The sequence below is a fragment of the Megalops cyprinoides genome, chromosome 2 (assembly GCF_013368585.1).
Source record: "Megalops cyprinoides isolate fMegCyp1 chromosome 2, fMegCyp1.pri, whole genome shotgun sequence".
In the NCBI taxonomy this organism is placed as follows: domain Eukaryota; kingdom Metazoa; phylum Chordata; class Actinopteri; order Elopiformes; family Megalopidae; genus Megalops; species Megalops cyprinoides.
In genome coordinates, this window is record NC_050584.1 from 50336989 (window position 1) to 50625346 (window position 288358).

Sequence of the window (288358 nt, forward strand, 5' to 3'; positions counted from 1 at the left end):
AGATTTCTGAAACAGGTATACTATTTCCTGAATTATGTAATTGCCATTTCATTTAGCATTCATTTTGATTAAATATTCAAAACACAGGTGAAATCCTTGCCTATCCCACGTCTAAAATAAGGCCTTTGCTTCTGGGAACACTTCTAAATTTAATATTCCACTGAGAATAAAAGTGACTTTGTGATCTATTAATCCCACATCAAATGATCAACATCTGGTATGTTTCACCCCCTTCTGCTGCTCTCTCACTGTCAAAAGGCTATTAATAACAATGATATGTCCTCAACCAAGCTTTGAGAGAACACTTAACCCCCAGAACTTCAAAGAGACAGGGGACCCAGACTGAGGTCAGCACGCCTTTAATGTGAAGGAACTCTTGCCCCTGGCTCTCGCCTTAAATAAATGATTTGGCATATACCAATCCATCATTTTCGAATGTGTTACAAGGCCAGCCACTCCCAACCCTTCACACATCTAAAATCTATGACGTTCTAGGTGACTTGTAATTATCTTTTATTTTTTAGATGTGCCGCTCAGTCTATCAATAGGAATTTAGCTTTCTCTCTTGCCCTGTAAGCAACGCAGGAGATGTTCCACTCCATATATTTGAGGTGTATCCCCTGTGCACAACATTCTGTCTGAAACACAGAATAAGATATACCAGTGGACTTACGTACTGGCTGTCATTGAGTAATGGCGAATTGGCGAGGCACAAAAGTTCAGCATGATTATTTCATGCTTGTTTCTAAAAGTGCGCAATCAATGTTCTTATCGGCTGGACTTTCACTTTACGCAATGACGCTTTGATGAGTCCGAATGACCCCGAGGTTAGTAAGATTAGTGTCCTCAGAGGGATAAGATAATGTTCCAGAGAGCCTCTTACTTCACTTGAGGGGTACATTAACTCAGATGCCCCCGAAGGGACAAAATGGAGATGTCCAGCTATCGTAAAATATTCCTCCTTTCCCTTCTGCTCTCACTGTGGTCATTTAGTAAGTGCACCACTGACGGATCCTGCCAAGGAAAATACATACATACAAGAAACTTTAACAGCCTTTGGACAGGATGCAATTCCCTATGTCCAAAGCTCACAGAGCAAAACACCTATTTTTCAAACATCAAAAGATGAATGAGGCTCCATATCCTCAATCAGAATCCAATGAGGACCATCACTGAGCAGGATCTTGCTCTGTATGGAATGTAGGGGCTGTGGAGACTGTACTGTAGGAGGCTCATGCCAGCCAGCCTGGTGTTCATTCCACTGCTGATCACTGCCCAACGAGATCAGGTTTCCCTCTTCCAGGTTGCTATCTTACATTAGGAGGCCTCCCATAGGAATGTGTGAAATGTGGATTAGCAGACTGTCTGAAATGTGCCTGCTGAGCTCAAAAGAAATAAGCCAGATGCAAAAAGAAAGTAAAAAAAAAACTTCCAATTTTCAGGTCATTTCATCTCACCTTTAACCCCAACCCCCACACCAACCCCTCCACATCACCATTTCTGAATTAAATATTTCAAAGAAGGACGATTAATGGCTGGGCTATGGGGCTATGGAATATCAGAATAAGAGCTGCTGATCAAGGGAACCTAATCTGGGGGTGCTGGGCTGTTTCAGGGGCACAGTCAGATGTGGGCTGTCCCTCGTTCTGGCACGGTTACCAGCCCACAGCTGTTTCCAACATTACTCCTGAATTATTGTGCAGAAAGTTAATATCCCTTGGAAGTAAAGTGGTATAGACATTTGTAGCACATGTATGTGGACCTATATCTGGGCAGCTCAGGGAGAGAGCTACAATGTGATAAATATCTCCATTGCTATGATGTGAAAAATATCTTCTTTAACACTACTAAAGTGCAAAATGTTCCATTTTTGGATTTAGGGTTGAAAATGACATACAGAGATGCAATAAGAATCTGGAATGTCATGAAATTGCGTGGTGTGATTGTGTGGTGATAAAACCGAGATGCCAGGACGTATACAATTTACTTGAGGTCAAAATAATTTTCACACCACTATGCCTTGTATCTAAAACCACAGTGAGTTGTGCCAAATAGTCATAATATACTACACCACCTTGTTCTTTCTTTCTTCATTACAGTGTATTGCTTCACTGTTTCTTGCATCATTATACTGGTATGTTTACTGTTCAACAAGTCAGTTCATCATCCCAAAAATCACAGTACTTTTGTTCTGCTGAAGAGGTAGTAATTAATGCCAAATGAATAAATAATAATATTGGTAGAACGTAGTGTCTACCATAGCAGAAAACAAATCAGTGCTCAACAGATGAATGTGTATATCATTGCAAGGATAAACAAATCACTGTAATGAAAGATGCATACAGGACCATTTAACCTCATTATGAACACTAAAAGCTCCACAATGTCCCAGCAGTATCTGACCCTGGAGTAACCACACAGAGCAGCTCAGGATTCTTAAATGGGCCATCTGTTTCTGATTGAAAAATATCTTGTCTTTCGATTCATTTTTTTGGCCATTTGCGCAGCCCAGGCAGAGGGGAGAATTCTGGGGGTTGCATAACGACTTGGCAGAATATGAAGACATTTTTCCTCACTCAACAGAACCGAGCTTTGTTCTCAGTGTTCTAACAAAAACAACAGCACGGGGGTACTGCACGAAAGAAAAAAGGGACACCACTGGAGATCAGGCTCAAACCGTCAGGAGTTCACCATGCAGGCCCTGCTGTCCAGACCCTACTAAACGCAAAGAGGGAAATGGGATAAACTGCCATTTTATGAACACTTCTCAGCAAATGACTGAAGAGGACAACTGGTTCTGGACAACAGACGGCAGCTCCTGAAACAGGTGGGGCTTGAAATTCTCTGACAGCTTGATGGTCCCAGTGAGGTCACATTTCGTCTTTGGCCTGAGAGGGAATTGTGTTTGCTTAGCCACAAAAACTCCCACTCGTCTCCCTTTCACTCTGTGGAACACCAGCTGCACTGGCTCAGTCTAGAGATTGCCACGGCCAGCATGTGTCTCTGCCTCTATCCAGCTATCCTTATATTCATCTGCTATTGCTAGGCTGTTGTGAGACAGGAGGGGAATTAAAGTCTATGTGTGAACAATGTTTAGAGTGCACTTAGGGCCCTTCTCTATAAATGCTTGATTGTTTTCCTTAAAACTATTCAATATTTTGGATCTCATTGGAACTTGAAATGAGTTTCAAATTTTCTAAAATAAATCTGTAAGCATTTGAAGCTCAGGGAAAGACCTTAGTTGGATAAGCCAAATACATACCAGGTCAATGGCCAAAGGGTAGATTTATAAGTGTTTGGTACTGTACAACCAACAAAACATTAACTTTATTGTCCCATAGATCCACCACTGGTAACTTTTAAAACCTCATGAATGGAGCACAGTGTAAAGGAGAACTTAAATTTTAGCAGTAATGACGGATGAGAGGTATGTGGGTTCACACGATAGAATTTAATGTGATGTTCATCTTTTTATTGTAAGCGAGCTGGAGAGATGTTTACCTGAATACGTGACTATGGGGATCATACTCACCCTTCCTTCTCCACAGGTGGAGTGTGCTGGTATCAATCATCATTCCCTGAAGTGTTGCTGTGCAGCTAGCATAATAAAAATTGAACAGTGCATAAGGTGTTGGTTAGCCGGGTTTTACTTGCAGTAACTCATCTCCAGCCTCCTAAACCGCACCTCACACATACTTTACCCTTAAATGGAAGAATACAAGGGCAAACCATCCTTGTTTTGTTTTATACATGTTCTTTCTCTTTTCTGTGTTGTTGTTAAGAAAGGTCAGATGGTCTGACAATTCTCTGGCAATGAAGAGCAGAGCCAATCTGATGGGGTCATGCCCTGACAAGCCAGTTTTTAGCACTTAGTTCTCTGTTTTAGGCCATCTTTGCCTATGGGGAGGTGTCCTGTTGGACCTCTGGCCAAAATCTTAGCAGGGGGTTTATGGTCAGTCTGCAGGAAAAATTACCACTGCAGCTAATGTCCTGAGCCACTAGTGTCCAGATGACTGTCTGGTCAAAACTAGTCGACCTCCTGTCGGGTCACATTGTGTTTGCATTCCTCCGATCCCCCTAATAAAAGCTCCAAGTTGTAAGAGCGCACTTTGGGTCAGGGGCTGGAAATGGCCTCACCACAACCTGAACACAGAATCGAAATGATTTATTATTGTTGTGGTATGAAATGGCCGACATTCATTTTGTTTTATTGACCTTTGAATTCCTCCAAAATACCATGAGGCATTCAAGATATGATGTAAGTTGATATTTGTTAGCTGTCTCCGAGTTGTAACATCGGAAACGTTCGGACTGACATATTGCGAAATTAGTTTAAAAAGGTGAAAGACCACCATGTGTTTGTACAGCCTGATTACAAGCCAAGTGGAGGCAAGGAAAAATGATAACATTTTAAATTTATGAGCAGCGGACAAAAGTTAAGCTAAAAACCAACTGGGATGTCAGCCAGCGTGTTTGCTTCCCCTGTAGACCCCCCCCCCCCCCTCCCCATTTGGCATTGAGAGGGCACAACAGATTAAATAGCCTCAGCGATTCATCAGTGCGTGTCAGAGGATTCACTATTGGTTAACAAGATCAAAAATGACAACCAGGACCCTTCCCACATAGGATTTAAGAGGCATTTTTATTTGCTAAGCGAAAAGGGTAGGTCATCAAAGTATCTGGAGCGGTAGCGGAGACGTTCAAGCTGGAGGACCTTTTGACTGGACAAACAGCCCATGCAGATTTAGTTTACAGGGGAAACAGCACAGTCAGAAGCCATTTTATACAATTCAAGCTGTCACCTACACTTGTCATGAATGCTATGCATAATGTATGTGATGTCCTAGTACTGTTATTTATTAACATTCAGTGCACCCTCAGAAGCACAGAACTACATATTAATAACAAGTTATTATGTACTGAGACAGCTGTGTGTTATTAATATTTGCAATATGAATTATTTTAGGACACACTTGAGAATATAGTGTTTCTTGAAGCTACTTGGACAGGTGCCATGTCTCTTTTTCAAGGCCCTATAGCTGAGGTCTCTGTATCAACATATTGATGGGAATGCCTGACATTTGCAAAGCAAAGAAAGGGGGACTAGAAAAGAAGTATTAAAACCATCTGCCAAATGCCTTTTTATGACATTGGCAGTGTTATGTTGTTGAACACACTCACACATTCAACTGTGTTTGGAGGTAATATCTCAGAGAGTGTTTTACAAGTGGCCTCAAGCAAGGAAGACGTGATTCTGTGACTCTGCCATTACCTTAAGCGCTGTCACTTGTTTTGATCATCTCAGTAGAGAAAATCTATGATGAACAAATTGGTTATGGTTTGCACTGAGAAAGAACACAGAACATAAAATGTATGTGGGGGAAATTTAAAATAAATACATGAATGTGAAACAGTTAGGGGCATTGCCTCTGACCTTACATAATTCTTAAATGTCTCATATGATTTGCTTCCCTCAGTGTGCAGATTAGGGTCTTTGTCTGTGAAAACAAAGAGTTTTGTCTTGCTTCTCCTCTGCCTCCATAAGGTCACTGGATGAATGTGACATCACTTTCAGAACTTTATCGCTGATGTTTTTGAATGTACCTATCCTATTCTCAACATATATGACAAGTACAATTTATTTTCAAATATGTTGCATATGTACTTTGCACCAGATACCACACACTAAGATCCCTAGAGAGAAGTTGTTTATAGTGAATTAATTTGAATGTACTTGATCTGAATCATGTTTCAGTATGTTAGCTTGTGTAGCAGGATGGATGTGTTGTATTCCTGTTCGGTCTATTTAGGTGCACTGCTCTGCTTTCTTAACCACTCCGCAATTACCAGCCAATCATTATACGTGGGTACTCTATATAAGGAAAGGTAACTTGTCTAAGTTCACGTTTGACGTCAAGTGCACGCCCCGTTTCCTGTTTACCTGATTTCCGCCTTGGTCGCAGGTATTGGAGTTTTATCCGCGTTTCTCTGCTTCCTTTGTTTATCCTTTACACGGGTTAGTGCCCTACAATACAACCACTTGCCACACTTGTTTATAGTGAATTAATTTGAATGTACTTGATATGAATCATGTTTCCGTGTGTTAGCTTCAGTCTAGTGAGAACTGACAGTGAGCCCAAGCTCCAGCTCCAGCTCTCATATCAATCATGCTGCTGTGTTCCGGAGCATTTCTCCATGGGAACATGTGACGTGACTCTATCAGCTTTCTCACTCCCCCCTTACAATGAGAAAACCAAATGCAGCCAAAAGAGTCTCTCACTTTTATACATGTGTACATATAAATGAGTTCATTGTTATAAAGCACCTTTTCAGATGTAATCATGGCTGAATTACCCCCGTACTGATGGTACTATGATATGATGATTCTGACTTCCGATACGTCTTTGTTTTGTTATATTTCTCCTTCTCTCAAAGGCATCTAATCACAGCTGCTACATACACAGAATAAAGTAAATGGAGCGGACATGAAAATCTCAGCTTATCTAGCAGCAGAAAGAACAAATGTGATTGAGGAGTGTGACTGTGAGAGAGCTGTCCTTGAAGTGACAGCCTCCCTCACTCACTCAGTCACCTGGCTGAGTGAGTGCCTCCCCAAATGTAATAGCAATACTTTGTTTTACCACTGAGGGCTAAAAGTACTCTTAAGCCCCTGAACAATGCCTGTTTTTGCTTTTTTGAAAAGACAGAATCTGTAAATGCAGCAGAAAAAACAAAGTGGTGTAATCATTTCAAGATGGTCTTATAAACTGTTTTCCTCTCTGTCGGTCTGATACTTACTCAGTATGAATGCTGAAAGACCCTCTCATTGTCTGGGGGAGGACAGCGATGGGCCTGCAACACTAAGGTAACCACGCGAGGCTGCGGCACAGAGCCGCTTGGCGCTGGCACAGTGCAGTCCTCAGTCGGAAAAGCCATGAGCTGACACAACATGCGAGCCAGCAGGATTGTGGGGTTGGAGTTCATGAACTTCCAAGTGGTTTGCTTGTTGGAGTAATGATAGGGTGCGCTAGTGTGAACAAATACTGTAAAATACCAAAAGAGAAATATACATCACCATGCACTTACGATGCATTAAATCCTAAACAGCTTTTAAGTTACTTAAAATGTTTTTGAGTAACTTAAAAGATACTTAATTTTCTCTCTTCCTCTCTCTCTCGCTCTCTCTCTCTCTCTCTCTCACTCCTTCACTCTCAGGCTTTTTTACTGGGGTTTGAGAATGTTGCCATTAAAACAAGTTCTGCCCACGAGAGGCAGTTGTGACCTCAAATGAAAGCCAGCATTCTCTCTTCTGTGGAGAATAACACGCCATCGTAGACATGACTGCTTGTCACTATGGACCAGTATGAGGAAGGAGCGGGCAAAAACTTCCCACAACCTCCTTATATATCATGTATGACCCCCAGGCTATTACTCCTGAGGTCACATTTTCAAATAACTGAGCCATGCTTTTCCTGCAAGCGCTGTATGAAATAATAATTCACTGCTAGGAGATCTGCATTCACTCACTTTCAAGCTGGGAAATGTATGAATGTATATTTTCAAACGTATTATGTAATATTCTATTCAGTGTTTTTTCTTTCAGCGTTTGTGAAATTATCAGGCAATTGAAAATTTTAACAAAAAGTATTTAGGACTCAGTTAAATTTAGTGATGTAAATAGGTAAACATAATTGATCATTAAGCTAAAGGGAACATAAACCCTGCTGTTAATCCCAGGCCCTGAGTGTCTCCCAGGTCTTTTTGCCCACTCAGTGTGATGAGATATGAATTATATCTCCTGTCCCCCTGAGTCATCTGGGGCTGCTGCACCCACACCATGTTTTACTGCGTGATTACTGGCTATTAATGAGTGTGGGCAGGGTCAAGAGCACCATAAGATGGAAAGAATGACCTGGAGTGAGGGAGTCTCAATAGAACACACTGCACAAGCTGCAATGAAATTATTCCAGACTCTGACTGTGGGGCCTGTTGCTGAATTGCCTTTAGCAGTAAATATTTGGTCTGTTTGTTTTAATGGCACTGCACCCAGGCTCCCCGAGGTCTTCCCAAACTCATACGTCACACTGACGGGCTGCAAGGGAAGAGAGTATCCCAAAAAGGCACATTCTCCTTTTTTACAGCAAAACTCACCAATCTTGGCTGTACTTTCTCTTTGTCTCACTCTCTCACTCACTCACTCACTCACACAGACACACACACACATACACACACACACACACACACACACACACACACACACACACACACACACACACACACACACGCAGAAAATATGAAAACTACAGGTGATTAGGGTTTGGGGAGTCGTGGAATTTACTGTGCAATTAGCACACCTGCTCCTTTCAAATGACCTTGGACCCAAATGGGAAATTCTCAGACATGACCCAAACTACAAAGCTTAGACTGCTGGCTAATGTGTCAAATCAGTGTTTCCCGCCATCTGGAAAACTCAAGGCATATAAGTCTCCAGCTCTTCTAGATCTGACATGAACTGTGTGTGAGCATGTGTGAGTGTGTGTGTTTTTACATGGGAATTCCTTGGTTAAAGTGTGTGGTTTTCAGGCCTTTCAAGACTTCAGCATGTAATTCCAGCGTGTTTTCTATTCATATTACCTTGATACATGGGACATTGAATGGACTGGACTAGTATGATCACATTCCCCAAGATGAACTCCAATAGTAAGACGTTTTTTTATCAAAATGAATAACATAATTCAACTCAAACCAATTGTAAGAGCCAAATCCTGTTGTGTTAAACCATTGAATTACATTTTTTAATAGTTTAATAGGAAACAGTGTTAAGACATGAGAAATTCTTTCAGGTGGTAGTGTTTCAGGTGCTCAGGTGAGAGCAGAAGAGCTGTCTTCAGATTTTTCTTGAAGAGGGAGACTTAGCAGAACGGAAGAAGTGTGGAAGTTCATTTCACCATCGGGGGACAACGGCCAACATCATCTTTTTGCTGTTGGTTCCACAAACTGTGTTGTTAAATGCTAATGGTGAGGTGTTATTGGAGTATTTTATTTTGGCTGAAGCTACTGCCCATGTGTACTGTCATTTTGGTGACTATTCATATTTTCATTTGCCAAGATGCAGTTTAGGTTTGTGGAAGTCTAGGAAAGGGCTTGTATATTTTGTAATGAATTACATTGACACATTTTAAATTTTCTTATATTTTACCTCACTAATGTTTATAGTTGGGGATTTACATGGAATTTACAGGGGATTTACAGGTTCACTCTCATTTTTCCCTTAATATATTGCAAGGTCAAACCCAAAAACATCACTGTGTCAATAAACAGTACCCCAAAATAAATAAATAAAAAGCAGGTCTTATGAATGTTCTGACCATACAACAGACTTAAGGTCTCTTTTCACTTTTGACTGTCACTGATATACATCTGAACAGCAACAAGAAGTCTGTCCCAATGTAATTTTGCACCCAAGTTTTTATGGCACATTAAATAGGTCCTGTACTTTCAGTGCTAACAGAGACTGCTTCAAAGACATAACCACAGAGCATTTTAGTCCAATCTTTCTTCTCTTTTTTTTTTTTTTTTTTTTACAGGGCAGGTCACATACGGAATCCAAACCACAGTCTAATCAGCACTGGTCCTTATTATGACAGCCAGAGGAGAAACAATTCAACTTAACATTCTGGTAATGGGTGAAAAAAGGCTATTTTTAAACTAATATTTACACAACGCTTCCTCATCAATATTGAAGTCAGCAAAACATCTTCAAAGCAGCACATCATAGCAACCGCATTGGTGTCCTTGTCAAAATTCTATTTTATCTATACACTTTCATCAGAGCTCAGCAACAGAGTGGTAGAGACGGGCTGGTTTTTGGGGTAAATATTTGGTCAATCCCTTTTGACAAGTAATGTTCAAGCAAAAGGAATAAGAAATAACAAATTCAAGATTTGTTTGTTAACCTTGAAAGGGAAAGGACTGCATGAATTGAGTTCCAGCACCAACAGTATGTGAAGGCATGTTCATGTCAACTTTAATCTCCTGATGAGAAAACAGATCTACCCCCACCCTCCTCCCTGACCCAACCCCCACCCTTCACCCCCCATGAGAGAGAGCTGAAAAAGAAATCGAGTGAAAACAGGCCAGTGAATGGGGCCGGAGCTGGAGGAATGTGAACAACAGAATAAAGCCTCTCGTGGTTTTCTCATGCTCTAAGTCTCAGTTGGCCGAGCGCTGAAGCAAATTAAAGTAGTCAAGAGCATGGGCCCACAACAGAATCCCACTCGGTGAAAAACTCCTGTGGAACTGTGGTTTCCATCTTAATTGCTTCTAACTTTGATTAATTTCCCTTGACCATGGCAGAGATGTTACAATTATATACTAGAGCATTCGTCTTTCGGTTTATTGGCAATGTCTGTTCTGGGACATGCTAGTGAAAGCAAAGGAGGGGGAAGGAAAGTGTGTAATGAAATGTGGCTGAAGGAAAAGCTAGGTCTTTCCAGAATTCACACACCGCTGAAAACGTGTTCAGTGAACCAAATGTTAATCTAAAATAAGTCATTTTGTCCAAAATAGGTTTTTATCTACAGTTAAATTTTCACCAATTTTTGCATTGTTTCATATTATTGGCATTGGTGCAGGCTGGCATAATGATGTGTAAACTCTCACTGATGAGAGGGTTGCATCTTATTAAGTGATGAGTTACTTACTGAGAAACTGCCTAATGTTCTCATTAGAGGGAACAAAAAACAAAGCCACTTAACTCCCAGACTGTAACACCACACAAGCTAGAGGAATGCTGCGCTCCTGACAGCTGTTCCCCCAAATTGCCCATAAATGACAGAATGACTCCAGTCAATTAAGCTGGAACTCCAGACCCAAAACATGGCCAAGCAATGTTTTTCTCCTGTATTCCCCAATCTCCATTCACCATATATATATATAGGTATACAGACTCCCTGGGTGCCTTCAGGAGAAAGCTGAAAACTCATCTCCTCAAGCTTTGTCTCTGTTCTAAAACACTCTACACTAGTTTAGCACTTAACTCAGTATTTTACTGACCTCTTGTAGTACCTTTTGAGAACTACTCTTAGCATTGTGATGCACTTTTTTGGAAATCACTCTGGGTAAGAGTGTCTGTTAAATGACGTAATGTAATGCAATGTAATATATATGTGTGTGTGCGTGTGCGTGTGCGTGTGCGTGTGCGTGTGCGTGTGCGTGTGCGTGTGCATGTGCGTGTGCATGTGTATCCAGCTCTTTTCAGAGGACAAGAAACATAATAAACATCTGGCCTTAAGAATCCCGTAGAGTTTATCTGTGACTAAAGCAGAGGCACTCTGAAGAAAGGGGGCAAGCCTAAACTTTCACAATGAGACCTTTTCTGATGCTGTATATACATATGAATGACCACCTACTCTGTCTGTTCGGGTCTATTGAGGCTCTTTGTGTTGATCTGGAGGCTGTGCGGAGGAGAGAGACTGGATCTGTGCTTGTAATGCAGAAAACAATTTTAATCTGCTATTTAACGTAGGAAGTGTACGGCATTCACAATGTAGGTCATTCAATTAATTTACACCAAGAAGGAAAATTGGAAAATTCCAGAAGGCTGCGTGTCTGGCCACTCAGCACATTCCTGGACTGTGGAAGACGGGCTTTCCTCCCTGTAGGGCCCTCCATATTGACACAAATAGAGCGGAGCCTGACCCAGAGTGGCCCATTCCCTTCCTGAGCAACCTATCCACTAGCAGAAACAGAACACTCAACTTTTTTTTCACTTTTAGATGACTCAGAGATGACCGATTGACTCGTATTACAGCCAGATACAGTGAATATTTACCCCATCTTTGGCAGAGTGTGATATTCACTCATCAGTGTGCAATGCCAAAGTAATATACAATGGAATGTTCAGATATCAGAGAAAGGAATGTGAACCTTATTAAAAATGTAATATATGTTTTTAATTAAAATATATTTTTTATAATTTTTTAGTACAATTGTCAAAAATGTCACCAATGTATTGTTGCAACATATTCCCCTACACTCTTTCCACTACAAAAGTTAAAAACATAATAATAGACAGACTATACCTTCTGGCAATTTACAATATTATATGTTAAATATAACTTTTCATTGACTTAAATACATAAAAACAAATGACTGCAGAGTTCTCTCTGCAGTGAATTAAACTCATGATTTGTCTCCAGGTCACCAGGCACAAATGGTGCTTTTGTGATTGCAAAAGGCTGAAAGTGAAGGCTGAAACACATATGCCACAGTTAAAAAACACACCACGCTGGTCTTCTCGTTCTCGTTCCACCTGAGCTCCTCACTGCCCAGTTCAAATGACCAGTGCAGTAAATGATCCCTTTCCTCGTTCAGAGGGTTGTTTGAGAAACAGAAAGAGACTGAGAAAAAATGCTGGATCTGGACTGGGCGTTGGAAGGAAGAAACGTTCTGTGAGGCACCGTGGGCCCAGCTGCAGTGTTTGGAAGCAGAGCTGAAACAAGACATCCCCTACCTACTGAGCTCAGGCCTGGAACAAGCAGTACCTGCCCCCTCCCCCTGTCTCCACTTTAAATCAAGCAGGCCCCGACAGACGACAGGATGTAGTGTGGACCATTGGTTCTCACTGGAGGAGCACAGCAAGGTTGAATGAGTCCCAGGGCCAACAGAGAGAAGCAGAGAGGGGGCGGATGGAGGCTGGCCCTATGGCTGCCTGAGGCTTCGCTCTATGTAAAAAGACAAGCGTGTCGAACACTGCTCCAAATGCCAGGCCATGTATTTACAGTAGCAACAGTATAAGGAACCTCATGCCAAGCCCAGAAAAACCTTTATCTGTTCAGCCCAGATACACTGGGCTTATTTATCTGGCGCTGAGAGCCCAACCAAGGCCCGTCAAAAAAAAGAAGACTAAAATAATATACACGTCCAGCCCCTGTTTATTGTTCACAGCCAGTAGAGCGGGGCTTCATGTCCACTGGAAACCTGTTTCAAAAACACAGGGGACCGTGGACAGTTTTTGAACACAAGCCATAGTTGGGTTTGTGGAAGAATCACAATCTCCATTCATATTTATACTATAGCCGACTATAGCCGAAATTCTCACAGTTTCAGTACTTGATGACCAAACTGAAATGTGCAAACTGTTTCCTTTTGGCATGGATTAGGTGATGCAGAAACCCTGCTCTGTTGTTTTAAGGCATGGCTGTCCTTTCAAATCTTTATTTTCATTTTTAAGCTGTTCTTTAAAAGTACTGTACATTAAATATCACAGTAGTGATTTTCAGCACTCTATAAACCATGAAATAATGCATAAAAATCAAAAGGAATATACAGTATATATCAAATGGCTCAGAATGGTTGCCATTTGTGATAGTAATGTCATAAAAAGGTTCAGATATTCTAACACAGCAGAGGCAAAGTTATTAGTACCTGAAGTGATTCATCCTGCAAACCACAACTGTATCAGTACTTGTTTGACGGCCTTCCTTGCTTTACCACAGATCTCGACACATGTGTTGAACACTTGTGTCTGTACAAAGCCACATGGCAGAAAGGGGTGGGGGAAATCTCTGAAGACAAACTGCTCTCTGTTCCCTGGGATGACAACAGTAAAGTCTCATCTGCCTTTCATCTCCATCTGCTACCTGCTGACCCCTGACCTCTGGAGGTCATGTACTCTGCAATCTACCGATGCAACGAAGGCACGAAAAGCCTCGTTTTACTCCTTCCCATATCAGTCTTTGATCCACAGAGGGTTGCACAACATGTTGCATTGAGAACTGCCTGATGCTGTTTCATATGCTAAACCAAACATCGCACAAGCATTTCTCGTATTACAGTCACAACACAGGCTTGCTTTTCTGGAAATGAGCATTTCAGTCGTCAGAAGGAAGCTGGACATCACGGATGAGTCTTGGTTTTGTAATCCCACAGCGGATTAAAAACATATGGTCCTGATACAGGATATGACGTTGTTGTATGGTTCCTCAGCTACACATCAGACCCAAGCACTGCTGAAGGTCCAAAGCACCTTTAAAATTAAGTTCAGTTTGCTCTGTCACATTCCAAGAGCGCGTGCCTACAAGGGCGGAGATGAAAGGGCTGTACAGAGTGACACCTTATAAATTTCCACCTTTGCCCTTTTTCACACCCAGAGAGTAGACCTGTTCCTCTTTGAAGCCATGCAACACTTCCCTGTCCCACAGCCCAGCACGCTCAACGTTGTCTACATTGCAGGTGAAGTCGACCTCACTGCAGCCACCCTTGCAAAGCACCGCCTCACCTTGGCTCAGCACACACCTTTCTCTCTTCGAGAACTGAATTCCATTTTCATTCTCCTTCCAGAGGCACTTCAAAACATCAACTTTGTCTTGCGTGCTTCAAGTGCATAATCAGAAAGCACGCAGCACAATATTAGGGCAATATTGTCTTGGGGAAAATGAAAGTGTTCTGCATCCCTCAAGGTGAATGCACTGTGCTTTACTAGAAAGATACAGGAATGAAGTATTCCTGGGTAGCATCATTAGGATTCTGCAGGCAGGGTCTTGCTCTTTTTGTGCAGAGGATGAGTTTCTGAGTGGCCGATACTGGATACAAAATGTTCCTATAATTAGGGGTGAGTGAGACAGCATTTCATGTTTTGTCCAGCCCAGAAACACAACCTAATAACACACCGAAAAATTGAATTTGGGACATTCCCACAGTCCCACTGTTCCCTGGAAACAACCCTGCAGACAACTGGTTAAATGAAGCGTTGATTCCTAATTCAAACTGCAGTGGAAACTAATGTAGCAATTTCACACATCTCATCCCCGTCAGAGCTTTCACAGCACAGAGAAAAGGCAGCCCAATGGACAGCGGTGACCATCTGGATTTCACGAGTTTACAACCATATCTATCCGAACCATTGTCTGGTGGGGATTGTGAAAAGACAACAAAAGGCGCGGCTGATTTGTTTTTTATTATGATTATTTGTGTGAAAGGAGCAGCACTTTGGTCAGTGGGCCATTGCAAGTGACTTCCTGCCCTCCCTCCGCTGCTGCTGGGAACGGCAGTCCCATTCTGGGAAAATCCACCAGCAGAAAATGTGTTTTGTTCTGGGTCTGAGCTGCACTGCAACAGGCGTGAAATTTGCTGTGAAGAGCCGGCTCTCCCCCCAGTAGCCTACAGCATACAGCAGTGCACGGGGCACTGGTGCACCAAAGGGGACTCTGTGTCCAAGAATACACACCACACAGATCTGGCCCATCGGTGGGCAAAGGAGGAGATCTGATTCCCTCTGTCTCACCATCTAATGATCCCCCTGTCTAATTACATTCTGGCTTCTTCACTGCAGCTGAGCATTCTGGTGCAAAATGGCAATCATACATCACCCAGGTGGGTGCCACACATTAGTGGTTGTTGAAGTGAATTACACCCTCCTTGTAAGGCAGTTTGAGATCCTTGGGCAAAAGTCAAAACATAAATGTGAATGATTATTTTATCTGATTTCACCAATTCAGGGCTGAAAATACATACTGTATACATATACATATATTTTTAAGGAAAAACAATTATATATACAAAAGTAATAATAACACAGATAGATTTCGTTGACTGGGTCCTTTCTCTGGCTTTTTAAATAAATTGGGGTCAGCACTTGACAATTAGAAAAGGAAAAAGGGACTACAAAGGACTTACCGTGTTTTATGCAGGATTTACCTGCAACAACAGCATCTTTTGACAGGTAAGATTCAAGCCACTGGACACACACAATATGGCCTTCACATGATCACATAGTAACAGGCCAGCCAATGGGGACACTGACCAATTCAGAATTAAACAAAAGTGGGGAATGCGGGGCCTAATGAGGTAATTACAGAGTGAGATGGCTGACACACACACACACACAGTCCCTCTCTCTATTTCTTTCTTTCTCTCTCCGTCAAGGGTCCTCTGTGTCAGCGCATGCTTGCATTCATTCAGTCCATGAGGAGTGTAAGGGCACGTCTACACAGAAACAATGCACTGTGGACTCCTGCAGGGCCCGGGGGCCTGACTGGGGTCTCAAGTGTACAATTCAATCGAGAGAGGGGCACAAATGAGGGAGCAGGAAGCAGGAGAAATGTGGATTATATACTTCCTACACAAAGATAAGAGCCCCACACATACAGCACATATTATTGTGGTCTACATTATTACTGGCATCTCACATAAATCTGTAGCGAAACAGATCATGAATAACTTCACATTTTTTATGGAGATTTATGACCAACTTTGGCATGCTGTGAAATTTGGCTTAGGCACAGAGCGCTCAGCAGTGCAAAAATATTGATAGCATGGGTCTACAGTCCACAGTGATGATGGAAAGCCATTAGAGATTTGCAAAGTGATAAATCAGATTTCACAAGTTGCATCTATAGCTTTACTTTCTCCCTTGCCCCTTGCCTTTGTAGGAGGAGAAAGAGAAGTGGTATTTTTCTTTGCATTTCAGAGGTCTCCCTGTCTCACATATGTGATGACTGATTTTACTTTGTGGTAAATGTTACTTAACTTGCAACTGAACTTCATATTCAGTATACATATTCATATTCACATCTTCTATGTGTAAAGTGTTCTTCACATTTTCAAAAAAATTAATTTGAATCTACTAGATGTATTACATAGTCAAAATTGTATTATTCAGGGAATTGCCATAAACGTGAATGTTACAGTGATTAAATATGATTGAACTGAAAGAAGCAGCTTGCATCATAAATAACTATAAGCAGTAACCATCCAGATTAATGAATTCAAATATGTACCCAATTCAAATAGATGTCATATTTCAAAAATCTTGGACTTATTGCTCAGCCATGCAAACCTTTGTTTGAACTTTATGATGCTGTTATGATACAGGTTAAGTATAAGTTAGCATTACACTGGCAAAACTGACTACTGCTTCACTGCTTCTTAAACAATCCCGCTGCCACACCCTTCAAGTACATTAAATATCGATGAAATAAATTTTTCATTTCAGTTGAAAACATGTGGAGAGTCATGTTGGAGGAAGACCTGGCCATCTCATGGTCAGCTAGATGTGATAGGTGTTTCATTGCTGTCTGGGACATGGTAGGCCCAGACAGAGAGGCACAAAATAGTACAGAGTATAAATTTATCTAAATTAACAACTGTTGGAAGCAATGAAATGGTACACATGTCTGTGATATCCCTGAAATTCCACCAGCATATCCACACACAGCATACCATCCATCTCAAATCCAAACACACAGTGCTCATGACACATGCAGAATGAATTAGATGCGTATAATGCCTCATATTGAAAACTTGCACATGACTATAGATCGCATAACTCTGTGGCACACGATTTACGGTCATACCGTGCACTGAATGGAATCTCATCAATGTGTTGACACGGACATGTTCCAGACTATTTTTTTAAACGTAATTCCAACTAAATTAAAATACATGGCGTAACACAGCCACGTTTTCCTCCTACACCGTAATGGCATGCATCATTTCTCACTGTGTCCAAACAGATTCGTCATCAGTGGCCTGTTTTGATGTTTCAGAAAAATCCCTTCTGTTGAGTTTGGCCTGACGGAGTCCAAGTGGATGCGTAGCACTGTGTGGAATGTTACCCTCCACCCCTCTCAAGGCAGCAGAGTGAAAGCTTGTGCTACAGCCTGATGCGGCAGCTTCGCGTGAGCTGGCCAAACCCAGGAGAGCTGGACTGCAGCTGGCAGGGGTCCAGAGTTTCGTTAACCCCCATCGTAAACCTGGAGATCTCTCCAGTGAGCCCACATCTGGAGAGAGAGAGTGTACTGGGGAGCGGGAGAGGGCAAAGGGGGCGTTGTCCATCTGCAACTTCTGCCACTTTTCATCCAACAGAACAACAAAAACAGTGAAAAATGGTCTCTTTGGTGTGACCCGTTAATGTAACATTTTTAAAGGGCTTCTGCAGGTCTCCAGACCATGACATAATCCCTGATACAAATGAGAGCACATGTACAAACTTTCCCTCCTCCCGGCTTCAGCGCCAGGTCTGTCACCAAAGTGCATTGCAAAACGGAAGTGGTATGTGCACTGTTTTCTTTGAAATATACAGACATATGGAAAGTAACACTTTATTTAGTAGGAAAGCATTTGTTGCCTTTTCACTTGCACTCTTTCTCTCCTCAGAGCATCAGTACTTTGTCTCCGCTCAATAAAGCATGGCTGACAGAGACATAAGACTGACAGTCCCTATTAAGGTCTCACATTCTGATGTATGTACACATGTTGTTTGGAAATGAAAATCAATGCATTAAAGAACATATCACATTTCTTGGTTTACATTCACTAAAATATGCAAACAAGTCTACAAGGGGCAAAATCAGCCATCGACAGCTGGTCAACCACCATCTTAAACAAGTGAGTGAGGAGCCATGGAAATGCACAGTGATACAGCTGCAACTAAAATCACCATTAGGAGCATGACAAGAATGCTTACTGCACAAAAAAAATCCCATAAACTTTCAAATGTTCTGGATCGAATTACTGAAGGAAAATGACCGTGCTTTGAAATTAAATCTGCAGTTCACTGAATACTTGAGGCTCAAACTGTACACCAAAGAACATGATACAAAATGTGCAGGCTGACTGATCCAAGCAGGTTACAAAGTCTGCTGCACAGAAATGCCAAAAACATATCCACAAATCCACTCTTAAGCCTATTTGCTGCACACTCCCTTTGCTTTATGCTTTGTTTTGTACAACAACAGCTCTACCATAAAATCATCGCTTTACCATATAAGCACAATGTTATAGTGTATGGGGACGGGGTAATGAAATGATGTTGAAGGGGTTTGAGACCAAGCCAAGGAGTAAACCAGCTAACATTCTTGTTTATCTCACATACACATTTCAAAGGGGAAAATATGTAATAATTCAACGAAGAACAAATTCAACCTTATTTCAAGGACAGTTCTCTGAAATTCGTTGTTTGCATACAGCAATTGGAGCAAGCTGGCATCTGAATCTCCAAGGCATGATCAGAAAAGCTGTGGTTGTCACAGATTTGGATCAAGTCTCAGGGGTCTACCCAAAGGAAAGAGAACACAGAACAGTATACCATGCTGTTCCATTGCCAGATAGCACTGATGAGCTGACTGTCACAGTCACCACACTCCCTCTTCAGCATGGGCAACTGCAAAGGGTCTGCTGAGGCATAGCTCTGTGGTTAAACCCTCAGAGATGGTCCTTGTGGTCTCATTGGAGGGTCAAAGTTCATAAAGGCCACCTGCAGACAAATGATATCTGGTTCAGTTTGGTTTCCTTTTCCCATATGAAGCCACTGGGGCAGGAATGAACACAAATATTTGTGTTTGAGTCGCCACGAAAAAGACAATAAAACAGATTTCCGTGACTCACATGTCAACTCTTGGCATTTACTGTATCTCTCAACTGCATACGATACTGTCTTGTGCTTTAACCCCGTACTCAAAGGGGTTAAAGACATGACTGGCATAATGTTACTCCTGAAATAAGGCTTTCTTCACAACTCAGCAAAACAGCTATATCACTTAACTGAATGTTAGCTCAGATGTTAAACATGGCTGAATGTGGTACGTGCTTGGTCTGAAACCTCTAAGGAAAAACAGGCTGCTGTTGGAATTGGTATTGGCTTGCATGTACTGCAGGAGACACATTCTTTAATGTGAAATGTAGGATCATTGAAGATCCCCTGAAGGGGTTAAATAATTTAGGTTCTTTCAGTGATTGGGCTTTTGTTGTCTGACACAATAGAAGGCCCACAATACCATCTTCATAATATCCAATCTAAGATAGAACTCTAACATCCATTTACTTTCAGATGGCCTTCAGAGCACATCTCCTCATACAACTCCTTATAATGTTTTCACCACTAAATATAAAACATGGTGAAAACACAGCTTTCTACCGAGAGGCTTTTTCCCAAAACATGTATGGTCTGGCCATTCAGACCTATCCCTGACTTTAAGACACAACAAACCCTTTTCAGCTTTATCTAGCACAAACTCTACAATGAGCCAGTTTGCCTTTCGGTTTATCTGTGTGAAGATGTCTGTTTTTGGCAGCTGAGGTAATGCAGATAGATGCATTGTCTCTTCTACAGCTGGAGATGTTCAGTAGTTAACTGGGAACAGACACAGACATGAAATACATTAATTGGCACTGGCAACACCTTGTGCCAAGTTGGTATCTCTCTGTCTTCAAATCCAGATGTATCTTCGTAATATCTTTAATACTAAGTAATGTAGATGATCCATCTTTAATTATTTTATCATGCAGTTGTTGTTAAACTGAGCGGTTTAAAGAGTGTGTGCCTTTAGGAGATTAAGAGAAACAGGCTGAGCCATTCCAAATGGAAGAACAAATCAATGCAGGAGATGGTCTTCTGCTTGTGAAATGGAAGATGATCTCAGCAGATGAAAGTGGGTGCAGAATGAACACTGAAGATTTTAAGAGTGGGCAAACTTGGTGATAGCTGTTCAATTTTATAGCAGAGGAGGCATATTAGGGTATGCTGCATGCCTGCTGCATTCTGGCATAATGACTTCTTATTTACATGCTTCATGCAACAGACATTCAGGCTTTTAGACTGGCATTTTCCAAAACGACCATTAAACCAAACAATAAACTCACAAGACAATCAACATAAAACTGATCAAATATATGACCATTCATTGCCGTAATAGACTCATTTGACAACTATTAACTGAAATGAATATTTGCATACATGCAATCATCCCAGGTCTTAAACAAAATGTGGCCGTCTCTTTTCCATCCTTCATTTTGTATACGATTTTGTGTTTTCAGCCAGCTAGGTTAGTGTTGATGAAGACAACTGTTATATGACTCCCTACATCAATTGCATATACACAGTAACCACAAGTAGGCTTGCAAGCCAAATTTATTTGTTTTTAAATTAGTATTTTTTTATTAAATGATGTTTTCCCAGGTCGGCACTGAAGATATTGAATGCTTTTATAGCAAGGTAGCATCTGTATCAAGCCAGCTACTTATGAAAAAGAGAAATAACAACTAATATGGATAAAACAGCACAATTTTCCCATGTAAATTTGCAAAGGGCAAATTGTTGCAAAGAACGGCAATTGTTTACAGCATAATTGCTGTAAATAATAATAATAATAATAATTTGCAACAGTAACTTCAATTCAAGCTGTAGATTTAACCAATAAACAAGTCAGCTTTGTATGAGGTGGCCAAGGTGTACTTTAAAAATGTGGAATGTAAAAAATTACTCCAACTATGATTATATGTGAAACCTTTGAAGCACAAGTATGAAAACAACATAATTTACAAAACAGACCATTTTACTATACAGAAATTGCCAAGTATTTCAACATTTGAGTGTGATACCGCTCCTTCAAAGAGAGGAAATTGCACATTTTTGTAAATTTCCTGAAAAGAGGTTTATCGAAGGCGGATGCTTCCAAATAGGCTAAAGAGTTGTGAACCATTGATGTTTGAGAACTTGGCACAACTAATGAAAACAAGACAACGTTTTTTTCTATTGAAGCAGGATGTTTTATAGATTAATGTTCCATAGAGCACAGCACACTGTTGATGGGACAGGGTTTTGCATGCAATGTAGCTCTTATAGGGTCCAAAGAGAAGAAAAATAAAGTCCTTCCCAGTCAGGGTGAATATTTCACTGCTGACATCCCTATGACAAACCCAGCCTTTCCCAGAACCGTTTTCCGGGCCTTGATCAGCACACGCTGTATAAACGTGCCTCGGTGCTTCAATGTGAATAACAACCACAAGCTGAGCCTTGGCAAATGCAGTCCTCTGCTGACAGTCACCCAAGCTTCTCCTCTAATGCAAAAACAAGGAGCTCTGTCTCTGGCTCTGGTTCCTACTGCCCCATCCAACTGTCTGGTGTCTGCATGTAAACACAGCAATGACCCACTAAAATACGTGGCATCACAGAAGGGAGGCCAAACCTTAATAAACGTGCAGGGTAAATGCATTAGTGAGGCAGCTGGGGCCTGGTTAGCCAGCTACAAGTATCAGTGTTTCCAGCTAACACAAAAAAATCCTAAAGCCCCCAGCATCTTCTACACTGTGACTGGGCTGTCTGGGCAGCACATGTTGTGGAGTGTTCTCTCACCCTGAAACAACATGAACACACTTTGACCAAAATGCCAAAGATAGGCACAATGGAAGAATGGGCTGGGTAATGTTTTCTGTATGGAATACATATACACAATAAGAGTCTCAACAACCACAATCGGGCTCTCCAGGTTGGCCACACTGTTGAATGAATACATTTCACAAGGCAATGACAAGGGATTTAAACTGTGCTGACTGTCAGAAATTGACCACACTCTACCTCAGAGAACAGCTGCAAGCACACTTAACACAATGTCTGCCAGCTGTCATTTCTTCAGTGCTCTATATCTCAACCCCAAATAAGCATGATTCAATGTCCACAAAAAAAGGAAAAAAGAATCAGAATAAACGTTTAATGTTTGTCCATTTTCCCACTCCAAGGTCCCAACATAAAGTTAGCGGTGCTGAAAGTTTAAAGGAAAAACAACAAAAAAAAAATCCCATTATAGCCAAATGGACCTCGTAGAGTTATGCAAGAAGGGAGGCCTCCCTCCTTTCATATCAGTGACCCACTGAAAAGAGCTCAAATGCCTCTGTGTCTGCAAGGGCCATCATCGCACACTCTGGACAGGAGAGCTCATGTTTCACAGAACGGGGGCCTTTCTTCCCCCTACCCTGACAGCAGTGGGATCTCACTCAGGCAGGTGGTGCAGATGTCAGGAGGATATTCCCTCCATTTCTATTCATCAGAGGGAAAAATAAGAAATATAGTGGGATTCTGTTTCTGTAAGGAGGTGCAAGCCTAAGATTTACATTACTAAATAAAAAAAAGCCAGGACTAATTCCAGTAGCTTGGGAGGTAAATATGACCCTGGGAGAATGCTGGCAAGCTGGACACAGAGCAGCTATTTAGATGTAGATGACATAATCACCTGTGCTCCTGCTACAGTGCCAACATCTGCAGAGTTTATTAAAAGCCCCCGTACCACCACCTACCCCCCACCCGCCTACCCTCCTTAATACTAATGCAGCTCCCCTAGCCCTTGCAAACACTGCTTTTCACTTACTGATGCTGGAAACTGCCTGAAACTTTCCAAAGACAATTCCACTCCTGAGCAAACCCCTTCCAAGACACAAATAACACCATGAATATGAGTACGATGTACAAAGCAGATGGATCTCAGATACCATCCAATACCATTAGTGGTCTTAAAATAACTTTCCCGATAACTTTGTTGGTGAGCTTGACATATGACATATGAAAGAAAAATTAGAAAATTAGAGATTCTTTTTTGAATCTGATACAAATATCGACATTTGCATGAACAAGAAAAAAAATCGAAAATGGCCTTACTGTCAAAACTTGCAGCAGACACAACACACTAAAAACAGATGCCGCTGACAAAGAGATAAAGTCCATAACTACGCAAGATTATCCATCTGAACACAAGCAGAGAAAGGGTGGTATTCTGGACAACTGCTTTTAGAAAAGTTATACTGGAGAGCACACCACAGAATAAACACATCTCTCTTGAGGAAGCACATGGTCTACGTGTCTCTAATTGATACAAAAGTGCTTCATCATGCTTCCATAATCCAAGACAAGCATACAGTATTTTCGCAATGATATTGGAGTTCTGTGTTTGTTAAGAAAATATTAAGAGCGCAGCACTTTCCAAGCCTCCTCAGCCATAACCAATTCATGTGCTGCTCATTATTGAGAGGGAGACACTTAACGAGCAAATCAATCCATTGGTACACAACAGAATGTGTGTATAGTAATGAATAGCACATTCTTGCAAAACAGGGATTTTCAAGACATGGCATGTTTCAAATTCAATATCAATTCCTGGCCCACACTGCATCTTTAAAAAGCCAGCTACTTGCATCAGCATGCTAGTTTTGAATAGAAAGCACTGTTTGGTCCAGGATTTGTCACATGTGATTAAATAGACTTGGACAAAGTTTTTCTGTATGACACAAAACACACATTGATGAGACAGTGAAGAAAAACCATGTCTGAGGGCCAACAGAACAAGCACTTCTGCTGCACTATTCAAATGAACAATCTGTATACATATAATTATGATATTTAGTTACATGGAAATATTTTCTATATATGTTTTTTTGTTTCATTTGATTTTAGCCTAAAAAGAAGAAAACCACCAAGTCATAGGTATTTGATTAATGGAGGTGACAATTCCAAATATGTTCACAAGCATATTTTAATACAGTTGAATGAAATGCTTCTCTTTTTATGAACTGTTGTCATTTTGGTCTAAATTGCACATGTAAAATGCAGTACCCAGAATATAAATTGCTTTTATTATTTTACAGTACCTTACTAATGTTACACTGCAAAGCAGCACCACCACAACAAACCCAGAGATTAAGGTAGTAAAAATGTCACAAAAAATGGAGAGTTGGGTCAATCCAGTATCTTACAATTAAAAGGATGTTCTTGGATTACTATGGTTTGTTTTAATACAGGATTAAGCACAGAATTTGGAATTCTGAAATATTACAAGAGACCAAATCTGTGAAAATGTCATCATCCCAGGATTTAATCTCCAGGAAATGAGTATTTCCTAGAGATGCATTCCACTATCATCCTCATAAATCATCATTAAACACTGAAACAAGACAAATCATTCAGAATGTTTGCACAGAAGGTATATTTATGTAAAAAAGTGCAAATACCTGTACAAAACGGATTCTCTAACACTGTTTTTTTTTGTTGTTTTTTTTTTTTTTGCTTGATGTGCAGAGATTCACCAACTTAGAAAAGACACTCTGCAGTATCAAAGTATTCCATCCACCATTCTTATGGAGAGCACAGAGATGGATGGGTAGGGATAGGTGCTTAAAATCCACGTAGTGTCTGTCTTATCAGTTCATTGCTTGTGAATCATTTTCACAGGTTTTTCTGAGGAGTGATTTCTGAAGTCAGACGCCCTCTGAGTTTCCTTGGCCAGACTGGAATGTGTACCATTTCCCCAAAGGAAGTGCAGAGTGGAGCCCAGCCCAGCCTTCCTCCTTCTCTCTGACTGCGCCGGAGTGAAAAGAGGCTCTGAGGCCCAGGCCACCTTCCCGGAGGTCCCGTCTCGTCCTCCATCCAACCCGTGCACCAGCCCCACCGCCCATTTGAGCGGGACAGTTCCTCTCCATTTACAGTAGCTCTCTTGTCCTGGCAGTTTAACATTAACTCCAGGGTCGACTCCCACCCCAGGAGCAATAATACTTCTAAAACTCCTGTTTGAGCCTCACTGGTAATCTAGCTCCTTGTAGGGACTTTTTTTGGTCACAGAACATTTGTTTATCTATATTTCATTCTTGCATCGGTGTGTAGTTTCGGCTTCTAATTGGTGTAACGTCATAAAGACCACCATCACAACCACTGTCATCATCATCATCCTCATCATCACAGTAGTCACTATTCCCATACAATATATTTGCAATATATGTTATGCTTGTTTGTCTTCATAAAAGCACATTGGTTTACAGAAAAAGACCAACAGATCCAACATCTTAACGTAAAAACTAATAGCTAACATATATTTGTTTAGGAAATACTATGCAATGTAGCTCCATGTTTATTCTCCCTTAATTTTGAGCACCTGTGACAAGGATATTGTATATATCAATGGTTATGGACAATAAAGAGGCATGGATGTGTATTTTTGTTTGGATATTTATACATCTGAAAGGAATACTCATGATAGAGTATATGTTTTTATTTCCTACATTATTGTTTTCAGCCAGAAGTGGGAGGTCAACTTTTTACTTGGTGTCCCAAGGTCAGAAGGTTTAATGAGTAGCAGATAGCAGGTCTGAAAACCCACATAGTTTTCATGCTGGAGAACATTTCTCTTTTTGAGGAAACAATTAGTGTGGAATTTTCCCTTTAAATGTCTCCTCTTCAGCAGCACAGTATCCAGTGATCCCAACTTTCAAGGTCAGTTTGGGGGACTTTCCACGCTATGATTGAACTTACAGTTTCATATTATTGAGATTAACTCAAGTTTATGGACAACAAACACCAATCTGGATTTTTTTTCTCTTAATGAAGCAATGTTTACATTGGACGAAACAAAGGAACAATGTTTCCTGCTTCATTTTCACATTATTTTTCCAGCTTGCGAGAAGGCCTGTTTTGCAATCAGAGACACATTCAGTGTTCTCATATTTTCAAATGGAGGTCATCTGTGAACTGAAGTGAAATGAGTGATGTACTTTTATTTCTTTTTGATGGTGGTAGGAAGAAAAATGTGTTCGTAATAGTGATTGGAACAAGCAATTTACAGATTTCTGGCATTGTTTTATCAATAACGCCTTTGTTGTTCTGGATTTTTTTTCCCTTCTGGTAAGTTGTTCAGTGATAACATCTTGATATCATTGTACTGCTGAAATTTGTTTCATGTAGTATGTTGCATCCAGATTTTGGTATCCCCATGAAGACACTTTATTGGAAAACGATCACTTTGTGTAATAGCAGTCATACTTCGATGAAGAATTACTATGTACACTAGCTAATAATATGTTACAGCTAAGATATTGTCTTTAAAACACAGCAAAATAGGGTCCTAACTGTGTTTTCAGGTTGACAGTCTGCTGTAGACATTTGTGTCATTTGTCCATAGTTTTGTTTTCTGATTTTACTACACTGCATTAAAGTAAGTGGTGGCAGTGTAGCATAGTGGTTAAGGAGCAGGACTCATAACCGAAGGTTGCCAGTTCAATCCCCGCTGTGACACTGCTGCTGTACCATTGGGCAAGGTACTTAACCCACAATTGCCTCAGTAAATATCCAGCTGTAAAAATGGATAACATTGTAAATACCTGTAACCTGTGTAAGTTGCTCTGGATAAGAGCATCTGCTAAATGCCAATAATGTAGTAATAAAAATTACAAAAATAAAAAAAAATGACTGATAGTCATGTTGTATAATGCAGAGGTGAAGCATGATTTCTTTATGTATTGTAACACACCTCAAAAAACAAAACAAAACAAAAACATTGTAGCACCTTGCCAACCTCTCCACCCTCTAGTGGTAAAACTGCAGAAGCCAAAATTTACCCATCTTTAATTCTGGTGAGGACAGATCATCTATCAATATATTATATCTTTATAGATAGACACTCTATTATATAATGTCTTATATAATATAAAGGTATAAATATCATAATTGAACATTCCATATAGTCATTTCTACAATTATGTGAATATCAGCAAAAACAGTCCCAAAGAAAAGCAAATGACTTTCAGAGCACCCTCCCATGTGCATTGTAGAAACGCACAATGCTGTCACTGAGAAAAAATAAAATGTAGAGAGGAAAGTGAGAGCAATGCTTCTCTGTTTTTTTGCTGGACACTGTATGATTGGTGCCCATAGCGTGCATTCTACAAGTGCCATTGCACAACTTGCGGCAGTGCTTTAGGCAGAATTGAAAACCAGATTTCATCCAGATACATTTGTTTTTTTTTTTTTTTGCCCTGTTGTTTCATAATTTGAATTGCAACACTCCATTGCACTTTATTGCATTCCATGACTTACTGTTTGAGATATTGGTTAATACCACAAGTATCCAATTTAATTGAATCAGACAAACAATACACTTTTCTGTTCAACAATTTTGTTGTTACTGAGCTGAGCTGGGAAGACTGATATCATATTTTCCTTCTTCCTTCAGATAGCATGTAGCAGAATGTTCTGATCTCTGACTGTCATCTGCCAAAATGAGTCAGTTATTTGATTCTGGCATGAATCATCCAAGCAAGTATGGACACTTCAGTTACGGCTTTTGCCTCTTTCTTTCTTTCTTTTTTTACAGCCCATAAATAGTTTAGTCAGACTGCCTGGGAACAACTATTAATCTTCTTCTCAAATAATTACTTATCTAGTGGTAGCTGGCCTTTGTCTGAGGTGATGCTGTTTTCTTGGAAAGTCTTTGATAAAGGGAGAAAGGGGAAAGCCTTTGTTTTTGGGAACAATCCGAACACAAGCTTATGGCATCTTACATTATTAAGCACATGGAAATATCACTCAAATGATGTGCAAAAAACAGCTTTTACACTCAACAATAACAAATATGAAACAAACAGGCCAAGGAATCGGGCACCCATACGCTTGTTCGGCAATTGAAACAGTCTGAGCACAAGGCGGTGAAATGGAAGCTTTCGGGAACCGAGCCCAGCGCTTATTCTGAAACTACAATGGCGTGTGTGGAACTCTGCCAAAGCAAAGCTGTGTTTAGCTTCATCTCCAATGCTGAGGGGTCCGTAAAGATCGCAGGGCAAAAGAAACGAGAAATGTTCCTTCTTAATCATGTGGGGATGCAGGCCGCAGTGTGTCAAGCAAGCCTGAGGTTCCATGTGCCTGCTTACTTAACACAGACTGCTACACAACAGTGTGTCAGTGGGTACTCATCCCGGTTATGAACAACTGCTCAGGTTGGTTCCTGGTATAGTTAAAATGTATATTCTTTGGCCTGGGGCCAGCCTCTCACAGGGGTCTGCCCACCCCATCACAGCCTGAAGGAATACAGCTCATACAGATCAATTCATCCTGTCAAGAGCATTGGTGGCAATGTATTAATGCTATCAGTTTATGGTTAACCTGTATAGGTTTGTCTACTTTTTATGGCAATTCCAAAAACTTTGTGCACAGACAGAAATCTATTCATTCTGATGGCTTATTTGAATACTGTGTATTGTGTTTTGTGATTCTTTGAAATGATATTCACTCCCAAAAGACTTGACAGCTTTGGAAAAGGGTTGTAAACCTGCTATTGCTAACAGGATAAAATCTTAGGTACAGTGAAAAAACACCCGTGAATAAGGATTGGAAGAGGGACATACAAGATACAAGTGGAAAAATATGCTACTCAAATGTGTTTGCATTTGCTGTGAATATGACTGTTAAGGGAAAGTTTGGATTTGACCTCTATTATTTTGTGCTGAAAGTTGCTCTGGATAAGAGTGTTTGCTAAACAAATGTAACGTAATGTAATGACCTTCCTTCTCATTTCAATACTATTGTAGCCAGCAATCAGATCATTGTACTGCCATGATGCAAGATCAGAAACCATGGGATCCCCCCACCCACCCTCAGAAAAACCAGATGGCTGTTGGGAATTATGCTTTTAGGGTCAGTCTAGGGCACACCTCACTCCAGATCACATTACAGTAAATCAATCCCCTAATGGAGTGATGGGGAAACTGTACAGTAGGATGTTTTGTAGGATATGCTGCAGCAGTTTTTGGATATTTTATCCAGCTTCTGTTTTCAATAAATTCCACAAAACTGAGGGTAAGGGCTGGAGTGCTAAATCAACTTAATATTCCATGGGTTCCACACAAAACCAAATTTAATTGCACGAGGGTGACTGGTTTAGGAATGGGTGGGAGTGGCTTTTGAATAAGGTGAGAACTACCCCCCCCCCCCCCCCCCCCTCCACATTTTACAGTTCACTGGCACCATAAACCCATTTCACCTTTTCTCCTGAAGCGGTCACTGCAGGACAGACTACTCACCTCATTTACAGAACCAAGTGAAGTAAGTGGATATAAATTCAAGAGAGACACTCAGTCCATTTACAGATAACAACAAAAATAAATTAATATAACATCAACTGGAGCTTTGTTGATAATGAGCTTTTTTATTTAAAAGCACATGTATTATAGCTAAGTACATTTAGCAGAAAGAAAAAAAACTTTGCTAATATTTCTTTTGTACAAAATGAGACAATACAAAAATACTAAAAGTGATTTTTAATACAATTGTAGGTGTAGTTTTCCTTTACGCTTATTAAAAACTTACTATCACAAATCTACAATATTTAGTTTACTAAATACAAAAATCTGTCAATCAATGCTTTTTTAAGCAGCACTTTGTAAATAACACAGGTCATGACACAAACTTTTTTATTCATAGTGGATATATCTAAAAAGGTTCAGAGATAATATTTTACATAGTTAATTTTAGTGATCTATACATTATTTATATATTTATAAAAAAAAATAAAACAGCTTGCTGTGGTTGAAATGATAGGACGGACTATACAATGAGAAGGATGTGCAACATTGTGAAGTTTGTCATTGTTTCCAGGGTTTTTGGGTATATTGTAAAATGATTTGGGTAACTGTACAATTGTTATTGTTAATAACAGACAATATAAAAAATGTTAAAGATGCATCCATAGCAAAGAAATTCTTAAAATCCACAGTTTTTTTTTTCTTTTTCAAAACACAGTAACAGTCCTCCGGTTACACAGTGACACACACTCCAGACTTGGCACGATGTCGGCAGTCGATGCCCTGACTTGCTCAGGACTTATCTACACGCATCACCGATGGGGGCACGTCTGGTGTACATTGTGGACACACACTACTGCCATCGAGCGATTTAGTAAGTGGGGCTCCTCCCAGCCAGCGGAAAGAGCCCACAGCCAAAATGTGCCAGTAAGCCATGGGAGTCAATCCCAAGGACTGTCACGACAGACCCCGCCGCTTCCCCTGCCTTACCCCACCTTGAGCCCCACCCAAACACCACTACTGAAGACCCAAACGTTGCGGTTGCAGCATGGCACAGCCATGCCTCCACGGTACTGCTTGTGATGGGAGGCAGTGAGCACTTTACATCACCGTAAAAAAATCCATATTTATCCCTTCCCATACCCCATAGAAATGCAACATCCCATGGTGCTAAGCCACTGTTCTGAATATCTATAATAAGCTCGATAAGTTGATGAAAGCGTATCCATGTAATCTTTTCCTGTGCCTTTTCTCTCTATATGTAACAGGCAGGCCCCATTGCTGAAGGTGGACTAGGACCGAATTCCACTAGGTTTCTTCACTTAAGTTGTGGGAGAGCTAGGGCCCTCTCAGTACAATCAATACAACTATCAACAAGCTTTGTTATAGCCATTTCTCCCATGGAGCAAGTGGTGACAATCAACAATGAGCTTGGATATAGTGCTTTAAGTTATTTTTATATTGTTAATATATCTGTGCTAGTTATATTGCAGGAAAAATATCATTCCTATTACTAAGGAATTTGTTGTCCTATATGAAGAAAGGCCACAGAGAAGGAGAGGGTGAAACTTGTGCAGTCTCAGAAAGGACTGAGTCCAGGCACACATTCTATCCACCCTTTCACTTTTTCTTTGTCATTCTTTTTTCTTAAGCACCCCTACCCACCCCCACCCCTCCACCCCCCACCCCAATGTGTGGTTATTTCTCTCGAGTCACAGAGAAATCCATTCCAAGTGAATCTACAAAAAAGTAGTTAGAGGCTCAAAACTCCACACATTCAGGTTTTTTGCATTTAGCTTTTTTTTCTTCTCTAGGATGGGCTCAACTGAAAATCAAAAAAAAATAAAATAAAATAATAGCAAGAATAAACGGTCTCTCTTCCCTACATTCTACTGTCAGATGAGAAGGGTGAGCAGCAGGGTGGTTGCTGGTCAATGGTCACAGGTGTCTGTCCTTTGTGTGGTTCAGATTGTCTGGGCAGGGCTCCCTCACACCATGTTATGATGGTTGTTCCTCTCTATAATATCCGCAGAGGGGAGCAGCTCCTTCTTGATGGGGGATGGTGGAGGTGTGGCTGTCTTGGCTTTGGGCTTGAAGAGGTCAGACACGTAAAAGACCTAGGAGACACAAGAAGGCACCAGAGGTTACATTTCAGACCATTTCCCATTACAGTCACAGAGGTGTCAGAAATTATTCCAGTTTTGATGAACTACACAAATGTCTTGTCTTGTTCAGACACCAAGGCACACAAGATGAGTCACAATTTCCTGTTACTAAAGGACAATTAAATGACAAGTGAGGTGTGAGTATCCCAATCTACTTGGCTACCCTTACCGAACACAATGGGCAGGAAGTGACTGTTCGCAGCATCTTCCCCACTTCTCACACTTACACTAGACGTACTTAACTTGCCCTGACTGCACAGTCACACTTGAGTAAGTTACGTTTAAGTAAATCAGCATGTGACTCATACACAATAATAAGTCATATGTTTAAATAACAAAATTTCTCACTCCAGAGTCGACAGTATGAGGTCACTTGTGCCTGGTGTGGTAGCAGGGAAAGAGGAAAAGATACAGAAAGGCAACTTTTCCTGAGCTTTAATGACATCATTGGTGAAACAGGATGTAGGGGCCAGTTTAGCAGGGAGTGGTAAAACGGAAATGGGCCCATGGAAACAGTCCTTGTCAGGAACCTTACGACTTCCTCCAAGAAACTCAAGAAACCACTGAATGCATTAAGGTTACCTGGTTAACTGTCATCAACTGTCATCTATCTTAATTAACTATTAAGTTACTGAGCATTATGAATAGAAAAAAAAAATGAACTGGAACAGGACTGGACGCATATGGTCATGCTGGGTGTCCTCTCCCTGCTTTGGCGAGACAAAAGTAGAGTCTGGAAGCTGGGGCGTGATGAACGATCTTGGCAACATGGGCCTTCTGTATCCTTTTAGTGTCAGCCAGCCATGGTCAACAGCTGAGATGTATTTTAGTCTGAAATAATAGATTCCCCCACCACGCGTGCCTAGAGTGACCCTGTTTACTACGTGCTGGGGACAACAGCGGAAGCACACAAAATATTTTGGATGGCAGGCTCAAGCTCGCCAATCAGGTTTCCTGCTTCACTGTCACAGTAGAGCTGACCAGCACCCGCTGCCTGTCACAAAAGAGCAGGCTAAAAAAAGGCATTCCATTTCCTGTTATGAGGGAAGAGCTTGGGACCAAATGAATGCACCCCCTTGTTAGTCATGGCTTTCAATACCAGGAGAATTACTGAACACTCGTAACAGCAGGGTAGGGGGTGCTCATATTCTCCACTAGCACTATAAGACAATGCCTTAATGTGAGGCAGGACAGCTGATTGGGTGAGACTGCTAAAAAGCTGTCTGAAGAAATGCCTAATGAATTGTCTGTAGGCTGGAGGCCCGTTCTATGGAATAAGATCATGGCATTTACTGGTGACCTTTTGCAGCATGATGTGATGGCTGAAATATGAGGGATCCTCTCATTCTTAAAGACTCTGCCATTCTGTGGAAACATTTGATGTGGTCTCATTAGGAGCAGAAGAATAAGGGACCCTCTCATTCAATATCAGATAAGCAGTGCAATTCTGGCTTGAAGAAACCTTTAGCATGAGCAATGGCTGATATCAAACCAGGATGAGATCAGGACACCATTGCCTCACACAAGAGGCTGACTCGTGACAGAAACAGTAACCTCTGAACTCCTTATCGTAGCAGGGGGGTACTTCCCGTGTCATAACCTGCCATGCGAAATGCAGTCTTCCCCTAGCTGCAGAACCCATTGTGTTGGGAATGCACAGTCAGCAACAGGAGGGGGAACTGCGAGTCTGGGCTCCTTGTTGGAAGTTCGACAGTAGGGAAAGTCATGGTCTAAGTTCAGGGAACAGTCTCTAACTCTCCCCAGTATCAGTCACTCACCATGCCCTAGTGCAATTGCTGAAGATGATCACATCCCGTGGAAAAACTGATGAAACTGTCCATCCCTTATTTGAGCCCTCCTTTTCATTCTACCGTGTCATAGAAATAGCTGAACAGAGAGAAGATCTCTCTCCCATTGGAAAGGGGAGAGTATAAGGAAAGGGACCATGTAAGGAAAAGTGTGTTCTAAGAACACCGACCAGTAGAGCACAGTAGGGAGACCTGCTGGAATTGCCTAATAATGTGAGCTCACCGTGTCTTTTGTAAAGCCAAAAAAAGGAATTTAATAAAATAAATAAATCTCCTGTTGATGAATTTTAGAGCTTGATCAAGACCAACTTGCAGATGGAACTCTTTAAAAGTTAGGTTTTATAGCATCTGACTCATAGAGGCACTGAGTCAGGCACGGAAATTGCAGTGTGAAAAAGACGCTTTCAAGCTGTTTGCTTTTACTTAAATGCAGAAAGAGCAAATAGGACAAGGACAGGGGCTTCCAGCTTAAAACTTCACCATGAAGAGGCAAGACATTTTCCAAGTATTTAAACATCTCAGCACTAGCTTTCAATGAAAAGCCTTTGGCAAGGATGAAACACCCCTGACGAGCCATTTCAAATGTTATTCAGAACAGGCCAGATCTGGGACAGGCCTTGCTCCCCTTTTTTCCCTCTCAGAGTTGGTGAGAAAAGGAAGGTGGGTCCACGGAGCTGCAATGAATCCATCCCCACTCTCAGACCAGGCAGGCTGGCAGGGAAGGACCTCCACCAGGGCAAACACAGGCTGAATGTTTTCTCAATGCACTGGAGCACATATGCAAGTGGCTACAAGAATCAACTCATGTCGGCAATTTGCGTGATATGTAACATCTGGAGAGCTTAATAATACATGAAAATATTTATTTTATTTTTTTAATCCCAGAGTTTACATTTTTTCTGGCTTATGGTTCAAACATTCCCATGAGGTCTGACAGTAAAAGAAAGAAATAAGTAGATCATAAAATATTTAGAACAACAACAACAACAATATACAATCATGGGCTTAACTTGAGATGGGACACATTAATGACTACTTTGGAAAGAAACTAATCCAGAACCACTTAACCGGGCGACGCTTATCTTGGGAGGACCGTATACTTAACACCGGAGATTGACAATGACCCCTGCTCTCCCAAGGAACCATGTGATGAACAAGGTCAGAAAAGCACAAAAAAAGTTAAGGGCTTCACAGCCACAGTCTGGGAGGAGAGGAAAAGTCACTTTAGTGTTCTTTCGCAGCTGCTTCCTCATGCTTGGCCTTGTCTGTGGCGCAGCAGGAAGAGCCCATCAGAATTAGCAAACAGTCTCGTCCCACCTCGTACCCTCTGGCCTACATCACATGCGCAAATGTGTGCCATCTATCTGAAGGGCAGTCCACCCAGAGCAGGAAACAGGACAGGACCCGAGACTTCATAGCAGGTTTAAGAAATCAAGACGGTTCCTGTTTAACTCACAGGGTTCCGCTCTCACAAGTGTAGATCTATCAACATTGACCAAGATCCTGGACCCCTGTCATTTCGGTCAGCATGTGGATGGGACAGCAGTGCAGCACACTAAGCAATTTTTGCATGCAGTGAGCTCTCAATAACTCATGAGACTTGGGAATGCAGTCTGAGACAGGATGGAGACCAGTGAGTGAGAGAATGTGAAGACCCTGGTTACAATGATTCTCAATCATGATTACCAATAACTGCTGTAATCACCAGCTGCAACATACTGTCAATTCACAATGCGTTACGCTTTAACATATACGATATTCCTGCAGGACTAACGCGTGGATGACTGAAACTTTCACAGCTGTACTATGTGCGCTTCTTTGCCATTTACATTAATAGAGAAAGAGGTGGAGTTCGGCCATCCCTCTGTGACAATAAATAATGACCAACCCTGGGTGCCTTCAAAGAACTGACATGCTCTGCTTCCAAGTGTGATGTATTGTACTTTAGCTTTGGGTGTGCTTCTCCAACAACCCAGGCTATGCGATCTCCCAAAAGGCCACTTCTGAACTGGGGTTATTAAAGATATTTTAATTGCGCTCCCTAAGTATTCACAGATGTGCATTTTGCTTGATTTTTTGGTTGGGACAGTGGAGAGAGGGGGGGCCAGAAGGCTTCCAAGCTCCATAAAACCAAGCCGACTGTGCCTGGATATATTGGGTGTGCTGCTCTGGAGGACCAATGATCATGTGAGAAAGTGTGTTGTGCACTTCAGGGACCAGAAGGAATCTAAAAACAAATAGACAAACAAGAACACTCGCCCCTCCTGCCAAAAAGCCTACTTTGCTGCATTCCTCTCTGGAGGTAGTTGTGTAACAATTTATTTGATGCCATAATTGCCCTTGAAAGCCCAAGAAGACCATGATTAAAGCACGAATCCCCATGATGCGAAAATTATAAAAGTGTTCTAATGATATGCCAAACAGAAAGGTCAGAGCAGTCCAGCTCTGATACAGCAGATGCATAAGTCTGAATCCATACCTATCTTGTACTGCAGCCTTTAAGGAAGGCCCCCAATCCACAACTGATCCAACAAAAATTACAATATGGCAACCCATCAGGAGCTCGTCTGGCAGGCAGAGCATAAATTACTAAAATACAGGGTACACATGAGGGTAAATACAATAAACTATATTTTATTGTCATATAGTTTATTGTATTTAAATAACAAAACAAGTAATGTTTCTACCATGTAAAGAGGAAAAAACATCCCCTTAACAAAAAGTATTGCCTCCGAGACCACTTGCTCAATAGCATTTGCTCTTCAATGCCTGTAAGACAAGAAAATCTCCAGAAAAATAACAGATGAAAGGCTCTGAAAATCTATGCTAGGTGTTCCTAGTGCTGAGGAGGAGGGGCATTGTCAGGGGTAATTTGCGTGATGAAACCCGGTCCTGCAGACTCCAGCAACGTGCGCTGAGTATCAGAGCCGAAAGAGGTACGTGAGCCAAGAGCTGCCCAGAACACAACCTGGGAGCACAGTGACAGTAGCTGTGCCAAGGCCTGGCAGCCATGTAGAAATCCTCTGTGAAAACACTTATTTTATGGAACGAACAATTTCCACGTTTGTTTGCAGGCCCGCACAAGAGAGCAGGGGGCCTCTGAGGTCTGCTGTCTGCTTTCCAAAGGGCTCCTGCAATGGTGGGCAGCAGCCTGCCGAGCTGCCAGAGAGAAGCAGCCAAATAAAAAAGGCCTCAAAATAATTAACAGCATCCTTCTGCTTCACAAAGTAAATTCTGTTTTTTTTTTTTTGTGCTTCAATTTTCCCTGGCGTCACCCAGCCCACTGCTGTTATGGTTACTGCAGAAGTCATCTGGCAGAAACCAAGACGGTAAGTGTCAAATTCACAGATTTGTTTTCGTCTCTGCATATGTGTGTGTGTGTGTGTGTGCGCGCATGGAAGTGTGTGCGTGTGTCTGTGTGTGTGTGCACTGACATCCTGCTGAGGGGGCTGTGTGCTCCTTGAGATCTGCAGAGTGGCTCCAGGCAATCCGTAGTTCATTATGAGGAATCACATTTTTTTCCGCTCTGCTGGCAGCACAATTCCACAGAGGAAAGGGAACACGGGGAGAGGAGGGTGGGTCTGAGAATGACTTGATTCGAATCCAGTGATATTTTATGGTTCACTACCAGCTCCAGCCTGCTTACGATCAACTGTCCTCCCTTCACAAAAAAAGAATAAAACACCACTTAATGTCCTTTTTTTAATGTGAGATTATCTGGCCTGAACCCAACTGCTGGGTTTTCCAGACAACCACTGATACACACTTAAAACTGATTCTAGGAAAAGGGAGCTGATTTAATGGATGCTCTGTTGTCTGAGAACGATAGACTTCCTGAAAATGAGGGCTTGTAAAATTTGGAGTATATAGGTCAGATACAAAGTGAACAACATGCCGTAAAAATCACTGGAGCATTAACTACAGATGTTTTGCATCTTCTTTTCACAATACTTGTGGAGTGACAAAGCTGACTTGAACAACCTGTCAAGAATTTTGGGAGGCAGAACTTACTATGCAGTAGGCCACCAGGGCTCCCTGTGCAAACCCTGCCAGGACGTCGGTGGGGTGGTGCTTGTGGTCAGAGACGCGGGACAAGCCAGTGTAGAAGGCCATCATGAGAAGGGTGAACTGCAGCAGTGGGCGCAGCAGGCGGGCACCGCGCCACGTGAACCGGGACTGCAGGTAGAACTGTGGAGGAGGAAGAAGAGAAACATGGTGTCAGGTATGAACAGTTAGCATGTTCTCTTCAATAACGCTTGAGTCCAGACAGCAGTGTGAAGTGATCCATGCTGCATGGAGACTGCAGGTTCAAATCCTTGGGGTGACACAGACGCTTTCATTTTGAGAAAGGTACTTAAACGGAATTGTTTCAGTGCATATCCAGTTGTACAATTGGTTAGTGTGTAGAAACAAGCTATGCAAGTAATCCTGTATAAGGACACGTGCCAAGCACAGCTTGTATTGCAATGCAATGTAATGAGCACAAATAAACTCTGAGATCTCATTGGTTGCCGTGTTGTTAAAAAATGACAAATGTGCAATATTTCAGCTGGGGAAAACTACTTTGGGGAAATCTTAGTGGGGAATGGGGATAGAATTTGGGCACTGTAACAGAAACTAGTAATGAGCACTGAACACAATACATTCAGATCTCTCTCTTGAACTTGTTCACCCCACACCTGTGGGAAAGGCCACTGTTATTTCTCCCCAAGTACACACTTCTCCAGCATGATGATGAACTTGAAACCAGAAAGCAAGAGGAAGGGATGACAGTCTTGTGGTTCCAACAAATATTCACGCTACAGCTGTACAAATACCAAAGTCACTGTAAGAGGAGAAAAATATACACACTAGTCCATTTTCAACACCCTTTCAAAACGCACTCCTCATTCTCTGTATAAACACAAGTGTAAAAGAAATGAAATTGCCACATTTTCTCCACTTAGAACACTGACAGCATGGTGGGGACATGTTTCAAACCAAAGAAAAAGAAAACAGTCCAACAGTAAATGTTGTTTATGCTGATGGACCTGAACTCCCAGGCCCCCATCTCTAGTAAAGTGGCGAGACAGGAATCCAGACACCCTGAGCTCACACCAAGGTCAAACAGGGACCCATGTACTTCCTGTGTTTATTCTCCTCCTCAGAAAACCTATTGCCATGCACTGGCCTGGCTTTCCTGTATGAGAGGGTGGGGGGTTGGAACACAGAGGGGCACGAGGTCACACCCCTAACCCCCACTGACAGAATAATCAGCACACTTAAAAATACCCCCCAAAACGACCACGATGGTCGTATTTCCAGTAAAGGTGTGGACAGGGTCAAATCAAACTTCCTGGAATGAACGTTATCAGCAATCATCATCATTGTTTTTAGGAAGGAATTCCTCCCAGGGATGTTTTGTATATGCACTTCCTCAGAATCTATTCTCAGGTATAGATCGGAAAAGGGTGTGAATCACTGTGTTTGGTAGCTTCATTGTTTTGTTTGAGCCTCCACAGGATATCACACACAGCCACCCCGCCCATCTTCGACCTGCACATCAAATGCTGCGCCAATCAGGTACTTCATAATGGTTTTACCAGCCGTGACCCCAGTCAAAGTACATGCATGAGTGCGAGACGCTATGCTTATACTTCTAAGCCTCTTAATCCCAGACAAAATGGCTTAACCTGTTGCCAGGATGCAGACTTATTCTCAGACATTTTACATTTTAATGGGCATAGAAAAAAACCCTAACAACCCTTACCATTCCTTGACTCAGCGGCCACAGCCATGTCCTTATCCATCTCAGGGGATCTCCCTGGCCTTCTGCCATGACCAACATTATGTCTCTTATCGACTTATTTACAGGGGCCCGACAAAAGAAGTGTGTCGATTAGATTAGAGGTCCATTCCAAATCAAAGAAATTTCTATTCCATCCTAGAATTGGAGCCGGTTTGTATCATATAAAGACTGCAATGAGACTTGAATTAGTGTGCAGTATAACTGGAAACAGGATTTAATTCCAGCACTGTCACTGATTCTCTCCTTGTTTTTCTGTGAACACCATGATTCCTGTGAATCAGACTTGAATCAGGCTTTTCGAAGATGGCGTTCAAATTCTTATCAAAGCCAATCACCGCATGACTCTGAAGTGAAAACTGTGTGAGAAATTGCGTTGGTTCCACATTGGTTAAATGCGATACATTTGTTGATATACCTTTAGTTTCCATGTTGGACTGCATTTGAATGCCTGAATGCCATTTGGAAGCATGCAGTTCCTGAGGGGTCAGCTCGCTTAGGGCAGATTGCTTCTTCAGGTGAAAAACAGGACCCAAAATACGGCCCAAAACAGAGGAACTATGCAAAAATCACGCTCTGTGTGCACTTTTTTCATACATGTGTTTCAGCAGAATGCTGCCAGGGCAACTTAGTACTTTCTATGCGGAAGGTGGGCTTCCTACTCCAAATATCTTAGCTGCAGAATTCATTTCAGGGGTCAGTCCACCCCTCCAAGAGACGGCTAGGAATCCAAAGCCTCCAATTCACTTGGGTTTCCAATGGAGCCCAGTACTTTCATTCTGAGCTGAAACAGGCACATTCGAATCATGATGGGATATGTGAAAGGACTCTTACTCTGCTCCACTCTGACTTCCTGTCTGGCAGCACTAAATACGAAAACAACTGTTTCACCAAAGCAATTGGTTACAATTACTTGGTGTTCTTTCCCTCCAGCAACAATTACAGATGCCAGCAGTCCCACAGAAAGATGAAAACAAACCCATAAATAAAGTATTTCTTGAACTGCACATGAAATACGGAAATCGAAGCAATGCAAAACCAGGCCGATACTTTGTGGTTGGGGTTTTTTAAGTTAAGTCTTTGTGTTAAATCCTAGTGACTCATCAGAGTGATAATTGTCAGGTATGTAACAAAGGGAAGCAGCTTTCTCACAACAGTCAGTTTTACTCACATGATTCACGCAATCCATAAAGACAATGCCTGCTTGCGGTGAGAACAAATCATTCTAGAATGCACATATTGGTTTGTTTTGAAGAACAATACATCTAATTTCAAATTGCAAAAACTCCATGGCTTATGTAAACAGTGTTCTCATTTGACACAGAAAGCCTCCTCCAAAAATGATGTCATGTGCTTGTACTGGATCTGTTTCCACGACAGCCCTAAGAGATCAATGATACCTGCTCCACCAGGCCTCCCTCTCCATTTTCCTCCATTAGAGAGATGGACAGTCCACAGTGAGGCCCTGTGGTATTGGGCGGGCCCCTCTCTGTCTCTCTCCCTCCAGCATATGTTACACAATGCTGCACAATGCCTGGAATGTTGTTTTTTTATCCTAACTTACATAAACAACAGGCCACAAAACAAACAGGGCTTGGGGGCGACGTATTTGTCGAGATGGTGTTGATACTTCAAACAGTGGCCCGTTAGCGCTGGCTGGAGGCAGAGGGGGAGGGGTTCTGTGGAGGAGGCGGGGCAAGCTATGCCACATCACAGCCTATGGTCTCAGCTCAGTGGGTGAGGCTCAAGAGCGATGCAGACTTTGGTTTAGTCAATCAAATGCATTCAACTATCATTACCCAAACAAAAGGAAAGTTGCAAAGTCATTTAGTTGAACTGCACATGAAGGTCATGGAATGCTCGGCCATAATATATCCATTAGCATAATGTGGATCCTCTCATTGGCAGGGTAGAAGAGTATGAAATTACTGTAAAAGTCATTGCAGGGAAGTGGTGCCACCACTTAATCACTCAGTAAAATAATGGAGCAATGTTTCAACAAAGCTAAGTTAAAAGTGCACAAGGTGGACTGCCAAGAATCACATTGACTGTAAGGCATAAACAGCTAAGAGCATCTGGACATATCTAAACACTGTGTGTCTCCTGACGTCCTCTACTGGGCTTTTAATGCAGAGCCTAGAAGGGAAAGTTACTTTACCCAGAGGCATTTAGTGACTGATAAAGGAAACACTTCCATATGAGCCCCCATTGAAGGTAATCTTAAAAGCTGAAAAAGAGAGCAGTTATGAATGCCACATCAATCAAAGTAGAGGCTTCAGACGCTCCTTGGCCTCTATCTTAAGAGCTCAGAGTGGCAGACAAAGTATTGCTGATACCCTTATCCTCTCCTCCCTGCAGCCCTGGCACCTTGCCTGCCCCCACCCCCAACTTTGACCCCCACCTGTTTAAGACAAAGAGTATTTTTACAGACAGCTGAAGAGATAACATTTGTCCTCCAGCAACCTTCTTTTCATACCTTCCATAGAGGGGAGTGGAGTAGAGTACTATCAGATCTAATTAGGAAAAAAGCCCCCTGCAACAGATAGGGAGCATCAGCCAGCAACAGAGTGGAGAGGCCATAGATCCTCAGAACTAAGCAGCAGTGGGATGTATCACTCCTTCACTGCTTCCATTCAATGTCTGTACTTTCTGTAAAAGGGAATACGGGTGTTTGATATCGACAATGTTTAGACATTTTAGTCATCTGTACATTTTTGGTATGATCTACTATAGGTAAGGTGAACGTATTGTTACAGTTCCACATAGGACTTTCCTTCTACAGCGCAGTGCCCATAGTTAGATGCTCTTCCTCGCTGTTCAGACATTCTGTTTGTTTTGTATGTGCTTTTCTGTGTGTGTTGTTAGCTCCTCTCCGCCTTTTTGCTTTCTGCAAGCGTAGCACTTTACCACACTGAACCCGCCGTCCAAAATCTCCTCCTGTTCTTGCCTGTGGTGTGCTGGAAAGCTTGGCCATGGCTCGCGTGTCACCGTGCGGTCGAGGCACTCTGGAGGCACCCCCAGCCAAACCAGAAGCCATCTGCTGTAATGGAGAGCTGTCTGCGAGGAGGTTACAGTGAGGCTGGGAAATACCCACTCTACAAGGCCTCGCTCACCACACAGCCCACTGACATCATCCTTATCATGGCCTACTGGAAACGGCATTCGCAACAAGCATGGGGATTCCCATAAACTAGACACAAAGCTGTAGATCAAAGTCTTCTTTCGTTGAGGGGATATGCCCTTGTTAGTCACAATTTTCAATGTTCTTGCCTACATCACAGAGATCAATGAATTAAGCTCTAATCTGACACCAACAAAAAGAAAAAAACACAACAATAAATCGAATAGAGGCCGAGTGGGTTGATCTGACTGGTGATATGGAAAATCCAGCACAACCGTCTGCTCCATATAAGGGATATTTCCAGATTCAAAGCAAGTGATGTTTAACAATAAGGGACCTGTGAGGGGTAAAAGTTCTCCATATGGCACATCAGTTTCATTGGTGGGATTACATCCTTTGCTTGCCAGTTATCCGAAAGACACTACTTTCAGTGTCTTTCCTTACATAAGAGACAATGGCTGCTGCCTAGTCCTAAGGAAGAGAGACAGCCAGGTACTATACAGATAGAGACTTAACAGATAGAGACTGCCTACATTAGCCTGCAAGTTATTCTGACTCTTTCTTTGTAATTACAGTCAGAGAGTGAAAATGGCCTTCAATTTAGTGTCCCCTGCTGTCAGCACTTCAGAACATCTTCAGGGGTGTCACTCACCCCTAAAGATACTATCTGTGGGGCACTGGTTACACCACAAGCTGGAGTCAGTATTCGTGGGCATAGAACAATAGGGCATGTCAGCGTCTGTGAGGACCGAGGCTTGAGTCACACGGCTAACTGAAGAGATGGGGTTTGGAGAGGGGAATGTGTAGTTTGACTTATAGCAGGCATGAGGTCTGTACACCAGCTGAGCACAGCAGGAGAGCTCCCTCAGGCTTGAGAGTGTGGGAGGCTTATAAATCACACATCATAGATGGTTGTTGTGTGTGTGTGTGTGTGTGTGTGTGTAAGTGTGTGTGAGAAAGAAAAAGACAGAAAGCAAGCAGGTTTGTTGTGGTCTTCGTGCTCCTCACAGCTCTAGTCCAATTCCAGAACTACTGGGTCAAATTATATTGCTTCTGTATTCAGGTGGTCAGTCACCCCAAATGCATACATAGATGGTATAGATGGTATTGTTTTAATAGCATTATTCTATCTGCTTTACACATATGGCCATAACTACCATATGGCATCCATATGGTAATCCTGTTGCTGCTGTCACCCAATTAGTAGCTTTTTAATTCTGTGAATGGTATGAATTTTTAAGTTTCTAAATCTCACAAACCTTTGCAGAAATGTAGAGGACTGCATGAATATCCTTGGTATCAAACAGAGTTTGACTGTTAAATAATAAAATGCATTCTTAGCTAAACTGCAATTGCTCACATGGGTCAGCAGTTATATTTCCTGGGACTCTATTCAGTGCAGTTATTTGTTTATTTATTTATTTTAATTTTTTTTCTTCTTCTTTTCCTGACTGAGGCACTGAATGGTCACATCAATGCTTCCCAGTTTTTTCCACATTAAGCGCCTGGCAAGTGTCCTGTGCTCTCACATGACACTCCAATATGAAGAATGAACAGCTGGCCTCATCTGGTGACAAATGAAAATGAAAGCCCCCTGTCCCTGGACCCCTTCATCTGGGCCAGTGTGGAAGGAAGGGTGTGTGTGGGGGAGAATATGGATCTAGTAGCGGAAGGAGTGAGATGACAGACGAGGCCACCCACGGTCTCTGCCCTCCGGCCTTCCAAACGCAGGCCTGACGGGGAGATGTTGTGGAAACTCCCAAGGCATGAGTAAGAAGTAGTGGGAGAAGGGGCTCTTAATTAGCGGATGTTTGAAGCACAGGGCTTATGAGTGGTCTGTCTGAGACCTGCTTTACAACAGGTGGAGGGGAGATGAAGTAAATGTCCTCCAGCTGCTGAAAACACAGCAAGTGGGGTGCATCCGACAGGCAGCTAGGAAGATAAGCTGACAAAAAATAATGCTTCAAAAATCTCTGTAACAGTGCTGGACTTCTGTGCTGGTTTACAGCCTGCCAACCCATCACAGATCCACCTACTTCCCAAGTGGCCTCCCTGTTGCTGGCCATCCAATAAAATGGGAAAAAATGAAGGGCTGGTGTCAAATAACAGGAACATATGCCCAAAAGCTTAGTTGCATACACCTTTCAGAGAGATTGGAATTTTATGACCCTGCATAGGAGTGTGCGCATGCGTGTGTGTTTGTGTGTGTTTTACATGTGTAAGGAATGAGCGTGTACTCACCGCCAGGTAGAGCATAGTGTACATGGAGAAGGAGGCGTGGCCTGAGAAGAAAGATTTTCTGTAAAGAGAAAAAAAAAACAAAATCCATAAATGGATATGCAGGGAGCAGTACTATGATGCTGTTTAGTCCCAGAATTCACTGTATATTATTTTATATAGCTTCAGATTCCATAACCCTCACTGACCTGCATTTAGACTATGCAATGTACTTAACCTAATGCAAAGACTTTGAAATAGAGTTAATGCAGTCAATGGGCATTGTTCTTCTATAATATTCTGCAAGCATGAGCGATGAATCAATTAATATAACAAATTCATTTTTGAAATTGCATTAAATTTGACTACATTAAACATTTGCATCCATTAATGTTCATTTTCTAACATTGTTAACACAAGACACTTCAATTTCAGGAACTGTTTTTTACCTTAAAAAGAAACTCAGTACAAAAGAAAAAGCAAAACATCCACCTGAGTATTCCAAATCGTACTGGAAATGATAAATCTGACCACATTACAGTTCATCTGAGAGCCCCTCTTGGACTAATACTCTGCAATTTCTGCTTGGCTAGTTGCTCCCTGTTTATTTGTTTGGTAATTAACCAGTTAGCCGAGGAGCACTTGCCATTTATTATCTTAGAACAGAAATGCCAAAGGACACCCGCCGCAACTTATTAAACCTTAGCATACAGTGGCTCCCATTACCCTGGTGGCTTGGTGTGCAAGGAGGTGAATTTTGAAAGAGTGGAGTGAATCAAAACAACTTTACACACTTTTAGTAAATCAATCCGGTAACACCGAAAATGTGTCATAGATGTAAGGGGCTTCTTGTAGCGAAGTAACTGATAGACAGATCATTTGCCTAATGGGGCAATCTCAATGAGGCCTGAGTGTAAAACAAGGACAGCGAGTGAAAAATGACTGGCTGCCTAAAGGCAAGTGACCATAACACAGCTACTAAACAACTGAAAATGTAGTCAGGTTTTCCACATAGTAAGAAATCTGTACATAGTGCACAATAATCATAAAGAGATTCCAAAAGGTGGTTTCATCTCATATTCAACGCTGTAGCACTTGGTTTTAGTTATTATTAGGCAGAGGAGACAATGATTACATCAAGATCCTGTTTCAGAGCCAGCTTGGAAGAGATTCTCATTACAGTAAATATTCTGTGCTCAAGAGCCAAAGTCTAAGGGTACAATTAAGGATACTGGGATACAATTACAACTGCAATTGTACTAGATGTGATTAGATGAAACCAGATGATGGGGCTGTAAGCACTAATGAGGGTTAACTGGCATCTCTCACACAAACATACCTGGCCTCCGTCACTTTGCTCTCTATCCCTTGGCATGTATACTCCGTGATGTAGCCCATGCTGCAGTTGATGGTTGAGAAGTCCGGCTTGCACACCTCCAGGAAGTGTGGGCGCATGCGGCCTACTGAAACCTTTGCAATGTCCGTGAAGGACTGGCTGACGGCACAGCCAAAGATGAAGACACCGACTTGCTTGTAGAGGGCGGACACATAAGGGTTGCCGATGAAGGACTTGGAGCCCTCATTCAGGTAGTGAATCCTGTAGCATTCCCCAATGACGATCTGGACAAGTTAGGAAGAGTGCAGAAATTGACAATGAAGAGGTCTCTGGCTCCTGGCCATTCCTTCTTATAAATAATGTTATGATGCTCTAAAAACAGCAGGTGGATGTGCCAGTCTCGTAAATCATTCTACCACATGCAATCCAAGACACCTCAAGACTGCATGTTGGCTGTCGCACAGAGAGACACAACATTGAGGAGGATGGAAAAGACAGATGTAAAAACACAGATGAGCATGGCCTGCCTTGCCTGTGTAGGAAATCCTTAGTGAGGTTAAATGGTGACAATGTAGAGGTGACAATGCGGTACGCCAAAAAAGCAGGTTTAGTGTGGTGACAGGACACATATGGAAGTGTTGAATGGAATGGTCTGATCTCTTGCTGCACGCAGGAGTGACAATAAAGAAAAATGTATGAGGGAGTTTTATTTCAGTACGTCAATCAGAAAAAAACAAATGTGTTCCCTTATTAATCATCCAAAGATGTTCATATGTAATACTTAAGAAGATGCTGAGGACGTAACCACCCGTGTAAATAACTGCGGCCTAAACAGTTGGCAGTCTAAGAAAGCCATGCAGTGTGGCCCCATCTAAGCCAAGCTGCAGCAGAAATACTGAACCACACTGTTCCAGCAGGAGGCCTGCGGCCAATCCCAGGTGAAACATGGAAGTGCCAATCACACAGATCACTAGGGACATCTCCCCGGACCCCAGCAGGCTTCAACAAAGATCCAGTGTGCTCCTCCACTTCTTGGTCAAGCTTGAGATAATATTTGCTAGACCACTGCTGAGTCTTCGGGCGTTTCATCTCTGATACAAGGGCTCCAGTGCACTCCACCACCCCCATCTACACATTCCAGCACATATAGCATATACATGCACATGCCCTTCATCTTGAGATGTACACTGAAGACAGTGTCACAGATTCGGTTATTATCACTTGTCGATGCTCTAAAGGGCTTCGCACAAGTGACGTGGAGTCCACACTGGCGAACTGTGCTCAGAGCTGCTTCGCCGTGGAAAGTGTATATTTTAACTCTCATTATTTGTATACCCCTCCCTCACTTTTGCCCTGGTTCTGCGCCACAACTGCCTGCCACTCACGAGTGTAGACAAGAGCTGTCGGGCGAGCAGCGCAGAGAGCGCCTCGCCGGGATAAACAGAGAGAGGGGAGACGCCGTTAATTCGCTGCAGCTGTGCGGCTCCCAACCACGGGGCACGAGTAGACTCGACACTCCTGGTTTTGATAAGGAGAAACGCTGAGCTGGTGAGACGTGTCTGCTCTCCACCAGCAGCAGTGAGACGCCATTTGAGGCACTTTGCTGTTTCGTTTTGGTTTTTTTTTTGTTTTTTTTTTTCTCACAAGGAGTCACACCTATAAACTGTCTGGGGTTTTGGGATCTCTGCAGTAGCTTTGTATCCTGACACTTCAAAGCGAGTGGAATCTGATGCCTGAGGTGGGATGCTCTACCCAGAAACACAGAGGACTTGCCGGGTTCTGAACAGCTGTAGTAAACCACCACACAAGTGCTCTCAGCTCTTCTCTTCTTTCGACAGACACCTACTATCAAGCATCCATGTGACTCTATGTCATTTTTTCCACAATGGAAACGACACACATCACTGCAAAGCTGTATACGGGGCCATAGACTTGTTTTTGAGAATGGAGGGCTTATAGGAGCTGTCTTTTTTCTCTGACTTAAAGTGTACTGCCAGTTTTAATCTCAGTTTAACAGCGTGGTTTTTAATCTGTTCCATGCATCACAAGTCCCTCCAACAATTATCATATCCAAGCAACATCCAATATGTCAACCATAATTACATAGGTCTGGGAGATCTCTGGCCATGATTCCCACATTCCTGCAATCTCTCATGTCTGCCCGATTCCTTGAAGAGTGACAAATTCAGCAACATGAAATCGGAGCTTTGAGGAATTCCTACTACAAAAACCCAGTTCTTGCTATTGAATGGGTTTCAGGGCTTCGCACCATTGAAAGCCTCAAAAGGGCTGAGATTCTCACATCTGAAAGGCCTCAGTGTCAGGAAGCCAAGCTCTGGGGTGGCATGTGAACGCATTGGCAGTCAAGTGCACTCTGGGAATGTTCCACATGCGGGCACACTGGGGTGTCCTGCAGAACGGGCACACTCTGCCAACCTTTCTGCTTCTTCAACTGCAGTCAACTTGGGCTTTGTTTCCCCTGCCCAGTTTCACTCAAGGTCAAACCTGCATTTAAGGACATTGACAAGTGGTCGGCATGTACGCTATTTATGAAACTTCCAGCCACACTGGAAAGTGGGCTCTACTGAGCAGCTGCATTGATCTTTGAAATGTCTATTAATGTCCTGCCTCCTCTGTTTTAGTGAAGATGATGGAATGTGACAGCAACACGAGGGATTAATTGACAAAAGAAAAAAAAATAACACGGAACAACATGGAACCCAAACAATGAAAGGGGGAAACCACAAAAGCACGAGACATACCCCAGATAACAGCCAAACTGAGCAATTAATGAAGCTTACAGCATAACAATAAAAATGAAAAAGACCAACTCTTCAAAGACTGACACATAAGCAGCACCAAAGAGTACATGCTTTTCATAAAGAAAAGGAATAGATTTACAAAAGGTAAACAACATCACAATATCAATTGTCTTTTTTTCTGCATCCCCTGCTTTTGGGGTTTTGGCCAGTATTTCCATATATATAATATATTATATATATTATATATGTGTGTGTATATATATATAGTTGCTCTCTATATATATATGTATTTTAAAAGACTGAGTTTGTGAAATATATTGAAAAGAAAAAGACTTACAGAAAGAATGGCAATAAGAATGCCAGCGGCGCAAAGCACAGCATCGCTTATGGTGTCTCCGTTTTTGTACGGGTACTTGATGGACTCGTCGCTGCAGTAAAACCCGCGCTGGTAGGGCTTGATAGTGCTAGTTTCAATAATCAGGAAAGGCAGGCCAGCTACAGCGAGACAAAGAGGAAGAAGAGACACAAAGGTTTCAGGTCAGTAACAGGGACACAAACACAGGAGTGCACACAGGGGGCACAGCGCAGGGCGGCCTGGCAACATGGGGACTTGGGGAGGGGGGGTGTGTGTGATCCGCTTCACCGTTTCTTCTGTTCCCCTGAAGCAGCCAATCTTAATCCTTTAAGGCTCAGTGACCCATTCGCAACCTGAAATTTCTAACTGAGGGTCGGTGAGAGTGACCATTGTATTAAGTCACTATTGGAATGGCCCCCGGGGTTTCAAGGGGGATCTTTTGGGGACAGCGGGACACGCGGACACCCCCCTTCCTTCCCCCATGTTCCGCCGGAGCAGCTGTACCGTGGAGGACTTACAGAGGTGACGGGCAGAAGGAGCCCCACAGCCAGCAGCACCGCGGAGGGGACGGTGCTTTTCTTAAAAGAGTAGCGGATGCTGTCGTCACTGCAGTAGAAGCCGCGCTGGTAGGGCTGGATGGAAGACTTGTGCGTCATGATGGAGGGGAACATGACTGCACAAACAGACAACACTGGGGTCAGCCCACGTGCCGCGAGTACCTACCTGTACCCTCCACCCACTGGCAAACAGGACTGTGGATACACATTGGGCCTCTGTCTTTTCAACACTTTTCTGCTTTTTTTGACAAAATCCATATTTTCAAAACATAAACAAAGAAACAAGTCATTATGATTTACAATAAAAGTTCACCAGGTATACACACTTTTTTTTGCTACCATTCCCTGGCATGACTTCTGCGCCTCTGTGATGATAATAAGAATAGCTTGTAGTAAACTAAATTTCTCACCCTCTCTTTTAAGATAGCTTTAACCAAAAAAATTGTAGAATCAACACTCTGAAAAACACTTGCATATTATACTTTTTGGATTAATCAGATCTCTTGTAATAATCTTTTCCATCTTAAAACTTAAACATACAGAAAATCTGACAATCTGCGAGTAGAACCAAAATGGCTTCACCACACCACCAGCAACACACACATCAGCTGTCACCAACTCTCAGTCAGAGAGAAAATAAATATAATTTCTGAATCAAAGCTATGTAAACACAGAGCTTAAATTGTGGTTAGAACTTTCAAACTCTCCCTTGAAGAATTGTAAAACTTGTGAATACCAAGAAAAACAAAGCTACATTTTCACTGGCCACCCAAAATTGTGAACTTTTTTTCCAAGGGGAATTTTGAAGGGGGTGCTTGGTTTACATGCGGTTAGAAAGAGAGGTAACCCGAAACTGCACCCCTAGGCGCCTGATCCAAGCCTTGCTCTCAAAAATAAACAGGGCCATCTTTGAAGAACAGCTACCACAATCTCATGTTACTGGCTCAAATGGCTGCTGGGCCAGAGGCAGAGTGGCTGACACTCCATATACTCACAGGACAGATCCACCTTAAACTACACCGGATGTTTAAAAGGAGTGGTTCCCAGGGACACTTTCCAATCTTCAAACCTTACCTATATACTGCAGCAGATAAAGACCTTTACTTATTTATACAATCACAGTCATAACAATAAAGCAGACAATTGTTGAGTCCCCCATCTCCAAACATTTGCAATACTAAAGATATAGATTTCACTAGATTTTTTTATTGTAGAATATAAATACTCTATAATAAAAGAATGGAAAAACAACAACACTTACGACAGGTTAACCAACACCAGTTTCTAATATATGGCCATTAATATAACTGTCTGGGGTAACTGTAACAGCACATTCTGAGACTCCACTGGAAAGCCCTACAGAGCCTCTGAGGGATGTTGAGGCATATACAGACTGCTGAATTATCGCTGCCTCAGGTATTTTCTATCAATAAGAGGTTAACATTCTGTTTTCTTTTTCTCTGCGATTTGAACAGCTGGCGAGCACTTCTCAAGCATCGTCTACATCACTGGGTAGACACCTGCACAAATAAAGGCCGGAACTTTGAAGCAATGGGATTGAGAAAGGCCCGGAAACCAGGGGGATTAATAAGGAGGTGGGAGGGGCGGGGGGGGGGGGGGGCATGTTGTGAGGGCTCTCACTCTTGCACCGAAGAACAGGCCACATTGGTTTAGCTGGGGAATACAATGAAAAGGGCAGACTGAGGCTATGGGCAGCCAGAGGACATTCAGCGAAACACAGACTATCATGTGAGGTCACATCAAACCCAGCCCAGTGACTGATGGGAGTTATGCCCACTGTTAGTTTCCAAACATCAGGCCAGAAATCACTCCTTCCTCATGGTAATTTTATATCATTTGATCTTTATCTGACAGAGTGAGAAAGATGAGCATCTGAACAGACCTTAATACCATTTGGGCATTCCATACAGATCTCCGGCAGATCCATGTGAAGACTTCCAGAGAGCCGGAGAGTAAATAGCTCTAAGCTGGAAAGCCCTCATGAGACAGAGAATAAGAAATTCCACTCACAGTAGCACAATTTGCACTGGCAGATTATGATGCAAATGAAGGGTGCTGAAAAGGCAGCCTTGGTTTAGCACATGTGAAAACTGCTCCGACGGGGCTTTGCCCTCGGTAACCAACTTAAATGAATTATAAACCAGCTTGAGAATGTAAGTGGGGCAGAAGCACACAGAACCAAAGGGTGGACTTGGTCTCTGTTCCACACCGGGATAAAGAGGCCATTCCGGGTTCTACTGTGCAATAGAGAGAGTGCTGCGGCCCAACAAAGCCTGAATGGGCTTTTAAAAAAGACAAGCCCAGTGGCCAGGGGGGACAAGCTTGGCCCTCTTTTCCACGCTGCGTCGGCCTGTTTACAAAAGCCTCTCTGTCCGTGCCCACTTCCCCAGCTCACAGGCTCCGCTCTGCCAGGGGAACATTGTTTTGCCCTCCATGCCATCTCCATGAGAGCAGCGTGGCATGCTGAGATTCCCCCCATACCACCCCCAACCAAAGCAGAAAACAACAAGGCCCTTTGAGCCATAGGCGAAAAGAGAGCCAGCTTGCGCAAAATGCAACCGCGGACGCACGTCCAGGGGAGAGAATGCAAATAACTGTGCAAATGCTAATTTTTTGCAGAGGGAATGTGTGAGGGTAGGCACTGTCACCTCCCCAATTTGGGGAATGAGGGAGCATTTGTAAAAAGGAGACAGAAACCATAGGAGAGGAAAAGAAAGAGCTGGGCTGGGCAGGTTAAAAAGGCCTGCTAAGCACAGTGAATTAAAAAAGGCCAAATTAAAAAAAAAAAACCTCAATGGACCTACATTCAGGAGAACTCCTGCATTGTGACACGGAAATACAAAGCATACATTGACAACTAAAGATTCCATTATTCATCTTCAAAAGGCCAAGAGCGGGAAAGCACAAATAACAGGTCATATTCAAATTACCCTCAACGGTATTTAACCAATTCCTGCATTTTCAAAAGAGTCAAAATGAAACTCTTGACATTTATCAATAAGAAATACCTAACTACCATGAGAAAGTTCAAATCTGAGGATTTGCATGATCACCATGATTGGTTCACCTCAAGCACATACTAAAACACAAGTTTATTTTCATAATCTTAGAAGATACCAAATAAATAAAATGTCCCCACTCACAATGAGTCTTCAAATAGAGGGGGTTGAAAGTTTTATTTATGGTTTCCCAGGAGCATTGGGTTTACTTTGCATAGACAGTTCATCTGCCCATTGAGCTTTCCAAACTGGCTTTTCAATTAACTCATAATGAAAAACAACTGGGGCTTCTTTCCAGGGGAATAAGGGATTCTGAACAGCAACTGTGAAAAAACAATCACAAGTGGGTGGTAAATGTTTGTGTACTGCACCGCTGAAATTGTGTATTTGTTTATCAGATATAGGATGCATTTTTCTCCTTTGTCCATGCAGTTCTCAGTCTGTGGAATGTGCACTGGTTCGGAAGACCACAAATATCAATGGTCATTAGAGCACTATAGCAGCTTAAAATATAAAGTATAAGACTGGAAACATTTGGCATAGCTCTATCAGGTCCATCTGTCGTTGGAATGCATAAACTTTCTCTGATGTTGTGCAGACCTCCGGTGCCACAAAACATCTGCAGGTAAGGCATAAAAAAAGACTGGGTCAGAGGGAGAGAGCCAGATCTGGAAATGTTTTCTTATATTTTTAAGTTGGACAACAAAAGCCCCATGGTTACGACAACCATCAGGGAGGCAGGACTGACGAACTATCAGGTGTGCAGCCAGGCACATCATAAGCTTTGCGTGCAGATTATTTTGGAGTACTGGTGTGATTGGATTTAGGGTTACACTAGGAAAGCTTACATGGCTAGAGATTAAGCAAGTTGTACTAATGCATCCTGACAATGTACAGAAACTCCAGGGAGCATAGACCAGCTTCATCTCATTATCCAGGGGAAATCTGACTTGGCCATTCATCTGTACTGTAATACCAATCACAAAATGGTAGTATAAAACCTGGCACAAGGCCAATTCTCATGCCTCCCTGTTTCACCAATTTACCATCATTTGTGGAAACCATTCCAGACAACTGTTCACCATCAAAAGTGCAGATTAACCCCTTTCTCATGAAGCCATAGCACACCAGTTGTCACATCACAAAAGAGTGACTACAAACAGCCATTCAAGTGCTGCCACCGTCATCACATGATTGACACAAAGCAGTGTGGCCTTAAAGCAATTGCCTCAAATTCCTGGTGAAGAGATCTAGTGATACCACGGGAATGGCCTTTCAGATGAAAGTTTGTACCCATCCTCTTCACTGTTGATGGAAATATTTCATTGCTAAGTCAAACTTTACCACTGTTACACGAGATTCAAACAAAGAGTGAGTGGTACGTACAAAAATAGCCAACCAGTGTATAGTCAACACTTTATTTAAACAGCAGAATTAATGGGAATACAGTGTTTTATGGAAATAAAATGTGGTTATAAAATGTATAGTTATTGTTGATCTCTTATTATACAAAATCATAACAATGTTAGAGTAATTTGTGGAAAATCTGACTTTCCTCAGTTTCATTAAAATCATTTCAAGATAATCATGTGTAATCAAATGCAGCTGCATGCAGGAGCCACCTGAAACAGCCCTGATTTAATCCATGTGTCTTCCTGAACAAGAACATCCTACTCAATGATCAGTCAAGTCAGTCGGTCTTTCTTTTAAAAAATTAAGCAAAGGTCAGGACAGAATATGCACTGTCCTGCTGGATCAATACACTGAACTTTTCCCAGACCAGCTGGAAAAAAAATTGGAAAAAGTTATTAGAATGAACCTGAACGGGAGTTGAATGGCAAAATGTCTAAAAAGGGTTCCGATGTGGGAGTGAGGAAGGAGGTGGCATTCTAATTGCGTTTAACTGAGGATATCCTTTTTGGTCTTGCATGTGACCATGTGACACTTTCTCCAGAGGAAAACAAACAGCAAAACCCAGGACAATGGGGAAGAGGGAAAGGGCGGTTGAAAGGTTGGCCTCGCCAGTCTATTAACGCTGCGCGCCTCCTCGATCCTACCCTGACAGCATGAAGACAGATTACCCTGGGTTCAGGGATCAGGCGCTGAGTGAGAGGGCTCTCTCTCTGGAGGAGGGGAGCTGGGAGTGTGGACAGACACGGAGGCTCCCGCAGGCACGAGAGGTGAGCCGGGATCGCCTGCCACTTTCTCCCAGGGCAGCTGCCCACTCACGCAGGCCATCACGCCACGCACGCTAGCAGGGATGTGGGGACAGGAACAGCGGCCTGAGGCGTGAGCTGCTTCAGGGACAAACATCCTATCCATATGTAACCTCCTGGCTTCCCTTCACACTGGGACGGACGAGGGAAACGGGAAGAAAGAGCAAGGGCACCGTGTGCTCCCTCGCTACAGCAGAAACAAAGGCCTCAAAATCTGCACTGTGCTGCCCTGTCCCCTGCATTCACATGCAGAGGTTCCTGTTCAAGGCATACAGCAGCGCAAGCCACAAGTGGTGCCACACTGCTAAAGGGGTTAAACCATACTTGGCAATATGCATCTGCCTCGACTGCCATTGCAGTTCAGGCAGACCGCTTCAGGACTGACTTCATACGCATCCTAATAGGGAAGCAATCTATCCTGTGAATTCCGATACCCACAAATTCACAAGGCACTTTCCAAGACGACTTTTCCCGACAGAATATGTGACAACTGCAGGTTTATACGTGACCACCGCTCAGCCAGTGACGGCCCAACAGTGGCCACAGTGAATTATAAGACTGAAGTTCAGGGGCCTGATATAAGAGCTGTGCTTTGTTTGGTTTCTGGTCCATTAATTATATTTATCACCAACAATCTTTGCATTAGAGTGGAGGGCCACTGTCCAGGGCTGATAAGCTCTGGGAGTGATTCTGCGGAGAATGGGTGGCCTAGTGCCAGCCCCTGCCTGCGCGGCTCGGCATATTGTTCACTCTATCAATGCAGGCAGGGACAGAAACAAAGAGAGTGGGCCGCTGGGAATGGCAGCAGGGGAAATGTACATTAATTAGTCAACGTTTCCAAGTGTTTGAGAAGTAGCCTTGAGGAAGGGTGGAGCCAAGCAGACAGTCACGTGACCTATGAGGGCAGACTTGAATCCCTGCTAGGACTATGGAGGGAGGTGCAACGGAACAGAGGACTAAAATGACTGATTGTTACAGATTTAAGCATTACAAGCACATTATGTTTTAGGATGACATAACTCAAAAATGTGCACACAAAAATACTGCAGCCAATGCAAAGACTCGTTGCAAAAATATTGGCCTTTTCTTGCTTTGTCTTTTGCAATATATCTAGCCGCAAAGGAGATTTTAAATTTTTCACTTTGTAAAAATGCTACTTACTACACTGTTCTGTACATAAAATAGTTTGTACTGCTTTAAAGGAGTTCAACTGAGAAGATGGAGGTAAGCTTAAGGTCTTTTGGAAAGCTAATTCAAGTGTCATATACATTATACTGTAATGGTAACTCTTGCTGGACTATATTTAGAAGTGATGTTTGGGGGTGAGGAGAGGGGTGTAAGTGCTCTTAAAATCTGGCACCACATGCAATAGTAAGCATGTGCCTACAGTACAGGGATTCTTGGGAAGTCACAGTCGTTTTAAACTAGGATGGCATTTCGGCAGCACTTCTGACCTCGACTGAGGTCCCCTACACAAAGGGCCCGCTGCATTCCCCTCCTCTGTTTCACTTCAACACACACACACACACACACACACACACACACTCACACACACACACATTCAAACTCACGCACACACAGTCTCTCTCACACGCACAGACACACATACAAATACACCCAGTCTCAAACTCATACAAACATGCACACATGCCGACAAAGAGGCCAAGTTCAGCCAAACACTAAAGCCCAGCTGACCCCTGACCTTTCCCCACTGCCCCTGCCACAGGCCGGTACTAAAGACGTGGGACAGATGGAGTGACCTTGACAAGGACACCTCATGTTTCCAAAGCCTGTGCTGAAATGCTAGACAAGGGCACAATACTGAAATTGCATTGAAGTGCATGCTCCCATTCGCTATTTTAAAAATCAAGACCATTGGGAGGGAATTCATCGCTGTGACACTTTGACCCATATAACTCAATACTTGCAGTTATGCTGCATGCCATGGGTCTGACAGTGTAATGTGTAAGACTGTAATATGACCCCATGACTACAATGACTTTATAATTGACTGAAAAAAAAAAAAACTACACTGACCCTTTGAGTCATTGTGATGTGCAGACATTCGGATGCGTGCGCACAGATGACACAGTGGGAAAGGGTGGGGTTTGAAGTGCGTAATGGCTGGAGAGTGTGCCACTCTGGGACCCGACCAACGGGCCTGCTGCAGGCCTCTTCCCAGCCTGGCTCTCCTCTGCCACAGGCTGTCCACCAGGCCCCGCTTCAGATAGCTTTGTCTATGCAAGCTGCTGATGTCAGCAAGCCGTGGATAGTGCCAATCCCTTCCTTTCTCATTCTCTCAATACATTAAACAGGATATGGGGCCAGGGCTCGGCTGAAAACATGTGCTTACTCAGAGAATTTTTTTTTTCATAGAAATAAATGCGAGCCCCACTCTTTTTCCACCAGGCCCCCATAGGATGTTCTCTGCATTGCGTTTTGCTGTAGACTCTGAAGAAATGTGCAGTTTCTTGGCAGCTCTGCTCTTCACTTTTTGACACCGTCTTTGCTATCGCCAAAAATCAGCAAACATCTGAAACAACCCTGCAGCCTCACACTCCAAATCCCATGCATGCTTCTTGCTTTATCATTTTATATTCAAGAAAATGAATTCATTTATTTTATAAAATATGAATTTAGATTACACTAGGGAATGGGAAATTGAGACCAATTCCTGACTGTTGTTTTAATGCCAGCAGCTGCAAAAATAAAGAAACAAACAAACGCATATTTTCCACTGGTAAGTGTGAGTTCTCCAAATACCGGTGTTTACATATGTGCCTTGTGCGCACAGCAGTAGCTCCCGTACAAGTGACTGCACATTTCAGTGCCCCACCTGAAAGCTGCCTTTGTTGGCTCTCCTAATCCTGAAACTGCAAATCCTGACTTCAAGCCCCTAACCTCTCCCTACAGTCTTTCCCAGTACAGTAAGGCAAATGTGCTCTTCCTCCTGGAACCTGCTGCAGAATGCCCCCAGCGAATGCCTTATATAACCATCTCCATTTGACGCCAACCTCTATATGGTGCAAACTGACAGCTAAATTCGATCCTACCAACCAGCCCCTCCTCAGTGCCACATATAACCACATGTTGAGATAGACTACGAGCTGAATATAGACTACATTCAGTATAGGAGCAGAAGCTAATATGTCATATAAAGAGTTGGGACTTATGTGGCTTTTCTTCCTTTCCATGTGGACTAGAGCAGCTACCACTACAGACCACCTCAAACTTTCATCTCCACACTGTGTGTGTTCTCCAATTCACAGCTTCTCTCTATCTCGTTTTGGGGGGCTGTTTACATGGTGATAATGAAAAACCAGCTAAGGCCTAAGCGAATATCAAAGATGGTGGTTTTTTGTAAACACACATACAAGTGACTATAATCATGAAAGAAATCCTTTTCATGTGACAGATCATAGGGGACAAGTGGGTAGCAAACACTCACGCAGTAAACACGGCCAGCAACAGAGGTTTCTCATTATCATAACAACCTGCCATTCTGCTAGACATTCTGTAAAATCAATACATGCACATTACACAAATTTTAGGACGACTGAAAGCCATTATAAACCAATTGTGCACATTTGGCATTACAGCCCTCTCAGAGGACCAGAACACTTGCATGTAGAATTGCTCTCTCACACCAGTCCAGAGCATGGACTGAAGCTGAATCTGCTCACTACAGGAGTGACCATCTTTCTACATCGTCGGGCATCATTACCTAAAACACTGTGCGGACAAGGCATGGGTACAGGAGCAGCAAAAAACTCAATAAAATGTTGGCATGAACATTCAATCTTCAGCAACATACAGAGCTACCCAGTGGTGATATTATGCTGTCTGAAGTGAACCCATTTAGGGCTCTGTGCACACTAGTAAGTGTGTGTGGGAGGTTGCTGTCCAAATAGTCTTGTACATGATAACACAAAACGTTTGACTGCCCCTTCAAAAGCAGCTGACCTCTCCATGAGCACTAGCCCTCACCTGGCTGTCACCTCTGTTCCGATAATGGAATTATGTGTTATGTCAAATCTCCAGAGGAGACTGGCTCCTATGTGAATCCATAGATTAAACTTCCTGTCCACCACCACTTGAGCCATTCAGGTCAGTGTTCAGCAAGCGCTGGAGAAAACCAGCTGTCGTCAAGTGTTGGTTTAAATGCGGCTTTGGTGGCTTAAGTCAGGGCCACCTCCCAGTGACTTCTTCCCATTCATCATCATAACATAGAATTTACCCAGCCCTCCCACAGACCCAAACACTGTAAATGGGAGCGCTGGAACCTAGGCAGGGAAGCCCAAAGCCTGGAGGAAAACACACCAATTCAGTTTCTGTGAGATGTGCTTCCAAATCGAGACAATAGAACCAAAACGGCTGTGGTCCAGAGGTGTAAACATTCACGGCATTGTTTCCACTAGGAGGTTGAAGAAACGTCCTCCACAAACCTCCACACATAAACAGAAAAACACAGGATAGCTCCTGTGAAAGTAGCACATGTGGAAACAGCATGTTCCACACAGGGATATGCATTAACAATGCAGCAATCACATCAAGTTAGTCTGGTATAGTACGTGGCAGTGTCAAATCTCTACAGCAAGGTAAACTAAAACCTGGAAATATTAGGGTGATATATTGTTTATTTTTTAACACATTCTTTTTAAATGTGGCTAGCGGATGCACTTACACAGTTACAAGTGTTTACAAGTCACCTAAAAGGGGATGCTATATTTAGTTGTTCTTTTTTTATTCTTAATAGTTGCAAAAGCACGCAATTTGTTAAAGCACTTTGGTTTATTGAATTAGGTGGATGCTAAGTGTGAAGCTTTAAAAGCTGTACCACAAACAGCCTATGGGAACATTCAGTAGATTACAGGAAAGAGCCACGACCTGCAGTGTCTGTATTTTAAAACAGTTGTCTGTTTGATTCCAACCAGAATTACATTACAGGCCAAATCTAGTTTTATGACGGAATTACACCTGATTCAACACATTCCCTTTTAAATTATAAAGTCACCTCTGCCTTTTCTGAGAAGGCCCTCTCAGCTGGCTCTTTTCTGGGAGAGGACAGTAATTGCAGGTCAAAACTCTTTGGGGTTTTGGAGGCCTTAACCTGTTCAACCCCTGATCCTTGTTAGAAGGTGGAAGGCAATCATCTAAATGCTTCCACCACTTCCTCTTTGTGGTAAGCCCCCTTGAACCACAGCCTTAATCAGCAAGCACATGATGGCTTTTTGACCGGCAATCTCTGACAGCAAACACGCAGAGCAGACAGATCCATACAGCAAGAACAGAGCTGTTTTGTATTGATTCATTCCTCTTAAGAAGGTCAGTGTAAGTCCCCACCTTAGGTCTCCTGAAAGCAGCACCTCTCTGTTGTTAACAATATAATCTGGCCCTGCAACAGAGCTTGAGGAAATGCAATCGCAGAGGCTGGCTGTCTCTTTAGTGCCCTCTGTGATGCACAGAAATGCATAAACAAGCAACCAAATCAACCACACAGTGGAAACTTAAAGCATTAGATTTATAATATCAGGGGTTTGAACCGATTGAAAACCCATAATATTTTGGAATAATCCATTTATCCACCATTCCGTCTAGATGCAAGGGGAAAAAAAAAAATCAACAGTTGCAGCATTCACTCTGCTGGAATCATGAAAAAGGAATCGCATCAAATAAAAGAATAGAGCACTATTTACAGAGGCAGTAAGGCCTAAACCTATTACCCGGGGATTCTGAAAAGCGCTGCATTCCTTGCGTCAGCTTAAGCCGGTGGCTGACGAAACAGTGATGTGATTTTAAAGTGCGAGATCGTGTTGTTTCATATGCTGTGGCCTGAGCCACTTACAGCTCGTGACAAAGGCGGCCAGTACAGTGCCACCAGCTCAGGATACACGGGCCTATGTGCGCTCACTAACGAAAAAAAAAGCCCTGTGACGCATCAAAAGAGGGCATTGTTCCCAAACAGCAGAGCTCTCCCTCTTTCGCTCCGGGAGCTATTGTTGAACGCACAGAGAATGACAGCATTGGGATACAAACAGGGTTGGACACAGGACCAATTGACAGTGTGCTGAGTCAAGCAATGAGAGAGAGAGCAGGGGCCATGCTGGTTGCAGCAGCTAAACTCAGTGAGGCTACCCCTATATGTACACAACAGCAGGACGGGATATTCCGGGAAGACGTCTAAATCAACATACAAAAATATGAATGTAATCTGACCCTCTCTGTGCAGAATTGGTCATTTATGTGGTCCCACAGCAAACAGTCTACAAATACACAAACATTTTCAGAATTGCCACCTAGATGTGCACTCTTGCTGATCAATTCAACCCTATGTGAAAGTCCATCAAGCACGGGGATGTTGGTATTGAAACACTACCTCCTGCTTATTATCAATGGGGAAACAGAGTGCAGCTTCATTATGTGCTTCAATGAGAGCTGCTGCTGGCTGAGGCCAAGGCAGCCAGAGACCTGAGCCAAAGGAGCTTCCCAGCAGAAGGAGCAAGCCTTATTAGAGATAGAATGTAGGGCTTCCTGGCACTAATCCACCTGACACAGATCAGAAGGTGACAGAGAGGCAGATATTCTTTGTTAAGCTGACATAGAGAAGGACTCCTGGATTGCTTCTCAGAGATGTGGTCGGTCTTACAGATGCCCATGCATGCAGTCTGATAATGAATACCAAAATAAAAAAATCTGTAACTGTACTCAAAGTTGACAGTATTCAGAGAAATTACTGAACACCTGAATTAATCATGTTAATGATTTGAAGGGGGACCTTTGGCTGCTGCGACCTTCATGATAGCCAGGTGTCCCCCCACAATACAGCCGCAGCACAAAGGTTTATGGCTGCCATTAACTTGCAGCAAACAATTTAGTTCAATCCTAAATTTTACCATTGTGTTTACTTGTCCAGGACCATCAGGGTTAATGGTGAAAACAAAAAGAGAAGGAATTTCTTAAGATAAAAATGTTTTGTAGCATAACTGATAACTCCTCTTTATTGCTTTAGTTTCTTTCTTCTTTGTTTGCTGTTGTTTACAGTTTGATTGTGAAGACTGGGTGGCTAATCAGACAGTCTCTAAGGCATAAACGTAGTAATTGAGGTGGCCTCCTTGTTACAAAGAGGCCTGCCTCACATCAACAAAGTGACCCTCCTCATGCCTCCCAGCTTGATAACTCCTAATCACCATTCTGCTCACACCCCTGCATCAAACTGCTCAGCATTTAGCCCGTAGTGTAAGCAAGAGTATGCCAAAAGAACGCGTTCAACCCAAACAGTCTGCCTGAAGTCACAGAGGAAACGGACACAAATTCCACAAACCAACCCATTACATATCAATTTAATTGCTACATTGAGCAAGTCCTTCTCCCTTGTAAACCTCATAGGTATATAATTTTGTCATATTGCAAGCAAGCCTCAGAAACCAGCCAGTGTTTTCATGCGACAGATTGTTTATGTAATGCATGTGTGCATGGGCATAGTGCTGGCAGACTTCACTCCCTGGGGAGTCTTGCAAACACACAAACACAGCTTCACTCCAAGACGGGGAGTACGGCAGTAACAGAGCTGCGTGCACAGCACCGGGCACCACGCAGATCTTGGATGCCCTCTGCCCCCACAGGAAGGATGACTTAAGCACACACTTTTTCCACAGTGCTTCTGCCCATGGAAAACTCCCCAATGACAGGCTCCCAGAGTTGCATGAGTAGCTGTGCAGTCACATCCACACAGAGCTTGAGTGTACATAAGGGCACATGAGGTTCTGCAACCATGCCTTTTAGTTGGCAAAGTGTGGATTGGGTTTAGGGAAATACATACGAGTTAAAAGGCCTGGTTATACTGATTATACAATCTGAAACCTCTGCATGCCCCCTCAGGTTAACTTGCCACTTCTGTACAGTTTATGCAAATTACCAGGGCCATTTCTAGTACACTGCTCCCACCAGTGAGCACCCGGGGGGGGGGGGGGGGGGGGGATAAAACCAACTCCTGTAAGAAAAAATAAATAAAACCACTCCTGTCGGCCAACACTGCTGGAGAATCACCCACAATCCATTGCATACCACAGTGTGCTTCCATTCAAAAACTTAAAACACCAGTTTTGTCCACTATAGAATTACTACGCAAGTGCAGAGTATACTTTAGATCTATAAACAGGGATTTGATGATAACAGCTTCTGTTTTTGTCACAGATGGGGAGTAAACAACCTTACTCACTGCAGTTAGACAAAACATACGTTTGAAACCTACACATCAGCCACCCAGGGCTTGATAGGAATCATCAGTTGAGTATCTGGCAAGGACTGTCTCTACACAATTTACACAGCATTTGCTTACCAGCGTCATGCCCAGGACAGTGCAGAGTTCAAGACTAATCAGTCTGTGAAATGTGAGGTGTTGAATTCCGACAGGAAAATATGTAGGGCTTCAAGGGTCCCAGCAATTATTCCCTAATTGTGAGAGAACGTGGTGGAAATGGACTGGAAAAAAGTATTAAATTTCACAGCACACTTTGCCACACCTAAGCCAGCTGAGACTCTTTACCTTTTCCCACCCTTTCCTGAGTTCCCCAATACACACACACTCCCAAAATTATACCAGATGTCACTTCAAGAGAGTTCCCTGCCCTGTTGCCAACGAAGAATTCGAGAAATTCTGGAAAATATTTATAGAACGGGCCAAGTGAAGGCAGTTCAAGAGGTAAAGGCTAAAGCCAAAGAACTTAATGGGTTAGGAATACTCTGAGCCACTTCATCAACTCAATCCCACTATACTTTTGAAAAAGAACTTCTAAGGGAAATGCATTAAAAGAAATATCTCGGAATAGTAACCTGAAAAAATCTAATGCTACTGCTAAATTTTGACACGTTTTTCCTCTAATAAATTCAAATTAGTTGGGAATAAAATATTCTGAATATTTTTTGTTTAATTTTGAAGGTAATGCTCACATATTCATGAGCGTGATTTTGCTCACACCTGCATTGGCATTTATTAATCCACAATGAAACAGACCATCAAAGCATTACTGTAGCTATTCAAAAATTAATGTGAGCATCAGTAGTTTCAGCCCAACATCAGTGAATGCCTTCACACTGTTTTGTGTAACTAAAAAAACAATGTGAAGACCATCTGCAAAAGTATTTTCCCCCAAAAAAGTCTGGAGTCATCCAAGATGGGAGCTAATCTTCCTGTAACAAACATCCATTACTGTCACTGAGTGATGATTTCTGCCTTCACTCCAAACACTTGCCAACTTGGACTTAATTTGCCTAAGAGTTCTCCTACCAACTGTGCTTCTCTCGTAACCTTCAATTAAACATGCCGTATCACAAGGTGCTAAACTTCAAACTCAATTAAACATGCCATGCCACAAGGCGCTAAATTGAATCTGGTCTAAATCTGTGTGAATGGAGCTTGGCTAGTTGAGGAGGTAAAATAAAGAACAGAAAAAACAACAAAGCCTTATTGTAGATATGCAAAGACAGGAATGTGAGCAATCCTCACAACCAGTTACTCCACCAAAGAGCTGCTTGTTAGAACAGACCACCACAACAAATGTATTTATGCAGATTATCAATACAAATCAGTTCAACTGAGAACTAGGAATGGCCTCTGCCTCTCTGGTGTCCAACTGATATTGAGCAATTAAATCACTCCCCCTAATGCTGTTACAATTGATTATTTTGGAGTGGCACCCATGCAGTTGTGCACTAGTGTTGTGTTGCAATATTAAGTCACCACATGAGACAAGTCTGGAGGGGCAGTGTCTAGGTTCTTAAGTGTGTTAAAGTAAAGAGGGTTTGCTGCATCCACACTGCGGTGATCTGTGCGAGGACACATAATTTCTGAGAGAAACAATTAATAAGACCACGTGAAAAGCCTTGGAAAGACAAAAGGCAGTCATACTGTGCATCAATAAAAGGCAGACAACAGTAAAGGGGAGCAGATGGACAAGACCTCAAGAGCAGTTGCGCTGCATCTTCGAGAACAAAGCCCATTCAAAATAAAACATTCATTATGTTGGTCACAACTTAGCATTCTTCCCCTAAATCCCCAAAGTGTCTTTTGCTTTCACCAGAAAACACCACAACACAGACCAGCCACTCTGCGTTTTGCATTACAAAGAACATGTTTGTTTGAGTTGTTCTTTTGATGCACACGAAGAAAGTCAGCTTATTTTTGAAGGGGAGGAAGTTGGTTTTTGCACGGAATCCAGCCCATATATATTAAAAACATTTGCGCTTACATGAGCAGAGATGAGTAGACACTTTTCTGTTTCTAATAATCCACAAACACACAAACCCAAAATCATTGGCCACTCCAAATCTGGGACCTAGTTACATTTATTTATAATTTCTTCGCTGACAGAAAAAGTGGTTTAGCACTACTGAATATCACTTCACCCTCAATCTCTATCTTTTAGTACCTTTCTCTCCCTATTACCCACCTGAACACCAACTGAGAATATACACAACTTTAACCTCAGAACACATCGGATAATGACTCCAGCATGTCCTCACCCCACCTGTGTACATTCTGGAGTCCAAAACACTAAAAATTAATCAGGTCCCATGGAAACGATTTCTATTGCCAGTGGCAGCTTTGAAGGGTGAGATCTGCAGTGATACGTTGTTCACATTTGAAGGCATTAGCCCTGTATTTAAGCCACATGTTTAAACAATTACTCAATGCAACCCCCTTGCACAAAGCAGAAAAGAGAAAAGGAGAACCAGGAGCACACCACAGAGGAGGGAGTGTTGATAGGATGCCATGGCAAACTCCGCATGAGAGATGCCGGCTGGCTGAAAGCCCCAGTAAAAAGTTTTTGAAAGAATGTAATGTGTAATGTCAGCTCCAGGCTCTTAATCCTTTGCCTCCTGAAGGCCAGGACCTAGGCAAGGGAGTTCCAGGGAGCCAACACTGCACCTCTGGTGACTTGCAGGCAAAGGACTAAATGAGTCAAGCCATCATCATCCCTGTGTTCTATGTAATGAACTGTCATAGTCACACGCTACACTATGGAAACAGATGGCATGGCCCGATTTGGGTTCATCTTAATATATTTTTGACATTTTAAAAATGTTTCCCTGAATCCAGCCTCTGGAGGTGTAGGCATGAAACCCAGCAAATCCTTGTTACAGAAACAGGAACCTACTTTTCATGCTTCACACACACACACACACACACACATATATATATATGAAATGACTGCGAGCTAGTGTCTATGTAAAGATCCTGCATTGCCACACCAATGCCCGTGCATATACGGGGTCAAACTGGGGTACAGAGCATGCGACCCTCTTCCAAAATAAAAACTTTTTTTTAAGTGTACAGTTTTAGTCGAAAATTGGCTAAGCTATGTTACAACTGTGAGTAAAGTTTATCGGAAACTATCCAATTCTTTAAAACAAAAGTTAAAACTATTCTGGTATTTTTCGGAGTGAGTGACTTGGTAGCTTGAACTGTTAGATGTAAATGACCGACTGGCCGTGTACTCACGCCAATTTCACACAATGTCAACAACGGAGAGATCTGCATTTGTCTCTGTAATCGTTATCTCGTAGTCACTCCCGCTACAGTTTGGATACGTTGCATGTCGAAGTTCTGCTGGGTGCCATCACTATTCGCAATTATGCTACATTAATTTAAAGAGACAGCCTTATCATATGCAAATACTGCCTGCAAACATCATTTCTCTGGTGCTCCCTTGTCAAAATGCTGGGGGTGGTGGCACCCATCAATGCGATAAGAAAATTTAACGTTGTAAGTACAACTGTTTTCAACCGATAACATTGAAAATACGTACAAGGTTTTTAAATAAAGGCGCACAATACGATCGCAAGTAGCTAAATGTCACATGCACCAAAGTTTTCATTTAGTAAATAAACTACGGCGTGACATTTAAAAATCTTAAACCAAAATAATGGCCTAAATTAATTTAAATCGTAACCAGTGTCAATATAATTGCATTTTAATAAGTGAGACTGCTGCCTAGTAGATCTGCATTTATTGTTATTACGACAAACTTCCTTTTGAGATAGCCAACGTCCCTTTCCAACTGAAAGACCAAAGTCCATCACTTTCGTGATATATTTTACAAAAAACAGGATCAGTTTTGTATCAAGTGAAATGTTTTCCAGTGTTTCTGATTAGCGGTCATGACTTTACATGGGTTGCATTTCCAGCTGTTATATGTCAACATCACTATACCGTAATTGCTCGCGTAGCCTGTTGTTTAACCAAATTCTTAACTGAAGAGACTTACGTTAGGAGAACTCACCTAGAAGCAAACAGAAGAGATCGAGACATATCAGTAATTTCCTCTTGCTGTTGTCAATGCCGTTGTTGTTATTTAACGTTGCGCTTCCTCCGTTTCTGGTCTCTGGTGCCATTGCCTTCTCATACATGTAGTTTTGCATTTGACAACCCCTTCCCCTTTTTCGTTAAAATCCAAGACCGAACAAGCGCGGTAACTGGAGATGCAACAAACTAGGTTTTGTCCTTTAAGGGTAGTTTCAACAAAAAAGAGTCATGCAATAATAGGAAAACTTCCCTTGCAACTCGAGGGAAGAAAAGTCCTGCAAAGTTTGAATCAGCAGCCGAGCGATGCGATCTCCGTTGTGACCCCTTAATTTCTGGAGTAGCAATGTGTTCTCTCCGCTGGATAAATGTGAGCCGGTTAAGCTATGAACGAAGTCTTCGAAGTGCCGTCTTCGCTTTAAAAAAAAGAAACTGATTTGCCTATGTATCTCTTGGAATGAATGGGAATTCAGTACAACGCCGCCCTGTTCAAAGGCTTAGACAGAATGTAACGCTCTGAGTACTTGCTGATCAAGTCCTGTTTTATGAATCCTTGGCCTTCTCCTCCCCCTCACTCTTAAAGTAACCCTATGCAATCTACGAGGCTCAGCCCCCTTCCTCGAGGTTTACGCTACAAATAATTACCTCCATACCTCACTGAGAAACTTTCCTCCGAATATAGTTGACTGTGAGAGTCGCTCGCCACCTTCTGTTTGTACCGCAAAAATCAACCCACCAAAATGACCACATGGAGCACTAAGTCGTTTTGACCGAGCGACTTTTGCGATACAAACGAAAGGAGGCGAGCCGTTCATAAAATATAGCATAGAGCATCGTTTCTGTCCCTTCTGTCCCCAAGACTTCTATAGATCAATTGTATTCATTTAGAGGAAGATTTCGAGATTTTAAAATATTCAAATAAAAATGATAATTCCTATCAAAAAGCATATCCAATTAAAACACTAAATACATTATCCCTAAATAAGTTCACTATAATTTATTTTGATTTTATTTTTGGTCCTATTAGTTCATTTGAAAGTGACCCATAATTCATATTGACAAAACGTAGCATACAATACTCATATACATGCACAGTGGTTTCAGCTTGGGCTACTTTACAACACTATCATCCGTCATACTATCATGTAAATAGTCTTTAGAAACATATGATTTAAATGTGTTTAATTACTTTTTTATTATTTGTTTCCCAAATTTGTATCTTGTTTTTCAATGTTGATATTCTCAGCACTTACAGAGCCGGTAAAACGTATTTCACTTTTACGTCCCTTTACGTTCAGTTACATTGTTTTGTTTCATGGGGAACTAGAGGGAACCGTACAAGGTGTCAAGAGGTATCATAGCTCCCCCTGTGGACACAGCTATAAAGCATTCACTTCTTCAGATTTATGAAAGTTTTTCTTTCAGAAATTTCCCTATGTATTTAGGGGAGGCCAGGGCCATTTCCATTCTTTTTCATTAGATAGTGAGCACATATTTATGAGGAATCTTATCGAACATCTATCTAGAGATGTATGTAGGCCATACCATTACATTGCATTACTTCATTTAGGTGACGCTCTTACCCAGAGAGACTTCCAAATATGTGCATCACTATGTTAAGAGTAGTTATTGCAAAGTATTGCAAGAGGTCAGTAAGATACAAAGTTAAGTGCTAGGCTAGTGTAGAGTGCCTTTTTAAATAAAAATAGCAATCAATGGGATAGGTAGACATACATAGTGAGGAAGGTATGCTAGCAATGCAGCTTGAAAAAATGAGTTTTAAGTTTTTTTCTTGAAGGTGTCCAGGGAGTCTGTTGTCCGAATCTTGACAGAACAGTTGAACTCTGAGGATTTTCCAATGTCTGCAGTAAATGAGACTCCATCCACTGAAATGCAACCTGTATATTTGATTAAATCAGTCAAAAGGATGCCCATACAGCTATTTCTATAGTTTCAAACCAAATTTTATATGCAAAAATTAATTTATGACAGTCATTATTACTGAATTGCACTTCTACACCAGCATCATGGAGCTTGTACAATTTTGGGGCAGACCAGTTGGTTAGTTAATGATTACTTGAACAGTTGGTGATTACAAGGATAATAAATGGCTTTCTACCCTGGACATAGAAATGCAACAGCAATTGGAATGCCATTACAATTGTCTGCAAACACTGAGAAAATCACAATTTGGTGTAGGAGGTATTTTAGACGGGTCAGCAGAAGCCAGACCTTAGATGGGATATGTCGATGGAAAACCAGCTTGCTGCTGGAAGTAATGGTAGGACAGTTGGGGGGCATTTATGCCTCTGGTCTGAGATGGAAGCCAATGTCCTAGTACTGGGATGAAGGATGCTGGGCTGGGACAAATGCCTGTTTTGACAGAGATATTTAACCAAGGTCAGCTTATAGTGGTCAGAGAGTGAATAGTAAGAGAATTCCAGGTCAAAGTCCTGCTCTGAATCTCTCAATCTGGCCATATAACCATCCCTGAGCTCAAATGAACAGATGTGTGGTGACTGTTCTGGCACAGAAGTGCCAATGGGCATACTTAGGGTGCTTCTCATTGCTGGTGGTTTGTTTTAGTTACCTCTTGTCAGGCATTCTAAGATTGTGAGATGAAAGGGCATACATAAATTCAATAAATTACAAGTAGTTGTTTCTAATATTCTAAATAATCATGTGGTCATTTTATAGAACAGCTGGTGCCTGAACTGTTTAGGACATAACAAAGTAAACCAAACAGGGTGAGAATAAGGCTATTACATGTCTTAAAGACAAAACAGTACAAGGAACATACAAAAGAAATGAAAAATGATGGTGTACATACCACTCTGTTATCAACAATGCATATTTTCTGCCCTCTAGTGTTCAAAGTGATTAAAAAACAGTTGAGTAAGATTTGCTGTGTAACTCAAAAGGGACAATACTGAAGACACCACAGTCTTGTCATGTATAAAAAGCATCTGATCATTCATTTCATCAGTAATATTTTATTAAACTTATATATAACAACAGCTAATTTGGTACTGTGAAAGATAAACATGAAAGAGTGGTGTAAAACAGACTCTGATACAGACACTAAAAGGTCCAAACACTTCTCAATCTCAGGATTTTTTTTAAAATACAGGAATGGAGATGCTGAAAAAATGCTCAATCTAAAATAAGACGAATTAAGGTGGGGATGGCAGCATATCTTAGTGGTAAGGAGCAGGGCTCATAACCGAAAGGCTGCTGTCTCAATTCCCCACTTGGGCACTGCCATTGAACCCCTGGGCAAATATCCAGCTGTATAAATGGATAACATGTAAAAATGTAACCTATGAAAGTTGCTCTGGATGAGTCTGCTAAATGACAGTGATGTAAGATGATGTAATATGATGATCAGGCATACAAAAAACATAAAATGGTTGAAACAAGTCCTAAAAATGTTTAAACCCAAGGCATAGACCACAAACCCCCCCCCCCCATTAATGACAAAAGACAATAACTCAATTTGAAGTACAGTAATGCCTACTTATTCTCTCAATTATGTTAAATTTCACACTGTTATCAAGCACCAAGTAAACACAATATCATCTCAGATTAACAAAATATTTTCCAAATGAAAATGGCATGATGGGCTAACTATCACAAACACATCAGTAATTGCACAAAGTAATGTAACACTTTGCAAATGCAAAGAGCAGTCATGCTTCTTACCAGAGTCAAGCATTGCTCTTTACCCTCTTTACCTTATCCGCATTTCTTTGAAATGGAGTGAGTTTTCCTTTTTAAAACTATGGCTGTGCTTATTATATCAATTCCTGGGAAGATATTACATGCATTTATATGAACATAATAAGTTGCATAAGAGTAACATAGGAAGCGCATGCCATTCAGCCTAGCTAGGCTCAACATTTTGCTTATAGTCTACATTGTATCTAGGACTGTGTTAAGACTGTTCTTGAAAAGTCTGCTCCATTTCAAATCCTGGCAAGCTATTCCATGCACTTATAACTTTGTGAGAGAAAAACATACTTCCTCCTATCAGTCTGAAATTAACCTTTAATTACTTTCCATCTATGCCCTTTCATTATCAGCAATGATTTGAATCTCCATGAAAGAAATGTTTTTAACTATCCTCCCTGCACAGTTTACATTGATTTCCAACTATTGTGGACTTTCCTTTCCATACTGAGCACAAAATACATAACTGCATATGCAAATACTTTCAGAGCAGCACTACTGTAATTCTTTTAAAAAGCACATGTTGTATCATACAATGCTGAAGTCTAACATTTCTGACAATAATAAGCCACAATTTTTGACGCGGTCAATAATTGGTGCTCTGATTTTGAGGTCAAGGTACACCTTAGTTGTAGGCTCTGACTATGGCTTTTCCAGCCTGCTTAACATTGTTACAAATAGCTGCTGTTATTCATAGAAATCATGGTGTGATGTAGTAATTCTCAAAAATGTTACACTGCATGATCATATGGAGAAGGCCACTTGTGACACTGAGCACTAATTGTTGCAACACTATGTAATTTATGTATCTTGCCAAAACACAAATTAGCCTTTAAAATAAGCATTATAGAAGATGATAATGGTATAAATAAAATAAATATTAAATAACACTGTGAAGGTACTCCTTACACTTTTTATGGAGGGAGATGGAGAATGTGGTGCTTTACAGAGTGGATGCCCATTCTACACACACCGCTAGAGAGCACACATTTAACAGCAAATATTTTGTAGTAATGGGAGAATTAATCTTAGTGAACCTCATAATGGGTGGAGCTACCAGAGCTGACACTAAGAATCTCATGAGGCAGTTTAGCACTATGAGTGAAATCAGCGAGTCTTTGATGGAACACTTGATGGATCCACCCACCCACTGATTTTCAAGAAGCCTCCCATAACTACCATAACCATACTTTACCCGAATTTATAATTAAAACCGACATATGGTCATGAAAAACAGAGCTAAAGCTAGCAATGTCACTGTACACTTAATGATTAAAATATGATCCAACAATTTAAAAATCATTATTTTCTCTTTTATAATAGCAATTATAGCTGACCATTAGAATTCACACCTATATTGTTGTAATGAAAAACAAACAAACAAAACAAAACAAAAAAACAAACGATCCTGTAGCCCCCTTGATTTAGCTGATAGCACAGAATGTAGTCTACTGCTGTCCCCCACTCCGACCCCGCCTCCTTCTACACTCGGGGTAGAGCTACAGCAGAATGCCAAATGGTAAAATGGCTGAGAAGCAGAAACACGAAGGCAGGGTTAAAATAGGACATTACATCCTTGGAGACACACTTGGAGTCGGCACCTTTGGAAAAGTTAAGAGTTAAGTGATATAATTTTATCATGTTATATGGACGTTGCACGGTATCAACAGAAAATCGTGTTATTTCTCTCGTTAATATGAAACCTGCCGGTGAAGCGTGTACGCAGTTGACGTACCTCAGTACGTCTTGAGAATGGAAAAAATCCTTCTATGACCAATGATAAAAAAAACTGCGTAAATGTAATTTGAGAATGGGGAGTGTGTAAAATGTGAATTCTGTCAGTACCGAAGCACAGCGCAGTGCTGTTGCACATTTGTAAATGTGATACATCGAACTCAGGATGTTTCCAATAAATATTATGGTCCATGGTGGAAAACACGTAAATATTGAGAGCTGGAGTTAGCAATGGGGATCGATTGCTGCGAAAAAAAATTAAATCCTCAAAATACCAGTTTACTGTAAATTAAAACATTCTTAGTACATACCTGAAAATGCTGGGAATATTCGGTCGAAAACAAATATCAGTAACGTCTTTACACTCTCCCATATGCCCTTTGCTGATCTGTTTCCTTAATTAATTTAACCCTATTTTCAGTCGATTATTATTTGTTGTTCTGGGTTCTGGGTTGTGACCTTGTACCATTTCTGTTGTATCGACTGTCTTGTTTGGTTGTTAGCTGAACTAAATGCGATACGAAGCTTATTTTAGGGACGACGCTTATGTTCTTTAGGCCTAGTTACCTGGAAAATAACTAGCAATGTTGCATCCTCAGATTTTGTTTACTGTATGGGTACCACTGGGGGAATTCCAAACGGCATAGATAGTCAAGCTAGCTACCGTCATTCCGTTTATCCAAGCACGTTTCGAATTATAGCCGCTGTGCGCAAAGACCAATAAGGTCTTTAGTGTGTTATACTGTCTGCAATATAGTATCGCCATTATAGTTAGTTACATTAAACAATACTCGTTTTGTTTATCAGTCTACTTGAGTGACATAAGGTATGCTATGATAATTATCTTCAAGTGGACTATGTTACCCAAATGTCTTTAGTGTGGACATTCGAAGCATACCTTTAGTGTATTCACAGCATGACAATTCTTGTATGTACTCAGTACGTACTCAGTATGGTTTTGAAGTTTCGTGGTTTTCTTTGTAGCCCCGCGAAGGATGACCTTGGAGATTGTCCATTGGTGGAAAAGAAGATAGCGCTTAATTAATTTCAAGACTGGGTTATGACATTGACGTTTATGTATGACCGTAGCCGACTGTGGGATTTATTAATAACTGGAAACATTTTTGGTCTCTGCAATGTTTTCGGGAAAACAGTCGCTTCAGCTTTTACGCACTCGTCCTCTCTCTTCAGTTCACTTCGCCAGCTACGCTGTTTTGACGCACTGAAATATTGTTGTATCAAAAACCTTATATTTGTCATTTTATAAATAAACTCGCCGTCTCTTGCAAGTTTGTGTAAATGTTCTTTAAACTTTACTTGTGCACTGCTGCTACCCAGTATCCCCAGTAAACAATTAGTATCCCAGAGATGGCGACTTTGGTGTTTTCAGGTATTTCGAAGGACATGTGAAGTAGTTAATTGTGTAATATTGCTAGAATTGAACATCGCGTACTTAAAGGTACGCTTTTCTTTCTCTTTGAAAAGCTTACAACTATGTATGTAGCATATGGTTTTGCTGTCTTTTTTTTTTTTTTTTTTTTTTTTTACAATATTTTTAAACATTTCATGGGGGTTTTAGGACTATTGAAACGTTGTGAAATTAGCTTACTTTGTGTGCTAAATTTTCACAGAGTTTGAAGAACAGTGGGTTAGAATAAATCTCTCAGGTAAAACCTATAAGATACAAAATGTTGTCAGTTTGAAACATGACTGCACAGCAGTGATGTTTAGCAGAGGTTGTCTATTAAGAACATCTTGTCTGTGGTTTCAGTAAGTGTGGTGAAACTTTATTGGGGAAGTTGTTTGACCTTAAGCCTGAGCAGTGGTGCAACTGGACAATAAAAATGAGACCCACAGACACAGGCTTTTTGGTTTATTTTAGAGATTTTATATGAGCTAAATCATGAGATTTCAGCCATTTTGTTTGAGAGATACAGTTAACCATTTTAGTAAAAGTGAAGTGTTTTGTAATTGTTATCAATTAAGAGCAATTCTTATGTAAACCCACACTAGCACAGGAAAACAGGTAAGAGTACTAGATTCAGCAGGTCTGAGTTTCTGCTATTACAATTTCTCATTCCAGGCTCTATTGTGTAGGTATCCCGCTACAGTCCCTAGAATGAATCTGAGACTGAGTAGCCACATGCTGGGATCTTTTCCGCAGGAAAATGGTTCAAAAGAACCTATTTTGGTCATTGAGTGTTCTTACTATAAATGCTACATGGAACTGTGTTTGATCTCCTGTAATGAATTTGTCTGTAATGACAAGAGCAAATGGTGTTTAGTATCTGATAGTTGCAGTTGACCCCCTGGATAGTATTTAATGGTTGTTTAATAATGATGCAGTATTTGAACATTTATCTTTTCACTGTCCCAAATGGTTCCTAAACTATAGATGCCATGAGAAATGGGCATTCTACAGCATATAGATTTGAAATGTGCATGTGTTTTATTTTCTCTAACAAATTATTATAATGAGTAGCATTCAGCAACATGTATAAAAGGAATTACGTATACATTTTAAATGTTTTGATGCCATTGCCGCATCTTCTTTGACATCCATGTGTATGTGTGTGTGTCTGTATTTTTGGCAGTTGGGGAACACCAGCTTACAGGTCACAAGGTTGCAGTGAAGATCTTGAACCGACAGAAGATACGCAGCCTTGATGTGGTGGGTAAAATCAAGCGGGAAATCCAGAACCTCAAGCTGTTTCGCCATCCTCACATCATTAAACTGTGAGTGGAGCCCTTCATTTTATTGTTTGACTCTTGTTTCTCTCCAAGCACACTCATATACCCTGCCTCCTGTTAAAGTAGCAAGCCCATCAATATAAAAACTTGTATGTGAAGGCCCTTATGTCACCTTAAGACTAGTATATGTAGTCTCCTCTAGATTCAGCTATTGTACCTGTGAGCTTTCTGACAAATACCTGACATGTCAGAAAATTTCACTTATGTTACAGTTGTGACTAAATTGTGTGATGTGAACTTATTTTCACTTTCTTGGTTTCGCCGTACTGCTGTAATTGTAAATTTCATCCCCAATGGAATTTAACAAGATGATGAATGCTCCCGTTGTATCCTAGGCACATTAATTTCACATGGAACTTGTTACTTAATATTTTGAATATAGACGGAGCACATCAACTTCATTTCTGAGAACTTACCTGAGAAAAATAAATCAGTGTACATACCACAGTATGTGAAAGTGAAGCGAAAAATGAGCCTGAACTGCCTCTATGAAGGTGTGTAAATAAAGTTGGGTCAATGCAGTGCAAACAGACCAGATCGGTTGTCATGCTCCAGAGTCAGTGAATACTTGACTGTAGATGTCTGGTGGGAACAACACTGAACATGTTGTATTTGCAAGTAAGTGTTTGCAAGCTGCAAAACAAACCAAGTAAAATGTCTTTTTATTGGGAATTTTGTAAATGGGAAGTTCAGGTACAAGAGTCTAGACATGCTGAAGATGCATCTGTACACTGTTCACTCTCTGGGATATCCTTTAAAAATAAACATGCAATCTCTCAAGTTAGTAATTTCACCTCTACCTTATGTGTGCAGGTTCAGGTTAAGGAGATAGATGTGTGAGTAATTCCTCTTTTAGTAAATCCCTTGGGATGGCTTCCCAGGGTTCCCGTGTGTTTTTTTTCCTGTGAGGATAATACTGCTCCAGGTTTATTTTTAGTACTGAGAAGACAGAGGCCATTTCGAACTATGGCAGACATCCGCTATCTGGTGCACCGAATGTTGCTGTCAGTGCAGTGCGGTGCCCAGTTGGACAGCTTCTAAAATAAGCTTTTTATCTATTCGAGTAACAGCCACATTTTCTGTTAGCCTTTGCCAAATAAACTCTCGCAGCTGGGCACTGCACAAAGCATAATCCGAGGGAAACAGGCGTGGAGGCTTTTTCTCTGAAGTGCTATGAGCAACTGTCTCCTCGATTCTCTAATATTTTACAAAGACAAATGTGAATAGAGTAGAATGTAGCTGAGTCCTCAGGGGGAAAAAATCTCAACAGTGTGGCTCAGTTTTGTCAACACAGTTGACCTTTGTCAACATGCGGTCTTGTCATACCAGAGGTTTTCCATGGCCATATCTCCACCTGTCATGTGCTCTTGCTTCAGCCCAGACATAAAAAAAGCTGAACACTTTAATGTCAAACAAGAAATCATTATGATGAAGAAGGCAAATAGCATTCTCTCTCCCGCCTGAGCCAAATGCGTGGTATTATGCTAGGAACTGTTTTGATTATGCTATTCATATTATGCTTCATTTGTCCTGGCTAATGACAATGCAGGCAAGCCAAAAAGCAATGCTGATTTTCAGTGTTATGATTAAACAACACATTACTGCTTATGTCATCTTACAATAGAGGTCACTCTTTGCATTTCAGGTACCAGGTGATCAGCACACCGACAGACTTCTTCATGGTGATGGAATATGTGTCAGGAGGGGAGCTCTTTGATTATATCTGTAAGCATGGAAGGGTAAGAACTGGACATCTTACTCACAAGTCAGTTGGTTGCATTTGTGTGTTGTGAGCAGTATATACAAGGTGAATTAGATTTGCTGTTTCATATAACTCCAGGTCAGGCACAGATGGCATATCTTATTAAAGGTTTTATTCCTGTGGACAGCGTGGGTATTTTTGTATACTTTGCGAACTTTATGGATCCCCTCTAAAGAAAAAATGTTATTCAGAATAAGCAGCATAAATTCCACTTGTCTCAGGCTGTTTAGGGTTTTTTAGAGCAGTGCTCGGCAACCCAAGGAAGCCCTGGGGAAAAGGGAATGCAGTGGTGGAGCTTCAGCCTGCCCTGTAACGGTCTGGTGGGGGGCTGGGGGAGCATGTGTGAACTCCTGCTCCTGTTCGCAGGTGGAGGACACAGAGGCCCGGCGGCTCTTCCAGCAGATCATCTCTGCGGTGGATTACTGCCACAGGCACATGGTTGTGCACCGCGACCTGAAACCTGAGAACGTGCTGCTGGATGGCAGCATGAACGCCAAGATCGCTGACTTTGGTAGGTTCCACCCGGGGGTAGGGAGAGAGAGAATGACAGAGCCCTGCTGAGTTGCTAGGCAACAGGCAGTGTTGATGTCCATTCTGGCGGGGAGCCAGTGAAGCTCGGCGTTATCTGATAGGTGGACTCTCCTTTCCTTTTTGGGCCTGTGCATGGGGGTGGATGATGGAAGGCAGGGGAGGAGAACTAGTGGGGCGTATTTGATTCTGTGGGAGGAGGTAGAGACAGGCAAGCTGGTTGGAGCTTAAAGGCAGGTGGTCTTAAAGCAGGATAAATTCATTAACAAGGGCTTCAAAGGGTGCATTTTTGAGTATTTATTAAAAGACTGATCGTCTGCCTCCAGAACAGTGTGTGTTGCCTTTTAAAGATTGGCATACCCCTTCCCTTTTTATTTATTCAATTTAACACAGGAAGCAGGAAGTTATTAGAATGTCTGTTTTGTCATTGTGATGAATCAAATTATGTAGGATTTTCAGTCTTGATTGTCGAGGGCTGGAGTGTGCAACTTAGGCATCCAAGTCATTAGCAGCTTAATTCAGCCAATTTAGCCTTGATTGAACCAATTTACCAGCTCTTTGTAGGTGTGAAAGGGCAAATGAGTTAAAAAGAGCTAGAAAACCAGCCAACAAGACTGGTTAACATTTGCAGCAGAATTGCATTAATTCCCCGTCATTAAGTGCCTGCATTTGTTTATGCATCTTTTGGAAAAGTCATTACGTTGTTGTTTCACCAGTTCACCCAATGTACCTTTGTGATATTTACAAATGTCAAACTGTAAACGGGTTAAAAGGAGGTACTGTAATTGTAAAATCCCCTGATCCCTGTCTGTAAGCTGTTTGAGAGACTTTTACATGCTGTTTTAGGGTTTAACCCAGCATGGCATTTCTCTTTCACGATGGTGGTGACTGTGATCTTTGGCCCGTCAGGTCTGTCCAACATGATGTCTGATGGTGAGTTCCTGAGGACAAGTTGTGGGTCTCCCAACTATGCTGCTCCTGAGGTCATCTCTGGGAGGTGAGGAAGATGATCTCCTCTACTGTAAAAACTGTGATGGAAGGACCCTGAACATAGGGTGATGATGTTGTCCCCTCCAATGCTACTCTATGTTTTTGTTGCTCATTGCAGCTATATTTTATAGTTAGGGTTAGCTTCAGTAAATATGAAACTGGCAGTTTTTTAAAAATATTTATCTTGAACAAATGTAGTTTCTCTCCAGAGATGAATGTCTACTTTTATAATATAGCAGCACATGCACTGATTCCTGTCAACTGAATGTATACATGTGAAAGGGCACCTGTGGTGTTTTTCTGAGCAATTATCACTTGTTTCAGTTCTTTTATTATTTCAGATATGCATTAGTTGGATCTTGTTTAAATTCTCTGGAACCATTTAACTGTGTAATGAATATGACGCCCCTCCCAAGGAAAGCATTTGGTTGGATATACTAGACTCGCACTAAGCAGATGAGCTTTTTCAAAAGCTTGATAGTTCTGTGGAGAAGAACCTTACAGTAGGTGCCGTTTAAATCCCATTGCCAGTCATTTGTGTTAAGGTGGCACGTCTCTCTAGGCTGTATGCAGGCCCTGAGGTGGATATTTGGAGCTGCGGGGTCATTCTGTATGCCCTGCTTTGTGGGACGCTGCCCTTCGACGATGAGCACGTGCCCACCCTGTTCAAGAAGATCCGAGGGGGCGTGTTCTACATCCCGGAGTACCTGAACCGCTCGGTGGCCAGTCTGCTCATGCTGATGCTGCAGGTGGATCCCCTGAAGAGGGCCACGATCAAAGACATCAGGTGCCTTTTACAGCTCCCATCCATTTCCACGTCCTTCTTGGCAGCTCGCTTGATATTGTGACCCCTCTTCTTATTGTTGTTTTCTAAGGCTTTCGAAAGGGTGCTCCTTTGCAGGTGAAGCATAATAATAACCCTGAATCTTAGAAATTGAATTTGACCGTTACATTACTGTCATTTAGCAGACACTGTTATCCAGAGAAACTTACACAGGTTGCAGTTTTTACATGTTTATCCCTTTATACAGGTGAATTGTTACTAAGGCAATCCTGGGTCAATTACCTCGCCCAAGTGCACAGCAGCAGTGCCCCAGCAGGGAATTGAACCAGCAACCTTCTTGCCACTATGCTACACTGAAAGCAGACATGTTGTAACAGTTGCCTTTGGCTGTCTTTACCAGGGAGCATGAGTGGTTCAAGCAGGAGCTCCCCGGTTACTTGTTTCCGGAGGACCCCTCGTACGACGCAAACGTCATCGACGAGGAGGCGGTGCGGGAGGTGTGCGAAAAGTTTGAGAGCACAGAGTCGGAGGTGATGAGCAGCCTGTACAGCGGGGACCCTCAGGACCAGCTAGCCGTGGCCTACCACCTCATCATCGACAACCGCCGTATCATGAACCAGGCCAGCGAGTTCTACTTGGCCTCCAGCCCGCCCACCGGCTCCTTCATGGAGGAAGGCATGCCGCTGCCCCCGGGGGTCAAGCCGCACCCGGAGCGCATGCCCCCTCTGCTGGCTGACAGCCCCAAGGCTCGCTGCCCCCTGGACGCCCTCAACACCACCAAGCCCAAGCCGCTGGCCGTCAAGAAGGCCAAGTGGCACCTCGGCATCCGTAGTCAGAGTAAACCCTATGATATTATGGCTGAGGTGTACCGCGCCATGAAGCAACTAGAGTATGACTGGAAGGTACATTCTCTCCTTGTTTACATCACAGTGGCCTGATATCTTGTGTGGGTTATGCCAACCTAGCCAGGATACCAGAGACTTCTAGTACTCATCCTTTGACAGGATGCAAGCTAAATTTTATTAGTGATGTCAGTTAACAGTAAGGGACTTTTTAAGATCACAAAACAAACAAACAACAAATGGATTAGGAGTAGGCAAATTCCTGGCACAATATGGAGGCAAACTAAATAAATATACATAACTGTTCATTTCAGTTGTACGATAGTGACTGCTCTGGTTCACACCCTGGATGTGAACCTGGTGTGTTGTGCATGACAGGTGGTGAACCCCTACCACCTAAGGGTCAGGAGGAAGAACCCAGTCACAGGGAACTTTGTGAAGATGAGCCTGCAGCTATACCAGGTGGACAATCGCAGCTACTTGCTGGACTTCAAGAGTATTGATGGTGAGTCCTGCTCACTGCACAGTGCCTAGTAGCACATTGACCAAAAGACCGTGGCACAAACAGCTGCATAGATGGGTAGGGGAATTTCTTCCATGCGGTGTAAACCCAGAAAGTTGCTTTTGACCTAATGTGACAACAGTAATTACGGTCTCCAAACGCATTTAAACTGGGAAGTGCTGATTAATGCCCTCCCGTCTCCTTCTCACCGCAGATGACGTCATAGAGCAGAAGTCGGGCTCGTCCACCCCCCAGCGCTCAGGGTCGGCCGCGGGGCTCCACCGACCGCGGCTGAGCATCGACTCGGCCTCGGTGGTGGTGGAGATGCCCCAGCTCAGCAGCTCCTTGCCAGGATCCCTGACAGGCAGCACCCCCTTGCTGGCACCCCGCCAGGGTAGCCACACCATGGACTTCTTTGAGATGTGTGCCAGCCTCATCACCACGCTGGCGCGCTGAGGGGGGGCATACCCCCCCTAACATGGACACATGTGAGTCATGTCCGCTGTAAATTGTCCAACTGCTGTCCCACACCCTAAACCCACAATTGCTGTGAAATGCCATCACTATAGCAACGCAGAATACCCTCTGAGGTTCTAGAATCCATTGATTATTTTATTTTTGGTTTTATATATTTTTTTAAAGAAATTATAGTTGCAAATTATATAAATACATAATAATCATGTATACATGTATGATATATTTATATTATCTCTTAGTTTGTGAGTAAGTTGTTTGAATAATTGAAAGGGCATACCAAAAATGAAGTCTATACTTAAAAAGAAGATTCAAATTATTTAGAGATTTCAGATTTTATTTATTTTTTAATGATTGTCTTATAGTTTGTAGTTTCATTGTTTAAGTACTGTCCTGAGGTTTCAGGTTCTTACCTTGTATGTTACAGTAATCTGAATTTAACGCTTTCACATGGGCAATAGTTGTAGGTAAGAGCAGACTAGCAACAAGGCAATAAAGGCAGGCTGTTTTCAGCAGATACTGAAACGCCATCTGTGGTCGCGCACCATGTCACCCACAAGTTAGCACAATTCTTGGGTGTAGTTTTTGTGGCCGAAACCTCACCGGGTTATGATTGGTATATAGGAAAGACAATGAATGTACCCACAAAATGCATTTAAGTTGAAAATGACATCAGTGCTGTTTCCATTTTCATGGGCTTTCTCTGCCACAATGGCCCTGACATTTTTGTTTATGTGGCCATATCCTGTGCCTCTCGACTATGTGTTTTTGTCACAATGTCCTTTGACTAGTGGCCTGAGGCCTAGAATATGTCTACAGCGGTCTGGTCATAGTTAGAAATTTTCCTGACTGCAATTAAAAAACTATGAAGTCTGTGATTTTGGAAGAAAACACCTCTGTCTTCAAAAGAATAAACTTGGGATTAACTTGACTTCTTAAGAGTGTTATCCAGGCATGAACAAAATACAATAAAAAAGCACAACTACTCAATTATCAAACAGGCAAGTTAGCATTTTATGAATGGGCACAAAGGAAATGCTGTTTTTAAGAAAAAGAGGCATTCATTTTTTATCACTGATTTTGAAGACATTTAAATCTCAAAGGAAGTGACATGCAATTTCTTTTGTGATTTTTGTGATAACAAGCGAATGAGTTATGTTCAGTCTGTGATTGGTGAATTGTTAATTGGGATGGACAGAGGGAAAATTAGTATCAGAGCAAGCAGGGTTCAGGTGTTACCAGGATAACCTGGCAATGGGAGTACAGAACTAGGTGGTCTTGAATACCAGTACACAGCCCTGTGTCATCACAGGAGGAGGGAGGCAACAGCACTCCCTTTTCTCCATTTACTGACTTAATCGACCCTGCAGTTCCTTTCAGTAATTGGAAGCTATAGGCAGTGGTACAGAACGGAAGTGCAGAGTGAGCGAGGGCCTCTGCTGGACTGTGAAGGCCATGGATTCAGCCCAGATCCTTGGCTGCAAGAGGAAAGCAGAGTAATTAGTCTCTGCATCTTTCGCTGGAAAGCAGCCAGCACAGAGAACCTCAGAGAGAATGCAGCAGTCTGCCCAGCTAACGTGATGATTGTGCGACAACTGTATTTTTTGGAATGAAAGTCAAACCTTTGATTCGAAGAAATTCACTTATTGCTTGTATTGGATATACAACCATACAAAGTCAGTGGAAAGGTACAATTGAGCTTGGCTAGGAAGTGAATTGTATTGTGGCTGCCAGTGTCAGACAGGGCTTGAATCCTTGCACTGAGCACTGAATTATATGTATGGCATTTTACTTAATATTCTTCTTATGCTTTACCTATTGATAGTCACATTTTTAAGCAGTCAAACAGATTTGGTTAATTAGCTCAAAGCAAACACCCGGTTGCCTTTTTCCTGAAAAGGTCTGGTGTCTTGATTTGCAGTGGTGTGTGTCTGCTGAAGCCCTGCCAGAGATCAAAGCCAAGGACGATAATTAAGAGCCACTGAAAACTTTCTCCAGTTGCCTTAAATACACTGTACTCCATTTTTGTTTGAATATGTCTGTAATGCATATTTATGTTCATACAACTATTTATTAGTGCTGTTCACTGTATTTAACCTCACTTCTCAGAAGTTACTGTGAATCAATGAAGACTGTAAGGTAGGAAGTGACAGGAAGGCCTTCTTTGTATGATTCAGAATTGTGCCAACACGTTGTTCCAAAACCAGGCATGCAACTGAAACGTAGTGAGGTAAAAGGCTGAAAGGGTAACACTGTGTGGATTCTCAGTCTCCATAGAAACTACAGAATCACTCAAGTGACCAGGAGCTTACCAAGGCTTCAAGGCTGTAGCAAGCCATAAACAGAATTTTCCTTTAAAGTCGGGGAAGGCCAGGCTGAATTTATTACAATAGTGATGATTGGCTGAGTCTACTTGTACATGTACTAGCCAGCCAAATAAAAAAAAGAAGAAGAACAGCACATGGGGATATAATCACACTCACTTACATGTCATAACTTAACCAGCAGTAAACAGATCTACAATCTGCCCTACCCCCCACTAATTGCTCTCCAGCTTTGGCCTTCCTGAAATTCTATGCCTACCTTTCATATACTGTACCAAGTGGGGAGTCCTCCTGCTGAGTGCATGGGATTGTGTTACTGTGTGTTTTGTACCATGTTGATTTGTAATGTCACAAGAAGCTAAGGTGTTGTGTCATTTATAAACGAATGTACAAAAAATTACACTGGGACTGGCACAGATGTAAAAAAAAAAAAAAAAGTGCTGTAATATTAAGATGCCAGTGCAACTAAGACAGTGTTTTCACCGATTTAGCACTGATCATGATTGATGTTCCTGTAATGTATTCATGGAGTCTTCAGAAAAAAGTTCCAGATACTTGACCTTTTGTTGTCCTACCTGTTAAAACATGGAATGGATTGCCAAACTGTGCTAAGGTATCTATGTCAAATACTTTTATAATCAACGCCACACCTGCTTATAATCACACATCAGTACCTTGCCATGGGTAGTGGGATTTTTGCACCTCTTCAGACACTGAAAATGCAATCCAGTTGGGCTGAGAGGAAGCTCTGATTGCAATACCGCACTTCGATTCTGCCCTCTGCTGCTGTAAACATGCAAATGCACTCAACGGGGGCTTTAGTCCAGATTCACTGCATTGCAGTGCTTTAAAAATGTGGAAAATGAAATGAGGTAGTTTTTCCGGGAAAAAAAAGCATTAGTTTCATTATTTTCAAAAGAAAATGATCTGCATAAATATACAGGGCCTGCAGGCTATAACTTATAGTTTTGGCAATTTCAGACTAATTATGCATCAAGCAGGTTTGCATTGCTATTGCGTGGCAGGTGCTATGTAAACCGTACTGTAGGGTTGCCTGATGGAGACGATTGTAACCAAAGTGTCCACGCTGTCACAGTTCCATCATATGTAATGTTTGTCTGCAGACGTGTTTGTGTTGGATGCGTCCTGTGTTGTGTCTCAATCAGTGGCTGTCGCTGCATTTTGTGTAAAACGGAGGGGCTGTTGTGTACGTTCTCGCGTTGGCGTTGTGTGATAAGTCAACAGATAGGCTTCAGCCTGCAAATCACTGTCTGTTTTGTCTTTGTTTGGTTTTTGATTTCACCTGTTCTGCAATGCATGGTGTTGCTGTTCTGATTTGCACTTTAATAAATATTTATTGAAAAAATAAATCTGTGCATATTGTCTTTTTTCCCCCCACATTTATTGCATTCACACTCATCAGACTTTTCACTGTACCAGCTTATAATGAATATATATCGAGCTTGAGCATGTTTGTTGTTTTATGAAACAGTGAAACAAAAATATTAAACCTACTAGGCCCTAGTCTATCTTTAAGGGCTATGACAATATTACCAACAAAAGGACTCAAAAGACATTCAAGTTATGATGATAGGGAATTCGTTTTATTTCTGGGTCAGACTTACTACTTGTTCTACCCCACTGTATTGATAATTGGATTGTGGTTGGTCACTACGACTACAAAGATGCTGGAGAAGTGCTTCTCCTTCTTAATGAGTCTTGTTATACATCTATGTGCAGTCATTTGTACAAACCACTGATACACCCATCATTGACACTTCGGTTTTCTTTCCTTAAAGTGTTAACGTACAGTTAAACAGAAAGTGCCAGTATAAAATGAAAACATTTATTAATTGTAACAGATAACACAGAAACGTAATATTTTTGTTCAAAGACAAATATAGTGCAAAACACAGCACTATATCAAACATTTTATCCCCATTCCTAATACTTATTAGTTTGTTAATAAATTGTGAGATCTTCAACTGTATTTGCATCACATTCTAGATAGTAAACAATCATTCAATAAAAACACTTGCAGTTAGCAAAGGCATGACCATTCTCAGCACCCACAGACACCTTTCTTGTGGTCTTCACCAATGGATAGTTAAGATACATATTTTTTGGATCTATGAATCTGACAAATCTGGACCTGACAGGTGGCTGCCGTGCCCAAATTAAGCAAGACAATCTCTCCAACTCCAGCATTCCACCAACAAGAATTTCTGGTCAATAAACCACATGCATCTGTAACTTCTGGGTTTGCCATTTCTGAGCCAGTTGGATAACTGCTACGACCAACGTCACTCCGGTTTCAAACATCAGGAAGAGGCTGGCCTTTTAGCTTCTGTTATTATGTTTCAATCTTTTTTCCTTTCCCCGCAAATCTAAACTGAACATTTTTGACCTAAAGGTGAACTAAATTAAATTTTCACTTTCCCTTAATCCCACACTACATGTAGTCCACTTCAGGCACCCACTGATAAGTGCCCCATTCCATCTGATGACCTTGGGAGTCCTAGTTTGTTCTGAGTCTGGACTAAGACTGTCATGGTTTCCCATTCAAACTGAACCTCTTGACTTTTACTTCCATGTTATCCAGGGCTCCTGCACTGTCACCGTTATTAAACAAAAACAAAAGCAACAACCACAAAAACAATAGCTGGAAAAACAAAAAAAGCCGTTCTTCACCAATACAGCAGAGGAAAACCTTGTGACTTGGCTAGATAAATCCTTCGTATTACCAGCGTTTTTAACTTGTGAGTGTTTCTCCACTGTGTAACACAGTCAACAACACACAGTGACCTATGGCCTGTGGCACCCTTCCAATCTCCAGATTGTTCTTTCCATGCTAACTGTGGGAACAAAGCACACAAACACATAGGAATGCATTAAACGCCAGGCTGTAAGTATAAATAATTCAATAGGTACCTCAAGCATGCTGTAAAGAATGCTCCTCAGAATCCAAATTCCTGCACATGACAACCCACCATGAAACCAGTTCACTATGTTCATGTTTAATATGAGAGGCCTGGGGACTAGGCTTTGAGTTCTGCCTATCAGATGCCCAGTCTAGCTCATTACAGAGCAATCACTAATAGCAGCTCCAACAAACCCCTTCAGTAATAAATCACTGATACTCACATAATATAGTGCATTCTCAGCCTGATGAATGCATGAGCCCAGAGGTCAGAGCCGCAGTGAAAGCGATGTGTGAGCAATGGCACTGACAGTGATACCAGAGTGACAGACTTACCTGAGGGAAGGCTGGGCAGATCCGTCATCCACGCTGTCAGCGTACAGCTCTGGCGGGGGCAAGATCTCCATGTCTGGCAGCTGCAAATCTTCTTCCTGTTCACCGCTTGAGAGGACATTGAGCACAGTCACACTCCAATAAGCTAAGGAATGCTCAACAGTTACTTTGGATCCAGGCCTGCGTTGCAACATGGCTTTTTAACAGGAATAACAAACCTAACCAAACCAGTCCAACGGGAGACGTCAGGAGACTATTACACATTTTCCAGATATGTGCACTTATTCATGAAATACTTACAGGTATGCTGGCTCCACTGCAGGAAACAACAGGCCTATGTACAAAAGCAAAGTAAGGAAACAATTTAATTTAAGTGACATCTCATTTATCCACAGTATTTTACATACAGGCTTTTATGACCAATCAGATCATTGACTCCAATAGCAAGCAGGCAATAGTGTGGAATAAGTTATTTTAGAATGCAAATGTTACTTTTAATCTTACAATTATTTGCTTCACTGGTATGCTTACTAATGGAAATTTAGACTGCTTGTATTTAAACCCCCCACACAAATTGTTTCCCATTTGAGTTACCTTGGACCTGTTAGAGTTATATATTGCTCTCAAACTTACAGAACTACATTCCAGATTCAAGATTCCCAACCACAAAACACCCAGTACTTACAGCTGTTCCAGATTTAACTTGCATAAGATATTTACTTACTTGGTTCTGCTTCAGTTCTTCATACGTAATTGAGCAATAATTGAGTGGGAAAGAAGATAAAGGACAGTTACATGACTGTATACAATTCAGAATTTACTGAAGACATTTACATTAATAAAAAATACATCTTACATTTCTTCAGTGTTGTTTTCTGCCACAATTTCAGTAGTTTCTCTCTGATGCTGGAAGAAGGTTGCCAGTTTCTGAAGTGCCTCATGTCTTGCGCTAGGATTAAAAAAATATATATATATGTAAAACACTGTGAACAGTTATACATACAGTTAACAGAAACCATCACAGCTGGTAAACTGCACTTAAAAAATAAATAAGAATCAAATACTGTGCCTGTACTGATCAGATTATTTTTTCCAGGTCTTGAGCATTGCAAAAAAAAAATGTTATTCATTCCAGTATCTGGGCTCAGGCAATGCATAATGCAACATAACAGACACTGTGTAATCATATAATTAAGTAAAATGGCATCTTTAAGAACTTCCAGTAGAGAACAATTTCCACCAGCAGAGGAGATATGAATCACCCTATGAATTCCAAATTACACTTCTGTTTAGTAATTTATTGTTTGTAAGAACTAAGCACAATTTTTTTCATCTTTTGAACTGCACCAACTTTTCAAAGTGCATAATTGTAGTATTGATTTTTTTCCTTTCCACTAGCTTAAGTATGGTCTTTAATGGAGAATCCAACCTTGTCTCACTGTAATCAATGGTTTAGAAATTGTGCTGGAAATAGCTGTGCTCAGGTAGAGAGAGGAGGATTGTTTCAAGGTTTTTTTGTTTTTGTTTTTTTTTTTTACTCACTGTGCATTGCTGTCCTCTGATATGCCATCGTTGAAGGTGTGCTCAACATCAGTCTGTTGGCAAACTGCCAGGATAAGAGGAACACAACACATTCTCTACAGCAGGGCTTACACTCAGATGGTGCATGCAGTTTATTTCATATTACGTGATATCTTTTAATATATTAAAAATCAAACACTTAAAGGCTTGAAAACAATCGCAAAAACTATTTGTTGTTAAAAATGTTAAATATCATATTGACTGAAATCATGTCAGCTGAAATATTAACATACTAAATGCAGCATTAATCTCAATGTAAACCCTATAATATTAAATATTTTACAATGTCCCATTGAATAGTAGTTCACTGTAGTTAAATATGTGCTGTTCTGAGTCACCCTTTCTAATTTACCACGTGATATCAAAATACAGAATTCACAAGACATGCATGATACATATTTTGCCAAGGGGCAGAATGGTCATCATAAAGTAGGGTGTTATAACTGTATTGCCAGAAAACTGCACAGCAGCAATAGATTTCTTCCCATAGCCATTTGATGCAATAATGCTGGGTAAAAGAATGAAATAAGAGTCAGAGCCCTTCTGCACATAATAGTCTCATGCTGTTGGCTATGTGAATTAGAGAACAATTTCATGAAAATAAACTGCACAATACTGTGCATCTTTAGCTAGATGACGTTAGTGTCATTTAGGCCGTTTAGTTCTACTGCCCTGCTTATATTTTAAGCCTGAACACCTTCCAACAAATCCCCCCAACATACTCACACACACTTTCTGAATGGCTGAGTCACAGTAAAGTGTATAATTTATGTTTACTGTAATGCTAAATATGATGGAAACAAAGATATTTTTATTCAGTGATGCAGTTTGTACCAGGGGTTTTTCGGGCTGCTTTGGTACTTGCTGTCAATGACATTAAAATCTACTAAAATGCCTCCACAAGAACACTGAAAATATATTTGTGTTTTCAGTATATATTATACTGCATGTCAGCAATAGTTCAACGAACAAATTGGTGATTGGCTTACAAATAAAGCAACCAGTACAAATATCGCAGCAGTCTACTTTACACTTTGACTTGTACTCACGCATTTCAGGCATTGAGACAGTCCGACTGTGCCCCCTGAAAGAATCAAAACCCCCTTGGAATGAATAAATAAAGTGCTGACTGGTCAACAAACACTTTCTTTGTACACAAAGACATACATGCATACAAACAAAGAAATCTGCACCCAGGAATGTGGTACATATAGCTGGGAGCTTTCAATGACACCTTTCCTTTAACTTTTTTTTTCTCTGATATTTTGGAAGAGAAAATTTTGATGAAAAATGAACTCCAACTCCTGCATTGAGTTACACTACATGTTGTTAATCAAACATCCCCTTCCCCCACCATCTATACAATGACCAGGACAGAGCAAACTGAAGTGACGCTAGGTGTTCCTGCTCTTAGACTCACTTGTTTTCTGTGGGAGACAAAGTGTCTTCATCATCACATGTCCATTCCTCACTGTCATCTGTAACTGTGGAGAAATAAATATTACATTACATGCAAAACATCACAATCACAGTGTATTTCCTTGACCAGCCTTTTTGCACATATAGTAAGACTTACAGCTGCCAGTGGACAAGGGGTAGTGATTTGAGGACCTGGAAAAAGTAGAACAGCCTTCTTTTACTTGACAGATGATTTAAAACAAAATAGGCCTTTGGATTCACAGTCCATGAGATGTTTTTTTTTTTTGAGAATTACTGCAATACACTATGAAACCTTAACAGTAATTGTTCTGTGTTAAGAGATCAATATTAATGCCTCAGAACATTTTAAAGAAAGACTCTAGAATGGACAGCAATGGCTACCTGCTGCCCACACTGGCAGTTTCTCCTTCAGTCGCAGCGCTGCGGCCTGCTGCCTGGGATGCCTTCTTCCCCAGCTCCACCATCTCCTTGATGTCCAGCTCCACACTTTTTACAGACACGTACCCATCTATAAGCACATCCACAACCACACAGGCTGGAACTCAGTCAGAGTCAACACACTTAGTTATGTATGGGCTAGACCTAAGACTATTTAACACGGATAAATTCCCTCCTTACATCTGAAGGGGGAAGAAAAAAATCTGCACTTTGGAAGTAGATGCTGCCAGGTACTGCCAACCCAATGGTATACGTTGGGGGTGGACTACCGACTCACATTTGTTGTTGTTGTCCCTGGCCAGCCATTTCCCTTTGGGACAGTTGGTGGTGCGGATAATGCTGACAAAGTCCCCACTCTTCACAGGCAGGTCATTCTTGCGGCCCTTACTCGCTTTAGTGACCCTTGCCTGGTACATAGCCTCCTCCTGCCCTGTGATCTGGTTGGATAAGGAGAACAAGTGCACAAATACTGTTTGCACTGCAGCTTACACGTGACAAATAATGTAAAGAATTTTGCATTAGGCACCTAATCCTAGGCTTAATCCACATTAAATGACTTAAGATGCTTTTCTTTCCTTTGTGAATCACCTAAAACTCTGAAAAACAAGAATTTTTTTGAGGCGCAATGTTTTTATGTTGCCGTGTTTGGGGAAAAAAGATGCCAATACTCTGAGCCTCCGTCTTGTGCTTTTAACTTCAGGTCCCAGAGGAATGCATTCCTGAAAGTTTTCTAGGTCTCTTTTAGGTCCCCCACCCCTGCAGAGTTGATGAGCCAATGAAAACACTCAAGCCATACGAAGTACAGGCTGGAACGACAATCCAAAGAGACCTGCTTGACAATAACTGTGCCACCCCCCTCTGATTTATAGTTTGATCTTAAGCTACAAAAATCTGTTCATTCTTCAATGCACACTCACTTTGAACTTCTTTTTCATTTCATTTTCTTTCTTCTCCCTCTCTTTCTGTTCTTTTTTCTCTTTTTCCAGACGTTGCTTTTCTTTCTTCTTCAACTCTTTGTCATCATGAGCCTCCGGGCTCACCTTTCGCTCATTTCTGTAAAAGAAGCAATACTGCTTGTTTTAAAACCCCCAGTTGTGATTGGTGTTGTGTTAACTGTAACATTAGAAAGCTGACCATTAACACAGCATGCAAAAAAAAAAAAAATTATTCAGATGCTGATGCTAACTGATGTGTCAGCAAAAAGGAAGTAAGAGCAAACATAGTCATAACCTCTATCTTGTGAACTAATTGCTGTTCACTGTCTTTGCTAGATACATCATGCCACTTCAATAGGGAAACACACAAAGAGCAAGATCACTTCCTTCTCATGTAGTCAATACATACAGTGACCAACGCACACAAGGAGCAGCAGTGTGTTATCGTGGTAAGGAACAGGGCTTGTAACCCAAAAGGCTACTAGTTTGATTCCCTGTGAGGCACTGCTGTTGTACCCTCGGTTACCCAAATGACTTTTAAATATCTAGCTTTACAAATGGAGGATATGCAAAAACTGTATTCTACACAAGTCACTCTGGAGAAGAGTGTCTGCTAAGCAACTGCTAAGCACGGAAAGATATTGTATTCATAACAAAAACAGACGTCACACATGACTTGCAGGTTATCTTGGGTATGAAGTACCTTTGTAACTGTAGATCTAAACGACAGAAAATAGATAAGCAGCACCAGGAAGTCTGGTTCTAGAGACTAGAAGACAATGTGTGGGAACACCTGCTATTTCTACTTTTATATAACAGTGTATTTTATTATTCTTACTCTACATACATGGAAAACCAAACAAACTAAAATGCAGGATTTATTCCTAGGTAGTAATGTAGTTTCTTCCATAAAAGTTACACCAATCAAACCACACTGCATTGGACATTATGGAATTATCAAGATTATCCACTGTAATCAACACCTACAGACTTACTTAAAGAACCAAGAGGTCTTATGAGTTTCTTCACTCTGTAAATAAAAAGAAATAGGTAAATACATAGAGAGGCATATTCGCCTGATAAAAACAATATTTATATTAATGAATGAAATCTCTCAAATCATGTCATTGCAGTAGTAAATCATATTGTTTATAATTATAATATCAATAAATAACATGATAATAATACTAATAAATATGATAATACTAATAATATTAAGCTTTATATGATTTAAAACACTGCTCAAAGATGGTCACCTGGGGACAAAAGAGGCCTGCTCAAAATGGAAAGAATTAAGTGGCTTTCTCATTTATTGCTTTGTAAACTATTTGTGTACCTCACTAAAATGATCCATTTAGAATAGATCCATGTTTGGATTGTATTGTAACTCAATTAGATTAATTCAATTTTGTTACTGTGTATTGCTAAGTGACACTTATCTGACTTAATCGTGCCTCATTGCTCAAATACCCCTATATATCCTGCATGTTATCTGTACAGATACATTTCTATTGCCCTGATGAAGATCCTGATGGATCGGAATGTCCATTTAAGTACAAGCACAAAGAAATGTGATCCTATTGGAGACGCAATGTGTGAACTCCACTTTTTTTTGTCTGTAAACCACCATTTTTTTTCCTAGTTCTTGTGCTACAGATGTACAGTTTTGGATAAAGAAAATCATAAAATGATACTTACTGCTGGTTGGGAATCAGCATAAGGATCTGTAAAACATGCAACAAAAGAACAACAATAACTGATAATGAATGGATGATTACTTAACACATTTTTTGTAGAATTGGTTGAGTTCAACCAAGACAGTTTGTCTTGTTTCCTTACGCATGATAAGCAAGGTTTAGATAAACTCATAACTGTTAACAATTTTGTAAACTAGCTTTAAAAAAACTGCAGAGTTGCATCTTTAGTAGTACATAAGGACACACGCTAATACCAGTCCAGCCACATTATTCAGCCATTGCCCATTACATCTTCGATATGTATGCTCCAGACTTTAAATAGACTATATCAAACAATAATTAGGTTAATTCCTATTCTGTTTAATTAAAATTTGAAATTGCTCTTACTCTTTGGAGGTCCTTTGCGTTTTCGTGTATTTTGACCCCTGCGAAACTTTGAAACAGCCTCCACATCTTCATAAACATTGTCACAGCTTTCATAATGGCTATCCTGGCGAGAACTAAAAAATACAGAATTTAATCAGAGTAGAATAAAATGGCTACAATTCAAAATTTTGCAGAGTGGTGCTCATAGTGTACAACTATCTAAATTACAAAAACATTTGCACCATTCAAATAACATGACTTCCCACCCCCAGATTTTACCCTGATTGTTGTTCACTCTCTTTGTTCACAGAAGAATTAGGAGAAGCAGGTAAAGATTCAAGGACCACGGTCCCTGAAGTGTCGCCCTCTGGAGTCTCAATTGGTGGAACTTCCAATTCTGAATTCCCAAGTTCCACAACCCCCGATTCTGGAACCTCAACATCCGGAGCGACAAGATCTGGAGCTCTAAGGTCCGAAACATCAAGATCCAGAGCTCCAAGGTCCTGAGCTCCATCATCCAGAGGGGTGACATCTGGTGGGTTGAGATCTGGGGGGCCAAGATCCACACTTGCAAGGTCTGAAGTTCCGAGATCTGGAGTTTCAAGGACACCACCTTCAGGAGCCCCATCTTCATAAGCCTCTTGAGCTTCAGGTTGAGATGTCCCAAACTCAGGAAGTTCAGGAACCTCTGATGGTGGAACCTCAAATTCCACAGCCTCACATTCAGTAGCTTCAATCTCTGGAGCCTCAAGTGCCAGATTCTGAAGTGTTAGAACCTCAGGTGCTGGAACAAATACAGAAAAGAACCATAACAATGACCTCTTAGTACCATATGTTCCATATGTTTTTCCTAGCCGCAGGTTAACAAATAGTTGTGCCTTGTGGTAACTTTAAGAGGATTTCTTGCTGGAATTGATCAGGACCAGTCATTTTTTAAAATGGTCTGTGTCCATTGATTGTATAAACTTCAAGGGAAAAAACCAATGACATTGTTACTGCTGCAAAGCATAACATACAATTTCCAGAACACAAAAGGATTAGTTACCACTCTCCACATGAGCCTCTGGTGCTGTGGTCTGGTAAGAACTGAGATCCACAAATGGGGGCCTAGGGGGCTTCTCTGGTGAAGGACCCAAAGAGTCCAAGTCTGGGAGAGGCTTTCTTGGTGGTGAAATTATAGCCTGCAAACTTGGCTGTAAGTCCCCTGTCCCATGTTCAATAGTCCCGTCCAAAGTAGGCGAGGACTGCCCTTGAGCGCCAGAGAAAATAAGTGGTTACAAAACTGTGGAAACCATTTCAACAGCTTAGTTAGCTTTGTGCAGCAGCACAATGACCCATACAGAGAGCACATGTGTAAAATGACAGCCGGAAAACATGGCTATGTCTACTATTCCTTGAGATCATGACTGAGCCATAGTACATTCAAGATCTCAACATCTGCTATCACAAATATTTATTTTTTAAATTGTGGAAAAGAATCCTAAAGGGGAAAGAACTTTGGGAAAATAAATTCTTGATTTGACAATATTCATATGGTGAGAATACAGTGGTAATAGTGATTATATATATTTTTTTATTCCCTTTCAGATTGCCTTTGGTCATACTTACATCATTAGGTCTTCTTTGTCCTTTCTGGAAGATCATACCATGCACAAAAATGCCATTTTTCGTAAACAATTTGGCAATATGGGCAGTTAATGATTTTGTGTTGATTTAGTAATGATTTAGTGTAGGACAAACAAATTAATTCCACTATGTTTTGTTCAAAACATCCATGGAATTAAGGTCCTAAGACTCCCTTAAACTGTCTCATTGAAACATGAGATATGATTACTCTAACTCACAGTCATCCCGACAATGACAGAAATCTAGGTGTACACAACCACAATGGCATGCATGAAATACCTGAAATACCAGACCTTCATTCAGGATGAAAAGTTTGCAAGGGCACAACTCCAGCATTGCCGTTTGTCTCTTTTTTATACACCCTTTGAATGATCCTCTCTACACAGATCAGTCAAATAACATTGACAATTCAACATATTGTCATATCAACTCTTCAACAAATGTGTGAACTGAGCACAAAACTAACAAACCTTTTGAATTCCATGTGCATCGCTTTCAAGACCTGGTCAATTGCATAGGCAAACATTGGGCCAAAACTGATTTAAAATAAAAACCCAGCCTTTAATAAAAAGTTAAGCTACATCCCCAGTCTCCAACTGGAGGGGATCAAAATACAGATTAAGTAGAATTCTTACTTTGCATAAGCACACAGGCTACCACGTGAAACGAGTTCCAAGGCCATGTGTTCAGACTGGGAGAAGTTTAACTGGTAGGACAGGCACAACATGGCCCAAACATTGACTATTCAATCAGGACTTACTGTGTGATGGGCCATCGATCTCATCTGGAGAAACACACGCTGCAGTGGCCTGATGGGTAGCTGTGGGTGGATTGTTGGGAACGTCCCCAGACGGGTCCTCATAGTCTATGGGAGGCAGCTCAGGCAGTGGTCGGTTGGGGGTTAGTACATTAGATTGATCCCCGTTGACAGGGGAAGCACTATTTGGCCGGCTTTGTGACAATGAGTGAATGGGTGAAAATTTCTTCTTTGCTTTTTCCAGAGCATTAAGAACCCTCTGATCACAAGGTGGGGTCCTGCTCCCTGTAGATGCTTCCTCTGCCCCCTCATCAGCTGAGGGCGGAGTTTCTGCCCTCTCTGAGTTTGGAGACTGGGGTTCAGAACCTAGACCTGCCTCATGGGGAAGGTTCCCATTCTCCAGTTTTGGGGCCTCCACTTCCGTCACCTCAACTGTTGGTGCAGGCTGTTTTGCCACTGGACTGGTGTTAGCAGGGCCCTCATTGTTTTCTGGAGATTCTTTTCCTGACTTGGATGTTTTTGATTTAAAGGGTAGGAAGGCCTTTTTCTTGGGTGTGAGGCTTTTGGCTGGAGGGGCTGGGTCAGGTTTCTCTACTTTTGGAGGCACAGGCAGCACAAGGGGCAATTTTCCATCTTTGAATGCCTGCTTCACAACATCTCCCTCTTTTTTCTGCTGATGGTCCAATAATTCTGTGTTAAAGTTGGAATCTCGAACAGGGTCTTTGGGTTTCAAAGATGGTGGGAGGGAGAGGGGCCTCTTAGCCTCGGGTCCAGGTTTAGCATCTCTGAAGACAACTCGGGGTATGACTGGCATCTTGTTCTCCACAGCTGAATTGATAGAGCTCAGAAGGGAAACTCGAGCACCAGGAGGGGGGATGAGTTTTGGCTTCTCCGGAATGGCAGGTTTGTTCTTCATCTGTTTTAAGGCGGCCTCCTCCTGAAACTTGGCCCTTAGGGCTTTGAAGTCCATTGAACCCTCCTGTGGAGGTTGAATAAATTCATTCACCTTAAAATTCATTACTCTTCAAAAACACTGAAAAAAGCTGAAAAGACAATGCTAATTCAGTCAGCAGTGTGATTGTCAAAAGGCTACTGGCTCCATGGTTTATAATAATCAAATCATTGTGGGCCAAAATTCTTCCATTCACAGTAATGCAGCAGATTTCACTTACTTATAATATCTAAATTAAAAGCAATAAAATAATATTAGCAAATACAGGGTGGCAATTTATTTCTTCAGGTATTGATTATAGGACGTGATACAATATTTTAGAGTCCATGAGTTTAAAGATTAAAGTGATTTCCTCTTCAATTCAAAAATATGAGGGTGGATAGGGGTGCAGTTTAGAAGTTGCAGTGTCATTAATCAGAAAAATGTTATTACAATCTTCCATCACACTGCCATTTCAAATGTATTTTTACTGAAAGTGCCCTCGTGTGAAGAACACAATTAAAATGTATGCAGTACTTTCGAACACAACTCTTTATTGTTAACAGAACAACAGATAAGTGAGTGCCCGTAAGGCAACTTGTAACATCAAACTTCAATCTGCATTATCCATGTGATAGCACAAATACTGCACCACTGTTGTGTTATTATCGAACACAGGCAGTAAACAGAGTTAAATTACATCACGAGGAACGAGGAATACGAAATGCGCCCGTTTCATTGCTTGAATCCAATTAAATATTAAGTGGGAATGAAACATCATTAAATCTTCCAAGTTCGTGTTCCACCGCCAGGTCGTAACTGAACTTAATAGCATCACAAAACTCAAACACACCATTTCCTCGCTGCCTTACCTGCTCCATTGTGCGTGTCGTCGTATTTCCTTAATGAATCGATAACAGCTCTCTGTTGTATTTACTTTTTCAAAAAAATCATGCTTGTTTATTTGACTTTCAGTACCCGACGTCGCAAGTAGGGAATAATCCACTTCGTTTTTTTTTCCTCTAGTTTATTTCCCTGAGGAACACGTCTCTGTAAGAATCACAAACAAGACGGGGTAGCAAATGCTTAACATGCGTGCGCGCACTCGTATATATCACCTGTCTACAAGGTCTGGTTAAGAATACCAGCGTGCGCGTTAGGCTGATCTTTATTGGCGTTTGCGATGGTTTCGGTCTTGGAATAAAGTTTGAAGAGAACGTTCAAGCGCAAATGAGAGAGTTGGTCCGTCTTGTTAAACGAGTCCCACCACACTCTTGTTAAAGACTGCTAGTGATCAGCCGAAGCCGACACATTTCATTCAACAAGAATGCAGCCCATCAGGCAAGGTACGTAAAATTCCCTGACCAATGTGCCGTCATACAGACAAAATTGTTTTTAGTCTAAAAAAAAGTTAGTGCGGGTTTTTTTTTTCTTTTCGGAAAAATACCACGTGGCATCCAACAAGCGTTTGTATTTTCCGTTAAACGTTGGGTTAATAAGTGCCTGTTTTGTGTGTTTTGTTTAAATTCATTTTAACACAGGCATATATGAAATATGGCTATGCTCTCTCTCATAAATAAATATATGGTGCAGCACCAAAGTCGGCTTCCCGTTACCCTAAGGATCTCATTATGATGATCTTAATTTATATGAAGTGACAGCGACATTTGGCATGCCATACCTGCAGTCAAAGCTTCATAGCCTGGAAAAAAATTCCTTTCAATTTCAGAGTGTGTCACATCGGAGTCACTCATAGCAGACACAAGTTCCAGACTTTTAAAATTCATTTTGAAAGCATGTTTTCCAAAGTGGGGAGGGGGGAGGATGCATTTTGCATGCCTTTCTTTCCTTTATATAACCCTTTTTGGAATTGCCAATTGCATATTAAGCTCCTACTGTCATGACAGCATAGTTGTGCAAGAGCACAGAGATGAATACAGTGAGATGAATGCACCAGGCCAGAAGCCATATTTTGTGTTTTTGTAGTGCACCACACTGAAGTGGGCATCAACTGGAGGATAAGCCAACTTAAACAGGGTACATATAGTGTTTTATACATGGAATGCAGTATACACAAACTCAGGTCTGGTGCTTGTATAAAGAAGCTGGGTGTCCAAGTAACAATGTGACAATAATGTGACATGGACAATTATAAGCAGGGGTAGAATGAAGTCAGAAGGGATTGTTACTGCCTTTGAGGGCAGTTTCATGGATTGCTTTACTTTGCTACTTATCCAGCCAGATACAAGACTCTTAAGGAAATTTCAGACCAAAAGTGTATCATGGATAAATTTTATTTATTTAGATGTCTTATGTCCCGTGAACAATAGTCTCACCTAGTTTCTCCTAAATCCATTAATAACTTTTTGGTTGTCATGGTCACCAACAGATAGATACATAGTAGTAATCTCAAAACCACCACTCCACTTGCCAGTGGTGAAAGTCGTAACATTGGTTGAATAGTGTGCGTAATTACGTCCTTGCAATAAATGTGAAAAAGGGACAGAACACGGGCTGCACATTTGTTGCAGGTTCCACCATTTGGTAATGATGGCCTTCTATTTACAGACCTCGTACACTGTCCTGGATCCCTGCAGGTCAGAACCCCAGCCGTTATGCATAGGCATTCTGTGACACAACCCGTCAGCACTGAGAAAACAACACACAAGAGAACAGCCAGAGGGAGTGTCTGCTGCTTCTCGAGCCTCTTCATCACATGCTGGAATGCCAGCTCATCAGCCCGAGGAGGTTGGGAGAGAATGCAAACGCACTGCATAAGCATGGCTGCAGTACCACTAAATTTTACAATGTCAGATATATGAAGGATCTGCAGCGTGTGTATGGAATGTAGCAGAGTGTGGATGTAACTGAGCCCTTGCTTGCATTTTCTGTTGAACACATTATTTCGCAGAGCTTATGCCATGACCTGCCAAGACAGCACAGCAGTGCTGAGTTACTTTAGGCCCCCCACTCCCAATACACTGTACAATCACAGGGGAAAACAAAGCTCAGGGTGTACCAAATGTGTGTGTATATGCATACAGTTGTCATACAATCCTTCAAATGTCATACACCCTTCAAATTCCTCAAATTCCTAAACCACGCTCAATAAATTCCTTTTTTTTAATTGTTTTTTTTAAATGTTTTAATCATCAGCATATTTATAATCATCTCTCAGAAACATTTCTTTTTTTTGCCAGGATGTAAATGTCACTATTAGTACACTGAGCAAACACATTATGTGATATGATATGATGAACTGGGAATCAATGGCTGGAGATGTCATCTCATGAATCCATCTGAACGAGGAGCATTGGCCTTCTCCGGGTCTCAGTCATGGAAATGACAGGGTTTCACAGGCTGGAATGGCTGGAGTAAATCTGTACAGAGATGCAGAGACACCAGGGCTGTGGGGATTGACATTGGGCCGTAGATGTAAGGCAGATGTAAAGAAAAGAGCTAAGCTAATTCAGTAAAAGTAAAATGTTACGGAATGCTTGTCATGGGTTCTTTGCGTTGCTCCCTCAGAATCATCTGAGAATAGACTGATGTACAACATTTAATTGCATGCAACAAAATTAACATTTACAGTGGGAAGTTAATTGAATGCTCAGAATTATATCAACACTGGTTATGCTGTATAAGGCACCCATTTGTTGAGATAATAAAATTGCCATAGATATTTTAGTCTGCTGAAGTATACTCGTAAAGAAAACCTAAATATAAATGTAAAGAATATGTGTTGAGGCACATAGTAGCATTACCAGTAAAATACGTGATTTCTTAAAAATAAAATGGACATGATGGCATATCAAGACCATCTAAGACAGAATCAGACAGAAGATAGAATCACAGTTCCCTTCATTCCTCTAACTATTACTAAACTAAAGGTTTCAAAAAAAAAAATGCAGACGTGGAATAAATAATAAATGAGTCATATCTTCTCAGTCACAGCCATATCACCACTCTTTGTATAATTATGGTTAATTAAACCGCATTATGTTGAGCTTTTTCAGAATTACTATAACTCACCCTCACAGAAACAAATAGGATGTTGCACAGAATAAAAAGAATTTCCTGCTTCCAATGCTGAACACCAACAAGTGTGCCCCAGCCCATAGTGAGTACCACGTGCCTGAACTAACAGTCTATTCAATATTCATGGACAGGCAGGAATCAATATTTCCAGGGACGTGAACTCCTTGCCCGATTCAGCTGAGATATAACCCTCATCAATTCAAAGGGGGCTGGGATGGAGAAGCCAACCATGAATACTGATGTACAGATAAAACCGAGTGTTGGGAAATTCACAATAGGCACAGTTTCACGTTATGTGCATTCAATATCACAAGAAACACAATGCCAATCAACATGACAAGCACGTATACATCTCACACTAATGCATATGTAGCTACTTCCTGTTGTTCTTGTGTAGTTTGCCTGCAGACATATATAAAGCCTAAGGTCTAGCTTTCCTAACTGCTCAAAGTTAAAAGAGCAGAATACATAAAATCAAATCAGTTTGATTTGCATGCAGCACTTTGCTCAGTGCTCGAGCATCATATGATCAGACTCCTGAAGGCAGTCCTCTCTGTCAGTAAAAATCAATTCTGCTGAAGCCAGGAGGAGCAGTGCTACCTGGAAACAGACAGTTGACTGATGTCGTTGTCAGTCGCTGAAGTTAAACCAGGAGATTTCACATAACCTTAATCCTCACCAAGTATCTTAAAGTGGTATTGACAGGACTGTATGCTTTTTCTAAAACTACTACACCAATACAGATGTGTATTACTAGTAGATGTGGAGACATTCCGTATGCAGCTTTAACAAGGATTTTTTAAAAATAATAATGTTCAGATTTCCACATAGTTGAATTTCACTTCCTGGTATAGCATTCACTCTTTAGTCAGTGGAGGAGTAAATGGAAGTTCTAAACTTTAATCTGAAGATGAAACAGTCTCATCCCTGACTTCATTCATGAACCTCATGCAAGTGCAATATACAGGACTTGAATGTGATGATGTGATGTGGCTATCAGTTTGAGCCATATTCAGTATTAAAGACTAAGTCTGGGTATGAAGAAAGGGCCACATTTAGAGAATAATGAATACGTCATATGTGTTAAATCTTGGATAATTGTTACATTTTCCAGTGAGTGGCAAACCCAAAAAAGATGTCACAGTGCAGGTGGTCATATTCATAGCTTGTTAACAAGTTGGCTTCCCTTTGGGGTTGATAAAGCTGGTAAAGAAAAAAATAATGATGTGAAAACAGATTAACTTCAGTTAAGGACAGTTTCTTTACCGTTGGTCCATTTTTCCTTTTTTTACCTTTGGAGAAAGTAGGAGGAGTGTTTCTGTGAACTTTCACCATACGCTGTTCACAATGATCAATCTCTTATTTGTGACAATGTGCAGGGTTCCACACTCTCATGGCAGCAAATACAAGCCCCCAATGATATCTGAAAGTGAGCTTAAAGTTGAAGTCAACAACCTATCCCAAAGGACCACACTGTCATTGCTAGCTTTAATAGACATGACATCAAACAAATGTAAAATGAGACCAATTTGTCTCACTCCACTTCTTTTTTCATGACCTTTCAAGGACAGTGGGACAATTGACTTTCAGGATAGATATATTCCCAAGAATTTCAAAAATGCAGGACCACTGATGAATCGTTTGAGCCTGTGCACCAGCACAATATGTACACAGAACAAATATCATACTGGTGTAGCATACTTGAGAACTCTATAAACATTATGGACGTTCACTCAATGATCAGACTAACACACAGCTTCTTTTGGGATGTGTTTATTTGTAACAGTATTACATGGTGGGATACATAAAGCAAGAGAAAACAAAAATCCTCTAAAAATCCACTGTAGAATGTTGTATTCATAAAGATAAAAATAATGTGTCAATTTACATTAACAAACTGTTAGCTGAGGTAAAGTTAAAATAGGTCTAGAAATGTACTCAAACAGTAATGTTTCCCTTTTCTTTTCTTTTTTCAAATTTAGTTAAGATCTTAGTCCAAAAATTATTCAAATTAAATTGGGACTCTGGCCATAAAATAGGAAGTAGATGATGACACAGTCAATGAAATTATTTGAAAGGCTGATGACCCCAAAACAAAGTTTACAGATTGATGTCTAACACCCAAAATGTAGTGCAAGACCAACCTCAGTCCCTAGTTTGTCTTGAGGAACAGACAGGTAACATACAGTATCCCTGGGGTATCTCACATGTGTTTTTGTATAAGGCTCTTGGCATTCTCACTCGGGTCTAAAGAATGGTCTGATGGTACGAGGTGATCATCTCTCCTATAGAAGTTTTTGTGTGTTTATGTTCTGCATGTTGGCACATAATTGACAACAATTTCCCAGTCACCATATCTACACAGAAGATGGCACAGGCCATGTTGCTACTGTGTGGAGTAACCCTGGCTTCCACAACCATACCACACTGCCACCTCATTCAGCCTCCCAGTGGCCACCTCATACACCTTGTGCTGAAGGTGGACCTCAACAGCTTGTTTAAACACTTCAAACCCCATCATGCCAAAGGAGATGGCACAGAGAGGGCTTATTCCTGGCTGGGAGTAAGCAGGTCAGAGAACCATGTCCAGTGTGTCTTTTCCGTTACCCACGTGCAGACTGCTATGGTGTACAGTGTGGTGTGTCTAGATTGGGTTAAGGAGAGACCTGTGAATAAACAGCAAAGGGAATGAGTGGAAACAGCCACTGAGGAAAACTCACAGTATGAAACACTTTCCATGCTCAACACTTTCCAACGCTTTCAGTGCACGCATCACTCATCAAGAATTCTGTTCCATCGGTGGCCAAAGTCCTGCGGTTTATGGGCAAACAGTGAAAACTCAGATGAGCCAAAATAATCATGAAGATGATAAACAACTGAGTCATCCTTTTTGGACGGATTCTTTTCCCAACAGTTAAAAGTGAGACAAGTGGAAAAGAACTCATTCACAACATCATACACCCTGCTGCTATTCAATTAGAATGCTCAGGCCTTAGGGGGTGCCATGCCAGCCTCACCCGGTCACTCCTATAGCCTTTATGGAGCTTTTGAACCCAGCTTCATAGGTCACAGATGGACTCTGGATGTGATGTAGTTTTGCCAGTTCATAAAGCAAATAAGCCTATTTATCATGCCCATGACATCTAACTAGGTGCGGTCTACAAGAGAACTTTAAAACATCTGCTGCTGCCAAAGACTATTATCACATTTAAAAGAAACTGTCCATTTAAATGAAATTGCAACCTGCAGCCTGTATGACAGGACCAAGAGCTGCTAGTGGCAGCATTTGGCTACTGTATGTTTCAGACTGAGCATGTGACTAAACTGAACATGCCACTGCAACCACCTGCTGCACTTGACTTCCTCTCACATGTCACAATGGAGCTCTCCTATCCCATGGGGCAGAAGTCCAATCTGAGGTGCATTTGAATGATGACCACACATAATCCCCATTGCCCTGTCTTTACGCCCCACCAAAAGCAGAACACCAGCAGCAGGCTTCCAGTCTGATTTTTCTTCAAATACCGATTTGAAGACAAGCCCAATTCTGAATGAGTGCACACTACTGCAATGGTTATCTTCAACAGCCACTGCTCAGAAGTCTTGTGGATTTATACATGATCACTGGCAAACAAAACATAAAACAACGAACAAGCCAAATAAATCATCTAAAAAACAAATGTTGATATTGCTTGGGTACCATCTAAAGTTTGCATCACTGAGGCCTGCCTATTTTATGCCACAGAAGTCCCGGTGAAACAATGAACACTATTATTTACAAAATGAATTTGGCAAACCAAAGTTCAGATGCCTTAAAGCCATTTTTACCCTAAAACACATATAGAGTTGACCCCAACGGCTCAATTGACTTATAAAATAAAAATTCCATTTCAATGTCTTTTTTAATTAGTATTGTACAAAAGCTATAGAGAATGAACAGTTCAATCACAGAATCAGTTTTGCAAAATCCATGCCCGTCAGTGTCCATTTCACCTTACAGCTCCCCTCTTCTGAGTCTTTACATGAAGAGAAATTTGGCAAAATCACTCCTTGTGTCTTCAGCTAAGGGTTCACAGAGCAAGTCTTTTCTGCATAGCTCTCTAGCAGCAGACACTCAAACAAAAAAGTAAAAATAAACAAATAATCCCATAAATGATTTGAATCCATTACTCCACTCATTGAATCGAACAATAAATTTAATCTGCACTGTGACTTCAGCCAGAGGCTCCATTCAATCCTATGCTGCGCCACAGTAATTCTGTTGATTTTTTTAGGGTATCATCTCTCTCTATATGCAATGTGTTGAGGAGGAGGAGGGAGGTACTACTCCACATGGTCTCCTACACGCAGCGAGGTTGTGTCAGAGGGGTCAGGGGTGAGGCTGCGCATAGAGACTTCAGTAAGGCTGGGTGGGTGCTTGGTCACGGGAAAAAAAAGACGGTGGTTGGGATCCTTGCAGGTGAGGAAAGAACAATATAAAAAAGAAAGAAAAGAGGGAGGAAAAAAGAGTAGCATCTCCATTTTTGTTGTTGCCGTTGTTTTGGAGTTAGACAGAGGAGCGGCATCAGCCTCAGCAGGCCAGGATGCTCCACCGAAGAAAAGGTGGCTTGAAGAAGAAGAAGCCCATGGCGGCTGAGGGGAGACCTGATGCAGTGGAGTACAGAATCACACACATACACACACACGCACGCACACGCACAACCGGGAGACAAACAAAGTCTTTCACCTCCCGTCTTCCCCAGCACCGCTCAGACCTGTGCAGTGTTCCCATTCTTCCTATTTCTTCCCTTTGTTGATCTGGGCGTAGAGAGGATCCTTCACCTGTGAACGGGGGGAGAGACGCAGTCAGCGCAGGCCACAGGCAGAGACACGCCACACACCCACAGTCCGTCCCACAGTCGCAGCTTTTAAAAGCATCAGAGTTCACTGCAGCTGAAAAAGGTCAAACAGCAGATTTCTCCTTGTCATGCCATATGCTGGGCCTCTTCTTACCGAAGGAGCAGATCAGACGAGAGTGGAGGACATGTCAGCTGCTCACAGATGGCTGTGTGCTCTATCTGCTCTATCTCACAGTGCAAAGAGTCACGCTGTTGCTTTTATGTTCCACAGGAAAAAGTTTGCTTTTTCTTTAATCAAACCAAAGCAATGCTTGTTGCTATGACACGAAGCACTGCAGTTGTGTGATGCTGTTACGTGACAAAGCTCACAAACAGCACCAACTTCTGCTGCCGAAGTGAGAGAAATATTCTTAATGAGGGATTAATAAAGAGCCTGGAACAGTTAATCTAAGCATTATGGGTTTCCTTGATCCTTTCTATTGAACTGCGGGTAACCGAATTGCAACTATATGATTTCACCTCAGGAAGGCTTTCTTCGGCAGTGGATTTCATTAGGGTCCTCAACAATGTAGACTTTGAGGAGATTTGGTCCTGGTTTTCCAGCCCTCACACGCAATATCTGGGTGACTCATGGCCTAGGGACACTACGCAGTCATAGGCACTACATGTGATACAAACGATGACACTCAGCTATTCAGTGTACTTGAGAACAGACAGTTGCGTTGCCTTAAAGCTATTCGTTTTAGGTCCAATTCGTTTTGCGATTATTGCATGCTCATTGTAGAATCACTCTTCTCAAGTAGTGGTTAAAGTGAGCATGGACATTATCACAGTAAGGATTACATTTCCTACTGCTTCAACTGAATCTAGCACAGGGAGGAAAAGAAAATAAGGAACAAAAATAGGATTCAGATGAAACAAGCATATTATTATGTGCGATAAATGACTTAGTGGAACCCCGATGACCTTCTCTGACAGAATGCTCTATGAAGTTGACTTTTAAAATTAAGTCCCCTGGGTGAATTACTGTTGTTAAGCAAGGTACTTTACATTTCACACATGAAAGTGAGTATCACAGGCACCAGTTTTATCGCAGTATGGTTTTAGATTTTTTTTTTGTACTGTACGTGTGTGACTCAGTGCACTGTGCCTGCTGGAGCTGCTGTTCATCTCGTTCGTGCTGAATGTGCTCATGAACAGCAGATGGCAGTAGTGCTGCTGCTGGGAAAATCGACTTGGCTGAGAGAACTTCTTGATTTATAGCAGGTAGGCAGGCCACCATCCCTCCTACCTGCCAAAGACTCAGAAGTAACAATGTACTTACTCATCAGTGCTGAGCACCCAGTGGAGCTATACCGACATACACCACACATATCTCTGAATCAACTATATCTGAGGGACTAATTATGACTCATTTATGTATTTTTCCACCAGCAGTGAGCTGAGAAAAGGGCATAGAAAAGTAAGTCATCTATAAGCCAGGCACACACATCTCATGTGCATGTGTTTGAATCAACACCCCATCCCACTCCCCCACCAAAAAAGTATGCCTATTGTCAAATGTTGTCTCCAATTACTTGATGACATTGAAGCTTCCTTTCTAATGCTCTACATTTCATCACTGCCAGACTCACTATATAAAGCCAAAGCAATCCTCTAACTGCTGGCATGTTGCATGAGAAGTGGAAGAGATGAGACTAGCACACAGCGCTAAGGCTAAACAGCAGCTGACTGCTGCTCTGATAGCACCATAGTAGGGGGGGTTGTGTGTGATGCGCAGCTGACTGCAGACAGCTCTGATAGCACCATGGTGGGGTGGAGTCTGCGTGTTATGCGCAGCTGACTGCAGACAGTTCTCATAGCACCATGGTGGGGTGGAGTCTGCGTGTTATGCGCAGCTGACTGTGGCTCTGATAGCACCATGGTGGGGTGGAATCTGCGTGCGATGCACAGCTGATGGCATCAGGAAAAGGGGGCCAATCACTGGGCAGGGTGCGGGGAGGAGAGAGCAGAACAGGGCCAGATGTACAGCAGAAGGGCGCTGCCAAGAGCCGTAACAGCCCTTTGCCGGGACAAACAGCGACAGCCAGCGAGAAGATATGAGCTCCAGTCACTTCGCATTACACCGCCCGCACCACCAGCCCTACATCCAATGAGAAGAGACACGTTGCTTTGCGCTGTCTGAGGTGGGAGGGAGACGGTGGTATGGCTATGCTAGCACAACACGCCACTGGCATCCACCCAGGCCTGCTCGTAACCAAGCATTCCAGTCGAGCAGCATACGATTGATAAGCCGACCGTGAGAACGCGCCATTTCACGCATATGACCACCGGGACTAAACGGTGTCATTCCGGACAAGCCCTTTAGCTCCCATCGCCGTGAAACACATGTCACTCCGAGTCACGCGGAGAAGGCGTCATGTCAGCGTGAAGCGTCTGCCCACCAGCCCTCGCCACTCAGTACACAGAGACACGGCGGAGCACACCGGACTCTTGGCTCTGGTTCTTTCCTTCTTACGCTCGGCACGACGCAGGTGTCTGAAACAGCCCACACAGGTGTCTAATACCAGGCCTAATGAGCTCCTAATGACACAAGACACTGCCATATGGATGGAGAGAAATGGCTCAACTTTGGCTAGATCAGAGCCGAAAGACCTCTTATATAAACTGTCCCATAACATTAGTGCACTGCGCTAAACAGTATTTACTGAGGCATGCGCAATTTCACTGCACGGGAACTCTCAAAGAGCATCTCCTTGCTGACGGGCCTGTCTGTGTCCTGTCTCCTGAATGCTGCCAGTGCTGCCATTTTGTTGACAGCACAGACGCAGACATCCAGGGAAGCACTACTGTTCTGGATGACTGTTGTGATCAAGGACTCAAGGACCTGGATTGTTTTTAGAACCCATTATTACTGTAAAGCGATTATTTTTCACAGCCGAACACTGAGTGAAGGAACTGAAGACAACATACTGGCTTTGCATTTTCTCCTTTTGTTGAGCATTGTAATAAACTGGCAGTCCTGGAACATGTTATTATTGGGGCTGTAATCAGTCACCATGTTGGTTCGGCTGACAGGCCAAGAGGGAGAAAAAGGCACTTGTTGACACCTGCATAAAAGCCAGTGGAGGTTTGTAAAGCCCGAGACATCATGGGCTTGTTTCTGCTCCACGGAGCACAGATCTAACGTGTAAGTGCTGTACACCTACGTATCTAAAATGGCCGCACACTGTGATGCTGGCTGGAATCATGGAATTAATGCTCATAAACCTGAATGTAAGAGACCAAACTCTGAATTTTTTTTCAGCAATAGTATGCTGAAATTGTATGGTTTGAACACCATAAACCAGACACCACCTCTCTTGCTTTGTATATAGGTTCCCTTTCATCAACACAGGTGTTAAATACAATCATTATCAGTGCAGTGAATTCCATGGTAAAGAGCACAATTCTTCCAAATGTAAGCATGTAATACCTAATTAATACACAACTGCGTCCTTTAACTGTATTTGGTTCAGCACCACATTGACTTTGACTGAAATGCCAATTGAAATTCAGTGCAGGTCAGACACAGTAAAAATATTCGCTTCTGTAGTCAGACGTATTGAGAGAGAAAGAACAGCAAAATAAAAAAAAAACACTGTCTTGAAACTGCTGATTTCATAGTACACAATTTCACACCAGCAAAATCATCAGAGAGCTTAGATACTCACATGCTTCGGGCTGCTTGAGGGGAGAGGAGGCGTCCAGACACAAAACAAGACAGAATCCACACAACGACACAGATACATACCCCCTCCCACACAGCACGTACCCTCATCAGAGCAAGCAGGAGCAGGCAGGGAGGAGAGAGAGAGAGGGAGACACCACGACACACAGCCACGATGTGTGGGTCAGTGAAGGTGCAGAGAGGGGTGGGGACGCGTGCTTGGTCAGCTGACGGCTACGTGGAGCAGGCCAACACCGAGAAGGGGGGAAAAGGAGGACAGATACCTACCCTGACCTGCGCTATCTAGCTACCGACCTGTGGACTGGGCTGATCGGCGGAGGGCTCTGCAGGGGGCTCGCTGGTGGAGGGCGACTGAGAGCCTCCGGCCTGAAAGAAGGAGCACAGGGGGAAACAAAGAGGAGAAAGTGCAGCTGAGAAGGAGGCCAGAGAGGGCAGAATAGGAAGGCAGCAGTGCGATGGCCAGTGGGGCCCCCGGTAACATCAGCCAATCGCTGTTCACCTCTTCAGCTCCAGCCGGATCAACCATCACCCTCTGTGCAAATTCCATCTAAGAGTCTGTGAGTCTGTCAATCATTCAGTCAAGCAGCAAACCCAGTAAATCGAACAGCTGACCACTGAATCAAATAACCAGCCAGTCCATCCACTGGCAAGCCATGTGTTCACTCTTTGATCTACGCAACCATCTCATGTACTGATCGCCTCCCCTGGCTGTCACCTCTGCGACAGGCTTTGGCCACCTTGTTATATAATCCTATTTAAAAAGGACTTTATTGATCTTCCCCACATTCCCCTGCCAGAAATGTACTTTCAACACCTCCACAGAACATAAGTGGGAGTGGGAGGCTTTCTCGCACAAAAAGCTCATAAAATTGCCTTGAAAAATGTGTTGTTGCATTTACCTGTTCCAGTGTAGCCCTAGCCTATTTTATTTGGTTGTGTAGAGGCTCATTTAGGCATTTGTCTCTGTGAAAGCTGTCAACTGTGTTCCTGTGGTATTTCTGCAGGTGAATGAGTGCTCTACTACTGAGACGCTAATTAAAGTACTGTTCCACAAAAAAACACAGAATAGCAGGTTATGCCTCCTCTAGTCATTTCAATGACTCACAGACTGCTTCTGAATCTGTTTCAATGGAGAAGAGGGTAGGTGAGCTGAGTCGCATTAGAAGGATGTGCTGGTGCCTGGCACTGACACTGGTCTACAAAGCTTGCACCTCTTACAATTACATAATTTCTAATGGCTCTCAGAAACCAGAAAAGTTCTTTTCTCTGCAAACTCTCACTCCCTGTCAGAGCTGGACTCCATGTCTCTTTACCTCAGTGCAATGTTGAGCAAGCTGATGTCACTCAACCTAGTGCTTGGAGATTCCAAGGTTACTCGTAAGCAAAGTTACTACTCCAAGGCAAAGGCTCATTGCTCCTGGTTGTCACATGCTCTCACATAGATTATAATGCACATGATACAATAAATATTAATAACCCAGACAGGAATTAAGGTCAGTTTTTTTCTCTCATCATACCTAATAAAATGCACTCATACAGCAGGGATAATGCATGATATAAGGCTCTAATACACAAGTTGTGATGTATGAAGCCAACCTAACTGTAATTAATAACACTCTAACGATCTCACTGGCAGGTCTGTGGGCTAATTTAACGCATTGTTGGACCCCAGTGGTGGTCAGCTATGAAAGGGCCTCTTTAAGAAATGATCCCAATCAGGAGTGAGTGATTACCTGGATAGTTGCCTCTGTTTCATCTGCGATTCATCAACATATCAATAAACTGGGGGATATTTTTGTTTCATGGTTCTTCTTTTTAACCTCTGTGAGGATATGAAATCTGTATCCTGACCCACTTTAAAATCCCAGCATGGGACATATCTGCTTCCTTGTCCACCGTGCTCCAACAGAAGCCAGATGTTCTGCCAATTCTTGTGATTTGGCATTGAATCTAGTTTCCCTCGTCCCCTATATCCCAACCTCACCCAGCCCTGAGTATTCAAATGCTGCCGTTTTGAGCCTCCCAACACCACCTTTCTCCCTCAAAACTGGTCCCTCTGTTTACAGACCTAACACCATTTTTCCGCCGTAAAACCCATCCCCCTACCTAATGTCCAATTACCATCATTCTACCCTAAAAACCACACCCGGTCCCCAGTCAACCTATCCAAAAATCCATGTCCTAAGTGCCCTTTACCTCTTCCCAGCCTACACCCACTCCCTGCTCTGGATACTCACAGCATCTTCCTCCCCGCTCCGGCTAGGACTGCCCTCTGCCTCTCCGAAGGAGTCGTCAGTGGGGGGGTCACTGGCATGCGAGGCAGAGGATTTGGAGGGAGAGCTCTGCCGTGGAGCTGGGGTGGGGGCTGTAGGGAGAGAGAGATGGGACAAACAGAAATGAGACAGAGAAACAGAACCGCGGAGAACCTGTAACTGTGTTACTGTGGTAACACAGTCCACTCAGATCTGACTGTCAAACACATTATGGAAATGTCAAATGAACATAAGCTTTATTCAGAGTCAAAGGTATGCTAACTTCCTTGACTTTTAAGACTGCAGGCATAATTTGCTTTATTTACTTCTCCATCAACAGATTTCATCTTGCACATTCTGTGATAAAAACAGAATGGAGATACAAAAATGTGTGCAACTAATGTGCTTCACACTAGCTACAATCTGGACAGTCCTGAGTGTCAGTCATGACATTTCTTGACATTTAGGGGAGATATCTTTCCCACCCCTACCCAGCGAGGCAGATGATTGTTTGTAAAGAGTTCCAGTTAGATAAGGCAAAACATTCACTTTGTAAGCCTGCGAAAAGTACAGACAGCTATGCACAATGCCGCATTTCCTGTTCCCACTATGTACTGTGCAACCATTCACCTTCACCTTCCTGGTACTGAACAGCACACCATCAAACAGAAAATTACAGGCAGAATGTAGAAGGACAAAACTGAAGACACAAGGCTTCCCATGATTTATCGTCCTCGCCAACTTTCCCCCCATTAGGTACCTATCTTCCTCCTGTAGCTCTCCTGACTGTCACTCCTACCTGAGCACCACTCAGACCATGGAAACCCACACCCACCTGGACCACAGTGCACTGACGCGCCTAAATGAATTGTTGTCCATGTGTGGCACATGTGGCAAAACCACATGTTGGGATGTTTCAGGGCCAGATTCCTAGCATATTGCTTTCAGTTCTTTACAAACACATCTAGGAGTCAGTTTACTTGAACGTGTGTGCACTCAGCTACACTCTCTACAGAGAGAGTGGCAGGCAAACAGGAATCACGTGTGCGGAAAGTTAATGCACGAAGATGCAGGATACACAAAGCAGATTTGACCGGATTTATACCTCAGCTCTGGGGATCTAAAACCAATTACCCTCCGCATTACTCCGACTGCAGAATGAAGGGCTCCTCAGCGCTGATGAAGATCTCACTTCTCCCACCGTCCATTTACAGATGGAGCAGTCCATGCAGACAGAGTATCACTTCTCCCATGCAGTAATTAGCACAGCATGGGCTGGGGGACTGGAAACAGGCTGGGCTGTGCTCTCCTGGGACCAGCGATAATTACACCACTCCTGAACACCTCACAGGTGGGAAGAACCTCTACTTCAGCGCTCCTCACCGGCGCTCTGAGTATCATTATTCCTGACTAAAGACAACGCTGCCACGTTTCAAACAATGCCTCCACAGCCCTACAGCAGGATGTTGGGCAATCAGAGTCCAGAGGACCCTGTCATTTCAACTTCTATAACAAGCGCAGCTTGTTATAACGTGTTATGGATGTGCTGTTATATGACTGGGATGTTCCCTGTGCTGTTGCAGGTGTGCTGTTATATATGACCAGGAAGGGTGCACTCACGCGAGTTGGTGGAGGGTGTAGTGGACGTGACCGGGGTCAGGTTCATCTGGGAGATGTCGAAGTCGTCGCAGTCGTCAGTGTCCTGGGCCATGCCCACTCGGCTGAAGTAGCTGGAGAAGGCCTCAGAGGTGCAGGCCAGGCTCGGCTGGTCGCTCTTGCGCGCGGGCATGGCCGGCGGCTTGGCCATCTGGAAATCCTTGAACATCTCCTTGCTCATCTTCTGCCGGGAGCGGTCCGTGTGCTGGGGGCTGGTGGCCGAGGCCGCCGGGGGCTCGCAGGACGGGGGCACGGCCGTCACCGGGGCCAGGGTCTGGAACATGGCGGCCGGCAGGGGGCCCACAGTTTGTGTCGGCATGAAGGCAGCGGGGGGGAAGGCACCCGCCATGGCGGCCCATTGCTGCTGGGTGGCGGGGAAGAGGTTAGCCTGGCCCCAGATCATGGGCTGGGCACCGGGGATGACCTGAGCGACCGGCATGGGAGACTGCACGCCGAAAGCCAGGGGTGCCTGCGCTGCAAACGGCTGCTGGCCCCAGTGCGCCGGCTGGACGGCTCCCATGGTGACGTAACCTGGGCAACACAGAGGAGGAGAGCACTTACACTCCAGCCAGGAGCGGTTCGCATGCAGTGTATTCATGGCAAGGCTGAAGTGTTGTCATCAGAACATACGAACTGCACTCCCGAATTGCAAAAGGGCCACAACGCATTAAACACCATGACTCATGTCAGACATACTTTTCTCCACTGTACATCTGGCAGGTTTGCATTTTAAATGCAGACCCTATCTCACTCCTGTATTGGAGCACAAAAGATGAAGTGAAAGACGAGGTCCAGAGGAACCGAATCCGCTTTGCTGAAACATGTTTTTTTTTTTTGATAAGGCTATTTACACTGTACAAAGTATTGAGCCCCCCTGATCTGATCTAGGTTAGAAAGATACCTTTCCTCTACATCCAACGCGCTGTTGGAGCGAGGAGATCAGCGGATGCCACGGGAGGCAGGAAATGCATTTACATTTACTGAAGATGTGAAGGAGAAGAGCTGCATATTGGGAATCAGTGAGACTAACATGCAACACAAAGGCTCAGCTATGACCAGTGGAGCAAACCCCTGCAATTTCACTCCCTCCCATAACAGTAAGTCATTCAAACGTAGCACGCACATTTGCATTTTCCATTTCTGACACAGATGTAAAGATTAGCAGTTTATCCATCCATAGCACTCCTCTAAGTGTGAAAAGCCAGTCCGGATATGCCTGGCTCTTTACAGCTACGCTGCATGTCATGACTCACAAATGGACTTTTGTCTTCCCAATCTAAATCCTGGGGAGCAGTATGCTATTACAGTGACACGAAAACAAAGCTAGCGTTGCTCCCATTCAGCAATATTAAACCTAAAAAAAAAAACAAGTTACTTAAATCTCTCTATTAAACGTACACGCCGCAATTTCCACTGTCAGTAAAGAGGATGAATGTATTCACAACTAATTGGAATTAATCCACAAAAATTCAACAGCAAGCTACTCTGAATATATTTCAGATAATCATGTTATCTAAAATGGCCAATGAAAGATTTATTTGGGCAGGTAAGCCTCAGTTGTGCTGCCACTTACGATTCTGAATGTGTATTGCTGCACATGGTGCAGTTGAGACGTCTGAGATAGCTTGCGTTATCTGATGCATTTCAATGAATTATTGTTTACGTTTATAGTGCTAGTCAATCTGTCTGCTCCAGATGTCCCAGACACATCAGCAATTACAAGGGAATGGAATATGCATATATGTTGGCACCCATTAACGGCTGCACTGCCAACAGCTGCACTGCACTCAGACTGCAGACTTTGCACTCATCATATACAAGAATCCACCACAAATAAGACGAGCCTCCATTACAAAGACTGGCAGCAACTCCTATTCAGTCATTGTTCACCTATTGCCTCACTAATGGAATGATTCACTCAAAAGTAGTTTGAATAATCTATGTTTATTAGAATCTCATTCAGAAAAGATTGACTTTCATTTAGGTTTTTTTTTTTTTAACAAGGCGGGCATCTGCAAAATAACATTTTGTCATCTTTTGGTACGCTGCCTGTGATGTTCGTCCATTGGCACGATCCCATTGCGCTCAGAGTTTTGTCACCCAGGATTAGTGCACAGCCTCTGTTTAAGGTAATCTTCTCCTAACAGGCCAGACAAGAAAATGAGGTACAGTACCAGCCATGGTTTACTTGGCTTACTGTACAATGGCACAACCAGTGCGTGTTTGTTTGTGAAAGCGTTCAGCCGATTAGACTAAGGCCCGTAATGAGAGGAGAATGAGGGCAGCAGAATGCTGGCAAGTCAGAAAGCTTTCTGCGCACTGCAGCTGCAGCGCAGACACACTCACACATGTAAGCACGCACGCACATACATGCAAAAATGCATGCACTCATGCACACACACACTCACATGCACATACTCACACACACACACACACGCTCGCACATATATGCAAAAATGCATGCACTCATGCACATACACACTCACATGCACGTACTCACACACATATTCATATACAACATACACAGTAATGCACACACACACACACACACATGCGCACGCACACACACCTACACACGGACCACATTAAAACTCTCCTCTGTGCTCAGCCAAGGGTACACTTTACTACCTCCCCCAGCAGGCACATCTCACCAGGAGAGATCCTCATAACAAGAGTGATCCTGACGACCAATCCAGCCCCATCTGCAAGACTCTTTCAGTGCTAATGCAGTGCTTCACTGGCCCTAATACATTGATTATTATGCCCAACTCCGTGCCAGCCTCAAACAAGGTTTCAATTACACAGGCATGATCTAACACTTGTTTTTCTACTTACTTCCCTCTTTATTAAACTGCACCGCCTGTTACCTAAATTCATAAATATAGTACGGACATGTGGCTCGCCTTGCTCAGTGAGGTGCTTGGGAGGCATACCTGAGGGCACAGACGCAGGGTTGAAGGGGGCGAAGAGTTCAGAGGGGGGCTGATGGGCCATGGTGGGGTCCAGAGTGTTGGCTGGAGAGGCGGGAGTCTGTGGGGGAAACAGCATAGTCCAAAAACACACCAATAAACACAAAGTTCTGGCTGCAAAATCAGTGCGTTGACACCCTCAGAAAGCACATTCATTTAACAGTGATTTAACCTTGATTTTGCAGACACATCCCTGTTCTAAACCTGGAGCTCATTTGCCTTTGATTGTGCTGTTACTGTAATGAGCATCAGGGTTTGTTCACGCCGGCAGGAGAGAGGAAACTCACCGAAGGGGAGGTGATGTCTGGAGGGGTGGACATGTCTCCGAAAAGCTCTAACTGGTTGATATTCTGCAATCAGAGAACATTTTCACAGCGTGTGTCAGTCCTGGTGGCATCTCACCCATGCAGTGTGCCAGTCTCCCAACACCTGCACGTAACACCTGGCATCTGGCACACAGCGTGCATCAATACACAACGGGGGGTGGGTACGCTTATGTCACCAACACATCAGTGACAAAGTGTACTGTTAGAGGATGAATCATGGCATGCCAATGGAATGTTAGGTTTATGGACTGTGACAGATACCTACCCACATTTACCCATGGATGGTCCTCAGAGAAAGGCAAGACGCATACTAAAACATTTTTTTTCTATCATTTCCCTTTAAAAAAAAAAATCTACTAATCATTTTCAAAGGTTTATTTCTCCTGCTTCATCTATGTTTCAGCTGCATGGAAACTTGAGGTAAGACCCCTATATATAGTGTTCTTTATTTCAGACTTTAAATATCTGATTATGAATTTGCATAAATGATGTTACGCCTAATTTCTTTTGAAATTGTGAATTTCGTGGAATATCTTGCTTTCCTGTCTCATTTTAGAATTTGTCCTTCATATATAGACCATGACCCTCTTATTTCATTATCAGATAATGAATCCGGAAGAGTGAGCTTTACAGTCTTGTCCCCTTCAGCTTGTGAATGGATATTCAGTCCTTTAGAATAAATGGTAGTTAAGAAGACATTACTGAATTGTCACTAACTGCCAGTACAGTCAGGGTCCCCACTGAGGAGAAGTTGTTCTCTTGGTTAAATATGAACGTTCAGCTTATTGGTTTACAGCAATAAGGTCCTGATCATGTGTTTCTACAAAAAAAAAGTATGTGGTTACAGTAGCTTAATGTAATGACAGCTGCACTAACAAAACACGCCCACAGGACCCTCCAGTTAAAATGGTAGAACCAACCACTGCTTTTCCAGCATCTTCTATGCTTACACCCTTCAGCCCCTCAAAGGGTGTGATTTGTGGCAGTTTGATTGCAAAGCTGTGAGTTACTGCTGCTGTCTGCTGGGCACTGCAGGGATATTGCCACAGCATCCCGCTCTCTGGATAGCTTTGACCTTCAGGTCTGTTTGAAAGCCTCTGCAGAGACTAACAATCAACTGCTGCGGCCGTGTCTATTCCCGGGGTTTGGTAAAACCACAAAGTGGTGCATTGTGGGATGTCTCCCAGGCCACTCCATGTTTAAGGGGGGGGGGGGGGGGGGGGGGAGTGTGCGTGGAAACACGATGGCCTAATTTTACTGCTGATTGATGACAGGGCAAGGCATGAGTCACCAGGCTCTCGTGATGACGCTGGACGAGGGGGACGTCACAGACAGGGGGAGCACGGGACACGGTGGCAGTCGGGGAGGAACTCATCCTGCAGGGTTCACAGAGGGGAGTCCCACACGGGGCATCCGTGTAGCACTCGCTAATGCATCTCAATAAAAGCTCAATTGCACTTAGTATTTATTGTGTTAAATCTCATCAGGCCACTGAAGGGACATTAGTGCCACAGGGATTTATTTCGCTTTCGGTGATGAGGCCAGAGACCCTGGGGAGGGTTACCTCACAGCCTTACCTCTGTGACCTTTCCAAGGTCCGCCTCGATCTCCACCAGCGTCTGCCCATTCTGCAACAGCAAAGCGGTGTTAAATGGTAGGTGAGGTGAGATGGGGAAGGTGCAGTAGGGACTCTCTCAGCAAAGGACCAGTCTAGGCCAGGAGGGTGTGTGGGATGGGGTGAGGTGAGCTGAGGTGAGGTGAGGTAGGGTGAGGTAGGGTGAGGTAGGTTGGGTGGATAAAAACGGACTTGTACCTGCAGACATGGTATTTACTGACATAGAGACAGATATGATTTCTGACTTCTGTGCATTTCCCCTCTGTCCCTCATAGCAGACATCAGGCATAGAAAATACACTGCAGCAAACCAGTGTAAAACTGGGCAAATCAATCACATGGATTTCATTAAAAATTTCAGTGTCATATTTATGCAGGCAGTCAAATTTTAACGCTACAATGAAACTGTTTTGACATTTTCTAATGGCATAAAATTCTCCCATGAGGGTAAAAGGTAAAGACAGGTCATGAACCACATCCGTTTACATGTCATTTATTGCATTCTTGCACATTAAAGAAGATGGGTGCAAGCACAGAGGAATCAAAACACAAAGTACAGTGCACAAATTGCTTCTGATTTCAATGCTAGCAACACACACATACACAGACACTCAAACTAACACACATTCACATACATACAGATGGACGGCGCTAACACTAACTCTGAGGTACACACACACACACACACACACACAGATGCACACGTTCATTCAGGTATGCACGCAGGCACACACAAAGCTCAAAAGAAGCAGTCAGAAATATAATCTGACAACAAATAAACTGGCTATTTAAACTCCATTCCCTGGTGTTAGCAATAAGCATGGCATGAGAGTGACTGGAAAGAGATGAAATTAAGAGATGTCTTGGAAAGATATAAGGATTAATTCTAATCAAAAGGTAGAAAGCAATGGAAATGTGCCAGCTGCCATTTCTCTACAAAGGGTCCTCTACAAACGATTATAGATCACCATCTCCAAAAAAACTACCGTACAATCAACAACATAGAAAACACAAATGTGTATCTAGGCCTGATTCTAAGGCATACCATTTAACCACACCGACTGTCTAGGTCTGTATAATAACTTGACCTACCCCTTCCCATTTTCCATTAAGTGGACAACCTTGACTTCAACAAAAAAGGAAAACAAATAAATAAAAATGTGATTTGTGTTTATTGCCTTCCACGGCCAGAACAGTCCTGTCTGACTGACCTTGTGCAGTTTGAATGTCAAGCGCCTGAGCTCTCTGACTTAGAGCCCACGTTAGGCTGAGCCACTAAATAAAACAGCAGCCAAATTAAAACCCCGGCGGTGCTGATTTATTAATCTGTTCCTGGGCCCAGATGGCTTTGAGGGGGAAGCCTGGATCACAGGAGCAAGGATCTGCCGCGCGTGTCACTCGTCATTTCAGAAGTCACCGTCTGGGGTGAAAGCCATAAAATGTCAATTACATGACAAGTGCAGAGGTGCAGATGTATACAGAGCCAAAAGGGGGAAGTCATACACACTGTGGCAGAGGCTAGTGCAGGTGGACTCAACCCAACAGAGATCCGGGGCATTTGCGCAGAACTTCTGAAAAGAAGGAGCTCTGATAGTTCTGTATCTACTTCCAGCATGCTGACAGACACCTGGAATTATTAAGACGAACGGAGCTGACAGGCTGCTTTTTTTAAGAGTGTTTTCTTTGTTCATGTTGGTCCATCTGACTTGTACCACAAGACGCCTTCATATAATGAATGAATGTGACTGACCCCTTTAAAATCCATCCTGTCCGTGCACTGCGCAGGAGGCACTCCCTATGTGATAACGTGTCCTAGTCCCTGCTGCTACTCTGAGCTGAACCCTCACCACAATTGTCCATCCCTCCATCTACATGCACTGTGTCTTCCCAATGTTCTCCCTCCAAGCAGAGTAATTACCCATGTGCATCTATTTGCATACATTTTAGGCAGCCCACTTAATTAACATAATTTCCCTAATCTCCAATGTTCTGACTGATCACACTAACGTATTTAAGCCTTTAAGGTTTTTCTGTTTCAAATCCGAAGGCACAGTACTAAGACATAGAGACCGACGTGTCTCAGTCATGCCCATCCAGTGACAGCTGATTTGTGGTGTTTCACAGACTCTTGTCAGAATCGTATTACCTGGAATCACATTGCTTTCATTAAAGGGTAGATAGAGGCATGGGTGGTTGAGACATTAATGAATTGTGACAAAAGTCCATAAATGGATCTGTCAACACTGAATTCTGGGTTCATCGGTCAACATACTGTATCGCAAAAGCTGTCATAACCCAAATCCTTTAATATTTCCAACATCAGAGCAAATGAGTCCCCTTTCATCCAAGCTTTTGTCAAGTACTGAAAATGAGAGGACCTTTTTCCTTCTCCGCACTGCAGACCCTTAAGCACTGTTGACAGAATAACAGACAAGAGAGCTCAAATATCATACGGGTGAATTTGCGCCTCTTCAGAATGTATGTCCTACAAATGATAAAACGCTGAGGAGTGACAGGTGACAGTCTGTGATGTACAACTTTGTGATCCCAGCTTCAGGCTGAGGGGTCTACCTGTCAGGTTTTACCGTGGAACTCCTCACAAATGTTCTGCTTGGTTATCGTCACATCAGTCAGGATCACAGTGATATTGAGCCATAGAGATTTACTTGAAATGTCCTTTAATTAAGGCCTTTAAATAAGAATTTAATACAGTGTTATCTAGAGAACAGCACATTCTCTCTTTTCTGTTAAAAAGGAAAGAACTGGTCGGCAAGATGGTTGCTATCAATACAGACAGGTTGGACTCTTAATTCATCTTAAGAGTTCATCTTAACTCATATTACATCTCACTTAAAATGAAGATACCATGTGGTTAAGGGATCGAGGCTCTTTTGAAAAACATCATGAGTGACAGGACTATATGGGGCTACTATGGCAGGGGCTACTCACACACATGCAGCACACACACACACACACACACACACACACACACACACACACACACACACACACAAAATGATTCGTAGCACAAACAGATTGGGTTTGCATGTTCACCATAAAAAACACACACACAAAAAAACAGAAAGGAAACAGCAATCAGTGAAGTGGGGTACTTTAAATGCAATAATACAGTACAGAGAGATTATCTTGATGGTATAAGCCTCTTTAAATTGCTTTTGTTAACTTCAGTTGAAACTCTCAGCTGGAAAAGCCTACTTGTGATTGGAGAATTTTTACTGGCATCAGTGCTGGCACAGTTTAGGAGCCAGTCTGCAGGGCTCCTTGAAAATTAGACCAAATGTGGGCGGGGAGAGAGGTCTAAATACAGATAATATTCAAGGTAGGGAGCTATAAGCACTCAACAAGCTCCAACTGAATGAACAGACCAGCAGTAACACCTGAGAAGTGGAAGCCGACTATGTTATGGCCATTTCAAGCGAGATAGCAAGGTTCAACTTCCGTTCAAATTTCATAATGTAAGTTTAAGCCTCAGCACAATAACAAATATGGAATCATCAGCGACAAATAATCACTCATATTCATCCAGCAGCAAGGTGATAAAAGGCCACCAAGGTACACTGGGTCTTGACAATGGTCAAGCTGAATTTTCTTGAAATCCATATTCCCTTTTCTCGGAACGCTTACTATCTCCTTTGTAAATGGTTGAATCTTGTAGGCCTACCCAGATGGAAGAAATATATTTTCTCTCTCTCCCTTTTAGTTCTTTGCCTAACACATAATGATATAATGATATCACTGTTACTCTCAAGAACTATGTCACTATCGAAAATATATTTGCTATCCATATGGGTAGTTTGGGGTCAGGCATTTCTCACCAGACTACTACACTGCATGCAGCTATACCAAGCAAAGGCCACCTCGAGCAAACCTCTCAATATTCCTTACCAGCAACAGAGGGGATTGAGGAAGCCTTTACCAATTCTCCAATAAAGACCAGGGGACCATGGGCCATTACTACATACATGTGGTCCATCATTAACACTGGATATGCAAATCGTCAGTATTTTCTGTCTGTGAAAACATTTCCCATTACGTATTTATTTTTTCCTACAAATTTGGAACCACAGACATTCACTATTCTGTAACAGTTTCAAACGGTGAAGATAATATAATCTGTAAACATTTCAGATTTATCCAACAATATCACAAATGAATAAATCAGTGCCCATAGTGCTTCACTCAGTATTGTCAAATGTTCTATTTGACCCTTGGCCATGGTGTGATTGTACGGCATATGTTTTTGAGATGAGGACTCCACTGGTCCCTCCTCTTTAAATAGACGGGTATGAGGAGTGGCATCATTTGATTGGCTGGATCCTCCTGGTTTGATAAGGACACACACTTGTGAGGTCCGGTGTCCCTGAGAGGAAAGTTACATACAAAGGCCTGCATATCCACCAGCGCTCCCACAGGAGAGTGCGGACGAATGTGCCGAACCCCACATGGAGCCTAGAGGTGGGAGGAAGCCTTTGTGCAGCACACCTTGGGGGGGGGGGGGGGGGGGGGGGCAACTGAGAGGTTTGCCTGAGGGAAGCGAGGAACAAAGTACAAACACCTACACTCACTGGGTGCCGTTTTGGAACATCATAGACCCCTTCCTTCTGCTGACTTGTAGGGACCTAGATTGGCAGTCATTCAGGCCAAAGATAAGTAAACAACATATTATCTTAAGGCAGAGTGAACACCTATAACCCTGAGCACACTGCATTGCTGAGAAACCTTCAGGATCGTATCTCTACAGTTTAATCCACAGAAGAACGTCACACTCTCAGAAGGCAGGCTGAGTTAGCCTAGTGGTGTGTTACTATTCATGAGCTCTACATTAGTGAATTTTCACACAATTCCCCTGTGTATTTGTGATGTCCATATAGGTTACGACTAATGTGTCATCTGTTCAACTGGAATAGGATAGTGGGTGTAATGTAATGCAAATTCTGGTTAATTTAAATCTAATCAATCTAATTCAAATGATATTTCTTTCAAAAATGGTGTAGTGTGAAATCTCTCTTCATGGAGGCTGATTGTGGAACCATGTGATTAATTCCACAATGTTACGGATGACATGGTGCAGCTGAAAAATGTTCTGGGTCTAAAGATAAGTACGGCAGAGGTTTGTCACAGCCTTGGCTCTATCAAGGGGATCTGAGATGGCCAGTGGCGATTTGTGTCGTCGTCTATTCTTCTTTTGTTTGTTTATTTCATTTATTTGCCATCATTGTTCATTTCCTCTCAGTTGGCTGGCTGATTGATATTCAGCGCATTTTATACGTGCTTCTGTTTGAACTAATTTTTCATCTATTTTATTTAAAGATCAAACAGTGAGGCTGGTGATTAATCATTCTCCAGCTTTCATCTTGTGAAGAGGAGGAGAAGCCTGCTGCTTACTCACAGGGCTGGAATAAATCAGACTCACAGCCCCAGGAAGGTCGGCCCTTTCCCGTCTGCGGGAGGCTGGGCCTTGCGCTGCTACTCCCAGGCTCCAGCCAAGGCCGCTGGGCCTCCCCGCGGTGCTGCTGGGGGGCACGCGAGACTCCACGGCGACTGCTGTTACTCACTGTCAGCCTTGGCCATGCACTCTCCAGTGCCTGCTCTGACATCTGAAATATGACTTTATAATGTCTCATCGGAATAGCTGACAGGGAGAGTGACATGACTGACACGAGTAACCATGGGGTCTGTAAAGGCTTGGTCCGGCGCAACTCTTGTGCCGAGCTAACACTGTACGATTTGGCCGAGACTTCTTCTTCTGCCATTAATTCAAGATCGGGGTGAAACTGGAAAATGCAGATCAAGACTGGTATGTCTTGGATTGATCAGTGTGAGAGGGTCAGGGACCACTTAGTAATAGTCTTGGTTATCACCTGACAATGTGAAGATGTATGCCAAGGCATTTTCTGTCCTTGACGCTGCATAATTGTATAGTATGAGAGATGCTGCTAGGCAATCACCCTGTGAACACTCCCAGAAACCACTAGAAAGAAAAATGACAAGCTCATTCAAATATATAATGGCAAGATTTCTGAGCCAAGGAGAACAAGCGGAGAAACTCATTAAGGAGGAGGTCCATTTGATATCAGTGCTGCTGAGTCATATCATTGACCTTATGAAAAAACTGAGGCAGGAGAGAAACTGCGTATTTGCCTAATTAATTAAATTAATTACTTAAATTCTTCATTTCTTTAATCTAGAAATTGCTTAATTCAAACCTCAGACGCCTATTAAGAGAACAATACTATGTGTTAGCAGTGAATTAGCAGTCTGTTAAGAGCTAATACAAAATACAGAGTAGTCGATCATTCATTTGGATATGTACATACTTTTGGTTTATACCTAATGAGAGTAGGTTTCTTTTGTCTTGAACTAAAGGGAAAACAGCTGTCAGTTAGGTATTTCCATTTACACATTCTCAAATCAGCTTCAAACTAACTGTCTGTATGCAAATATTTGTTGCTGTGTGAGAAAACGAGAGTGCACGCTCCATATTACATATGTGTCACCAGCACGTCAAACTAAGCTACTTCATACTTTATAGACATTGATATTACTAAGAGGTTATATTAAAAACAAGGTCTAATAATGGTTTTGTTCAATGGGCCATGCTGGAAATGTATAGCTTTGTATGAAGTCTGAGGATGCTTAAAAAGCCCACAGTGTCACAAAATAAAAACATATTGATAAATTGGTATTTCTTCCTCTTCATTTTTAAAACTGTCTACAGCTGCAACTGTGGTGTGTGAGAGCTTAAATAATATTGTGCATGTATCTTTCGATAGAAAAAACACATTGAGCCTTGGCTTAGTTGGTAAGCATGAGATTAAAGACGGCTAAAGCCGTAGTATGCAAACTCGGCATTAACTGATCTCTTCCACCAATGCACTGGGTTGGTATCCAAAAGGCTTCTTCCAGCAAATTATATGTTAATGTAAATGTTTTGAATCAACCAGTATTTAGGATTAGACACACGCTCAGTAAATGTAAACGAAATCTGTACAACACAATTACTGAGCTTAGTTGATCAGATATGGCACTGAGCCACCATCCCTAAGAGACACCATGCAATGTACGTCACTTTCATATATAGTAAATATCCTGGTAAACTTAACTAGTGCTGACAGTCCAGACAAATTTGTCTTAGGTTCTGGTGTTGCACTTCATCTATTCAATGACGGAGATCAGACTTTGTGGCAAGCAATGTTATACTGTGACCAACATTATCTCTAATGCTTTATGAGGCACTGTAGGAAGTGTTAAGGCACATCTGAATTTTGGTCATGAATCAACACTCACCAGAAAACTCCCTACTGATATTGGCAAGGTTGAATGGTCTCTTTGACCACATATGTCCATAGGTTAAAATTCTCCATGTTTTCTTTAAGAAAATCAGGCTCCTCCCCCTCCTGGAGCAGAGGGGAGGGGCTTGATAGTACCTGATAAATGCTCTCCTCTGACTGGGGGTCACGGATGGGCTCGTGTCCAGCCTCAAACACAATGTACTATAACATCAGCAGCGCAGCAGGAGGGGAGGTAAGGACGGAGAGAGAGAGACAATAGGAGAGCAGAGAAGTGATTGGTCAGACAGAATCAACAGCAGGCACGGCCCAAGCAGTTCACGTTGCACTGTCAGTACAGCGACCACCCAGCCGTTGGGGAAAGCACCATTCCCTCATCTGATTGGAGCTTTAGTACGCATCTCACCCATACCTGCTTTAAAATACCCACTTTAAACAGCCTGTCTAACTGATCTACTTTACAAAGTTATCCAATTCTATAATGTATCTGTACTCACTGAATTGTCTCTTATCTGGTATGGGTGAAATCATTCTGTGATTTTGTTAACAAATTAAAAAGGAGCTGTATTGATTAAATGTTGAAGAGGGGACAGTCAAAAACAGAAGCCACCTTTCCTTCTCCTTCCTGACCTTTCACCTGTACTGCAGTAGCTGCAATCCCCTGCCTCTGCCCCCAACCAAGAGAGCAAGCTTTCTACAGGTTATAACCCTGCATGGAGGAGAAATATAGCTTAGCATTTGCACAAATATAAGGCATATGATTCTGATTTTGGCGAAACTAAGGGAATCCTACTGATCCCATGCATGCCCTTTCCTTTTTGTGTTATAATTGACATATCTATGTAAATCACAGTGAACCAAATACTGTCACAATGCGATACTTTTTTTTACATTGGAAAACTTTTTTTTACCTAGGGAAGCGTATGCCTGTTGTACTTAAAGCATATTTCTCTGCAATGCAGGGAATATTTTCAGCTGTATTACTATATTATTCACGACGCAAATATTCTATCGGCATGCAACATTCTCGACTACATGGAACCATTTGAAATCCCTCTTGACTTACACTAGTACTAAACAAAGGTCATGTTATTCATGTTTTGGGCACAATTCCCAATGTCACATTAAAGTTAAAGGGTTAAAGCTGTCTGTATTCAGTGAGTGCTAAAGAGTACTGCATTAAGTTAAAAGTAAGGGGTGGGAGTGAAGAATCAGGATCTGGCCTTCATTAAAAACCATACACAAAGTTGTACAACACTGCACTGGCGATAAAAAAACAGAATGGTTAAACAACCAATTACTGCAATGATCCACTATGTATTAAAGATACAGAAATGATGAAATAACATGACTTTATTAATTCAAGAAGAGGGAAAGAAAAGTGGAGTGGAGTTATTCATTTTCATATGTGAGATTAAAGGCCTATTACTAACAAGGGAATCTTCAACAGTGCAAGTAAAGCAAAGCGATTGCATAAAATACATTGAAGAAAACAGGGTGATTGGATATTTTTTCAGAGGAAGTTACCTGGTACACTGGGTCTTCCACGTCTTCCTCCAAAATCGTCTTTGCAAGTGATTACAAGGCAGGAGCAGAGATTGAATCAACAGAGAAGCGGAGAGAGGGGAGCAGGGTGCCAGAGGAGGGGTGGGGGGAGGGCGGATGATAGAAAATTAAGACTCAGAGCCAGGCAAATCGGCAGATCCGACAGGAGCACAATACATTTTTCAACATCTGATTATTAAATTTTCATTCATCAAAGAAGCGTTCCCTTCCTTTCTCTTCCAACACCTCTTTAAACTGCAGAAGCTGGTATTTGACAGATTTTGTCATTTAATTGTACAAGCTGCCTGAATGCTATCACCCAGTGAGATCTATCAGCCAGTGGTCACATTCTCGCTCCAAAAGGGAGCCTGAGGAGCTCCCCCCGAAACCCTTGATCTTTTTAATGACACACTTAATTATATTGTCCAATGCCGTGACTGCCTTTGTCTTCAGATGGCACCTCACAGAAGCTTCCCTGCCTCTTTGCTTTTTTTATTTTCCATATACGGTATATTCTCTAATTATTCTATTTGTAACTATGCTTAGCTGCATGTGGAGCATGTTGTGTGGTATCTGATGTTGTCTTATGGATTTGTTTAGCAAGTGTCCTACATTATACCAAGTCATTGAGCCCTTGTCATGTTACTCATATGTATGCAGTGAAAATGCTGTTTCTCCCTCATACATATGCATGGTGGACTACATCATACACTAGCAACATACAATGCAGGCTCCCATACCCACTATTGAGAGGTGTTTGAAGGGGTTCCAGTATCCTTTGTCAGTGACTTTGGGAAGCATTTGATATGATTATATTGATGGACATGGGCTAGGCTTGTATACTAGGTTGTATACTAGATAGAAGCCCTGTTCACAGTGGTGTGTGAGTGTGGTTACCTAGTAAACAGCCCTGTTCACACTGATGTGAGGGTGTGGTTACCTAGTAAACAGCCTGTTCATAGTGGTGTGTAGGTGTGGTTAACTGGTAAACAGCCTGTTCACAGTGGCGTGTGGGTGTGGTTACCTGGTAAACAGCCTGTTCACAATGGTGTGTGGGTGTGGTTACCTGGTAAACAGCCTGTTCACAGTGGTGTGTGGGTGTGGTTACCTGGTAAACAGCCTGTTCACAGTGATGTGAGGGTGTGGTTAACTGGTAAACAGCCTGTTCACAGTGATGTGAGGGTGTGGTTACCTGGTAAACAGCCTGTTCACAGTGGTGTGTGGGTGTGGTTACCTGGTAAACAGCCTGTTCACAGTGGTGTGTGGGTGTGGTTACCTGGTAAACAGCCTGTTCACACTGCTTGTCCTTTTGTGCCTTTTTTTCCATCTCCTCACGCTGCTTGATCTCATAGATGAGTTGGAAGAGATCACGCAGGTCAAGTATCACTGGCTCAGCCTGCAGAGTGACAGGGGAGTCAAGACCGATAACCATCTTTCTCATCCCCCAAGTGCCAAGCAAATTTAGTCAAGCCCAAAAGTATACCAAACCCTACCGCATGTCAACCAAACCTACACAATACAGGTCGTGAATTTATTCATACAGATCACTCTGCCTCCCACTGTTGAGTCTGTGCTGCTTTCTATGGAGGTTGCTGTGATGAAGCTGGCCATTGGACCGTGTGATCTGAGAGAGGTCCAATTCTCAGAGCATTCTTAAACAAGGGCTACAAAAATGTAGTAATGTAGCAGAACTGTAGCATTACATAAGGACCAGAGTTAATCAATATGAACCATTACAGTTTCTGTCTCATAAACCACACTGCCCGCCCAATGACATGCTGACTGTTTGTAATATTCTGCTTAAACACTATACTCATAACGCATTAACAGAAACAAATCATCAATTGGAATCTGCAACGAATCAAGATGATTGAACAGTACAGGATTTTGTTTATGATTCCCCATAATATTTCCCATCGAAACAGAAAAGAAAAATAACCCTAAAGTCCACAACTGCAAATGATTCTGAGAGCCTTTCTCCATCTGTCTATGTCACAGGGGCCTGGGTCACACTCAGTTCAGCGCACTGTGAAATGGATGGCTTGTTAGACGCTGGGACGGATACTCATCGATTTGATATGGGAAATCAATAAAGCGTCCAGCTGAGGCAGAACAAGCGCAGCATAGCATCAAACACAACAAAGAAGCAGGGAAAATCCTACTTTTTTTTCTCTTTTCAGAAAACACCTCGATGAGGCTCACTTGGCTGGGCTATGTGCATTACAGGATCTCAGCGTACCCAGACATCCTGTGCAGAGAGTGTGCACTTATCGATGCACAGAGTGCTCAGAGGCTCAAGATTTGTGCTGGGAGAAAATGTGCTGCAGTGAGGTTGAACAGCTGGTGAAAACATTGCACTCGGCTTGGTGCAGAACGGACACTGTGTCTTAGAGAGATGCTTATTTGGGTATGTTAGGTTGCACAAGTTAACTTGTGGTAGGGCTTGAATATTGTTATGCTCACGCTCACTGGTCTGGGAGTGTCGTTAGCCTGGTCTGACACTGTTGCTCATTCAAATTGAATAAATACGCTTCTGTTCTTTTGTGCTGGAAGTTGCTTTGGATAAGACCCTCTGCTAAACGAATGTAATGTAATGTAATGTATGCTTTGTGACTGTAGTGGGAGTATGCACAGGGGACACAGAAGCGTTGGGGTTGAACAGAGGGGACACGCAGTGTTGTTACTCACAGACTGAGCTGTCTTGATAGCTACGAATCGATGGTTGCCCTCCTTGCCGCAGACGTAGCCAAAGGCGCGGTGATCAGTGATGTCCTTTGCAATGTAGGAGATCTCGTGGACAGCATGGTGGTGCTGAAGGACCTGCAAAAACACAAGGCGACACCACAGAGTGAGGGCCTGCGGGGAGGAGAGGGCAAGAGATCTCTGCCTCTCTTCACAGACTCCCCATTGTTCAAAGTGCTTCAATCAGCACAAGCAGCTGTACATCTCCTCTCCACCCTGCCTCTCACAATCCCGTCATTCAGAGCATGTTAGCACGGAGAACCCTTGAAAAACAAGGCAGGAGTGATGGAAGTAGGAAACCTGCTCCGGGGCCTGAAACATTTTAACTGCAATCTCCCAAGGTTCTTAGGTAATTATCAACAATTAGCGTTCCCCAACATTCTGCACTTAATTTTACGACCCAGAACAGTATTATAATCATCCACAATTATAATCAATCATGTGCCACTGTGGCTGTACAACACTATTTAGAGCAATGATTGGCAGGGCGTTGCTGCAACATCATCTGACTTCTCTCTGATTGCTGCTGTGAAACTCTCACGGCGTCTCACTCAGAGTCACTCCTGCCTGGGAAGTGGGCAGCGTGCTGCAGAGCCGCCTGCCTCGCAGACAGTGTGAGAGCAGTGTTTCTCACGGAGGAGGTTTCCCAGAATGCATGCGTGCTGGACCAGGGGACATGTGACTCCCCGAAATGTAACGGACCCCCTGCAGGGCACGGCTTCTGCTCATGCTCAGTGACACAGAATGCCCAGGCAGATGTTTTAGAGAGGAACTGTTGTGACAGCACCTGCCCCCAGCACGCTAACATCCCTCATCTGGGTCCATATTAATGAGCTCATTCTGTACGATCCAGAATGCCATGCTTTCCACCTTGTTTTTCCTCCAGTCTTAAGCCTCCAGCTGTTCTCTGTGCTAAAGTTAAAACAGAACAGTTCGCCAAGCTAACTACTACTATTTTTATTCATTTTGTTTTCAGAATGAAACATTCGGGTTCCCTTATGGTATAAGAATACATGTTCAGTCAGATTTGGAAAGCCCTTTTTTCCCTTGCTGGGGCATATCAAGTAAGTCGTTCTGTTTATGGGACATAAAAAGGCCTTCACCTCCCGTTTGATCTTGAAGTGCTTCTGAGCACTGGATCTAACGTAATACTCTCAAGTGTCGGCTAATGGTTTTGGGGGTTTAATTGCCTGTGCTGGAAATTCTTGAGGGATTAATTACTTATGCACCCATCAGAGGGTATTCTTCTGGCAGTTAAACAGAGTTCACTCTTTGCTAGGAGCTTCCTGGGTGAAGTCACTGGTAACATTGCATGCAACTGACTTCCCACCGTAATGATCCACAGTTTTTGAATCCCAGCAACCGCTCCGCATATGGCCCAAACACTGCAGAGCACACACAGGACTAATAGGACTGAAGACCTACTGCAGGCCCCTGTCAAACTATTACATTTCATCGCTGACCTCATCAGACAGCACAAGGCCTGCAGTGTGCGCACTGTTTAACAGGGCTATTATTCCTTTGAAGGTAATGCTGTTAGGATCCCTGCGCCTGCCCCTGGTTCCTGCCCTACCCCCATTCGCATAGTGGCATTTATTTTTGATTATGTGTGGTTTAGAAATCCATAACGTTCAAAGATCATCTGACGTTGCCGCAATGAGGCTGTAAATGTCAGAGGTGTGTGATGTCAGCTCTGAGCTTTGGCGGCCCCGCGGCTGAATTCCTCCATCTGCACTGGGAAAGGGGGAGGGGAACAGAGCTGCAGGGCCTAAGAACGCAGGTGTGGAAAAGCTATTTAACAAGCACAAAGTGTGCGTCTGGGCTGTATGTTACCAGCTATATCACAGGCATGACAACAATAAGAATGGCACTAAACATTCTAAATTGGGTGATGGTTCTTAAACTAAGCACAAATCCAGAGCACATTCAAAGAATTACCCTCATGCCTCTGTGATGGTTATTGTTCGAGGCGGCAGGGGGGGATTATGCTCCAACACACAGAGAAGAGGAAATAAACCTTCCAAATATAGCTGTCGTTTGTTTTCCCCGTTTTCCTCTATTCTTGTGTGAGTGTTCAGGGAGCAACAAGTCTTACATATTCCTGTAGAAACAGCTATTATTGGACTGATTTACACAGCATGGCACATTGAAGTGAGATCTGGAAACTAGAGCAAACATCCTTCCTACGGAGCTCCGTGCTTTGCACACTTTCACATCAGTGACTTCAACAGCACATTCCACGACGGTGTGCAACACCCCCATGCCAGCACACTGAGATCAAGGCCCCATGAAATACAGAGAGGGGGGGGAGAAAGGGCGGCCTGGCTTTAATAACCATCTGAGGTCACCCCTCTGATACCGCACAACAGCTCACCTCCATGGGACCCACTGGCAGTGCCGGACTGCACGGTTATTATTCACGGTGTGCTGGTTTCCTATAAACCCTGTGTGAGTGGATTATTCCACACAGCGGAGAGAAAACAAGCCTCCCCGCTGCCTGGCCCGGGCAGTTCCCACTTATCTGCACAAAGGCAGAGAGAAACAGCGGGAGAGTGAGGAGTCTCGATGAAATCCGTCCTCATTAAAAGTATCGGCAAATTGGGTCACACAATGTGGGAACGGGACAAGGTCACCCTGAGACTTGGCACGCGCTCCTTCCTCCAAGCGCTATGCCCTGGCTGGTGGGCAGGCTGTCTGCGCTGCCTCTCACAACTGCTCAAAGGACAACAGCCCCTCCAGTGGTGCCCCGAGTGTAGGACACGCAACTCCAGCTCTACTTGTGGCGCCTGACATCCCGCTAGGGGCTGTGTTTCCAACTAGCTCCCCGTGTCATACAGTAAGGAGATTGTGCCTTTTTATCCTTTGTGGAAACAACGTGTCGTCAGTTGAGATGACTACTTAAGCAGGGTGAGACAGCATTTCCAAAACCACATTCGCCACCTGCTGAGACGTATCTGACACATAAAACGCGCTGCATACAATCAGCACATAGGAAACGGCAGGGCACACCAAATGCCTGCTTCTGTTGTGCTGTGCAGGCCTTAATGTCAATGAGCAATACAATGAGCAGTAGACAGTAGAGGCGGTTAAGGAGCTGGGCTTGTAACCAACAGGCTACAGGTTTGGATCCCAAGTAGAATACCAGCGTCGCACCCGTAAGCAAGGGACTAAGCCTGACTCCACTAGGCACCCCGCTGCATAAATGGATAATATGTAAACTGTCAGCTCTGTGAGTTGCCCCGGATTAGGGTGTCTGCTAAGCAAATAAATAATGATAAAACGCCGCGGCTCAAGGTTGAGGGATTGCAAGGTTACCCGGGCAGGCTCTAAGTAGCTGTGTGGGCAGGTTAGAGGAAATGTGCAAATAAACACACATCGGACCAGCTGACCCATGGAGGAGGACGTGTTGCGGAGAGCGGCGGAGGAATAGCTGAGTCCAGCGTGTTTCTTCACAGGCGCGAATACACAGGCAAAGCCGTGAGTAAATGTGCCCTTAAAAGTGTAATTGACCTCACAGGGAGCTCCTTGAATCACTGTCATGTGCATGAAACCCCCCCCACCCCCCCCGGTCTGATCTACTGCAGCATCAGCAGGTCCCTGGGAGATCAAGCCACTGCTTCAAGCTCAGTATCGTGCACCAGTCTGGAGGGAATGTGCACTACGGATCACTACATCCTCCAACAAGAAGACTGTGTGTGGGAAAAAAAAACATGTTTTCATGGCCTAAGGAGTTTTGTTTTGTATAGGTGACGCTGGTCTAACTGTTAAATATTTAATATGCTGAGCACAAGCAAAAATCTGTCTTCTTGATGTTCATCACATGCCAAATTTGCCAAGATAACTTAAATTTATGAAAGAACACAAAGGGCTTAAATGAAAACTTGCGGGCTGTGTTTTTAGTTTCTTCTTATGCCATGTGCAAATGAGAAGTAGACATATAAAACACTGTGAAAACATTAACTGGTTCCTAGACAAACATGTATGTATGTATGTACAAAGCAACGACAATTAGTGCTAGAAAACTATTAGCTAAGGAGAATGATTACAGGAAATTTCTGTATTTGTACTGAGTAGTGGCTGAGATCTTCAAAAACACCCACGAACAACCAGAGGAAATAGTAACAGGATTATCAACCTTTCTCTAAAAGCCACCTACAGCTTGATTTCAGGTGAAAAATGAAAACCATAAAACATTTCCAACATTCTTTTTAATGTCACCGATAACATATGATGAAGACATTCCATTACAAAGCGGCTGATTCATAAACAAAATGGTGTTCAGAGGATGCCGTTTCTTTTTAAAAAGGTGTGAAGTAACACAGACTGGCAAACGGATGACACTGTTGAAGAACAGAACATTTCAGCATATGCTGCGGCGCGTTCTGAAATGAAAGCGGGTTCTCCACATTCAGTACGTGTAATATCGCCACATCGGGTCCTTCAGGAACCCGAACTGCAGACGCAGATAAGCGCCTTTACGTCGACGACACAGTGCTCATCCTGGCGGAGGTAATTCCACCATACGGCCCCATCTCAGCACTCTGACAAGCTTCTCTTCTGCTAGGCTGAACGGTTCCTCAATCCCAGAGCATTACCGTACATTAGCCCCTTTGTTTTGACAGTCGGAATCCAATTACACAGCCAAGGACCACACTGACATTAGTTCTCACTCCAGCCCATTGGAGCCCTGCGACTGCGGGCAGCGGGAAACCTTCTCCTGTCTGCAGATGCACTGTATCACGCCACCCAGGGCCACAGTGGGGGCTCTCTTAATCACTCACAGATGAAGAACACAGCACCCAATGCAGTGTGAAAGATGGGATTCATCTCCCACGGTGGCAGGGAATAAGCTGTGAGGAGATGGGATTGGGTCTCAGTGTGATATGTTAGGGAGGCCAGCAGAGGTCTGAGGACAGGGTGTGGGGGGGGGGGGGGGGGGTGTGGAGGGGAGGTGGAGCCCCGAGCACAGTGCGTATCCGCCTGGGCGTGGCTGTAAATCAAGGCCAGTTCAATTTGTGGCGTGGCATCTCGTGTGAATTAATGTCTTCGGTGTGGAGTGGAGCCAGCATCTGTTCTCCACAGAACCCACCCCCCCAACCCGCCCAATGGCAGCACTGTAAATCTCAGGCTGTGAGCCGGAATCAAAGACACGGACGCATCATCACCCTCCAGCAGTCCGCATTCACAGATGACGTCCTCACTCAAATTCTCTCTCTCTCTCTCTCTCTCTCTCTCTCTCTCGCTTTCTCTCTCTATTTTCTTGAGCTTGTGCTAACACAAAACCTTTTGCAGGGACAGGAGATTGTATGCAATCACTGGCCAGCAGAACATGTAGCGAGGCTGGCAGCACAACAGCAACAAGAGGGATGCCGGTGTACAGCCTGGGCAACAGCTACACTCTCTGGATGGGGATGGTGAATTTCATCAGGTTACAACACATATGTGTAAGGTTAAAAACTCAGAAGCACACGGGTTAAAAAGATGGAGGCGCCGATGTGCTGCTCGTAAATGACAGCCGGCTGTGGTCGCTCCGGCAGAGAGTGGATACATATCTGATGCAGCTCTGGTCGAGAGAACAGCTCCTTCCACTGCTAATGGCTTCAGTGACCTCCACCTTTTAACCTTCATATTCCAGCGGCAGCGCTTTCTCATTAATAGGTTTTAGGATGATTTATTGCCTCAGGGATTCTTCCTCTCCTCTTTCTACCTATCTTTACCCCTCCCACCCCCCCCTCTCTCTCCACCTCTGTCTCTCACTCCAACTCAAAGGAAAAAAAATGCAGGAAATGTTTTAAAATACATTGATGGACAGACAGATAGATAGATGTTATTTGAAAATAGATTGTTAGATAGACCAACAGACAGACAGACAGAAAGACAGATAGATAGACAGATAGATAGATAGACAGATAGATAGGTAGACAGATAGACAGATAGATAGATAGATAGATAGATAGATAGATAGATAGACAGATGACTAAAGGGAGTGAGCACGCCTATGACTGAGACATGTTTTCTCTGACGATGGGATAAGGCAAACACGTGGAAATGATACACGATTCCTTTCTGGTTTCCTCTGCAGCCTCAGGGCTCATCACTCAGGTGAGGATGATGGACGTTTCCTCCCCTGCTGTCACAGCTCAGCACTGCCTACACGCACCGAGGTGCTGCTCTCCCGGGGCAGAGCTATCCCACCGCTCAGAGGCCCCAAGTCACCGCAGTCAGCAAGGACGGCAGGCGGCCACAGCATCAACAAGAGCCAAGCAGGTAGGTGATGGTGTCATTGCAGGGACCTGCAGGCAGGGGGGCGCAGTGCTTAGGAGCGTGCATCGTGCAATGCTTGCTTAATTCATACCACGATCACACTAACTCAACCCCGCTACCCCCCCTCCCCCTGCCTCCGGCACGCGCACACACACAAACACAAACACAACTCCACATATCAGCACACCGTTCCCATGTGGTGTGTTTTACTGTAGTTCTGCCCTTCCCGGCACTGCATTCAAAGGCGGATTCCCAGCAAGTGAATCTATTGACTAATTCTGCAAGGGTTATAATCACCAGAACGCAGCCTCCTGCAGCCTCCAAACTGATGAGGTCTGCGGGCTGTTTATTACTCAATATGCAGATATGGCAGACTCCACGCAGGGGGAATCTGTCATTTACACTGCTAATAATACTCTTAAATGGCAGGGAATTCTGGCTCGGGCAGATTATCTCCTCAGCTAATGCGGAGAGAACAATCGCACTGCAATATCCTTGTCACGCCAAGCCGGAAGAAAACGTTTTTCAAGGGCCAGATTCAGGGAAAGAACGTGGTGGGCCTCCAAAGTACCCCACACGGAAGGAAGAAAGAGGCAACGCGCCCCCACATGCACGTCACTGGATTCTGTTCTATTTTTAATAACGCTGGTGATTATTCCCATTGATTGACCTAGGAGCTCTGCCATTACTCCACTCAACCTGCTGCTGTCACTGCAGGAGTTATTGAGTAATTAGCTGCTACCGTGGCGATGATGAGTGTCGGGACTGAGGCCTCTGATTAGAGGGAAAACCACTGTATCATCCTGCGATTTAAGCAGTAGGCCGCTGGGCCTTCAGGAAGAGGCGCGTGATCACGAGAAGAAAAGCGCTTAACTCAATCAAACATGTCACCGTTATTATTAGAAGTTGGGCCTGAGATCGCGGGAGGGTGGCGCTGCCAAATTGGCTCCAGTTGTGTCGCAAAATAAAAAGGCGCATTAATAAAGCCGGTTGCCGATGGCTTCCTCTGGGATCGCATGAAATCCAGAGCATATGGACGCGCTTGGATCCATCTTTCACACTTCCTTGTTTTGCAGACTGCTCATTCTGCCTCGCCTCCTGACGGCCCCTGTCGGCTTCATTATTTCCCATTCGCACACGATCCAGATCACTCCTGGCTCCGAACGCTCAAATCTCTCTCTCTCTCTCCTGCTCCTTCTTCTTCTTCCACCATGGACTTAATAAAGAAAAGGCTTATTTTGGCAGCTCTCCAGAACACAGAGACGGAATAAGATTAGCGAAGTCACATCACTGCATTTTGCGATATAGTTGCTTTTGTAATGAAATTATAAGGTCACTTCTATTCACCGGCAGCGGGCCCTGAGAATCACTGAAACATCAATGAACGTGGAGGTCAGAACAGAGAGAGGAGCAAGATGAGGCAGGGGACAATGGCTGTGACAGAAACTCTTGGATGAGAGGCAGTCCAGAGTGACATTACTGCATTTCAATAGGCTGCAATATAAAGCGCCTAGTCTCTCTGCATGCAAGACAAGGTCTCTAATTACGGCGGCAACAAAAGCCCTCTGATTTGAAACTACTCCTTAAGACAGGATAGATGCTTACGGTTGTTTTTTGTTGATTTATTTAATTTCAAAGTCTAAGGGTATAAAACTTCATTAAGTCCTTTTACAGATTCGTGAAAGCTTAGCTTTTGGTTTCATTTCAATGTTGCATTTTCGTTTGTCATTAATATCGAATTGCATTTTTCCAATAATAAGATAAGATAACACATACAAAAACACAAAAAATATACATCACTATGGCTTTTATAAGCACACAAAAATGGCCTCTTTCAGGACTTTCAGGGACAAGGCACACTGCATAAAATTTCTCAGTGGAAAGCAGTAGATGTGTCTTAGGTTGACACAGAGGAACCTCAGTTGAAATGAAACCAGGTACAGTGCTTTTCACATCCAAAACAACAGGGCCTTTAGGGCTGGCCGGTGGAGCTGAGAGCGGATCTATCGACCGCAGTGTTAATGATGGGTACAGCCGAACGCCACAGACAGCTCTCTTTCAGGAGGGCTGAGATTGATGTTGTTTTGAGCTTTTTCCCATTTCCAGCGGCTCAATGGCCCCTCTGTCCATCCAGCGACCTTCTCCCGCCTGCGAGAGAATGAGGGAGAAGGGAGGCCATCCATCCCTCTATCTATCCATCTGCCAGCCCTCTGACTGATGCCCGCTCAGGAAATAACAGTGTCAGCCCCGCGGCTGTCCCACACGCATGTCGTACACGCCCGAAGTATTAAAACCAATTTCACCTGGGTTAAGCCCTGTGTTTCAAAACATCTCTAAGTCTAGGTGAGGTCAATAAGCAGTGGGTGGGGCTTGGAGAGTGGGCAAGAGAGTGACAGCAGTATGTTATTATTTCATTGGAGGGAGTGGGAGGTGAACACTCAATCAGTCCAAGTTAATGGTGCTTTTAAGTAAAAAAAAAAAGGGTGCTCCCATCCTTGCGTTAACACACAGACATGACTTCAACACAATCCACTGGCGTGACTCATGCTGCCATGCTCATAGTGGGGCCCACAGACTCTTCTATGTAGAAAGCACATTTCTCTTCTAGTTTCCCTGCCTCTCGGTTTTAGTGTTTTTGTTCCCCTGCTCAGCTCCCCTCTGCCCCCTGCTGGTCTTCTGTTCCCTAGGTCCTACAGCTCAGACAGTCACGTCAGAGAGGCAAGCCTGCAGGCATCAGAAGCAGCCTAACAGTACGCAGCACCCCAGAATACCGACTCGCTGTTCCTCCTGTCGGCTCGCGGTGACTCATCACAGAAGCCTCTCTGCGGTGCTGATGGGCGTTCTGTCAGATCTGCGCACACTGACAAAGCGCAGTAGTTCCGGAGGGACACCTGGACCCTCAGGCGCTCTGTTCGACAGCAGCAGCCTGCTGACGCGCCAATTACAAACCCCTACATAATCCTGACACACTCCTCTGCAGGAGGAAGTGTGGGGTTACTGGAAAGAGCACGGCTGCTTGGATCGGTTCAGTGTACCCTTTGTGTTTACAGCATCAGCGGTGTGCAGCTGAGGGGTTAAGTGGGGGGGGGGGGGTGTGGGGGAGAGTGCCAGGGGGTACAGAGAAAAAGAAAGACTGAGCAAGAGACAAAAATGAAAGAGGGAGAAAAGTATAGAGAAAGCAAGATGTACACAGAGGGGTTCACAAAGAATGAGAGATGGAGATGGGTTGAGAGAGAGAGAGAGAGAGAGAGAGAGAGAGAGAGAAAGCTGTACAACTGGACAGAGGATTCCAAATCTAATAAGACCATAATGCAGACCTTGTGTGGGAAGTGGCCCCAGCCTCGGTCCTGGCTAATGCCCCATTCCCCTGATTTACCGAGAGGCTTTTTCATCAACGCAAAAGCCCATACTCTCCAGCCTGCTCTGGTGGGGCTCTTTTATAAGAGAGGTAAATCCTGAGCTTACCACCTCAAAGGCAGTAAAATCCAAATAATAGAAATGACTTAGTGCCGTCACATCAGCCTGGATCATATGTCTGATACATGCCAACGGAAGGCCAGCTGGAGCCACAGCCCTGTCACGGTCATGAGATCCTCCAAGGCCACCTGTGACGCGCGCATGCGCCTCTGTTAAACAGCACTGTCAAAGGGAGCGGCCGTCTGCTTGCATATTCATAAAGGACAGACCTGCTCCACAAGACCCTCTTCCTTGGAGGGATGCACCTCCACGGATTTTATAGGTTACACAGTTAATCCCCGAACACATTCGCTGAATGGTCATTTGGTCTACTGTTAAACCAATTAGCTTTTAATGCTTACCCTTTGAAATCTGACAATTGATACAATTGGGTGATTAAGGGTTTGGATTAAGCCAAAAGGTGCCCAGTAGAAGCCTACAGCCCCCTGGTGCCGCTGACTGCACAGTGTGTATTTTTAGGACTGAGAAGAATTAATTTGTCATTTCCTTTGCAGAAAGCAGGGGGACGGGATGTCAGAGGAATGGAGCCTGCAGGATGTTCAGGGTATTACTGAGGCCACAGGAAAGATAAGCTTAAGAACAGAAATTATGTGTGGCGCTGACATTTTATAGAGCGCAGGGACGTAGAGGGACCACTGGGAAAGTAACCGTTTTGCAAACTGTGTATTGACTTCATATCTGAGAGCTGTACACCTCCAGACGGGGAGCAGGGAGGGTGAAGGGATGGCTCGGGGAAAGAGAGCAATAATGAGTGCAATAATGGTACAGTAAAGAAATGAGAAATGTGCAGTGGTGCCACGGTGAATACAATGTCAAGTTTCCAGGGTTCAGGTAGGATGCAGAGCTCAGCGGATGTGCACTCAGAATCCAGCAGCTGTGCAGCAGTCAGCCAGGAGCAAGTGGTGTTGGAGACTTAAGTGGTCCATGATGGGGAATATCCACTGGAGACTCAGTAGTCAGTGATAATATACATGAATGTAACGTAATGTAATGCAGTGAGCGTTCAGTAAAGATACATCGTTCACTGGAGGCCGCAGTGGCCTGAGATGACCACTGTTCAGTAGGGATGCTGTGCCCAGTGAAGATGCAGTATTCACTGAGGCCACAACGTTCAGAGGGTGCAACTCAGCCACAGCTGCTTGCTATCTGTTGCCACAGACAAGGCTCTGATTAAAACCTCTGTCTCAGCGACTGAGGCTCAGAATTACAGCTACAACAAAAGGTCAAGGAAGGCCTTGCGGCTATCAGACCAGAGATCAGCTCTGATTAAGAGCCTGTCAAACAGTTGTGGCCATTCTGTGGCCCCACAGCTTTGCAAAAGCCGCACTGATACACTGGGACACCATAAATCACAAACCTGCATTTCAAAACTACTTTGTGCATTAAAGTAAGTTTGTTTTTATTACGGAGCAGTAATATCATTTCACCAAGAGGAGTTCCCAATTATGCTCTAATTTAGTAAAGCAGTTTCTAGTTTAAACAAAATTGGATCTAATGTTGTTGGATTTAGGTGAAGAAGTGTTATGCTCCAATTCCTGATTATAGGTTGTCATCACTCATTACCTACTTCTGTACCACTGAATCTTAGTGCACTAAGATTCCCACCATTTTCTGGCACTAAATGATAGATGTGCGATCCCAGGTCTGCACGCTCAGCCTACTCTGAGAGCAATGTCGGCCAAGAAATTCCTGATTTCCCCTGCTTCCCTTCATTGAGTCGAACTTAACATCTCCCCCTTTTTTTGCAAATATAAAAGTACACTTCAATATGTGCAGAACATTTTAGGGGCCACGGGGGAGATAAGTATGATTCTGCATAGAGTTTACAACATCCCTCTCATCACTTATGGTGTGCTGACCAGGCTGCAGCCTATAAGCAGTGCAAGAGCCACCGCGTCACATGGGTGAGCAGGCAGGCAGGCCAGGGCCACGACTAACAAAGAGCAAATGCGACTGCATGCAGATTACCACCAAGCTCACAGGTCACCGAGTATATTCCACGGATGATTTAGTACAGCTTTTAAAAATTTGATTCACAGACAGCCTTTTTATAGTAATTCTGAAGATGATTGTGCTCGTATTTAATATTGGAACACATTTACATGATTGCATTAGTGACTGATGTCCCCAACTTAACTGAAACAAATCACACACAGCTCACGTCAGCCGCACACATTAGCCCACCGCTACAGCGGCTCCTCTGCAGCTGTGGTCTGCGCTCTATCTAGCGTCTCATTATCACTTCAAGCTGAAAACCGCTGTGGAGATGCACTTTCACACGTTCCTATTTCATTTCCATCGGAGGGTGATTGGCAGCCTCATTTGCGTGCCACAAACAAAACCAAAACGAATCCGGGATCAGTTGGCTGAGGTGGCCCAGGGAATGGGCTAATGTGGCTAATGTAATTTCATACAGGGATGGAATCACTCCCACTCCCCGAGCTGAAAGTGTGGAGGACTGTGGGCCCATCACTCTTTGCAACAAGAGATGCATTAGTCTGCGCTGGTATAGGCGGAGAAATTGTTTGTGTGGGGGGAAAAGCTGTGCAAAATTGTCAGCAGGGGAGCAACAGAGTGAAAGGAAAATGAAATGCCTTTTAGATATTTGGGCAGGTGAAAGTATGAAGAGGTGGCTGAGACTTTCTGGAGATCAATGAACATGTACAGTAAACAGGCATTTTTTCATGTATCATACGGCCTGTGCGCTTGTAACGTCTCCTGCAGTCAGGTTTTCAGCTCTGAAGGCAAACCGTACCAGTTTGTCACCTCAGGAATGACTCTAAAGTACTGCACCAGAACCCGGGTAGCGTGGTGATAGTGCCCCCCCCCGGTGGCCCTCGCGCTGGGTGTGCAGGGGTGGAGAAGGGCCTCTGCCCCGCTAACTCAGCTCGCCCCGCACACCCAGGCAGCCTGGGGCCCGTGCGGTTTCCGCGTTCCGCTGTGCTGCTGCTGCTTCTTCTACTCACCCCTGACTTCTCGTCAAAGATCTTGATCCCTCCGAAGGAGACAGTTAAAAAGACTTTCTGCTTGTGTTCTCCTTTTGAACGTGCTGCGGCGGCAATTCCCTGCGGAAGATTAGAAAAACAGCAACATGAGGAAAGATATCAAGGCTTTGCCCCTTTCATCCCCTCCTGTGAAGAAAACAGGTGTTACATAATGGAGTGGATGTGTTTTTCCGTGGTCGTCCTCTTTTCAGCTGCGCTGACGCCAGTGCCGTTTATGACACACGTCTTAACCCGACGTGCGCGAGATCTGCTGACTGACCACTTTTAAAAGCTCTGCTACGCTCAGTCTCCAGACAGGGCCTGCTGGCTAAACAGTGTGATGAGGCTTTGAAGTCCTCTTTTTCCCAGGGATCGCTGCCTTTTTTCAGTGCATACAATTTCAACCGCGGCCGTTTCTCACATGCCTGTCGAATGGGCTTGAGCCCTTGACATCCCTTTCATGTAAATGGCGCACACGAATGCAAACCCTTCGAACTCACCACTCGCCGACCTGCCAGCCTCCGAATTCCCCCTGTCACGTTGAACGCCTCCCCCCAATCCGTCTCCACACGAGGCCTGAATCAAGCCATTACAGAGCCCGGGATCCGCTTTTAAGCCCCATAAACTTGCCCAGATTTGGACAGGCTGGGAACTAATGTGCAAGATGCTGAGCGGAGAAGTTATCTGTGCCTATCAATCGACAATCTACTTCTTCTTCGGGGTATTCATTCTGCCGGCTTCAAAGGGCGATCAATGCCGACCCCTGACTCCCAGACAATAGTATGCGGGTATTGATTGAATCATTTCTCTTGATGTGATCGTGGGTGGGAGGAGGAAGCTGTTTTCTGAGATTCCAGTTGAACACCACAGCTCTGGAAGATCATAATGCCGCTGTACATTTTTGTCCACACAAGGTGTCTTTTATTTCCACCGACGTGTTTGCCGAATGGCGTCGTGACTTCAGGATTCTGGCTCAGAAGTAGCGAGAGGCCAAGGGGTTAGGTTGCAGGGGGAGATAGAGAGATTAGAAATAATAATGTTGGAACACTTGTTTACTTACTGGTGGGGGTTTCTTTGAATATGAGTATGGATTTTCTGTCAGGATGAGCGAGGATGTAAACAGGTTTGATCAATCGCCGCCTGGGCTCCCATTCCAATTAGATGCCATGCAAATGAGCTCTCTCTCCCCCCTCCCCCTCTCAAGGAGAGACGATATCGCATGTCAGGGCTCACCCTGAGTGAGCTCAGCTTTCACCTGGCGAGGCCCTGCCCTGTTGGCGCTCCCGATGTTTACAATGCTAATTAAAGCTGCTGATGGATAGTCTTTGTGAAGGATAATTTATTCCGGCCCCGGTGTTACTGGTGGCGGGGGCACGGTGGTGGCACCATCCAGCCCGCGCTCCAATCTCCGCCCCTGCCATCCTCACCCCCCCACCCACCCCCCCAACGACTCACCTTCAGCTTCATCATGGAATCCTGGCACAGCTTGTCTCCGCGTGCAGCCGTGACCTCATCAATCCCGATCAGCTTGGCCTTGTAGCGGACCCCATCCCCTTTGAAGCGCTTAATCAGCCCAGCCTCGCTGCGGTCCTGACCTGCGGAACAGGGAGAGCAGACACGGTCAGCGTGGACAGGACTCCATCCTCTCCTGGAATCCCCGCGTCAAAAAACGTACATTTAACCAGCAGCATTTAAAAAGCACTTCACACGCTGGCAATAATCATCCCTCAAAGTATAATCACAAATACAAATGTAGATTTCAAACAGATGAAACCTTTAAATAAACAACCGAGACCATACATAAGCAATTAAAACATAAATATAATTACATATGAAATAAACAAGTCAAATATAATCTAAATACAATATAGAGTAATGCAACCCTGTTTGAAGCACACATTTGACCTGATAGCATTATGAATCTGAAGGCTCTAAAATGGTTTCCTGTTGACCTCTCTGTCCTCTGACCACAATTCAACTCCATGGCCCAGGTGGGTTTTATGAGGATAGTTTAGGCCATTTCTTCAGCTGAAGCAATCAATGTGTAGATGCTCTCAGAAACAGTAATATCTGAACCCCCCCTCTCACCCTTTGACCCCACACCACAAGTCACCCCTGCCCTCCATTTCAAGACATGGAGGCATTACATGGTTTAAAGAAACTGGTAAACACTTCCTGCAAAGGCCATGGGATGAGGTCAGCCGAGTGATTGACAGGGCACTGATGGGCTGGGCGTTTAATGGCAGGGCCACAGCGTCGCGGCCCCTACCAGCAGCTGACAGCAGTGACGAGTTGGCGTGTGGCGCGCTGAGAGAGCAAAGGGCATGGAGAGAGGCTGCCCAATGCTGACTCTGCACTGCAAGGGGGACGGGGCTGCCGGAGATGCAATTGCACTATGCCACCTCCATGGCAAAGCCAACCTGCCCTCATCTTACCCTCAGACAAACACTTAAGCAGACTAGGCACAGGTGGGGACACAATCCTAAAACTCCTCCAGAGAGAGAGGGGGAGAGAGACAGCTATATATAAAGAGAGGGGGGAGACACAGATGCAGAGAGAGAGAGGGGGAGAGAGGGAGAGGCAGGGGGTGTGGGTAGAGAAAGAGACAGAGACAGAGAAAAAGGGTGGGTGTAGAGAGAGTGAGAGGCAGACAGAGAGAGCAAGGGTTGTGGTAGAGAAAGGCAGACAGAGAAAGAGAGCGGGTGGTGGTAGAGAGAGGCAGAGAGAGAGGCAGACAGAGAGAGAGAGGGGGTGGTGGTAGAAAGAGGCAGACAGAGAGAGGGGGGAGGGAGGCCCCGAGGGGGGTGAGCAAAGAGAGGTCAACTATATACATCTTATGCTCACCACGGGCGAAAAGATGCAGACTTAGAAAACGAACGCCGTAAAAGGAGACAGAGAACTGATTCCAGCATTTTCCAGATACCACTGCTCATTTACCCCATAATGCCCCAAGAGGACTGCAAGAAAGCACAGCCTCCTTTCTGTGTGAGGCTGGGAGAGGGGCGGCAGCAGGACTGGGCAGGCACCAGTGAGAGGCACTTTAAAGAGCTCCCAGCCCCTGGCTCCCATGCAGAGAGAGGGGGAGAGAGAGAGAGAGACAGGGCTCTTTCTCCCAGCAGATTAGCGAGGTGAGGCAGCTAATACAACCTGCTCCGCCGCTGCCCGTCGCCAACCTGGGGTGAAGCGATAGGAGGATGAAAGCTGGCCGTATTTCAGAGCGCGCACATCAAAGAGCAGCCTGCTCAGCCGCCACCGCTCCAAACGCCGTTCCTCTCCTGTTTGCCTCCTGCCACATCCACGCTTATTTGCGCTCTACATCATGGCGGACGGGGGCCAGACGACCCGCTTCTTGCGAGGACCAATTAAAGTGGCTCGGGCACGGCCGAGCAGAGCGGGCCAATTTGTCTTGACTGGCAAAGGTAGGGAGGACGCGTCTGCCAGCCAATCCCGCCATTAGCTCCGGGGGGGGGAAGAGGTAGCTGAGCGATGGACCCACCGGTCCGGCCGCCTGGCTAATTGACTGGACGTGCCGAGCCAGGAGGGAAAGGGGGAGGATGGCTGTGTTAAACAGGCCATTGAGTGAAGAGCTAATTACAGGTGAGGAGAAAGTTGAAGTGTCAGGTTCACTCGAGGCCTGGCTGTACCAAAAAGAGATGGAGGCAGATCCATATTCAAGCAGACAGCTGAGGCCATTTCAGAGAAAATGGTCATAGAAATGATGTTCTGTATTATTTTTTTGTTTTGTTCTTGTATTTTTGGAAGCTCATTGTTATGACAGCATGACTACACTCAGTTGAATGCAATGAATGTGTCATCTAGCACAGGTTAGAATATTCCAACATTCCACCGGAAGGTTTATGACTTGTGTGTCAACCAACTGATAATGTGTTTTGCGGCAAAAGTGACAATTCAATTTTTGCAGAACCACAAACTACAAAATAAGACAAACATTATGCTCGTCAGTTTCATAATGAAGCCTGTCCAGAATAGTCCCTAATTAGCTAGCTATATGCATACGATTTGGAATGAGCAGATAACATGAATCAAATTTTAAAAAATCCAAGAGTATCTGATGATGTTAGTAAGGACATATAGCTATTAACCAGTGAATTAGCTAGCTAGGTGATCAAGTATCTAGTAGATAGCTATCTAGATAGCATATCAGCATATCAAAGAAAAGCAGCACTAATCGCTGTTAAAGTTATCTCTTGTTACCCATGCATCATAAGATGAAACACGTTTATAAAAGATGAATGTGTGATCATAGCTAGATAGCTAAGTGTGTGAGTCTGTCAAATGTCTGTCATGTTCATGTTTAATCAGTTTAAAATAGGCAAATTGCAATGTGAATAGACCACTTTGCTGTTCTTGCAGTTATACTGTGAATCAGTATTCAGCTGCATGCTTGTTTTTGCTTATTTACTTCCTGTAAATGTAGCTAGTAAGCACTATGTCTCACAGCTTTACTAGGTAGGTAGCCTGCCCGGCTGGAAAAAAAACTGCACACCAAACAGTATTATGTGGTTGGTATGCTTGCCTTTTGCCCTGCTTTACATTCTTGACTCAGGGGCATGAGCAAAGTTGAGGGGCTCTTTCGAAGTTGGCTTTAAGCTTCACTCATGACCCTACCAAGCCTTGAAAAAGACAAAGGAAAATCATCAGGCCATTAGCCCTATTTCCTACATGTTCCATTTCAGATCATTTAAAAGGGACAATGGTAAGTGAGTGTATAGCACAGAGGGGGGGGGGGGTGCTTTTCACATGTACCAGGAATACTATAAACAGACCTCTTCAAATAAGCAGTAAACATACACCATGGAACCATAAACACCATACACCATAATAATCAGGGTGGCAGTGTGGTGTAGTGCTAATGACTTGGGCTCATAACCAATGGGTTGCCAGTTCGATTCCCTGCTGGGGCGTCGGTGCTGTACCCATGGTCAAAGCACTTAACCCAGAATTGCCTCAGTAAATACTCAGTTGTGTAAAAGGATAATATGTAAAACTGTAACCTATGTAAGTCGCTCTAGATAAGTGTCTACTAAATCAATAAAAATAACAATAACCTGACGACTACTCGTTTTGTGTGGTTTGCATTCCGAAGAAGGCCATGTGTCAGGAGTCACCTCCTCGTACCAAGCACCTGTGGACAGACGGCCAGCGGGGCTCAGGTAGGGGTGAAGGGCACAGAACGGCTGGCGGCAGTGACATCATCAAGGCCAGGCTCATCCCCCCCCTGAGCTCTCTGGGACATTTTTTGTCAAGAGCTTACAAACCCATGTGAAAGGCCTGCTATTGAAAGTCGACAGCGGCTCATAATTGCAGCATCATTTCGGTCGATCGCACGCCTGCAGTCCCAGCGGCCCCCTGGGAGAGAGGAGTCACAGTCTATTGTGTGGCCTCCCTCTCACGCTGCCCTCTCTGTCACATCTCCATGACAGCGTGACATTTTTGTCTTATCTGGCTGCTCTTTTCCTGTTCCCCTGCTTCATCGCTGCCCTCCATTGTTCAGGTATCACTGGCGCGTTTGCCTTGACCTTGCTCTTACACGTTTTTCTATGGTGTCTATTGTTGCGGTTAAAATACTCCTCTCCCCACTCAAAAGGGTTATGAATTCTCAAATCAAGCATAAATGGTCGTTCCCCCAGGAGGCTTTCTCAACAGCCCCACAATCCCTAGGAAAATGGACCCCAGTCTGCGGCTTTGTCCTTTTGATATTATGGGTTGTTATTCCAACACCAGCAGCATGATGCCTGACACAAATCGTCCTGGGCTCTTGGCACTCAGCTCAATAACATGCACATCATGAACTGTACGCATTTGTTGGAGCTCCGCAATTATAATTACAATGAAATGAGCATGTTGCTGGAGTAACTGAAAGACTCCACACCACTGTATTGTCTTCCTGTTTTTACCTCCAAGGCAGTGTGCCCTCACCAGTCAGGCTGGTCTTTCCTCTCTGAAACTGTGAGAGAACCCTAAATAGAGCAAAAGATGGATCAACAACTCCTGTTTCATTTTATTACCACCAACATGCTCCCCCAGATAACCTTTAAAAAAAAAAGGCTTCATAACCACCACCCCCCCCCCCCCCACAAAACACACATATACACACAGACACTCGCTATGAAGAAAAGTCGGTTGAAGCATGTGTCATGCTTCGATGCGTCTGCATCTTTGATCCTGCTTGTGTTTATAGGCCCTCCTTCAAACAGAAGAGAAACCGGAGGAAATCAAGCACTGCGACTCAGCGACTCCGAAGTGATCTTCAAACCGCCGCGCGGATCCGCCACCGCCTCACCCGCGAACAAACGGCGAGCCCCTGATGCGCGGCACAACTTCCCCACATCAATCACACGCACACGCTGCGCTCGCTACAACTGCAGGAGCAACACCAAGGCTGGCAAACGCAACTGTTGATAATTAGGCTGAAAAAAAAAAAAAATTTTTACCGTCATGTTTATACAAAATAAAAACGAAAAATACCACATGTGGGGTTTGAGGTCAGGCAAAGAGAGATACAGAAAACAAAACTATATTTTATTATAGGCATTTAGCAGATGCTCTTATCCAGAGCAGCTTACATAGGTTACAATTTTTACATGCTATCTTACCATTCAGCCGGATATTTCACTGAGGCAATTCTGGGTTAAGTACCTTGCCCAAGGGTACAGCAGCAGTGCCCCAGTGGGGAATCAAACCGGCAACCTTTCAGTTACGAGTCCTGCTCCTTACTACTACGCTACACTGCTGCCCAGTGAAATGGTGCAGCTTCAATTTCCTAAAGTCTGCTCACCAATAAAGCTGAACAGGCTGAATGTGTGTGGATTTGTGTTCCTCCTTGCATACCAAGTGTAATGGAAACATACTTCACTGCTGCCCCAAAACAAAACTGAAACAACTCTGGCAAAGACAGCCAGCCATACAAGTACGTCCACACCCCATCATACACCACTGTAGGGGTAGCAGGGAACAGTGATCTCCATAGCAATGCAAGTTAAGGATTGTTGTCTGATCCCACTGTTCTCCATTTGAGAGGCTGAGGAAAGAGAGGGACAGCATAGGGGTTTGGGACACAGGGGAGTAAGGGGAGTATGCCAATTAAGGTTTCTCCCTTGATGGCCTGGTCAGTGCAGGCCCAACATCTCTGACTGGCCCTTACTTCTCTGTAGCTGTGCCACTACAAGAAACTCAGCTAAAGAGAGTGCAGACCTTCTCTCACAACTTCTAAACTAAACTGATACTCAGAAGGCCCGTGAGGAGATGAGTCTAATTATGGCGCATGCCCCAAATTAAAGAGTCTTTGCATGAAACTGTAGTTATTTTGAACTGGATTTAAGGCCAGTGAATAAATATAAAAGAGGGTTCTTTTTGATCTATGCAATTGGGATTTATATTGTTTTTGCAAAAGTAGGCCTTATTTCTACAGCAGTAAAGGGTGGGGAATAATCTAAGATGAAAATAATCCAAGCAGTGATAATCGAAGACAAATTTGTTCACCAGAATGCCACCAACCAATGACACTCACAAGGTCAGAGTCAGACAGATTGAGGGCTAATTGTCGTCACTTCATATATAGAATTTTCCTCATTTATTTAGAGAGTGAATATGTGTATGGATATAGTTCACAACTGTCCTGAATTATATTCCAATCTATCAGCCGGGAGTCATCCTTCACAATAACAAAGCCTCCTGTTCCACCAGTTTACAGGTCTTCTCCAGTCATGTAGGGAAGCAGACGCTTTTCCAAAGTAAATTACTGTAGGAGTGCAGAGGATGTTTCGGGGAGGTGGAAAACCCTCTCTCCGAGCAGCAGGGACAGGAGGACAAACACACTCTTCATTTCGCCGCGCCCTGAAGAGCTGAAGGCAGTGATATTACCGCAGGGTACTGGGAGTACGCAGTCACCGCCGGCGAGAGGGAGAGAGACATTCAATCATGTTGGTCCGGATCAGAGCGTCGCGGCAGCCGCCCAGCAGCGGAAATGATATAGCGAAGCACGGCGTACCGCAGCATAAGTCAGCGTATTAAATAAAGTAAGGGAAATGCACTTTGACAGAGGCTTGGAGGGCACTCTGCCGGGCGAGCAGCTGTCCCCTGTCCCTCCCTCCGTCAAAAGACAGAGTCTACAGAGCCCTGTGTGGCTGGAGCGTCCCCTGACGTGGGGCATTTAGGGTTTTCCGAACAGACCGAGCAGACCCCCGTCTCCGATTAGAGTCCCGTTAATGAGCTACAAGATGGTCGCCTGCCCCATTATCACCACATACAGGCAGGGATGACAAACCGGTTTTTCACTCTCAGTTACCACACAGTATGTCTCTTCCCCACCTACAGCTGGACCAGTCTCATCATTTGAGGGCATCAATATCTGCCTTGCATCACAAAGCCAACATTTCACACAAAGGCACATACCTGTGAAATTTATTTTTGTTCGCCTTGTGTGGTGCATATTGTCAAAGACTGCCTTACAATTAAATGCGGATTAAAGACCTGGGTTCTGTGCCAAACAGCAGTGTTCCACCCACAATCTGTACTTTTGACCACTGCGCCAGACGGCCTCTCATGCGTTCAGCTGGAAGGTCCCCGATGTGTCTGACCACATACTGTAGATGGGAAGAGCTCGGGACAAGCCCAGCTGAGTTCAAGGTGATGAGGTTCATCCATCAATAAGACGCTTCAGATAGAGTGTGCCACTGAGAAGCCTTGATCCAGCCTCACTCCTACGCCACTCAGACATCTCACCATGCCCTTGATGGCTTGTACAAAAAAAAAAAAAAATCAAAGCAAACAAGCCTATTCAAGTGCATGGTGGAAAGCAATGTTCGCAGTCCCCTCCCACACAGCCCTTCCGCATAATTACATTACATGCACGCTGGCACTCACAGTCATACAATACAAGCTCGGCTCCCCGTACACACACTTCCTAATTGCTTGATACAGCAAATTTCATCTTATTACAAGAATAAGCCTTATATCAAACATAGCCTTTATTGAATCTTGTGTGCTGCTGCGTACCTCCTGCATACCTGTTACCTCCTGCTCGTTCCCCTGTCTGGGTGTCTGGATATACTCTTCATCTTTAAAGAGCTATTCACACGTTCATCGACTTTTCCTGTGTAAAATATTAGTTATCTTGATTTCAATCGAATCCAAGCGGTGCCACATTGAAGATGCATGTCTCGAATCTAGATTTTAGTGCTGTTGTTTGGCCGTTCTAAAATTAGCAAGCAATAAGTCACGAAATGACTTTTTTATCACCTACAGGGATGAGATTCACAGGATTAATATGTAATAAATACCCCTGTTTGAAGCCATAAATGCTCAGTTCATTAGACTTCCTGTAATTACCAGACTCAAAGCTGAGCTCTTCATCATAGTCACGGGACGGTCTTCTTTAATGTTCATGAGCATGTGACACCGCATACTGTAGGTGAGGGATGACATGAAACAAGCCGTGCAAAAACCAGTTCTGAATCAGAGCCACTCATTGGAATGCAGCGTACAGTTCAGGGAAGCGTTATATTATTCAGCATTTCCTTAACTCGAAAACGAAAACAAAATACACTGGCACCGTAGACAGGAAAAGTGTTTGTGTTTTAATTGGCTCTGCCGCACAGCTCAAAACAACACTGTTGTGACACTTACTAAAAATGCGCGCGTATGGCGGCCTATTGAATATTAAAAATAGTATTCCGAGCCAGTTTTCATATTGTCCTCTGCACAGCATTTCTGGCAGCAAGCCTCCATGGAAACGCTGGGTTTGAGGATGATATTTCTCTGCTGGAGTTATTTGATCAGTGTGGTGGAAAATTGCACTGTACAAGGTATTAATCCAGTCTGTTTGGAGTGGGCAATTTTGACATGCCTGAGCCTGTTACTCGTCTCAATCAATATAAATCATCAATTTCCCAGTGAGTCTCTTTCCGTACCTTAAACCTTAAAATGAGGTATGTGCATCTGCCTCTGCTCCCAAACGCATTTCCAGCACAAGCCTACCCTAATGTAAGGATGAGATTCAATCAGAGCACATAAAACATCCTCTATGCAGGGGAACAGGATGTTCAGTTGCTATATTCACCCTCTCATTCAAAATGGGGCACAGAAGCTGTTATTACAGAAACACGAGACAGTGTAATTACTGGACACACACAGACAAATACACACGTGCACACACGTTCACACATACACAAGCATGCACGCATGTATGCGTTCACGTGCGCGCACACACACACACACACACACACACACACACACACACACACACACACACACACACACACACAATGTGGCTAAATCGTTGCTAGGTGCCAGTTTCTGAGCTCTGAGTGAGGGTTGCTTCCTGTAGTCTTTGCAGACGTGGATGAGATTGTGTAAAAAGAAAAGAGCACAGGGCCACAGAAGCCATACATGTCCGCTCCTGGCTCCGCAGCATTAAATAATGTTCAGCCAAGCTCAGCTGGTGTCCCCTCAGTGGAATGAGCTTTTCATTTGAGGGTGACATTTTAAGGCGTAGATTTCAATTTGAATTCATCACCCTGATGACAGCTATTTTTAGCAGGGGCGAGTGAGACACATGACACGGAGGGCAGGTTTCTGTGGAGCGCTTTATATTACTGTATATCCGAGCGATGCTTTGTGTTTTACTCAATTTATCAAAACCGGGCCTTCAAAATGAGATTCCTCCACACAAGTGTGCTAGAGACATTAATTCCCGAGTAATTAAATTCCTCATGTTGCCGCAACCTCGCAATGTGCTTGAAATAATGTGTCCTTCAATTCATCTTTAATCCACAGACACAGCGATGTCTTGATGATACCTTTCATCTAAAACACGACTGAAGTCTATATCCATACATCACTTAGTACAGCTACAGAGCGCTACTATTTCCACAAGTGCTTCCGCCCACAGGGTGCTGTTCATCTACGGGTGAAGTAGAAAACTACAGAAAAAGGTCACTCTGGTCAATGGATTTGCTGATCAGAGCACAGCTACTTGACCAAAGAGGACTGGTCAGTAAAGATGCGGCATATATTACTGTGATCCTCCCCCAGCTTCTACCGAGAGGAGCACAGGTGCTGTGTGAGAAGTGACAGGTGACAGGTGACAGGTATTGTCTCTCCCTGCAGGTCCTCAGTCCTTCCCCAGGCTTGATAGTGACTGAAAGGTCTCAGGATAAATGACTGCATCTCACCAATGAACAGGGACTAATTAAAACTCTCAACCTGCGAGAGAGAATCATCCCTCCAGCACACAGCTTTTACACTTTCCTAAACTCCGCTGCTGCACCCTCTTAAAAATAACACAGCATAGGAAAGCAGCTTTATTGTCCAAAAACTAGACCTGTAAACACCACAAGCACAGAATAGCAATTACAGCAGTTAATAAATCATTCAGCTTTTTTCCCTTAATTTTTATTCGATTTCTAATGCCAAGTCAGTACTCACTTGATCCTCAAGATACAGTTATATGCCTCTAGAATCTATATATAAAATGTGCAAATTGCATTCTGAGACTGTAACTGTATGGTGGTTATCTTTCTCACGAATCCGCCATTTGATATACACAAGAAGACATCCAGGGAGTAGAGATACCTGGGAACATGACAGTAAAACAGCTTTCACAGAGCTGTAACAGCTGATTTAATGATCTGGTTAAAGAGGGAGGGCAATCCATTTATTAAATCTCTACTGAATATATTTTCCTCTGTGGAATTCAATCCCACATATTCCATTGATAGGTCATATTCAAATTATGTTCAAATGAAATACAGTATCAGAGTAAAACAGGCCTGATTAAGTACTTTGGAGGAGAAAAAATCTCAGTTTCAGGGACATAGTATGTGTCTCAGTGTCCTCCTATGCCACAGTTGTCCCAGGGGCAGAGCTGTGTATCACCTCCATGTCATGGAAGTGTATGCCTCCATTCTCTTGAGACAGCTCTTCTCTTGGTTCTGCTGGCCTCCCAATACCTCCAGCCTCAGACCCCGAGAGATCCCCAGGCCAGCCTCTCCCCCACCCTCCAAGGCCTCCCTGGGAGAGAGCCGGCCATTCCCTTCCCCTTCCCTAAAATAATTACACATCAGCAAGAGGGGGGGGGGGTGTGTGCTTCTGCGATATGAAAAGGCTTAATCCCGCCAATCTCAGGAGAAATCAGGCTGCGCCCATGGAAAGGGATCACAAACGGAGACGCCTGGGGAGGCCCCAGATCTGAGCGGATCCCCTTCGCTGGCCAGACTAAGCAGCGTTAATAAATAGTTGATCGTCCCCCTCTGAATCAGCTAGAAGATGGTGGGGAAAGCAGGCACAGCCACTCTCAGGCAGAGGATCATGCATTATTCTCCGCCCAATATAAATAACTGATAGAAAAAGAGCAGAGACGTGGCGTGCCTTGTAGATGAGAGGGTAGGCAGTCGGCACATTGGGGAGAGTGCTCTTCAGATTTTAGAAGAAGACTCTGCTCTTCAAGTGTGCCATACAGCAAAGGGTTTTCATTAGAATGTGTTTGTTAGTCTCTCAGTAAAATTGCTACGCCTCTGGCTGCAACTCTCAGAGCAATTTTGTAAGCTGCCCTTGAAAATTCAGGCGCGGTGTGAATTATTTATCTGTGCATTTTGTCTGTTGGTTATCCTGCTCGCTGCCTCTCCTCGGCTCACCTGCTGTGGCACCGGGGCCTGCTTTGCTGCCCGTGCTTTGTCTACTGTGTAACGCAAGACAAGAGATCCGAATGTGCCCATCGAAAGGTGACTAAATTACATCTGAGGAAATAAACTCTAGCCCCCCTTCCAACACACACACACACACACACACAGACACACACACATTCGCCGCCTCATTTATTGTCATCCACTGAGGCACAGAGGCCTGTGAGGTCATCTCCTGAACAATCGAATGAAAATCTCTGATTTTCATTCGTCTGATCTCATTTAACAAGTCAGTTGTACATCTGGGTCAAAAAAGAAAAAAAAAAAAACAAAAGAAAGCTGGGCATGGTGACTGGGCACAGAGTCACTGCACACCTGAGCTCTGGGTTACAGAGGTGCACAGAGAGAGGTGGGGGGGGGGGGGCAAGAGGGACAGGACTGCAATGAAGCTGGAATGCAGATGTTGCTCTGTTTATTGGTTAAACTGCGCGGCTCACACAGCCCCTTCAGGAGCCCTGCCCCCAGCCATTTCAACTTATTATTAAGAAATGCGGCCCACACCAAAGAGACACAAAGTGGCCCTTAATACTGCACTCCTAATAGCAGCAAATTAATTTTTGTTCCTACTGTATTAGCCTTTAACTGTGCTTGATTACAATTTATTAACAGAATGCAGACTGCCTGCAAATGCATTATCACTGTCAGAGTTGTTAAACGATATGTTTGGTTTAAAATTGGATGATAAAACATCTCTTGCAACCATGAAATTGAAGTGTTGCTTTTTTTAATTACCGGATGCAGAGTGGCTGTTTTTCCTCCCTCACTTTAACTCATCGATGACAGCCAAACAGCCATCAGTAGAAACACAGCTGGGTCCTGCTTTATTAAGCGTGCCTCTGCTAATCAACACATACGCATTTTAAACACACAGCAGCGTGCTGCTTCCTTTCCTCAGCCCAGCCTTCATGTATATTCAAGCCCAACTTATAATTATGAGCGTTGTTTAATATTTAAGCACGGCTGGTTCAAATGGATGCGTCTTTCCAGCTCACCGAGTTTTCAGGCAAGTCCCAAAATGCACCTGGCGGGGGTTAGCTGCATGTTGAGTTTGTGACTTCCTCTACTCAGCATCACACTAACCACAGGGTGGGGACGGTAATCACAAATCATTAGCTGTGACAAAACCAGTGAATATCCGTATTGAATGAAGCCTTTTAATGTTTAAAGGCTCGATTTACAGACTTTCTCCTGCAGTCTGATCAATAGGGTTTCTACATCTCAGCAGTTCTTGAGTCCATATCTTTGTACACAAGCATTCCTCCGAAACAAAAAAAACTGCTCCGGTGTTCCTACCTTCAAAGCCTCCTATCGGATACCTTTCTGTATTTCTGCAGCAATGCATCTATTTATGAGGATAGTTTTTTTGTTGCTTTTGTGCTTCTGAAAATTGCTTAAATTCCAATTGTTCTGCTACACAAATGAGGTGCCGTGAAAACCGCAGAGCACTGAAACTGAGGGGAGCCCATTGTCATCCAAGCTTAAACTTCAAGCTTTTCAGGATGGATTGCGCAGATTCACTGATTTATTCATGAAGGCAAAACAAGTAAGAGACAGCTTGAAGAGCAAAACTGTGACACCCGTCAAATTTGGCCCTTAAAGGCAGTTTTTTTGAATACCCAGAAAGGAAACCACACAACCCAGGCCTTGTGTTTCAGCAGCCCAAACATGCCAGTGGTGTCCAGTATGATTACACAGATCCCTGCTTGAAATCCATTACCACAGTAGAGATGGCATCACAAAAAGCCATCTGCAAATGAGTACTTTAACTGCCACATCTGCTACTTCTAAGATATCCTGGTCTCTTTTTGTCTTCAGCTGCTTTGTTGGGCCTGGACCTCTGTATGTGCAAAAAAAAAAAAAACCTCCCAGAACTTGTTGAAATTAATCAACAAAAGCAATTTCATACAATCCCTGCGTCTGCCGCAGGACTAATTAATGTTGTAGTTGACAGAGTGATTATTTATCTCCACGCAGTAACTTGTTGAAGCTGTCCTTGATTGTAAATGTCATGTTAGAAACGAAAGCGGAGCAGAGCTGAGAGTGTGTTGGCACCAGATTAGGTAGAGTTTGATGTGACAGCCCAATGTGTCATCTCTTTGTTTGTATTTTAAAATGGTGCTCCTGTCCTCTCTTGTCAATGTGGTGAGGCCAGACTGCCAGTGAGTTGGGGGGGGGGGTTGGGGAGGGGGAATTCTGACCTCTGGGTGTGCTGTAGCTTGGCTTTGTGAGGCTGTGAGAACACATCACAGTGAAAGCATGTTGGGAGAAAAAGGTCCACACTCCCATTTCGTGATTATTCTTTGGGGCTCCAGTGATGGAATTGAAACTATGAGCCCAGGGGAGTGATGGGTGAGGAAGACACACATTTATGCCTGCCTTTATCAATTACATAAAGGAAGAACACAGTGACTTGTAAAACTTGTTTTTATGACTCCACAGGGCACAGAATGTCTGCATTTTGCCGCAATTTGCAGGAAAAGTATGAAAATAGAGGAAAATGTTTTGACGACCTGTAATTTTTCAGGGAAAAAAATACTTTCATGTAGCGTAGCACAACAAGCCGACAGAGTACCCTCTCTGACATGCCTCGCCAGTGTCTGCCTACACCTCCAGCGGCTCCCTGACAGCAAGTCTGGGCTGAGATGAAGAGCACAGTCACAGGCAGCATGCCGTCCTTCCAGCCACACAGCGACAACGACACACAGGCTTAGTCACCTACAATTACAAAGTACTGAGCGTTTACCCCTATATACTATTTTAGATCAAAGGCTATGTTTTGTTCCATTACAAAAAAACAAATCACTAACCAGATCTCATTCAGATTTCATTTGTTATAATATTGTAGTATCTACATTATTTACTTTATTTAAATATCAGGTCGGGGAGCAAACGGCATTTTTTTGCATTCATGACAGGTTGGCTGAAACAATGAGGTCTCTGTAATTCCCTGTAGTGTGGAAATTTGTACATTTTTAGAGAATTTGTTCCAATGTTCTTGCTAGAAAAATCTACATTTTTTTACAGTTAACTGCAGGATAACAGAAAAGGTCATGTTTACCTGGGCTCCAGCTGGCCAAACTGCTGTGTCAATATGTTCTTAGCCATACTGTAGAACAGTAAAGGGCATTTACTGTAAAGGGCAGAACATTTTGTTTTGGCACTGGACCTGAACCTGACTATTAGAACTTTAAATGGACATTAATTAACTAATTAATCATTTGATATGTTTGTGAACTGAGGGGAAATTATGTTACTGCATGCATCACAAATATCAAAACCCACACTGTGACAATATTTTCTCAAGAGTGTGATTTTTAGTCCAAATGTTAACATTAAACACTTGTTTTTAAATGGCTACAGCTGGTTAAAGTTGGAAAGGGGCGGTGTATAAGAACGCATCACATAGAGAGACAACAGAGAGGCAGAGATTGTCTTCTGAGGACAAGCAGGTATATTTCTCCTTTTGAAATGCTGAGATTTTGCAAGTGACATTGAAAAAGTATTCATTGCACTTCTCTTCTGTTTAAAGAGTGACTGTGAGCTCATATTGCTTAAATGGAAGTGCCTGGCTGTGCTATTAAAATTGAGCAAACATGTCAGAGAAGACACGCTGAGCGTTTGCAAATGTAACGTCTGACGTGCTCTATACTGCATTGCTCAGTAAACCTAAACCAAATCCATCTGAGCCAAAGAGAGCGGGAGGAGTTCCACACCCGCCATTGGCAGACAGAGGCACGCACACACCGTTTCTGGGAAGCGGTGGGTGAGAATATCTTCACTGATTGTTAGTGTCTCCAGGCCAGCGATGGAGAATAGCTACGGCCCGTGGGCCGCAACTGCATGCACCTTGATGTACCGCACTGTAAAGCACAATCACGCTGCCAGAGTCTCGCAACGCTAAAATGAAAAGCATGAAGATGCGCCTACGTGCACGCATGAAAGTCAAATCCCATCTCGGTAATCTCCGCTCCTAGGTCGTTGCAGTGCGTACCCATCATCGGTCCTTTCTGGAAATTAGAAATGTAGCAAAAAAGGGGGGGGGGGGGGGTTGTAAAATGGTGCCAAATCAGGTGGGGAAGGAAGGAGAAGGGGGTGGGGAGGCTCTGTGGTTTTATATGGATGATGCTGCAACACAGTGGCCATGTTCTATGGGCGCAGCACTCCGCTGATGAGACACGTCTGCAGTCTGGCCCCGCCGCGTTCCGTCTCCGCCGTCTGCCGCCGCGCAGCCAGAGGAGGAGCGTAATTAATCTCACACATTTTCTTCCTTCTCTCTCTCTTTTTTTTTTTCTGTGGGACGATCACGTCTTCCTGCCAAGGAGCGGATCGAGGAGAGGGGCGGCGCGCGGGGTGACTCACAAAGGCACGGCAGGCAGGAGCCATCAGCCCGCTGAGTTATACCTCCGCTCCGCTCAGCGCCGCGCCGAGACCTCGGGAGAGATGAGGTTTCACATGAAGGCCCACAGCCACCCCTGGGGAGTGCGGGGGGGTAACAGCACTGCAACCCCTCCCCACAACCTTCCACGTGTGCAAGGCCAGGGCCATGGCGTCGGCTCACACGCTCCAGTGCTTATAAATCTAACAGAAAATCCAATCAGACATGTGTCATCCGCTCTGTCCCGGAATCAATGTGAGAATATTTAAGCATTCTGAGCTGCTCCTTGCTTCTACCTAAGCGCTATTTCACATTTGTTTGTTTGTTTCAGTCTATTAGCCAGCTGCATTCTTTGAAAATCCCCCTGATAAAACCTTGCAGTCCTACAGCAGAGTGCTCAAACTGCATCATGCTTTAACCAGACGCTTATCCTAATCAATGCTGCATTTTGATATCTACAGAAGAGCTAAGTAAACTCATGTGATTACCATACATTTAACATATGTATAGCTTGTGTCTGTGCTTCCAAATGTGGTGATACAATGGCTGACTGTTAAAAGTCTTGTGATTGGCTGAGGGGTTTCACAGGGGCAGCTCCCATAATGCAGTGAGATTATTTCAGCACAGTCACTGCTGAAGGCGGCCCAGCAGGACAGAGAGAGGGCTTGTCGCAGGCCTGCCTTTGGTCCAGCCGCGGGGGTGGCATAATGATCCTGCTCCAGAGCATGCCTGCCACTCCCAGGTAGCCTTGGCAAGTGCTAGACAGCGAGCGCAGATCAAACAGCGTTGCGGCTCAGGAAAACCCACAGGAGCCTCAAATCCATACGCAGGGCAGTCCGGGAGCTCAAAACCGGGGCACTACAAGAGAACTGTACAGGGGGAGAGGGCAGAGGCACCGGAGTGAAACTGAACTCTTTATTCCAGGGCCTGCTCTTATCATCCGTTCTGCCTCACTGCCTTTGGTGTGACTCTGCCCCATTGAAAAACTGCAGCTCTCTAATGCAGTCCCTGAGCTTAGAGACACAACACTGTACAACTGCAGCCCTCTAATGCAGTCCCTGAGCTTAGAGACACAACACCACACACAGCACAGGACACCGGTTTGGACTGCGCAGCTCTGGTGGACAGATCATACCAAAAGGAACACAGAAACTGAGCTGACAACAAGGAGGCCACGGCCGTGTAAACAAGGCAGGCCATCCATCTGAGGCGTGCAGGACCGGCGCAGGCACGGCCCCGCCGCTGCCCGGCCCGAGCTGGGAGAGGTCCGAACGCGTGTTTGATGTAGATAAATGAGGAGCGTTGCCGTTGGCCTCGGTGTTTGTCCCATCTGGCCAGTGGCGAGAAGGTCAGGCCCCGCTTCCCCTCATTATTCAACACCCTCTGAACTCCACTGAGATGGAGTCGCACAAGTCAAGTCACCTGAACCTCTCCTGGGGGGAAAACCACGGTGTTACACGCTCAAGCAGACAGCCAGGCATTTCTGCCCAGAATAAATCTCCCATTCACCACGTCACTTCGGGGCAGGCGGTTACGCAAGCGGCAGAGAGAGCAGAGGACAGGACACAAGTGTGGACACATCCACAGAGGGGGGGGGGGCAACATGTGTGCTGAGGGTACGAAAGCTCAAACACATCCAGTGACCTCAATGACCTATGTCAGTGCTGTGTGCACACAATGCACCTCTCCAGCACATTTGCGGAGGAGGTATTTACTGCCCAGAATAATACGCCACGACGTTTTATGTGAGACTCAAAGATTAGCAGAAAGCTGATCCACAAATATTCCTGAGTTTTAATCTTGCAACAGAACTTGGGTGTCCTGAGGTCACCAAACAGGAAACCATCCCTTGCTTCATTATGAAGTCAGCTGTGGCGGAGGATATTCAAGCAGCCAAAAATATGTAGCAAATAAACTATATATTTACAGTATGTGTGCAATAAGCATTTAAGATGTCAGTGAATATTCCCTCTGGCACCAGGGAGAATTAGGAGTTTGGGTAGAGAGAGGGCCTGAAGCACTGGGCTGTAGGGTAGGAGGAACAGCAGGAGAGCGCGTGAGAGGAAGACAGTACTGGGCGAGGTCTCACTGGCAGTGCGCCGCAAGCCGGTCTCAACAGCAGATCAATCAACAGGTAGGTGAATCACAGGACCATGCTACCCTCTAGGAGGAGGAAATGCAAGTGACCGCCGAGGTGCCCCCCTCCACGGCCACCTCAACGGGGACAGATGGTACCAGATGGGCCAAAAGTGGCCCTCCGGATATGAATCTGGCGTACCGGCATTCATTGTGCGAGACACCCGTGCAGGGCGAGCAGACCTGCGTCGCCAAAGGCACATGTCCCTTACACGCAGCCCTCCACGCTCTGTGGCTGGCAGCCCCGGCCGGGTGTGTGCCAGCCTGTCCGTGGGGAGCCTGGGCCCGCCTGCCGGTCAGCGGGTGGTTATTAATATGTAGCGGCATGTTATCTCACCACAACATGCAGATGGAGGTGTTTCCCATTAAGCCGTGATGATTAATCATGATTACACTGCACAGTTCCAGGTTAACACTAATGGGAAATTAGTCTAGTGTGAATGCTGAATACTGTGCGTCATTTGTCCATTCATCACACCATAGCAAAAGGGGCGGGTCTCTCTCAGCAGCATACATGTAGCACGCATACATGCGGGTTGGACAGCTTTTCTATGAATCGTGCTCTTCAGATGACTGCTGAATACCAGCAGTGCTCAATCATCCTTTATTTTATTTACCACTCCAACAAAACAGTCAAATTAGCTATGTAAACCACATTTCAACTCATCCATTTTCAGCAGAGCGGTGGTGTTTGGACAGATGGAAACGTCTGTTCCTGTGTTACCCCTGTGCTGAAGCAGTCCTTATGGTGAAGCTCAGTCTGCACCACAGCAGCCTGCCCGTACCACAATGTGGCCACGGCTGAGAGTACTGCCCCACTTCACAAGCCGCAAAGACTCGTAGACCTTGAAAACTCACGCTACCCAAAGTAGCACAGTGTTATTTTTTGCCAGAGCCTTATCGTGATAAACAATAATGAAGAAGAAATATGACAGAGCACCGCAGAACAATGATCATCTCGCTGTGGAGGACAACAGTCAGGTCTTCCTGACTGTCAGAGGATGAAAAGGGGTAGTAATTCATTTCTTTCATTTTAGAATTCACATTTAATTAGATACTGGGCGATCATCCTACTTTTTCATGCACAAGAATTCTCTCAATCCCCTCTCCCGGATTTTCAAATCAGACAGAGCGAAAGCTCATTTTTCACCACATCTTACCCTGTCTTTAATTACAAGGTAATTAGTCGCACAAATGAAGGGGAACGAGGCTGTGTTGTGAGGACAGAACTAAAAGACATCCCGGTCTTTATTTCTGCCACGAACGGGGTCTCTGTTTACTTATTTAGTCGGTTGTGTCTGAGAGTGTATCGAGAAACGGGCCGGTTGGCATGAAGCTGAATTCCCTGTGCACCGCGCTAAGGTAGGTATTTGATTTGGATTCTGACAGCAGATCAGACACTGTGGTGTGTAAACAGGCCCTCAGGAGTCTCTCCTACACAATAGGAAACATTTCCCTCCACGGATCCATCTCCCCGCAGCCCCCTCAGACACTCAAACAATTACAGCCGCCTGCCTAACACCACATGTTCTCTTGATTACGGGGTAAATTAAAAAAATGGTGGTACGATTAACGAAGATGTTCTTCCATGGTACAGAAACCCACATGTCTGTACTGTTTGGGGAATAAAAGAACAGCAGCACGGTCACCCTGTCTGCTGCTGCACTTCCTCTACCCAAAATACGTGTTTAGTTAAACAGATGAGGGCTGCAGGGAGAGGAGACTCGCCTCGTTTACTGTGAGGAAGCACTTCATGTGGGTGCTCTCTTTCCCCCTCTGTCTGTCGCGGCTATTTCATCCTGTCTGACATGCATCAGTCCCACGCACAAGAAGTGCTTTTCATTCCCCAAAGGTGAAACAGGATGCATCACAACTCACTTCCATTATGCACCTATCATTTCCAGGCATTAGTGAGCCTGAGACAATTTACTGTTGTTTAAACTCTACAGCCACTTTGTTTCAGATCATCTGTGCCTACCACACATCAAACGATCTATTTACTTGGTGAGAAAACTTCTATCTTTGCGCATTTATTCCACAAACATCAGGGTATTTTCAGTGTTCAAAGGAGGACATGAGTCAGGTAACAACGCTGGTCTTTGTAACTAGAAAGGGCGTGTGTACTCTTTTAATCCAAATGAATAAATCTGCTTCCACAAAAGCCACTGGAAGCATCTCGTTCTTTCTTAATGTATCAAAGATGTATTTCGGGTATTTTCTTCCCTTCTTTCTTGTCTTTCGGATCAGAGGTAGCGATATATCCATTTTCCTTCATTCCCTTCTCGGTCGGGATTCCTGAAGGAGAAGCTGCAATGCAGTGCTGAGGAGAAAGACGCAAAGAGGGCAAATCTGTTCCAGCCATCTGCCTCCTTCTCTGCATGTATGCTAATAGCATTTACACACATTTTAAATCAAGTCTGTTAATTACCGCACCACAGCTATGCTTGGAACCATCCGACAAAATAAAGGCTGGTCTAATCATGGTACCAATTACGGGATGCGTGTATACTAAGCAGTAGTAAACACAATTAGAGATATCTGATTAAACCGCCACCAACAAATACAAGGGTTTGAATAGATTAAGAATATGTTTCACCATTAAACGCAGAGGACAGGGGCACAGCACAGTATTTGGGAAAAGGAACAGGGTTGAAATCAATAAATCAGTTACAATCGATAATCAAACGTGTAAGACGGCAGCTAATTATGGAATATCTGCTCCAGAGGATAGCATTTGCACACGGGGGAATGAATAAATACAGACTTCATCTTGCGCCTTCGGTGTGCAAGCCCGCAGCACATTTGTGATGTAAATTGGACTAGAAACACCCCCCCCCCCCCCCCCCCCACCAAAAAATGGCGGAGTGCCGCGCAACAAATCCATAAACTAGCATTGCCTCATGGGAGTGGCCAAACCCCTGAACAAACATGCGTAAGGACACGCAAACAGCAGTGCGCCACCAATGATGGCTAAATCACTAACTGACAGCATGAGACGCTGACCAGCATGTGCTAATTGCAATGTACAGCAGGGCTGAGTCACACTGTAATTCACCACCAGGTCCCCCTGTTTTCCCCTACACCGCTACTTTAGCACCTGGATGGTTATTATAGGGAGAGAAAGGGCAGGGAGAATGCATTTAAAGATCATTTGTGCTTCTGAAATAAGAGAAGACATTATAAGCAGCCACATCAGGAACTTAGCCATGCTGCGTGCCGCTAATGCCAGCTCAAATGTTTGCTTGACATTATTATGTGTTATTCCTCACTGGTAAAATGACCCTTAAAAATGAGAGCAGCAACCAGAAAGTGAACTACGATATTCAAAGCCAACAATGTTATCTGTGGAGAACTGCATCAAATAGGATTTATCATTCTTTTGTGTAACCTGGTGCATCCAGTCATAAACAGGAGCCTGGCAGCTCAAAATCCATGCCAAACATTTTTGCATCTCCACGGCCCTCTACATTGCCAATAGTAAAGCCCCATCAGATCATTCGTCACAGAAACTGAGAAACATTTAGCTCCAGTGCAAAATCTGTTCCACTCCCCCAACACAACAGCGTATTCTTGTATACTGTATACTGAAAAAAGTTAAGATTCTCTTTGCTAGAGTATGTCTGTTGTAGTGTGCTTTGCAGGTTGTTTTATACACAACCAAACAAATGCATGTAATGGATTAAAACATTATCATGTCATATTATATGCCTGGATGAAATTCTATTAGAAAATGTGGTGCACACCCATACATATGAAGATGAAAATAATCTTGCATAAATAATAGATTTAAGATGAAGTATCAATGATACAAATGTAAGAATAACCCTTGTTAATATGACTGTTTCATGTGTGCAGGTCTGTGGGTTGTTTTTTTTTTCCTTTTTTTGCGTAAATGACGATTGGAGAGCAACAGTTGCCATGGAGACGGGAGTTACTGATGCAGTCAAAAAAACACATCAACAGGCTGGAGACCTTTAAAGCGGCAAAAATCCGAACATTACATTTTGAGAACAGCACATGAAAAGCTTCAGACTAAAATATATGTCCTCATACATTCCATTTGTTGTGTGAACCCTTGCCCCTGTAAGTGCAAAAAGCCAGTGATCACTGGTGCTGTAGGCTGGCTTTCCGAGGACGGGAGAGGAATCTTCAGCTTTGATGGCTAGACAGGCACACAAAAGCAGGAGCAGTTGAGGGCTGACGCGTGCCACTCGGCGTCTCATGTTAACACAGAATCACAAGGCAGTCTCTCCGGGCCTGCCCACCGCAGTGAGTACCAGCACCGGGAACCCCTGGTGTCCCCTTCCATCAAACACAATGCAAGTGCCTCTGTGACAGAGGCAGGATAGGACAGGACCGGATGGCAAAATTCCACATCACCCCACGCTGCCTGTGACCCCACCTGGTCAGGATGCCGCAACGCAGAGGAGAGGCGCTGGAATCCGACCGCGCTCACGTTGGGTGTGACGCCCCCTTTCCTCGGCGGCTCGGAGCCGGTCACCTAATTAAACATGAGGGGCGTGTCCATTTTTGATGGCTTTTCCGGGAGCGTATCTGGATGTGCTCCACGCGAGCGGAGGTGTGCGACGCCAGCAGCGCTCCTTCATGCATAAACCATCACGCCGCTCGTATGGCCGCCCGCATCTTTCATGCTAATTGTTTCCGGAATTTCACAGCCCCATGATTCTTGACCCCCCTGTTTACTGCCAGTGCCTGTTACAATAAATCTGGTGAAAAAATAGACGCCTTTCTGAAAAACCCCCGCGTGCTTGGCGCAGTGCAGGCAGGTGTTGGAAATATCTTCCTTTCACACGTTTCCATAGAGCTCGCCACAGTGGAAAGCATCTATCAGGCAGACTCATCTTATTAATGGCAGGCCATTTCATGCACCTTGCAAAAGAATGTACCGGCTTAAGTAACACACCAGGATTTTTCTCTGCTGCCTTCATGGAGTGAGCTTTTACCCTCGCGAGTGTGTGGAGCAGAAAGGAGCTTTTGCCGTGAGACACACGTTGGCACAGCGCGTCAGCAAAGAAAAGAACGAATGCGTCCAAGGTGGAGCACGCCGGCCTCCTGATGCTAATGCCATGCTGATTACTTCTGGTAACACGCTGCCATGGGACCCTTATCCTGACTGTAAAAGAAACCAGGTTAAGAAACATACATTCCAAATCAAATCAAAGACACTGTGAAGAAGGCAGGCAATTTGAGAATGCAGGGAGCCACCAGTAAAATATACCGAGTCATTTATTAACCCAGGACAGAATGGCAATGTACAGTATGCCAATGCGTAGAGGATTCTCGACCTTCCCAAAAGTACTTTTTTGTTGCTGATGTGCTGTACAGTGCTGTACAGTTAGATGCAGATGAAGCAGACCTTTACAACTGTAGAGCTGGCTGTTATTGAACCAGAGGTGAATGCATTGCTTAGTTATTTTGGGTCGAAAGCAATGACTGCGCAGAGCTGAGTTGTAAGGGCACGCAGTGGTGAGTGTGGTCCGCTGGCTCTTCCAGCACACACAATCAAACGCAATTTCATCTTCACGCTCATCTGGCTCCCAAAAGCCATGTAATACTAAACCCGATTCAAGAACCACTGGTAAAATAGAGGAGCCGCCGTTCTGGAATGCAAGACCATTTCGATACCATGTATTATTAATGAACGCGAGAAAGGAGAGTTTTACACCTCAATGCTTTTTATTTACTGCGTGCTGTTGGGTGACACAGTTCGATATGAGCCAGCGCGGACTGACAGGGTTTGTGAAGAAACTGTCACCTCGGGGACCTCCAGACACTCTCAGCATTTTACAAAAACAGAAAATGGAGACAGCCTGGAGAGGGGGTGGAGATGGGAGGGACAGCTTCACCAAGCTTACGCACGGCTGGGACCAAGAATCCCATTGCAGAGCAGAGAAATCCATTTCACATCTCACAGGCTACAGGCCAATACTGCACCAAGCATTACTCAAGGATTACTGCTGTGTTTCTAGGTGGAAATGTGCTCAAAATTCATCAAGCAGAAAAAAACAGATCCTGATGTCTGCTCAAATAAAGGAGTCTTTACTATATGAAGAGAAACCACACTGCAATAGTAGACTTATTTCAAAAACCCACAACTTTTGTCATCTCGCAGGCTGTTCATACGGCGATCACCATGGATGACCCCACACTGCAGCTGGGATGAGTGGGGTGTGATACATAGGCCATTCCTGGGGGCCCATCCTGAGAGCGGAATTGTCTCTCTGGGACAACTGACACTGATGAGGTTCACCGTGTGGTTGCTACAGTCACAGATTTTCCTTTGCAGTGAAAGTGATCAATTCCCCAGTGAGGGGAAGTATACAGAGCACAGCAAATCAGGCCTAGATGTAGCCCCCCTCCCCCCGCCACCCCTCTATGACTTCAGCTGCTGGGAGGCAACCGTGTCGGCCCGAACGCAGTCGTGTGTGACATTCGGTGGAGGCGGAGAGGACAGGAGAGGAAGATATTTGCATAATAGCTGTTAAAAGCTTCATGTCAGGACGACTGCGTTACATCCACAGCGCTGGAGACATGGAGGGTCTTTTCCCGGAATGAGCTGATTTTGTCTTTGCGGCAATCACAAGGTGAGGATGCTGACTGGCCCGGGCGCTGATGAATGGGCTGATGAGTTGTGCTCGGTGCTGTACATACCAGGAGACACTTTGAATAATGCAGTGATTGCGGTAAGTCCAGGCCATGGCACTCTCCCACAACATAAAAGATCCGCTCAAATCTAGTGGTAACCAAGGAGACACCTGATTCACCTGAGATAAACACGTATTGACATATTCAGCAGAAAAACGGAGAGTGCGGGTACTGGTGACTAGAGGAACGCTCTGTTGTGAACACTGTGTACTGTCTGTTACTGAATTGTCCTTACAATACACAGAGCATGTTACAGCTGAAAAAAAAGGTATGGCGATGCGTCACCTTAGGAGAAGCGGATTGCAGAACAGCGACTGCGTTTATGCAACTGCTGCACCATGGAATGTCTATTGAGAGGATTAGTAAAATAATAAGATAAACCAACAGCTTTGCAAACTTTCCTTCCATATGATACAGAGGATTACACGAACCTGTTCTGGTTTCCATTGTTTTATATTTCTTTTTCGGTACTTAAAAGCTTGTCAGTTTTAGAAATTATCACCCATTTAAGTCATACTGTTTAATATATAAGCGCTAAATATAAACAGCATTCAAATTTAGTAGGTTGTCAAATTAAATAATTTACATTTTAACAAGATGGGTTTGATCATAAATTACTTTTTGTGAAAGCACTGTATAGTGCACAAACATGATGCTACCACACTATCCTTTTTGGGTGAGGTATTCAGATTTGTGTATGGATAATAATTTTATTTTGAAAACCTTAAAAACTTCTTATCCTGACAAAAAAAGCCTTTCTTAAGACCCTAACAGACATTACTGTTTGATGGGCTATTATATTCAATGTCAGCTATTGCTGTTATGCTAATATTGGCTTCGTCCTATTGTGCTTCGTAGTGGCAATGCTGAATAATGTAAACAAGAAAAAAAATCAGACAGATTAAATACTTAAATTAAAAAACAAAAACTTGGTGAAAACAAAGTAGCACTTTGGGACATGACCCAAAAAGAGGTGAAACAGAAAAGATTGATTCCTTTTGACCAATTAAAAAAGAAAATTTGTGCCCCAGAGGGTTAAACACAATTAAGTGCACAATCAACAGCCGATGGGTGATACTTAATGAATTTGGTGAGAGTTACAATCATGAAAACAATGAAAAACAGGTTCAAGACAATTTTCAGTTTAAAGGTGAGTCCTCATTCTCCCGTTTCTTCCTCACGGCCTGCCATCGGAAACAAACAGCGGATACCTACAGAGGCAATTGCTCTAGACTGTCGGCTTGGCTGATTAGGGACCTAACCATTCTGCACACAAGAAACAACTATAATTGTGCTTTTCCATTGGGTATTTTAAAGATGTGCCAAAGATTATCAAAATCCCAGCTAAATACCAAGTAAGTGCCAATAGACAGAGAGATACGTGGAAAAAATGAATAATTTGATTGTGCTCACACTGAGCAACAGATGAAAGGTTTAAAAAATGTTTCGACAGCCAAGTTAGACGTTTCTGAATCCCTTTGCCACTTCTGAAAACAGACCCAGCTGTGAGTCTCTGTGCACCCACATGCTCTCTGTTTTACCTCAGAGCTGAATGGCTTCTTCATAGTAAACTGAACAGGGGAAGCAACGATACTTATCTCGGTGGAGTGTCTCACAATACAGTGCAAGTGTTTTCTTTTTCCACCATTTTAGCTTAGAACATAGAAACATGATAACAATGTGTAGAGTGTGGGACAAGCTGTGGGAGTATCAGAGCGTGTTAAAAAATGCATCGTTCCTCATGGAATAAGTCAATTATTCAGCAGCCCACCAAACACATACACACCAGTTCCTACCCAGGCAATGTATTATTTCTTAGAGGTGGAAAAAACAATCTTATTTCTGTGGATTACACACAATCTGAAATCTCCAGAGTGAAAACCGCATCATTCTTCCTCCTCTTCCTGAAGGCTCCTTCCTGCCTTGAGAGTATGGAGACGGAGGCAGCTATTGTATATGAACAGACTTCAGGTTGTAAATAAGTCACGCATAAGCTATTGCATAGCACAATGGCCTTTTAATACATCTGAAGGATGCAGACCTTTTAATATGCCTGTGTGCTGGCCAGGTGACTCAGACAAGCAAAGACTGCATATCTCACTGAACCCTTTAACCTGCAGTGTGGGATAAATCACAGAGCACACGCAGGGAATTCGCCTGACAGAAAATTCACATCTGTGCTCCTTTACCATTAGCAGTGTGCCTCATGGCCAGCTTTGAAAAATATATCCTGAAAGCACAATTACAAGGTACCGGGAGAACTCATACAGATTCATACAGGCACATAAAAATACAAGCCACAAGCAAAAAAAAAAAGCCCATAATGCAACAGAGGAAGATTACCCATTAAGCCCAGGGACCAAAATAAGCCCATTCCCATGTATCATCCCTTCTGTGAAGCATCAAACATAATGTTTTAGATACACAAGAAACAGGATGGAGTCCTTTACCACTCCTGCTGCACTGGAATTCCACTTTGGAAACACACACACAAAGCAACAACTGAAGCCCATTAAAATAGCCATGCTCTCATTCTGGAAATGTTTCCAAATTATGTTAATATGCATGCCCAGTCAGTATATGGGCTTGCTGTTTTATTTGTAAGGCTTCTGAAAGATGGACTGTGCTTGTAAATATGGTAAAACAGCAAATTGGGTGGACTTGAATGCTACAGTTACTCTGATCCTCGCACAGCTGAAAGGAATGCGGAAATTTTGCCTGGACCACTGAGTCAACATTTCTGGGTCATCGTACAGAATAACATGGTATTTCAAATTGACAGAGCACCCCTGTACAATTGTACATTACATGTGTGTGTACCTAACAGGATGTATGATTCGCCAATTGAGTGTAACATGGCTATGCATCTTTAAATATTCACTTTGAAGCTAATGTACACAGCTACATAATTTCCTCATTATCTTACAGGAAAGGAACTATTAATAAAACGGCATCATCTCCTGACTACTCTCATTGCATAGGGCTTACATCACACTCACACGTCCGGAGCCCCCTCACAGCCTGTACCCTAAAGCTCAACCAAACCCTCCGCTGCGCTTTCAAGGTTTAGACTTGGGTGTCAGGAGAAATTAATGAAGGGAGAATCTATGATAGGATCTCAATCTTTGCTGTGCTAAGTAGAAGTGTGTTCTTCTCTCTGCATACCTCAATCCACCAGCGGCTGCTGGAGGCAGCACTAGAACCACTACCACTGGACCCAAGCGATGGAGCATCATCACCATGGCGTCCACGTCCCGTTTCCTTTTCCTGATCCACTCTGACCCCTGCCGCACATCTCCCCCGGAAACATGCCGCTGTGTTTTTCCACAAATAAACTCCTCTGGACAGACTCGCTGCACTAAGGAGCTTAAGTTTTGTTCAAAAGGGGGCTCCTTAAATCGTTGGGCTGTGGCTAAAAACTCTTTAGAGAGGGACCGGGAATGCATGTTAGAGCATGAAAGCGGCTCATTGAGGAGCCAGAGGAACTCATGAAAGCAGACGCAGCAGAGAATTCAGCGCCTAAGAGCACTGAGAAGAATCCCCAGCGCCTTTCTATCACAGAACCTATTAATAGACCCAGCAATCGGTTAATAACAAAGAAACTCCACGGAATGCCAGATTTTATAGCACAGTTATTAGTATTACAGATACAGGATACAGGAAGAAGATAGGAGAATAATCTCACAGTGAATTAAATGACTTTTCCCTGCTCAGTTTCAGGACAAAATGGGCTTGTGAACCCCATACAATAATTTGATCACATCCATCACTTACGTCCATGTACTTCTTAACAAATGTGAAACTGAAAGCTTGCGTCCCATCAGGTTTTATTGTTTCATTCCTCTGATTTTTGATATGCTGCACCATGCGGTGTTATTAGCCATTGATGATGGAACCATGGCAAGAAAGCCATTCTACACTCTAAGCGTAGAGCAGAAAATCTCCCTTCGTTCAAGAACTCATATATATCTCCTTGTCTGTTTTCGCATCAGATTCCAACCCTCTACTTATTAAGCACACTGGGACCCTATAATTGGTTTTAAAATGGAAATATAGGTTGCCTACAAGTCAGCCAATAAATAAATAAAGAAACAAACATTCAAACTGTCAGGAACTGCCATTCTGACCACATTTTGATATCCTATTATTGTTATTGTTTTCAACTCTAAATGGAAATTCCTGTTTTCAATTATTTCAGTGCATTGAAACTAATTCACCAAAATAAGGACATATTTTTCATTTGGATGGTAGGTTTGATTTGATCTTCTGAAGCTGAATATTGTCTTGAGGACTAATTTAGACTATGTTGATGACAGACCATATTACTACATTTTTCTTCTATATCACGATCCAATGACTCTCAGACAGTCATCAAGGGGAGCTCAGCACGAAAAGGAGGAAACCAAGCCTTACATTACTATGCAAATGTAATAGTCAGTTCATCAGCTGTAGCTATAACTATATGGTCAATTGCAAAAAAAAAAAGGGGGGGGGGGAATAAGCACATCGACACCGCTGTCCACCAATCATGAAAATTAGACTAACCCATAATATAAATTGAAGCTGCAATCTAAGTGAGAAAATAGATAACTGACAGGGATAAAATACCATGTTGCCAGTGTTTAAAGGTGGTGATAATTGTGGCCAGGCTTGCCAAGATTCAATTTTCATGAACTGATCTCACAAATCTAAGGCCAACTGGCTCCCAATGAGTGACCTATTCTAAGTATTTAAATTGCACTCTACGATGGAGTCATGTCTAAGATGGATGACAACAAAGAAAATGGAAGCGGCACATTTTCCTCATGATCTGGTTTGTCTCCAGTGTTTTGAGGAAATTCCACTGAATGACATCTAGTATGTATAGTACTACAGTACAGTATTTCCTCTATAAAAATCCTCCTCAGCAGCACATTAGACCTGGGAAACTACCATTGTTTGTCAAAGTAAGTAATAATGATGTGATAACAGAAATAACAGATATAAAATACTTAATTGTGTATGAGAATCTTTTATTTTGGGAATGGAAAATGTAGTAACTATCATTACCTAGTTTATTAATAAAGGTAAATAACGTGTATCAGTTAAGGCAGGGAGTAAAATGTTACAATATTAGAGCTTCTCTTTGAGGAAAAGCTATTGACAACACTGTGACATACATATTTAGACTTAAATATTTATTTCATTATATGCTGTGCAATTATGCCACAGTCACTTTGTGGTCATGCAGTATAAAATGATTGATCGGTGTTCAAGTAAACATTCACAGCTCATTAAACGTTTCAGTCAAAATTGTTCAGTTGGGCACAAGGGTATGCTTTGCCTTGTTGTATAGTTCCCAGCTCTTATTTGGTTGTATCATGCGTTATATAAATAAAAAAGTTAAAATGTGATGAAATAATATTTTATCCATTTGTACTTTTCATACATTTAAAATGGCAAAATTAAAATCTTGGCTAGCATTACAGGGGTATCACCTCTCGGCGGGTCCTGGCTCAGAGAGCACTTGAAAGTGCAGTACTGTGCATAGATTATTGATTGCATAAAGTTGTTTGGAATTAATTTGCCTCGAGCAGAGGAGTTAACTGCATCTTGTCAATGCTCATAGAAATAAGATAAGACCTTTTTCAAGTGGCAGTCAGATAAGAGTGAGGCAGAGAGTGAAGTCTCATGAAAATTAGTTGTCATGTTTGTATTTTCACATAAACCACCTGTGTATACCTGCTTTGTGGTTGGTGTAAACTTAGGGTATATTCAAATGATGCTGAGTCACTGAGCTCTGAGAACAGAGCTCAAGCTACTATGAACAGACCTCAAACTACAAACAGAGCAGGACAAACCACTGCGCACATCAAAACATGCTTTGCTACTCCAAAGCATAATTAAGCTTTATTGAAGACTGGAGAAATTATCAATTGTATGTCATTTAAATATAACCTACAGAAAAAAGAAAGGAGGCATTTTAACAACAATGCTGTACTGCTCATACCTGTTTCTGTACAGCCTATCAGGCCTATGGTGAAAAACTTCTGAGATGCACCACAACATGAATTTTTTATTTCAGCTCATAAACCACATATTTACAACAGCTACAGTGGCTTAATCAAAAATAATTCCAAACAATACTTGATCTGAGCAATGCAATTCACACTAAAGCTCAGTGGGGCCAAAAACCTTTTCATACACCCTGTCATAGACATGCTTTGCTATAAGTCTCAACTTAAAATCAGAAAGGTTTTCAAAAACTGCAAGAGTTGGAAAATGTTTTGATTTTGTCGCAGAGAGAAGCAGGTCAAGCCGGGGCACCAGCTCTAGAACAACAGGGCTCAGAAAAAGAACTTTTGATTTTCGGGCACAGTGTGCAAAGTGCATGATGGATGGCAGAAAACGATGAACTCGTATCCCTGCTCAATGAATGCTTCAATAACGCCCTAAAGTGCCATTATCCTTCAGGCGATACTCCCAGGGTTGAGAGAACAAAATACATTGTGCTAAAACAATAAAACAATTTGCCAGTTGGAATAAAATCGATGAAGTCCTGCTTTTGGTCATTATGAAGTCTCTTCTCCGCTGTGAAAGACTGCTGACATCGTCCCTCCCTTTTCCCATTCTGTTTTCATGAGACGATCTCCCTGCAATATCGGAAAACAAAACAGCAACCCTGTGCCCTCCTCCAGACAGCAGGGCTGCCCGTATAATGAAACCGTGCAATCAATCCACACACTCGGTAATAAAATTACTTCATTAAGGTTCGCTTTATCTTCATAGCGCGCTGCATTGCAGACATCCTCATGGTGAATACAATATGATTAATTCATGAGACTTAAGAACAGTAATTCGCGTCTGAGAATCCATTACTCTAATCTTCACTCACTACACAAGCCTCTCCCATTTTGGGGGAAACCCAAAAGATCTTGGAAATAGTTACTTATTATCAACCGTTTAGGCCTGCAAACAATGACAAAATACAGCAAATGTAACCCTTTCGCACCTGGCTGAGTGCAGCTTTCTGTGCTTCTTTTCCTGGAGCACCAGCCACTGCAGGAGTTCTGTTAAAATGGGGCTGACTCAGAGATAGAGCGGTAGCGTGACACAGATAAGACATCCCTGGCTTCTAGAATCTACTCCAGGTGTTCTCTTCTCTGGTTATTTTCTGGACACTGTTTTTAAAGAAAGCATTACTTGAAATTTTAATCTGAGATTGCAGAAACAAGTCTTTGTCAGTGCTTTCTAAGGATCTAAAATGTACCTGAGGTTTAGAGGCTTCTGACGCACAGCTAGGCTGTCTCTTATCAATTTCCGATGATCAAATCAGAGGGATGAAATTGACTTTGACACTACTGATACATCATGACAAATAATCATCATTTATAACAATACAGTTTGCATTTTTTCACCTGTGACCAGCATACAATATTGGCATATATTCAGACTAATCTAAACAGGTTCTTCTGAAAATTTTTAATCTTTATACAACAATAGGCTCTGTAACCATCCCCCTCCAATTATGGCAAATGACATGACCACATATGCAACCGCATTGCAATTTAACATGATTTGATTAGAAAGACTTTTTCATTAAACCTGACTCCATTTAATAGTCAGTTCTTCAAGCCATGCAATTTGTCTGCGAATCAGGGGCTAACAGTAGAGGCAATATCAAGGACTGAAAGCTTTACTTCCCCTCCTACAATAATCCAGATTTACTATGGGAGTGATGTTAATCATAGCCAAGTAGAGAGAGCGGTGAGTCACTGACAAGCCCCAGCCCTTACAGCTGTGATTCAATCCCATTTCAATTTCACATGGAACAGTCTGCTGTGACGCCTCCTGACCTGGCACATTACAACGCTACTGCTGTTCATTAGTGCAGGCAGAGGGGACACACACCGCACTCTCTCTCTCTCTCTGTCACTCCCTCTCTCGCCATCACCATAAAGGAGAATATCATCTCGTTTTGACACCACAAACCCATCCAGCTGCAAGGAAATATTGTACTTAGGTATAATGGCCTGTAAAAAGTGTCATCGTCGACGGAGAGGAAACGCAAAATAAAATTTAAAGAAAGCTTAGTTTGACTTCTCAAGGTGAGCCGTATCACACGGCAGTATGTTCAGACCTGTTTTAGTGTCTGGGGTTTAAGCCTAAATGAAAAGCTGCGTAAGGCTGGGTCCTGGCGCAGATTCCCATGACCCCCGAACGACAGCGCGCCACATGTTGTGTGCTCCCGATGCCTGCGATTCAGTGGTGTGCGCACGCGTCTCTCCATCCAGCTGGGGTCCACAGAGAGTCTCTCCTCTGCACTGCTGGCACACTGCCCTGCTCTACATCGGCTGCGAAACGAACGGGAGACTTACACATGCACCGCCGCGGAGCGCCAGGACTTCCCGCTGAGAGGTTCAGCTCGCAAATTAACTTTTGGATCACGGGGCCGCGACTCCTCCCCGCTTCCATTTCCAGGCGCCCAGAGGTTCTTGGGGCTCCACACACGCACAAACCGAAACACTGTACGAGGACGGTCACCTAGGCGCACAACGCGAGCCGCTGCTCCTAATGGCGCTGGGTACAGGAAAGTAGTCCAAAGCTATTTACTGCTTAATTTAAAAAAGGCAGGTCGACAGGCACTCACCAGTTGCCCGCGTCATTAGTCACGGTGTTTCTGAAAGAGCCCCGGCTGTATTAGGCTCCTTTACATTTTAATGTGCATTAATGACATTCATATTCATTAAGAACAGCCCCATGTGTGTCCGTCCTGCTCTGAACAGATACTGTTTGAATACAGTGCACTCATTACTCCTCCTCAGCGGGCTATGGGGAAATTCACCCATAAAGCATTTATTAATTAGTACAATTGATTTGGTGTGATGTTTGAAACCCTGCTACGGTGCTATCAGCGATTCACCACGTACACACACAGAGAACGTGTAGGAAAAAAAAATGCAAGACCAGAGGGATGCAGGTTTGAATCTTGAAGGGGACACTGCTGCTGTGCCCTTGGGTTTGGTACTTAAAAACCTCCATTAATATGCAGGTGTTTAACTGAGTAACATGCACAAAACAGGGTACATGAGCTCCCCTCAACAGATAAGGTTGCATGATTCATCCCACAGCCTCCGGTGGAGACTTCATAACAGGTGCAACATAAGGACTTCCACAGGGACGCCGAGACATCATTAGCGACGCGGCTCGAAAATGAGTGGTGTCGCTCAGCTCAAACACCTCAAAGATTAGGTCTGCCGCATTACTAATTAGGCAGCACAGCGGAGCAGGAGTGACAGGCGAGACGCCGTGTAAAACCGCGGATAAGATCGTGACTCTGAAAGGCAGACAGCTGTTGCCGCTCCCCTGTATTGTTACCCCCGGCGTGGCAGGGACCGCGTGATGGAGACATCCACAATCAGGAGCCCGGTTAACACCTCCTCCTCCTCCTCCTCCTCCTCCTCCTCCTCCACGGCAGTGGCGCCCTCTCCCTGCCACAGCCCCCGCCGCCCACGCAAACACTCCACAGCCGCAGCACAATGGGTCCCATGAGTCACCGGCACGGCGGCCTTTCAGCGCCTGGAACTTTCCTTCATCTTCGCCCCTCCTCATTATGCTCTCACGGCCAGCAGTAATATCCACTCACACTAAAAGGATTCATTTGACAAGGAGAAACGTAAACAAGAAATTTCTCATTTTCTGTTTCATGTGTCCCCCCTACTAGACTCGCTGCCTTCTGTGTGGTGTATGGGAGCACTGTAACAGATGCACGCAGGCACGAGGAGAAACCAGGTCTCTCTCAGCAGTTGCTATGTACTGGCTTCTAGGACATCCTGTACCTGCTCTTTGTCAGCTGAGTCCGTAAATCGGCGCACAATCCAGGAAAGCGGGAATAAAGGAGAGTGGATGGGGCATCACAAAGGCATGTGCTGCACTGTTGATTGAAAAAGGGACAACAGCTCCACTGCAGACAGTCCAAAAAAAAAAAAACAGCGTTAAGTGCCAGAGGTCAGGTCCACTCCAGCCGTGCTCTATGCTGTTTTACCTGTCTGGAAAGCAGCATGTCAAACCCTGTTTCTGGAAGGATGTAGATAATCCAGGAGTTTCATTTTCCACCCCAGCAGGTGATTCAACCTCCTCACTTCCTGCACCGCCTTAATAGAACCCATTTCGCCACTCTCCCCCAATTCTAGGGATGGTATTCATTTAAATGGAGGTGGAAAACCCGCTGGACGGAACTGAAAACTCATCAGCTGGATGTGGGGGAAGTGTGTCCCCCGCAGCTCCATGACTCAAGCCATCAAAGAGAGTCTGCAGACAGGGCTAATGCACAGCCAATATCGATTGGCCGGATGATCAGCCCCGCTGTTTACAGTGGAATCCAGCCAAAAGAAATATCCTGGTAAGGCTGCAAAGAACACCTGAGCAATCCACACACAGCACCGCTGATCCGGGTGACATCAAGCACCATGATTTCCCAAGGATCTCTTCTTTCATAAAGGCAGGCAACACTAAACACTAAGGTCACATATGGAATGATGACATTTTAATGTAAAAACAGAGAATTCAGTGTGAGGTGAAGACAAATATTTTGTACCATTGATATAATTACTGTGCATCTGTTTAGTGCTAAGTTGGGAAGGCAGAGCAAGCTGAAAGAAAAGGCCAGGGCAGGAGAATGGCCTCTTAAAAGGAACAAATTTCATGTAATACACAGATTTATCATTAATTATGATGCTGGTGGTGGAGCAAATTCTGCAATTACATAGGAAAAGACTCAAATGTATGTCCCCAGTAGTAAGTATAACACTATCAACACATTCGACAATTTGCATGACTTAGTGGCGCTGTCTGCAATATTGTGGAAAATGGAAGATACTGCTTCATCAAAGTGTCCCAGTCTCTAATTATTTTCGTTTCAATGAAGACTTAAGTCCAAAACTGAGTGAACCATCATTTCCAAATTTCATGCTACCAGGTCAGAACATGCACTCCTGAATTACCGTGAAATTGCAAGCTATACTTATAGCAATGACTGGAGCAGCATAGATTAAAAATTAATTAATTATGACTGATTATTTAACAGCAAGAAGTTGAAGCAGTTGAAGAGACTCACTAAGACATGACTGTACTGTTAGCAGGACAAGTGCTGCTAAGGTTTGTGTGTATGTGTATGTGTTTGTGCCCCTATTTGTACCAGCGTGTGTATGTGTGCGCTTGCGCGCGTGTGCTTTAATGGGCACACACACAGTGTAATCAGAGACCCCAGGCCCCTACCTTTCTTCTTGGATTCCTTTCTCACGCTGGGTCTCACAGCTGGCTGGAGTTCCGCCTCTGTTGACATCCTATTAAGTCCTTATTCCTTTTCAAAGCAGGTCCAGTAGCGCACACAGGCTCATTTAGAAGGGCTCTCCTGCTGACTGTGAATCAGTCCCACTGCTTGCTCTAGCCCTGACACAGCATCCCAATCACTCCCTTTGAGTGCTGAAAAACAAAACAGAGAAAGAGGGAGAGAGAAAGGGGGAGAAAAAAAAAACAAATTTAGCAAGGAATTAAAGACAAATGCAAAAACACTCAGAGGAGGGTTTGTTGTTGTAGCCACTGTGATTACTTTGGTTCCCAAAGACAGCATCTTAACCCTGTGTTCATAGAGGGAGCTGAGCCTTTGTGTAGCTGCATGCTGAAAACAGGAGCTGTTAATGACTACAGGAGGATGATACAAACTGCCCACCTGGGAACACTGGCTTAGTATCCAGACAAAACACAAATTGTGCCTTTGAGAAGCCATTTCACATAACCATGTTTTTGGGTCCTGGTCCTCTCAAACCAGCACATTAGCAGTAGAACAGTACAATAGAAGCAAAAGATATTAACTTCAGAGAGTAGGCACATTAATGAAGGTCTTGGGAAGCTCTATGGAACATTGTGACACTAAATATCATTTAATAAAATAAGATTCAAACAGAAACAAACATTCCTTTCTGGCCTTGTCAGTGTGAATATCGTGCCAAATAAATGTGGGTATTTTCACACGTAGTGAGAGAGTATCAGGGCAACATTTCATATAAATGCTTAACATTATTAAAGTGGCTGTCAATCCTGACAGTTCCTGAAGTCCCCTAGTGTTACATATGGCACTTAACTTAAATGTTTCCGTGACATACATTTCTCTGACTAACAGAGTGGTTACAAATGTCATGTAAATCAATAATAGTAATGTAATAACACAATAATAACTGCTCACAGTGCAACTTAAAACGGAATAGTCAATAAATACAAAAAAATGTCAACTACATAACTATAAATACAAAGTTTATTGTTTCAAGTGGATGAAGCATGACAGTGCAAAAGAAAAATCAAAGCAGAACCAATAAATCAGATTCCTCATGGTGCACTATGAGATCATATATCTTCACGATTAGCCCTAAGCAAACTTGCATGATTATAGCTTTGACAACCCTCCCTCTGTCTGAACAGGGGTGGACATTGTTCTTGGTGAAAAATCTGCCATCGCTGTTATTTTTCCCACCAATTAATGAGGCATCGGAGGAGTCCCATGCAGCAAGTGCTTCATCTGAATTCCCTGCTTCCCGCTTTTGACACACGGGCGCAGAGTGTCGGGCTAATCTCTCCCCTGAACCACACAACCTGTCTTCAATCTCACAACCCCCTGTGCCCCTACACTGTGCTCCACCCGCCCCACTAGCAGCCACTCCAGCGTCTGTTGTCACCTTTGATGTGCTAATTGGCCTCCCTGGAAATCGGCATCACTCGGAGCAGCGAGCAATTCAGGGGATCAAACCAAATCGGCTTCATGAATAATTAACGGCGAGCAGGATTGCTCAGCTCCACTGTCTTCTTATTTGCATTGCTGATTATTTACCCTGACACTTCGACAACAAACAGAGCGAGCGGTCGGCCAGGTTAACCCACCGCATAATCACCGTTCCTTAACTGGAGAGGCTGTTCTTTTTTACATTATTAATTGCACTCGTGGCGTTCCAGCAGCTGACACAGTAGTCCCCTGTTAGCAGGCAGCGGCACTGAATCCGAGCTCTGCCTCCGGCTGAAAACAAACCAACGATCAATGGATAGGCGAGATAGTAAGGCAGCCTGACGGACCTTTTTTTTTTTTCATTTCTGCATATACGCAATATGTTAAGTCCTAAATGGCTGAGATGTCAGAGGAAAGCTCCTAATCTTCTTTATCGAGGAAAAACACCAGGAATGTGCGCAGTGCACTGACTAGACATTATCTGAGGAGCTCCAGCCACTGGGTAGGGAGACAGAGGGGGCGCCTGAGCTGCCACTGGAGTAGGACAACACTTGCCTCCGCCACATTCTCCCTCACACAAGCCCCTCAAAGCCAAGATGACAGCTTCTGCCCACCAACAAACACCCACTTAATCGTTCGTTTTCAGCCGTTTGGGGGGGGGGGGTCAAGACAGTCAAGCTATGATGCGGCCCCTTTCTGTCACCCACATCACACTCCGCACAGGCCAGATGAGGTGGGAGGGGCTGCAGCAGAAGTAGGCTGGCCACGTCAAACTCTCCTGAAGGAGATGGGCAGTCTGTGCCATGTCCTTGCAAACAGCCGGATTCCGCTTGTCAAAACAGATACCGTGCTCCGCTTAACAACTGCATTATCCGACCCTGGTGACTGTCACTGCCACTGACACCCCAGTGTCAACGACAGTGCCTCCACTGGCATTCTCCAGGCCTGGCAGCCTGCCAGCCTGAGATATGCTGCCGTCAGGTTCGAGAATCCACTGTTTGCAAGTTGAAGATTTAAGTCTTCAAGATCTAAGTTTTATAATATGCCACTTCATTATTTTGCTACAAGACAATATTACAGACTTTTACGTGATTAGAACCATGGGAAAATTGGGGAACAAGATAGGTGCCAATCTTAACAAAATACAATACAATGCAAACGCTGTTTACAACATGTACCACTACCGAAAAAAAAATTGCCAAAATTCAAGACCAGTTATCAAAGAAACTATATGCCTCTAGTTACGTTACACTAAATTATCAGCCAAATCTCTTGTAAAGCAGTTCACATATTAATATTCCTTGGAATAATAATAGCTAGGGTAAGGGTAACAGTATAGTATAGTAACAGTATAGCATACTTCATTACAAAGCTACACACACATCAGTTATACTGACTTAAGTCAGTTTTTTTTAATTTACAAATTTATTGCAAAATAACCAAAACTAGGCATCAATCATCATTTCATGGTCAAATATAGAGCCCAAAGGCCTTTTCTTCATTCTTCCATGCAGTGCTGCTAACAGGTCTTACAGCATTGACAGGAAGCAGAAGATTCAAAATGGAAAAATAGTAGCAAAAACAGAAATATAACCACCTAAATGAATATACGTTTGTGCCTAAGGAATGCAATGCACTGGATGATATAATTGCTTTTTCTGACTAGTTATAGTTACACAACAAACTACCCTTTAAAAGTAAGTAGATAAAGTAGGTAATGCAATTTTCTTTTTATGAAGTCATTATTTTACAGCTGGCACATCTTTCATGATACTGCAGCACGATTTAGTATGGAGAGCACTATCTTAGTTTCAGCTGGTTAAATTATTTTGAGGAAATATTCACCTCGAGCTGTAAATGTGTACTATCACTGCTACTGCTGGCTTGTATTTGTCATTTTTACAGGTCTATCAGTCTAAGACGTGTTTTAAAAACTTAATGCTTGTACGTGAATGGTGTTCCTGCTCCCACTAAAGTGGAGGCACAGGCAAATTTCAGGAGTAATGACAGAGATAATGGAGTGCAAACAGGGATGTAAATAAGAAGACAGAAAAACAGCTGCTTCTGATTATCATCTCAGCCCAGGTTCTCAGGTAACCTCACCACACACACCTTTGTTTTTATGTTTTTGGTTTTTTTTTTTGGTTGAAAAAAAAAAATTGCTACAAACTGAATCTGGACACACCATTTTTTTAAAAGAAGATTCAAACACTGGACTGCCATCACCACATGCGCTTCCATGATCAAACACAATGCACCCATCTGCTTCGACTTGGCATACAAGAGAAAATACAGGAATAAAGACAGCCTTGTCTGCTTCACACGTTATGAGTAAGGTAAGGTTACTTCCAGGACAAGGGATTCTGTTATGTCATTTCACCGTATTTAGTTGGATTTTTTAAAAACACAAGACACAATAGTAAACACCACAAATGCAACCTCCTAAACCCCGACACGAACCCTTCTGCTATCCCGCTACCTCAACCAGACACTGATTCACCGCTCTCTGGAAGCTACTGCAGATATTTTTAAATCTAGGCTAATGTCCCCTTCGGGGGAAGCCACACTTTCTGAGCACAAGTGAATAAAATTATTCAGAAACGACTGTCTAAGTTTAGATCCAATTTCTCAAGCCCTACATTTTGGAAATAATGACTAATAGCTGATCACTGGAAGGCACTGTGCCGCACAGATACACCAAAAAGAAAATGGCGTTCTTTACACTAATGTGTCAATCCAGAACTCTTTAGAAAGTCAGCCTTTTTCATTTAGAATCACACCATTTTGTTAAAGATTATAGATGATTGCTGCTATAGTTCCTAATTGTTTTTTTTTGCCAGTGTTCTGCCACCCTGACAAAGGAAGGGCTCGCTGGTTGAAACTGGCCATTGTCAGTACATTGAGTAGCATCTTTAGTCAGAAGATAATTTTATATTTCAAATAACTATTATTAGGTTACAGTTTCACTACTAGTGCAAAAAGGAATCATTAGAACATCAATTAACCTAGTTATTATTGTTATTACTATTATTATTATAATAGTAGTAGTACTAATAGTAGTTTTCATAGTAGTATTGATAACAGTTTTAGTAGTGATTAAAAAATTTTGGCTCCTTTCCATTGGCCATGTTTCACTACAGCTCTATGATCCCAGTCCACACAGGTTTGTTCCAGACTGTTTTTCCACTGCATCATCTTGAGGTACACTTTGCTCCAGAAGGACACTCCTGCCATATGGTCACAAGCACAGTGACCTCCTCCTACACTGCAATGGATTTCTCCATCTGGTTGATGTGTTTAATATTTTATTTGAGGCTCTCTTTGGATTTCAATACCAAAAGTATTTTTTATGCTTATGGCTCTCAACTGTTTCTCTCGCTGCTTCTCGCCCATCTGGAACTCAGGTCTTGCCATGCATCTTGGCTTGGCCCGCTGACATTTCACTGTGGATGTCTAATCATCATCTGAGGCTCGAATTGGCTCACCACCACCCTGGAAAGTATTGAGGTGTCAGCCTACCAGACCACCTCGAGTTTTTGGATGATGCCCAACAGTGTGGATCAGACAGTGGTGGTGAATAGGGCCTGTCGATTCAGTATCTAAAGAATCCCCCCTTCTTAAGCACTTGCTCAAACCAGCTCCTGGTCCAGACCCTGGTCTTCACCTGCCTGGCTTACTGCATTCTCCCTCCTTACTGTCCTCCCTACATACAATATTTGTGATCAAACCCCTACCACTCACCCAGAACTATATAGCTCTACAGGTCTCCAGAAAGGTGATGAATCCAGGGCAGTGAATACAGTCCTCTTCCAAAATATTTTATGGCAGTCATTTGCATAGGGAAGACAATATTTCAGTCCAGATATTTATCAAGACCAATAGGTCATCTGACAAATACCTCAGGATATACCGAAAATAAAGGGGAAAAACCAGAAGAGATTGACTTTTGGATCCTGAGAACCAGTGAAAAGTCATACATCCTCACCCTGATAAGGGCAACTTTTAAGAGAAGCAATTTTACAAAATATTCTGCGTTTGAATCTTTGGAAGCTCTTCTCTTTGTGTCAGAATGATCCATGTATGAATTCCATAGACATGCTGCATGTAGCATGCATAAATAATGTGATTCTTTGATGTAAATGCAGTCAGAAATTATAAGTTTAAAACATTTGGAAGCACAAATAAAAGCATAAATGTATACAGTAGCAAAGATGCTTCTAAACAAAGAGTCTATAACATACACAGAATTATAAAGATGGAAAGAAAGAACATGAACAGTATTTATTCAGATCATTCATTTGCAATATTTTTATCTTATAATTAACTGGAAGACATCCCAAAACAGGCTTAGAAAAGGTAGAAGGGGTAACATCTTGTCCCTACTGTTTCTGCTGTTCAGGCTCTCTACATAATGAAGTGGCACAGCCAGGCAACTTAGCAGGACATATAATTAGACTTCAGGTGGTTTCAAGAACGAGACAGAGAACAAAGTTGGCAATGGAACAACTTACAACAGCAAATGCTGCAAAAGCCTTATTAATATATGCATTTTACACAAGGACCAGGTCTTGCTGTTTAGACTACCCAGATTAAAAATGACATCAACAAATGCTTCACATTTCTGGGATTATTTACAATGTTAGGAAATACTGTATACGCCAAAAAAAAAGCGGTAAATTGGATGCCCATAAGTAGTCTGCTGCCAAAAAGCAAGCTTAATCCCCATAAATCATCTGCTGCTAACTGGAAGACAGTGCCAGGGAGGCTTGGAAGCAGGCATGTGATGTTCATTGTTAGTTCAGCTCCTTCCGAATTTTCCCCCCACAACAAAGGCAAGATGGTAACCACGAGCCTGCGCCTGATGCTGCAGCTGAACACCAAAGCCCCGATCATCTCAGGGTTAGGGAAGTCACCCCTCACAAGCCACCGAGCCACCTCAATAAGACAAACACATATCCTCCTCTATCGACCCTCACCATCTGCATCTAGATAGAGCTCCCCTTCCCCGCTATTGCAGTGCTGTGAATATATGGTGCATATTAATAGGAGCAAAGGTAGAGGACATTGGCGGAATACTAAATGCAGCAGGGACGGATGTAGATGGGCTGTAGATACCAATCCCTTTTTGTCTGAAGGGGATTTAAAAAATGACAAAAATAAGCAGTTAACCGTGGATACAAACAGCAGATCCCTGTATCAGAACAGATCACATGGTCTTTTTTCCATCTGAATGCCTGTTGTAAATAAACATAGGAAAAAATTCTACACGAGTCAGGAATTCAAGGACAGCAATTAATTCATCGACAAAATTAACAAAAAATGAAAGTGAAGCGTCAATCAGGACAGAAGTACAGCTCTGTGATAAGCTCCCCCTAAACATTTCAAAGCCTGAATTTAAACGAAATGCTAAAGCAAAGCCATTTTTGTACGTTGGGGGAGCAATTGTAATTTAATTTTCATCAGAGTGGAGATGGGTATGCCAGCACTTTATTATATTAGACAGCCTAGCAAGTAAATGCGTTGTACTGTATGCCTGTTCTTCAAATCACTGGTATCTAGGTCACTATGGTTCTCAATCTGTTCTTTGCTTTAACAGCTTTGATTGTCTCATTTAATTTAGGTCAAAGCTAATAAACACCACTCGTTCTGCCGACACCCAAGAACAGAGGAATTCAGCCCATAAAAGCCTTACATTTGAGCCTAATAATCTTTAGCTGAAGTGTCTTCATTTTTATCATATGTACCCAACCCCTCTCCACAGAAGTCATTGACACTCTTCAGAGTGCTTCCCTCTCCAATCCCCACAGAAAAGACTGTCCTTATTCTATTTTAACTCGGATGCTTTGTTTCACATGTACTGCGTAATGCTGGCACCATTCTAGATAACAATGATCTCTCCATCATTAGCAGCAGGGAGCAAATTCAGACACACTATGAAAACTGCAGTACCACTGATGAAATCTTAATAATGGTGATCAAGTATGCCTCTCAATCAGTATGGATAATCCAATAAGCAGGCTATCCTTTTTCAGTGCTAGATTAGAGAGTTGAATAGAGGAAGACATTAACAGTGATGTTGTTTTGTGTTAACACATAAGCTACATTCATATTCAACGGTAACAGTATGGTAGGTGATTGGTAATGAAGGGGGGGAAATAGCTGATTGGCTGAGAGAGCACAGATGTCATGCTGTAGGCTGACTAACTAGCACAATAGTTTGAAAGTGCTTTCTCACTAGGACCAAAAAGTGCACAAAAATATGTGTGAATGAAGCAAACTGCAAAATGTCAGTGTGACATTTAGGGTTATGTTGCATATCAATAATAGATACTCAAAAAACGAAAGAAAGAGTCTGACGCAACAGCCCTATTCACACAACCTAGAAAAATAAGAAATATTGACAGCTGGGCTATGATTCAGGCAGGTTTTAGACGGATGACTTTGCTGTCATATTATACTTGCACAGCATGGAGCTGACTGGGGCTGCACTGAAAGGGCAAGTGATATGCATGTGTATGAAAGGGGCTGTAAATAAGGGCAAATGGTTATGTCTAGCTATTCCTCCTTCAGCATGAGAATGCGGTCTCTTGTTTTCTTTATCTTGCCACATCTGGCGATATTGCCTGGAATGTGCGAAAACATTTCCCGGGTATAATCATCTCAGTTCAAAACTCATTATCACCGATGATGTGGTAAAACAGCACAGCTGAAGTACTTAGCTGGCCGTGTTGTTCCTATCTAGCCATTCCTGTACAACAGGAAGACCCCCTGTGTGTTTCACATAGAAAACTGGCAAGTAAGCAAGGTTCAAGTGAGAGCAAGTGTATGATTGGGAGCTGAGGCCATCTGGCCCTGAACTACCTGGGTGTGATGCGGATCAGCACTGTTCGATGAGCAGGTCAACACCCTTATGCTTTCAGTTTGGGAGTGAGAACTGAGAATGAGGCAATCCACTTTCTTTTAGCAGTGTGAAACTCCTGTTCTGGGGTGGGAGCCAGAGAAGGGGTGTGGATTGTGTCACCCCATTCGTAGAGAAAGCTATCCCATTATGAACATGTCACATGATACCCCACCCCTGAGGTCAAGGCCTCCCGATGCAAATCCATGCGCAGAAGCTCTCAGATGGAGCGTGGCACGCAGTGGTGAAAAATTACACCATCACCACTCTTTCATTGGAAAGCCAATGAGTGCATAAATCAGGTCCATCTCCCCAGGTAACAGCCGTACCTCTAATAACCCACAACCTACGGACGCATTTCCCCGCACAGCCCATCAATCAAAGAGGCTGCTAATCAAAACCATCGCCATAATACACTGCTCCCCAATAATCTCTCCAGCTGTCTTATGCATGTACGCCAATCTGGCACTTTCCTGACCGGCGCTTTGCTGTTCTTGATGGCACATTTGCCCATCACGCCACCGGGATTAGGGACAGGGCTGGGGACCGGGCAGACGGAGCAGCAGGGAGGGGACCAGGAGTGCATCTGTGACTGACAGGGCAGAGCCTCACATGGATGCAGGAGGATGGAAATGTGAGCACGGCCGGGCGGGGCTAGCAATTCAGCGCACACATTACCGACCCTGGCATCAGCCCAACATGCCTCTCCACTCCGTCTCCTGCACAGCGTGACTCTCCTGTGTACTTTAGTCAACTACACCCTCCGGTGTGCTTTGCTGCACAATGAATGGCGCAAAGAGTCTTGCAACACACACAAAGTCCACACTGTTGTATAAATTTGCAAAACTGGGAAGCCCTTAACATCCTTGCAGCCAGTTTGAGAGGAAGCAATCTTCAGAAAGCCAATCTCTGCTAATTACGACACATTAGCTCTGAATAGAAGTGACTCTCAAAGACAAGAGATCAAAGAGATCATTTGCTTGAGGAACAGACAGTGCTACATAACAAGCTGAGTCACATTATCTAATATATATTTGGTGAAATTTTTGAAGAGGGAATCTAAAATGCTGAACATTTCAAGGTTTCTGACCTAAAATTCATGGAGTATGACTTCATCAGTTCTGCTCATATTTGGTGAACCAGCAACAGAATTATACCACTTATTCTCCTGTTAAGGAACAACATGACAGATTTGTGTCTTTGTTTTGTTTTTTTGTGAACATCTTCGTTAGAATATTCTGGGCTTCGAAGACTGAATTCATTGGGACCAGTTATCAGGAACCATCTGACCTGTTGGGTTCAGCAGCGGGTTACTGGTGAGCGTGGTGTTCCAAGAACTAAAGATAACTGGCTGAGCCCTTAGGGTAGCATGATCTCAGCTACCCCACAGGTAAACAACAGTCACCCAGTCAACAGAAGTATTCGGGCTCATATCTGATAGGACGGCACAGTGAGCCCTGATCCCGGGTCCTTGCCCCTGGCAGTGGTGCCCAGCCTCGGCTGAGGTGACCAGGGGTGGGAGCTGGATAGATGCAAGTTGGCACCTGGCGCTGACCCTCTTGTTATGAAAGCGCTCCCAGCGCCGTGGCACAGATGGCACCGTCACAGCGCGGGCCACCTCCATGCCCAATAACTCCAGCTGCTACACCGTGTCACCTCGCAAAACATTCAAAACGGATAGATGTCACTTCACACGCCATCTCCATTACAACAACAGAAGGCCCATAGCAAGGTATGATTCAGAGGGCGCGGAAATGAAAAGTGCATTATTATTTGTTTTCGGGCTGTAAAAGCATTTGTTGTATTCAATAGCCGAAAATAGGGCAGCAGACACTTAAGTAGTGTCTTGAAGGATGTTGAAGCCCTGCTGCTTGTTGACGCAGTATTTACCCTCTGAGTTTTACTTGTTCGAGATGACTTATAAATGAACTATTCACTTCTATTTTGGAGACAGCAATCCAGGCCCCCCCTTATAAATAATTTATGAAGAGCCCCCATCTGAGTGCTACATTCCCTGAAGTTTGATCAGGCTGCTCACAGGTGAGTGACAGACGCTACTCATTAAATCAAACTGAGTGACATTCTACTTAAATCTGCCATTTTCATTTACAGCTCTATTCAGCCTACTATGAAATCCATTTGCCCTTTAGATGTAAGACAAACTGTGAACTGTTCCAGGCATCAAATCACAGCTGCACCATCGAAGACTGTCATGGAAACACTTGATAACCTATCAACTACTCAAAGTCGGGTTCGGAGCTTTGCAAGGACATCATTCGATTGTGCTGATCCTGGCCGACATTTTCTTCAGAGTTTTTCCCCTTACTATTTCTCTTGTCTGTGAGCCGTCCTCCTTATAGTTAGTATCGATTTCTATCTAGCTAAACATATTCCAGTTGACTAAACTAGGATTTATTCTGAGTCTGTTTGTTAGAATTGTGTTTTCATTGGCTTTGGGAAAAGGATCAGTAAGTGACTTTGACGTGAGATTTCCTTCCAACACATTTATTTAATGGAGAAGTATTGATGTCTCTTGTTGGACGCGAGAAACCCGAGCCCAAACAATCAAATGCAGAAAATACAAAGACAAAAACAACCGCTGAAAGCTCATGTGGTCTGGTAGGAAATGGCAGTGTTCCTTTGCTTCATGAATGAACTCAACAGTAAAAATGATATTTGCAACATCAACACTTTAGCCCATTAACCCATCTTGTTACAGACTCTTATTTAAAGTATTTGTGTATGTCTCATATCATGTTCTGATGAAGGTCTAGCGAGACAGCCAGAACACTGGAAAACCCAACCAGTATTATACGCTGTGCGGTTTGGTAAGCAAAAACAATAACACAGAGTAATTGCTAGAAAAGGGTCTGCCATTTAATCAGACTCTTTTGGAGTGCCACTTTCCCACTTTACATTATTGCGAAGTAGCTGTTCCAGTATGGCTCTAATTGAAGCAGAGCACCTAAACTAAGCCATTACTTCAGTCTGAGGAGCATACCTTCCACCCCACTTTGGTGAAAGCAACACTTCTGCAACAATCAGAATGATCTTGCTGTATTACCACAATTCCATAACACACAATAGCTTTAGACCTGCATAGAAATAACGTTCCCCACAAAATTCATTTTACATGGGGTTTATCCACAAGGGAATTTATCCAAGCAAATTATTCCCACAGTGTCAAGTCTGGAAACACTGACTATTTAAAGCCTATTTAAAAAGACATTATGAAGGCCACTGAAGATCTCCCTTACACTCCCTTACAGAAAAACTATCTGCTAGACCCGGGATCCATAGAGACTAGTACATATATTTTTATAAATGATAAAACAACAGCTCTTCAGTTCCATTAACTGTGGGACTGCAGAATTCCAAAACTGAGATAGTATCAGCAGCACTCGTCAGAAAATATATGGAAGGCACTTAAGCATTGCAGAAAATACCAGCCGCTGTGGCTGTTGATAAAAGTTTAGCTCTCGCGCGCAGGCTCAGAGAATGCAGCAGGTAATTCACATTTAACACTGTGTTGCAGTTGGTCTGCAGTTCAAATCAATGTCAAAACAAAAAATCAACAGCCCCACTTTAGTACTCCCCTTACATTACCTGGCAGCTTTAGTCAGTGAATAAGGAGATATATCCCTACGAGTTAGCGCTTCACTTCCCCGCAGAGTTGGAGGACAAGCGTAAAAAGCTCAGATAAAGAGAGACGGAGCAAAGTTCAGGAAGCAGCCTCTAAATGAGTCCACAGATGGGCCTTACTAACTGCAGGGCAGGAAGGGTGCAGCCCTGCCTGAGTAGCAAGTGCATCTCATTTAAATAACAGCACAGATCTGCGCGCCCTTTTCAAGCAAGGTCACGCCATCAGCACCAATACCAAAGGATTTTTTTTTTCTCCTCAATGACACATTGCTTCGTGTTATAGCTCTGTTCATGCTCAGTAGAAGTGCTCGCTGAGCAGCGATAGAAATTTTGACATTTAAGTGAAATCACTGCACTTCTCTCTCGCAGGATTAGGGCCTGGCAAGTCTTCAGTGTCGCACAAATGATCATTTCAGTGGCATCGGGGAACATTTCGGTTTTCATTTCAGCGAGCAGGAGAAGGCAGTTCAGCTCGTCTGAAATCTCAGCCCCACTCTTAAATGACAGACACTACTGTATAGTCTGAATGTATAGTAGTTTCCACAGTGTGGGTGATAGAGATTGCAAAACATGCCTTTATGCAGTATTGCACTTAGTACATGTATATGCCCACACCACTGAAGGACCCTCACCCTCCTTTGATATTTAGTAGTGCAAGGGACAGCCATACTACTGTGTCAATCAACACTGACCAACACAAATAACTTAAACCACAAATGATCTCTGTCATGCAAATGGATTCCTGATTCCACTATGACATCACTTTCACATTGGTACCAGAAAGGCTATTTTTCATTCCGTTATCAAGAAATGGTGAATTAAAAAACACTAAAGTTTAAGTTTTTAATCTTCAGACTAAGATCTGACAATAACACACCCCCCCCACCACCACCACCACCACCACCTCCCCTTCCGTATGTGAGGAAAAACAGGCAACAGATTTCAAACACGCTGCCTTTAACCTTGGGGGATTGCATAGTCTCATGTTTTAAGGGGAAAAAAGTCATGAAAATGTATTGTGCTCTCCTGTGACTTCCTCTTGCGCCTTGTTACTCCTGTGAAAATGTAAATTGGACTTTACTCTCCCCCTTATTTTTCCATTGCCTTCATGTAGAAAAGGCTTCAGCCTTTTTGTCAGGGTGCCAACAGATGCCTTAATTAGTACCATCTCCTGCTCTGCTGCATTTTATTGTGAATACTTTCATTCCACACTGACTGGCATGCCCTTGTGTCCAGAATGGGAAACAGGGTAGGTTTAACATAAGCCAGTCATCTGCGCTTTTCACTTCATGTGCTTTTAGAACTTGGTAACACCTTTCAGAGAGACAGTCTGTCTTAATGATAGTTTGAGGAGGTCTGAATATGAAAAAAGCCCACTTTGCAATTCAACTGACAGGCGAATACTAAAATAGTCAAATTGCAAATACATCCAATGAATAAAACACCTAACATCCAATTACCAAATACAGATATATAAATCATTAGAGCAGAAAATTCAGATTTAATGGGAGAAGCCATCATCAATTATTCAAAACAATTAATCATCTTGTCATACGCCCCTGTTGACAATGCTCCTGACAAAACAATCTTCCTGGGCTTTGTTATGAGGGGGAAATGGAATTTTGGGTTTGTGTATATTTACCCAGTATGTCAGTGTTACACCTTGCAGCACCTCCCAGCAACATTTGCCAGAGTCTGGCGATGTTCACACAAGCATGCCTCAGCTCAGCAACCATAACAACTAACCCCATTTGATGCTGTTGTGTGCCTGTCCACGTCCACAAGCTAGTGTGGAGCAAAGATGGTGACCATGTGAACAAGAAGGACTCGCTACCACGTTTCAGGGTGTTGTGTACGCTGTACTACTGCAAAAGATCAATGTAAACAAACATGGAGGCATCGCTGGAAAGTCTGTTTATCCTAAAGGTTGTTGAAGACAGTGTCTGTTAATTTCACAGGGCAATCGAAGATGCCGCTAAATTGTTCCGCTGTTGCCAGTAAGCAATTGTGCTTGCAGCTGAATGAACCTCTTGAGTGCCACACCAACGGGAATTATTATTTGTGCAGGGAATTAGTAACTGTGCACTAAAAGCAGTAGTCAACGACTGTTGCTGATTCACACACATGAGCTCATCATTAGCATACCAAATGGAGTTAGTAATGGCTCTCACTACCTGCATCCAGCAGGACTGTCTAGAAGTGTTGCAGCTACCTTTGATAACGGTGCTGTGAGTGAACCTGACCACAATAAATACAGAAAAGGGGGCCTCGTAACCACATTAAGCTTCAGAGTAAATTCACCCTGTGTCTATTCCTCCTGAACACTTCTATCTCATACATCATGAACATCTGAAACAGCACACTTGACTCTGTCTCTTAAAGAAAACTAGTGACAAGGACAGTTTTTTTTTGTCACAAACCGTGCTCATTAGCAAGGAATGTGCTGCCACTCCCCTGATGTGTACTCTCCCATTATCTGTCATTGTATTATAGTGTGATGTAACCGTTTTCAGGAAACAGCCCATCAACCTTGCCCTGAGAAGGGTGCAACCATGACCAGCATTACTTGGTGTAGCTTTGCTGTGTCAGCATTAGGTCATAAAAAGCAAACACGACTCTTAAAGAAGAAGTAACCTACAGGGCCTGGTATTCCTCATACAGTGCATGTGCTCATTAAGGGTATCAAGAGTGGCAGTGCTGGTCAAAATGTGGTTTTGATTTAATTTTCACTCACAAGTCACACAAAAGTAAGACTCACTTAAATTCCGCACTTAAGTCAAGGCTGCACTAGGCGCAAGGCTGCGGGCTCGGAGTCCAACCCACAAATATAACCGTACAAAATGACTAGATTCCTCCTTGCTTTTCACTACTACGGAGCACGTACATCACGTTGACTGCCTGCACCACCCTTTGAATTCAACACTGCAAACTTGTGAATACCCAGACTACTTCAATTCATTTATAAGAGTAATAAATAGATCTTTCGAATTCCAACGCACGCAGAAAACCCCTAATCTGAAGTCGATACCAGACGGTTAAATATTTTATGGAGCCCTAAGCAAGGCTAATTGGTAAGCTTAAAGAACCTTTTATCACTCCTAGTTGTGAAATGTTTAACCTTTGCCTTAAAGAATGCGACTGATCATTAAATAGTAGGCAAGCTTTGACTGGGATCAATCATCCAGCTCTTTCAGGACTTAAAGATTCATTTTCAATTTTCATGGTCCCAGTGACAAAGAGTAGCTCTGAATTTCTATGTGAGAAGAAAGGCTCACATGCTGTTGGTTCTTACTGGTTTGCCACAGCAAATAAAGCTTTTATTTCTTCCTTAAGAAGCACAATTAGTGGTTCCATGAGAAAATAAAACCCTGTTTTTGATTTGATGTACCAGGCACTTATCATTCAGTCTTCTAAAGGCCCACTAAACTGGTGTATGCTTTGTGCATCCAGCTTACACACACTGGGGTGTCTTGACATTTGGCTTTTTCCATATTCTGGTTTCTTCAATTTGTATTTACTTTAAGCCCCAGTAAGATATGTGCTGTATGTTAAATGATAAATAAAATGTCAATAATATTGTAATGGTAATATCTTGCAAGAGAATGGACCCTTTGTAACGAGACTGTGACCACAGTGTAACTCCAAATGGTATCCAGATGTTCACCAGAACACAAGAGTTCATCAAATATGTGACCAGTCCCCTCACCTGAGTAACAAATAACCTGACACATGCTTGCTGAGTCTGTGAATTGTGCCAGTTAATACTTGTGTACACATCCATTAAATATATATAAAAAACTTGCCATCCTTAAATCATTCTGGGAGAAGGTACATTATGCAATTAGACTAAAGTGAAATTAAAATTACTGAAATGCATTTATTATTAAATTGTATGTGGGTAACACCTAATATCTGTAATAAAATTAATAAAAGAGCACTAATTTGAAATGCGGTCAGCAAAGGCAACATTGAGAGCAATTACTGCTGCCTGACAAAATAGCCTTAGTGCTGCAGTGGTGAGTCAAAACAATTCTAGAGAGAATATTCAGCACATAATGCTAGAAAACACTCTCCCTCTCAGTGTGTGTGTGGGTCTGTGTGTGTGTGTGTGTGCGTGTGTGTCTGTGTCTGTGTGTGTGTGTGTGCGTGTGTGAAAGATGCCAGACTGAGACAAACTCGCTCCCCTCTCTCCAAAGCTTACACATGGCAGCAGCAATCGTCCGCTGTATGCTATAGCTAATCCAGCTTTCATCGCTGAGCCTTGCAGGAGTCTCTCCAGCTATGGCACACGTCCTGCGGAACCCACCTGAGGACTCAATCTACTTCATCAGGGCCATGTGATGACAGTGGTGACTGCAACGCAAACATGCAGCTTTTAAATGCTCTTTCAAGAAAAACGCCCTGACGCTCACCAGCCATCGCCCTGATTGATTTTTAAACGCACATTCAAAATGACTGACTTATCTATCCCGATCTCAAGGATCAGTTGTGAAAATGCTGCGCAAATATTATGATTGCAGCGCTACCCGGGGAAAAAAACGCCAGAATCCCCAGGTCCCATATTATCATAAACTGCGTCATTATAGCAGTGTTCCCACATCCTTTACAAACACTCATTCTGTTGAAAAGAATCCTGCTGTTCCTTCCATTTCTCTGACCTTTAATTGTCACTGACTAAATGTGCGGATTTAGCAGATCTGCCGTTCTTCAAACACATCACAGGCATCTGCGTTGATCAAAAGACCCTTGCACTTCACTTTACCCTGATACATCACATTGCAAATCACGGTAGCAAACTACATCTGTCAAGCAATGAATCCCACAGTAATACCGCTAGAGGTTCAATATCACTGCCATCTCCCTGCAGGATTGCCGTTATGCAGTGTTGCTAAATTAGATGCACGTATAGGCAAACTGACTGGAACCCTCATATCTCTTATTTTATGTTTCTTCTAATACAAATAACACTTGCAAGTGTCACTAAGGAATAACCAGATTCTGCACTGTATGTAGTGGGGAAAAAAATCATCGTAGGTAAGTCTGAGTTTTTAGAAGCCATTGCTCCACACTCTCTTATATAAGAACATTTCAGGACAGCCCTGTTTCTGGGGAAAGTGGTAAAAGTCATCCAACCAATCCCAATAATAACCTTTGCAACATCGCACCGGATATGTCACATTCAAAAGGCCAGGGTGATATGTTATCAGCCCCGCTAATCCACTCCAGTTTAGGATTTGAAGGGTGGAGGCAGGAACTTTGCGTGTTTGATTAGATGATAATGAATCCGTTCTAACTGGGCCATAACAGAGATCAGGAGGCCAGAGTCTGAAAAATCCTTGATATGGGGTAATGATTAAGCTCTTAGTCCTGGTGTGAGATACCAAAGTCTGCTTTTGTGGCAGATATGCGTATATGGAGCGTGAAGGCAGCTCTGCCTAAGAGGTCAGAACACCTTCAGCAGAACTGTCAGAGAGCAGAGGGCCTCTGCAAACAGCGAGCATCCGTGGATTGACACCCTGCTCTCACCGTGGCTCTCTTTCTGTCAGATGTGTGCTTAGAAGCCACAGGTTTGATTTGTTGGTGAATGCAGATCATCACAGCTTCCCTCCTCAGCCAAAGCCCACAGCACCTGCACGGCATGCAGAATACTAAGGATACACTTCCACATGTCAACAAGGCTGAAGTTAATGAATAAGCATTAGTCTGATGTTTGTTATGAAGGGAGAGACAAGTGTTGATCTTTGAACAGCTTGTCTACAGAGACTTCTGGTGTTCTCACTTAGAATCCTGTATTCTAATACTTAATCTGAAAGGTGCTTTTTATGGATTCCCCCACAGTGATTCACTCCCAGGTGCGCACCGCTCGTCCAGCAGTTCACTCTCTGGCGCAGTAGGTGGAAGCGATGTGCTGTGATGTCTCATGTTGTCAAAAGGAGAGCATGCTAAGGTTCCTCATTTTAGATCAAGTATGCGTTCATGGAGATGATTATTGATAATATCTGGAACACTTTTAAATGTTTTAATGTTTTTATGTGAAACCAGAGCGAATCAGAGGCATCTGAATTCTAGTCCTCTCCCAGGGAGTTGGATTGTAGCAAACACATTCTGGGCAGCAAGTGCTGTAGTCCATGCTATTCACAGAGGGTGGTGAATTACAACAGGGATCCTCCAGTAAATTTCCAACTCGGCCGCCACCTGGACCACAAAAGCTCCTCAGAGAAACACTGCAGTATTCCTGGTAAATATACCACCTCACTTAATGTCCCAAATCTTTGATGTATGGATATGGGATATTAATTGAATTATTCTGCAGTAATACAAACTGTGATTTTGGTACTTATACATAGCATACTTTTGCCACCAATCCCCTTGCTTTTGCTTTGCTTTTTGTATTTATAGGCAAAGTGGATGAGATTTTGTGTCTGATGCTACAGGACACAAAATAGTGCCATGAGTCTGGGCCCCTCTTCCTGTCTGGCTCACCATATAGCAATACAGACAGCTGTAACAGCAAAGATTTTAACGAACACAGCGAGGCCCTTTTTTCTCCATGGCTGACATTTGTAATTCAAAAGGAAAACTGATGTCCAGTCTGGCAGAGGTTAAGAGTAATGCATCTAAGTCTCTCCCATGTGTTATTCTATTAACAGAGTAAATGTCAATGTTTTTCTTTCCTACCACTGAGATCATTCTCGAGCCAGAGTCTATAGCAGCTCTGATGTATAGTTAACTTGCGTTTGGCAATAAGAACTGTGTTGGGGAGAGATTATGATCTGATGTGTCAAGCTATATATTTGACTCATACATTGGACAAACTGGACATAGATTTAAGTACCATAAAATAAATATATAAATTTCCTAACCTAAAAGTCAAGAATAAAATCATACTCCACGCACTAATAGCAATTTACCACAAAGTAATTCTTACAAGCCAAGAAATACATTGAAAAGGTGGAGAATATCTGGTTTACACTGGTGTGATTTTGCCACTGGTTTAATGCTTCACTGAATTAGTGATTATAAGCAGAGTTCATTCATTGTTTTTGATGTAGTGATAACATTACAAATACAACTTATTTCCTTCAAACAGCTGTACACGCTAAAATAAAATATAATAACTTCAAAATATTTTTAAATTGACTGCAAAGAATCTGCTATGTGTCAAATAGGAAGAGGAGTGCGTATTAGCTGACATGTTTTGTTATTATATTGCAGAGGAACACTATGCAGGTATATGCATCCAATGTGACATCTGTCTGGTTGGCTCTTTGTAACAGTTTTACAGATGAAAGGATTCAGTAACAAAATAGACCGAGTTCCGGAATTTAAGTTGGGAATACCACTGTACACTACCCCCGAGTGGGAGTGTGCTAAGAAAATGTATCCTTTTTTTAAATATATTTTTTATGTTATATCCGTTTTGTTCTACACGCGTGAAAACACCATTATAGCATGAGCTGGAAATTACCTTTTTAAAACTGCACAGCACAAGCTCCTATGACAAATCAAGACAACGCCTTTAAAAACGTTCTCCCTAAACTATACCCCAGCCCCTCACCGGCGAGGAAAGCAGCATCAGATGTTCTATTAATATTCCGCCGTGGTCTGTAATGATGGTGTGCATGCCAGCCCAGCCCTCCACTAAAGCAGCATTTCCCACCTTGTGCGGAAAGGGCCACCCCAACCCATCAATCATGCTTTGTGTGCTAATGATGGACTCATGCATAAGAGCCAGCGTAAGCAATGAGAGGCAGTGAGCATGAAAAGGAGTGAATCAACTGTCAGCAGCGGGGATGTGAAGGAGTGGGGCTCTGTGACTGGAATCTGCAATTGCGCTCCCCCCCCTAGTCTGCGCTGCTGCCGGCTGTGTGCACTGGGCCTGAGGAGGGAGATCTGCCGCCAAATACTGCAGCCACCGCGCGCTAATACTGCAGCCTCCGCTTGCTAATACTGCAGCCTCCGCACGCTAAAACTGCAGCCTCCGCATGCTAATACTGCAGACTCCGCACGCTAATACTGCAGCCTCCGCACGCTAATACTGCAGCCTCCGCACACTAAAACTGCAGCCTCCGCACGCTAATACTGCAGCCTCCGCACACTAAAACTGCAGCCTCCACACACTAATACTGCAGCCTCTGTACGCTAATACTGCAGCCTCTGTACGCTAATACTGCAGCCACCACATGCTAACACTACAGTTCCCACAGGCTAACACTACAGCTCCCACATGCTAACACTGCATACCCTATAGGCTTACAATGCAGGCCCCAAAAGCTAACACTGCAGCCCCCAAATACTACTACTACAGCCCCTATATGTTAACACTGCAGTCCCTATATGTTAACACTACAACCCCCACATGCTAATACTGCAGCCTCCACACGCTAACACTGCAGCCCCCACATGCTAACACTACAGCCCCCACACGCTAACACTGCATCCCCTGCACATAAAGGATATTTATTTTTGAACTATCCGAGTTTAAAATGTAAAAGTTAAAAAGCATACTTTCCCATAGGGTAAAGGTAATGGGAAAAAAAATTGCATGGGGTCAGTTATGACTCATAGGCAGCAACATTTCAGATAAAAAATGTAAATTCATTTTGTTAGAGTGTAAGTTTGTGGTGTGAGGTAGTCGCAGTCAGTTCATAGCTCTCCATGGGTTATCACAGAACTGCAAAAGCAAAAGTGCCATATAATTTAATGACAGTAAAGATTTATTTGACCCATTGTGTCCTACACTGAAATCACTGCTCCTTCATTATTGAGCCAAAAGCCAAAATTGTAAAGCAGCTCGTTGGCCAAGGCAGATGTTTATGAATATTCCTTATTAGTGAGAGCATTACTTGTTTGGTTCTGTCTCTATTCGCTATGCATGTGTGCAGAATTGTTGCAGCTACCAGCCATTTATAATCAAATTCATTTAAGGCCTGTCCTCTCATCAATATTCATAAGTTTAGCTATAGTCAGCAGCCATAATCAGAGGTTTTTATGCCACAACTGCAACTATAGCAGGGACAGGAAGGAATGCAGGAAGCCAGGATTAACATGGTTTGCTAAAATGACGCCTTTACCTTGCACCTAGGTTACATGTAGCAACTTCTGACAGAAACACTCAGGTGTCAGACAAAATTTGCATTTTGCTTTCACAATAAAAACCACCATTTTAAAAAGTGCTTCATAATAACAGCAGATTCATAAGATACATAAGATAAGATTTTGAGAGAAAAAATCCTAGTCAAGGACATGCATTAGTTACCGTATACAATATTAAGTGGCACAAAACTGAAGAAATTGTTAAAATAAAAATATACCTTCCACATTATGCTGAATAATGGAAACATAGCTTACAAATGCCATTCACAGGTTGAAACAGGAAATCTGCAACTGATATACTTTAGACAAACCAAACTGTAAAAAACCTGACAATGAATCCATTTGAATAGGAGGATTTCTTACGTATACAGTTTCTCCTACACATCTTGTCACATACAATTTCTGAATGATTGAAATGTAAAGTTGCTAATGAATATATTCTCATGAAAATCACTCCCCCTAATATGTTACTGCACTTCCATATTTAAAATTAAATCCATTTTAAATTGAAGTTACTACACATTTAAAAAAATAGATTGCTTTATCATATGGAGCAATAATACATCTTTGCCAATACTAGAGATGGCATGTTTACTTAACCATTAATGCTTTTGGTTTTCTGTAATTTATGTCAGTTTATTGGAAAGAAGATGACTGCAAGACAAGTATTAACACTCAAAGAGCCACATTGTTCAGGGATTTAAACAGATGGTATCATTGCCATTCACAAAACAAACCCTGATGCAACCGAAGTAATTAAAATTGTGACATGGTGTAATTTCTGAATTCTCCTCTGCAAATCAGCAGGATGGCTTGTTTTTTTCCCTTTAAGCTGAATAAATAAATATGGGAAGTGGTTCAGGTGAATCTGTTGACAATGAATCAGGCAGTCACCATAATTTACTGTGTATGTAAAATGTAAATCATTAGCTAGCTAGCTATATGGAGAGCCACAAATAAATTCACTAAGCTAGGTAACTATGCAGTTTTGTTATTTTATATGCACCCAAAAATGGTGGTGGAAAATTCCTTTTCTTTTACTTGAGTATGATTTTGGATAAAATAACATTATCATTTTGGTAATTGGCTCATATATAAACATTCAGACAGGAAACATTTTGACACCCTATGTGAACTGCATTCTAATCATGAGGATAAACTGTGACATTTAATACCTTAACTGAGGGCATACTCTTCACTGCATTACAAAAAAATCATTAAAAACATGAAGACACTATCTGTCTAGATTTTAGACTGCTGAAAAGGAGTTTCATAACTGCCAACGGAGAAATAAGACAGTACTCAAATGAGCATGCAAGAGATATTATCTCTGATCAACAGAAATTAAAATATCAAAAAATTCCTTTATCAAAATAAACAAAACTCTATTTTACCGTGACCATTTGCAGCTATAGTATTATATAGTTGATTCATAATATAATTAAGGTTAATTCATCTTTCCAGGATAATAAAAAGGTGTAAAGGAGATTTTGATAAATGAATGCACTAATTTAAAATGAGGGATAGTGCAAAGGCTACTTGCTATTCACTGTAGGCTGCCGCTATTCAATAACAGAGCACCCTTATTTAATTCAAGAGAACATTCCTTACACAGCTGCATTTAAAAATAATTTCAGTAAAATCATTAAAAAAGTATTCAGGAGCACGAGTGTGTGAATGCATGTGTGTGTGTGTGTGTGTGTGTGTTTTGGAACTAAAACAGCAGCAGTGACCCACCAGCTTCCCTGTGCCGGAACCTGTGCTACCGGAACATTCTCTCGGTGGAGCAGCTGTCCCATACACCAGCAGAGGGATGAAAGTGTTTTGAAACCATGCTGACTCTATTAGTAGAGCTCAGTCTGCCCCCAACAACATTTCCTAGAGCGTGTTCTGATTTACAAAGGAAAGAGTGGAAAGAGAGGGAGTATAAAATATGCCAATATCAGATTTTATATCTGGGCAAGTTAAAATATTGCTATGATATGATAATCAAGCAAAGGAAGGATTAAGATATGTGCCTTGCAGGCAAAACAGATAAGGGCAGACTTCCTGTGAGTTAGGACTAATTAAAGAGTTAAATAAATTCTAATCTCTGAATTCTCTTCTGCCCTCAACGTCAGAGAACATGAAAGTGAACAGGAACTTTAAGCGTGATCTTTGGGTTAGATTTATCCGCGCCCTGGGGTGGGTGTTAAACCCACTTCCACACTTGAGTCTGACACAAAACCCCTCTTCTCTCCTTCAGTGCACCACGACTATGGGCGCTACACGCTGAGACCCATCACACCAAATACACACGCTCCCATAATCCACAGCGCACACAGGCAGATCAGAAAGCTATTTTCACCACCATAATTCTGTGCCACCCTCCGCCCCCACCGCAAACAGCCACAAAAGCTGCGGCAAATCTGAAACAACATCCTCGCGGCTCGGCAGTTTGTTTGGAAAACATCTGGATCCCGTTGTGTTTGCGTGCGCTCGCTGGAAACCTGCAAGGGCACGCCGCGCTCTAGATGCCAAGTGCGCCGAGGTGGGCTCACGGTGCTCGGTTAGATTGCGCTGAAGGTAACAGGATTTGGCCGGATGACGCTGCGAGTCTGGCAAAACCTCCCAGCCACCGATCCACAGAGATCGCCAATCAAACTGTGAAATGATGAAATTCAAAATGAAAACGCAGCAGTGATTAGGTATTCTCCCTGACTCTTAGCTTGAGGATATGCCAGAGAATGCGGTAGACCGGGCCAAGGTCACTGAGTCAGAGAGCAGCCAAGTCTCCAGATCTCCACAGCGCCCCTAAAACTCTAACCTGCCTCTGAGGGCTCTTCTCATTCTCTCTCAATTTGGCCATTTTTTTCAGCACTCAGACTGTTAGTTGAATGAGACCATTTACCACAGACTGTTAAAAAGCCTGGACTGGATCCAAGTGCAGAGGTCTGAGGCAAGTCAGAGCCATTCTATAGCCAAGGGCTCTCCTCCTATCCACAGGGATGGACAGGCTCTACTGCTTTGTCCTAGCAGGGAGTTTGGAGAGAGCTGCAAAACCAGCCGCAGACAGGCATGTGGGCACCCTTCTTAAAACTTAAGGCAGCTCCAAGTGAAATCCGGCTCACCCTGAATAAATGTTTGATTCCTCATCTTTTCACTCAAATGTATTTAATTGCATGTGGATATAATGCGTATATGTGAACTTGGCAACCACAGAAGAGAACTGGCTTTGCCCCAGGAGGAAAATTCCAGCTCTAACTTGCAATGGTGCTGAACATAATGACTCATTTTCTCAATTAAGGCACACAAAAGCAATCCCCCCGATACTGCAATTGGTTCAATAGCTGGAACTGCAGAAAACTTACAAACCAATCTTATGAATTAAGTTGTGACTGAGATGCATCATGGGAAGTGAAATGCAGCATCCATACAGCATGAAAGGCAGGATGATTTTGCTGGGATTTTGGTAGCAGTGCATTCCAGCCTACCAGAGACACAGTCTGCTGAAATGTCAGGGTAAGCATTTCTCCTCTTTATCAAACCATACTATCTACCGTTGTTCATTAGGAAAGTAGCATTCCGTGTATTGGACAAACACCTAAATACCTAAACTCTTCATCAGAAACAGTACAGCCACTACAGGGTCAAAGCTGACACATGGTTTAGGTTTTGCAATGTCGTCATTTTTTTTTTTATTGAAGTGATCTGGCTGAACCTGTAGCTTGCTCCTGGCATTGCAGATGTAGGCTCTTGTGCAAAGACTCAGTCACTCTGTAAGTGGCTGTTGGTTCATCAGAAACCATTCTTAAAGGTCAATGGTCTGACACATCAGCCCAAGCTTATGGGCCTCCTCCTTTCTGTTGCCACCTTAAGTATCCACTGTCACTGCTGCTCTCACACACAACTGAGTATGTCTTTCAGTTATGTCTTCAGCTTCTTTAAAGGTTGTGATTGTGTTCTTAAGCAGAAATGTGTCACAATTCAATGTGTCACCAAATTCAACAGTGCGTTTACATTCATACGCAATTTCTTTGTAATATCTGACAGAAAGGGATAGCATGTTAAGTCAGCCAGTTGTCCAAGCACTGCCCTTTCTTATAAGTAATTTATAAAGTAGTAATGCCACAGTTACGAAGGTAGTATGTCTGCTTTATGAAGGCTTTATTAAGGTACGCCAGATGTAATATGGTGTACATGGTGCATCACTTGCTTTCACAAAACAAATACTGCAGTCCTCTTGCCATGTCCTCTGTGTTCACATTGTAGGCAGAGAGGGTACAGATAATGTATTATGCCATGGGCTCATTTGCGGTTTGGGAGCTTCTGATCACCTCCCACCCCCCCACCCCCCACCACTCTCACAGGAGAGCATCTGAGAGAAAAAGCCCGGGGCGGGAGCTGCTTGGGAACCCCACAAGCAGACTGGCCACAGAAGAGTCGCCCTCGGGAAGGCTGCAAACGTGCAGTGCTTCACCTGGGCCAGCCTGCTCCGAGGCCGAAGGTGACAGCTTCCCCCTTACAGGACCGCATCGGCGGCACTTCAGCGGGAGTTCTCTGAAATCCGTGGAGTGTTCCCTTGCCTTTGCCACTCATCCCTCTTTATCTCCCCATTTCTCCTGCCATCTGGATTGCAACAGTTGTGCCTGAAGACTGGCAGGTTACCTGTAGCATCGCCCGCAGCTAGCGCGGGGAGTCGGCTGTGGATTGTGCAACAGCAAAAAAAAAGCCTTCTCTGCACCACTTGTAATTAAACGGATGCAATTTACGATGATATATTATACTTTTACATTAAGGTAAATAATACAAAAAAACATGCCCTTAAACTATTCCATCAAAGGTCTTCCCTGCTGGTATTATCTGCCCTTTTCAAACAATACATTGCATTAATGGGAGAAGCAGAATGCAGGGGCACAAGAAAGTGAAATGACTATTCGTGATTAATTGGGGAGCCCTGCGTGTGGTGGGAGGCAGGCTGCGAGAGCTCGCTCCGCCAGTCACACCAGGGCTCGGCTGTGAAGGTAATTAGTCCCACCTGAGTGTCTCCTCTGTGCAGTTTGTCTAGTTAATCTCACGTGTGAGTAATTAAACTCACTGCTACACCTGGAACTGCACTCGGTGGAGGAACTGCCGTTTGGATCCCTGTCATCTCAATTTGTACAGCACCCCAGAGAACTTTCTGCTAAATAACGGCACAGCCTTATGGCAATTCCTGCACGACAAACTAATCACGTCGATCACAAGCTCCACCGACAATTAACACAATACCGTCCCGTGGAAATGGATTATACAATATTATCAAATTAAAAACTCTTCAAAAATCGATTCTTGCTTCTCAAATTCCTCCAGCTGAATTATTCATAACTCTAATACACTCCTAGAAGTGTAGCCTCATTGAATCAGCTGTGCAGAAATTGACTCCATTTTCTGCACTAGGCTGTAGGTGAGGGCTATTTATTTTTCCCCCTACTGCCCTGTGTTTACCATGCAGATGAAAGGGAGTGGAATTTAATCTGTGATCAGGTTCATTCGGGATCCCCTGGGACCTCCCTGTCATTTCAGCCACTCAGATCTTTAAAGTCCATTTTACACTGGAGCAGCTATCCTAATTCTACCTCACTTTGTCACTTAAGCACACAACCCCGGACTGCATACCAACACACCACTCCAAGGTGGAATGCTTTGTTTGCACAGTTTATGTTTTGTTTGTCTAATGCAGAAATTCGAGCCGATCTGTTTCCTTGATTAAAACACAACAGAAAGCTATTAATCCTCATTGAGTTCAATGTCTTTCGCGCTGTAGTTTTTAATGAGCCTTTTTAGTAAGCACGCTCTTGGGAAAAGGCATTGGATTCAGGTGTCTAGGTAATTGTGCCTGCTTTACACAAGTCCGTAAATTTGAGCAGCACCAAAGTTTCCAAATTCAACACCCTGTTATTTATTTAGTTCGTTAATATTCTTCACACAATTTTCCCTCCCAACAAGCTGTTGCAACACAAAATAGAACTAATCATGTTTAAAGTCTCCCACAGAAAATGGAAATTACCCTCTATAACTGAGGATGACAATTTTAGAAATTGAATGGTGATTGTTTTTTATGAAGGCTGATAGTAGTTGAGAGGCAAGGGCACAGACTTAAAGTAAACACCAAAAAATAAATAAATAAAATAAAACGATTCAAATCAATCAGAATATATAACTTCCATTACTCTCCTGTCTAGACCTCAGACCCAATTCACTGACTATTGATCTGCATCACCTTAGTTAGTAATGCACTGCAAAGGTATATCAACATGAGCCGAGCCATAGTAACACTACCTCGCTCAAGGTCTCTCCAAAGATTGGGCAGCTGCCGGGACAGCTAATGACCCTCAGATCCTGAGTCCTTGCTGATATCCGGAAACACAATCAAGGCTAAACTGTTACTGTCCTCCGGCGAACACACTGTCCAGGCCACACCAGACTCCCTTACTGATACATTTTTTTCCACAATATTGAAATGCTACAATGCACTGCACAAGCAAGATTTTAACGGTTAAACATCTTTCTCCTCACTCTTTATCTTGCTTCACCCTGACGGAAACTGGTATTGATGATTTTGCAAATGAAGCCCCCATGCCCAAGTGTGCTCTTTACAAGGTAACAAGCAGGAGTGACCAGTACATTGCTTGTCCCTGCTTAACAGACAGCTTAGCTGACCAACAGCTCGACCTACAGCCACCTGAACATATCCTTCCACTCTTCCACAGCGCTTATCATACACCCAAATGGGTCATGCCAAGCAGGGTGCAGGGTGCATCCGCATCTCTCTAGAGAGAAACTGTTTCTATGGGGGCTGGGGACAGCAACCATGAAAAGAAACAGACTAAATCCCCCCCCTCCCACCGCAGAACAGTGGGAGGCCTACGCGACAAACATTCCAATCAGGCCTCGCCAGGGGCAGCCAAGTGTCCCATTAGTATTCATCGCAGCACCTGTCTGTTGTATTATTGCTTTAAATTACATTACTGTTGGTATAAAAACAAGCAGCGGAGGGTGTGTGCGAGGGTGTGTGTCAGTGTGTACAAGTGCATGTGTGTGTATGTGTGTGTGTGCGTGTGTGCGTGTATGTGTGTGCGTGTGTGTGTGTGCGTGTGTGTGTGTGTGTGTGCTTGTGTGTGTGTATGTGTGTTTGTGTGTTTGTGTGTGTGTGTGTGTGTGTTTGTGTGTGTGTGTGAAACACACACAGAGAGAGCAAGAGGGTGGTATGAGAATGGAAGGAACTAAAGCTTTCCCTCAGTGAGGGAGAGCCGTACACCATCCAGCTCGTATATACTGAGTGGTGTCGGAATCAGATTTATTTAAAGAGCACTTGTGCCCAGGGGGCTTGGTGACCTAAACCCAATTTTCTCCCCCAGCACACTGGCTGTTGTGCTTCTATTGATTTACTCAGACACCCGTGCACTAAGGCCCCTTATCTGGGCCCTTTTTATTACTGTTGTTCCTGCTCAGACTCCTCGGCGTGCCAGTGTACTTTACAGAGGGCTCCTGAGAGTAAGAGCTTGAGGGAGGCTCTCTCCATCCGCATGGCACTGCCATAAACGTCTGCAGTCAAACTGGCACTGCGCTCGGAGGCTGTGTTTTCCATTAACCCCCACATCAGAACACACGGGGCCCGATTTAGGCTGCGGAAATGGAAACGGGGTTGTGGTACGGGTGTAAACAGATATGCCCGAACACATTTTGGTATTTTAACCACATCGGCGGAAGCAGCAAGTGGGCTGGGAATAACTGTTTAATGAGCTGAAAATATGACAATGTTAGGATGGTATGCTGGCCAACCAGGACACCAGCCACTTATGCCATTATACTTAAATGCAGCTAAAATCATTACCTTTGCAATCATTTTTTACCCAGTAATGGAAGATGGTGCTAGACCATTGGTATATCCCATTTTATACGACCCTGTTCAGATTTGTCATAGCACGAATTTGTGAAATCAATGAATTATTTAATATCATTTTTATGATTATTAAAATACATAAACCTAGTGAAGAGTTAACAGACCTAATCTCAGCACTCTCCCTGCAAAGATCTGAAGAACAGCATTGTTAAAAAATGGCTTAGATTCAGTGATTCAAAAAAAATGAAATAAGCATTTAAATCCACAAAGCAAGTCAAAAACTGGAGCGCAATGCCAGTCTGCCTCTCTCCGCTTCCATTTTGATGAACTCAGTGCTAACAGCAGTTAGCTGTGTTTTGGTTAATTATTTTCTTTTGGCAAATTTTAACTGAGAAAGTGTTTAAAGACAGCAAATGTAATTAAACGTAGATCCAAGCATACAGCACATGACAGTGCAGAGGGCAAATTATTTCCTTAAAAGACGTTTTTCTTCCAATGAACTACTTCCAGGAATGTAACAGCCGGAAAAGTAAATGAAAATGACAAAAAATATGATGAATTTAACACAAAATTACATGGAGCCTCTCTCTCATGCAACGGGGGATGTACATGTATTTCAGGAGACTCAGATAAGAGAGCTCAATGTGCTGCAGTGTGCAACGACTATATCTTATGAGGAAACTAAGACCTTTTAATGTCGACAACACAATATTATACTTGTTTCACAAAAATTTCATACAGAGTATTTTAACTTTCTGTATTCAGTCCTGGGGTGGAGCTCTCTCAGCTCAACTCAAAATAAAAACAAGTATCTCAACAAAACAATTATCCTTGTAAGCAAAATACAGTAGCTTCTGTAAGATTCATTGTGCTTTGTCAGAGACAAACCTTACTCATAGCATTACTGTTAATAATCCATCTACTTACCTGCATTTTTTGGTATATATGTACTCTCCTATTACTGTCAGTTGTTTTCATTTTTTTTGCAACGTGTCACGTCAATGTAGGCCTAAATCTCATTATGTAACAAACCTGCTGACACTTATGTGCAAGAAGAATTCCCAATAAAGACGATAAAGTTCATTCACGTACCCCCCCCCCCCCCCCCCCCCCCCCCCAACCCCTGTTTGCCCAAACATCCAAAATGCATTTTGAGCATTCCAAACATTTGCTCAATAACTCAATGCACCACTGACAGCTATTTGAACAACTGCTGCCCTGGAGCTGTGTATATACTGTAAGCAGTAATCACCCACATTTTATCCACAGCTGCAAATCAAACATTATGCAGACAATTGTAATTATTTATTCTGCAGATTTATAACAGATTTAAATATAATATGGTTAATACAGTAGTATCTATGTGTGGATGGCTCCTCCATATATTCAATAAATCTTTTTTTTTTTTTCAAAGTCACTATGTCAAGCATTCTGGTATGACCAACAAACTGCATCTGCACTAAAATCTTCACAATACCATAGCACAAATCTACTCCATGAAAAACAATCTGTCCAATACCTGTCACATTCACTCTGAATGCACTGAATTAAGCTCGGCAGAAATATGCAGTCTCAGCACAACTATCAATTCTCACCATTTATACAATTTTCTGGAGAACAAAATACCAATACTACACTATCCAGCTGAATTTGATCATTTCAAATCTTTTCAACAGTTTTTTGCTCACTGAAATGGGGGCCCTGTGTGCTTTGTAAAGAGCATTTCTTACTCTGTAAATGTATACTGCACAAATGGTAGGTCACAAGATACTCACATAATTGTTCTTTGAGGGTTGTTTTTTAACTAGAACCTCTGTTCTTTCCCATGTTCAGAAGATAAACAAAAAACCAAAGTGTTCAAACCCAAACCCAATAATAATCGAATCGAACAATTTAGACCCATGCCACAAATCTAAATCTATTTTCCCCCTACCCTGAATACAGAGGATTGGGACAAATAAATCTATAGATCAGTCAGTGGGTTCACTAATAATTCAACAGAATTTACTGTGGCAGTCGATGCCAATCAGAGCTATTTTTCACTTCAGCTCACTGACATTACGATCGCCACATTGTTCCATCTCAGCACCTTCCAGAAGGGCTCAGGCACTGTGAAATAGCTCTGCTTTATGGGACGGAAACCCTCTTGTGATTGAAACTTAAGGAGCTTTCACAGCTAAATGTGCCGAGAGCTAACCCCCAAATTTATGAATTAATCCAAGCGGTTAACTTTAAGTTTCCTGGGTCAACAGTCGACAGGCCAGAACCGTGGCATACCCTTGCCCATATTCCCTTCACCACAATGGACTGGCGAACCATCCGCATGCAAGCATTATCCCGTCCCATGGGGAAGCACATGTGCAATCAGAGCGCTGAGTTTCTCCACATGGGGTAGACAAGGAAATAACAACAGGCACTGTTCAGGAGCTGAGACTGCTTTGATGGACCCCCCTCATTAGTGCCTGATCGCCATCTACTGGTAAAGTGTAGCTCCTGGCATTACATTTTGGGAGCCATGAGGGAGACTACCGTTTCTAGGCTGCTTAGTCACAGCCAATTAGAGAAAGCCTTCACTTGAGGATAGACGAGCGCGCGGTGCAACAGCAGCCTATGAGCTTGCAGTGAGGGCTGCCCTGCAGCTCTCCTGCCCTGCTTTCGCTATTAGACCCTCGGGGGGGGGCAGAACAAGGAGCTACCCCCTTCTAAATCATGCATGCAGTCAGAGGAATTCATTTCTCCACAGAGAAGATAATTACAGCCATTCCGGCACCTACAGCCGTGCCAGTGACACAAACACATGTTCCGTGGGTTATCTTCCCAGGCCACCTTTCAGACTGTTCATTGCTCCTCCTGACACACACTCCCAATCTGCAATTCCTCATTATGGATGAAGGGGCCGAAATCATTTCGCTCCCATTTAATCCTGATGGTCTTCAGATTTACTCAATCCTACCATTAATCCCACTTTACGGCACTCCAGTGTTGTCTGCAGTGCATCGAAGCAGCCACTTCACTGCAGCCTGATTAAGGGGGTTAAAACTGTCATCTGAGACCATTTTGTTTTCCATATATGCCGCAGCGGCGCAAAAAAAAATCCTGATCTCCATCTTAAAACATAGAATGTACCATTTAATATTAATGTGTTATTAAACACAACTACCAAGGCATATCAATACAGTTTTTACTGAAGCATAGTTATCTGAAATAGACTAATAGCATTAACAGACAAGGCTAATTGAGGGCACTATCTATATTAAAATCACAGTATAGGGGGATGATTGCTTGTGGTCTGTGCTGTTGGGAGGTCTTGAAAGCAGTGCAGTAAGGCTGCCATTTGATGCATCCAGCCAAGCGCATCCAGAAAATCCACCGTTCTTCTACCTGAACATCCTTGTGAGAAGAGAATAAAGGGGACATTACTAAGTGGGTCACACGAGTGTGGCCTTCTGGGATGTGAACTGAAACTGGATCGAGGAGCACAATTACCAGCGTGCCGATGATTGAAACCTCTATTTCTGAAAGGTGCTGGTTCATTCCTTAGCTTTGTAATTCCCAGCAGCTGTCTCTCCGAGCTTGTGTGATCTTCGGACCTAATTACACAGCCCCTCACCCCCCTCCCCTGTCTCTATCGCCGATCTCTGTTTTTTTTTTTTTTTTTTTGAGCCCAGAATCAGAGTGTCAGATCTCTCTGAGGTGGAGATACATCCACACAGGACAATAAAGACTGAGGAAGAGAAAATGAGCTGGAATCATTAAGTTCCTTTCCTTTAAAGACATGAACCCATGGAGCCTTGCACCGAATATGTACTGGGTGAGACCAAAGGCCCTCCTGCTGACATTAAAGACACTGAATAACAACAGTTACAAAACCTTGCACTAATGTAGCACGTTTAATTCTAGGAGCTGAAGACATTATACAGGGAGGATGTAACACACACACACACACACACACACACACACACACACTGCCAAGGGTGTACTGCCAATTTACCTGAATGATTAGATGCCATTATCAGCAACTGGGACAAGACAACAGGGTTAACTAAGGGATATATATTAATAGTGAGCCAGGGCTTTATGCCATTTAAAACATATCTCCTCCCACAGAAAAGTGTCCCCACACGGGTGTTGGTTTTCACTTAGTGTTGAAGAAAGAATGCCTCCTGCTGGCAGGGAAAATGCTATTTCCAATGCCATACTATTTCCACACACAGCTGGAAGAAATCCAGGTCCCTGTGCAGAAACCCTAAGATATTAAAATAAACCTAATCTTTCTATAATTTCTAAATTAAATTTGAATTTGTTCTTTTCTTTTCTGTTAGAATGGATCAAAGATGTACAGGGAACAAACACAAGGAGCACTGCATCCCGGCGCGGCATCAGCATATTGAATAAAGGACATTGACGGAGCCAGTCGTCCCATTCAATTTGTAAGAAATGATGTTGACACTTATGTGCAGCACCTCTCACCTTCAAAGACCTGCTGACAATCCACAAAAAAAAAAAAAACTGGAAACAAAATCCATAACGCGAAACAGAGACGAGCTTCAGCTCGTCAAATGCATGTGGCCAAAGCAAGAAATACAACACATCAGTCACTGGCCTCAACAGCAGTGCAAAGCTCCCGCAGATTAGCTTTGAACCCGGATTCTCCAGTATCATCTAACACTGTTAGTCAATACGCTCACTGCTGCAGACAGGCGCTGTGACTGTCCCATTTATCCTGGGAGCACGCAGGGAGCCACGGTGTTCAAGATGGCAGTTTAACACACTGCATCTCTGAGTGACTGATAAAGAGGGATTTTTCAGACCGACGTCTGGACTAAACGTACAGCGGACATCAGGCAGCTCGAGCGGAGGACTTCATCCAGGGGCGCCTGGGCCTGAGAGATTTCAATCACATCCGAGCACCTGCTATCTCTGAGTGAATGCAGACATTTAAATACTGGCCCTTCCCTTGCAGTTTTTTTTTTCAGTTGTGGTGAATGCAACAGCTATTCCTTTTCAAAGGAGTGATAAGAAGAAAAAAAACACTGCCCATGCAAGGACCAGTGGAAAAAGGGTAACAGAAAAAAAAGAAAACCACTACAGATGGTCTCTGCTTTTGTGATGATGTGTGTGCATACCCCTCATTGGGATTTCTATGCTATTTTTCTATAGACATAATGTTTTAAGTCAGGCCTACATACCTTAATACAGGATAGAAACTGGATCGTTTATAAAAGGGCTAAGTAAAGCTCATTTAGTGAAGTATTCATAAACTAATAATATTTTCAGTATATGTAAATAAGTATATGTAATTTAAATATACTTACAAATGAAGCACAGTATAAATATTCAGTATTGTGACATGCCCTGTGTAACAGCTCAGGAATGACAGAGCAGGGAACAGCAAGATGCTGTGCTGACAGATTTCAGATGAGTGTTAATTATAGGGAGAGCAAGAAAGCGTACACACTCGAAGGAAAACAAGAAGCCATTCTTCTTTAGCTCCAACTCAAAGGTTCACTGAATGAAAAGAACAAAGTCAAATAAAGACAACACAACAAACTACAGTAGAGACTCCCAATGTGTAAAAAAAAATCTCTGCTGCCTTTTCAGAGTACTTAACTTTGACACTTCTGCTAGGTAATTTTATTTCTCTTCCTCCAGCTCCCCTGCCCCATACTTACTGTAAATCAGATTTTTGTGTCAAAAATCTTTGTCAATTATTTTTATTCTATCTTATTGGCATGTATTCTATTGAGTGTCCTCCTGAAATTTCATTTTAAAATATATAATTCCTTAAAATGGGTGAAAAGTGAAAATTCATAATAATTAAGCTTTTTTTGCACTGATTCCACAGAGTCTGGCTGAAGTCCCACTGTCACGTGTTTGGAATTTTGTCCATTTATCATATGGCACCTCAGAAACCTCCCCTGTTAATTCCTCTACAGTTAGATGGGCATTAAAGGGTCATGGGTGTGCTCAGTGCTGAGATATATAGCCAAACACCTCTTCTGCTCACCCTGTGAACCTGGATGCCAGATGTTCCCAGCGCTGCATGGATGAGCCCAAGCCATCTCTACCTTGCCAAGGGAAAAAACAATGAACACTTCACCATATGTTTCTGACACTGAGATAACCCTGGCAGAGCACACAGAAACGCCACCACAAGAGCCAAACTCCCATCAGGTATCTGTAGTGGACAGCACTGAGGGGTGCATAAATCAGTACAGAAACCACAGTCTCCACTAATGGAACGTGCAGTTTGACAATCACAGGGGCAACATTTTCAATGGAAATAATATAGTGTGATATCCAGCTACTATGGAGCAATAGCTCCCAAAATGGGGTCCACCAACCCCTAGGCATCAGTAATGGCATTGTAGGTGGTCTTAAGCAATGATCCATGAAAATCAAGAAAACCATTCACAATCACATAGAGCCCAACATCTCAGGACTAGTGCATCAAATATACAAAAGACAACAAATTAAGAATGTAACAGGGTTGTTTCAAAGCTAAGTCTCTGTTGTGTTATTTTCTGCTACCTGTTAATTTATGTGCCTTAACAAATAATGAACGCTCTGTTACAGTGGTAAAATCTGAAGCAGCAGCCAAGAAATTTCTCTAGTTAATTGTGTAATTTAGATTTGCTTGGTTTAATACAATTTGCAGTTAAATGGAATTCATTTCTTACTGCTTACTACTTCTACTTACTACTGAAAGTATTTGAACGCTTTAATTATTCTCCATCTGCAGTATAGAGAAACATTTAAGGAAAATGGGGCACTGTATAACTTTTGTTCTTGTTTTCTCTTATAGCTCTTGCATACAATAATATATCTGCTGGATGGAAGATCTGAATTCCTGAAAATCAGTTTTTTTTTAATCCAATAATATTATTCAATCTGTAGATCTATTTATATATATTCTATATATAGTGGGGACCTTTTCCAAAGTTACACACGGAACTGCAGAATTAACCTTTGGAAACAGAATTTCCATTTCCAAACAGAATTGGGGTTTTAAATCAGAACTGGACATTTCAAAATCAAGATCAACATCAAAATGTACAACCACTTACTTCATTGAATGGAATCTTCCTTAGCGGTACAGGTAAAACGAGAGCTATGTTCAATCAGTTTTACCAATAAAGTAGGAGTGTTGGTGTATACATATTGATTGACATTTAACTGTCATATACTCTGCAGGAAACACCAATCAATTAATTAACCTGTGCAGCCTGTGCCTGTGCTTGGTGTGTAACCTCCTTGGCAATGATCACAGCATTGTTTCACAAAAATGTGCATGGCTTTCAAAGTCTGAATGATTGATGGCTTTACCAGTTAGAGGAAGCAGATTGGCACCAGTGCCTCTTCAGTCGCTACTTTTAAATTATATTTTCTCATGTAATGGAGTTCATTTCCCAAAGTGTGTCTCTACAGACATTTTGAAAAATAGTGAAAAATTCAGTCAATCAGATGATATAACAGAACTGTCCAATTTGAAAAACAGAATACGTCCTTTTTAAAAGCTGAAAATTTCTGGAACGCAGGATACTGAAGCGTATTTGATGACAGCTGTTTAGAAATTGGTGATCACATGATTGAGAGAGAGACTGGGTTTGTCTCAAATACTGCAAAGTATCAGAGAAAAGAGATATTTTTATAAAATATCAAGCTATTCAAGGCCAGCAAGAAGTGAAACCAAAAAATATTAATATTGCTTCCATCATAAGTCATACAAAATAAAGTATTTGTCTGCAAATTCCACGTGAGAAAGGTATGATCAAATGCATTCTTGATAGACTAATACGGAGTTATACACTTGCAGATTAAATTATCAACTCCAATTTTTCTATTACCACTCATCCAATTGCTCATCTGAAAAATGCATATTAAAAAATGTCATGTTCATTCAGTCATTCATTCATTCATTCATTTGTTCATAAATGTATTTATGCATGTTATGTGGAGAGGAGCAGCACAATGGATGAGTATGAAGACATCCATAGACTCCCCTGCCAAAGTACATTTTTGAGGTCTGTTTTTCTTCCGCATTATTTTGAATCACTGCCTGAATCATTGATTATGACCATATTTTCCTAAAATCAGTACAACTAAATCTTGCTTCCCTATCCATTAACATTCAATCCATGCCCTGTGTGCTGATCTGCATAAAAACGGACACAGGCAACATGGATTTTCTCTAGCAGGAGAGAGAGCTAATGCAAACCAGGGACTCTCTCACAATGTGTGCTAATACAATTATAATGGACATCCCGAGGCCCCGGCAATCCAGCAGAAGCCAATTTCTCAGTTTAACCTGGTCTTTATTAATTTGGATTGTAATCAGCCTAGTCGGACATGCGACATGGCCCTCGCACACTCCACAGGACTGATGGCGAGATAACAAACAGCCACAGCACAGCAGAGGCAGTCTAGAGAGAGGGAACCCTGACACTCGTTTTCAGCAAAACACGAAGGCAGGATTCAAACATAATAGCTTTTGCAATGGCCTCAGTCAGCCTGGCTCTGCTGTGTGGGGAGAGTATAATGGCAAAGTATACGAAGCACTGATGGCAGTGAACTGTGAAGTAATTTCATTCAAGACACAGTAACACAGCACATCAATGGGCTTGTTTCCCACGGCTGCAAAACTGATTTTTTTTTTCCTTTCTTTGCTGGCAAAGAGTAGCTGACCACTGAAAGTTTGTTGAGGCGGGCTTTAAGAAAGGCAGTCTATAAGAATCTGTCATTCATCCTGTTAGCAGGGCAACAGCTCAGGCCATCAGGCATTTCATCCCAGTTCAACCACTGCTATTACGTGACCATTTCCTCATGTTTTCATTTCAGCTCTTTAAGCCCCTAGAAAGACTATTTAGAAGTACAATGACATAACCTCTGAGACTAAACAAGGCCACAGCAGCCAATAAGTATGTTAAAATGCCCTGCGTTATTTTAAAATGGGACCAATTTTCATGTCGTTAATGGAAACTGTACAGTTTAATAATGTGGAAAACCAAAAGCACAACTAATTAAGGGCGGTTTGCGGAGGCACAAAAGATGCACCGTGAGCGCTGAAGTCTTATGGGAGACATCCTCTTGCCTTCTTCAGTCTCAGCTTCTGAGGTTTCTGCTAATTCTGAAGGAACAAAAGATATCAACAAAGGCCCTGATAAGTGTTCAGCTCAGCCAAAAGAAGTACACTACTGGGAAATGTAAAACAACAACCCGCTACCCAAGCGCATAACACTCGGCCACGTTCATTTGCTTTTGTGCTGGCAGAATAAAGTAGCGACACAAAAAAAGGTAACTGTGGCTCTTTTACAATAATTTTGAAGGGAAAACCCATAAATTAAAATGTAATTTATTATGCTTTGTTTCGCTTCCCTGGTGTTGCCGTCAAGTGTCAAAAGAAATGCGGAATACCACCGGGGCCTAACAAAGAGCTTCACGCATCAGAAATGAATGCTTTTGAATGCTGTGCACTACCTCTGTCAGAGGCAGCCCCCAAGAGAAGGCAGGAGGTAGAGTTTGCAGCCTCCCCTGTTCAGCAAATAAGCACGTAAGGCAACATGAATTAACTCAAGCGTTAATGCGGTGTGACTCCTGCATATGCTATATTTCGGTGTGAATTTCTGATGCCTTTGTTTTCTGTGCCACGTTGACACTGACACGTTTGAGAACACGCGCCCCTCTGGATGGAGTTTTGTGGCTCCACATGGAGAGCTGTTTGAACGTTCATGCATGTCCTCCACAACAGCTTGTTTTGCTAACAAAATAATAATGCAAAAATAAGCAGTGGAGAAAAAAAAATTTATTTAATTTCAAAAAAGTGGTGGTGGCTCTGTTGGGAGGATGTGAAGTGGAAATGGTAATAATTTACTGAATAATTTTACTTAAATCTACATATACTCTGATAAAATAATTGCTGTTAAAAGCATAAACAGAATGGCTAAAGTACTGGATAAAATGACGACCTAGCGTGAATCATGCGCCTAAGTGGTTAAGTCCCAGTGCAGTGGAATTTATTGGTTTTAAGCTGATGGGGGCCCACTCTGTCCAGCCCCAGTGCCAGCTCTGCTGCCGTTCCACTCCAGACCCAAATCCAGAGAGCACAGACAGGCTGTCAGTGTTTTAAGAAGATTAGATGGCAGATTAGCAGGACAGACCCCAGCATGCTTTCACCAGTGGGCCACTGCTCACCCCCTGCCTCCTCTACCCGACAGACACAGCACTGCACAGGCATGACCTCATGTTCATCGCCGCTGTGAAATTAGTCACTAATGTGACAAATCACAGCAATCTGCCTGTGCACATCACAAGGAAGGTGGCGCTAGTCATAAGAATAAACCGTGCAGGATACACAGCGTTGATTACTTGAACACATGTTGCTCTGCTCCATTTAAGCAAATCATCCAAAACTGTTGTCTGATTCTCATGAAAATATTTGTGACTAACCTGGCAGTACACAGAACACAGCGCAGGGACATGCAGAATAACGCACCCTATCACTGCAGACCGGCTGCCTTGGGGCAAAATATCACACTAGCCCTTCTACAGGGTTCCTTTAATTTCTCAGTACAGGCATTCCTGACATCCAATTAAGGCTCCTGATAATGTCACACAAAGCCAAGAAATCAATGGGGAGGACAGTGAGCAGCGGTCAATGCCTCTTTCCTTATGAGATGTGTTTTGTGAAGTGCTGGTTCTCCTCCATTACTCTCCATTTGGGGAATATGGCCTGTTACTGTTTGAGTCTCTGTGAGTCGAGAAAAGCTTGACTGAATATGACTGAAATATGAAATATGGTCACTGAAAAAAGAATATTTTGCGATACAGTATCAGCAAACTGCAAAAGGATCTGACAACAGAGAATACACTCATTCTTGCAATAACTGTTGTAGGTGTTCAATCAGACTGTTGCTGCTCTGACTTTTTAAATCATCACAGAAATGCACCTGACTGAGAGCAAAATGGCTGCCAGCCCTTTCATCATAATAAATGAGAAAAACAAGCAAGGGCAGCCTTCATTCTGAGACCACTGCAAAGATCAGCACAACATTCACCCATTTCATTCTGAAAACAGTTTGATTGCATTATTAGCTTTCAGATATAATAAAAATGAGTTATTTATATCAGAAATTATCAATGATAATGCTGTTCACTGCCGTGGCCTTTAATCTGTGTTGAATTGTAATTTCTAGTTTGTAGTTCATGCTGTACTCTGCACGTATAGCTTCTGGTGCCTGCAGATCAGCCTGAATAAGGATGTCAGGCAATTAAATAATAACAGAGAACCACCTTTACTCATCAAACATCACTCACCCTTTACAGTCTATAGTGGCACAAGAAAAAAGGGTGAGATCATTCAAGCCGCTCAGATTTTACATGAATCTGTTCAGCTCCCCTGCTACAATCTGAAGGGCCACCACCAAGAAGAGATGTAATGGGTCTGATGGCTCACCCCATCTTACAGGCAATGCAAAGCGAGAATATATGTAACTGTAACAGCAGGTTACACAATGTACAAGGACAAGATGTATTATCTTTTGTGTTGATGCAATGTTCCTTATATGAAATGCACAGAAGGGAAATATGCCTGGTTTGAAGAGGATGCAGGAGAGCAACAGGATACTATCCAATTTAGCTGCAGTCCTTTGCCTCCACACTGAAGATGCGTGAAGAAAAACATGTTACCATGTTAAAAGGTACGCAAAAATGCAGGTCAATCACAACAGCTCTAAAGAATGTGTGATTTACGCTATATCGCGATTTTTTATAGCACGATAATAAATATTGATACTTCTTCCCAGAATCAATACTTTCTGTGACATCATATGCATAATTGTGGCGCTACACCGCTGTATTGCTTTCACTGACAAATGTGAGCCAAGAGTGGCCGAGAATTCCACCAGGCCTGTAGAAGGCGCTTCTAAACGCTTGGGCTGCTGAATACTGTGACACAAATAAAAATAGTGTCAGAAAAATCGCAATAATCAATACTATCAAACGCAATACTTGTAGAATCGCAATATATATATCGGAATCGCAATATGAATCGAATCGGCACCAAAGTATTGTGATAATATCGTATCGTGACAAAAGCATATCGTCCCAGCCCTAGTAGCTATGTAGAGAACATGCAACATCAGTAAGTTGTTCCTTTTGCATGTTTCCTGATGTTTCAAACCCAACTGTTCACATCACAGGTTAAAGCGTAATAACCCCTTGTGGTCCTCACAGTGCCATGGCAGCTTCAAATGAAACCTCAAATATACACATTCTGATGACCACAGGTGACATAATTTGAATTCCTTTGAATAAAAAGACACAAGACATTAAATGTTGAATAAAGTAGTAGTAGAATGGTACAGCAGTATAATAATTCTTTATGTAGAAATAATTTTTGCAAACCAAAGAATAATTTGGCCATGAGCCATGCCACAAGCCTGCTTGGACCAATGACAGAGATTTCTGGGGTGTCAAGTCTTTTCAAATGGTGTTGTTTCATTCAATGGAGGGCAAGATGCACAAGTTCACTCCAGATCTCTCTTTTATTTAATAGATGTCAATCACACAGGATACTTGGTTGGAGTTCCCATTTCTGTAATAAGCCCTATGGGACAATTTTCCCATACAGAAGCTTCCCTGCTGCTGCATTTTCCAAATCAAAGTACAGAAACCAAAATGAATAAGTGAGTGAGTGAAAGAGCAAAACAATGTTGCCTTTGTGGGTTTGCACACAATGCGAGAGGTTTCTATGGAGACACATTGTTGCCTGCTGGGCTCATACAAGCTGAAGTGAATGCCCTTTCCTCAGTTAAAACTGAAAACTCGGGAGACAGCACATGGTCTCAATATGGCAACCCCATGGCAATGGTTCAACCTAGACTGTATGCCAATCAGAACGTTTTGGTGCCAAAAAAAAAAACAAGGAAGTTTGAATGGCCAGAGAAATCAATGGGCTTCTCTCTTTTTTCTTAATTGCAAGATAAAATGAAATTAATTTGCATAAAATGAATGAATATGAATTTGAAACACCTTAACATAGCATGCTTGTGTACAACACAGACAATAGTAGAAAATACAGGAGCATAACTGAACGTGCAACTATAAAACATAAACCTATAATAATATGCTTTCATGTGAAATGGTTCTACAAGTGGGACACAAACAGATTGAGGCTGAAAAAGTGATCATTCTCGTGCACACCTACAGCTACCTATATGGCTTAGACCATTCATTATAATAATCCACCAATTTTGTTCTTCTGTCATTATTGCAAAGAACAATGTAAATTACAACCTCAGATCAAGATGTACAAAAAGCATGTGATGTAGTGGTTAGAGCAATGCCCAAAGTGATTTATGGGTTCACATCCCCATTGAGACACTACAGTTCTACCATTCTCTTACCTTGTTGAGCAAATAAATAATATTAGGGATGACTGTCTGTATTAGACCGACAGCTGGTCTGAGGTTCAGCACCAGTGGCCTGAAAGCTTCATCAACACAAAAGCATCTTATTGTGAGGAAAACATTTTAAATGGGAGAAGTTATCCAAGGCTCACTGTGAAACTCAAACAATATTTTCATTTATCTTTTCTCAAAAAGAAGGAGCAGTTCTGTTATACTCAAAAGATTATCAACCACAAAATCGTAGGAAAAGATGGGGTTTGGATGAATGAATCCTGTGGAGTGTTCTGGTCATCACGTGCTCTGGCCTGTTTTCTTCGGGTCTGCGTGAAATGAAAACTTTACCAGAGAACTGTCTAGTGTCCCTTGAATTAAAAACGGGCAAAACACAATCAATACATTTGAGAGATGTGAGCAGTTTTCAGTGCAATTAACATGTGACCATGTGACGCTAGCGGCAACAGGGCGATTTCTACAGAGATGGGATCTGATTGTCTTTCCTCCGCGCGCGCTCGACCGATTCTCACCAAGTTCAAACGCCAAGTAGAGCCACTTGGCAGTCACACACCAGGATCACAGTTCTGCCCGCTCTTCTAGCGCCAGGGTTTATTTTCATCCCAATTAGAGCACGGTCCTCACAGTTCCCAACTCCCCCGACCCCCCGGCAGGACGATCATAACCCAGATCTCCCGGAAAAAAAAATGTATGCCTGGTGTCACATCAAATCATCCTTACGCATACTTATCTTTGGCAAATGAGGCATTGCGTACAACTGTCCCTTAAACTCTTCATTGAACAAACAAATAGGAAGACGTCAGGATACATTTTGCAATTATTTTCCCTGATTTTACGGCAGCCCTTCTCGCACAGCGGCTCCACCGCGCAGCACCGCTTAATGATTTATGCAGGTCTAAAATGCAGTGGAGCTCCGGCAAACTGATGAATGCACTGAAGTCCGTTGGCGTTTTTGCATAACCACCGCCACAATCCGGATTAACAAACGTTTATTTTTTATACCAACGCCGAGTGCACAAATCATAATTTCCACCTGTCTCTTTCCTTTTTAATCAAATGATTTAGCAGAAGAAGAAATGCAAAATATCATTCTCCGTGCAGCGGTGCAGCTTCACAGATATCGAGAAGGTATTTTACAGAGCATTTGAAACGAAATAAAACATCAGCTCCAAACGCAGAAACACAGAATAAATATATATATCCAAATATACAGCTCTCTTAGACAACATAATTTTGTAGCATGATGTGTAAGAATCCTTTCGAAACACAAAGTATTGTAAAGGCAAGCATCGTAGATCGACACAGAATTCGCATTTCAACGGACGGGAGAATCGTGCCACGAAATGTCAATGCAGCAAGCAACTACTCACTCTTATACCTTTCGGTCTGTTGCCTTGTAACATCTGCCTTAAGTTAAACTGGAAAAACTGCGCGGAGGCGTATTGTTTACTAAAATAATCCAAAATGCTTCATTTCACATTACAGTTCGATGCTTTTGCTAACAGCAGTATTTGTGTCAACTTAATTGGCAGGCAGTGCAAATCTCATATCGTAAGCAAGTGTTTTACGTATTGGAATCGTATTCGAAATCTTACAGATATAACCAAAGCTTTACTCGGGTCCAATCCAATGTGTGCACCTGTTTCGGCACTTACCTTTTTACTGAAGTGCAATTGTGCTGTTCCCATACTTCTCATTGTCAAAACCCAATTATCTCCCGTTGGCGATGTCTGCAGAGGTCCATACTGTTTCTAAAAGAAAGGTAATCCCGTTTCCCATCCCAGGGACATTCAGTAAAAACTGGACTACATCCTTCCCATCATCGCTAAACTGTGTCGGGATTTGAGCGCTTCTTTTTTTTCCTCCTCTCTTTTTTCACTGCTCGCGCTGAAGTTGCCTAGTTACCTCTCTCTTAGGGTGGCTCAAACCACCGATCCGCCAGCCAATCACAAGGCCAGCTAAGGATTAACTCTTTCTTGGCCCCCTTGTCCTGGTTTCTCGGTTTCAAGGGATCGCGAGAAGAGTGGGCGGGGAAAGTGAGAGTCCCAACGCCAAAAACCAAGATGCACAAGGACAGATCGAGGGAGAGAGGGGATCTGTAAGGGGGAGCGAAAGATGAGGGAGATGAAAAAAATGTGTGAGAAAAAAGAGACCATCAGCCTTATGCAAATACCAATATGATTATGGAAGGGGGTGCTGTTATCAACCTGTGTTAACGGTAGATCTGAAACGTCAATGGCTGATTAATACACTTATTTATAGGTAAGATGATTAACTTCTGATAACAGACCTCACAGAGACATTTCTTAAATCCTATAAGCAATTACCAAAAGAAGCCTTGGCTCCTTAACCCTCTATCACAGACTGACTTTTTATTTTAACCCTGTGAGTCACCCCATCATGCAGCATATTGATTTCAATTACACCTGCAACACCTAGAAAGCCCTTGTCAGTTTCAATCATTGTCATGGGGGTGAGTAATGACCCCCGCTCTACCTCCCCTGTTGTTCCAGGCTGAAAAAGGGAAATGGAACGGGGCGACCTTCTCCTCCCTTCTCTAGCCTCTAAACCTCAGCAGGAACCTACAGCGAGGGCGGCTATCCGGAGTGACCGGCCACGTCAGCCGCCTGACAGCTGGGGGTCCCTACACCTCTCCTCTCATGTCGTGTCAGGGGTTAAATACTATATGCTAGCAATTGCCACGTCTTCAGCTTGACACGAAGGAGCTCAGAGTTTTCAACAGAAAAGAAAATCAACTCTTCCTTCCCCTCACATGTTGTTCATGCAGTTTTAAATGTCAGCATGAAAGGGGACTGGATCAAAGGGGCAAGTCTGACCTGCAGCCATTTCATGGCCGTGAAACACCTGAGTGTAATATATGAAGAAGCCGCACCACATGAGTCTCAGATGAAAGTGAACATGAAGGATCTGAGTCGGGGGAAGACACACTCACAGAGAGTAAACACACATTTCGGGGGCGCTTGGAAGCTCAGCGAGGTGAGAAATGAGCATTGTTCCTTCTTGTTTTCTGTTCCTGCCACTGGTCTGGCGAGGTGCAGCATCTGAGAGATTTGGTGTGCAGAGCACAAACTCGGCCTAAACAATGAGAAGCCAGGGAATCAGCTGTCCCTTCACAGATCCTCTCTTTGTGTGTCCAAATCTCGCTTCCCTAAGCTTAGTGGCACAGATAACATGCAGACCTGCACACCGCCATGTGGCCCTTCCTTGCTGTACAGTAATCCCAGTGGCTCCACAGATGGACGTGCCCCCTATGCTTCTGTAGCTCCCAGCAGAAACATCATGTTTAGCTCCCACACTTTGTTTATGTAGAGCTGTTTTTTTCCCTAGTTTTTAATCCCACTAACTCCTGCCCCTCCCCCCCGCCCGAAGCGTAAGCTGCCATCCCACTGTACCTCACTCAAATATATCTATATGAAAAAAGCAGGTCAGTCCTGTTAAAAGGATCAAGCGTGCCCTCTGATTTGCAGCAAGATTTAGATTACGCAGCCTCGAAAACACATGGACTCAGAGGAGATATGGGAGGGGCTTATGACATTTCCCATGTTTATGTCCAAAAAACCTAAGGTCACAGACAGGCCTTCCTGACTGATAGGTACCACTGAATCTGACAGGTCTAAAGATAGGTTTGAGCCTTGACTCATACAGGCATCAGAAAGACCTTTGTGGGTTCCTGTCTTCTTGAAATCAGATTCACATCATTGGCGTGAAAGTCAAAAGGGCAGTGTTGTCAAAAGTATAACTGCAATACAACTGTAATGTTTCTGAAACCAAACTTCACTCTTTCCCTGCAGCCATACAATATCATAGTAAATGAATCAAAACAGATATTTCTTTCATTGCAAGTTTTTTTGTTGTTTTTTGTTGGGTTTTTTTTAATAGACTTACTACAGTAAGTCTCACTGTGCCACAGTGCTGTAGTACCAGTCATTCACACCAGTTTTGCTTGGTCCAATAATTCTATCAAAAACACAGAATCCATTTTAAGAGTATTCCACAATTCACAATTTCTGATGAGTTTGTTAAGACTCAGGAGACAGTTTACATTTCTCATTTCTTAGATGTCAATCATCGGAGCATCATCATGCATCAACCCATCAATATTCATGTAGAAATGTAGGTTGCACTTATGAACTGAACATAAAACATGAACAACCAAATAAATGATGACAGACACATGAAGATGTCATAAAATGTAATCCAATCTACCCAGCACCTAGGAAGCTTCAGTACAAGATTATTAGAATCAATGCCCAACAACTGCCCCATCATACAGAGCAATGCCATCTCTAATATGGACACACTTGGCTATCCTGTCAAATATCAACAAATGAATGTTCATCTAGTAATGGGTGAGGTTTATCATATTCTACCAGCAGGACACTCAAGTAATCCTGACCCCTCACTGATTCATTTACAGAGCATTGAAAAGAGGCAACCATGCTTACCTTCCTCCCTTGAAAAGCAGACTTGTTATAGTTAACATAATGACCTACTGTGATAGTGACACCAGCTGTGAACTGTGGTCAAGGAGGAGCTGAGCAGAGAGTAATAGGGTCAGGGTGTAGAGTAGAGTACTGCCAGCGCCAACAAAAATACCCTCCTTCTTTCCAACTCTGAAAACTTTCCTCAGTGGAAAAATAAAATGTAGCTGCCAATATTCATATTGCTGTTACTTTGAAAATGCTACAGATGTTCATACGTGCAAAGACAGAGAAATATGAATAATGTCAGTCTGTTCTCTTCTGTATATAAACTATGTAAATATAAACATGGACTAAACTGAGTAGGCTGATGTGGGGGTTGGCATTCAGACTGCAATGGAAGATGTTGAACACCCAGCCACTGGAGGTAAGTACACAATGAGAAGCCACTTCTATCAACATGCTAGAACTTAGGACTGCACTGTGGATCCAAAATGCACAGAGAACACGTTTCCCTGAAGAAGGGTACACTTTGCAGAGAAAGTTTCACAAGCCTTGGCCACCTGTCAGATAAGCAATTAGTGCAATCATATCTTCATCTCATTCTTATTTATGTCATGACAGATCTATCCAGGTGGAGAGACATGATACATTCACCATTTGAAGTGTTATTCTATATAATTTCAAAAGCAGGCTGATTACAGTTCATGATATGTGACAATTGTAGGTTAAGTACGCATTTATGAGCATACAGGCTGTAAGCAGACTTGGGTGTTATCTCCACAAATGCAGTAATCTCATTGACATCTTTCTTGTCTTTTCATTTTTCCTCATGAGAGAGCCGTCTTTCATAGATGAGGATTGCTCATAAACGTGTTGTCTGGGTTTTTCAAAGAAGGCAAGAAAATTAATGTACCTTGAGATGTGATGCTGAATTTCAGCAGTTCTTTCTCATTGAGCTTGTGCGTTTGTACTTCTGCATGCATGCATGTGAGTGTACCTGTGTGTGTTTGCAAGCTTGCATGTGTGCGTGAGTATACAGTATGTTGAACTGACAATGTTACTTCTACAGACATAGGATGCATACAGTTTTGCACTGAATCACACTTGAACGTTCTGAGAAACTCATATCACTGAAAAACCACTTGAAGGATTATGCTCATTTTATATACACAATCAAAGTCGTTTATCTTTTTCAAGAATGGAATTCCACCATGGGAAGTGGAAAGGCCCAATGAAGCACATTACATTGTTGACATTTTAGCAGACACTGTTATCCAGAGCAACTTACATCGGTTACAGTATATATATATATAATTTTTTTACAATGTTATGCATTTATACAGCTAGATATTTACTGAAGTAATTGTGGGTTAAGTACCTTGCCCAAGGGTACAGCAGCGGTGCCCCAACGGGGAATCGAACCAGCAACCTTTCAGTTACAAGTCCCACTCCTTACACTGCCGCTCGAAGAGCACATGGCTAGAACATAACATGGATGACAGGTTGCTACATGCAGAGAAGACACTGCTCCACACAAATGAAAACGTGCTGCACTAAAATGTCATATGTGTTCATCTTTCCCTAAAGATACAGCCATGTGGGTAATGCCCTGAAGATAATTCATCTCACTGCATTAAAACAATGTGTTGACATCTCCTCTCTCACCCCATATAGCTCAGACTGCAGCTGCTGCCTGCATGTGGTCCTGCATGTAACTTCTGTACAGTGCTTACAGTGAAGCGCCTCTAGCTGTCCTTTGTACGGCAAACCTGCGAGAGGTAGTAGACTGTACCAGTGTGACTAACACGAAAAGATTGCCGACTATAAAAATACATTTTTAAATATACACTTTCACCCTGACCTCACCCTGTAACCACACTTGCCTTCATCATCTCTGACTTTTTTCTCCCTGGAATGCGCGTTAGTGAAAACACAATGAATGCACTCCTTAGCAAGCACAGTTTTTAGAATGAATTATTCAACAAATGCATTTTTTATGCATGTTGTGCCCATTTGTTTTTAAACTTTAGTGATTATATGCTACCTCCTTGTTTCTAATGACCTGAACCCTTGAGCTCTATAATAAGATTTTTATAAGCATGCTTGCTACTGTACTTGACCTCAGGGTATTCTAAACTAAAACATCTGCAGATGTAGACACAATGATGTGAACAATCCAATAACCTTCTTTCTGAATGGAAAAATGTTCTTTATCATTGGAAATAATACTGTATATCCAATTACTGTGTAAAATACACAAAATGAGCCTGAAGGTCTAGCATGTGGCTAGGTTTGGTTTCAGTGCTGGCATTTAACTCATTTTATTTGCTTTTCCTCAAACATAGGCTGATGTCATGAGTAGGATCCATGTGTCTTGTTAGAGCTTTGGATATGAATAACAAAACCTACTCACCATTAAAATAATAAGACAATTACTGCAAAGATATTACAAACCGACATATTGAGACAGTGGGGGAATTCCTTTAGGGGGGATTTTGAGTACCTGTATTTCACATTGAAATGTGTGTGTGTGTGTGTGTGTGCTGTGATTGTTTTTTATAAGTATCTTGAGACATAATAACCTTGAAATTCATCAAATACAAAACACCAAACTTACCTTAGCTTTGCCACGGCTGGTTTCCATATCAATGCTTCTTTAGCAGCAGGAAATCACCTAGGGAAATAAGAAGAAATGAATTGATAAAGGGGCTTGTATCATTTCACACAAGAGTCCCTCTGAATTCTCCCAGAGTCTCTCATTAACTCATAAATCACCACTGTTTAAGACATGTCTGTTTCATTAGTCATGTGCAAAGAGATGGCATCAGCATGTCAAACCCATGCAAATTGAATGTTCAGGAAAGCCATGGATAAAATACTGTTAGTCATTAGAGGGCAAGGCAGGTACAAGCAGTACTCATTAAATTTTGTTCAAGTCAGACATAGATGCTAAGGGATCATCTCCCAAATGATTTCCTTGAATACTTTCAACCATATCATTATCTGTTGATAAAAATAAAGTGAGTTGTTGTTTTGTAACACTGTATAATTAAGATCAAAAGACAGCCAGCAAACAGATTTGTGACTCCTAGTTTAGAAGATGGTATATCAGACTTGAAATGTACACTGACAACAAATGACCAAAGCAAAGGGAAATAGAAAACAATGATTTTCTATGAGACTAGCAGTCCTGGACCTCAGACTATGCTCATTAAATATACTGTGTACAGCGGAACTGGGTCAGAGCAGCTAGAAAGCAATCTGTTTGCCCCTAATTAACTTTTCAAAGCACTATGAACAATTCACTGTCGATTGAGTAAATACAACACCCATAATAGTATGCGCTGAGTGCTATGCTTGAAGATATAGGTTAATCTCATATAGTAAACCATCATATGGGTGAGACTCGAAGCGGCTGAGTACTTCATGAAAGCGTTGTGAACTCGAAGCAAAATGAAATTGCCTTGTGATCATTTCTTCAGTCAGGAAAAACGAATCCATCTTGTTAATTTTATTATTTAAAATATTAAAACAAACATTTAATTTAGGAATCACTGGGATCGCTCAACAGTCATGGTATAGCAGAGGTTTAGATCCATTTTAATAAAAACATTTCATAGTGTCTTTGCCATATTCTGAACAATAGTTTGCATATTTCCACATACAGCGAACAAAGATAATTGTGCAAGGCCGGAACATTAAATATTAAGCAGATATTCTTTCCAGGCTGTCAGCACATGAAATTAATAAAACATTATGTACAAGTTCCAGATATTGTTAAGATTTGTATGACTCTACAACCACTTTTCTAATGTACATATCTTATTGTATGGAACTGGGACCAGTGTGAGCATGCAAAAATGGAGAAATTTGCACGACAGCCATGTTCCCCAAACCACAACTGACAGCCCTCATGTAACTGAGCATTGCCATATCATTCCAGTCAACTTACTGTAGCAGTCTAAGCTTTTCCTTTTTTCCCTTTCCCAAGTTCAGTAGAGACATCACTAAAGAGCACAGAGACAATGAATATTGCATGGGCAAGACAAGGAATATCCATAGACTTTGAATTCAGAAACAAGGAAATGGGCCGTGCTATAATAGTTCAGATGCTGATGGTTGGGGTCACCACATAGCCTTATGCCACTGCTTGTGCTCCACAACACCCTTTCTCAGTAACACATAGGGCACTCTCAGCAGTACCTTGAGGACAGTCTGTCTCTGTTTATTGTCCTCAAATTTCCTGATAGTCTACAATGAATCGTCTACATGTAATATACACTAGGCCACCAGCATGCCCTGGCAACAGACATAAAGACGGTGATGTCCCTTATAGTGATAGATATCAGCTGCAGGATTAGTGGATTACCTCCGTGCTAAAAGAAAGGGCAAATGGTTTCTTCAAAACATTTCATTAGCGGTGGGCACCTAGACGACAAAAAAAAAAAAAAAAAAATCCATGTGCCTCTTCGTAAGCAGTGCACAAGCACAGCCGAGACTTGCAGTGCATTTTTTTACCAAAGGGCGGGCTCACGGAGACACGAACCTGTTTTCATTTACATGCTGTGCGTTCGTCTCACATTATGGGGCGTCTGTTCTGAGCAATAACAACCAGGCCGCTTTTCTATTCTGCCAGCTCCCCCAGGTAGCAGAGGCGAACCTGAACACAAACTACTTAGCATCACGGCAAATACTGTGAAATATGAGCGCATTCTTTACTACCATATCGTGTTAGTCTCCGGTATATTGGATTTCCAAGGCTTTGCGGCACGTTTATGATTCTATTCGCGCGGCTGTGGTTTCCCTTTACTGTCTTGCAAACAACCTTGAGGCAATAGTGAGTGAGAGGCACGTTCTCTGCTCATCTGTCTAAAACCACATTCAGAGCCTGACGCTAATATGTCTGTACCGACACTCCAGATGAATATAGCCACCTCCACAACTGCCTTTCCTGGGAAGCTCCAGATAATTTCTTTTGAAAATAAAATGTCAATTTCTGGACATACAGCACCGTAACCATTTTATTCAAAGTTGTGAACAGAAAACAAGGGAAATCATGTCTTTCTGTATCTCAGACCAGAATTCAGTCTACTTCTCTCTCCTTTGAAACATCCCTTGTGCATGTATGTCAGAAGTCTGGGTACTAACTGGATAGCAAAAATAAATTGAACCTTGACTGACAGTAGATTAGATGAACCGGTTTCCAAAGTGTAATGTAACAAAGCAATTACATAGGAATGATTCTTTTGCTCCTGCCTTGATACCTAATTGAAATAATTGTTTAGTTAATTAGTTAAAACACTACCAGGAGGCAAAGAATGTGCTCAGAACAACTAGGCAGTATTTTAATTTAATGTTTACAGATGCATGTAGGTCTCAGAATAAGTACAAAGTACCTCTAGTCGGGAGTCATAAACAAGACACTCAATTCATTATATAACTGGAATGACAAATAGCTGTGTTTTCAGTCATTTGAGAGGTATTTGCATCCTGGTGTTTTGCTTCTGACAAAGCCAATATCTAAGCACAATCACTTTTTTGCTGGGGAAAATCACAGCTCCAGAATAACATTTATCACTGAAGCATGTAGCTTTACTGTGGAAGTGACACTTACCCAGTATAGTTGAAAACAATGCCATATAACAGAATGTGTAATTATTTTCCATATGACTGTCATTCGTGTCATTTTACATCTATGATAATATGTAAGGTGCTTAACTCAGGAAATTGTATGGTATTATTTTACCTTTTACCATGAAATCAAATCATATATACTGTTGAACCATGGTTTATTTAAAGACACAATCGTTGAGGAAGCTATTTTCATTAATCCAGAGTAATAGGGCAGATATGATTAAAATACTGCTCGGCTTTGGAGATCACATCACACAATAAAATCAATTGTGCTTGCAAGTCCTCTGGCACCACATCTCTCTCTGCCATGTCACTGAGATCCTGGTGGGCAGCGAAACCGGTGTTTCTTGATTCAGAAGACTTCACCCAGAAAAAACGATTTTCACTGAATGGAGGGAGGAAAGGCGTGCAGCAGAACAGGCAGTCTGGCTTTAGACTTATCATTCAAAAGATGAATCACACTGCAGTGTTCTGCTACTGTAGGCTCTGAGCTAACTCTTTTCTGCACTGCTTCACTGTTCTGAACGTGCTGACTCTGACACTCCAAGTATTATGTGTGAGAGTTATTAAATAATAAACAGAGCACCGTGAAAATGCTACAACCAGAGCTACTATGAAAATCTGTTTAGTTATTTCTGAGTATTCAAATCTCTGTAAAAACCGGAGCGAAAATTTCTGCGTGTTCAACTCAAGTATAGTTAGACTCGAATGCCTGCTATTTGCTGCTGCTTTGAACCTGTGGGAGATTTTCTAGAACAAGACTGACTGTGCTGTGTTTGGTTTTTACAAAAATGAAGCCTGAGACGCAAAAACAACCAATGAGTGCTTGTCTCTCTTAAGTAATTTTCTGGATGGCTTATTCACAAACAAAGGAACCAAGCAGACAGAAAATAAAAGTAACCCAGTGAACTAATCACAGCCCCACCAGGAGAGACGGCTTTGGCAGCTGCCGTGCTTCCAGTGTCCCCCCTCGCCGCTCCGCCTCCCCTCCCAGCAAGCTAATTGAGTTGATCAGTGCCAGTGTAGTGGGGGTGCCCTCCTGACCAGCGCAAACGAGGCTCACTAGACTGTGCCGCCATGGCATTAGACTACAGATTAGCTGACGCTGTGAAATGACATGGAGAGAAAGCTCTCTGCTGTACCAGCATGCACTGTGCCAACTATTTGCTACCTGAAACCTGGACCGACAACGACAGCACCAGCTTGGAGGTTTGACTGATGAGACAACTAAATGGGTGAGACATACCACATTACATTAATTTATAATGGAATGGAAGATTTTCTGGGTTTCATCAAAGTGAGAAATACAAATGTAAAATACAATTTACAGTATATATAGCTCTTATACATATATATAATACAAATGTTGTGAAAGTAAATCACATTGTTGGCAGGTTGAAAGCTGGTATTTTTTTAACATTAATATGGAATGGTGAGCATCAGATTTTATCTGAGTTGTAACTTTGTTAGCCACTGAACATAATACATACATCATGGCATCATTTGATTCACACAACATCCTTCATGCCAGCAATCACCAAAATCATGGTGTAGTGTGTGCACTGAAACGTAAAACTTGCATAAATTTGTTACTCAGAGCCTAGTGTGGTTAGAATGAATTTGGGCTTAGATTCTGCGTATGTTATTCATTCCACAATTCATATTGTAAGCCGTATTCAAAACAAACTGATGGAATACAGACTTTGAATTATTTAAACATACAGTTGTCTCTGTTTTTGGGTAACTGCTTTGATAAATGTGTCATTTTACCCAATTTCCCATGAATCTGGGTCATTACTGCAACCAAAATGGATACAGTGGGAACATTTTAAAAAGGAAGTAATTCTGTGCATGGATCATGAAACTTTACATCGGATAAATATCTGTCTATCTACTTTGCAGAAGATTTGGTACTTCGACGACATGCATTTTCCTCCCATCTATGCCCTATGAATACAATCTGAGGTAGGATGAACTGGATTGGTTAAGAGAAATAGGGCAAACCTGCTGGGAATGATGCAGTAAGACACAACTCCATTTCTGTACCCCCTGTCTTTGTAAAAATGGAACAAGGGAAACTTGGAGATGCATGTGCAGATCAAAAACATCTTTAGACTGAACAATTTTTAAGCCATCGCCTCCTACCAAACCTGGCCTTGTAGTTCAGCATTATCTTTGCGCTTTGTATCATCAGAGAATTAATTGGTATAAACTGTACAGTCCTGTATTTAAAGTCAAAGGGAATGTATTACTTCAGACCAATATATTTAGAAAATTTTCACATTACACCAATATATTAATATGTGACATGCCATTAATATATGCTAAAATATAAACAGTGAAACTAGTCTTCAGAGGTCCTGTTTATTTAATTGGCATTCAGTATGTGATGTTAATTTGAGTACTTGCTGTAGCTTAGTGTAGTACATACGCTCATCCCATGCAGAAAGTAATGTGTAGTAGTAGGAAAATCTCCCCTACTGTGTACATAAAAAAGTAAAACCCTTGCAATGTGTGCATAGCCACTGTTCCAAATTTACAGTTATATTACAGTTTCACTAAATATAATGCCTTTAAAAGCAGGCCCCATTTTGATGATATGTGAGCACTTCTACTCCCACTGAAGAAACTCAAATAGTGTTTAACGCTCATTAGTCCTTGCACCCTTGTACCCATACCGGATTGCACTAGTCTAATTTAATAACCCATAATTGTGAGGTTATCCATAATTGGTCCGACATATGAATAATGGACATTTAAGCAGTATGTTAGGGGGAAACCTTAAAGCAAATTGAGAAAGTGAGGCAGCCTGGTAGAACTGAGAAAGAGATGGTTCTTAAGACCACAATTACTCACAATGGGTGCATAACCAGCTTTCCATCTCCACTGGTCACCCAGCCTGTAGAGGCGTGGGAGGTGGAGTGAAGGAATATGGAATGATAGAGGTGAGGAAGGGTAACTGATGGGGGCGGTGCAGGGGAAACGCCACCTCACAGATGCTCCATTTCTCCTCTAAAAATCCTCCAGATACAGATGAAGGTCCTGTCTGTGAAGGGGCCTTCGTTATCAGCCCTTCATTTTCCCCTTGTTCCCTGACGAGATTTACGCCCTGATGACTTCTCCTGCCGGGGAACCACGCTCGCTCACATTTACTTCTTTATCAATACCGCATAGCAAACAGGCTCAGATGCAGCATGATTCATTCTGGGACTACAGGCAGAGACACCCCCACCCCCCAGACCCATCTGTCCCACGCCCCTCCCTCCCCCTGCCGGAGTCCCATGTGTTTTGGCTATTAAGGCCAAGCAAGTGTAATGACTATCATTAAACTGGGCTTTGTGTGCAGGGGGCGACGAAGGGACTGGCGAATGCATCTGTTCCATTCCACTTGGCCTGTGTTGGCAAGCCCAGCGCCCAGAGATGCTCTCAACCTCATTAAAAGCACCTGTGAACAATTCATTACTACAATTTAACTGCGGGGGATGGAGGAGGGTGTGGGGGTTGGGGTGGGCTCACGAAAAGTGGGTTACCAAACAGCTTTGCCTGCTGGGGTGTCTCCCATCCTTAGGGCCAACGAGGTGATGGATGAGATGGAGGAGGAGCAATGGTTTGGGCAGGGGACTGAGTGTGTGTACAGCCTACCCAAGTGGGTCAGCCATGCTGATAAAAGGCACTATGTTGTCAAACAAACAGCTTGGGTACTATGTTCATTGATGGCTTTCCCATAGAGAAACCCTCAAAAGCATCAATGTAGAGGCACATTTATTTTTACGTTTGTTTTTTTTTTTTTTTTTTAATTAAATTGCAAGTCACCAGCTCACAAATGGGATTGGACATTAGTGGTGGTGGGGGGCGAGGGGGTGGTGTTGACCAAAGCTTTTTAATTAATTAACCCAATGTTTTGTTGGTCATATCACCAAGTTAACCTTTCCCCTTTCACATCCATTCCAGTCAATGCACAAAACCACTCTGCTGATTTACACACAAAATGTGCAGGAATGCAGTCCTGCTGTAGTGGAATTTTAGCATGGGGGTAGACTGCAAGGATGGGCTAATTTTCTTTGTCCTTACCTGAATGGACGCAGCTGTTTCTTAGAAATCATCCGATTTCCTATGAAAGGTGTGCTAATGTCTTTGTGTGCGATTAGCTGCCCAAAGCTCCCCACACTCAGTAAATACCTCCACACTGAGATAGTGAAAAGGAGAGGGGGCCTCGGGGTTATTCAGCCCTCTCAATTACACAATTGATATCCAAACACCGCACTGCCCCCCTCCCCCTCCCATCTTGCTCTCAGCTAAGCACAGCCCACGGTGGGACTGGCCAGACAGAGGCTGATAAAAGGACTGTTTTACAACTGCCAGGAGAGTCTGCGTGAGCATCTCAGTCTGCTGTTCTGTTAAATGCAATAAACATCCCATTGTGTTTCAGAGCAAACCCTGAATTTTGATTATAGAGTGTAAGTGAACACAATGTCAGGATGCCGTTAGGCCCAGCCGTCCTCACACTTACCGAGTGCATAAACACAACGACGCAAATTACATTATCGGCTATGCATTTGCTTGGGAATTATAATGGAAAGGTCGCTCGATGGGAACATTGAATAAGCAAGAGACGCTTCGGTCCTGATGATACCTAAACAACAGAATGCCCCACACAGCCTGGACACGGTGGGCTGCGCTCTTCACATAAAACGGGTCCTGCGGTTTAACCCCTACATCCCGAAAATCATACATTGCGCCCATACGAGCTAACCACGTAGAAACTTCCCATTTATTTTGCCACGTACAGGAGGCTTGTTGCTTTTATTGTGTCAAATACATCATCAGTAAACATAAAATTGCATAAAGTCTGCCCATATTTTTGCATTTCAGAATTTATGCATTTCAGAATATGCAGACAGTTGGATGTACCAGACACATTGGCCTTACAAGGTGTTTAATCAGAGGTCAGTAGACAGCATTATTGTATATAATAAAGACGCAACCTATTGATAACTGCAGTGTATTCAAACATCCATTTCTCTCAGCTCAGCTGACCATGTAAACAACTAGAGCAAATTCTATGATTATGGAAAAGAGTTTTTCCTTTTATCAGTAATATAATAAATATGAAGTGATTTATTATTGCTATTTATTTATCGGTCTATTCATTTACTTATTTATCAGTGCCTGGCCACTAGATTTTCTCAAGGAGTTGGCTGTACACATTGCAGAACACAGTTGTAAAATACTCATTTTAATTATTAAAGTTGAGCAGATACTTCCAAGAAGATAAAGCATTTCTGGAACCTTTTCTAAATGTCTGCATAAAATGATACAAGTTAAAAAATGTTAGTAAGCTATAAAATATTTTTATTTTTAAGGAAAAACACCACTGCATGCTAATTTTTAAGTTGTGTCTCACATTGCTCATCGGGTAGATAACACAGCAAAGGCAACAGACAACATACCACCAACAACAGCAATAGACATACATACATGCTAGCCATATGAATTGCATTATTTGAAAGTATTGCTGAATTCTTTATATGAGATAGCGGATTTAAGGTGGAGTGTAGGGTAAATTAATGAAAACATCTGTATGCCGTAGCATTCCACACAGGAACTGGGTGAGGCACCTAGACACTAATGCAGTGGAGATTGTCCATGGTTGGAACTAGTGTGCAGTTCAGAGTAGCTAGCTAGCTTGCAAAATGATTCCAAATTCTTTCAGTTATGAGACAATTATGTCAGCTCTCTCATGGTATTGTGCGTTTTCTGGAAGCCATTTTTCATTTGCAACTGTATTTTACAGTGGTCTTGTTATGATCTTCTGTGTCCATAGACCTAGAAAATGCATTCTGTGTAGATGAGCTAGCTAGCCAACTGACAACCTATCGTTTCAAGTACAGTGAATGTTACTGCAACTGAATTGACACGTCACCGAACCACTAGATAATGTAACCTACTAGCTACATAAAATTTTGCCAGCACTTTTGGAGACTAGAACTTTACGCAGCTTCCCGGTCTTCAAACAAAAGCTTTCCTCATAAATTGTTGCTTTGTCCAGCTGAAAGTGTTGGATATACTAGGCCTGATTCATTCATGCCTCATCCTCACACAGAGAATTGTGTCAGCTCTTGACCACCTATGCCATTGCCACAAATAGGGTTAAAATTCATATTTTTCTGTAGGGACCCCCACACCTGGCACTGAAATGATACTTTTTCACATTACAAAGCAGCGAAATGTCCTTGTCACATCGTTACATTCATACAATCCAGACAATCTATACCATCAGTGACTGTAGAAATACATGAGCAAACACATTTGCTTTTGGGGGGGCATTCAAGTAACCATTTTTTTTTCAACAAGTGAGAATTGGTTTACCTCATGTAAAAGAGCATATGAAATTCTCCATGTCACGATCAGGGCTCCTGATGTTATTTTTCATTAGACAAATTAATTCTGAACAAAATTACATACGCCATATGTTAGCTATTACAGATCCTGAGTCATCTGCCTAAAAGTGTGGAGAGTCCAAAACATCCAAAAATAGGGCAGGGTACATAGGCTGTTGTCTTCATTGCTCCACAGCTCCTCATTGACTATACTGACAATCCAATTGATTATAGAGATAATAATAATAATAATGTTGTTATACATACATAATGTAAAATTAAATTTACAAAGTATAACATTTAAACACCTAATTCACTACTCACTGGCTATTGTGATACTACATAAGCATCACAAAATACAGTTCTTTGATAGTATGGATCTTCATTCATCAATCCGTTAAATGAATCACATCCAATATTCAACAGAAAATAAATGTGCATGATCATTGTGAGGTGTCTGTAATCAATCGTCTGCCCCCACCCTTTGCAAGATGATGAAAGGGCATTGAATTAGATCTAATGTCCCCGCCTACACCCATACCAATATACTATTTTGGTCATTTTTTGCTGTGTGGCACAGTATATTGGAGGATACCATTATACCATGTAACCAAGCAACCCTGAACTTGCAGCAGTGAGCATTTTTTGGCATGTCACAGATGTAAAGCTAAGAAACATTGCACTCAAGAGAAAAGTGCTAAGTGTTCACAATCACACGAGTTCTGGTCAAAAAAATAAAAAGTTTTGAAGCATAACACTTGTTGCCGGTTCTGTGAAGTCCCTTGTTTTCACTCACAAGACTGTGATTTGTACTTGTGATACAAGTGTAAATAGAGGTTCCCTGCTGCCATGTAATGCACTGCTGTTGAAATATCTAAAACTACTAATTGATAGTACTGCTTGTTCATTATGTATTATTAAACTTCCCGTAAACTGCTAAATTGGTGCCCTTTCCTGATATTGAATTTTGAATTTCCATGACTGACTACCTGATATGTCATAATGTCCTGAAACAGGAAACAGTCCAGCATCTTCATGACAACCTTTAGCTACCCAGCTGTGTACTTTAAATATTTCATAAGCCTTGAATGGGTCATGAATAAGAATAGAAAGTTCATTGTTGGCTTGAAACAAAAATGTGCCATAGATGTACAATGTTACTGAACTGTTGAGAATGTACTGCTTAGACTGGACAGGTATTCTTTTAGTGACAGACATGGTAAGAGACATTCTGAAGACACATACTCAAACACAGGAATCACGCCATCTCTCCAAAATTGAAATATATGACAATGCCGCCTTGTGTGGCAATATTAAAGAAACGAAAGTTCAGCAGTGGCAAATTCAACCTTTGAACAGAAGTGACGTGAACATAAAAATGTATCATGATAAACAAACATAGATTCATATCTGAACCCCCTTTCGTCAAGAGATTTTAAGATATTATGTTATAAAAGGTATTCCTCACATGACGCAGGTACATTCATCTGGGATGTTCAGAGCCACTGAAGTTCTAAAAACAAACATACACATCAAACATAAAAGCCCTTTCATCTGAGGATGATCTGATCTGTTTCAGCCCAGCGTATCTGATACATCCAGGGCTGAATCTGGACCAGAGCAGGCCTAAGCCCTCCATGCTGTGGCTTGCAGACACCAAAGAGCCAGACACTCCAGTGACATTCATCTCCGCATACCAAACCCAGCCCTGAGGACCCCTGCATGTTCCCTGTGTGCTAATGAGAGGCCAGCATCTAAATGGCCTGTGAATTTCCCCGGGCGCTTTCATAACGTCCTGTCCCCAGACGCTCTTGCTCCTGATGTCCTGCGCGGGAGGAATACAAATCACAGGAGTGGTCCCGTCTGAATCCTGCCCTGTGCCCCCATCTCTCCCCAACGCTCTGACTTTCACCTCTCTCCTGGGACTGTGGTGGCAGATCAATGCAGCTCACATGCACCGCTAATTCAAGAGTGTTTTATCAAAAACAGTCAAAAATATAACTAATGAGCACTCTGGGTGGGGGCTGGGTGCGAGGAGGCTGGATCTGGGAAGGTGACGTTTGTCAGTGACAGCAGCCAGGACAAAATGCAATTTGCATGTTTGCAGTTTAACCAGTTTAATCAGTACAAGTTCAATGCAAAATGCTATGACTGATATAATTTCACAAACTGATAAGGTTATTCATCCATAAACCGCTCACTGATGAATTCCATTTACAATATTAATAACAATGTTGCTATTTGCCTATTATGCCATATATATGATATAATTGCAATTGATTAAATCAGTGTAATTTGCATTCATACTTAAGTCATGGTTGCAATTATAATTTATTAATTGTAATTGACCCAGAGCCTATTATCATTACCCCCTTCCCCCTTATCTTTGCACTCAGTGGCTAGACCAGAGCATCATTGAGTATTCCTCTCAGATCTCACACAGATGCCTTGTGGAAGCCAAACGCTTCCTTTTGACATCCATTTGTGAAGCAATTTAAAAATAAAAAACCTCCAAGTCATTTTGAATGAATGCTTGAAGAATCTAAATAATCTTAACTAGCGTCATCTCCACTGATGCATGCTTGACATTTATGAGAGCTTGTTTGAAAGAACCCATACTCCTTGCTCACAACACACACACATACAAAAACAAGCATGCATTTTAACGCACACATACACACTCACTATCATTTTGCTTAACCAGCCTGTAGCGCTTCATTGTGATTTCATTTCATCTGCAAAAATTCAAATTGATCTACATTGATTTCTGCATGGTCCTGGAGGGAGTCATCAAATGGTGCAATTTTCCCATGATGCAGTCATGCAGTGACAATCTCCTGCCCACTTTCATGGGTTTTAGACATGCTCTCTTTTGTACGTGCCTCGGCATCTCCTGCATAGGTGCACATTATGACCATACCGAACCGCTCAACAGTTCAGCAGAATGTTTGCTTTGCTCAGTCAGCAACTCTGCAGTGGCCAGGCAGTTTGCTACCATGGCAACCACTTCACTTATGTCTGATTGGTTGAGGGAGACTGTACAGTGTAGCACAAGAGGCAGTATTTAAAAAGGGTGCAATGGAAGCCCCCATAGAAAATGTAATATCCAAATCAGGACAGTTTAGTTATTGACATTTTTTTTGTCTCTTATTGTGCCATTTTTCTGCTGTTCCCCCCCCCCCAAAATGTTCTGATGTGGCTTTTTGCGAGAAAGGAAAAGTTACAACATAATGAATAAACATGTAACTCAATGCTGACAAGTCAAGGACAAACATTAATTAATTACTGCCTAAATATAGGAAGTGACAAGTTATTTTCGATTATTTTGAAATTCAAGACATTTAATTAAAAATATGCAAATGTTCTCACAGTTTTCAGACTACTGAATGAACGAATTAGGGAAAATAATTTTCAACTACATTTCAATTATTTTCACACAGCACATTTATTACCCTTTATAATGGAAAAAAAGAAATGATTTGACTTGGGGAAAATGAAGTTTTCATCTGGCTCACTCAGCTGGCTTCATGCCAAAATAAAAAGTCTTATTATATAAACTTTATTGATAACAATTATAAACCCAACCCTGATGGCACCCACTTCCCTTTGAAAAACAACCGATTGTAAAAGCAAATATTGAGAAATCGCTGAATGCATCTGCGGACAAAACAACAAAACAGCTCTTGATCATCACCTTCTGAAATCATAACATTTCAATCACGGTCACATAAAAGATCCAAATGCACATAATTTGTGTGTGTGTTTTTTTATTGAAAGCTCCTTTCTTTTGAATAAAATCCACAGTTTCTGATGTGATGCATGCAGACTTCAAGAGCATTGAATATACCTAAACCCCATAACTTTCACCTGCTAGTAATCTGTCATACAATTATCTGAACAAACATATGTTGTTCACCTATATTCTCTTGAAAAAAAAACCTGCGCATAAATTTTCCTGCCAATCAGTTAACTCTGAAATCAAGGTGCTATGTCAGCAGTGGAGAAGGTAGCAGTTCGATTCATTCTAAAAGTCAATGACAAAGCACCTTGCCGTTTGCATTGACTGCCTCCCCATGTTGATAGGCTGCCTGTGTGTGGTATCCCAAATCACATCTGTCTTGTCAGTATAAGCCACCATTTGCCAGCCTCACTGACAAGCATCATCCTCTCCTTGTTAGTGAAGTGGTTTTTTATTTATTTATTTTTTTTTTGGTATTTCGAGCACTGTTCTGTATGATCACAGCTCCTTGGAAACAACCAGAGTCGGGCTTGTGCAGTCTCCTCTGGAAATCTGGTGTGATCTATCCAGCTTGATTAGCACTTCAGGGACCTTCCAGACAGCATAGAGAACATGTGCTACACTGTAGCTAAGACTTGGCCCAGAGCATGCTGGATGTTCTTTTAACAGTTCAATATCGATGGTTTGTGAAGACCTTTTTAAAGCTGATGCACTCTGAGGCATAGGCACCTGTCAGACCTAGACTTTCATTGCAGGCTAGCGCACTTTTCTACTCATTACTCAGTGTGTGTGTATATATACACAAATGTGAAATGCTATAGGCGATATAGAGTATATGATGACAGGAAAGAATAAGTCTGAATTATTGACACTGAGATTAAATAATTTACAATTTTTGAATGAAACCAAATCCAGAGGACACAACAGTAGCATCAACCAGCCACAGATGGCTCAATATCTGGTCCATTAGTCAGTGTAAACAAGTGGTCTTTTGTATGCATTATGTACTGATGTCAAATACTCTTTAAACTTACCATCAGTCTCTCAGAATTATTCCCAGCTCCCCCAGTCTGTTCTTTAAACCTCAAAGTAGATTTTAAGGTGCCATCAATTCAATGTCTTCTATCATAATTTTCTTCACAAAAATCCAGCACATGCATTCCACAACATGGTGTTTTCTGAACCAAGTGAAATTCAAAATTCTGGTCCCAGCAGACACAGGTCTCCAATCTCTCTCAGCTCCTCTTTCTCCACTGCATTAAACTCTGTGACTCCTTTCAAAAAAACATCAGGGATTAATGGACAACCTTTCTTGTATTAGCAGCTATTGATTGATGGAACCTGTGTTCACTTCAACAAGGGCTATGGAAAAAACATGTTACTGTCCCCCCCACCTTGCCATTTCCCTCCGTGAGAATATATCTTCCGCATGATAGATTATTGGGATTTGCGAACCCTTCCCAGAAACTCGTTCTCTAATGCTGTCAAGAGAAAACATCATGAAACACAGCTGAAAATGAATTGTGTAGTATTTTGAAAAGGTCAGATATGGCCTTGATGCCATTCATGCTATGTTAGCTTCATTCGTAAAAAATAAATTCAGTTGAGCAATTTACCACTTGGTCTATTTTTTAACCTTTCTGTTGTATCTTCCTCTATAATTTTACAATATACTCCCTGCTCTTTTTCCATGACCTTATGGCTCTAAGGACCCCCTTTGGTTGTCTGAGGTGACATATTTACTATTCCTCATAGACTCTCTATGTGAACAAAAACTTTAACTGACTGTATGCCCCCCTCCTCTGCCTTTGCAGTCTAAAATCCTGTGCGGAACTGAAAGTAGTTGTGCCATTATATGATTACATATATTTATTTATCTATATATTTAAAAAGCTTTTTCAGTTATTGGTGGGGGTTCTTACATTTATTGGATACTGTCCAAATATCTATTCTCTCAACAAACAAGTACAAATATTCCTAACTTGAGCAATGATAATCTTACAAGACAATATTGTTGAGATGCAGTTCCCATTTGGGGATTGACAGGGTTATAATGATTAAAGTAAAAATAGTGCAGCCCTCACATAAAGTATTTCCTCCTCAATGTGACATGATGTTCCTGACAGCGTATATTTAAATGTAATAATTCTAACAACATTTTATGTCTCCCAACTACAGCTGTGGGCTATTTGGCAAAACATGTACATACATTTAGCATAGGAATTAGACAGATTGCCTCACTTTGACCCGTCTAATATTCCCAGTCAGAAGTAGTAAGGCCCTAATGAGGTTTTCAAAGAGCTCGGACATGGGGGTAAAACGTATTTGATTTCCACTGCTCCGCTCCTCCAAAATAGGACTTCAAAGTCTCATATCTTTGATGATGAGAGAAACTATGAAACTGCAGATTTTAAAGAAGGTGGAAGGATTTAAATCATCTTTAAGAGATAAAAACCAAGAAATGCAGTTAATTTGGCACAAAGCCACAAAAAATACAGCCAATTCGCATAGCCCATGCACAGAAACTCCAGCACTTGATCCAATAATAATCAGTAAACTACAACTGCGACTAGACGAATCCCTCTGAAGATAAGATCATTTTGATTATGAGGAATCTAATCTTTTTTCTTTTTTATTATTCAAAACTTCAAATGCAGAATTGTGAAACGTGAAGAAATGGGACAGGAAAACGGATGATAAGAAACGTGAAGAAGTCTGTTCCTGATTAAAAATGATTTCCTCAGACGTCGTGTAGACATTAAGAGAAGAGGCTGGCAGGGTTACTGCGGTGACGTGTGGAGGGAGGGTGTCATATTTTAACTGGGATGGATGACTGGTACCCAGTTTCTGAGCAGTGGCCTCTTTCTGAGCTGGTCACTTAGCTCCCATAGTACCCACTCCCCCTCTCCCACCGCAGAAGCGGCTGTAGAGGAGTCCCCTCCATGTTTTACCACGGCCTGTTTTACATTTTTATGGGAGATCTATTTTCCTTCATGATGATGCCTGGTAATTATCAGAGACCCCTTCATTTCTCACTGGGCGAAGATGGTGAGGAGAGGAGTGGTCACGGGTGGCAAGTCTGAATCATGCCGCGGATGAAGATCTATGCAAAACTCTGAGGAACCCACTCATCTGTGGTAGCTATTATTTTTTGAAGCCTCAGTTCCTTAAACAAGGGGCTTAATTGAGAATTATTCATTTTTCTCACATTCCTTGGAGATGTAGACTGTGGTGGACAAAGAGAGGAATACATGGGGCGGCTAGATTCACATTGAAGCCATACAGCAAAACTGGCTTTTCTATTTAATTAATGCTAGAAATTGGTATTGTTTTCGCAGCACATTGTCAAGGTCAAGGATATTCATGACTCACTGAAGTTCAATTTTCTGCAAATAGATTTGCAGAATTCTTATATACGCGTGCAACATGTTCGAAATGAGAAATGAGTTTCAGAGGTCCCCAATGTTTATGTGGGAGACCAGCACTAAATGAACTAATGGACAGAGGACTTGAATGCTCTATTAAAAAAAACACAAAGCCTGAAACTAATGAAGTCATGTTGAAAAAAAAAAGGCTGTGATGTATATATTTCTTTAAACTATATCTTTTTCCATAACTCCTTAAGGATGCTGTAACTATGCCAAGTGTGTAAGCCTAGCTATCTCCACATTACAGGATGTAACGCTTAAACATTAAAGCGGGAGGGAAAGACACTTGACTTAAAGGTCTGTTCTACGTGGATGTTGCACAACCACTTGAGGTATAAAAGAGAACTGACACATTTTGAAGGGATCTGACCTTTGAGACACAAGGAGAGCTGAAGGCAGGCTTCTGCAGCATATCAGAGCTACAGACTGCCGCAGCTCTTCATCACAAAGTTCAGTGATGCTGTATGATGCGATGGCTGCAGGCTTCAGCAGACCATTTTCTTTACCAAATCCATCATAGCAGCGTAGTGCTCATGGATCTAGAGCCTACAGCTGTACAGTACTCCTGTATCCATAAAGGTCAGAGGTGTGCCTCATATCCTCCATCTGCCTCTGAGAGACAGGGCTGCTTATAGGATCCTGATGTTTATGCATCTCAGGATGAGACGGACAGACGGAAGGAGAGAGGACAAGAGGCAGAGACAATGACAGAGAGAGAAAGAGAGTTTGTAAGAGTGGAGATACGTGCGTGTATGTATGAATTAAGTGCGTGCATATTTTTGAAGGAACTGAACTTAATTATCTGCATTGGATTGGTCTTCAAATATCAAAATTGTTGAGTTGAACTGTCTGATAATTCCTGTTGTGTTGCATTATCATAGTTACAATACTGAATAAAAAACACTCCTAGAAAGATTCACTTTCATATCTGTGATACCCTTTACTTTCTTCATTGATTTTAAATAAATGCAACAAACATAAGCAAAACTCCCATAATTCTTGCAATTTCTTGTTTATATCAATGAATTTACAGCATGAAAGCGCACACACGATAATCTGTGTGAATGGTGAATGAGTCCGAAGACACCATTATGCGCGTGTGTGTGTGCGTGTGTGTGTGTGTGTGTGTGCGTCCATATGTGTGAGCATATGTGTGTCCAGGCTGTTCTGCCATCCTGGCTAAATCACACAAATTGTTTCTCCATCATTGCAAGAGGTTACATTTTTGGCAGCCTTTCATATCAGACTTCTGGGTCAGCAAATCAGGTACAACCTACTTTGAGAGTCAGGCAGCCTCTTAATTGGAGTATTGCTGCACTCAGATGGAACAAAGAAGTGAGTGGTGCCACTTGTTGCATCATGGGGGTGCTTTGAAAATCAGAAGGCATGCATTGTGTGAGCTGGTTGTCCATCAATTTTCATGTTTGTTTCATGCAGTATAACCAGTCAACCAGGAGAGAATATAAAACATTTGAAAACCCTAACAGCTGCCTGGGAGTTCTAAAAGTTCAAAGTTGCTATCAGCAATAGGATCAAAATGCTGTCAATCAAGCACTGTGCACTTGCAGATCTGTGGGAATAATATCATTCCTGGAGCGTATTCAGCCATATTCCTGTCAATGTTTAGACCTCCAATCAAAATGGTGTACACTGTCGAGCATAGACCTCATTTTTCTATTTGCATCATTGCAAGGAATGGAGTTGTGCAGACGTAATATTTGAATGGTTTTGTATGAAATTATTTTGCAAAAACATTACTTGGTTACACTGACATGGTTTAGTTGAAAAAGTCTTTTTTGTTATTGTTCTTGTTTTACTTATTTCTTAATTTATGTTATTGTTCAACAACACAATTTCTGCAGTGAACTTATCCTAATTAACTTCTCCGTGTTTATGACATAAATTTGTGGATTTAAATAGCTTGCTGACCAGATTCATTACAGTCACTACTAGTATTAGTTATAGCTCTTTTGCATGCATACAAGTGTCAGTATATAGTCTGTTTTTTTTTTTGTTTGTTTGTTGTCAGACTGGCTAGCTCCCTTTGAAAACTATATGAAAATTGTTCCTAGGTGAATGCCCATTTCTACATTAAAAACAATTATAATTTTTCCTAGTGATATCTTTCTGTTAAATGTCTGCCATCGTTTTTCTGAACTGATTGATTGGTTGATTGATTATGATTTAATTGGATAATTTCAATGTATTAAAATATTGTTCTGAGCAGTACATAAAGAGAAAGAGAGGAAAAGAGACCTTTCAATATTCAGTCAGATGGCTGAGCTCAATTAGACTTTCATACTATAGGTTGACAACTAGTTGTAAGTTATTTTTAAAAAGAAAGGTAAACAAAGTTATTCCCAGTCTCTGCACTTAAAGAAAAAGTACTGAAGGTAAAGCAATTCACAGCATCCTTTTGAGTTAACAGACAGATTACTGTCATGGTGCCATTTCTTGACATGTCTTAGAACGAGGCCATGTGATGTTCAGAAAACCAAAGAAGTTGTCAGTCACTCTCTGATAACAAGAAATTATGAAAACGCTCTCTGCCTCCCTGTGTGCGCTCTGTATTAAGACTACTGAATCCAGCTGTCATGCACGTCATTGCAGGGGACTTGATGGAAAAGATTTTTGAAAAGCAAGTAACAACATGTACCAAGAAGAAAAAAAAAAGACACAGAAAGAGAAAGAGAGCAGCAGGGGAGTACCTGTGACCTCATTTCCTGTCAGTCTGCAGCAGCCCCAGCCCTGTGCTGTGTGCTGGTGGGACACACTCTCTCATCCTCGCGACAGACAGTCAGACGGACCCAGCTCCCCAGTAGATGAAAAGAGCAGCTGGTGCGACTCGCACTCAGCTCTCGCTCTCAGCGGGAACGCAAGCAGCATGTTTGTGCCACTATTCCCCACTTCAAGGGCCACCACATCTTCATCGGAGCAGACACTAAACTGGCTTGATAAGGAAGTGCTTTCTCCTGTACGCGCACTCGTTTCCCACTATTCAACAAGTGCATTGATGCACAATCAAAACACATTCTTCTCATAACAAACAAAACGTCAGTAACTCAGGATTCTGTGTTTTGCTAGGGTGACACGCAGTTGCCTCTATATTGGAAATAATAAAGAGCAAGTGTCTGCTTTTTACTTTTTATTTTATTATTAATTTGTAATATTGCATTATGAGTTGCAGAAACATAATCTGTTTTTCACTGCTTTGTCCCAAAATATAGGCATGAATACTAGCAATGAATTAGTCATGATTAATCATATGACCTTAAAAAGAATGCTCATAATTCCCATTAATATTAACAGGCCATCAAGGGTGGTGTTACTGGTTGTGGGGGGACTAAAAATATATTTTCTGTAAAAAGACCACATAGATAGCCATCTCTCAAAAGATAAAGATACACCAAGAGATTGTACTGTGCACATCTTTCTCTGTAGTATCTTGGATCTTGGTTCTTGATGCCCTCCATTGATAGCTAGTCATATCTACAAAGCAAAACCACATTCTGACCCTGCGTAATAATCCAAATACATTTCATAAAAAAGTTAGTAAAACTCAGTATGACATCAGTGTCTGTTATATTAAGTGTCTCCGAACAGAAGTCTCCTTGGGGGTATGGCAGCCTCAGAAATCACTGTAATAAATAATGCCCTGAAGTGCAACCCAGGAAAGCAGAGTGAAAAATGCCCAGAACATGCAGTGACTCAGCCCTGCCTTGGCAGAAAATGTGACATCTCTCACTTGAACCTGTCCGTTGGGCAAATCAACCTCCAAGCCCCATTTCGGTAATGATCACACATTCTGCAAATCATTTCACTGTCTCCTCTCATATGAGTGTTCTGCGTTAGAACTGCACTAAGGAAGGCAGGGTCATAATCCAAGAATATAGAATGAAAGGGATTAAAAACAACATAACCCTCCTATAAGGAAAATGCACTGAAACCCAGGTTATAGCTGGCAAGATTCTGCTCAAATCTGTAAATGTGATTAAATGTAAGAATTTACATAAGACTTGCACACCAAGAAAAAAGACATAATTGATTTTCACCTACATTTCTGTTAAAGGGTTTAGTCAGATTACAGGATGATAAACATAAGTGAACATTTCACTTTTTCATTTGTTTCATTTAACTTGAGTTTCTTTCTGTCCATGAGAAGCATAGGTGAAGCATGAGATTAGAAGCAGAACCAACTCACTGATTAGTACAACACAGCATTTTTTACAGCACTGGATTAAATACTAAATAAATACATGGCTAATATACTGCATAGCTGCACTGTGTTCTGCCAAGAAACTGCACAGTTACAATGGAAAAGACGGGGTTGGAATCTGCTGCAAGCAAACCTTCATAGCAGCATCTCCTGATCTAAACGTATAAATTACCCTTAGTGTTCATCAGCACAAGTATAATATTCCTTAAAATGAGAGATCAATTGGAGATCAAATGGCAGGCCTATATATCTAAAAAGTTCTCTTCTCATGGGGTAAATTAACCAATTTCCGCTCTTGTTCTAACTGAATACCAGTCTAGTAGAATAATATCCATATAGAGAAAATATACAAACTAGTCAACAGACATTCTGAATCCATACAATACTCTCATGAGTAGGCATATGTTGGAAAAGACAAAACTGAAATAAAAATAAACAAAAACAATATGATAACATCTTCATGAATGTCTAATTACCCTTTTTCTATACAGTAGAAAACTGGGTTCAAGAGAGTGGCTATTTATTCCTCTAAGTGCTGAGATTTATCATAAGGTCACTCCTTTTATTGCCTTGACGGGAAAAGCACTTTCAAGTGCTCATGACCCACTCTCAGTGACTAATTGATTTGGTCTTTATTTATTAGGAATGTAACCTTTTTATCACATGGTCAGTATGTAAAAATTTGATTAATTATGTATAATGGCTGCACATTTTTACATTTCTAACAGCTAGAGAACACAGGGGAAGGGGTAATGGACTGTACATGGAATGTCATCAGTAGGATTTTCACATATTTCATGAGGCATACAGAAAAAAATAGATTTTGTACATGACGAGTGCACATACATTCTATAAGGATGTGAGAGTGCTAATGCATGTATTTACTCACTTCAGTGTGTAGATTTAGCTGTAATGCATGTAGACATGCTAACCATGGTGAAAACAGGAACAGACTGGTCAACTAAAAGCAGCTAATGGCACAAACCAAAACCGAAGCACTAACTTGATGATTGGGGTGTGCACAATATGGGCTGTGATTACCATCATGCTATTTCGTTCATTTTTTCTCCTCTTACGGAGTTTTGCCATCTGGCTGATGGAGCTGCTCGGCATGCTAACCCTGGCTGTGGTGGGTTCGTTCAGGCAATTTGCACGGTAATTAGCGAATTGATCACACCCTGCCTGCACTGTGATTCTTCGCCGCTGGTGTGAGGAGTGCAGTGGAAACCAAAATTATACAGTGCTTGGGGACCCGTGGAGAAGAGACCTGTGCATCTAGATTGCATTCGGTACAACTGAGCTTGTTTGAAGACATGGCAGCACTTTGGTTTCTCCCTAAACCAGCCTCAAAAATGGTGGCTGCTGTCTGTGCAGTAATGATCCCTAGAAATTCGGACCCAGCACTGTTGTCATGTTTACAAGTGATGTGGTCAATGTTGCTCACACTTTTTCTTCCACAGTTTTTCCTTGGACTGTGGAAATGATAAATAGATACTACAACAACCAGTCATTGTAAATATTTCTGGCAAGCTATACATGTAACAGTATTGTTCTGTCTGTGCATATGATCCACATTACCATGTACATTAATCAGCAGTGTTTATACCCTGTTAAGTGTACACTGTCTTTACATTTCATGACGAGCTTCTTATCTTTGTAATAGTTTGTCTGTCTTTCTTAGCATTATATGTGCAACAGTTTAATTTGAGGCATACTGGTGGTCATCAATTAAGGGATGGAGCACATAGGTTGAGGTGGTGTCCAGGAGAAATAGTGAATTGAGAAAATGTGTAACTGTAAAGCGTTACCCGAACTGCGGTATGCATATCCCCATATATATCAGGGTTTCTGTTATCCGGTAATTACCAGTTGTTTTTGCCTCGTAAAATTTATAAAAAACCGATAAATTAAAAACTTGCTGGTCAAAATGTCCGGTAATAATGCTCATACAAAGCGTAGCTATAATGAAGCCTGTCCCTAAACAGTACATTTGTGTTTTGACAGCGAAACAACCTATTTACAGCCTACAGTAGGCTACTTTCTTCCCCTAAAGGGTGTGCTCTTTTATTGTGTGATACTTGCTACTAGGCCCACTACTATTCAACTTTGAAGCAATGTCTGGAGGAGGAGAGAGTGACACGGCTTATGCGCATTGCAAGCTGCAAAGACACATTGGACACGTTTGATTTCAAGTCGGCAGCAGAGGGAATGAAAAAAATGAAAAAAAGGAGAAAATAAAATGTTACCTGGTAGCCTATAGGCTACATTTGATGTCATGTAGGCCTAGCCTTTTTAAAACAGGCTACAGATGTTACAGGTTACAGATGTTTATGAACCAATGACCTTTAAAGGTCTTTAAATTCTTAGATAGCTACTTCAATTCATGTAGCTCAAGCTGCCACTTGATAGTAGATTGTTATGATATACACTACGATTTAAAACTGCAAAAAGGGACACATGCTTTTACACAAAAAGACATTAGAAACAATTAGAATCAATGAAACTTTGAGTACGAGTACATCCTCTGAGGATGTGTCACTGATTGACTCAACATGTGAGTCTTGGTCTCCACCTCCACTTATGAACTGACAGAGTAGGAACTCAAATACAATGCAAAATACATCGAAATAAAACTAATATGCACTGGAGCTGAGAACTGTGCCACAGTGTTTGCTATGTGATGCAGTACTTTTGAACAAGCCAAAGCCCATCTCTCTTACATAGACGCTTTGAAGCCAGCAGCACAAAGATAAATGCAACAAGTTTTTCAAAGGGCATTATCACAGCGTTTGGCAAGCAAGAAAAATCTGTGCTCGTCAAATGACAACAAAAAGGCCCTGGAAGCATCATATCGGGTGAGTTATTGAGTGGTGGGGACAGGAAAGCCCCATAGCATAGCTGTGGACTTTATACTCTGAGAAACTGCAGATCTGGTTGGCATCATAGTGTCGGAGAAACAATGGAGAAGCAGTTGGTGCCATCATCAAACAACTCCATCTCACAGCACAATGATGACATGGCAGGTGACATTCTGACTCAGCTAGTGAAGCAAATCAGAAGTATTGAATTATTTGCTTTACACAGTGGCCAGCTTGGCTCATCTCCTTGGACATGTCTGGTGCATTTACAAAGAGTCAATAATGGAAGACATTTTATTTTGCAGGCTGCTACTGACTGGGACAACAGGTGAGTGAATATTCTGGTTGCTTGATGATTTTATCAATAAACCATGAATTATTTGGTCGCAATAGATTGGTAATTTGTCCAGATCGAACTAAATCAATGACTGGAAGTTAGAGTTCTGTGGTGGCACATGAACTCTAACTTCTGTTTCAAATCTTTGCCATCCTTTATGCAACCCTGTTTTGGAATTTGCAATTGTACATTAGGCTTTTCTCACTGCAGCCTGTACACAAGACAAGTACCTCTCTTACTGAGCTGCTAGGGAGCATCAAGCAATATCTAACCCAACTAGGACAGCAATTAAGTGATGACTTCCCTCAGGCAACCCAAAAATCTGGATTGAATGATGGTCCTATGCCACACAATCTAAAAGTAAATGATCAAGAGATCCTAATTTACATATCAACAGATAACATCTGCAAGATCAAATTTCAGCACAAGCAATTGGCAGAGTTTTGAATACAACTGCTACCAGAGTATCTTCTACCATCAGACATGGCTGTCAAAGCTGTATAATCATGGGCCGTGATGGTTTTCTGCATGGACTGGGATTGAATCTAAGTATCAACATAACCTTTGCATTTGCTGTTGTAACCCATATCTCATAGCTTCATGTTCTTTAAAGCAATGCACCCTGAAGCCAAAAAGATGTTGTACATGGTTACATGAGTAAAACCACTTTGAAAGGGGTGAAAGCTAGTTCAACACAAAACATGTCTGTGAGCTCCTAACGACATACATTAGTAATTCTGACGCATTGAAGCTGATACTGTAAGATTCACATTTTCTGCACTGATTTCACACCAAGCCTTCCTATTAAGGCCGGTATTGTACATTCTGTTTCTCTGTTCAAGACAAGCAGTGCTGTTTAACACTGACACAGCCATGCAGTCAGAACAAGTGAGCTCAGCAGGGGTTTGTGGAATGCAGACTCTTTGAAAGTGTTCAGGATTGACTGGCACAAGCTGATGTCAGTCAAGGCTATTCTATTTTGCCGGATTGTTCTTTGTCAGAATTGTCTTTACAGGGGCATTTGAAAAACTCTAGTCAGCTATACATCAGCTTTTGAGTAAGAAGTCTGGAAAATATACATTTTGCATTAACGGGAGGCTTTTTCCCTTTAGAAATCTTTTGCAAAGCAATACCTTCTGAGCCAATCATGCTTCCATATTTCCTCCATTGAGTACTGCCTTTATAGCATTATACAAAGGGGTTGTCTGTTTACGTTGTAGGATTTTGTGCCGCGTTTTTGTCTCATTTCTCATTTTCTTTATTTGGCTTGACTGGTGACAAGCTGAGACGAAAGGGTACAGCAAGCTCGGGGGAAATCTGTAAGTACAGCAATATGCCATAAGGTATCTACTGGATGGAGCAACTATCTTCAAGCCCGGAGATATGCCTGTACTTGCACAGATGCCTCAAAATAGCTGCTGCGGTATTCTCATTTTTTTTTAAGCGTAGGTTTGAGAAACACTTAACTTCTGTCACTTGCCATTATGTCCCAGCAATTGTATCGTGTAGAGAGCCAGAGAGGCCTGCAGATTTGCTCACAGCCCATTGATTTCCTTTGCCAATCGGAGAGGCAGAGAGAGTCTGGGACCTGGGGGGGTGGGGGGGGCGACTGGGACTGCAAACCTGATCATAGCCGAGGCTGTTTACCAGGGATACCTAATGAGAAATTTGACCCGATTTTCATATGACAGGGCAGCATAACAAGCTGAGGGCAGGCATCAAGATTTCGCAGGAGATCACTCTTCCTGACAGGACCACTCCCAGTGGTGCTGGGGGTCTCTTTGTTGTGTCAAGGGTAATTATCAATCTGTGTTGGGTACCCACTGGGAGGAATGATTGATTTTGTTTTTGCTTAATTTTTTCACTTAATGTAGAGAGCAGGAAGGTGCCAATTGTATTGATAGCTGACTTGATTAAGCCTACAAATAAATAGAGAAAAATGTGTATGTGTGTGTGTGTGTGTGTGTGGGGGGGGGGGGGGGGGGGGCAGGGGCTGAAGCTAAGACTCCTGTCTTGGGCCTTTGGGTTGAAACTCAAAAAGATGAATTTAGTAGATTGTGATGGGCCATGTCAGGGGAATTAGGCCGGCTTGGAGAAGTATCTGAATGCTTTAGAATCTTTCAGCGAGAGTTGTACTCTCTGAGATGACAAACAGAGAGCAGTTAGCTGTAACTAAGCAACCAGATGAAAGTGAAGGGGTCAAAGGTTAATGTGTGGTGAACACTTTTACAGAGGGACTCCACCACTGTTACCACAGCACTGCCAATTACTGTCTGCTGGCACTGGAGCATACAAGTGTCTCCACAGCTGAATGCCTTGAAAAGACCCTACTCAAAGGACACACTCTGAATCTAAATTCTTACTTTATTCTCTTCCCACGGATGCAAAAGGCACAAAAGCTGGGAAAAGATAAAGAAAAGTTTCAGTCACCTGACATATATTGGTGTGCATCCACTGCAAAACAAATTATATAATGATCGGTATCGGCATGCTTGCCCTCCCTTTATGTCTTGATTGGAGGGTTATTGTATTCAAGTCTTAATCACAAATGTTAACTATTTGAAATGCTTCACTTCTTTGATTTGATTAATAGGTAGAAATCATGAGGAACTGGGTGTTGATTAGACACTGAATTGTGGCTTGATTTTTGTATTGTTTACTGATAATGGACACTAATGATATCACACAGAGGTTGTATTTGATGTTCCCTGCAAGCAAAAGATGCCCACTTGAGACCCTGCAAGCAAAAAGATGCCCACTTGAGATTTGAAATTGTATTTCCTTTCAAATTATAAATCACGTTGCACCAGATTGACATTGGACATAAACACAATAGGGTTTTCTATGTGAGTGGCTTGCTGAGTGGAATGCTGATTTTATTGCCATGCTTATCCTTGGTCAGAGGGAAAAACAGACACATGGGTAATCTAGTGGGGTTTCTTTGGTGTCCCTGCTTCCCTCTGTTGAAATGCACTTTAGAGTAATCTCAGGATCAGTTCACACAATACAAGCTGAGGTACGGATTGGCCACAATGATTCAACAAAATGTCTTTTGTAACTACAATGTGAACATATGAAGTGCTGCTGGGGGTTGCAGTAATGTTATTGGACTCAGAAGATATGTATGTATGTATTTCTCACAATGAAAACACTTTGGTATGAGGATCTGTTCTGTATTTTATTGAAAACCACCAAGTTCATGCAGAGAGAATCACATAATTGTATTCTGAGATTTTCCCCTGTTGTTAGGATGTTACTCTGTGTCCATATGCTATTTTAATCAATCACAATGTGCTGGAATTTTTTGTCCTTAAAGTAAAATTAAGGTGCAATGCCATACATCTCAAGCTTCTTCATGAATATTAAATCTGATTTTGGTTTAACTCTCTGACCCCTTGTGTGAAACATTCTTTAAAGAATTCATGAGACGAGACTTTCAACGGCAGGACCTATCCTTCAGTGTCATCGAGCGGCTGATAGATTAATCAATCCTCCACCGTCTCTGATTTGGTGCATCAGACCTCAACGCACACAAAGATAAAAGCCTGGGTGGGAGGAAAAAAAAGTGGTCGATCTGTCCACACGAACAAAACATGAACATTAATTCTCCTTTGCAGCAATAAAAAATCAATTGTCTGTGGCTGGCACATTACCTCTTGTTGCTTAATTTTTTAAAATAAATTTCAGAGCCCGCACTCATGAACTCACAAACGATATTGCTTCAGACAGGAGCACCATTACCATTACAGACATCACCTCAGACAGAATATTGGCATATTATCAATCAGAGGGAAGGACCACAGGAAAACAATCACCTGCACATAGCATGAGTCCTCGCAGACGTTAAGATTAATTTGATGTTTTGTTTGATGACAGTTGAAACATTCTCTGCCACAAGCCTTGGACAGCAGCTACCACACGAAACAGCCTCTCCGCAGAGAAGCATCAGGTGTCACTGCGCTCTCCCGTGCTCAGAGGGGTCTGCTCAGGGGTGAGCCAGGCTAATCTGTTGAGAAGTACATTACAGCTTTCAGGGACTAGAGTAAGTGGATTTGTAATGTTGGAAGAACACTGGTAAGCTTCTTTCTCCTGTCTTAAAGGTGGATTAAAGCATAACTCAAAGTTTGACGACAAACAGTTGGAGAGCAGTGATTTCATGTCTGGAGCCCTCAGAGGGAAGAGCTTAAAGAGAAAGGCTTGTCATTGCTTCTCCTCTGCCAGTGTGGCCCTGGAAGTGCAACACTGAAGGAAGATGTCACATCTATCCCTTTGATTCCTCAGCGTTGGCAGGTGTGACTGACTGGTCCCTTCTTGATGCTGCCAAAATCTCACTGCATCAATAATTCAATTTGTCTCAGACAAACAGCAAAATCAAAAGTTGTGCTCAGACACAGCACTCAAGCTTGTTTCAATCCCTGTCTTTCTTTAAATCCTCTTTTTTTTTTCCTGATGATCCCGTATCATGGCACAAGACTGCTGGCTCGGCCGTCACCTCCTTCAGATGCACAAAAGACCACACAACGAGGCTACGTGAAGGCCGAACGCGCAACCGAGTGAACCAAATGAGGGGCCCCTGCTTGCTCCCACGCAACTCGATGCCTCTGAGGCCGACGCGGAGGGACCTGGCAGTGACAAGCCGTTGATCGCAAAAAAAGTGACAAACAAACAGCGGGAAATCAGAGCGCTGCTGCGTGATGGCATGTCTGCGCAGTCGCAGGCAGATGCAGTGTGTCAGGGGGAGAGGTGGCTGTGTAGCTGGAGGGAATGCTGCAGGCAAGCTCTCTGTCTCCCTCTGAGTGTGGCGGAGAGCACAAAGGCCTGCCTGTCACACAGAGGGCCCCCCCTACAGTGGTAGAGCATCTCTGCCATCACCCCCAACTCCCCTCTATCTTCAGAGGATAAAAATCTCTCTAATACTAATGTCTGGTGACAACAGGGACAGAGGCTTAAACACACATGCGCACGCACTGTAGCCACATTAAAACATTAATAAAGCTTGTGCGCATTCATTCCGTTTCATTGGCGCTGGAGGGATTGCAACGTTTTCGTACATATTGGGGGATGTGCAACATTCAACATTGAAGAAAAGAATTCTGAAAATGCAATGTCACAATGAATGATGCTAATCCAAATCTAAAGAATTTTTCATGTATAAACAGTCCTAAAGACACCCATGCAGTGTGTATATATTCTGTACAACTGACCTTGAATAATAAAATTAAACCTAATTCGTAATATTTTTTCAGCTTCAAGTCAAAGAGGTTAGTGCAGCTATGTCAGCTTCAGCAATCTACACAATCTACACAAACAAAAAGGAAATTAAGATTAACATGAAAAAACAGATATTTGGTTCATTCAACAGTAAATCTGTATTCATATGAAAATTCAATCTTTTTTCCAACCTATTTGATTTATTGACTTTCACTTTTCAGAAATATTATGTTTCACATATACTATAGGACAGAGGGGTGCGTCAAAGCCTTTTCTCTAGCTCAGAAAATACTTCAAAGCCAAATGAATCATATTCAGGCTCCTCCCACATTGCAGTCAGAGGGATGGATAAGCTTAAAATGATACACATCCCAATAGTGGTCCGTTTTGCCTGAGAGGGCCGCACTAGCCTTGATCTGGTGCTGCCACTCTCACATGGGCAGAATGAGATCAGTGGGGGGGCTTAAGCCCGCTGTCTGATGTGACAAAGGAGACCAGGACACGCAGCACTACACCGCAGACCCCCTCGCACGCACGCATATACATTTGCATCCCACTTTGAAGCAGCAGCAGTCTTGACGCTTACAATCTCTTCGGCGAAAGGGGACCCGGAAAAGGGGATTTGAGCACGGACTGAGAAAACAGTTCCACAAATGAAGAGGAGCTGGCGCGTAACTCCCTCTGGAAGTCACTCCACTTCATGCACTCAAAGCCGCCGCGTCGTGTCCAAGGGTTAATAAAGCCCCCTGGTTTATTTCATTCTTTTTTATTTGGAAACCTTTAATTAGCAATTCAAATGCTTGTTATTTCAGTATGCTGCCCAGTTCCTCCTTTCTGCTTTCTAGGCGGTTTGACAACATTTTTTCTAACCAGCATTTATCCCGCACACAGCACTAATAAGCATGGGGGGCGGCGAGGAGGGGATGGGGGGGAAGCGCAACCCCTTGCCAAGATGCCTGTTTAGCAAACATCATTTGCATATAACTAATACGGATAGAGTTCTGTGTCACAGCAATTTTCATACATTTGCATAAAATTAATACTCATTTCTGTCTCCACCATGTTTCTTTCTGATGCAAAAGTAAGTAAACAAATGATATCAACAGATACAAACAAAAGTAAACATATTGACACAGAGCCGATGCATGCAGTGAGAGTAACTGTGCAACAATGAAGCAGACAGAGGAGAATGGTGCAGCTCTTTGAACCTGACCGTGGGTGTGGTCTCTATACTCAGGTCTGGGGTACATCACAGTACAATTACTCCAGCGGTGAACAGTGGTAAATATGAGTGCCAAAGGCACTAACTTTGGTTCTCAAGTCACGGGTAAAAACAATGAGTCACAACAACAAGCACAGTATAAAAAAAATTATACTATAGTTAAAAAATTAAATGCAATGTGTACAGAAACTCATTTAAAGGGTTTTACAAAAAGTAAAAAGTAGAAGTAAGTACATTTCAGTTTTAAGGTCTGAGACACAGAAAGATGAGAAGATGAATAGCAGGTTAATTCTAATCAGGCTGGGATTGGCAGTTTGGCAGTTATGGCAAATAGCAGAAGAGATGCTGGGCTGATCTTGGTGAAAATACAAAAGATAATGTAAAACAGCATTCCCATTCCTTAATCCAACCAAAAGCAGCTAAACCTAAACTGGATAGCCTTGAACCTGCTGTTCAAAATGGCCACACAAAAACAAAAAGGAGTTACTGTGAAAATCTGAGAAAAAAAACAGTCTAAAACATACTCATTGGTACGATCACCAAAAGCATGCTTCTCTGTTTTCTTAACAACAGAAAACTCCATGCTGATTTTTTTCTTGTCTGGAACCTAGGGACGTCTCTAATGTAAGAGAGGCTTCAGACATCTAGAAGAGTAGAAACTAGAAGAGAGACAACAGAGCCACATTTCAAAATGTGCTTCAGTGAATTAGCCAGTGAAGCTAGGTAGCTACCATATTAACTTGTAAGGCAATACATAGCTTACATGATTGCTAGTGAATTTTAACAAAAATATTTTTTGCTATTGAAGTATTGTAAATTAGTGTTTATTGTTATCAAATAGAGTGACTGATGAACAAGGCCAACACATGGACCTATATATAATATAAGTGTTGGAAATGTTGGAAATAAAATGTAGAGTACTGCATGTTACTGCAGCGGTCACTTCATGTTTCACATACAGTTTAGTACAAATCACATCCAAAAAAACTTATTTCCTGGGAATATTGCTCTATAACTCTATTGCTTACTACCAAACTCTACAACTCTCTGTGAATAAAATACTAAGTAAGTACATTATTGTCATTTAGCAGACGCTGTTATCCAGAGCATCTTACAGAGTCTACAATTTGTACATAATATCCATTCATACAGATGGATATTTACTGAGCCAATTGTGGTTTAAGTACCTTGCCCAAGGGAACAGCAGTGAGGAATGGAACCAGCAAGCTTTTCCTTACAAATATGCATTACTGTAATTAAACAGAATTAATAATAATAATAACAATAATAATAATAATAATAATTATAACACAGTTCCAGTGACACTATACCATTGTATTGTGTTGGTTGTGAGTGACAGATATCAGTTTTAGCCTGGAAATGTTGATCATTTCAAGGTCATTTCATCGGTCTGCAATCATTGGCCATTTCTGGGCTCTCCCCTGTGGAAAAATGGTCTCCATAGCAAATCTGAAACAGTTTCTTCCCCTACTGACTATAGAAACCTTAGGACTGCTTCTTGAGATTTTGATATGGGTAGAGTGGAATGTAAAGCATTCATTATGCTTCAATTTACCTGAATCGCTTATTATTTTTAGTGGTATTGATTAATTTATAATATCCAAGTGATACAACTGTGTGCTGATTCTACAGAACCTGGTGAAGGAGCATTGTAATGCATTGTTCCTGTGATCTTGCAAAAATTTTTCTTTTGTAAGCATGTATTAAAACACGCCATAGATACATCACTCCATTATTATCTTAAAAGTGATGAAAATAACAGGGTTAATAGCTGAGGAATTCATCAACAGAAACTGAGCAACTGAAATGGAGGGAAAGGGGTGTACTGCAACCAATAAGTGTGTATCTGTAACCAATAAGCTTCCCAAATTTCTTGTTGTCTTGTGAATCATCCTGTTCAATGCAGATTTTAAAGGTCATGCCACCATATAGTCTGATTAACCAGTAGATGCTTACACTGGCAGCATTAGCATCATAACAGCTCAGTATGCCTGCAATTTGCATCATAACTATGACAATTAAGTCTACTATGGTCCCTTTTGATGGGAAACATGATGAGCTTTGATGTTAAGAATTTATTTCAGAATGGAAGTGGCAGCTGCATGTATAAACTAGACCAATAATAGTAATGACTACGACGATAACAACAATGACAATAATGATGAGAAGAAGACTTGTAACAGTGTGAAAGGGCTAACAGTGTCACTTAGTAAACTTAATATGTTCCGTGAATTCAAAACAAGTTTTGAGTTTGTCAGTAATTTATTCTAACAAGGTAAACATTACATCTAGGAAAGGTCATTACTGTTTATGCAAAGAACTAAATAGAGGAGGATTGAGCAGGTTGCAATTGCTAATAAACTATCTCACCTTTTTCATATGCCTAATTTGCATGTTAATATCATCACTGTTATCATTATTAAGGGAAGGGCTGGAGAGAAAGAACTGAGCAAAAATGAATCCTCAAGTAATAGTAGTGACTTCCAGGTGCACTAATGAAGATATTTTGTTATTACAATGCAAGATTTATAGTTATTACATTCATAATGTTTTATTATTATTTTGTTAGTATTGCCATCACCATCATTACTATTTGCAAGGTGATTTGGAAGAGACAGATCAAAACCCCCTGCAAAGCTTTTGACTGTGACAATGCCTAAAATATCACTTAGAGATTTGGCAAGATTAGTACCGCACTGCAATACTGCAATAGGGATGAGGTCTGCTTCTTTAAGGAATGTCTACCAGCTGGACATATGGAATTAAAACACTGTTTCCCACCAGGAGGCACTCTACAGACTTACATTCCAGCTGAGAGGCATTAAGACTAATCATTGGCTTCTTGCAAAAAAGGAAAAATGGCAAGTCATAGGAAAGTAAGAGAAAGCTGAGCATTTAGAGAGAAGAGAACCACCAGCCTCTAAGCCAATCAAGAGCACACTTACATCAAGCAAAGGCTTATTTATCAGAGACGAGAATGGAAACATGTCCAATATTAGCACAGTATTGCATAAGAGAATGTCCTTTAGCCCCAGAGAGACTGAGATCAGTCTTTGAGGCCCACATAACTACACTTGGCTGAACAGCTAGGTAAAAAAAAAAATCAACAGTCGTCTGATGTCACATGGGGGGAGTCCACAAACTCCCATGTGTTCCTTGGCCACATTTCCATGGATGACTCCACATGGTGAAAGATGCCACCTGAGAGACATCTCTTATTGTAGCACAGTGAGATGCTAATAGTCAGACCTTATCTGTGAGCACCACAAAGGGTAAGCAACTCTGGACTCTCAGTCCAGGACCATACGCCACAATAGGACACCAAAAGGTGTACTTAAGGAGACACATGGTGAAAATTCAGAGTCTGCACAAAGACATTACCGTACTGGTGCCTGGAGGATGAATGTCACTTTAAGGCCAGAGGACCAAGCAGGTTATGGCAGCTCCATTTAACTGGTAGTATAGACCATGAGGTAGAATGTCCACAGCTTATGCTACCTAGCAATCTGAAGGTGGTCAACCATGCAGAGAACTTGGCACATGCACAGATTTAAATATCCTGCTTTGGAATTTCAATAAACAACCTCTTAATCATACCCCATTCACACTGTGACTTCAAAGAATCAAGCTTATTTCTCCCTGAGCACTCTGTTTCTACACATGCCCACAACACGTCACGGAGTGTTCCATGGCAGCGCGTAAAGCTGCAAGATCTGTAAATGTTAATCAGATTCTGAGTTTCTCATTTTCATCAGTAAGGTAGCAATTACCAGCCAACAGCATTCATTATTTACATTAACGGGAATGACAGGAGGGTGACAGTGACTAGTATGTTAAGAGTGAAGACTTAACAATTCATAGCAATTAATAAGGATTCTGCTAATGCCTGTGGCATTTGCTTTCCAATCAAATGCAATCAGGAGGGTAGAATCCACTACAGAGATGGAGGCAAAGCTCTCTGGTAGTTTCCACCATTACATTTGTAATAAAGCATCAAATTCGCATTCAGACAACTCAGCAAAGCATGCCTGATTTTTGTATTTGAAAGCCCACCCATACTGAATAATTAGGTTTTGTCGTGGAATATCAGAGACCTAAACATTAAGACTGGAACATGACTTTCAAAATCATTTCAAAATATAACTTCTCAATTATATCCTGACTAGTGCCAATCCGTCTCAGATTTATTATTTAGTATTAATCCAGAGTGGAAAATTCCTCACCCACTCTTGTTGCAGCAGAGTTAATAAATCCTCTTGCATTATAAAAGCGTTCATTAAACATTCATTCATCCTTATTTGCATATTCAAATGTATATAACTGAATTCTTGTTTGAATGGGAGAAAATGGAGAGAGCTATTACATTCCCATGTGAACTGTATTGGCACACGATTATAGAGTGGCCCAATTTAGATGGCAGTTCATGAGCGTGGTGGGGCATGCCACCATTAACGCTTGGCATTGTGGGCCTGAGATGTTCAGCCACCACAGCATCCTGTCACAAGACACTGCACATGTCTGTGAGCCAGGTAAGTCACGCTACACTGCGACCGGACACGTTCCCACTGCTGCTGACATGCAGTCCACACTGAAGAACACGGCACGCTGAGAAGAAGTGCCATTAGTTTGCCTGTGCTGTGTATCCCACCTTAGAGACAAAAGAGACTTGCCCGCCATACATGCAAATATTTGCTATTCAATAAATACAGGGATGCAGAGTGATTCAAAAGTCAGATAATATTGAGAGTATCAGGAGGATTTTAATTATCGGACATATTCGCTCATCTCGCAGTCTGCAATAAATGTTGACAAATTTTCAAGAGAAAAGGATCTCTGTGGCCACCACCCCCCCACCCCAACACCCCCACAAGTAAATGAAACATAAATTGACTGCAGATCACTTAAGTCTACTTAAGCCACTACAATCCACAGCTCAATTCACTTCAGGGCTTTGCACAATTCCTGGATAAGTGTCACTTCACTCATTCACCACTAGGAAGAGCTAAAAAAAAAAAAAAAACCTGTTGAGTTTCACACAGAGCCTGAACCCAGTTGTTCAAAGAGCACAGCTGGAGTAGCACATTATTCCACTTTTAATTAGTCTTTTAATTAGTTTACTTTTTAATCTATATCTAATTAGTCTGCATTCAATTCAGTTTCATAGTGTAGGGAGGGGACATTCCTCTTGGAGGAGGTACAAGTCAAAGACACTGTGTAATTCTTTCAAGCACAGATGTACTTCTGGGGACAAGAGGGGGAAGACTACAATGTAGACATGCAGAGGAAAAGGGCGAGAATCTTAAACAGATCTGTCTGCCAGAGCGACTGCATGGCACCATCTAACTTACCACTGCTGTCCTACCTCATTACCTCAACAGCCACCACTTCACAGCTGACAATTCAGGGCCAAAACAGTGCATGAGGCAAATTTGAAGAGTTCTCTTTTTTTCGCAGGCAGTCATACTATGCCTTCATCTTTTATTCTGCCAGCTGGCATTACAAGGAAACGAACACTGCGAGGGGAAAATGAAATATGCATTACTTTGGAAAGGTTGCCTTTGGGCTGTATTCTACATTCAGTAAGTTTATATTAAAGAAGAAGGAGAAAAGGAGGTCTAATAATGACAGATGCTCCCCACTTATGCAATTTTTGTCTTTTGGTGTTCCACACATTTCATTAGAGCCGGGAATGGGGAGAGGATGAGCAGCGTGAAGTGTTAGATGACATGCTCTCTGTCTGGAGAGAAGACAGCTGGAGTGTCTGTCTGAGCTACATTTGCAGTGAGTCTAATGAGCTGTTATAATCTCTCATAAGGATTTCAAATCTGCACCCTCAGCACCTCAGCTGTCCCTGAAATGCTACGCGTAAAGAAATGATTTATTACTTAGAATTATTAACAGCTTATACATGTGTAATACATTCTTAATAAAAGTGTTAAACATTATGAGCATTATGGTAACATTGCTTTTTGCTAATATTGTGAATACAGAACAAATCACCTTTAATGGACTTAAACTTGCCACAGTCATTAATTTGAAACACTGGCATAGTAAACAGGATACTAGTTTATTGTGTAATAATATTGAAATCTATGTAATGTTTCATTTATGCACTATTATATTGCTAATCAACATTGATTGAGTTTATGTATGTTTAATGGTTCAAACTGTTTATTTTTCTTTCAAAATAATATTTGTAACATCTTACTGGCATTCATGAAAATTCATAGTTTCAAATGAATTTGAAGAGCATTTTTATTTAATTTTTGCTAAATTAAATAGAATAATTCTGTGCTGTCTTAATTCTTTGATATGAGCCCATGTTGTGTCCACACATATTTTTTCCTTTCAAAAGAAAGTAATTGTTTGTAAAATTAAAATGTAGAACTAAACTGAAAAACAGCTGTGATTTTCTGCAAATAGACCTGCCTTATTACCTTATAATAGGCCGTATTTTAATGTTTTGACTGCCATCTTAAAACTCCCAGATCAACCTACTGTATATTTTTAGACCTGAGTGGGTTTACTTTGTGCAGTGCTCAAGTGTACTGCTTCTGGTCTGAGGCAGCTCCTGTTTCCCTCGAGATTGACTTTGCCCTAGAAGAGAATAACTCTGGTCTTGTGCAGATTGACTGTGAAGACCCATCTTTGACAGTATTGCTCTAACCTCTAAAGGTGATAGTTCCTGCTGTAACCCCTGTTCTCTGGGTGATGACCAAACCAGGTCAGTTATATAGAGCAGAAATTTGATTTCTGAATCTAGTCTGAATCAGAAGCTACAGACTTTTTCATTGTGACAAATTTTGGCTAATTCTTTAATATGAATGTGTTGGACAGACTGCATTCCCATCTCATGTCATGTGCCTTCTAAATAAATTTAACACCTAACACCTTTTCATAAGCTTTAAACAATAATAACTTATTAGTAAATCATTCACAAATACATTGCTGATTTTTCATTCAAGACTAGCAAATGTTGAGTAAATTGAGAAGATTCTACATTACAATATGCTGACATGTTGTTGCATATAGTAAATATGTATGCATATATTGTAATCTTGTGTGGATTTTACTTTGTGCAGTTTAGCAACCCTAGTCTCCCCCTTAGTGCTGCATCTACAAATGTTGATTAATGTTAACAATGTATTTGTTAATGATTTACAATGCATCTATTAATGCATGAGTAAGTGTTTGTACATGAACAATATTTTGAGGTGCTACTGAAAAAACTTTCCTGTCTTTCTAAACAGGTATTACATGCAGTTTTCTAAAACACTTGATCCATGACTGCAGAGCAATGTTTGCAACCATTGCAAATTGGCCAGAATGATTCTGAACATGAACCCTAAGCTATAGCTGAAGGCTCCACAGCCAATGAAGAATTTGCAAGAATAAGGACAGTGATATTAAAGCAACATTCCCCCAAGTTCAACTGAGCATGGAGGACAAATGGACAGGTCCTGTTTGGATTAGATGGTGGAGACATTTGAGGTATTTATTGCTATTTTGTGTGCCCTTTGAGCGTTTGGTTTAGCAGAATGCCAGTTCAGATCTGAATTTAATGAAGTGGGCTAACCACTGTATTAGAATTTCGCATGAACGATTCTGGTCAATTGCAAAGACGTAGCCTATATAGTATATCACATAATTTTTTAGGTTGATTTGAAGTGACCGGGACTGAACATCTTCAGAATGACAATAGTGACCTACCATTTTGTATATATATGGGACATTCATCAACAACTGCATCAGGTGCTACAGGCCTTGTGAAAACATTACTGTGGATGGGTAACCACAATGTCAAAATGTAGATTTTTTCTGATTTATGTAAAAAAACAGACAAGTGTGAGGTTACATGTTTAGTGGCAGTGGATGTGGAAATTACATGTCTTTCCATACCTAGGTAAGTACGAGACATGTCAGGCAATTCAGAGGATTGGTAGCATTGTGCTTGCTGGGGAAGTCAGATGGGAAATACAATGGAAATAGTGATATGCTTTGAGCAATATGAAGCAATATGAAGGTTTTTTGTTTGAATTTACTGACCCACACAATGTTGAAGTACTGCTGACCACAGAATATAATTTCTGATACTCCCTATGCAATGAACATGAAAGAGGTCCACACCTCTGTGAGTGAGAAACTCCCGTTTTCATCACAGAACTCACTCTAAACAACAACATGTTACCAATTGAGCTTAGCTAGTGTCATTGCTTATAGGGCTAGAGGTAAATTGCCTCTAGCTCTATAAGCAATGGCATTTGCTAAGTCTCAGGGGGTGACGTCACCACTGAAAGCATTTTTTGTTGCTTGATATGCTAGCAGCTTTACGCAAGATTCATAGGCTACTACTTTTACCTCTGCCACACCTTCACCCACCTACCTTGTGTGTGTGTGTTTCTCCAAATAAATAAACACAGTCATTTCCCACATGACACGTGTTTGCTCATTTGCATGCAGTATGCTCTAGGAAGAATTCTGAATGCTGAAACGTTTGACATTTTAACTATTGTCGTGATGTCAGTAACGGGTAAACATGTATACTTATGTTGATCCTCCTTATATGTAGGATTTCCCAATATTACGTCAGTTTTGGGGTTTGGCAACACCTCCAGTTGTAGCTGACCCACAAAGGCTCAAAGGAAATGTGCCCTCAGACACCATAAATATGTTACTTGTAGTAGTGAGATGTCTTTTGAAATATGTTTGAATATGATTTGAATGTCTGTAAATGTATCTTTCATTCAGACATACATGTGCATTTTAAGCAATGTAGGCTTCATTTTGCTATGTTTTCTTCAAACAATGCTACTTTTTTAATTAATGAAATTTCTCATTTGTATTTCACGTTTCTATTCATCCATTACTCACTGCATTTAAATATGCGTGGGTTGTTAACACCCTCCTCTGCAATTATTAGCAAAAGAAAGAAAATCCTTCTCTGTCTAGTATTAATAAGATAGGACATTGTTTGAGTTGTAACTGAGGGAAATATTATGTTTTGTGTACACAAGTGTATCCAGGATTTCAGTTACATCTCCCTAACAAGAGCTGACTGTTCTTATGTACTGTGCATGAATCACATATTCCCAGCACTGCTATTGGGCAACTGTGGAATTAGGTACAGGAATTAAATGGGTCACTTGAAACTGGCTTATGTTTGCATATCTTTGCAGACAGAGTAAAAGCGAGGGATTATATGCCGTAGCAAAATATGGTCTGTCAAGCAGTTTAGAGGAAGTACCTTGAGGCAAGGCACTGAGCACAATTGCTGTCCGCGTAGCCCTGGCAAGGCACTTGTGCGCTCCAGATCAGTGTCAGAGATAATTACCCAAACCATGTACCAATATTGGGGGGAAGGGGGGGTCCTCAGAGAAAGCAACATAATGAGCTTGCTGATGGGAGTGCACTCGCAGACAAGCACGGTCCTATAGCCCCGCAGACGAGGGGCTTGCTATGTCATCCGAGCAACAAAAACAAGGGGGAATTAACAGAGCGCCAAACACAGCAGATGCATAAAAGGATTACCCAGGAGTCAAAACAGTTGTGGAGGTGCATTTCCTGAGAGGGACTGAGTCGCCAGTTAATTGGCTTGAGGCACAATGCAGCCTCTATCAGATCTTATCAGGGGCAAGTGGAAATAATTTGCCAGGCAAACAGATAAGGAAAACAAGGGAAGAGAGGACAGCACAGTTCTTCTTTGGTCTTGTAATGATAGGTCTTGTTTTAGAAGAAAAATATGACCAGCAGCGCTGGCTAATGGCAAGAAGGACTGTGTCAGTGACCTGCCTCAAAGGGGCCACTGCCGGGTCTGTGGTGCTCACTGTCCTCTCGGCTGGGGCATTCACAGTGTTCCCCACTAGCACTTTACCTAAAAAGCTGTGAATGAAACAGCTCTGTTTTACTGGGCCAGAAAAGCCCTGATGACTTCAAACTCCCGCCAGGAGTATCTCCACAGTGGCAGCTGTCACACAGTTTGAGGCCAGTGGCAGAGCAATCAACACAGGCACTGCATGACCTAGCCACTCCCCAACCACCCAATATTTACTCACATACAGGCAGGTACATTGTTATTGTATTGTCTGAATATAGCTAGCTAAGACACAGCAACAACAATACACGCTTTCATGCATTCCTTAAAGCATAGATGTCATTATTCCATCTGGGGATTGGGTTTTACTCATTTGATCTGTGCAGCACAATTGGCATTCAGGATAAGATTCAAAGTCACACCAGTGTTTGGCAAGACACCCAGAAAAAATAATAAAATACCTTATGAGTATAGTTAGTTTTGCCAAGCCAAGGATCCAACAGCTTGTTCCCAAATGCACACAGCTGTTACAAGGACCTGACTCCTCAAGTTTCAAGGTTGATGGGCAATGGTGTATGTGCTCCGCAGAGAATTGATTAGCTTTGGGGGAAAGGCTCCGTTTGTGTGGATGGGTCTCATCTGAATACTATAAACATGGGGAAACAGCAGTGTCCCTAAAACACCAACAGCTGATCTTTTGCCGGCCCACAGCAGTAGGGTGTGTGGAAAAATAATGTTTATCACCATAGTGGACATCACACTAAGTATGAGGGGACTGCCAGACACTGCTAATGCATACTGAGGCTAATTTTACAGTTATAGGCCTGTGATTCTAAACATAACACAAACTCTGAAAATAAAAATGACCGACCTGTTCCAGTGGGTTCCATGGCACAACAGTGGGACAGCAGTGAGAGAGAAAAGAGAACAATTATTATTAGCACCATACATTATAATATTACGCACTGTATACAAATCCTTCAATATAATGGTCTGGACTACTGTATTAATGTATCTGTTGTACTTTTTCGGTGCTAAACCAGGCATTTATATGTATAGTAAGCCTTGTTGTGGCAACTGAAAGAATGGACAGAGGACTGATCTTGGTAATCTGTCTAGTGAAATTGAGCATGTAATTACATGGTTAACTGTAAATGGCATTGGTAACAATGCACAAGTAATGTCTTTGGTGCAAAATGCTCCATGCGGCAATCCAGCGATTGTCATCATCTGGGGATTGTGCGGCAGCATCACACCTTATCTGTAAACAATTTTTGTGTGGTGTTATTTCAAAATATCTTTAAAATCTGTAGTTTGTAAAACACGAGCTCATATTAGTTCACATGAAATCATAAATAACTCCCCGAGACCGGGCATGGATGGGTGTTAGATTTCAGTGGCAATACTCGGGCAGTGCCTTTCAACAACTTGTGAATTCGGAATTGGGGCATTTTGGCTAACATTATTATCTTTGACAAGAAATATTGGAGCTGCCAAAAAAAAAAACTCTCCTGGTATACATGTTTATGCATTACTTAACAGCAGTATCTACGTTTCTGTCAAGTTTAGTGTCACATTTAAGTCTAGTGAGTACACTCCATTATGTCACATTCTAAACAGTGACATAAGAGCTGGTGCTATAATGGTGGCAGATGCTTGGGAGTTTCTTTCCCAGCAATCATAACACTATAAAATGCCATTCAGTCATGGAATGTCATGCCATCTGAGTACAGGACTAGAGGCTTGTCACTCAAAATAACACTTAATGGTTTGAATGGCACTGTAAGTACCTCACATAAATTTAATTTTAATAATAGGAAATCTGCAGACTGTGTGTCATTTTAGGTCCTTACTTAAAGAGAAAGTGGTTTCAAAAGAAACCAGTGAGTAAGTGATTGTGCTGGTGCATCATATGCTAATCCACTAGCTCCTTGTAGCACTTTGCACCTGTACGTGTACAGGATTATTCAAATACACAATAAAACACCAGGCTTTTAATATTAACACGTGACATAAATGCTATGAAAAGTGCTCTCACAAGCAGACACGGTTTGTTGACAATTGTTACTATTACATGTGCATAATTACAATAAAAACTAGCTGTAGATTTAAACTCATGAACCCATGTATTTTTTGAAGGCTAACATTTTTCCATCCCTTGTTCAGACCAAAACTCTTAAATGATTTCAAACTGATATGCAGCACTGAGTCATGTACTGCCAGCTATGTTTGTGCGCGCGCATGTGTGTGTGCGCTGAATTCCGATAGATGCAGAGATTTTCTTCTCTCTAACCTCCAACGGATTCATTCCTTTTTTTTCATGCGCTATCAGAAAAGACATCAATCTCCATGACTGATGTTTAATTCCAGGTGCCAGGGAACAAGGGGAATGGGAGTAGCACCGCAGTGAAACCTTAAATATTGCTCTCAACATCACATGGCAACACAGCACAAATCTTCCACATGGCTGGCTGGTACAGGTCAGGTCAAAATGTGTAAGCAAGAAAAAATAGACACACTTAGGAAAAAACAAACAGTATCTCAAATGCTGTTTGTTGTGTATATAAGCAGCGAAAGGACTGAAGGAGAAGGCTCTTTTCTTGCTTCAGACAGAATAAAGACTAATGATACTGACCAGTAAGGACAGCGGGTTGGTAGATTATTGTCTTGTCTCGGCACAAAGGGAAGTGGGGTATCGTATTTTACAGAGACAAAGAGATATTAGAACTTGTGTTTTTAAGCTGGGGATTTGGAGTGTTTTGCACATGAAGGTAATCCCTGGATGGAGAGGATCTCACTGCAGAGATGCAGAGATGTTCTGTGGGACATCCAGGCCATCAGTTGTTATGGCCTGGGAGACCAGATGCAGCTATCTGCATGCAGGCTTGTTCTGTGCCATGTTATTAAAGATTACTGAAGATTAGCACAGTGGCATCATATGTGACAGCCACAAAAATGGCCAGCATGCATTGCTGTTGTACATTACATTATTTCATTTCGTCTGCAGCTATATGAAAGTACATTTTTAAAAATCCCTGTCTGAATGCTTAAATAAATTCCTTGTTCAGATTTTTGTGTGACGTCATACTGTAAATACCGTAGCACATCCACACTATTAGTTTTTTAACTAGGTTTCTTATCATAGGGTGAAGCTAAGCCTACAAGTCCTTTTTAGGTTTCCTCCCCCACATGTATGTTACCTTCAATATCTGTCTTGTATCATCACTTTTTTTCTATGTGCAAAATAAATAGAATAGAATAGAATAGAATAGAATGATCTTTATTGTCATTATACTCAGGGACAATGAAATTTCACATGGCTTCTCCCGATGTAGTAAAATACAACAAATAAACAAATAAATACAACAAATAAATAAATAAAAGCAGTGCCAGAAAGACAGCAGTAATGGCAGCAGATTTTAAACATACACAGAGTTCCAGACGTTGTAAGTAAATTGTGTCTGTGGTAGCAGTTCTGGGGGTGGAGGTGGGTGTGTGTGCATGCGTGTGAGTGTCACAGTCTTTGATGTGTGAGTGTGTGTGACACAGTCCCGTGTGTGTGTGTGTGTGTGTGTGCGTGTGTGTGTGTGTGTGTGTGTGTGTGTGTGTGTGTATCACAGACATCCACACTGACATCAACATCGTTCTAGAATATTTCTTTTCTCAATATGAACACTTTGCTTGATTAATCATATGATAAATGCAAGCTTCAGGACCCAACACCCTACCACTGAAAGTCACTGAGCATGAAAGACGGAAATGGAGGTGGAGCTTCCTTTGTAGAAAGGTATGTGCTGTGTCATGGCTCTAACCCAAGGGATTTTGGTACAATAGACAGCTGTATTTATAAAACCACTGTTGCTTATAGACCCTCACCCACATATGTACACACACATGCACACACAGATTGTACATATACAAATAGCACAACGTCGTCTGAATGACAACATTAGCATTGGCGTATGGCTGCCTGTGGAAGAGAGATTAGAGTCACAGAACACAGGCCACAGTGCCACTTTACACCCCCAGGAGCCACCATGGGGCTTGTGAGAACTGTCTTTCTCTCCTAAAACCCCTCTGATCTCAGCATGAATTCTGCTCATCTGCATTTTCATTCAGCCAATTAGGAGCAAGGGGCGGGCTCTCTCCATAGCCATTTTCATTGTGTACAGCAGCTCTGAACGGAGCCAGTGAAACAGCAACTGTTAAACTGATTAAACCATAGGGAGGTAAGGTCTTGTATTGTGACTGTGAGTATTTTTTTCCAGGTACTTGACATTAACTAACACCTACTCTGCTTGACTCTAAATGTAAAGTAACTCAAGGCTGAAAGAGCAAACGAGAGTCCCTGCTGAGATTCCAGTTCCTTTGATGAACCTTGTCTTGTTATGATTTGAGTCTGAAAATCCTTTAAATTTCAAGCAAGCATGTGGCAACAGCTTCCTTGTGGCGGAATTTTGCACTGTTTTGTTAAATGTACACCACTTGTAGTAAAGTGCACCTCATTTATTTCTGTATTTTTTTTTTTTTTTGCTATGATTTTTGCATGTAGGGGAGGCACCTGTATGCTCGTTTTGTTTAAACAATCAGAGCCCACATAAAAAAGTGCTGACTGTTGAAATTAAAGTCACCAAACAGAGAAAACTGGCCTTTCCATTTAGATGCATCTCCAGCAAAGGTCATGTCTAGCTATGCCATTAAGTGTAAGAGTTCCATTTTGGCCACCTGGTTATTTTACGACAATCTGCCGGCCTGCTTCTGTTGCCATGCTATTACAGAGGGCTATTGAATTTCTCTAGGAACTGTAGGTAGGAGGGAAGGCATGCTTAAGGATGCGTTTCTGGAAAATTGCCTCTTGTGTCCATCATTTGAGAATCACAGGGATATATCAGCCATTTTCCTGCCTCTTCTCTAACTAAAAAACTTGAGATCAAGTGAGATTCCTTCCCCCTGTTTTCTCTTGATGGTGCTCTGTAGCGTATCAACACAAAATGGATATTGTTCCCTCTTTAACAGTGATGTCATTTCTTTTAGAAGTACTTAACTTGCCGCAACTGTGATGACTTTTTAATAAGGTCACTGGAAACATTCTTTCCCTATATTATATTGGTTATAAATGACAGAATATTCCTGCCATCATTATCTGTGCGAGGCATCGACAGCTGTTGCACAAAGTGGCAGGCCGGGCGTATTAATGCGCTGGAATACCAATCAGCCTGCACGCGGCTCACTCAAAGAGAGGAACTTAGTACCGGCCACATAAGAGCACAGCAGCATAATCAATTTTAATTAGCATTGCTCATCATGCGAAGTGATAAGTTATCAGTCACCGTAACTGCAGGTACTGACAATTAGTCTGGGCTGTTAACATCTCGGCTTGCAGGCTGATAAAAAGGATATCGGCCAGCGTCACGGCTCGCAGGGACAGCCAATTCCCTCACGGGCCCAAAAGCAAAATCAATTCGCAGATAGCAGAGCGTAATCACATGACCCTCCCCCACCAGCCCCTCCTTTCCCCTCCCCCCACCAGACCACATGTTTCAGGCCCGAGACCAATGAACATCTTTCCCACATGTTCATTTACACTTTGTTTTTTCCTCCCAACAGCATCGCATTGTAAATAATGCATGAGATTATCATATACAGTGTGTTGAAGATAGCTGTCACACACGTACTTTGGGGATAGGATTTGGGTTCAGCTGCAATTTCTTAAATGGCTTAAAGGCATTTGATGACACTGATATTGGATGCAGTGGAGACAGGATCTGCCCAGTATTTCACAATATTGGTTCAAACTAATATAAACGCAACATAGTGGGAGCGAGAACCACATCCATAAGAATCCTCTGTAAAGCCAGGCTCATTTTATGCTGTTTGCATCCTTCCACTGAAAACAATCTGAGCTTTGTGCCAGATAACTCACAGCCATTCTTCCCAGGGCCCACGACTAGAGTAGCACACCCAGAACAACAACCTGTCTTCTCCATAGCACATCACCAATAGCGATTGCATTCATGGAATGAATTCAGCTGTCTGGCACCTTAGAATGTGCGACTAAGTCTTTATTCAGCGGTACGTGGTTCCTTTTTTTTAAAACCTTAAGGTTTTGGGAACCTGTAAATGTAAGCTCCGTTATTTTGAAGTTGGAAAAAAAAAACTAATCTAAAAGCAATCTAAGTAGTAGATCTGAAAGTTTAAAAACACTGTCTAACTTGACAATGCCCTTGTTTGCAGAATCAGGAGGGGGATCGATTTTCCCTTTCAATAAAAATGTAACAATTACCCTAAGGTGCTATAATCTTGACGGATCTGCCTCCTTTTATAGAGATGCGGCACTTGACTGCAGCAGGATTAGATGGCACAAAAGCCAGTCCACAGGGACAGGCTAAGCCAGAGCGCTTTACCTCGGAGCACTTTGGTCTGAGGGAAAAGAGAAGCCGACTTTGACACACGTCCACAGGAAAAAACTGAAAAACATCAAGTGCCCTCCACACATGCTCAAACTACATCTCTCCGCACACAGGCGTATGTAGAGGCATACATACAAACACACACACACACACATACAAACACAGAGATTATGACATGCTACCTGCTTTTGTAGCTGACCAGAAGAGTTGCAAACTGCAAACTACATCATCGATAATAAATGTGCAACACTTGACCTGAATACGTGATCTGATTGTGATCGTTTCATCAATGTTATATACAATAAATTAATTTCATTCCTTTCCAATCCATAATGCTGGGTAGTTGCTCTTCAGAATTTGGGAATAGAAAAACAAATATAATAACAGATATGTTAAAGTCTTCAAGGAACAAACCGCTAAAGTACAATCCCAGACCATCAAGGCTATCTTTTTATTCTGGCTATCTTTAGGGAATGCCCGTTATCCATATGGCTCAACATGTTGAAGGTTATTTCCCCAACCCAAGCAAATACAACAACCGAAATAGTGCATGAAATCTCTTCCTAATAACCCCTGCTGACTGACCTGCTCCCAACACAGGGGTGCACTTTAGCGCATTAACCCTGTAAGTCCAGTTTAAACATGCAGCACCACTGGGGACCCAAAGCAGATCAATAGCAGCGGAGCTGCTTTGAGGTCCAGGAGATGCAGCGATGGATGCATTCTGTTGATTCGCCATCAGCACGTGGCTCATTAGAATCCGCCCCATACAAATCGTGGCCCATCGCACCCGAGCACACAGTACTGGAGCGTTGCAAAGTAAGGAAACACTCTTTAAAAACAACCTGACCTCTGCACTGCTGCTACCGGTGTGAGAGGAGGAGGAGGAGGGTAAAATCTGGGGCTAAATATAAATCCTTGATTATACCGGAACACCTGTAGAAGAAAACCTCCGCGTGTATTCCCACTCTGCCTGAATGCCTTTCCTCGGCACACCCCCGTGGTTTCCTTCCAGTTACGAAACCCCATGATTCTGACAGATGGAAATGAACCTCACGCGGCAGTCTTTGGTGTATGGAGCACGAATGCTCGACAGCAGTGCGACGGTTGCTCCACCCTCAATCCGCACAGCCTGATCACGTCGCTGTGTAGCAGTCGTTTGAAAGCCTAATAGCAACCCATCTCAGGCAGCTTCAGTTTCATCACGAAGCCTCCGTTTCCTCTGTTACGCTGCATTAGCTTACATTCGTCGCATTTTAGGTGGGGGATCGCCGTGAGACGGCTTGCCACTGCAGACAAGACCCTGCAAAAGGGTTTTGAAGCAAATTTGGCAATTAACTTTATACGTACTCACAATCAAACACAAATCAAACAGGCACTGAAAGGCAATCACCCCCATGGAGACAGTTACTGTGCCAGGGTGGCCAGTAGCAGAGATGCGAATGAGGGTCGCAAGATGATGAGATTCTTAAAAAAAAAAGAAAAAAAAATCACCCATTGTTTATTTACCAAGTGCAGTCCCAGATTTCCATTTAAAACTTGACGTGTAAAATATCTGCAGTAGATGGAAAGACACTAATATGGATGAAACAAAACAAAAAAGAGTGAGCATGCTCCTAGGCCACCTCCCCACTGGCCCTAGCAATACTTACCTGCTAGTGGAGTCAGTGTGTCCACATTTGCCAATTTCTCATTTAATGCTAACTCTTTGAGCAGCTTTAAACAAGCCTTTAAGTACCTGTAGCCTCCATATCTCCATATCTATGTAGCATGGTCAATATTCAAAATACAAATACTTTCCATTCAATCCTGTAATACTCAATTACAAAAGAAAATAAAAAAACAGAGCAACGGAATGTCTACTGGACATTAAATTCATGCAAAGACAAGTGATTTTGGACAAAAGCATACGCATAAACAAAGACTCAGACACTGACATATGTACTCGCATAAACATTAAGTTTGAAATGATTTTTCACCACAGAGACTAACTATGGAATAACTACTCATAAGAAGTAAAAATAAAATGAACAAAATTGTGAGCATTAATTGGCCTTCAGTCTTAAAGCCATGGCATTAAATACTGTGACCTTGATCGGGAGGATGTGCTGAAAATGCTCTGGTCTTAATATTGTTGAAGACAAACACAAATACACAGGAATTAAATGTTATCCTCTAAGAAAAAAGCATCTCTTAACAAGCACTTTCTCCAACATAAATCCAATTAATGGGTTTCTTCATTAAATACACCCTGTCCATATCACATAGAAGAATTATTATTACCAGCCTTGGGACTGCCTGTCAATATATCTACTCTTTTGCTGTCTATTTATAGATGTTTCCCATTTTTCATTCCTTTTGGAATCATCAATTTACACATTAGGCTAATTTTACTGTGGCAAAACTGCCAATAAACTTCCACACCAACAGTATCCCACAGTGAAATAAGCATTGATTGGAGCAGAGGTGTGGCTCCACTGACATCATCTGAGCAGTTCATAGGCATCTGACACAACATATATGAGTATGTTAAGACAAGGAAACCCTATAGGCCAGTGTTTCTCAATCCTACTCCTGGAGGCCCACAGTCCTGCATGTCTTCTATCTATCCTTGCTGCTTGATTAAATCAGGTGTGCTTAGCTAATCAAAAGTGCCACTGATGAGTTCAGTCAGGCAGGTAGAGTAAGGATAGATAGATAGAAGACTTCTTCTATGTGATATGCTATAGGCAACAAATCCACCCCTACCCCAACAGAATGAAGCCAATTTGTTTCACCACTGTGGGCTCCCAATCAGTGTCACCAGATGACATGACCAGTATCGAACCAGGGCCATGGAACTCTGCTTGTACTCACAGCCAGCACCTTGCTGACTGAGCCATTCAGGAGGCCATCCATACACCTGTGTTAAGCCTAAACATGTTTCTCTATTCTCTGTACTACACTTCATCAAACCTGCACCTGTATGTATGCAACTGTACATCGCACTGTCATAGTTCACTGTCATTGCAACAGGCAATGACATGCTATGCCCTTTTATAATAGTATAATGCTCAGTTCTAGCCTAAAGATGACAAAGACAAGTTTTCCCTTTTTCTTTTTTTTTTTTTTACCAAATTTCTTGATTTTTCTGATATCAAAAAGGTACGTTCATGCTCCCCAGCGTTCTGATAGACTGACTATTTTGGAAGAGTTCATACAATGTTTATCTCCTCCTACTCTCGTGTGTCATGCACCAGCCTCTCTGTAGCGGAAGCCACACTGGCTCTGCACCGTTTGATGTGGATGTGAGAGAACGGCGGGCACAGTGGAGGGAGACGGGCTGCTGACCCACGCCATCGCCCCAGGCACCGTGACTCGGTTCCTGAAGCGTCGCTGCCGTTCCAATCCCCCTAGACTCAGCGGAGAGGAGGACTGCACTGAACTCTGGGAGACCTGTGTTTGCAGAGTAGAGTTGTGCTGTCTAATCTGCATCCATGTAGCCCTCTGTTTCCAGTGCTACCCACCTGCAAGGTGAAACAGCTGACAAGAGAGACGGGGACAATAGCTTACGACAACTGAGAGTCGTGCGATCAATATGTGGAATTAAAGAAGATGGGAAACTCCATTTGAAATACGGTAGACACAGAATAAAAGGAACAATAAATAGAAATAATAAGACTGTTATGGGTAACATCATTTTTTGTCGCGAAATACACATCCAGCTGGCCATTTTTGACAATAGCTCATTATCTAATCATTGTAAAAGAGGAGCATCAATGAGGTAGTTTGTACAGCTTTTGTATCTGTACTCTGATCCATTCATTTAAAACAAGCTATGAAACATGGAAGAAAACATTTGAATTCCTTTACACACAATACAGACAGGCTATCCTGGAGAGATCTGTGATAATCAGGACCTTAACCTAGACAGAAAAGACAGCATGTGCCATTGATCAAATTCTTCACAATGCAGAGTAAGTCACTACTACTGCAATACTACTGTTCATCACAAATTGTGCCTGTATTTAAATCTTGCATAGGTTCATTTTGTAATGTTGTTGTTTGTAACAGAATCAATAACCTATGTGATAAAGCGGTAAGGGCATGGAAGAGGCGTAGACTTGGCCTTGAGATAGGGAGGTGTCTCCAGGAATATGTCTGCATCTCAATTTAATGCGCCCATACCTCTGCCCTCTAAAGGCAAAAGAACACTTAAAACATCCACTCACCTTTCTATCTGACACATTAACCAAACATACACGACTCCATAAAGCCCCAATACTTGGTTGCTATTGCAGTGGAGTGTGTTATTCCTGTGTGCATTTATGAGCATGTTAACCGCATGTTTACGGCATGTATCCCTGACAGTGCTTCATGGGAGCAGGTTGCATTCTAGCCGTCTGCAGCCAGCCATCCATCTTCACTGCTGTCAGCCTGTCCCCCACCCTCTCTCTCTCTCCCTCCCTCCCTCTCTCTCGCTCTTTCTCTCTCCTCTTATGCTTTATCCCTCTGCTCACGCCATCATTAGTATTCCTCTCACAGACATGGTGCTGAAGACTGCTGGAACGGTTATGAGGGCTGCGCTTACTGCCCTCTACAGGTCTGAGTCACACAAATCCAAAAACACACACATGTGCTCACACACACACACACCACACACACAAACACACACACACACTGCACATTCATATGAGTACACAAAAACACACACGCACACAGTGCACATGCACACAAGGACACACACACACACTGCACATGTACATGAGCACACAGACATACAGTGCGCATACACACACACACACACACACACACACACACACACACACACACACTTATTCTACATCCCCATCCATTTCTGTGCCTGCTCAGGGCTGTACATTTACCTGTACCTACCTGTACATTTATCGAATGCCCTTTCTGTCAAAATATTTTACTAGTAGTATGCTTGTGGTGTTCCACAGTGTGTTTATTTAAAAAAAAAACCTAACCAATTACACAAAATAGAGTAATATAATGCTAATCCTGTGGATGTAGACTTCTCAGGGGCTTTTTTTAACAGAGTGGATCATGTGATATTTATGGCAGCACCCTGAACTGAAGCTCCTCCTACCACACTGATCATCTGACAAGGTCTTCTGGAATGCTTTCATCTCTGTCCCCTACTCTCTTCTGAGGGGTGTACCACAAGGTTCACTGAACTGGCCCTGTGCAGGCGCATATAAACAGTTCCCTTGAGCCCCTCACAGCCCCCGATGGGGTGTCAGAGAGACACTGAGATTTTTTTCTTTCTTTTCTCCCCCCTACACATGCCTCTTCATATTTTTTGATATGTCTTACAGAGATGTCCATCTGTAGGGCACTAATCAACTGAGCACATCTCTAAAACAGACATGTCTTGTCTGACAGGTAAGTCTCCCTGCACCAATAAGACCCAATGAGACAATGCTTTCCCCTCATACCAAAAAAGCTCATCTCTCAAAAGTGTGATGTGTGCAAATCATGCATAAATTAATGCCTCACAGCATTCCCAATTTGTACTGAAACAGTGCATTGCTGTCCCACACTTGTCCATGCCAGTATTTCACCTATTTCACTTAACTGCAGGCTCAGCCACAAATATGACTGCAGTTGCCTTTGGGTCATTCAGCACAAAATCTTCTATGAATGTTCATGAAATGTTCATGGTCATATTGCAATCTAAATGACATTCTCATTACCCTTGCCCTTTGCCCCTGTAATTACTATGGCCAGCTTACTGCAGTCTACTATAGTTGTCTATCCATCTGTCCAACCCCTTTGATGTCTTATGCCATGATTTGATTCCATTCCTCCATGACCCACAGTAGTGTAATGACCTTCCCCCACTGTGAGAATTGTAGAACCACCCCATACCTCTGTTTGCCATCTGAAGGTTCAGCTCTTACAGCTGCAGTTGAATTTCTGATCGATTGATGTCCCTGTGATGTCCCTGATCAGCACTTTTCTGTGATCTGATAACTGCATAATCTGGAAAGTCTTATTAGCTGCATGTACGATTAATTCGATTGCTTTAGTAGTTGTGAAATATGTTAGCAATTGTGAAATGTTACTATTTGCTGTACTTGCACTTTGTAAATTGAATTTGGGTACTTCTAGCAGTTTCCTTAATTCCCTTTTAAATGCAAGTGAATAGCTGCCTAATCACTCAAGTTTGGTATTAAATTGTGAGTTTAGACTTACGGTTAGAGTTAGAACAAGAACTTCATTCCCCAAATGAGAACTTTTATTTCTATATACAGTAAATAATAGAATGGTGTAGAGAATGGGTGCAGTCTAACAGTACAATCATAGCAAATCCTTTTCAGTTTTCATCCACAATGTTCCTAGCAACTGGAGCCAAGCCTCACCTGAAGTGTTCTTCATTTTGCAGAGCAAGAAACTGTACCTTTGACCCGAAGGAATTTTTCAAACGAGCAGTATGGCAAGCCTGTGAATCAACAGAACAACAGCCCACAAAGAGCACAATGTAATTACAATATAATTGCGCACATATTACAGCCAGTTAAAGTAAAGTGGAGTTGACAAAACAACTGCGATGTATACCTGAGACCTTAGCCGCATCTTTGCAACACTGTAAAGAGTTAAATGCATGCTGTCATGCCAACCATTAGCGCACAAAAACACAGGATTCCCCAATGACTGACAGCTTTTGCAAAGTGAGGGTGAAAATGGAAGAAGCTGCTGTTTCTAGGAAACTCTTAAACTTGAAAAGCAACAGCAGGTCAACAAACTGAGAAACATTTCAATGCAAATCAAAAAAGATTTTATTAGTCATCCCAACAGTAAATAAACAAGTTGATATAGTCAAGGATGGGTAATGTAAATATTCTGAATACTTTGGATTGTGTGATTTTCATAATCCATAATTGTTTTCGAAAATAATCTAAACAAACCTAAAATGTGACTTGTTCCCTCAAAAGTGTTGACAAGTACTGCATTATAAACAGACTACAAAACTGCCTCATTTGTTCAGTTATAACTGAAAATCATCATGGTAATGTGACCTCTGAAAAAAACAAGACAATTGTTATGAAATATTAATGTTGGCAATAAGATATTGGTTTTTTATTTATTTGGTTTGCTTTTTGTTTGTTTTTCCTTTCTTTCCTTTTATAGAAGGATCCAGTGAAATGAATTACACTTGAGATTTTTGACATTTCCAGGACCAAACATCAAGGCTGAAAAAATGGGTCAATCAACCTAAATAACGATAGGTTCAAAACAATTAACGTTTTAAAATGTTTGCTTACTTATTTCAAGATCAAGAGCCTCCACAGCCTGAGTGATATTAAAAAACAAAGATGAAACTCTTAGCTTCACATTGCACTAAGCTAAAAAAAACTAAGCTGCCAAGCAGGAAAGGAAAAGGAAGGACACAAATCATGTATATTATGAACTAAGCTCTATATTGCTGGTAATGATGCCTTGCAGGCAGCTGTGATCATCGTTTACTTTTATGATTGTGTTCTGAGATTCAACAATATCAAAAAATATCTTGAGCTATTGACCATTGTTGAGTTAATGGACCACCACCACCACCCCGAACGCCCGTTTGTTTTCCTCCTGCTCCTAGCATGCTGCCACCAGAGTCTCTTTAAGGGGAAAATAAAACCACTCTGCAGGGGCGAGCTGAGCCCACAGAGCCTTGATTGGCTGTGACCCTGACAAATGGAAGAGTTCCCATGAGGGGGATAAGTGTCGCTCATTGGCTAAGTCCTTCTCTGTGGCCGCTCCACTCCGGTGATTGATAACTTGTTTTGGTGACTCTGGATCACGCCAGTTAATCCCGCTGGTTTACTTTGTTGTTGCAGCATTGGCGCTCAGACAGAAATCCGGGATAAACCATTGGGAGTGGTTGGGATGCCAGGTAATCGATGGACCCCCCTGGGGGGGGGGGGGGGGGGGGGGGGGGGGGGGGCTTCAGGTCTGCGAAGGAGAGCAACTTCTGCTTCCCAGTGCACTGTAGGAGCACAGGGCACCCACCCCTGGCCCTCCCACTGTTCATGACACGTCCATGCAGACATACAGCTGCACAATCAATATCACATGGACAGAAGTTCTCGTGCAGTCTAGCAATTAAGCATCTGATTTTGAATTCACCAGTGTTCATTTTACGTCTTTTTTTTATTACTTTCCATACAGTAATCTGCATTGGTGTCGGAAACCCTGAGAGAAAATTAACCCTGGAAGAAATCCTGGCCCCTCTCAGTTCCTTGTGTCTACATCATCTAGCTATTTATAATTTTCTCACTTGCTCTAAACTGAATGTGTCAACTGAATGTCATTGTGTAAGCTTTAGCAAATAATTTTGCTAATTATTTATCACCAGAAAGAAAGATGTGAGTGGTATGTTGAAGGTTCTATATATATGTACGGTATTTGTGCAGTGTAAAATTATCATAACAGTAATATGCAGTCCATTTTACTGACTGCTGAGAAAGCAACATAGTTCATACAGACACACTAAATTAACTGCAATGAAAAATGTAAGCAGCAAGTTATCAGCTGTTAAATACAAACCACAATGCCTTGCAAGGAAAATGACAAAAGAGAGCAGTTACATTCACTTTATTATAAAGAAATAACTCCCCAGAAACAAGCTTACCTAATGTTAGCACCTCTTGTAGCAATGCACAAGTAACGCTATTTGCTCCACTAGGAATCAACACTTAATTTCAAGCCGATTATTTCACATAACACTAACATCTCTCAATACCTGTATCCCTAACTACTTACTGAGCATTAATTTAGTCATAACCAAACTTCACCTTTGCTCTCATTGATAGGTTCAGCTGCACTGTTCCGTAACCATAATGTTATTTCTCCAACCACACATGTTCCAGGGCTCCCAGTGGAGGAGTGGCTTAAAAAAGCAATCACATTCTGACTTTCTAAGAGGACTACATTGAGATCAGCTCTCAAGCAATAAGCAAGCAGGATTTTTATCTGCCTTTGTAGTATACCATAGCAATGTATAATTTCATGACATATGAAGTAGGTAAATTACAATCATGGTTTTGACATTTAATGACACAATTACTGCATGTAACATACGTTAAATAAATGTGAAAAAAAAACATTTTGTTTGATATATAACTATTTATTCCAGATTGTTTTCAGTTATTACATCATATTATCAGTGGGAATGTCAAGTTTGGAATTCTGTCATAAATGTATTATCCACATACTGTACAATACTGGACTGAATTTAACATAGACACGTAGTTGGTTCAAAACAATTCTCAGCAAAGAGTAGACATATAGAAAAGACCCTGTTGTACTACCACTGTAAGTAGGCCATTTTGGAAGAATGTGGTAATATGCTACCATGTACTACGTTTCCATGTACGTATCGAAAAGTTCATTTGCATTTGTGGTCGTCATTCATCATGTATATAAATAACATAACATTGTTGTGACATTGTTGCCACAAGATTCAAATGTTGATCAATTTAAGTTTTTTGCTAGGTTATCTCCCAGCTTCTGACAACGGCTGCCCTCAGCAATCTTCTATTTTGCCCGTGTTAAATAAATACATGCTGGCCGATCCCATTCATCATGTTCCAGTCCCACTCCCCATCTGGGGCCTGGCAGCTGCACTCTCATTTCAATCACATCGGGGGAATGTGGACTGGGCGAAACCAGAGCTCTTTCAATTCGTGTTAGCGAGATTGAGGAGGGAGAAGAATCAATGGGATAACATTCAGGAGGTGATGCCAGGATAGACACCGTGAGGAAACGCCTCTGTAGCCAGACTGCAAAAAAAAATGCCCTGAGAAAAAAAAAAAAAATCTTGTGCATCCTGTCTCAGCACAGACATTTTCAAACAGACACTAATATAAAGATGAGGATTGCCCTGTCATCTTAATGTTGCACTTGTATCCTTGAAATGTGATGCTGCAAGCTAAAGCTTTCACATCCACTTCTCGGCTGTTATAGGGACAAATCACATCTCGAAGGAACGTGCATGTCCACTGTTGTGTGTTTAATATCCACTCTTGCCAAGGGTCAGCTACTGATGTGATCCTTCAATAGTGCTTTTTCCAAGACCTTAAAGTGAGAGTCAGATGACAAACAGGCTTTACAACTGATTCTATCAAGCGCAGTGTCCACCTGCAGTGTCTTAATGACAAAGAATCCAGTTTTGACACAGAAAAACTGTACTGCTTTGTTTAACATGGGTGGGTTAGGAAAATTTAGCAGTGTCATCATTATATAGAATATTAGCAGACTATGTTCCGCTGTGTTCCAAATAAAGACGTAATAAATCAGAGACATCTCATTGCAGCAAACACCAATGGCTTATAAACAGTGCATCTGAAGGGCACCACCCAGAATGAATGACACGTCCATTCTTCTTTCGGATGTTCACATGCATCAATGTGTAATTGGATGAGAGGCGCCGACACAGACATCCCACAGGATAATGCCACAGCTCCTGGCACACTCCAAACTCATCATGCAGTGCGTGTTGTAGCTCCAACAGCAATATCCATGTAAATGTCCACAGGCCCCCATGGCGGGCGGGGATGGGGTGGATTGGATTGGTTGGGGTGTGGGTCTGTGGGGGAGGGGGGGGGGGGGCGTGTGTTGGCTGTATGTAGTAGACCGCTGAATGTGTGGATAGACACAGGTGAGTGAATCCCGGCTTACTGTCAACACCTGTGCTGCATTCATTATAGGTCTCGCTCCACGGATCTCCAGTTCCCAGAGACCCCATCTGGAGATGCTGCTTAGCGTTGCACCCTAAAACAGCATAATCCTCATTCATATGTTATTGCTATTCATTAGAATACTACATCCTGTGCTGATGCAATTAGATCCCTGTCAATATCAATGAATGTTTTTTTCTTTACAGGCACAATATGGGGGGATGAGGGAGGCTAGTGCTTCTCTCAAAAGCCGACAGCGCGGGTTTAAAACGCAGGAATTCATTTGGGGATCCGGTTAAAATCTAATCACACGCCAGGTTTTAAATGGCTGCCATCAAACACAACCTCTGCTCTTTTTTTCCATTCACCAGAAGCAGTCATGTGTGCTTTGAAGTGCCTCACTTTTCTGTTTCGATCATGTCAAGGGTGCGGCGTGCCCAGCAGCTCACTCCTGGGGATTTACACCTTGCATTTTCTTTTTATTTCTTAAATAAAAAACAAGGATTTATCCTCTGTCTCGCTGTGACCATAATGTCTCCACGCAACGGAATTATTATTGACCTTTGTGGTTCCCATGGAAACAAAACAGAAGTTTTAAAAGTACATTTTAGTCCTTGTCAGTGTGCTTTTAGATGGCAGACAGGTTTGTACTTCTTGTAGCGCCTCGCCAATTGCCTGTGCAGGTTCTTCTGTTTGTGATATTTTTCATATTTTACCTTTTGTGTACCTCAGCATTCCTTGTTTGTGTCAACCTCACATTAGCATTTCTAAATCTACATAGCTGTACGCTTTGGCCTTCAGTAGACCGTTGCGATCATCAAGAATTATGAATCACAGTACAGCGCTGCAGCAGTCAGTGAAGCCTTACACATTCAGAGTCACCTTCCATTTCCAGTCATATTAACCACTTATTTCCTTTACCTTTTTGGGTGCATGTTTTCTTTGCAGTAATTTGTATGCTGTGCATACCATATATCTCAGCAATAATGTAATTGTCTAAGGCACTGTAACTATACCATGCCTAATTGGAGTGGTTGACAGATTGATATTTCTCAGCTTCATTATGTTTATAACATATTTGACTGTTCAGCTCAAAATTCAATAGGCAAACAAATGCTAACTAAAACACTTACTAAAGAGATCAGTATGCAAATGAAAATTACTGAATGGATTGCAAATAGCAATATCCAGTGCAAGGAAAGCGAAGCTTTCCCATGATTAGATAACAAGTGTTCAAATAATGGTTTCAATAACTGATATTCCAGCATGAGTGTGATTCTTTTTTGGGGTAAAAGTGTGCGCACTGTGGAATTCTTACAGGCCAGTCTAAGGACTGCAGTTAAATGTTAATAGGAAAGATCATGCTGTGACACCCAGTGGTGGAAGGTGAAATTTCACAACTCCCCATGACAGTACCATGAACATGTGGTGAGGTGTTCTTTTGGCCCAGCAGCTCCAATTAGAAAATCCTGAAAAGACGCATCGCTGTAAAGCCTGTCAATTCCCCCGCCCAGCCCTCTCTCTGCTCTCCCTCAAACCTCAGGAAGTGGTTCCTCTGCTGCCCATGGTCGAACACCCACAGCGTTTGGCTGCGGTGACTATTCAGGTGTCACCTCCAGAGAGGGGGGCCTCCTCTGTGGATACTCGCATGAGAGGTGTCAGCCTCTCTCGGTGGTGCCTCCAATTATTACACTTTGACCAGAAGTTCCCCTCAAAGTTGCCGTGGCTTTCTCACAACTTCACTTCGTTATGCGGCGCCAGCACAGGAGTGAAATGTGATGTGCTGCCCTATAGCAACAGTTAGAAACGGAGCTGGGAGACAGTGCTGAAGGCCAGTCTCTATGGACGTAGAGAGAGAGAGAGAGAGAGAGAGAGAGAGACGTGCTGCATTAGCTCCCCATTAAACACTCCAGTGGAATATTACCGCTCACAGCTCATTACGGCTCTGATTACTGTCTGCTTCTAATGTAAAAAGAAA

General features: G+C 42.5%; 4 protein-coding genes across 10 annotated transcripts; 1 reads left to right on the top strand and 3 right to left on the bottom strand.

Annotated features, from left to right (window-relative positions):
• Window positions 1-31310: 31310 nt before the first annotated feature.
• plpp3 (phospholipid phosphatase 3) lies at window positions 31311-67854 on the bottom strand. 2 transcript variants are annotated; one of them, XM_036521683.1, is made up of 6 exons: window positions 67234-67854; window positions 49678-49832; window positions 46046-46326; window positions 44731-44788; window positions 37595-37771; window positions 31311-31727 (listed from the first exon to the last, which is right to left on the bottom strand). In XM_036521683.1, the coding sequence occupies exons 1-6, from the start codon at window positions 67370-67372 to the stop codon at window positions 31599-31601; spliced, it is 939 nt and encodes a 312-aa protein (XP_036377576.1). In that variant the 5' UTR covers window positions 67373-67854; the 3' UTR covers window positions 31311-31598. The 2 variants fall into 2 exon arrangements, with proteins under 2 accessions (XP_036377576.1, XP_036377575.1); XM_036521682.1 differs by lacking the exon at window positions 49678-49832 and adding an exon at window positions 49142-49299 and having other exon boundaries at window positions 67234-67853.
• Window positions 67855-72490: 4636 nt separating this feature from the next.
• On the top strand, window positions 72491-83184 carry prkaa2 (protein kinase, AMP-activated, alpha 2 catalytic subunit). Its single transcript, XM_036520840.1, has 9 exons — window positions 72491-72600; window positions 75311-75452; window positions 77113-77206; window positions 77596-77740; window positions 78667-78754; window positions 79310-79534; window positions 79932-80433; window positions 80752-80878; window positions 81090-83184. The coding sequence occupies exons 1-9, from the start codon at window positions 72492-72494 to the stop codon at window positions 81329-81331; spliced, it is 1674 nt and encodes a 557-aa protein (XP_036376733.1). The 5' UTR covers window position 72491; the 3' UTR covers window positions 81332-83184.
• Window positions 83185-85615: 2431 nt separating this feature from the next.
• LOC118771666 (titin) lies at window positions 85616-97955 on the bottom strand. Its single transcript, XM_036519677.1, has 19 exons — window positions 97570-97955; window positions 95770-96745; window positions 94429-94632; window positions 93663-94167; window positions 93405-93517; window positions 93019-93044; window positions 92316-92350; window positions 91303-91438; window positions 90663-90822; window positions 90329-90455; window positions 90084-90118; window positions 89928-89991; window positions 89557-89591; window positions 88469-88532; window positions 87783-87875; window positions 87651-87667; window positions 87227-87260; window positions 86930-87034; window positions 85616-86528 (listed from the first exon to the last, which is right to left on the bottom strand). The coding sequence occupies exons 1-19, from the start codon at window positions 97576-97578 to the stop codon at window positions 86525-86527; spliced, it is 2742 nt and encodes a 913-aa protein (XP_036375570.1). The 5' UTR covers window positions 97579-97955; the 3' UTR covers window positions 85616-86524.
• Window positions 97956-102695: 4740 nt separating this feature from the next.
• On the bottom strand, window positions 102696-229116 carry dab1a (DAB adaptor protein 1a). Of its 6 annotated transcripts, XM_036520750.1 has the most exons (16): window positions 223651-223868; window positions 179580-179786; window positions 143898-144037; window positions 142425-142523; window positions 129664-129795; window positions 128252-128371; window positions 126958-126996; window positions 125569-125634; window positions 122707-122760; window positions 118084-118134; window positions 116468-116530; window positions 116145-116241; window positions 113176-113742; window positions 111541-111668; window positions 109571-109669; window positions 102696-105556 (listed from the first exon to the last, which is right to left on the bottom strand). In XM_036520750.1, the coding sequence occupies exons 2-15, from the start codon at window positions 179644-179646 to the stop codon at window positions 109586-109588; spliced, it is 1707 nt and encodes a 568-aa protein (XP_036376643.1). In that variant the 5' UTR covers window positions 179647-179786; window positions 223651-223868; the 3' UTR covers window positions 102696-105556; window positions 109571-109585. The 6 variants fall into 6 exon arrangements, with proteins under 6 accessions (XP_036376643.1, XP_036376646.1, XP_036376642.1 ...); XM_036520753.1 differs by lacking the exons at window positions 102696-105556; window positions 223651-223868 and adding an exon at window positions 229058-229116 and having other exon boundaries at window positions 109296-109669; XM_036520749.1 differs by lacking the exon at window positions 102696-105556 and having other exon boundaries at window positions 109296-109669.
• Between the last annotated feature and the right edge of the window lie 59242 nt (window positions 229117-288358).

Coding starts and splice junctions, on each gene's coding strand:
- prkaa2 (XM_036520840.1), top strand. CDS start 72,492: ATGCCAAATGGTAAAATGGCTGAGAAGCAGAAACACGAAGGCAGGGTT. Junction 72,601..75,310: donor CACCTTTGGAAAAGTTAAGA/GTTAAGTGATAT, acceptor TATTTTTGGCAG/TTGGGGAACACCAGCTTACA. Junction 78,755..79,309: donor CCTGAGGTCATCTCTGGGAG/GTGAGGAAGATG, acceptor ACGTCTCTCTAG/GCTGTATGCAGGCCCTGAGG.
- plpp3 (XM_036521682.1), bottom strand. CDS start 67,372: ATGCAAAACTACATGTATGAGAAGGCAATGGCACCAGAGACCAGAAAC. Junction 46,327..49,141: donor TTCTTATTGCCATTCTTTCT/GTAAGTCTTTTT, acceptor TAACTTGTCCAG/ATCGTCATTGGGGAATGCTA. Junction 44,789..46,045: donor AGCAAAGTGACGGAGGCCAG/GTATGTTTGTGT, acceptor TTCTCTTTACAG/AAAATCTTTCTTCTCAGGCC.
- dab1a (XM_036520750.1), bottom strand. CDS start 179,646: ATGTCAACAGAGGCGGAACTCCAGCCAGCTGTGAGACCCAGCGTGAGA. Junction 142,524..143,897: donor ATTCCATGATGAAGCTGAAG/GTGAGTCGTTGG, acceptor AATCTTCCGCAG/GGAATTGCCGCCGCAGCACG. Junction 122,761..125,568: donor CAGAGGAGAGCATTTATCAG/GTACTATCAAGC, acceptor CTGCCAATCTAG/GTCCCTACAAGTCAGCAGAA.
- LOC118771666 (XM_036519677.1), bottom strand. Junction 93,045..93,404: donor ACGCAAAGGACCTCCAAAGA/GTAAGAGCAATT, acceptor CATGTTTTACAG/ATCCTTATGCTGATTCCCAA. Junction 91,439..92,315: donor AAGACCTCTTGGTTCTTTAA/GTAAGTCTGTAG, acceptor CTTCTTTTACAG/AAATGAGCGAAAGGTGAGCC.